A 213,103-nucleotide genomic window follows, 5' to 3' on the forward strand; every position below is an offset into this window, starting at 1 on the left:
TCTTTAGTGTAGGAAAAGTCATCTTCCGACCAAAGAGAAACTGCCTTTCTGACGGAAATTTTGAAAAGCTTCTGCTTTGTCGAGAAAATAAACACCTCTTGTAAAAATTATCAAGGTCCAGCCTGGCCATATCCTACGTGTCATACATTCTCACACACACACACACTTTGTTTTTTTGGGTACAGTTTGGAGGTCTTAATTGTTTTGCTACAGTAGTTTGAGCTGAGTTGAGTTTGATTTAACTTGGATTTTGTTCTGCAAAGGCCTATACTAAGCATGCCAATGCTAACAGGTGCGTACACAAACTTGTGCGTACATTATTACATGGATTAAATGCATTTTGATTGTTGCCAAATTGATAAGGAACACAATAAACAATTGAACTAAACAATTACACCTGCCTATCTGTTTGACTGACAATTTTGAGCACTGAGATAGCATTGACTTATAATAAAACGTGTTCAACATAAAAATTGAATTTTAAAAGTAGCTTAGATGTAGCAAGCTACTGTTGATGTAGCTAAGCTTGCTACATTTCCCAGGGGGGTAGCTTCAGTGAAGTGAAGCTTCATTTACTGTAGAGTAACTGGTAGCTTAGCTCACTACATTTTCCAAGTAGCTTGCCCATCACTGGTTGTAAACTACAGCTAGTCCAAAATGCAGCAGCAAGAGTTCTTACTAGAACCAGGAAGTATGACCATATTAGCCCGGTCCTGTCCACACTGCACTGGCTCCCTATCAAACATCGTATAGATTTTAAAATATTGCTTCTTACTTATAAAGCCCTGAATGGTTTAACACCTCAGTATTTGAATGAACTCCTTTTACATTATACTCCTCTCCGTCCGCTAAGTTCTCAAAATCAGGGAATTTGATAATACCTAGAATATCAAAATCAACTGCGGGTGGCAGATCCTTTTCCTATTTGGCGCCTAAACTCTGGAATAACCTACCTAACATTGTTCGGGAGGCAGACACACTCTTGCAGTTTAAATCTAGATTAAAGACCCATCTCTTTAACCTGGCATACACATAACATACTAACATGCTTTTAATATCCAAATCCGTTAAAGGATTTTTAGGCTGCATTAATTAGGTAAACCGGAACCGGAAACACTTCACATAACACCCGATGTACTTGCTACATCATTAGAAGAATGGCATCTACGCTAATATTTGTCTGTTTCTCTCTTATTCCGAGGTCACCGTGGCCACCAGATCCAGTCTGTATCCAGATCAGAGGGTCACTGCAGTCACCCGGATCCAGTACGTATCCAGACCAGATGGTGGATCAGCACCTAGAAAGGACCTCTACTGACCTGAAAGACATCGGAGACCAGGACAACTAGAGCCCCAGATACAGATCCCCTGTAAAGACCTTGTCTCAGAGGACCACCAGGACAAGACCACAGGAAACAGATGATTCTTCTGCACAATCTGACTTTGCTGCAGCCTGGAATTGAACGACTGGTTTCGTCTGATCAGAGGAGAACTGGCCCCCAAACTGAGCCTGGTTTCTCCCAAGGTTTTTTTCTCCATTCTGTCATCGATGGAGTTTCGGTTTCTTGCTGCTGTCGCCTCTGGCTTGCTTAGTTGGGGTCACTTCATCTACAGCGATATCATTGACTTTATTTAAACTGAACAGAGATGACATCACTGAATTCAATGATGAACTGCCTTTAACTATCATTTTGCATTATTGACACACTGTTTTCCTAATGAATGTTGTTCAGTTGCTTTGACACAATGTATTTTGTTTAAAGCACTATATGAATAAAGGTGACTTGACTAAAGTGAAGGCTGGCTCATGAATATTAATTACGCTATGCGTTGTTTGTCCTGATTGGCTCAAAGGAAGGCGTTTGTAAAGTGAAGAACTGTGATAAATATTTTATTCTGCTCTGTTTTAATGATTTACATTTCACTTACATTTCTTCTTTTCTGTTTTGTGTGTGTGTGTGTGTGTGATGATGATGCTTTGTCAATATCATATGCAAAACAGATGTGCCAGTAAAGCACTAAAAAGGTTTTTCTTTTTGAGGTCCATAAATGTTAAAAACTGGCTTCAGGTCAGTTACCAAGCAACGTCAGCAGTGCCTAATTAATATTTATGCTGCAATCCTTCGTCTTAGTAGGATTGGTATATTCGCGCGTGAGGGGCGGAGCAAGTGTGATGACGTGTGTCGGTCGCTGCGAAACAGATGCCCGTGTGTCTGAAGCGCTTATTGCGCTGGATGTTACTGATCCACGCCAGTGAATACACCGAGAAGCGCTGTATCCCTTCATTCGCTCAGAAACACATCGGGCTGCGGATTTAAACTAGGATTGAGATACAGTATCAGTTTATGCCGTCTAATATTCCGTTTGAAGCTGGACCTGTTTGTAAAAACAGCATATTAAACCCCTCATTGTAAAGCACACATCTGTGTCTGGAGCGCGTTCTCATCACACCGTTTCATTATTTAGCTTTTATCTGCTGATATGGACGAAGATAATCAAGGTAAGACCATCAGGGTTATAATGCAAGAGAAATATGTGGATATACTGTATGTGTACACATGATGATCATGTAATGGGTTAATATTGCATTAGACTGAGATGTGTCATATCATTAAGATCGAAGAGCATTGCATTCATTATTTAGGTGCATTAAAAAAAAATATCTAAAAAACTCTCTGAACTAAGACATCTATGGACACAATGTTCATGCTTATTATTTCAAAACCTACAAAGTGTGTCTATGTCTGCAGATAACAAGATAGTTATAACTATATATATATATATAACTGCTCTGTAAAATAGTGTTTTTTTTAGAGTAGCACACTGCTCATAACATTAAAGCTCCAAGACTCATAGCCTATACTCAAAATTTCATATAGCCTTATCTTAGACTAGAATTTGTTTGTCCAGTGCAAATGAGTCTGAATCAGCATGTGAAGCACTGCTCTTTCTTCCAGTCAAATGACAAACTCCAGCGACTGTAGCTGTAAAGATCAGTGATATTAAATATTTTTTGACTATCAGATGAGAACACAACTTGAAGTGAATTGAGCTGAATACTGACACGGTTGCCTTCTGTAGAGCTTCTTTAGAGCTTAATCGAATTTGTGTCATAATTGATGAATTGTGCAACATCAACTCTGTTACTGAACTGAAATGAATCAACAATGGACTCGAGCTGAATAACAACATCAATGTCTTCAGTAGAGCTGCTTGAAGCGGATTTTAATTTGTTTCATAATCGTTTAACTTTTTTTTCCTTTTTTTTTTTTTACAGTAGTTGAACTCAACTGCATGACTGGAGCTGAATAGTGACACTGTTGTCTATTTAGAACTATACTTCACAGCAGAATTAGAATTTGTTTCATATTTGAAAAAGTTTGCATCATTTATTCTGATATTTTCCTTTTAATCACTGTGAAGCTGCTGTACTGTATACAGTTGATCCTTTTTATTAACAGATTGTAAAGCACTTTGTGACTTCTTGTCTGTGAAAGGTGCTATATAAATACATTTAACTTACTTACTTATTTAGTTACAGCACATAACATATACAGTATACATCACACATGGATCTTACTGACCAAACAAAGATAAAACAATATTTATCTGAAATATTTTGGTCTCTAGATATGGCTTGGATCCCCCTGCTCATTTTAGTATCTGACAGGTGACCTGAAAAGCCTAAAAAGTGTCATAGCACACCTGTCCTGAACAAGCTGCATGATTTGAGGTTTTTTTGTTTGTTTGTTTGTTTGTTCAGGACATCATGGATATCCATGCACGTGTAGTAATATTTCAAGATATGGTCTTCTCACTGAGAAGAAAAAAACTAAGTAGCATATTCAAAGCATATGCTCAACATAATCCTTGGCCACAATGCGGCGGGTTCACACTGAGGACTAGCTAACAGTCAGAGCGCTGGTGTGTTTTGACAGTGGTGTAGAGGCAGCAGCAGACTGGATTAGACTCAATGAGCGCTGCTCTGTTCCATGCGGGTTCCTCTGCTAGCACCGGGGCCCCTGCTGGGGGACAGTAATCAGTGCTGTGGTCCACTGTGGGAGATCCCACCAATGAATTCAACTGGACTGAGAGGCAGCACCTTGTCACATGCGCACTACTATGAATTATGACTGTTAAAAGTAAGACTCATTTGAAAATACCAATGAAAGAATGTTTTCACGAATCGCAAACGAAATAGAGTCTTGTGACAGATTGTAGCTGATTATAGATTCTTAACTTTCAGTAAATGTTTCTTTTTTTTTCCTCATCCTGTTTACAAAATTGGAGACCCGTTTGAAACCCTGATTTACAAAAGTCACTAACCATTTTGTTGGTGCTTTGTAACTTGATAAACTTTGAAGACAACTTTTATCATTATTTCCTACAATAATTTGGTGACCCATGTTGGATAGTTGAGCTTGATGTGGACAGTTAATGATAATTATTTATATTTTCTTCATTTAAAATAAATAAATAAATGCAACAAAAAAAATTATAATATTAAAATGTAAAAATGCAATGATATTACTTAAGTGGCTTCCCATTGTGCAATAGTAAGGACCCAAATAATGTTACTTCTTGGTTGTTAACGAAATTTTGAAGTTGAAAACTTAAATAGTATTGTCTTGTTAAAAGGTACTCCAATAATCTTTGTTTTATTAACTTATATAAATTATTTTTACAGTATACAGTTTATCCAACATGATTATATCATAGTTATCCCGTGTTTCTCACTGTAAAGAAAAAAATTATAATACAGAGATTTATGCCCGTAATACTTTTAATATGTATAATTTGGAGACCACAGAGGATCTCACTGGTGATTTTGTTGGGTTTGTTTGGCTCATACTTAGAACTAGAGTCATATTTAGAGACCAGAATATGTTAAAAGATCTAGATTTCTTTAAGAATCCTTAATAATGGTCACCCAGAGGATCTGTTGGTTAAAGTGTCCAGTACAAGTACCCCTCCTGTACAAATCAGAAATACCTTGGCTTCTGCATGGGTCACTTTTCATCTGATGTAGATCTCACTTATTGAGCTTTCAGATTCATTCACGCTCTTCCCTGTTGAGTGAGGACCCTGAACCATGCCTATTTTTGACCTTGATATAGTTGAAGTTGTCTTTATGCCAGAGAAATGTAAGCCTTGCGTCACAGTGTAGTGCTTATGGCAGCTGTCATTATATCACATTTGAAGTGACACAGTCATGTTCTGCTGAGAGGAACCAGGCAGGATTATTTTATGTGTTTTAAGTACACTGAGTCTTTTTGCTGTAGGGCATTGGGTGTTTCTGTAAGCATGATGTATGTTTCATTTAGCCACATGACGTCAGGAGGGAAACCACCAGCAGTGCAACACTGTGAAATAACATCAGTCTACACCCAGCAGTGACTCATGACTCTGAACATGGCCTTGTTTTGAACTCATCTCTGTTTCCAACACCAGTTTTAGGTGTGATTAAATGATGGGATAAATCATAACAAAGTGTGGCATGTACGTGTGCAGTGTCAACATAGCTACCATGCTATTCGAGCCTGACAGACGTACTGTGCCACACTGTCTACTTTCTAAAAAGGCAACTAAGCATCCTAAGGGGCTGTTCACACAGAACATGTTTCCAGATACACGTTTCCATTGATTTTATATGTAAACACACATTAGACGGACATGTAATACTGTTGTGCTCGCTTCTTTTGCAGCTTCTCAAATAAGCACCACGTTTTTAAGATGCAACAGAAGGTTTATTTGCATGTAAGGCTACATTTACATGACAACGATGTAGTCAAATTTTTTTAAGTTTGATGTATTACACAACAACATTTTCAAAATGATTTGCATTTACACATATCTGAGAAAATGGCCAAAAGCGCTGTATTACATATGCCAGACCAGTAGTAGGCGCTGTCACCTTGTTAGTAAACAATACCTGTAGGGAAGTGATGATTATATGTTGTATATGATTTGTCTCTGCTGTTGGTTGTAATATTGGTGAAGTAAATCCACACTTTGCTGAAGAAGCGTTAGCAAACTCTTGAGCAGCAACAATAGTACCGTATACTCCACCATTGTCGTGTATGATTGTGTGCGCTTGCTTTTAAAATCAACACGTACTGCACATGTCTACATATCTAAATGTACTCACGTGCATGACGTCGCTGTTTTAAAAAACATGCACTTTGAAACCTGCTTTCAAACATATGTTTTCAATCCACAAAATGCCATTGTCATGTAAATGAAAATGCATAAAAAGTTTTCGTTTTTAGCTGAAAATATTGTCATGTAAACGGCCCCTAAAACGCGAGATGCATTGTTCAGAAAAGTAAAAAAAAAAACAGCACAGAATCCCTGATCTATATATGACTGGATCGCACATCTAAACCGCCAACAGACAGTGAAGCCACCAAAGGGTTCGATCCGCCATCTTACTAATCACTACCAGCAGAGAGCACCATTGAGTCACATTCAAACAGCTGTCCTAAAATCACCCGATCTGAAGCTAATCGTTTTTATGTTATGTGTATGTAAATTAATGTTAACTTCAGGTGTTATCTGCAATGTAACGACACAGGTAACGTTCCAACACAAAATATAGCTTATTTCTTTATGAACATAATTATCCAGGAATTATTAAACATGAACGTATTCATATCAGAAATGGATTTATATATATTATAATGAATAATTCAATAGCATCTATTAATACTGCTATATACTGAAATGGCAATCTTAACTTACTATCTTGGAAATAAACCTTTAAATGTATAAATGCATACAAAGCATACAAAGCATAAATCTTTCTTCATATTTCAGAATGAGCACTTTGTAGTTTGTTATATATATGTTGAGGTCATGTCTGATGTTTATCATGTTCGCTACTGTAATGAACGTAACGTTAGCTTTTTAATAAGTAGGGGAAAATCCTGGCATAAAAGACAATAAATAACCGTTAACATGCATAGGGTGTTTGCATTGTAATAATGTACACAGATACTTCAGATTTATAAACGCTGACTTGTAAGGTGATGTTTTCTCATTTAAATTTAATTAAAATAAAATGTCTTATTAATTCAATAGAATGTTTCTGCACACTAGGGATTACCAATATGGCGGCGCTGCAGCTTCACTTTCATGATGTCATGAGCAATCCAGTTCTCTATTATAGATCAGTGCACAGAATGCCTCCTCTGCCTTGTTACCATCAAATAAACAGTTTCTATGCCCATTGCTACTGTAAACAAAAGCTTGCGATGCTTGCCCTGCATCCAGGGTCTTGATCCACTGTTTTGGAAATGACATTGATGAGTGGCACTACGTATAAAAGTTGAAATTCTTTTAACTTGACATGTCATCTTACAAATACAGCATTCCTGTGCGAGATGCTGCAAAAGATGCAAGGCGTAAAGCAATATAGTAACAAATAATGTTAAAAATGGTTAGGGTCATTTTTGGAGCTTTAGCTTTGTCTAGAAGTGTAGCATGATATAGGCCTTTTCTCAAAATATTAAATTATTACACATGCAGTTTTCAGGGCGTCAAATTTATTGGCCACATGGAATATCAACTGATTTGTTGATTTGTGTCAGTGGACAACCAAAACAGTGATAAAAAATGGTGATCAGATTCAAAAACTAAGATATCTCCTATCCTGTATATGCACATTTAAAAAAAAACAAAAATGGATAACACTTTAGGGACCAATTATCACTATTAACTAGTTGCTTTTCAGCATACATACTACTAGAATATTGGCTGCTTATTAGTACTTATAAAGCACATATTAATAGCTTATTCTGCATGACCATATTTTAGATCCCTTTATCCTATCACATACCTTCATTTAACAACTAACAGTTAAGAGTTGACGGAGTCAAAAGCTATAGATAGTAGTTAATTAGAAGGGAGAATTGGTGTCCAAAAGAATGTTACCAAAAATGTTGTATACTAACCATCTATATTAAGAAAACTCTTGACTCATCTGCTATCTTGCATGATGATTTCTGCTGAGCTCGTCGTAAAGCATTGTGGCATGGCTTCTTTGTGAAGGATACGTGCGATGCTGCCTAAGCTCACTGGTCTTTGGAACAAAGCTTACTAAAATACTCAGCTTGTCTTCAGCATACAATGTGAGCAAATGCAGTAAGGAAGTATGCAAATGTAAATAACTACATACCCTTCAAACTAACAATCTGACGTTTTAACCATTTAAAGTGTCTTACCAGTATGGGTCCAAATATTTAAAAAATACTTGGCTAATTCCTCTAACTCTAAATTAGCTTATAGTACAGATCAAAAATGAGAAACACATTTGCACAAACAATACGGCAGTTTCAGGAATTTACTTTGGCGCGAGGAAAACTGAAGACTCTTTCACCCCCTCATAAAGGAAACCAGACTGCAGACGAGTCTCTGGAGTGTTGGAGCATGTGGCGAAATGCATTCCAGCGAGAGAGAGCCACTCTTTTGAAGAGCAGTATTTTTGACTGGAATGGGATGCGGGAGTAGAGTCGAAGGGGAATAGATTATATAAGGGATCTCAAATTGTTCAAGCGGATGAAGGATCAGGAAAAGGTGTATCCAGTGGTTTCGGACAACAGGTCTCTTTCCTCTAGCGTGGGCTTCCACTCTCCAGCATTTGTCCTCAGAAAGAGGCTATTGAACAGAGAGGAGCTAAATGCTGTGAACCTTTTAAGAGTTATAGTCTTCTCATTTATTGTCATGCACAACACAACCATTGGCAGAATCTTCTCAATGTTGAGCAGTTCAGGCTTAAGAAAGATTCACTATAAGGTTAAAGGGATAGTTCACCCAGAAATGGAAATTCTGTCATCATTTGCTCACCCTCCACTTGTTACAAACCTGTATGAATTTCTTTTACACAATGACGAAGATATTTTAATGTTCACCGTTTGATGGTAGCCACAGACTTCCTCGCTATATAAAAAATACTATGGAAGTCAGTGGCTGCTATAAAATGTTTGGTTATCAACATTCTTCAGAATATCTTCTTTTGTGTTCAACCTGCTGAAAGAAATTCATACTGTTTATATACATATATATGCCAAAACTATCTAATGCATCCTATAGACTTACACTGAAGAAGGGACCTGGGTTGATAGATCAGAATTTCATAAGTGTGGGCTTATTTCTTGCACCAATAAGTAATAACCAAGTATTAACCAATCAGAACACCCTAGCGATTGCATAGCAACCTGCTAAAACCTAATTTATTTGGCCAATACGTAATAAACAACTAGAAATCACTTTCACAATGACACACTGGGAACTGCATTGCAACATACTAAAAAACACTCAGAACAGTTGAGTAATACGCAAACAGCTGATGACATCCTGGCAACTGCAACAATACACCATGTTAAACCACATCAGTATCACTTTTACATTGTAGCATTGGGTTTTGTGTGTGTGTGTGTGTGTGTGTGTGTGTGTGTCTGTGGGGGGGATTCTGATACCAATGAACTCTAAAAATTGAGTAACTACGGGATTAACTACAGGTTACTTTGTGTAATGCAGGTACATTCTGTTTGTCTGTATGCAAATGATGCAGGTTAATGATCATAGTTGGTCAATAGTTAATTAAGAACTACAATCCTTCTTGTGTCCAGCATTTCCAGCAAATAACTTTGCATCCATGTGCTGCTTTCCTGGTTTGATGTGGGATTTCTGTTGGCGATGCGCATTTAAGAGGCTGCATCATTCAACATTCATACTGTTTGACACGCAGCTCCACAGAGATGTGTGTGTGTGTGTGTGTGTGTGCGGTCACACATGTTTGGCCTATACGGTCTCTTTATCGTACGGTGTCAGTTTTGATGAAGTATACAAAAAAGAACAATCCTTTGTCAGTGACTTTTCAACCATTTGACATTCAGCTCTGCTTGATCTGCCAGACATATGTATGTGTGCACATGTTTTCATGTGTCTGTTTAAAACAGAGATCATGCAGGTCATGTGCTGTATAGGCACATCTAAAAATAGGTTAGATGCAGTAATCATAGCCCAGGTTTTACAGCCCTGACCCACATGTACATACAATGCATTCATTGTACTTTTGCAAAAAAAAAAAAAAAAAAAAAAAAAAAAAAGCATATAAACCTAACCTTGCTCAGTATTTTCTTGGTTAACACTGTAAATACATTGTAAAGCCGTCCAGATTCTCTGTTTAAATCAGTGGTGACACTTTAGTTTAGGGTCCAGTTCTCACTTTTTTCTTGTTGCATATTATCATGCCTATTACTTGCATATTGGCTGTTTATTAGTATTTATAAAGCATGTATTAATGTCTTATTCTGCATTAGCAGATTTTAGATCCCTTAATCCTATCTCATTCCTAAACTTAACATCTACCTCACTAACTATTAATAAGCAGCAAATTAGGAGTTTATTGAGGCATAAGTTGTTGTTAATAGTGAGAATTGGACCCTAAAAATAAAGTGTCATCCTCAGTGTAAACACACCCAAAAACATCATATAACATTAGTCAATCAACCTCAACACTGAATTTAAGAGTAAGATAATAAATACGAAAATTGTCTCTATTTACTCACGGTTACATTGCAAACTCGCTTTCTGCATGCACTTAAAAAAAAAAAAGGAATATTGATCATAAAACTAGTCTGTGTTAGCTGTGCACTATATTTCAAGCCCTCTTCTGCCAAGCAGTAGTTGTGTCTAGTGAATAAGATGCCACTGATAATCTTCCCCTCCAGTGAATTGAACTGAAGAAGCCGAATGGATCGGCTTTCACCAATCGACACTCAACTGAAGCTATTCAGTTGCACCGATTCTTGAGAGGTCTGTCCCGGCTTGCAACAATTCCCTTATGTTACGAAAACCCATAGTTGTCATTTTAAAAGGGGGGGGGGGGGGGGGTGAAATGCTATTTCATGCATACTGAGTTTTTTACACTGTTAAAGAGTTGGATTCCCATGCTAAACATGGACAAAGTTTCAAAAATTAAGTTGTACGTTTGAAGGAGTATTTCTGTTCCAAAAAAGTTTCGGAAAGTTTTTTTCGAGTATGGCTCTGTGTGACGTTAGATGGAGCGGAATTTCCTTATATGAGTCCAGGGCACGTCTGCCGGAAGAGCGCGCTCCCGTATAGCAGAGCAATGAGACTCTGAGAGCATTGAACGGAGTAGGTGCGTCCACAGTGAACTCTCCACATCAGTTGGCTGTGCATACTGGCACATCTTATGGCAATTTCACATTCAGTCTGGACAGACAAATGAGCTGATGCTGGAATGTGTCTGGTACAGATCTAGAGTGAATGAGTTCAACTAGCCCAAAGCAGCATCTCTGTATATAATTGGCTGTGGACGCGTGGCAAACCCAGGTTTGACATCATTTGTAAAGTGTAGCTGGTTAAATGGGTCACAGCTCATATTCTTGACAGCTGCTCTGTGAGCGTGAGTCAGTGCACAGCTGCGAGCGAGGGCTTCACCTGTGTTATGTCACCAGCGACCCTTCAGTCATCACTTCATTACTGGCAACACTCTGCTGTGGCTGGAAATCACCAATTACTGTAGATTTGAATGGTTTCTGTGCTGAGCTGTTTATTTCAGTTACAAAAGAGGCATCTTAAAACCTCCTTCACATCACATTTTAAGTCAACAATTTTAACAATGCATTTACTGATTGTTGTTGAGGTCTGAAGCAGAATGTGAAATTACAAACTAAGATTCCTAGATTTCTTAATAGACTAACAAATTTCCCTTTATTTCACAACCTCTTCCAGGTTGTAGCTCAATGATTTCATAATTCTTCCAAGTGGTTTTATGAAATGAGGATTTAGATTCATGAACATTCCTTAAAATGACATTCCAAGTTCACACTAGGAGTACATTTTGACAACATCTCAGAATCATTATATAATAAATCTCACAGTATAAATGATAATATCCATAACTTTTCTCTTTTAAAACGTTTTAATTTGTGTAATGTGCCACCCTAACTAGTATATGTTATCGTAGCACACCTTCATTCTTGTCCTTTGTTCCAAAAAGGTTTTTTTTTTTTTTGGATCTTTATTTTTTTCATCAGAGAGAAATAATGAGATTGAGGTCAAGTGTGAAGACTGTAAGAGAAATACATTTCTGTCTGAACCATGTGGTCACAAATACTTTATCAGAGATCATACTATTATTACCATAAGGGGATGTAATAAATGGGGGCCCACGACAAATATAGGATATTCTCAGAAAACATTTTGGAAATAAGTAAATGTTGTGTTTTTATTTAAAGCTATTTAGGTCGTTTTTATGGTATAGCCAAGGGGTTTCCAAACATGTTTGTCTGCCAAACTGCTTAACCTACATAAAGTATGTTAATCTTTAAATAATTTAAATACATATTTGCATGGTTGTCTGCAGCCGGTTAAGGTTTGCATGACATGCAAGTAAACAGATGAAATAGGTTTTGCTAAGTGTTTTATCTTGTTTATTTATCAAAATAAATCGTTTTATTTTTTAACATATTTATGTAAAGACTTCACGAATTGGCCAAAAAAAATATATAGTGCCATTTTTATGTCATATATTGTTATTGAAGTCTGAACTGAAGTGCTTCTGTCGACGAAAATGTCAGAGAACTCTAAATCAAATAAATATTAATGTAATACTAAGATAAGATTAAAAATATTAGCATTAATCACACAAGTAGTAATTCATTGGGAGCCACACAATCGCTATTGTCCCAGAGTTTCCATTTGTAAAACATCTTAGAGATGATTAAAAATGGGGCTCAGATTATCTTCATTTAAACAACTCATCACTGGCCCGGTTCTCCACAGCTGGACAAACTCTCCATAGTTTATAATTAAATCCCAAGGAAATTCAGGCTAAAGGAATTCAGTTCACAAGGAATGAATAAAACAGTGTCGGAGCAACTGAAGGATTTCTTATGGTGCAATAAAGAGCTGCCAGGACCGGACGCTCAGCTCTCGTCGCCCACGTTTCAAACATAATAATGCGACAGAGTGATTTTGTCTGTGCATTCCCCTGTCATAGTACACCCCCTCCCTCACATCCAGATGTGCTGTCTGGACAGATGGGGCCAGTGTAAACAGGTCTGTTAGGTGTCCGGCGGTCCGGTTTGTCTCAGTCATGGCTCTGTATCAATCCAGCTCTAAACTCATTTCCTGTCTGAGTCACTGCAGGCCTCAGAGGTTTCACTGTCTCACCCTACGGGCGGCACTGATGCCCCGAATCGCACTGCACCTCAGATTGGCCTTGATGGAAATAGAGATTTTATATTTGATTGGAATAATTACATCGAAGGAGATGAGAAATGAAATCCTGATGATAATCTGGATTTAATGGTGTCACTCAGAAATGTTATAATCATTCAGAGACACTGTATTAAACAGATTAAAATGTGAGCCACAACCAGGTTAGATGATATCCAGGCAGGTAAAACTGAGGTCCCTCTAAACTTAGTTCAAGTTCAAGTTCATTTTATTTGTATAGCACATTTACAACAGCCACAAGGTTGACCAAAGTACTTTACAGTAGAGAAAATTATAAAAACATAGACAGAAAGCAAACCAGATAAATATATGGACAACCTGTTTTTTTTTAAATTACAGAATAACAGTAATCAGTATATTAAGGAAAACATATAGGTTTTTAGCGGGGACTTAAAAACAGACTGAGAAGGGGTCATTCTTATTTCTAAAGGCAGGGTATAACAAAGTCCACCCCTTTACGCTTGAGTCTAGTGTGTGGATCTACCAACAAACCTGCTCGCAAGATCTTAGGCTTCTAGACGGAGTGTATAAATGAAAGTTCAGAGAGGCAGACGGGAGATAGGTTATGTAAAGATTTATAAACAGAGTAGATTTTTCAAGTCTATTCTCTGATGAACCAGCAACCAGTGTAGAGATCTGAGAATTGGAGAGATGTGTTCATGTTTGCGACACTTCACAAGAAGTCTGGTATTTTGGACTAGCTGAAGGCACGCAATCTGAGATTTAGATATAACGCAATTGCAGTAATCCGGCCGAGATGCAACAAACGCACGAACAGCCATTTCTAGAGGTTTGGGAGTGAGAAAGTCTCTGATTTTAGACAGTAGATGAAGTTGATAGAAACTGGATCCGATAACAGAGGAAATATGTTTTTCAAAAATAAATGCTAGTCGATAAGAACACTTATGTTCTGCACCAGGGAAGATTTAAAAATGGGGTATATACTGAGAATCCTAATTAGAACTGAAAACAATTACTTTGCTCTTGTCTTCATTTAGGAAGAGGAATTTTTGGGGGCGAGCCACTCTTAAACCTCGTCTGCATAGAAATGAAAAGAGACACCATGTTTCCTTAGAACAGAGCCCAGAGGTAGCATATAGAGAGAACATACAGAATGGGCTAAGACGGAGCCTTGAGGAAGATGCAGGGGAAGAGGTAAAATTACACAGGTATGACTGAAACCAATTAAGAACTGTAGCTTTTAGCCCCACCCAGGACTCTGGTCTGGATAATAGTGTGGAGCGGTCTTCTGTATCTAAAGCGATAGATCTAAAAGAATAAGAACCACAGAGTCTCCAGAACCAGTGGAGAGATAAATATTGTTTAACACTCTCAAGAGGGCAGACTGAAAAAACTCATAAATACAAAGAGATTAGATAAATATGCAGCTTTCGCAGACTTAACAGCAGTTTGGTAAGATTTAAGAGAGTCTTTAAACATTTGAAGAGAGATATGTAGCCGGTCCTTCTTCCATTTGTCTTCTGCTTTTCTACAGTTTTGTCTTAGAAGATGGGTATCAGAGTTTTGCCACAGTTCAGATTTTGGTTTGTGTCTATGAGGCTTAAGGGGGGCAGGTACATTTACAACCTTGAGCCAGGCAGAATTCAATAAGCTAGGATGTTGATCAGCGTCCAGTTCAGATATTGGTTGATCCAGCTGTAGCTCTGAACAAAATTCAGCAAAGCACAAGTTGGAGTTTGAGCTAAACTGTGGAGAGTAGTACTTCCTGTTTCTGTTCTGTAGCCAGGCATATGACTATTGACTTAAAGTCTGGTCCTTTTTGCAGGTTATTCATATATGTGTTTACTTTCTCTTAGTATTTTTATATAAAAATGGAACGAGATTATCGAGGAACACTTTAGATTAGGGACCAATTCTCTCTGTTAACCGTTTGCTTACTAGCATGCATATCACTAGCATGTTGGCTGTTTATTAGTACTTATAAAGAACATATTAAATGTCTTATTTTTGTCACGTTTTCCTGATTGGTCTGGGGGACGAATGAAACAGCAAAACTGGATGGTGGTGAAATGAATGTGCAACAGCATGAAGCCACCCCGTCTCCAGACCCAGAGTCGTTTCACCATAACCACAGTTATCTCATTAAACAAAGTCGTTTTTATTTACAAATTAGGCGAAAAGAAAAAGAGGGGTATCAAAAACAGGAGGGGGTATTGCCAAAAAAACACACATAATCAGTCTTACTGATTATTACCATGAATCCATTTTCCAAACCGTGTTTTTGGCTTGTCCTGAATCACTAGGGTGCACCTATAATAAGTGTTTATATTTGGACTATTTTAGATTGCTTTGGGGGTACCGCGGCGGAGTAACCCAGTACCTTTGTGATTCTTCATAGACATAAACAGAGAGAAGTAGTTCCGGCTTCAATGTTCTTCCGCAAGACGCAAGCAGTTCTGTTTATTAACCGCTAGAGCGTCAAAAGTTCCCTACCGCAGCTTTAAACTAAAAGAAAAGAGAAGTACAGCAAAATAAGCTAACTCCCTTACTAACTGGAAAAGAAAACTGATAAAAAAATCTGAAAAGGTACAGAAAAACACGGCTTTTATTCCTTATGACCAGCATTTGTTTTAATTCCCCAATCAGACATGGACTGGCAATTTAAGCCAGTTCTTTATGCATGATATGCTTCTGAATTAGCATGAATGAAAAGACAAATGTTAAAATGGCTTAGATTTAGTTGTATTTCTTCTAAAATAATAACTTGACACAATGTTCAGCAAAATGCTGTCAGCTGGTCCATCTTACTTCCATCAGGTCCACAGTGTCTGTTAATCTAATGGCACAACTTGCATATTTATCGTCCTCATGCAAATTGTGTTAGATATGTGCTGCACAGAATCTCACCGAGCTGGTGCTGATCATTTATACAGCTGTACTGAGCTTAAACTTTACTCACATTATTATCCCAGATGCTGCAAAACAGCACCAGCAATCAGATGCAGGCAGACCATGATTATATGAGAAACCACACAGAGCCTCTGCCAAAACTACTAATCTAATTTGTGAATGGGAGCATGACACAGGATGAGCTAAAAATAGGGGCATCAGGATATTTTCACATCTTTTTAAAACCATTTTCAAAAAGGACTCAAGATGTCGGCGTGAAATGCAGGTGATGAATAAAGCATTGTGTTTCTTCTGCAGTGAGGTTTTATTGAGTTACGTGTGGAGTGGGTGAATTCAATCAACCTGGAGGTTTTGTTTGTGTTTCGTTCTTAAATATATGAAGCACCTAAAGGAGATACGCACTGCTGATTTTCACACAAAAATTTTTTTTGATTTGGCATCATGGATTATTAATACAGGACAGAGATGGAGATTGTAAAATAATCTTAGTGGCAGGAAAGGGTCAAGTTGTGTTTGCTAAGCATCATCACAACTGCTTGTAGTTAGGGTTAGTGATTTAAATAAACTCCGAACCCTAAGTACTTCAGCCGTCCCGCACCATTTGTGCTGCAGACATGAAGGATATTCCATTTTGTGTGGCTTGTTGTGTTATTACTTTTCTTAGCACAAGCTCATACTCTTTATGTACCTGTCCTTACGCAAAAACTTCACTCTTCATCACAGTTGTAACCCAGTGTAAGTGAAACTGTTCAAAATATTATTCCACACAAGCCAAAATGTTACTTAAAGGTCCCATTTTTTGTGCTTTTTTGAAGCTTTGATTGTGTTTACAGTGTGCAATATAACATGTTTTCATGTGTTCAAAAACACAGTATTTTTCACACAATTCACCTATCTGTATACCGCTGTTTTCACTGTCATAAAAACGGGCTGATGACTTCCTTGTTCTATGAAGTCTCTCCTTCAGAAATACGTAACGAGTTCTGATTGGGCCAGAGGTTCCTGTGCTGTGATTCGACAGCAGCTGAGCACACGCAGCCCTCCTGGAAACGCGATTGGACTTGTTTTGGAGTAGTTTTTAGAAGCAATTGGGCAGGATTTGTTTTGAAAAACTGACAGGCAACACTGATCTGAACACACATGCTGGAGATGTATTTATAGTCACAGGAGCGTTTTTACTGATGAGATGCGCATGAAAATCGCATTCGATTTTTTTGCACAGCCCTAACATCTAGTTAACAAAGCTAAACAGCGTTGCCCTTTGTGTAATAAGTTACAGAAACTGTTAAACGCACCAACTTAAATAATAAAATACACTTACAGGTTGTGGTCCATAAACAACACCTTCTCCAAGACAAAGAGGGAACTGCTTCATCTTTCAAGAATAATCTTTTTGTGAATCCGGCATTAAACTGATTGAGATTGAGGAAGCTGTCCTCAGCAAAATGTGCTGCACATAGTTTTACATGTGCATTATAATTTTCGGGAACCGAGTAAAACATAAATTATAACTATTAATCTCCAAGTACAGCGTCACTGGGAAGCCCAAACAAAGGTGATTGGACTCCGAGATGAAAATAACAGCGTTTCAACGACATGGCGACAAACACAGCTCTTCCTCTTCTCCGTTGGAGCGCAACAAGACCACGCCCCCTTTTTGTGTATTCATGTGGGTGGAGGTTAGTCAAAAAACAGTTTTAGTGACGTCATTACTGCAGGAACTAGAGGGATGTAGTCTAAACTCTAACAACAACATTACACACTAGCTAAAGTTTGAAACATGGGATCACGAAGAACGGGACCTTTAAGTAATTTTGCTTTTTACAACTCAATTTAACCATAGAAAAAAAAGCTAAATTAGCTATAATATACTAGATCTTTCATTAAGATAAAACTAAATATATTTTGTTAGTCAATATTTAGTTTACTATAAATAAAGATTACTTTGAAAAACCTTTATGTATATTGTTATGTCTTTTTAAAATATGCATTATATTTTAAATACTAGGAAAAAAAAAAAACCATAAGAAATATGCAGCTTGTCAGCATGTGTTCTGCACAACAACAATCCAGTGTCAAAACTATTTAAACAAAACTGTGTTATTTGCTTTTAGACAAACTGAACAGCAAAAAATGCACCTTAAATAAATGACATGGTTGTTTTTGTTTGTTTGGTTGTTTGTTTGTGGTGTAGTCCTGAAAACAAACATAACTTGCCCTTGTTGTGTGGCTATAAATAAAGTTTGTGACTCATCATTGAAACCAACTCAGATTCTGGTGCCACTCCCAATTGAGTGTAAACAGTCCCATTATGTCAAGTTAATTTGATGATATCCATAGCAAACAATTGTGTGTTTCACTTTTTTTTAAGGTGTCCTTGTTTAACAATACATATAAATACAAATTCATATTACTCAGTACTTAAATGTACCTCCTATATGCTTAGGGTTTGGCTTAGGGTTACTTGCATGTAATTATGCAGAATTAATTGTTGTTATAATAGTAAGTACATGTAACGTGTATCAAGGACACCTTAGAATGGGTTACCCAATTGTGTCAGTATGAGTAAACTGAGTTAAGAGGTTGCATCACAGTTAACAATAACTAACATCATTTCAGCTCCAGTAACTATATACAATAACTTGACCATATAATGGTATCATTTTGGTGTATTTTGCTATATGATTGCTAGGGTGTTGTCGGAGGTTGCCAGAATGCATTGCTGCACTGAAGGTGTTGCGATGGAGTAACTATATGGTTTACTTTGAAAAAAGGTAACAAGTGTTTTTTAGCATGTTACTTTGCGATTGCTGGGATGTTTTATGTGATTGCTAAAATTGTACTTCTTTAAACGAACAGCACTAAATCTAAATACAAAGCAGGTTGTCTTAAAACTTAATAAACCCGTACTGTCTCCGTTTACCATCTCATGTAAGATTTGAACAGACTCCGCGCCACACTTCCTGATGAAACTTGAGCTTGGTGAATACAGTATCTGTTTATGAGTTTTATCATCGAGCTGAACACTCATGATGGATGAATGCACTGATGTCATTTCAGAGCAGAGGTGGTTGAACCGGTTTTACCTGCACAGTTGGTCTGTAAAAGTATGCAAACTATGTGTGTAGTGTGTTCTGAGAGTAGTGAAATAAACACAGTCTAGCCGACACATCGCTCCTGTATCTGAGCACTTCAGTTTTCCTGGAGAAATCATTCTTCTGACAGTTTCCAATGTGGTCTGCTTTGAGAAATGACTACTATGCTGCATAAACAACAAATGATATGGGAAGAGAGTGATGGTACGTACTGCATATACTGTGAGATTCAAGATGTTGTGCTGTGCACTTACAATGATACAGAATATAGAAAGTGTTTATGTGCTTGGATTTGAGGAGAGAACAGCATTATGCAAGCTTTAAGTCACAATATGGCTAATGTCGGCGTCTGGATGCGATGGGAATTCTTGAGCTGGTGAATTGGTTCACCTTTTGATATTTCGTTGGTGGTGTTGTTCACGAGAGGCAGGGAAATTAAACTGATGATGGGAATGGGATTTATTCGTATGTGAACTGCATGTCCTGTACCCATACACTCACACAGTTGTGATTTTATATCTCACTTACATCACGAAAATCTGAGAAAAATGTCAGAATATCGAGATAAAAAGTCACAATGACATTTTTTTTTTTGGCAGAAACAGGCTTCCAAAGTTGCCAAAGATGTCTCTGTCTGGTTGCTAGGGTGTGCTGGGTGGCCACATTAAATATTATATAAAACATAAAAAAACATAACTATTATAATACCACTATTTTACTGTAAAATAATTTAAAAGATTAAGTATTTAACAGAAATACCATTCATTTTACAATTCCATTAAAATCACAATACCACGCCAAATCATTTATTATTATTATTATTATTATTTTGTATAGCACTTTCCACAATACACACAGTTTCAAAGCAGCTTTACAGAAGATCATGATGTCAATATTAAAACAATTAATGTCTAAATGCTTCATAGTTGCATTTAGCAGATTACAGCTGGGCAATAATTCAGTTCGCATTTTGCTACAATACAAGCAATCAAACAGTTGAGATTTGCTATAAAGGATCTATTGCCATATGTGAGTACTGAATGTAGCCTGAAAAGATGGACATACTTATATTATAAGTATGAGCAATGGATACAATGATGCTGGCCTTTTAAACTCCAATAGTAAATGCAAATTATAATGATGCGCTGCTCGTATTGGGCTTGAACTGACGTAAATGATGGTATTTAAATTCACACGCTTGACACTCCAATGTCACAATGAAGAAAACACATTTTTTGGCACACAAGTTTCCTTTTCCCCTTGTTGGGTTAAAGGTGATGTTTAATGCATTAGAGCCACAGTGATATCAAATTACCCTGTGCTTCCTGTGCGTGCGCTCGCTAACACACAGTGGGGGTTTGTCACCGAGTGCAAGGCCAACAATCGAAGACATTCGGCTCTTTATTCCAGCATGGGAATTCTCTCAGATGATGTAGGATTTCTGTGCTGTAGACGTAGGTTTGCCTGTGGGGGATCACTCAATAAATGCCGCTTTATGCACGCTGTCAAAGAGATCCCAGAAACCATTGTGTGCAGCCAGCACTTGGTTAGTGTCATCATTTTTGTCTTTCTGGAAAACATTCATTGCTTCCATGAACCCTTGTTTTCCAAGTTCCCCGTGGCCACTGTCACCCCTCTTCAGACGTCCCAGACCGTCAGAAAGCTTTCATGTTTTTTGGCCTAGAAAGGGTTTTAACAATTGAGAACTGAATGTGAAGGTGAAAATGGGAGATGAAATTCAAAGCAGCTTAGTGGAGTGATCCAGATGGGATTTCTCTTCCCAAGCTATGGATTCAGGAAGCTGGCAGAGAGCAGAGGAGCGTTACTGTCTGCTGCAGCAGAAATACTGAAGTGACCTACTTCCTCTGGCTGCTGAATGAATCTCAGCCATCTTCACGATGAATCTGAGGAGCCTGATGGTGAACTCCAACACTGCCGGTGTTTGCTTTTACACATTTCTTTGTTTTAATACTGTTTGTCCAATATTGTTGTCATATTCATACATTTTTATTATTTTTTTAAATATTCTTATTTCTGCCAATTGTACACAGGCCTGAATAGCATATAATTTTAGTTTGCAATAATGCACAAAATAGTGAACATGAAAGTCAGACATATAAGAGTAGCTTAGCTTCTTTTTCTTGTTTTAGAGACAGTAAGATAATTAAAGTCATAATTGCAATGCATAACTACATTTAACAGTTACACATACTGACTGCTTCGTAACTTAGTTCAAGTTTACCTGTGCTTTCATTTCATTGCAAATGAAATGGGTATATTTGATTAATTTCATATGTATTGTATGCATTTGAGCATTGTTGGGGGTAACTCAATACAAGAAAACGAGTAACATAATCGGATTACTTTTTCAAGTAACTAGAAAAGTAACACATTACTTTTGAATTTACAAGGAAAATATTTGAGTTATTTTTCCATACAAGTAAAGCCAGTACCTTTGATTTCCCATTTATTCACTGACACCTTGAAATTTGTAGGCTTATGAGTTTCACTTTTAGTTTGAAAGGCCCTTTGCAGTTGCCAAAAATAGAAGTTAAAAATTAACAAGTAAACCCAGCAGCATTTTAATATCATATTGTCTGTTTATTAGTACTTATTAGGCACATATTAATGCCTTATTCTGCATGACCATATTTTAATGCCCTAATCCAACCACATACCTTAGCTTAACAACTATTTTACTAACTATTAATTAGCAGCAAATTTGTAGTTTATTGAGGCAAGATTCGAAGGTAATGGTTAGTTAATAGTGAGAACTGGTGCCTGAACTAAAGTGTAACTTTCCATAACACTGCATTTGAGTGAGCTTTTTCTGTTAATGTTTAATTTCCATCTTCAGTATGTTTGGTTGAACTTTATTTTACAGTACGTGTACTAACATGTACTTATAATGTACTTACAGTGTATTTATCTAAGAAAGTTCTGGTAATACAAGGTAACTACATGGGGTAGGGTTTAGGTTTAGGGGTTGGTTCAGGGTTAGTACCTAGTTATTACATAGTTTTTGTAATTACTATGATAAGTACATAGTATGTACATGAGGAACAGGACTGTAAAATAAAGTGCTACCGTATATTTAATTAAAATTATCATCTTGTCTTTAACACAATATCGAAATCAGAAAAACAAAACAAAAACAATAAGAAACTTTCTTAACTGAAATCTTATTAAAGATATTATCATTATTGCTAAAAATAACATTATTTGGTGTAATGAAATGTGTTTATGCAGTTTAAGGTTAAAAAAACACTATTTTCCACATACTGTACATTAATGTTTCTCCTCTATGCCCCGCCTTATCACCGGCACATTGGGCTGAAAAGCGAGGGGTGCTCTGATTGGCCAGTTATCCAGTGCGTTGTGATTGGCCGAATACCTCAAGCTTGTTACGGAAATGTTACGCCCTTAACATACTTTGATGCCCTGACCAGCCTGAGCGACGAGACATAAACAGAAAACACCATTATAAACATGATATAAAACATGATTTCTAGTCCTCTTATAGAAGGCCAAACAAAGTAGTTTTCGCTTTCACAGTGAAACACACAGCGTCTATCTGACATGACGGCAGTGGTGACAACAATACTATAATGAGAATAAAAGGAACGGCTTCATTCTTTGCGTGAACATTTGTGTGACATTATGCAAATCTTCCCACACAGTGACGTAGAGATGTGGGGGCGTGTTAGAATGAGCCGCTTCAGGGGGATGTGGACGAGTCTTATCTTTCATAAAGAATATCTCTTTGGATTTGAGACCTTAGTCTTTGCATCTTTACAGATCTTCTTTATGCACCAAGAGCTTGTAACACTCCAAAGAGAAAAGAAAAACTGAAATCGCATCATATGACCCCATTAAAACACAGTGTGTATTCATCAGAAATGTTGTTGACTAGAATAACAATGAAATCAGCTCCATCTGAAAGGCCTGTTTACTTGTTTATTGTGGTTTATTTATAGTATCCAATTCCCTGTGAAAGCATTGGAAAGGGAAACACGGTCTGCCTGATGCTAATTACAGAGACATCCGGAAGTCATCACTAACATGCACAATGAAAACATGATGCTTATTTTACCAGATGCACGGTATTCAAGTTTAAGGTTCATGGCTCTTGTTATTTCTTTCTCTCAGTCTTGACGGCACACACTTAGACCCTTCATGGACCACCTGATGCCTTTTGAACACTTCAATGACAAGTTATTGAAATTGTGACCACCAATTTGTTTGGCTAGTACTATACAAATTCAACCACTTCCAAATCACTAAATCACTTAATAGTTCTTTTAACAATACAGATTGTGTCAAAGCACTATTAAATTATAGTATTAATAGGAAAATAGTGTGTCAATAATGCAAAATGACAATAATATTTCAGTTAAAGCCAGTACATCATGTGTTATGGGAAGTGTTCCCAGTTCTGGTTTCCCTAATTAATGGATAAAAAAATCATAAAATATATTTGAATATTAGAAATGTTTTATTGTGCTATGTGTAAGCCAGTCTAGATATAAACTGACAGAGTGTATCTGCCTCCTGAACAATGTTAAGTAGGTTTCAGTAGGAGTCAAACCACTTTTTTTTTTTTTTTTTCAGAATTTAGCAGTAAGAAATTACTTGTCATCCATTTTTTTTAATCGACTATGCATTGTGCTAGTTTTTCAAATTGGTATGTTTCTCTGAGCCACGAAGAAATATAGAGCTGAGTATCATCAGCATAACAGTGAAAGCTAACTCCATGTTTCCTGATGATATCTCCCAAGGGTAACATATAAAGCGTGAAGAGTAACAGCCTAGTACTTTTCACGCTTTACATGTTAGCGTGTCCAGCGTGATTCTGTAGTGCAAATCTAAAGGACAGTCAAGAACGGCAGGGAAGTGACATGAAAATGCCAACATGCTGGTTGTAGTCCATCCTTATTGCATTTATACTACACACATACAATACAGAACATACTTTTTAACAAACTCATTAAAATGTAGTGGCTACTCTGACTCATGAAGTCAGACACAGGGGGCTACAATGAGTGCACTTCTGAACTAGTCTCAGGGTTTTACAAAGTTATTGAGGTTCATGACCTCATATCCGTGAAAACTAATGGGAATATACAGGTGCTCTCAGGGTTATAAAAACAGTAACAGTTGTTGGACACATTACATGTCAGTTAATGTCAAAGTAGGAGGTTTTTGGCAGGGGTCTAGCAACTATTATCATTTAGTTTGTCCAACTAAGTTTGTCTCACACTTTGAGAGATATTAATATATTAAAAGTTTTGTTTTGCATTGAAAAACACACAACACAGAACAACAACTTGATCTGATCAGAAGCCTATGGATATGGCTATGGCTATTGTGTTTCTCCCATTTATAAGTAATGTGAGTGCACGTCTTTGTTTATCTAGAGCCTCTTAAAAAACGCAGAAGCTGTTAGCTGAATTTGACTTTCTTACCTAATGAAGCTTTAGAACAGGACTGGGGCAACTCTGGTTCTCAAAATGTACCTTTCTGCTGATTTTAGCTCCAAACTCGATCAAACTCTCTCGCCTGTAACTTTCCAGTAATCCTGCAATCCTTGATTAGCTCGTCCAGGTGTGTTTGATTAGGTTTGGGGCTGAAATCCGCAGGAAAGTAGATCTTGAAGGAGCCTGCTGTTGACTGTGGCTCCCCACACTTCTCAGATGGTTCATGCAACCCTGGCTCTTTTACTCATCAGAAGTCTGAGAAGAATATTTATGGATGATCTCTCATTTTATAGCTAAGAAATCTTTCAATTATTTATATAGAGTCTGGAGATAGTTTTACTGGAGTTTGAATGCTGAGGGAAACATCTGACCCTCGTTATTGCTGATTTGAATATTTTATGCTCTGCTGCTGTTCAACGTTAAGACGACCAGTGCTCATATAAACACACGTTTACAGCTGTCCTACCCTTGTGCTTTGTTACAGTCCCTGAAGATCTGTCCTTAGAGGAGAGAGATGAGCTCTACAACATACGGCGCAGGAAAAAAGAACTGCTTGATGATATTGAGGTGAGAATATAGCTGAAAAGGAAAGAACATTCGTTAATAGAATTAATAAAATATAATGAATTTGTTAAAAAATAATAAAACTTTTAATTAAACGTTTAAAAAATAATTGTAATTAAAATCTATTATTAATAATCTATTATTAATATATAAGTGAGCAGGTATTGCAATAATGCACATAACCTCTCTTTATCTTCATCGAATGCAGCATAAAAAAGTACTTCGTTTGGTCTTCTTTTGTCAAATAGCTTTAGAACATTTTAATATGCATTTGACAGGCAGTTTCATCCAAAGTTACTTACACTGTATGGAAGTTCCACATTTTTGGGTGAGAATCAAACCCATTATCTTGTTGGTGTTAGCAGAAGGGTGCACTATTTGGGTTATAGGAGTACCGTATAAAGTTTTCTGTTTGATGTGAGCCTCTGTTTTACAGCGGCTGAAGTTTGAGATCGCTGAAGTGATGACAGAAATCGAGCAGCTCACGTGTGTGGGCGAGAGGTGAGTTATGAGAGATTGAAATGTTTCCCTTTCATTACAGGCCAACTGAAGCTGGTTTAGATTTGCACCTGCCTCTCTTTTGTCTGAGTGTCCGCGCTGGTCTGTGCTCCTCTGAACACTCATTCAGCGCTCTATTCACAATGTGTCGTCTGGTTGATCATCACTGCTCACACACTGGAGGAGAGGACATGTGCTTATGGCTTACAGGAATATGGATAGACTCAGTGTGACAAAATGGTTGTTGAATATCCAGCATTTAATAACTCAAAGTGTTTAGAGTTTAGTTTTCAGTTTTTATGTCATAAGGAACCAAATTTTTTGTATTGAAAGGTGATGAGTAGAACTAAACACAAACCCCTGTTTATGGCGTTATTGAGTATTCAGAAAAAGATAATATATGTTAGATGCTGTTAGATATGTGGATTTAAGGATTTATGAAACTTCTATTTTCTTTTGTTTTAAAAATTACCAATATTTTGTATTGCCAAAAATACGAAGACTTAGTCTTCTTAATAATGTTATTTTTTTCTAAATATTGTTCCTAAGACAAAACATGTTCACTTTAAAGAAAGACTTAGCCTTTGAGTTGCTCTTGCGAGACTTTGGCAAGAAATGTGTGATATAAACTCGCAATACAGACTTTTTTCTCTGAACTATGTGATATAAACTCATAATTCTGACTTTTTTCTCGGAACAATGTGGTATAAACTTGTAATTCTGACTTTTTTCTTGGAACGATGTGGTATAAACTTGTAATTCTGACTTTTTTCTTGGAACTATGTGATATAAACTTACAATTCAGACTTTTTTTCTCGGAACTAAGTGATATAAACTAGCTAATCAGACTTTTTCTCGGAACTGTGCGATATAAACTCGCAACTCAGACTTTTTCTCGGAACTATGTGATATAAACTCGCATTTCAGACTCTTTCTCGGAACTATGTGATATAAACTTGTAATTCTGACTTTTTTCTTGGAACTATGTGATATAAACTTACAATTCAGACTTTTTTTCTCGGAACTATGTGATATAAATTCGCAATTCAGACTTTTTTTCTTGGAACTGTGCGATATAAACTCGCAACTCAGACTTTTTCTCGGAACTATGTGATATAAACTCACATTTCAGACTCTTTCTTGGAACTATGTGATACAAACTTGTAATTCTGACTTTTTTCTTGGAACTATGTGATATAAACTTACAATTCAGACTTTTTTTCTCTGAACTATGTGATATAAATTCGCAATTCAGACTTTTTTTCTTGGAACTGTGCGATATAAACTCGCAACTCAGACTTTTTCTTGGAACTATGTGATATAAACTCGCATTTCAGACTCTTTCTCGGAACTATGTGATATAAACTTGTAATTCTGACTTTTTTCTTGGAACTATGTGATATAAACTTACAATTCAGACTTTTTTTCTCGGAACTATGTGATATAAACTCGCAATTCAGACTTTTTCTCGGAACTATGTGATATAAACTCGCAATTCAGACTTTTTTCTCGGAACTATGTGATATAAACTCGAAATTCTGACTTTTTTCTCGGAACTATGCGATATAAACTCTCAATTCTAACTTTTTTCTCAGAACTATGCGGTATAAACTCGCAATTCTGACTTTTTTCTCGGAACTATGTGATATAAACTCGCAATTCAGACTTTTTTCTCGGAACTATGCGATATAAACTCAAAATTCTGACTTTTTTCTCGGAACTCTGTGGTATAAACTCGAAATTCTGACTTTTTTTCTCAGAACTATGTGATATAAACTCGAAATTCTGACTTTTTTCTTGGAACTATGCGATATAAACTCGAAATGCAGACTTTTTTCTCAGAACTATGTGATATAAACTCTCAATTCTGACTTTTTTCTCGAACTATGCAATGTAAACTCGCAATTTAGACTTTTTTCTCTGAACTATGCGATATAAACTCGCAATTCAGATTTTTTCTCGGAACTATGCGATATAAACTCGCAATTCTGACTTTTTTCTCGGAACTATGCGATATAAACTCGCAATTCAGACTTTTTTCTCAGAACTATGCGATATAAACTCGCAATTTAGACTTTTTTCTCGGAACTATGTGATGTTAGCTCACAATTCTGACTTTTTTCCTCTGAATTTTTGTGATATAAACTCAAAAAAGGCAGAATTGTGAGTTATAAAGTCAGAATTGCATGATATAAACCCACAATTGAAATGAGACGTGATATTGCTAGAAACAAACCTCAGCCGTTAGTATCGAATGTTGCATCCTTCCCAAAGAATTCATATCTCGCAATTCTGCCTTTATAACTCGCAATTGCGAGAAAAAAAGTTAGAATTGCGAGTTTATATCTCGCAATTTGCTCATTAGAAAGTCAGAAATGCAATAAGCATTCAGAACTGTGCTAAACAGAGCTAGGATTACTAATAGTTAACATTTAGAAATACCCAAGATTTAAGAGTAAAGGGTATTTTTTTTCTTTTGATTGATGGCCATTATGGGAGAAACATAAGAAACATGACAAAATAGTTAAGATGAATTATAAGTGGACCTGGGAAATTAAAATAAGAGAAATATATATCAAGATAAGGCTCATAAATCAACACCTTGAGACCATAAGCAGGACTGTTTTAAACTTTTAAAAGTGTTTAGCCACCTTAGAGCATTGTTAGTGTTTTACTTTGTATCTGCAGGCAAATCATACAAGACGTTTTTAATCTGCCTTTATTCTTATTAGGGGATATTTGTTAAGACTTATTTCCTTCCATTTGCAGCAAAACAACACAGAGAAACAAACAAATTGCAATGGGAAGAAAGAAATTCAACATGGACCCCAAAAAAGTAAGTTTAATTTTTATAATCTATTCTGTGACAGATCTAGATCTTCACAGACCCTAAATTCTCATTAGTTTCTAAGTATTTTAATGTTTTTTTTTTTTTAATCCTTTAATGTTTTTTTTTTTTTTCTTTATAGTATTTGTACCGAGTGATCAACATTGTGACATTTTCCCTGACATACTGATATCAGATTTGGATATTTTCCACATAATTTCCCTGACATTTATATGGCTTATCATAAAATCCTTTTCTTAATAAAATTCTTTGTAGGGGATCCAGTTTCTGCTGGAAAACGACCTCCTGCAACAGACCCCTGAAGACATCGCTCAGTTCCTCTATAAAGGCGAAGGCTTGAACAAAACTGTTATCGGGGATTACTTGGGGGAACGGTAACCCTTTACTTCAATCCTTTAGTTTTTGCCTTTGAATGTCCTGATTCAGATATGTGCCGGATTCATCACAAAAATCCTGTGGAAAATGATTGTCTGGGTTTAGTGAGCAGCAGTAAAACACAACATGTGGGCCTCTGAAGGAAATGGACCACCTCTCGGGATGTGATTTCATGAAGCATAGCTACAGACACAAGCATACCAAACAGCCTTCAAATGCTGCCGGACATCTCAAAAGATCTTTAAACTCTGCTTTTTTAAAGACAAGCAATCGATCTTTCTTTGCAGAAAGTAACTGTTTCTTCTGTGTGTGGTGGTTGTGTTCTCGTAGGGATGATTTCAACATCAAAGTGCTCCAGGCTTTCGTAGAGCTCCATGAATTTTCCGACCTCAACCTCGTTCAGGCTCTGAGGTGGGAGAAGCTTCTTCGTTCTTCCCCAAACACTGCATGCACACATCATTTCTAGACACAGTCAAATATAGAAGACGTTTTGCTTATTCTATTGCAATAATATAATTTACCGGTGTCTGATTAAAGATGGGTTTGCTGCTCCACACAGGCAGTTTCTCTGGAGTTTCAGGCTTCCTGGTGAGGCCCAGAAGATCGACCGAATGATGGAGGCGTTTGCGTCCCGGTACTGCCAGTGCAACCCCGGCGTCTTTCAGTCCACAGGTCAGACATCAGACCGGACAGCATCCACACTAACACAAACCTTGCTTTCATTTAGAGAAGTTGGGCAGAAAACTATTTTGTTGTATGGCTGCTATGGCGGGAATTAGCTTCAAGGTTTCACTTTTAGATCAGTTATAGTTTGCTGGAGCAACATTTCAAAGAAAAATCTTCCTAAATCTTGCTAATTACCTGAATAGTAATAAGGACATCTGGGTTAATGGCACAATCATTTTGGTGTGCACAACACCATATTATTAAATATGACATTTAAAGGTGCTGTAGGGAACTTTTGTAAAAAAATATTTTTTACATATTTATTAAACCTGTCATTATGTCCTGACAGTAGAATATGAGACAGATAATCTGTGAAAAAAATCAAGCTCCTCTGGCTCCTCCCAGTGTCCTATTGCCATTTGCAGTAACTCCATCGCTCCCGGTAAAAAATAACCAATCAAAGCTGCGGTCCGTAACTTTGTTTGTGTTCAAAATGTAGAAAAATGTATATAATAAGCGAGTACACCATGAATCCATTTTCCAAACCGTGTTTTAGCCTGTCCTGAATCACTAGGGTGCACCTATAATAAGTGTTTATATTCGGAGTATTTTAGATTGCTTCAGGGGTACCGCGGCGGAGTAACCCAGTACCTTTGTGATTCTTCATAGACATAAACAGAGAGAAGTAGTTCTGGCTACGATGTTCTTCCGCAAGACGCAAGCAGTTCTGTTTATTAACCGCTAGAGCGTCAAAAGTTCCCTACCGCAGCTTTAAGTTAAAAAAAAAATTATTTGTTTATCTTATAAACCTGAAGTTATCTGATCACAGCTGATAATTTAGGAATATTTTTTTTTTATCGTTTTATGATAATTGTATATTAATCATGTACCTGTGGCTCAAGTGGTAGATCATTGCGTTAGCAGCGCAAAGTTGTGGGTTCGATTCCCAGGGAACACATGTTAGGTAAAAAAAATTCAGCCTGAATGCACTGTAAGAAAAAAGCAAAAAAATAAATGTAAATGATACTGAAATGAAGGGTTGGTTTGATGGCGGTGTTGATATGTGTATGCATGTCTGCTGGGCTGTTCGTGCCACACAGACTCACAGGTTAAGAGTCTAAAGCTGATCTGAATACTGGCAGAGCAGACACTTGTTAGAGTTAAGAGCTCATGTCGTGATGTGTTTGGAGAGTAAACAGTGTCTGGTGAACAGAAGCTGTAAGAGAAGGGCTCAGTCTGGCAGTGAAATCCCACCCTCTCTTATTCTCTCACCACACAGTGACTCACGCTCGTGTCAGGTTTTGGCTCTGAAGTAATACTAAGAAGTTTTATTTTGGCTGACTTTAATAGCACAAATATTCAGAATGTTAGGGTGAAAGAATATATGAAGGTTTGTTTATGCTAATTTTCATTACCCCAGTCTTCAGTGTCATGTGAAATCACAACAAAAAATTATAATTAGTTCAAGTTATTATCAATGTTGAAAACACTTTTTGCTGCTTAATATTTCTGTTTGGAATGAGTAAGATTTAAAAAAAAAAAAAAAAAAAAAATTCAGCAAGGATGCATTAAATTGATTAAAAATGATGCTACAAAATATTTCTGTTTTAAATAAATTGACCTTTTAATCAAAGAATCCTGAAAAAAAACCTTGTTTCCACAAAAACATTAAGCAGCAAAAACAGCATTCAGCGATGATAATAATAATAACCATTAGAATATTAGCATGATTTCTGAAGGCTCATGTGACACTGTAGACTGGGGAAATGATGCTGAAAATACACAGGAATAAATTACATTACAAAGAAAAGGTTTCTTAATAATATTACTGTTTTCATTGTACTTTTGAACAAATGTAGCTTTGGAGAGTATAAGATATAAGTCTAAAAGATTCCAAACCTGTGCAATGACTTTTGTGATATGTGTAGTTATTGAGTTGTGTGTCTGTTTTGTCTTCGCAGACACATGTTATGTCCTGTCCTTCGCCATCATCATGTTAAACACCAGTCTTCACAATCCCAACGTCCGGGACAAACCCGCAGTGGAGCGTTTCATCTCCATGAACAGAGGCATTAATGAAGGAGGAGACCTGCCAGAAGATCTGCTCCGGGTAACAGCCCCACACTGCATCTCTGTTCGCCTGTGCTGAAACTATAGCCTATATGATGAATTATATAAGAATCTCTTCTTTCTACTGGAAAAGCCCGGTTTGGTGTCTTTTAAACATTGGTAACCAGCTCATTCGAGTCCCATCCATCTTAGCTAAAAAACTCTACTAATACTAACTGTGAGAACTTTATTTACTCTCCTCTTTCTTCTTCCAGTCTCATTCGGGCCACTTTTCATATGACTGGAGCTCTTTGAAATATTTCACAGATACTTGTGAATGTGCTCTTCTGCGTGCATTAAGATCACTAATGTCCCTTCTCTCTTGCAGAACCTGTACGAGAGCATCAAGAGCGAGCCCTTCAAAATCCCTGAAGATGATGGCAACGACCTCACACACACGTTCTTCAACCCGGACCGAGAGGGCTGGCTGCTCAAGTTAGGTCAGAACCAGACTCTTACACTCCCTTCGCCTGAGATTTTCTACCGAGATGTTGTTTTACACCGCGGTCTGTTGGAGCCTGTAGTTGGTGTCAGGGAAAGCTGTGAACACAGTGCTGCTCATTAACATCCTAATGGGTTTTTCCCATTCGTTCAGCAGAAGTGCTGTTTCACAGGGACAGAGCACCTGGCAGAGTCAATAGATGTAGTGCCACTAATGAACAGTGTGCTGTAAGGAGACAAGAATAAGGGGAAAGCAGAATGCAGTGGGTTTTTTTGCTGTTACTATTGAGTTTGCTCTTTAATTGTCAGCTCTGACGGGCAGGGATGGGATAGTTTGATTTGTAAATTATGAGGTGCTTGAGCAAGGATCTGGCAGGGGAGGAAGGGACACATAATTAAGACCCAACAGAAACTTTTAGCTAGCAGCATGAAAACTAACAAAACACTGTTCACAACCCATTTTACTTTATAATCTGATGCTAAACGGATTTGGTTATCTCTAATCTGATTGGAGAACGTTACACAACTTTTCTTTTTTCAGTCCGCCTGGGTACAGAGCTATGTTTATAAGTGGCACAATGAGTGTTTCTGAGAGGGAAAATAGTCACTGTATTTGGTCTTTTTGGCAGTTTACTGTTAACAAATCCTTAAAAGATCTGAAAGGATTGTTGAGCTTTGATAAATATTGTTTGAGTGTGATTTTGCACTTAGTAGAAAGTAAACTGGGCCACACTTTAGTTTAGGGACTCACTATTAACTATTAACTATGACTTTTACCTCAATAAACTCCTAATTTGCTGCTTATTATTAGTTAGTAAGGTAGTATAAGTCATTAATATGCACTTCATAAGTACTAATAAACTGCCAATATGCTAGTAATATGTTAATATGTTGTAATATGCAACTAGTTAATAGTGAGAAATGGTCTTCAAAATAAAGTGTTACCATAAACTTCTGAGTTAAGCTATGTTTTTGAGTGAAATAGTGTACTTTGGACAAGCAGTAAGTGTATACAAGCTATTTTTTGTGGCATTTTCTGTACAAAACCTTAGAGACTGCTAATGACTGTATCATTATTTAAAAAACACTTCAGATTAACCCACGTTTAAATGGCATTTAAAAACAAATCTATGATTGGTGACTAGACTTGTCGTTTAGATGTTTTATTTTACTGTATTATAGTTGTATAGCTATTGAATAAGCTCCAATGTGGACCAGACTTCATGCCGATAGTTCAAAGTCCGAGGCTGATTATACACGGGGCAACTTTGTGAGCAATGTTTCTTGGGCACTTTCCCATTGAAAATGGATAACAAGTATCTGGATACTTTAGGGGCTGATTACATGACTTGTTTTCGGTCAAAAATGGGAAACTTTTTATGCGTTTTGTCTGTTCGTTTTGGTGACTGAAAACGCAGGTTTTTGAAAACGGCACCGTTATCATTTCCATGTAAACACCCAAAACGTGAATCTTTGAAAATGGTGACGTCATGCGTGTGTGTAGTACGTGTTAGATATATAGACATGCGCACTACCTGTCGATTTTAAAGGCAAGTGCGAACAAACATACACAACAATGGTGGAGTATACGGTACTATTGTTGCTGCTCAAGAGTTTGCTAACGCTTCTTCAGCAAAGTGTGGATTTACTTCACCAATATTACAACCAACAGTGGAGACAAATCATATACAACATATAATCATCACTTCCCTACAGGTATTGTTTACTAATAAGGTGACAGCGCCAACTACTGGCCTGGCATATTTAATACAGTGTTTTTGGCCCTTTTTAGCGGATATGTGTAATCGTGAATCGTTTTTAAAACGTTGTCGTGTATATATGAAACTTTTTAAAAACACAAGGAAAAAACGTTTCCATTTTTGACAACACCGCTGTAGGCAAACATAGCTTTAGATCGGCCGTGGGCCTTGTGTCTCACCTGGTTACACACTGACGGCAACATTGCCCAAAGTTGCACTGTGTATCATCAGCTTGACTATACAAGATTAGTTTTATTAGAGGGATCCACAAATGAATCCATGTTTTGTAGTTGCTGTGTTTCATTTGTATGTGTCTCTTTTACTTGTTTAACAAGCGTCAAATGACAGTTGTTTGTGTGTTTCTGAAGTCCCTTCTCTCATCTCCTAACATTATGTGTGTCATTTCTGTCCTAAATGTGTATTTGTATGTTGTGGTGGTGCTTTGTTTGTCATGTTTTGATGTTGAACATTCCTTCTTGTTTTCTTTACACACTTTGCCCTTTGACCCCTGCCCTCATTTTCTGTCCTCTGACTGGCCGTCTCTTCAGGAGGTACGTAACCAGGACAGATCTGACCCATCATGCCTCTCTTCATCTCCTGTAACCTTCATTTGATCCTTTCCTGACTGCCATTCAAGGTCTTTCTACTTCCTGTCTGTAAGGATATGTATATTGTTAAGATTCTCTTCCCAGACTGGCTGCTGCTGGGGTCAGAGGTCAGTTTAGTGCACATGGTCTGATTTAGCGTAACACCTCAGCTGTACTGTTTGGCTCAGGACACACAAATTCCTTGTTTACTATGTAATGTCCCAGGAGTCCTATATATACATTGTATGGTACACATTACACCAACAGAATCTTTACGTGTCCCCCTCAGCAGTAAGCGGTGAGGAGCTTTTTCCACTCAAATAATTATGGTTTTCCTCACTAAAAATATCCCGGTTGGATTTGTGGGAATGTACTGTGAAAATTATTGTACTCGACTGAGGAAATGTAAGGACAAAATTCGATAAAAAAACTAACATATATTTACTTGAGAACAGTTAATATGAATGCATTTGCTTGAGAAACACTTTTTTTATGTATCATTATGTGTTTGTTTGTTTGAATTCATTTCAAAATCTACTGAACTACTTCCAGAAATCATTTTCCCACCTTAGATCCAAAGTATTTGGAAAATAATCACCAAAACATACAGAGGTTCTAAGCGGCCATGCATTATAATTTTTTCCTTCTTGTTTTGTCGTTATAACGACTTAATTTTCTCGTTATCTCGACATAACCAAAGTCGTTTTCTCGTTATAATGACTTCATTTTCTCTAAGAAGTTACCTGAATATAGCTGATGGGGTGTTGTACACTGTCCACTTTACTGTACACGGACCTTCCTCGTGATCGCTATAATTTGTGCAGTCTTGTTCATTACAGACATTTAATTAATTCATAAATATTAAATGCTTGAATCGATATGATTATTTTGTGTATTAATAATAAAAGTATTTTGTGTGTTAATAATAAAAGAAAATTAAGTCGTTATAACGAGAAAACGACTTTCGTTATGTCGAGATAACGAGAAAATGTAGTCGTTATAACGAGAAAACGACTTTTGTTATGTCGAGATAACGAGAAAATTTAGTCGTTATAACGAGAAAACGACTTTGGTTATGTCGAGATAACGAGAAAATGTAGTCGTTATAACGAGAAAACGACTTTTGTTATGTCGAGATAACAAGAATATTAAGTAGTTATAACGAGAAGGAAAAAAAATTATAATGCATGGCCGCTAAGAACTTCCGTAAAAAACTGATTAACAATAAACAATACATTTATAAGTTCAATTCTGTATAACTCAAGAATGTTAAGATATAATCAAATAATGTGACCATAAGTTCGGTATCTATATACATTTTCTGTTAATAATATCGTCAGTAATTATTTCGTTTATCACAGGGAAGTTGCCAGGAAGTCTTTAAAACTATAAGGTTTTAATGAGATTCTTCATAAATTTATATCAGGTCGGAGCAAGTTGCATGTACCAGTTAAATGTTATGAATTCATAAAGACATTTGTATCCAAAATGACTTCCAGATGAGGAACATCACAAACAATTTGTCATGGAGCAAACTAGATTTTTTTTTTTTTTTTTTTCATGTTTCGTGATTTCATAACATTTGAAAAGCCTAAAATAGGCTATTTGATGACATGATGGTATGTGACAGTTTACCCCATATAACATGCTATTGGGGCATGTTGTCACAAAAGGGTAATGTGTATTAAGTAAACTATATCTTATACACTGTGTTCCAAATTATTATGCAAGTTACATATAAGTAGGATTTCAGTAAAATAAAAATTTAGATTTGAGATTTTCAACAAAAGGGTCTTTATTAGATAACTGGTTTGTTAAATAGTTTGCCAGGTGTTCTCAGGTAAATGGAAAACCAGGCCACTGTTGAACAGCAAGCATGTATTTGAAGCTGCTGGTGTCTCTGGAGTCCCACGACTCTTACAGTGGGTGTAGAAATACACAGACTAATTTTCCAATAGTTTTATTCACGGACAGATGCCATGTTACAGTGAATGGAGGGTGAATGATAAGTTGGAACACATTGTAAATCTGTATGTATTGTCCAAATGAAGGTACCCTGATCTTTGCCTTGTAGGCAAGGAACTAACAGAAGCTTGCATGTGTTAATAGAGTCATTGGGATCGTCTCATTGTCCCTCAACCCTTGAAACATCACTTGTGATCTCTCCCCCTAAAGACGACCCTCATTTCCCATCTGTGAGTGTCTTTCATTGCTGCTTTGAATGTCTCTCATGCTGCCATCCTTTAAGACTGAGGCGGCGTCATTCAGATGAACATCAGAGACATGGGAATAGAATTGCAAGTAGGGAACTACAGATAGCACGACTCTATTTCATGCGTTTTCGTTGCGTTCAGCATATGTGGGTTGTAGATGTTGGAGTCAGGAGAGGGGGTAGATAAGCCTGCGGCAGCGCTGTGCTGAAGACACCATCTTATTGCAGGCAGAAACAGAAGAGGAAAGATAGGACTGCAGATGAGTCAGAGGCTTTAATGTATATGAGAACATGCAGTGTGTGGGGGTGCGCAAGAGAGATGCTTTGCATGTCTATATCAGTGTATCATTTTCCACAGCATGATAGTGGCATTTTTACGTTCGCCATGACATTGAGTCAAAAAATGCAATCTAGAACACTCTTATAAGATCTGTTTTCTTTCTTAAAGACTTGGTCAACTGTTTCTGTTTCAAGAATAAACCAAATAAGGGTAGCGCTGTGATCCAAGCTCTCTTTGACATCTGTCTCAAATAACTTCTCTCACCGTCGCAGCATTGCTCCCAGACATTTCTGCTTTCGCTTGTTGTGGTCCAGAGATGAAATCGAGTTGGAGTTGTGCACTGGCCTTTGTGCTTGGCTAGTGCTCTGTGGCAGAGCAGTCAAGGATTCACAGATTTGAGCTGTGTTGTTTTCTGGAAGATTCAGGAGAATCCACATGTGGAATGAGTAATTATAAAACCTTGTTTAGACTGTCAGTCCAAAACCAAGTTGTGTGCATAACCGATTAGAATCTGATCATATGTAGCAAGTGTTAACAGTGAAAGACAATCACATTAAATCAGATTTTTACAAATCCGTTTCAAGCTTTTGGTGCTTTGGAATCCTATACAAATCCTATTCTGCCACAGCCTCATAATATAATCCAAAACGACAGCAACCTGTCGTCATGTTGTAAGACAACATCTTGTATTGCAAACTGTATTGCTGTTATTGTTGTTTTTGTCATTTTCATAGAAACCAATGCAAATATTCAGTAAAGAGCGCAGAGGAACACACAAATCATCTCTGAACAGTTGTGATGCACAGTGTGGACAGACAGTCATTTAAAAAAGATTCCAACCGGATACACAAATAATCAGATTTGGACTGAGAGTCTGAGCAAGGCTTTCAAAAGAGTTTCAGATTGGTCTGCCATCTCTCATTGTTGTGGGAAACACATGTAGTCCTGCCCAAACTTACACCACTGACATATCCGACCGCTCCAACAAACAGAGCGTTGTTCTGAAGTGCCACAGGCCACATCTGTCTTAAAACAGAGCTTGCACTGGAGATTTATTTGTTTTTAAGTCACTCAAATAAGGAGCACAAGGGCTGAGGCTGGTGTTTTAGGACAATCTCAATCTCTTCAGGAATTCAACAATTCATAGTTGACAGAGACTTGTTAAAATGAGACGGGAGACAATATCATAACACTGAACAACTTGAAAATGTCTTACACTGTGACTATGCAGAATTAAACCTGGCAAGGTCATTTGCAAATAAATAAGTGTCACACCAGAAGATCTTGTTGATGATATTCCTGAAATGAGAAAAAGGAGCTGTATGTTATTGTTGCACGGGCGCTAGTCATCTACTGCTCAGAAACTGGGACACTGGCCTTGTTTAATTTCTGTTTGATGGTTTGTCACTTCTGTTTAATTGTCTTTGCAGGTGGACGTGTAAAAACGTGGAAGAGGAGATGGTTTATTCTGACCGACAACTGCCTGTACTATTTTGAGTACACAACAGTAAGGGGCCGTTTTTGTTATTGTTATGATGTTAAGTAGATGTTTTCTGTGGTGTACCGTACACCAGGGGTGCCAGTGCTGTTTTGGAGATCTGCGTACCTGCAGAGTTCAGGTCCAACCCTGATCCAGAAGATCTTCATTGGCTCAGTTGTGTTTGATCAGGGTTGGAGCTGAACGTTGCAGGAAGGTAGATCTCCAGGAACAGGATTCGGCATACATGGATGCATTCTGCATTTTTTATGTTTTTTTTTCTCCTGCCTACAGGACAAGGAACCACGTGGAATTATTCCACTGGAGAACCTCAGCATCAGAGAGGTGGAGGAGCCCCGAAAACCTGTGAGTGCCCAAACAAACTCGAAGGTTAGAGCTGTGTGGGATCATGAAAACCTCATGCTTGTTCTGTCTCCTAATTTAGAACTGCTTCGAGTTGTACAATCCCAACCATAAAGGGCAGGTGATCAAGGCGTGTAAGACGGAGGCAGATGGGAGGGTGGTGGAGGGAAACCACGTCGTCTACAGGATATCAGCCCCCACACCAGAGGAGAAGGAGGAATGGATCAAATCCATTAAGTAGGATTTCCTTCCTATTGCACATATGCTAGTCTTGTTCAGTGCTCTCATCACTGGCTTGCTGAAGAAACAGAGTGATGGCGTTTACACATAATGTTCCTCTCACACTAAACCTGACCCTAAACCTAACCAAGAGTGTTTACCAAAGCAAACCTGAGTTTAATGTAGCACCATGCCATTTTAGCTTGCTACAGTGGACTGGTTCATAATGGGACAGCGAAGGATTTTATCAGCACTAGTCATGATGGTGTTTTGAATAGAAACAGCAGTCTCATCACAAACCCCTGTACCTCGCACTCATCCACAGCCCGGTGTTTTCATGAGGCATCAGTGGAGATTAGACAGAGCTTAACCACCCCACAAGCCATCGACTCCAGCGGGAACAACAGACCTGTTGCAGACCTGCTCTCTCCGCTAATCCAGGCCTAGCATTAGCGCGTCTCACCTCTCAGAGACCTGCTGTAGGATGAGGGGGTTTATCATGAGCACATTTTGCCTGGTCAGCACAGTTTTGACCCACCCAGTGCAGACATTTTTAGAAAGATTTCGGGTATTTTCGAAATAGATTGTCACTTACTAATGCCGTATAGCATATTCTATATACCCTACTAACAGCAATCGAAAAAATAAGATATGATCAATATGGCATGAAATCCTCATATTTGATGTAAGTGACATCCTGTTAGACTTTTTGGGGATGAAAAAATTTAATTCCTTGCATTTTTCATTATTAATGTAAATTTGTGACAGTCCAATCAAAAACTCAGATTCTGATACTAAAATACTACATTAATCCGAACATAAAGCATGCATATTAAACACATTTCCAAAGATACATTTCCAAAGAACAAAGATATGAAGAACACTCATTCTGCTTTGCATGTCCAAGGACTCAATGTTTCAACTACTTTTAGTGTTTTTTTAGAGAGGGGGAGTCTCAAATAATATAGAGAGAAATATAGGAAAAGCATAGCTCTGTTCCAAAACCTAGTGAGCTGCACAGATAAAGTTCTTGCAGATAAAATAATATGACTAAATAAAAGTCCACTTAAGTGTATTTAGCACACCTTCATGACTTTACAAGTTTAGAAATAATCCTTATAAAGCAGCATAATGTTGCCATCTATGTGTCTGGAGTGCACATGTGATGCTTTAAAAAGCTGTCTACATAGAGAGCTATCCAAGCTGTAGTCTAATCACAATGAAAGAAGCACTTCCTGCAGCGGGAGGATGAGTTTCACACGATGCTAACAAGATTTCCACATCAGCAGAGCATTCGTGACTCTTTATAGAGCTCTTTGTAGAGCACTTACCCTTACAGGAACGTTAGATATCGGTCGCTGATCAGCCTTTAACCTTACCAGGTCAGAACAAGACAGAAACGTCCCTCAAAAACGAGAGGCGGGGTTAAATGGGGGCGGGGTCTGCCCTCAGAAAGCATGGCAACCAAACTGGGTCGCTGAACAAACTCCTTTCTGATGCAAGTTAATACAGGGGTGTGTAGTGTATATTATGTGCTGCATTTCCATATCAAAGACGCCGAAGTCTCTCTGCCTCTCCTCACATCTCCTTTAATTGGTTCCTTCAGAGCGAGCATCAGCCGGGACCCCTTCTACGACATGCTGGCCACCAGGAAGAGACGAATCGCCAACAAGAAGTGAAGTCTGCATCCAAAGCGCCTCCCCTGAAGCCTAACGCACACTGCCTTCTGGGACAGCCGTTGTGCTCGAGTGTGTTTGATGAAGAATTCATGTTTATATTCCCTTTCTTGTGTTTCTGTTCGCCCAGCTGTCCTGCTCTGTTTGTATCTGCATGGATGTTGGTATGTATACCTGGGCAGCTCACTTCATGACAGATGTCAGATAGAAAAGCCATTTATTTCAAGAGACTAGGCCCTTTCCAACACCCAGCAACCTGAACGCACAGGGCTCTGAGACAGTAAGCCTGCGTGGACGTCATCTCTTATGGTGCTTGAAGACGTCCTGCGTGCTCAAATATGCTAATAATGCTAATGCTAATGCTAACACTAGGTGGCCGTCTGGAGTCAGCTGGACTGATTTCATGTTGTTCGAGTAAGAAACTGCAAATATATAATGCATAGATTTAGTTTCTAACCTTTCAGTTCTGGTCTTAGATAACACTATGATGTGTAGATGTAATTTGAATGAATTTGCTTGCTTTTGTGTTCTTATGACAAGTATAGTTGAATATCTTTTTATATTTATTTTCTTCGTGAAATGACTTTATTCTACACATAATTGGTAAACTATAGAGCTAAGTTATGTGTAAATACTGTAAACTTTTTTGTGTGTAAGTACAATCTTTAGCATATAAATCCACTGGCTTTTTAATGTTAGGGCTCTTTGCTCAGCAGCCTTAAAATAATGTACTTCTGTCAGGGAAAAACACCTCGTTATTCTGGAAAATGAAGTTTAATCCAGTAGCAATTTATATGTGGTTGTAAATAACAGCTCTGTCCAAGGGCAGAACACTATCTCCAATGCCCTTTGGGCTCCAGATTAATTTTTATATGTCTGTATAAGCTATTGGTCAAACTGTACATGAAATATAAATACATAAAACATTCATAAAGGTAAAAGTTTCGTGAGTGACCCCCCACATATTTCTTTGACCCAACTTTGATCATAGCATGAACACTACTTTCTTGCTCTAAATCACATTCTGAGTATTGAATCAAACACTTTCAGTTCTTTTCATTGTATTTCAGTGATTGGTTTTGAGAAGACAAGAGTAAGCAGAGCTGGAGTTTACAGAAGACAAAAGATGGCCATGTATAGCATATAGAATTTATAGATTACAGCCATTGCACTGTAAATGCAATACAAAATATTAATGTAAAACTAAAATGCATCATCATAGCTATGAAAAACACAAAACAGTTCAGATACATGCTTACAAAAAAAAAAAAAAAAAAAAAAAAAGTATATAACTAAAGAAGTAAGCTTTTGGACAACTACATAATATTACAATCTCATCACAAATATTGAAAAGATTGGTTTAATTTTTAGTTTTTCTATGTTTGATACGTTTCATTTCAGCTGTGCAATAATCCACGATATTAGTGAGATTCATGGTACATTTGTTCTGTTGTGTTTTTACATTAATTTTGTTCTATATATATATATATATATATATATATATATATATATATATATGTATATATATATATATATATATATATATATAAAGACAATTTCTGCACTCATTTACTAACAATTTTATCAGAATAACCTCTATAAGAATACAATTTGATATGAATAGATATTATATCGCATCACATACATAATATAATACACCATACAAATAAATGTAGGCTGTTCTTGAAAACATATTGATCTATTTGAAGGCTAGTGATCCATAATGGCTACAATTCATAATTGTATAAGCACCATAAATATTTACATGGCATGATTATTCATTTTAGCAGTGTGTGAGTCACTCCAGAGAAGAATACTATACTGCCATCTGCTGGAACAAAGTCATCAGTACAAGCTCACTACAGAACAGGAAAATGACTATCATACCTTCTATCAGTCTGGTCCCTTACACGAGGCAATGTGATTAAAAGCCAGTTCTGACGGACTCTGAGCTTCAGCAGGGAGAGGAGGACACCCGCTCGTAGTCGGGGCACTTGAGCAGGGCAGGGTAGCTGGCGTTCATCTGAAACGAGGTGTCGCTGGAGATGTCTGATGGGCTGCGTCCCCGCGGCCAGGCGTCGGGGTGAAGGAACTGACCCGAGTGATCGGAGCAGTTACTCAGGCGCGGCCGGTAGAAGCTGCGGTGGGGCTGGTAGATTTCCTCCGCTGTGTAACGCTTCATGAACAGGTAGACTGACATCACACCTGCACTCTGAACAGAGAGAAGAAAACACAAAGAACAGTAAAGATTTAGAGAAAATGGTTATGATTATGACTATGTAAAAAGGTACAAATATATTTAGAACCTTTCTACAATTAAATATAGACAGACTGATATCTACAGGTCCTTCTCAAAAAATTAGCATATTGTGATAAAGTTCCTTATTTTCCATAATGTAATGATAAAAATTTAATTCATATATTTTAGATTCATTGCACACCAACTGAAATATTCCAGGTCTTTTATTGTTTTAATACTGATGATTTTGGCAACACAGCTCATGAAAACCCAAAATTCCTATCTCAAAAAATTAGCGTATCATGAAAAGGTTCTCTAAACGAGCTATTAACCTAATCATCTGAATCAGCTAATTAACTCTAAACACCTGCAAAAGATTCCTGAGGCTTTTAAAAACTCCCAGCCTGGTTCATTACTCAAAACCGTAATCATGGGTAAGACTGCCAACCTAATGCTGTCCAGAAGGCCATCATTGACACCCTCAAGCGAGAGGGTAAGACACAGAAAGACATTTCTGAACGAATAGGCTGTTCCCAGAGTGCTGTATCAAGGCACCTCAGTGGGAAGTCTGTTGGAAGGAAAAAGTGTGGCAAAAAACGCTGCACAACGAGAAGAGGTGACCGGACCCTGAGGAAGATTGTGGAGAAGGATCGATTCCAGACCTTGGGGGACCTGCGGAAGCAGTGGACTGAGTCTGGAGTAGAAACATCCAGAGCCACCGTGCACAGGTGTGTGCAGGAAATGGGCTACAGGTGCCGCATTCCCCAGGTCAAGCCACTTTGGGCTACAGAGAAGCAGCACTGGACTGTTGCTCAGTGGTCCAAAGTACTTTTTTCGGATGAAAGCAAATTTTGCATGTCATTCGGAAATCATGGTGCCAGAGTCTGGAGGAAGACTGGGGAGAAATGCCAAAATGCCTGAAGTCCAGTGTCAAGTACCCACAGTCAGTGATGGTCTGGGGTGCCATGTCAGCGGCTGGTGTTGGTCCACTGTGTTTTATCAAGGGCAGGGTCAATGCAGCTAGCTATCAGGAGATTGTGGAGCACTTCATGCTTCCATCTGCTGAAAAGCTTTATGGAGATGAAGATTTCGTTTTTCAGCAGGACCTGGCACCTGCTCACAATGCCAAAACCACTGGTAAATGGTTTACTGAGCATGGTAATACTGTGCTCAATTGGCCTGCCAACTCCCCTGACCTGAACCCCATAGAGAATCTGTGGGATATCGTGAAGAGAAAGTTGAGAGACGCAAGACCCAACACTCTGGATGAGCTTAAGGCTGCTATCGAAGCATCCTGGGCCTCCATAACACCTCAGCAGTGCCACAGGCTGATTGCCTCCATGCCACGCCGCATTGAAGCAGTCATTTCTGCAAAAGGATTCCCGACCAAGTATTGAGTGCATAACTGAACATAATTATTTGAAGGTTGACTTTTTTGTATTAAAAACACTTTTCTTTTATTGGTCGGATGAAATATGCAATTTTTTTGAGGTTTTCATGAGCTGTATGCCAAAATCATCAGTATTAAAACAATAAAAACCCTGAAATATTTCAGTTGGTGTGGAATGAATCTAAAATATATGAAAGTTTAATTTTTATCATTACATTATGGAAAATAATGAACTTTATCACAATATGCTAATGTTTTTAGAAGGACCTGTATATGCAATAAAAGTGTTTAATTAAAGGCATTTAATTTACTACGGGGTGCCAAGTACCATTTGACCTGGACATGAAAATCATTGCAGATAGCCTCATACGAGCGCACTTGTAAAAGGTTTTAAAGGAAAGTTACAATAGTAAAGGAAACAAAAGAGCTAAAAAAAGAGTCTGTAACACTGTAGGCTGTCGCTTTACTCCAAAGAGCACAATACACTGAGCAAAGATGACGCGAGTCAACTGTGTAGATCAGAGGAAGATTTTCAAACATTAAAGGAATGTTGTATATTATGCAATACATAAGTATAGCACTGTCAACCAAGATTTAGATACGGGCAATATTCCACAGTGAATGTTTCAAACAGTAGCACCGGGTCGCATACTTCCACGTTTGAGGATCTGAACATCTAAAACATCCTAATTTGTAATTACCATAATTATGAAATAGCATGCTGCATTGTTGTCTCATGACCTAATGTAGTTCGTCACCTTAAGTCAGCATGTGGCTTCAATCGTTATCTTGGAAATAAAACTGGTTTTCTTTTTCTTTTCAGTTTTGTGAAATCTTAGTTCAGTCTTTAGTTCAATTACACCTTTTGAAAAAAGTGCACTTGAACATACATTTAAAAAGATTACTGATAATGGATATATTTATATGATTTAAAAGAATATACTGTCTTTTATTGAATGTAATGCCTTCGGAATCTTAGCTGAATGTTATTTGCAATTAAATGAACTACTATAGTTCATAGTATTATAAATATAGTATTATAGTTTACATTTACATTAAATGTAATTAGTTGAACTTAGTTGAGTGCTTGATGCTAAACTAGTTTCAGAATTGCTTTACTGTGTTTAAAATATTTCTGTACTGCTGAATGTACTGACGAGCATTTATGGGAAACAAAAATTTTATATAATCTCTATTGAAACAAGTATTCAAGTCCTTATACATATATATATATATATATATATATATATATATATATATATATATATATATATATATATATATATACAGTCAGGTCCATAAATATTGGGACATCGACACAATTCTAATCTTTTTGGCTCTATACGCCACCACAATGGATTTGAAATGAAAGGAATGTGCTTTAACTGCAGACTTTCAGCTTTAATCTGAGGGTATTTACATCCAAATCAGGTGAACGGTTTAGGAATTACAACAGTTTGTATATGTACATCCCACTTTTTAAGGGACCAAAAGTAATGGGACAGATTAACAATCATAAATCAAACTTTCATTTTTTAATACTTGGTTGCAAATCCTTTGCAGTCAATTACAGCCTGAAGTCTGGAGATCAATTAGACATCAGCGTACGCTGGGTTTCATCCCTGGTGATGCTCTGCCAGGCCTCTACTGCAACTGTCTTCAGTTCCTGCTTGTTCTTGGGGCATTTTCCCTTCAGTTTTGTCTTCAGCAAGTGAAATGCATGCTCAATCGGATTTAGGTCAGGTGATTGACTTGGCCATTGCATAACATTCCACTTCTTTCCCTTAAAAATCTCTTTGGTTGCTTTCGCAGTATGCTTTGGGTCATTGTCCATCTGCACTGTGAAGCGCTGACCAATGATTTCTGAAGCATTTGGCTGAATATGAGCAGATAATATTGCCCGAAACACTTCAGAATTCATCCTAATGCTTTTGTCAGCAGCCACATCATCAATAAATACAAGATAACCAGTTCCATTGCCAGCCATACATGCCCAGGCCTTGACACTACCACCACCATGCTTCACTGATGAGGTGGTATGATTTGGATCATGAGCAGTTCCTTTCCTTCTCCATGCTCTTCTCTTTCCATCACTCTGGTACAAGTTGATCTTTGTCTCATCTGTCCATAGGATGTTGTTCCAGAACTGTGAAGGCTTATTTAGATGTTGTTTGGCAAATTCTAATCTGGCCTTCCTGATTTAGAGACTCACCAATGGTTTACATCTTGTGGTGAACCCTCTGTATTCACATGGTGAAGTCTTCTCTTGATTGTTGACTTTGACACACACATACACCTACCTTTTGGAGAGTGTTCTTGATCTGGCCAACTGTTGTGAAGGGGGTTTTCTTCACCAGGGAAAGAGTTCTTCGATCATCCACCACAGTTGTTTGCCATGGTCTTCCGGGTAGTTTGGTGTTTGGAAAGCAACCAAAGAGATTTTTAAGGGAAAGAAGTGGAATGTTATGCAATGGCCAAGTCAATCACCTGACCTAAATCCGATTGAGCATGCATTTCACTTGCTGAAGAGAAAACTGAAGGGAAAATGCCCCAAGAACAAGCAGGAACTGAAGACAGTTGCAGTAGAGGCCTGGCAGAGCATCACCGGGGATGAAACCCAGCGTACGCTGATGTCTAATTGATCTCCAGACTTCAGGCTGTAATTGACTGCAAAGGATTTGCAACCAAGTATTAAAAAATGAAAGTTTGATTTATGATTGTTAATCTGTGGATGTGGGATGTACATATACAAACTGTTGTAATTCCTACACCGTTCACCTGCTTTGGATGTAAATACCCTCAAATTAAAGCTGAAAGTCTGCAGTTAAAGCACATCTTGTTCGTTTCATTTCAAATCCATTGTGGTGGTGTATAGAGCCAAAAAGATTAGAATTGTGTCGATGTCCCAATATTTATGGACCTGACTGTATATATATATATATATATATATATATATATATATATATATATACACACACACACACACACACACACACACACACACTACAGTTACAATTATAATTAATTACTTCAAATGTAAACCCTTATTTGTCCTTTACAGTAAAAAACTGCTCTGTGCATACTGCTCATTTTAACAAATGTACTCATCTGGTTATGTTAAGCTCAGTACATACTGTATATACACTACCACTGCAACAGAAAGAGTTATTACTGCAGATTTGATGTTAAACTGAGGAAGTTTCAATTATAGCATGCTGTAATCTTCAGCATTTCACAAATATATAGAGCTTCAATTGCACTGAACCCTTTGACACTCTTGAATCTTTTATGCACGAAGCACTGTTTGAATGGAATCAGTTCATTAAACATTCAGGCTGTATCTACCGCATAAAAGTTCAATTCAGTGCGAACGCCCTAATAATGGAGAAAAGTGAGAGAAGAATGACAGTAAATTATAGTGTCTGAATGAAAAAGCTTTTCACCTCAGTGAGCAGGAAGGAAATGGCAGCAAACGCAAACGACCAGCCGTACTTATAGCTGAAATATGCCTCATTACTCTTGGTCCTGCTGAACATCTCGTCGTTTATGCTGGAGATGTAGAGCACCAAACCAACCACCAGAGACAGACCTGCGTGACAGACAAACATCAGTCTGACAGATAAAGAAGACATGTCAGAATGACAGAGGAGGAAGAGGAAGTGTACCTGACAGGATGAAGAAGATTCCAGAGACAAACGCCAGTATGGTGTGATGTGGCCGAATGTGTCCGATATTGTTGAGCACAAAACCAATGAACATAAAGAACAAACTGACCAGGGGGAACGGTGTGGCCGAACGAATCATCTCTGAAAATATTATCACGAGAAAGAAAATCAAGAAAGAGTTAACTTGTGTGACACCACAAAAGATAACTGTATACTTTCATTTGTTTGGGCACTTAAAACATCTGTTGTACTACTATTGTCACAAAGCTTAAGGCTTGTGGATCCATGTGCAGTAGTTCATTAGAGGGATAATCCACATTCGTGGTCAAACACAGTGAACAGACCAAATACTGATGGAGTTCAGGGCAGAGTCAAACTGAGCAATTCAAATCAATTTAGTTCAATTTTATTTTTATAGTGCTTTTTACGACAAATTTTTGAAAGTAATTAATATTTCTATAATATTTCATCTGCTACGGTAACAAATCTTTCAGTAATTTAGTGGGTACAGGATCTAATAAACAGGTTGTTGGTTTAGATGCAGTGATAAGTTTATTTAGCTCTTCCTGCCCTATAGTTTTAAAGCACTGCAGTTTATCTTTGGATACGATGAATGAAGCTAAAGTATAAGACGCTGTAGAATCTAAATTTGTTATTGTATTTTTTGTGATGTTATCTATTTTATCAATGAAGAAATTCATAAAGTCATTACTATTAAACTATGAGGGAACATTTAGATCGGGTGGCGTCTGGTTATTTGATAATTAAGCCACTGTGCTAAATAAAAACCTTGGTTGTGCACCAGTAATCCAGGTCAACAGGCAAGAACCAGGAAAGCAAGACATGCGAGAAATAGGATAAAAGGTTTAGAACTGTAGCTGTGACTTAGTAATGAACAATTAAATTAACAAGACTTATATAGGTGAGCTGACAGGGTTAACGAGACACAGGTGCAAACAATTAGTGCTGATGAGTGTGTGCAAGGATTATGGGAAATGAAGTCCATGTTGAGTAGACAAGGTAAAAAAGCAAGCGGACCAAGACCGCTAAAATGAACGCGGTTCAAATTATTTATGCAAGCAACATGGACCAAATACTTCTAAAACATGAAGTAATGATAAGAAGCAACACTATGTGACATGCTTTAATGACGTGGAAAGAGCAGTGTTTTCAAATAATAATGAGCAGAGGGGAAATGTGGAGTAACAAGGAGATGAAGTGCCTTTTATGTGGGTTCCAAGGTGGTGAAAATAAAATCATAAGAACATGCAGCAATGAGGGAGCTGTCCAGCAGATGCCATTGGGTGTGTTCGACTTAAAGTGCTCTGTGCAGTGCCGCTTTAAGTTGAACAGAGCTTTTGTTTTGGATGTTTGGTGAGTTCTGTCGTGAAATATATGTTATTCAACCTGACCAATCAGGTCAAGAACGTATCACTATGCCTTTAAGTTCGGTATCTTTATCGCTGTCAGAAATACCAGTGTGAATGCTAAGCGTACCAGGACCAAATGTATCGTTTTCGTTTTTGGTGTGTGAACACACCCTAGTAATATTACAGTTATTTTTTTTCTTCTTGCAAGTACCTTATGTAATCAACATTTAGCACACAATATACAACGATAGTAACAATTAAATTAATTTTGATAAAACTTTTCTGCTGTATTTGTTGCGGCAATACTGACAACAAAGACAAAATAACATTGGCAAGTAAAGCCAGGAAATAGTAAAACAAAGCAACTGCTTTATTTATTAATACTGCAATGTATTCTGGGAGTCAGAATAGTAGCTGAAAATCAGTCAAGCTCAAAGTTTTTGCTAACTGAGATTGTTAGTTTTACGTTTAGTCAATTTAATCATCTTAATTTAGCCCAACATAAGAATGCGACCACAGTATATTTCCTTTTTTAGTTTTAATAACTTCTAATTGTCAGTGTAACTCCAGGTACACATAACTTACTTTTTTAGACGTGAAGTTTATTCACTTTAAGGCAATGTGTTTTTTTTTTTTTTTTCAATTTAAGTCAATAATCACTCTTTACAGTGTATAAAGAACCAAGATAACTGTAACCTTAAAGTTTTAAAACTGTTCTAGCTCTAAGACAACCGCTATAGTGATAATAACACATTGGAAATATGTCATTAGGATCACTTCCAGTCGACGAATGATAAATTCATTGACAGCCAATCATAATTTTTCCTTTTAGTGCACCCTGCTATTATTCTTTACATTTGCATCTGTTGGTGTGTATGCTAATATAGCATATATAACATTTCAAATAACACTTTAGTTATTGTTAAAGTTGTAAATCTTAAAAGTCATCTGTACATCACTGCTCATGCTGTATGTTTTTTTTTTTGCAGTGTAGGAGACAATGGTTTCATTTTATTCAAATGCTTTTGTACAATAAGCGTGTGGTGTGTCAGTCATTAGCTTAGCTTAGCATGCTAACTTCGCTATTTAGGGAGTGCTATTTCTGTGAAGCATGTGAGTGCCTGTTAAAGAAGCTGTTGACAGTGTTGACGCTGCTTCTCTAAAGGATCTCTCATGCTGTCTTGCGGTCCATCAGCTCAGACCCTCAACGGGGTAATTACCAGCACACTGACGGGATGGCACCCGAAATAAACTCACTGAAGCCTCTAAAACAGCTTTCAAAACTGACATCCTGCATTAACTATACGGCTTTAGATTGTATAAGCAGTTGAATTTGAATATATTATATGGATTTTAAATATGAGAGTTGTTCTGGTCTGACAGCAGTTAAACAGCAATGCTAAATGCAAATAACAAAATTAATCATATAATTGCGCTGAGTGTATAGGATATTTAGAATGACAGCATGGACTGGTTGCATGACATGACCTCATCCTCAAAAACCATAAGCGGAACTACCCTTACGAAAAAGACGTTTATTCAAGTGTGCTATTAGAATACTTCTTTTAAACTAAAAACAGGAAAGTTTGCTTTTATTTTACTTTGTATGTACTTCTCAGAAATACACTTAAAGTATACTAAATATATTCTAAATATATTTGAGCTATACTCCTAGAATCTGTGTTTTCATTATTATACTGTAGAGGGCGCTAGTACACATCTTCTGCACAGAATTTCCACACAAAAAAAAAAACACACACACAAGTGAAGAAGAAAAAAGAAACACCAGATACTAATGTAACATGATAATCTGACATGAAACAGCATCAAAACTGTAACGTTATGGAATAAAATGTCGACCGATGTAGAGGTTATAATTACAGTCAAGCTTTGGTGTGTTGATCATACGTTTTGATTATCATTCTGAATCCAATTCATAGTCTTTTTTCAGCTTTTAGTTCGAAATGGTATTTCTTTATTTTTTATGAAACACATTACATTTTCAAAATTTATGCATGAAGCTAGAATAAAATGTTTTTGTTCACAAGCAGATACCCTGTTCTTTCTTTGGATATTTTGTATGTTCATATATTCAGGTTTCAAATTATATACACAATAAAACGTAAATAGGGACATACTTAAAGTATGATGTAAAGTTCACTTAAAGAAAACTTATGAGTTTACTTGCAGTATAAAACTACTAATCTACTAGTTTACTGAAACTATATTTTAAAGTGTAAAAAGTTTTTAATTAGTTAACTATCAGTAAACCTGTAAGTTCACTTTTAGTATAATTGCAGTACAAACTACAAACTATAAGTAAAAATACTTTTATATACTAGAAAGTGGGCCAATTTAGTCCCAATGAGTATTGAAACAGTACACTTAAACGTATACTACTAGAACACTGATATTTGTATACTTGCTACATAAAGTATGCTCGAACTTTACTTAAGTATACTTAGTAAAATAAACTTGAAGTATACTACTTTTTGGTAAGCGTAAGCAAGGTAAGAGAAAACTGCAAGTTTAAATAATGTCTATTTGTATTAAAAGGATGGTTCACCTAAATGTATTTCTTCTGCTGAACAAAATATAAGTTTATGAAGAATGTGCGTAACCAAACAGTTGCACGTCCCATTGACTCCCATAATATAGAAGCCAATGGGGACAAGGAAAAGTTTGGTTACCCACATTCTTCAAGATGTTTTCTTTTACGTTCACCAGAAGATAAATTTCATACAGGGTTGGATTTGGAACAACTTGAGTACATGAGGGCGAGTAAATGATTTTTGGGTGAACCATACTTCTAAGTGCAAAGGGAAAGTTGGCAAAGGATATTTACACTAACTCTGTCACTCCAAATCTGGATCCTGAAGTAAAACTGGTTCTGCAGAACTGCTGGAGTACTCAGTGATTTGTTTGTCATGAAGGTACTGTATAATCACTTACTCAGGACACTGACAGTAGACTCACTGGTCAGCTGGACGCTCATGGGCATCACATACTCAATGGTGAAGCAGCGACCCCTCTCCTCACCTGACACAGAGAGAGCACAGAGGACATGTGACTACTGACAGTAATTTCTTTTTTTTCTTTTTTTTTCCTGTGAGCTAAAGTATGAGTCAAAGATTTGAGTCACTGTCACTTTCCTCATGCGGTGCGACCTACAGATCATGATATCACAGTCTGTCTCATATCACATTGAAACATTCAACACTATAACACCCGCAGCAATGCAGTCCTCTCACATCAAAGCACAGAAACAATGTGAGACTTCCGGACTTCTGAAAGTTTTAAAGCACAAGGCTGATGGGGGATCCCTGTAGAGCCCAAACGACTGCCCACATCTGTTCACAGTCACGCTCAATTTAACCGGCTATAAGCAGCGTGGGTTTGAACCAAACTCAGTCCAATCGCTCATCCACATCTTCACACACACAGCACGTCCTTTTGCTGAAACGAATGTTTTTGTGTTTGTGCCACAGTAAGCCGATGTTTGCCGATTCAGAGTAGTGTGAGCTCAACATGTCATCTAAACGATAACGAAACATCCTGAATCTACAGCAGGAGACATCCCATCATTAAACACATCCATGGAGATGTCAAAGGAGGGTAAAAGCTTAGAGCTGGAACCTTTGTAATCAGCCTAGAATGCCTGACCATCCACAAATAATGGCGTAAATCCAATAAACCCCTTTGGATGTGTGATGTCTATTGGAAAGAACTCAAATGACTGGCTGTTTGCAGAAGACCAATTTACAACCTGGACTAAGAACTTATCAAACACAGTCCATAGTAAGAAGTAAAACTCTCAAAAAAGACTTTTTCTTTTTAAAAAAAATAATAAAGTGATAATTTCATCATGCTGTAGAAAAAAAAGTCTTGTTTTGTATTTTTGCAATGTGGCTTAGTTTCTTAAATATCAGCACTGGGAGTTGGGAGTTTTATTCACACCGTGATCTCGGTTCACACCATCAGAGAGGAAACATTCACAGCGGATGGTGTCGTGACGAGGTGTGTGAACAAAAAACATCTGCAGTGAATGGAAACATCTAGACTCGCATGAAGAAATTCACAAATAAATACATTATTAGAATTGATTCATTTAAATGAACCTGTTTAACACAACAGGCTCATGCAAGACATTTCTTTCATTTAAAAACAGAATGTAAATGTTTTAATTTGACCCCTCTAATTTGGTATTTTTAATACTAATATTTCCCTTCTAATCTTAATAAATAAATAAATTTTTAAGCCTTATTTTGTACCTGTGGAAATTGTTGGATATTTTTGTTGTGTGTCTAAAATCAGTACACTGAAGAAACTTTGAGGCAGTAAGTGAGATGTATGGAAACGCAATAAATAAATAAAAATAAATCTCAATTCTTATTTCTTGCAATTCTGACTTCTTTTCTCAGAATTAAGAGATATAAACTTGCAATTGCGAGTTAATAAGTCCAATTCTGAAAAAAAAAACTATTTTCTTACAATTGTGAGTTTATATCTCACAGTTTTAACTTTATAACCCACAATTACAAGTTTAAACCTCACAACTCTGACAAGAAAGTCAGAATTGTGAGTTTATATCAGAATTCTGGGGAAAAGAGAATTGTGAGTGTGTATCACAGAATACAGAGGGGTGGGGGGTGTCAGGACTGTTAGTTTATATCACCGAACTCAGGGAGAAAAGTCAGAATTATGAGTTAATATCACATAAATAATGTGAGAAAAAAAGTAGCAATCACCTTTTTCATTTTTATTCAGTGTTGGAACAAGCTTTAATAGAGATTTGAATTGCTTGCATGTATATATAACTTCTCAAGCTGTGATGTTATGCATAGATGCAGTAGTCCAGGCAAGTCACAGATTCTGCTAAATGAGTAACTGTATATCTAACTTGAGGTAGAGTAGTACTCCTAAAGTAGAATCAGCCCTTTACTTACCAGCCAGAAAACAGACTCTCCAGAGGCCGGAGTGGATGGACATGTGTATGTCAGCGCTCTGGTTGAGAGGCAGGATGACGCCCTCCTCCAGGTAGAGCCAGTAGTCAGTGCTGACGGAGATACCCAGCAGCCCCAGACTGCATACTGCAAACACACTGCTGAGCAGGGTCAGAGCCTTCGTCCCGCACGTGCTCATGCCAGGGGTCGCTCACTACACACAGATAATCTGAGCCAGACGAAGACATAGCACTGCCAATTTACAAAGATCTGCTAGCTGACTGTAAATCAAGAGGGCGTCAATTTCCATCTGTAGCAAATCTGACACATAATGAATCATGACGCGCCTTGAAAACGAGATGAGAATCAAGATCCTCAAGTGTTTTCGGAAGCACACAGATACAGTCGGAATACCAACAATACAGCTCACAGTGTGAGATTGACAAGCAGCACATTCACTGAAAAAAGGAGAGAGAAAATCATTCAGTAGCTTCTTAACAAAAATACACATGCATTTTCACATCTGAGCACCGCTGCAGATGCTGAGCATGTGATATGTGTCAGACACTCTCTGATGCACAATGCAGAATGAAAGTTTAGATCAGGCTGCTTGGCGTGTGGCATTGCAAAATCTAAAAATTAAGGTCACATGACATTCAATTATCCCAATATCTGTCATATATGAATCTCTCATATGAAATGCAGTATACCTGTCACTCAGAATGTGAGAGCGTCCATTGGTGCTGTGATGACGGACCTGTTTACAGAAGGACACATTCATGAGCTTCTCTCCTAGACACATGCACACAGTATTTAAAGACAGATGTGCAGAGATTATGTGCATGTTCAACCAGTTTAGTCTACAACAAAGCTGATTAATAAAAACTAATCTGCACAAAACCACATCTGTATTTACTGTTTTATATGGCACACGTAAAACTCTTGACTTAAATGTTTATAAAGAACTCTGTCACTTCTGCAGAGATAATTTATAGTGGAGTTGAGTTTGTTTCACTGATGAACTATGCAACAGTTTTTGAAATAAACTTAATCAAAACTGAAATTTGAACTGAATAATGACACTTCTGATGAGCTGCTTTACGGCTGAAATTAGTCTCATAACTGAAGAATTTTGAAACATTAGCAATGCTTTTTCCCTTTAGTGTGAAGCTGCTTTGAAAAAGTCTGTACTGTATAAAGTGAAGGGCTATAGAAATACATTAGACTTGACTTGAACATGGGTTTGTCTCAAAACTTAGAAATGTGGGGCTTCTTATTTTTAATCTGTATTTGTTTATGACCAATACCAATGCAGACAGGTTTTTTTTTTTTTTTTTTTTTTAAAGAACAAATTAATCATTTTTGTTAACAAATGATTTTATATTATTATATTATTATACATACCAAAGTTCCCACGGTTATTATTAGTAACAGTAGTGTAAGTGTAGTGTAAGAAATCATCCCAGAAATCACAGTGATGGATAGCCAATACCAACTATTTATTTATTTATTTTTCCAATAAATATATAGTACCCATGATAATAAAGCTAAAACTATGATAAGCGTGGTGCATTTTGGCAAGGGCGCACATCTGGAGACTTCCAGCAGCAGCACACTACGATCATCAGCCTATAGCTCACTGGGTTTAGAGACTGTTGTTATCTTTAGAATGGTTTTGAATTGTCACCGCTTTTACTGGCGTCATCACCGTAAATAAAATGTTTATCTTTACTCCCTAGCCTACACGTTACAGAATATGACATTATATGTGTCAGCTGCTTTCTCATTATTATAAACATAGCTATGCGACAAATTAAGCGGTTTAAACCACATTTTAAGACTTTAACACATGTACATAATATCAACCATACAACCATATAAAGCACGTTTTAAAATATTATAGCTATGTAATGTGTAAATCTCCGTGTATTCCTCGTGTGTTTGCGCACACCTGGCGAATAAAGATAATTCTGGTTCTGACATGAAATCATCAGTACATTTAAGACATGATTTTCCGTTAACAAGTAGCCTATAAATGACCACATAAGCTTCATATTCCTTCATCTGCATTGAAGAGATGAGAAATTACCTGAAGGATGTTGCAGATGAGAGTAAGTGTAATCCAGCTGTGGAGTGAAGAGCTCCTCGCAGCGCAGCCTGACCACGAAGATGAACACGAGCCAGCGCGCGCGCGAGGTGTGTGTGTGTGTGCGTGTGCGTGTGTGCGCGTGTGATGACAGTACGAGCGTCGCTGTTTCGCTACATGTTAACGAGTCTGTTCCTTCAGACAGTTCGTTCAAAATGAAATGATTCGCCATTCAGCGATTCGTCATCCAGCCATCACTCAAAAGTGTTTCCCTAAAGTCACATCTCCTAGTTTTATGTAATGTTACTCGATTAATATCTCTGTAGTCCGCTTACAGTCGAGTGTTTCCCTAAAGGTCCATGGTCCGAGTCCTGGTCTTTTTGTTAACCCGGTGTGTTATCCCTGTTTATTCCGCCTGGGGGAAAAAAAGAATAGCCTACTTTTAATATATATATATATATATATATATATATATATATATATATATATATATATATATATATATATATATATATATATATATATTAAAAGTAGGCTAGTCTTTTTTTCCCCCAGGCGGATATATATATAAATAATGTAGCTATAGATATTGTAATATACGGTCAGTTGCTATACTGTAGCTACAGCTTTTATTTATTTAATGTAATGTGATGCAAATGATATATTCAGCCACAAGAACATCACAAATGAAGCTTCACAACAAATCAATCTTGTTATGGGTTCGCTCCAGTGTTCTGCAGATTTCCTTTCAAAGAGAAAAGATCTTCATCATCAGGGTGTGCTGAAATATACAGACAGTAGTCTATACTGTAATGGCTTTAAAGTACGTCCGGGGAGATGTTGCATTTTGACCTTTTGATTTATCATCATAAAATCTTTATTAAGCCACTTTTATAAAGCCATAAAAAAAAAAATTAAAAGTCTGCTAACAGACCTTTTGCAAAAAAAATTCTTATCATTCTTACAACATGGCCTCAATTTTAAATGTTCTAAATATTTAATTTTTAAAAGGATTCAAGTAATTGTTAAAGGAACCCTTAAGGAACAGGAATCATTGGGAAACTGCATCTGAATTCAGATACTTCAATACTATATAGTAGGTGAAAAAGAGTATATGAAAAAAGATGTATATCCGAATCCAGTACTACTACAAGAGTAGACAAGAGGTCCCTGGAACGCCCACTGCTTCTGGTCATATTCTCATTAACTCTTTAACTGAATCCTTCTGAGTTAGACCACATTTACTGGAGTTCGTTGATAGCCACTGATGCTGAACGAAGTGTGTTCTCAATACATCATCTTGAAGAACTAAAACATGGTCATAATCACTTTTGTCATACATTTATTTATACACATTATCATTCACAAAGAACAGAGGGACAAGATTTCCTAAAGAAAAACAAAGATGAGTGACTTAACTCATTCAAACTAAAACACTGTCCTGGAATCCATGATTTAATAATTTTATTATATATATGATTCCTGATAAGAATAAGACATGGCTGTGTGGCATGTCCATATACTTGATATGCCCAGGGTATATTGGAACGACCCCTCACACGCAGAGAATCCATAATCAAACACATGAACGTTACATTCCCAAATACTCTCAATGTGAGACACTTGTGTTAACCTGCACCCTGCAAGACAACCGCTTGAACACTTTCTGAATCACATCATGAGAGGACCGGCTCTGTTTCCACTCGTTTCATCAACTATCCATTTACTTCTTGAGGTGAAGAAATAAACTCATGGAATATCTACTTATTTGTTTCTTCCACACACAGGGACTTCAAACATCCGGTCTAATAAATCTCCAAAATACATGACAGCTCCAAAAAATGTGCTCATACTGATGAAACTGGTGAAATTCAGCAATGGTGCACCTGATAACTACAGTATTCCACCGAGGGCTTGGCACAAGTCTACAGCCCAAACCGAGCCAGATACAGCATTTCTGAGGAACATTGTTTTTTTTTTGTTTTTTTTTTTTTACTAGAATACATAAAATGAAGTGAGACATGGTAAAATTGACTTTCCCATCTTTACCTTGTTGTCATACAGATAATTCAGACTGAGTTGCCCAGCAGTGGTCTAAATCTTTATCCACTGACTGAAACAGGAAGAGAGTTGAGCTGGGACAGATGTGGTATTGGGTGTGACTGGAATCATGCAACACGTTCTGCATGCGCTGGTTTGCCCCTCATCCACACAGCAGCTGCAGTACAAACACACATATAGGAGGAGCACAGAGCCCAGTCAGTCTACACACAGCTCCTACACAGCATAAAAAACTGAGCGGATAAACACAAGAAGTGCATATAACAAAGGTTTGCAGATACCAAAGCTATCTCAAATTAGCCAAACTAGTCTTTTTGGATCATCTAAACATAGAAACCATCTAAGTTAGTAAAAGCACATTCAGTTCTTAGTATAAAACCTGCAGGATAATGTACGCCTTCCCTGTATTTACAAAAATCTTGGTATATATAGATTACCTTTAGTGTAACAGTAAACATAGCGCTCTACGTAAAAATACTCACAGAGCAAAAATGCAAGATGATCATAAACTAAGACCTAAAAAGATAAAAAATATCTGATATATACTGGAAAGTTCCCTTTGATCAGAACATGAAGAGTATTGATCACCAAAGGACAGAAACACTACCAGAGACAGGGTTATATTAGAAGTTATACATGACTGACCTCCCACTCACCTCCAACATTTGTCAAAAAAAAAAAAAAAAAAAAAAAATTATATATATATAAATCAGGTTGGGCCTAAAGGAGTCATAAACTGTAATGATACACATGGAAAGAAAGTGTATTTGAAGACCATTAGGAGTTTTTGCATTGTAGCATAATTTTTATGTCAGTTATGCACATTTTAATTGCATAAATGTTTTTACTTTTTTTTTTTTTTGTAATTCTCTGTTTCCAGCAGGGATTTTCATTAGATTATCATTATTGTCAAATAATTACAGTAATAATCAGCATATACAACAAACACTACCATGATTTATAAATCCTTAATGTACATTAAATAGTACATCTTCATTTCACTTCATATTTTTCCACATTAAAGCAAGGGTTAAATTTTTTTATGTAACTTTTAGAGTAAAGCTCATTTCCACCACTAAATAAAAAATGTTAAAAAAATCGATCTCACAATTTTGACTTTTTTTTTCTCTGAATTGTGTAATATAAAGTCACACAATTCTGAAAAAGTCATAATTGCGAGATATAAACACGCTATTCTGAGAAATAAAGTCACAATTCTAAATTAATTTTCTCGTAATAGCGAGTTCATAATCACAATTCTGATTATATAACTCATAATAAACTCGCTATTATGAGAAAAAAAAAAGTAGAAAAGGGACTTCATTTCTCAAAATTGCACGCTTATATCTCACAATTCTGACTACCATATTTTAAGAACTATAAGTCGCACCTGAGTATAAAATACGTCATGATGAGGAAAAAAACATATATAAGTCGCACTGGACTATAAGTCGCATTTATTTAGAACCAAGAGAAAACATTACCGTCTCCAGCCACGATAGGGCGCTCTATGTCTTCAGTGTAGACTACAGGAGCACTGAGCAGAATAGAGCGCCCCCTCGTGGCTAGAGACGGTAATGTTTTCTCTTGGTTCATTTCTCTCGGTTCATGTCAAATTAATTTTGATAAGTCGCACCTGACTGTAAGTCGCAGGACTAGTCACAAAAATACAGTATATAACTCGCAATTTTGACTTTATAAATCACAATAAAAAATACGTTAATAGCAACTTCATATCACACAATTCTGAAAAAAAAAAGAAAAAGTCCGAATTTTGAGATAAAATGTCGCTATCACCATGTTTCTATTCTTTTTATTTAGTGGCAGAAAAGGGCTTCCATACTTAATAGTCATGATAATGTCACAATGCAATTATATATATATATATATATATATATATATATATATATATATATAATAAACATCTTAATGGTTTTTAAGCAGGATTCTTTTTTGATGTGAAGACTTTCTGGCATGAAACATGATAGACATGATTTTGACAGGTTTCGGAGACTCACCCCCAACAGTTTCAAGTACAGCATCTTTTTTTTTGTCTCCTTACAATGTTCTTTATGCTGTAGCAGTGGTAGATTTCTTTAGCATAATATGCAGGTTTTAAACTAAAGACCATATATCCATCTCTAACAGAAGTGACTCAGTCTGGTTTGAAATGTTGCACTGGATACTTATTACCGGTCCCAGGCAGAATCTGCAGACGTTTTTTGTGCTGAACATGACAGAAAATCTACAGGATGGATTTAAACAAGGTAAAATATGTTAAATGAAACAGTGTTATTAGATTATCCAAAGTATTTAATAAAAACAATCATGCAAGTGGATGAGTATAGGACAGGTGATGTGCAGGATTCTGCGGGTGTGTAAGGCCTGCGTATTAGCAACGAGGAATCACAATTCATACATTTAGAGAGGAAAACTTGTGTATATGTTGAATATGTCAGAACCAGACGAGCAGGCAGTGATGGGATTGGAAGTCGTCATGCTAAAACTCGAGGAGCAATAAGAGTTCAAGTTTCAGCCCAAGTTAAGGGACACCACCAACAGATCTAGTAGGAAACCAATATGCATAATATAGAACTGGATATAAAAAAAACTTTTGATACAGTTATATTTTGGCACTCCTATAACAAGATCTATTTTTTTTGATTTACAAATATATAATTCAGGAACATTAGAAATGGCAGGAGAGGTTAAAAGGAACAGGACACAAAAACCTGTTTCATGTCAGCATGCTTCACACACAAAGAATCTGAGGACTGGAATAAGAGATCGTTCAATGTCTCCACCTTAAAAATATCTGTGTTTTGTAAAATATACTGAACCTGCACATAACATCAATCTGCATACAGGCAATCGATGAACTCTCGTTATTAAGAGGTCATTTTCACTCTGAGAGCTGCCTTTCTGTCCACTGCCAACACAAGCAGCATCCTAACTGAGATAGAGCCTCATAAAATAATCATTTTCTCAGGAATGAGTCGTTGGTGCCTTAAAATCATCACCAGTCAATGGAAGAGATCTTACACCAGCTCCATTAGAAGTCTGAATGTGGACGCATGCTTTAAAATATTATTTCATTCAACCAGCCCTCCTCAGTTCAGATATGTTCAGATAAAGGGTATTAAACTGTTCACAAAGATTTGGTGAGTTCATAAATAACATGGATGTGGTTGTTAGTTTGAGCAGGAGGGGCGGTCCTCTTCTTCTTCGGGCCGTCTCATACCACACTGTGAAGCGACGATGGGTGGATGAACTCTGGGTTTATGTAAGAGAAGCCAGCAAATTCGCTCTGGTCGATGTTGGCCATGACCAGTTGGTCTGGAGGGGTCAGCATGGGCTGCGTGCGGGTGAAGAATTTGTCGAAGTTCTCCGCTGCTTTGCCGCACTGTTAAAGGAAGGGGAGAAGAAAGACGTCGGGTTATTTTTAGATTCAACTGAAAAGAGAGAAAATGTATTCAGTTTGGACTTCTGTCATGGATGTCATGTATGCTCATATGTCCAGCAAACAGAGGATTTTTATAAAGATGATTGGAAGCGAAATATATTCAGGGCTGTGTTAAAGCTTGAAACGACTGAAGCATAGCTCTAGCATCTGTGCTGCACCAATTGGTTTATTTGAGGGAGCTTTGCAAACAAACATGGGTGGCCACAGGTTGAGATGAATCAGTTTATAGCCATAAAACACACACATATATACACACAGTGAGGGAAAATCAGCACAGAGGGTGGGTGGTTTTGATGCAAACACATGGAAAGACTCTTCAAATAGTCCAGGCCTTTATCATGTGGACTCCCTTATTAAGCCAGGTTGACTTAGGTTGACTAAATGCTGACCCACACTAAAAGATTTCTAGAACAACCCGAGTACCAACAATGACTTTGGAGTTAGGCTACGATATGATACGAATGAATGGAATAAGCAGCAATCAAACAGAAGCGTTGCACATCTCTGTCTCTCAAAACCAAACCAGTTCTCTTTTAAGAGTAGGCTAAGAATCAACTTATATACAGATACATCTTCTACTTGGCCTACATATTTGTATCTTTATCTTTTACTGGTTTGCATGGTACACACACATTTGTTTAGTGAAGTTAAAAAAAGATTCGCTTAAAAAGTTCTGCGTAATGAAAATGTGCACATGAATTAATTCAGTCGTGTTCAAATCATCACTAAACGTTGGTCGTGACATCTCTCTGCTTGCATGATAAATATTATTTTAGAAATTAATAATTATTTTAGTTTAAAACGGCATACTTGTTCAGTGCTAACTATGAAAAAAAAAATCATAACGCACTTATCAAGTAACTGTACGACTTTCCGTTTTATCCGAATGCAGATACAAATAATTTTGTGACTGTTAAAAATACAAATACTGGCTGTTACATTAAAATTTTAACATGTAATATTAAATCATATTTCATAATTATCAAGTTTTGACAAATTACATATGTAATTGTTGCATTAGGTCATGAATTAATAAGTGTTTATTGATAAGAACAATTTCATGTCTTTTCATTTAAAGTAGCATAAACCACAAGTAGTCGACTGTAGCCTACTGCACACAAATAAGAGGCTTTAAAGCATACAGATGTTTCACTCCTATTTGTATGACCAAAAAATGTAAGCGCAAGTGATCTCATTCCGCACAAACACTGAAATAGTGTACATTTTTATAGTTTAACATTAGAGCGAGCGGCCATGTGAAGTTGCTACTACTTTCATGTTTCAGATGATAATTCATATGTGAGGTTGATGAATGACAGGGAAGCATTTGGATGTAGCCTTTTGTATATTTACCGCATAGAGCAGCTGTTTACAGAATGCAATACTTCACCACTTCCTGATAAAAAATTTTTTTTCTGCGACTAAAAAAAAAAAAAAAAAAAAAAGACTAAGCCTTTTCTCATTGACTTACGATTAGTCCACTAATGAAAGTGAAAAAAAAAAGTGAAGTGACATTCAGCCAAGTATGGTGACCCATACTCAGAATTTGTGCTCTGCATTTAACCCATCCGAAATGCACACACACAGAGCAGTGAACACACACACACACTGTGAGCACACACCCGGAGCAGTGGGCAGCCATTTATGCTGCGGCGCCCGGGGAGCAGTTGGGGGTTCGATGCCTTGCTCAAGGGCACCTAAGTCGTGGTATTGAAGGTGGAGAGAGAGCTGTTCATGCACTCCCCCCACCCACAATTCCGTCCGGCCCGAGACTAGAACTCACAACCCTTCGATTGGGAGTCCAACCCTCTAACCATTAGGCCACGACTAATAGGGGGCAGTCCTAGGTTACACACCTTTTGGTGCAAAAAATGGCAGGTGCTTTTGTTTCCTACGGTATGCATTCGGCCTGTCAGCTCACTTACATCAATGATAGTTCCTATTTTCCTGGGTTAGATCCTACTCTGAAGCAGGAGCCAATTTATTCCCCCCCAAAAGACACTCCTATAGCTAAAATCATTCCCAGTTCCTGTGGTGCAAACCCACCAAAAAGTGTGCACTTCCACTAATAGTTATAGGACGTATGAAAGAGTTAATTTTGTGTTAAAGCCTGTAATGTTGCATTTTTCTACTTGCTTTATTTTGCCTTAATAAGACAACATTTCAAAGCATACTAAAATGTGACAATTTCACATGTGCGTAAACAAACTGAAAAAAAAAAGGAGAAAACACTCCAGGTTGCAAAACAAACAATCCACATGAACCAGGTCTGAAAACTGAGAGTGGCAGAGCAGGACCTGATTGAATTGGTTCATAGAGATACTTGATTTTGTTCAATATGATCACTCCTGGCTTCTGCCATTCCACTGGGAAGATCTTTTTCACATGCAGCTTTCGGTTTACTGTAAACTCTTTGGGCTGGAAATATTGACTAGTAAAGGAAGAGGTCATCTACGAGTTACTACTCAACATGAAAGATCAAAACCCTATATCAAGATCTAATCAAGACCCTATATAGTTTTTAATATACATTCCTAACCATATTGTGCATGTTTAATATGTGCATTAAAAAAAATCATATTCTAGAATCCACTGAAGTTACTTTTCCTCAATGACTTCACCAAAAAATGTCGATTGAAGTCAAATTCATTCTAACTATTCTTCTAATCAAATGACGATAGCTGCAGTATCAACTAAAATCCACTGCTAAGCTGTTTGCAAATGTTCATCGGAACAATGGTTTCAGGAAACACAGAATCATGGAACTACAATGCTTTTAGAAAAACACCAATGATTGTAAAAAACCAGAGTGTCTCCCATTGGTGGATGCACTAGCTTCAGCTATCTTAGTGTATGAAATGCATTAGATGAGCAGAGAGACGGTCATTTGAGGTTGACACTAGACACATCAAACTATCATCGAAGTGCAGGGGTTATGCAAGTTACTAAACAATATACAGTGTGGTCTACTGTGACCTGAGGAAGCGAGTTGTCATCAACCCCAACAGCATTGGCTAAGGTCAAAGACGTACAAACACATCATATTCACACTCACCACTTTGGGTTTGAAAGGAGGCTGGATCTCTCTGTTGGCCAAGCGCTCCCAGTCGATTCTGCGGAAGAAAGCTTGCTCCTTTATATCTCGCTCACCCTCTGGACTGCAACCTAGACGCTTGGATGGATGCTTCGTCATCAGCTGTGCATGTGGACGAGAAGAGAGAGATTCTTAGAGCCAGAGCCCATCTAGATTTAATCAAGAAAGAGGATAGCTAGATACAATATTTATAATAATAATGTATTTTTCATTCTATGGAAGCATAGTAATGTCCATTGCAATTCAATGCAATTTAATTTGGCTGTGAACTGAAATCTTTTTCTACAACTAACATTAGGGTCTCATTAACACCCATTAACAATGATTTATAATCATTAAGAACAATTACACTCTGCCCAAAAACATCTAATAGACATAATGAGATTTGAAACTATTCTACATAACCTAATGATGTCCCCCACATTAGTGATCATGAAGCGTCGTCACTGCCTTTACTGACAGTTAAATCACCACCATGCATCATACGGTTTTTGTTTTTTATTTGCAGAGGAACATAATCAAACAAAATGGAAAAGTCAAATTAAATTATTATTTTCCACTTAACTATTATAGCGGGTGATAATTCCATCACTTGAGCTGACAGCTCAATATTAAAGTACACCAGTTATTAATCAAAGCTGAAAAATTAATTCTGCATTATTGGTTTCTCATTCAATGAGCAGCAGCATACAGATATTTGGAGGAATGTCTCCAGACTCACCCCTTTACAGATGGACACTGCTTCTTTAGACATGGATTTAGGGTAGGACACGTTGTGCTCCATTATTGACTGAAACAGCTCATCCTCATCCTCGCCATCAAATGGAGGCTGTTAGAAACAGAGTAGTTGCTGGTTTATATGAAACATACACAGAATATATATTCTATGTCTATATATTCATATTCACTGTACCTATTTAAATAAACATGTGCTCGTTCTCTTAACACATGACAGCAGTCTAATATTGTCCAATTTATACTATAAATTAGCTGAGCAGATTCCATTGCCCCATGTTTAAATGAATTGAGCTGAAGTGTTGCATGAACAAAGACATGCTTAAAGTCTCTTTCTTTCCTATTCTTCACAGCTTCACAAGAATCATTCCAGGATGGGGGTGTCCGAGACAAAATCGTCCAAAGGGAAACACATGAAGTGTATAGCAAGATTCTTCTGTTGGGTAATTGGACCCAGGAGTCAGTGGGAGAAAGCTGAGATGTAAACGACGTAAGCTTGATAACCGTTCTGGCAGAAAGTATAGAGGACACAGGAGGCCTGGGAAGCACTCTACATAAATTAATCTCACTGAAACCAACAGAGAATATTCCAAAACGGACAAATTAAGCTGTTTATTAAGTCAACGCATGTAAATGTCTGTCTGTCTTTGTGTATAAAACCAGTCGTACAAGCATGAACATGTTTTGTTTCTGGATAGCAGTGCATTTATTTATTTATTTTTATTTTTTATTTTTGAATAGTATCACTGCTACAGTACAGTAAATTGAAAAAGTGAAATACACTAAAATATAAGAAATTATATAACTTATATTGTTCACACTGTAGCTTGGGGACCAATTCTCACTATTAACTAACTATTTATTACAGAATTTGCATCAGTAAACTCCTAATTACTGCTTATTAATAGTTAGTAAGGTAGTTGTTAAGTTTAGCTATGATTGTAGGATTAAGGGATCTAGAATATGGTCATGCAGAATAAGACATTAATACATGCTTTATAAATACTAAGAAACAGCCATTATGCTAGTAATATGCATGCTATTAAGCTACTAATAAATAATAAGTTAACTAGTTAATTGGCCCTTAAAATAAAGTGTTACAAATATATTAATATAAATCATTTTGTTTAATAACAATAATAATCTATGTCAAACAGTAAAGCTTCCAGATTCTTTCTCAGAATTGGATCTGTAAGAATATTTAGCAAAAACAAGGATTAGTTAACCAGACTTTTTAACATTATGGGAAAAATAAATTGCATTATATCCAATTATGTTATACTGCAATATATACATTTTGAAATAAATTTCATACATACATACATAGATGTCTAGCTTTTTTTTAACCCTGAAGGTCCCATATTAGTAGCTTATATGTACTCTTATGGTACTATTATGACTATTATTCTTTGGGAGTAAAGAAGGTACAAAGGTATCCCCTTTGAGGGTACTGCCCCGGTGACAAGTTGTTGTATCCCTAAAGATACAATTTTTTAACAGTTGTAAACAAATACTGTCCAGAGATATTAAACTGTATTGAACCCAGGAGATTTTAAAATACATAAATGTACCATGAAAATCCATTCAAATTCTTGTTCCTTTAGAGGCCGTTGTGCAAACCACAATCTCAAAGCTCTCGATCATGCTCTGCTGCTCGGAGACAGTGTGTTTTGCAGCAAGTCGTTTGCTGTGGCGCTCACTGATCACAGCAGGGCTGCAATCACAGTTATTCAAGGCACCTCTGAAAAGTCCTGGCATCTGACTCATTTGAGAACTACAGAGAATACCAAATGATTTTCTGTGCATGTTCACCTACCTGCCCAGCTAGCATCTCGTAGAGGAGCACACCGTACGCCCACCAGTCCACCGATTTACCATATGGCTGATAGGCGATTATCTGGGGGAAGAGGAAATTAACATGTCCATCATTTTCTGTCCATTATTTCCATTCATTCAACTTTCATGGGTTCTTGGGAAACTCTATTCAGTGTCCATTCATTTTTCAAGAGCATAATGCACCTTTCATTACTGTTCAAGGGGGTGGTAGTTCTTCTGTAGCTCTTCCTTTCTTCCCCACACCAGTCCACTTACACCCACATCTTCAGCACACACACCAGTGAGTGTGTATGATCACAGGGGAAGTTAACGAGAGCTTTGTTAAACATAGAGAGTGTATATTTCATGTCAAACTCTGAATTCTCTTCCTCTTCATGTGTGCTTTAGAAATGACTTCATAGTTGTGCCAATTTCCACAAATAAGGCACAAATCGGTGCCCCATTACTTTGTCAAAAGCAATGAAGTCCCACAGGCCACGTTCTTTCAAGAGTGTACTATCAGATGTGTTACATGCTTCGAAATGAGCATTGCATGAAGGGTAGCAATAGGTCTATACGATACGTCTTTGCAAAATTTTTTTTATATTAATCTAATTTTGACTCGATTGACTATATCTAACAATTGAAATCATAAAACAATGACAGAAAGCATGTTTTTGTGTCTGCTGGCCATCGCTAGCTGAGAAATATTGTTTTTCACATTGCTCGCGATACAATGTTGAGTTCTGCGTTTGGACTGTTTAATTCAGGCACTGTAAGAACATTCTTATAAAATAACAATTATAATACATGGTAAACATGGTTAGTCAATGTATCTGCCCAATTAGGAAAAGTAGTGGATCTCACTTCACTTTATACTATAGTATACAATACAACTTTTTCTTTATGTAGGCAGGTATTTTTCTGTTTAGTTCTCATTTTTGTGTTCATATGTCCTGTCCAATTTATGTAGAAGTCTACGTAGAATAAAAGTTTTACATTGATTCTAAAAATGGTAGTTGTTTTTATTTTATTATTATTTTTTGACAAAATGTACTGTGATTCTCATGAAAGCTTGTTTAAATCTGTCACGTCAATTCCCTCATTTTCATGCCATCTCTCTACTTTCCACTGTCAATAAAATGGCAGAAAGTGTGCAGCTGAGCGTAGCTGTTGATTAAGTCTTCTTCCAGCAACTGTACTCAAGAGCAAAAAGAGCAAATTTAAAATATTGATTATTCATGTGGTTGCAATTGCTTTCAGAACCAGGGAGGGTCAATATATTGGATCATGTCTTCATTAGCATTTGTCTAAAGACAGGATGTCAAATAAAGATTGCTCCATTTCCTATGACGGTGTGAAATGTGAAAGCAAAGACAACACGATGAGCACAAAGAACAGAAAGGACCATGGTTTTTGGACTCTTTGAAGTATCCTTTAAACACCCTATTATCCCGTTTCAAACATTGCCTTTCATGAATCTTGAATCCAACTTCTGTGATGCCTACATGTAACACATTTGCATAATGTACAATGTGTACATTCAGAACATTATGTTCTGCATTGGGCGGCCAAAAACATCTTGACCCGATCTGTGAAATGGGGTGATATTAAATGTGTACATTTTTTTTAATCGAAAGCCTTTTTTTTTTTGACCTTGCATGCATATATACCTACTGTATAGGAGACTCCCAAACAATATTAGGAACCTTACAAATGGCACAATAGGGTCAATTTAATGGGAGACTTTTCCCTAAAATGTTACAGCCAAGTTTGAAGTCTGCTGCTCAGACCAATCATCTAGAGAACTGTGTGTGTAAAAATAATAACTTCACTGTGTTTCTGATAAATAAAATCCCATCTGCAGTACTGTAAAGGCCGCAGACAAGGCTGGAGAGGATTGGTGGAGACTGAAGGGTTTGAATAAATTCATGACAGATGAAGAGGTGGAAGGGCTGCTTATGGATGAATAAACGATTGTGTCAGGACTGTGGAGTTTCTAACGGAGATGCTCAGATGGTGCAGTTACGTAGACCTTCTTTAGATTCAGAATACACTCAAGGCTGTGAAGACACACTAGCGAGAGGGCAGCATTTGTTGCATAGTGTGCGTGTGTTCTCTGCAACCTATCTATCTATCTGTCTGTCTGTCCGTCCGTCCGTCCGTCCTTCCGTCCGTCCGTCCATATGCTGGTTTTATTTAAAAAATGGCTGGTATTGAATGTTTTCCAGACTCCTATTTAAATGATTATCAGGGTCACTGATCAGACATGAGGAGATCAATACATGAGGAATTGGATGAAACAGGGAGCTGTCATGACACACGAGCTGAAGATTTCAAGACTACACTTGAAAGAACATATGCAACATAAACAGATCAAAGTTTCCTCAAATCCTGCACACACACACCCTTTTCTGTCCAAGATACTAGAAAAGGTGGTATCCTCACAATTATTTTCCTTCTTAGAGAAAAAATGGTATCTGTGAGAATTTCCAGTCAGGATTTAGACCGTATCATAGTACTGAGACTACTCTTCTTAGAATTACAAATGATCTGCTCTTATCTGATCGTGGGTGTATCTCTCTATTATTTTTATTGGATCTTAGTGCTGCGTTTGACACAATTGACCACAACATTCTTTTGCATAGACTTGAACACTTTGTTGGCATTAATGGAAGTGCATTAGCATGGTTTAAATCGTACTAATGTGACCACTATCAATTCGTAGCAGTGAATGAATATGTATCATATCGATCACAAGTGCAGTATGGAGTACCTCAAGGCTCAGTACTAGGGCCGCTACTCTTCACGCTTTATATGTTACCCTTGGGAGATATCATCAGGAAACATGGTGTTAGCTTTCACTGTTATGCTGATGATACGCAGCTCTATATTTCCTCGCAGCCTGGTGAAACACACCAATTTGAAAAACGAATGGAATGCATAGTCGATATAAAAAATTGGATGACAAGTAATTTCTTACTGCTAAATTCTAAAAAAACAGAGGTGTTAATCATAGGACCTAAAAACGCTACATGTATTAACATAGAACACTGTCTAAGATTTGATGGTTGCTCTGTCAATTCTTCGTCATCAGTTAGGAACCTAGGTGTGCTATTTGATCGCAATCTTTCCTTAGAAAGCCACGTTTCTAGCATTTGTAAAACTGAATTTTTCCATCTCAAAAATATATCTAAATTAGGGCCTATGCTCTCAATGTCAAATGCAGAAATGTTAATCCATGCATTTATGACTTCAAGGTTAGACTATTGTAATGCTTTATTGGGTGGTTGTTCTGCACGCTTGGTAAACAAACTCCAGCTAGTCCAAAATGCAGCAGCAAGAGTTCTTACTAGAACCAGGAAGTATGACCATATTAGCCAGGTCCTGTCCACACTGCACTGGCTCCCTATCAAACATCGTATAGATTTTAAAATATTGCTTATTACTTTATGAAGCCCTGAATGGTTTAGCACCTCAGTATTTGAATGAGCTCCTTTTACATTATAATCCTCTACGTCCGCTACGTTCTCAAAACTCAGGCAATTTGATAATACCTAGAATATCAAAATCAACTGCGGGCGGCAGATCCTTTTCCTATTTGGCGCCTAAACTCTGGAATAACCTACCTAACATTGTTCGGGAGGCAGACACACTCTTGCAGTTTAAATCTAGATTAAAGACCCATCTCTTTAACCTGGTTTACACATAACATACTAATATGCTTTTAATATCCAAATCCGTTAAAGGATTTTTAGGCAAATAGAACTGGGAACACTTCACATAATACTTTATGTACTTGCTACATCATTAGAAGAAAGGCATCTACGCTAATATTTGTCTGTTTCTCTCTTGTTCCGAGGTCACCGTGGCCACCAGATCCAGTCTGTGTCCAGATCAGAGGGTCACTGCAGTCACCCGGATCCAGTACGTATCCAGACCAGATGGTGGATCAGCACCTAGAAAGGACCTCTACTGCCCTGAAAGACAGCGGAGACCAGGACAACTAGAGTCCCAGATACAGATCCCCTGTAAAGACCTTGTCTCAGAGGAGCACCAGGACAAGACCACAGGAAACAGATGATTCTTCTGCACAATCTGACTTTGCTGCAGCCTGGAATTGAACTACTGGTTTCGTCTGGTCAGAGGAGAACTGGCCCCCCAACTGAGCCTGGTTTCTCCCAAGGTTTTTTTCTCCATTCTGTCACAGATGGAGTTTCGGTTCCTTGCCGCTGTCACCTCTGGCTTGCTTAGTTGGGGTCACTTCATCTACAGTGATATTGATGACTTGATAGCAAATGAATGCACAGACACTATTTAAACTGAAAATTTTGCATTATTGACACACTGTTTTCCTAATTAATTTTGTTCAGTTGCTTTGACGCAATGTATTTTGTTTAAAGCGCTATATAAATAAAGGTGACTTGACTTGACTGACACACACACAAACATTCTGTATCAAAACACCCAATCCTGTCCTGAGAACCAAACTGCCTCATTCATATTAAAAGCAATCTCTAAGATATGAGATATATATCTATGTTTGCTTTCACTCTTCCTACCTACAATATGCTTTTCACACAGTGCATCTCCTTTTGTGTCATACCTCTGGAAGAGATCATGATGTTCCTGCTACCCACACTGCTTTGCTGCAAAATCCCCTTCGCACACATGCTCAGACACACACACACACACACACACACACACACACACACACACACACACACACACACACACACACACACACAAGATGTCAAGCTGCCACACGCTTCAGTTGAAATGTCACAGCACTAATCTACAGGTCAATATCACTGTGGGCAAGTGAGAGTAAATTAAAATGTGGCTATTAGTGAATGCTGTGGCCATGTATGCCAAAATATATAAATAAATAAATAAATTACTGTCCGAGTATGGGTCACTATACTTGGCTGTATGTCACGTCACTTTCAATTAATATAATTATGATGTATTATTATTTATGTATGTGGTGATTCCACTAATGTCAACCTAGGCTTAATGGAAAAATGTGACTCTACATCCATTTTTGCAAATGTTACCTACACATACAATTCACTGCAGTTTCCAGATGAAATTACCATAGTGGCAGTAAAACCCCAACAACTATTATTCCTTTTCAGTTAAATTACAATTAGAGTGCTATATTATCCTTTAATAAAGACTTATTTCCATGTGGTTCCATGTTATGACCTCAAAACACCTTTATCATAGTGCATTACTCGTACACTAATATATCTTAACCAGCTCCATATGTGTGATATAGTAAGCTTACTCAGTAGCTCACCTGGTAGAGCACTGCACTCAGGTATGAGTCCCGTGAAACATGAGGCAAGACAAGGCTATCAATCAATAAAATATGACACACTGACCTTGTGGGATGTGCTAAACTCTACAAAATGTGACTCATGTAATAATTTGGATAGGGTGGCACTGTATTAAGCCACTGTGGGGAATTGAAGTGTTACACAAAACGTTAAACAAAAGGCAAAGAAGAGATTTTTAGAAGCATGCTAAAATGGCCTGGTTACTTGTCATATTTGCTTTTATTAACACTATCGGTAAGGTTTAGGGTAGGGATGACTGTAGGTGGTACATTAACCATTATGTGCCACTCACTTGTAATTTCATTTCTGAACTTCCACGATAAAGATAATAAAAAGTTGCCAGATTCATGTTAATCTGTTTCAGATCTAGCTATACATTTCATATCAAAACTGCTGCAAAAAAACCCCCAATATAATATGTTAAAATAAATGTTTTTACAATCAGCCTGGGTTGTTTAATGTATGAGTTGTGTGTGTTTGTTGTGTTTGTTGTCTCTCACCTCCGGGGCAATGTAATCTGGCGTTCCACAGAAGGTGCGTGTTGCCATGCCCTCAAACATGTTTTCCTTACACATGCCGAAGTCTGCAATCTTGATGTGGCCCTCGGAGTCCAGCATCACGTTATCCAACTTCAGATCTCTGAGGACAAAATACACAAACCAGGTGTATGAAATGCACATGTTCATGGTAAACGCTCTGCAACTGCCTTCCCTCATTACACCCGCAAACAGTTCACAGTTAATAGTGTGGTCTTTAGCTGAGCGTGAGCAGTATAAGCGAGGTCAGGGTGACCTCAGCCATGCTCAGTCTTCATAATCAAAGAGCATGATTAATGCAAGCTGAACGCTGCAACCCTGCAGGGATGGGAACGGCGAGCGAGGAGCTAAATACAGACAGCCTTTCTTACAGCCAGCTTTTCCTCAAATAGTCTCGTTCTCTGGACAGGAATTTTTATACTCCTGAAACAGTAATAACGAAAATGGAATTTTAATAAGTTTGTCTTGACACCATCTCAGCTGTTATTGGGTCTGTTCTCAGCAATCTAATTTGATCATGTGCAGACCCTCATCTGCTCAGATTAAGTATATTTTCCACTGATGGTAACACACTGACAGCATGTGACTGCATCTATACGATCTACTGTGCTCCTCGATTCTGTGTAGAGCATTAAAGTAAAGATACTCTAATCCACTCACCTGTAAATAATTCCCTTCCTATGAAGAAAGAAGAGTCCGACAGCAATCTCTGCTGCATAGAATCTGTCAACACACCACAGTGTCGATTAGTCGGCATGACACATTCACATTTTTTTATTTTTTTTTATTTCTCAGATTGGTATCCAAGCTCTTACAAGAAGCAAAGGAAACATATGTGCCCTTGTTTAAGTGTTGATTGTTCCAGCATACTTTTTCTAGCCTCTGCTGACAAGGTGAAAAATTGGTGTGGTTTGACATTCTCTGCTCACACAGACATGTACAGTATTAGAATAACAACATGAACAATTCTATTTCTGGAGCAGCTCTGGTTCCTTGTTATATGTTTGCAGCTTTATTTATGAGTGGAGACTGGGTGTTGATGGATCAGCTGTTTAGAGCTTTTTGTCTGTGCCATTTTCAACAAACCAGCATGCTTTGTCACATGTAAAACTATGTGTAGTGCTTGACTAATGCGCTCATCTCTAGTCTGTACTCGTGTGGTTCTGAATGAGAGTAAGAAGTGAGTCATGTCTTACACGACTTGTGGCTCCTTAAACTTGCCCACTTGCTGGATGTGATACATCAGGTCTCCACCGTTAATGTACTCCATTACAAAGTACAGACGATCCTGACAAAAGACAAATTAGATAAATAGTGCAGCTGTGGAAAAAAAAAAAGCAGGCCCCTGTATTGAATCCATGTGCTGACCTCAGATACAGTACAGTGCAGCACCAAAAGACAACATACGCTGATGAACAGCTCTGCAGACCTTTTCAGCAGAGCTGTGATAGCTTACCCTGACACCAGTTGTGTTGATAGTGACCAACCCAGGGGGAGTTATGGTGTTTGGAGTAAAATGCGAGTGGACATGATGGCTGGTTTGCTGTCTGCATTCAGCTCATCAATATTTAGTAAGAGTTGCTGGGATCTGTTGCGTTATTGATCAGCAGGATGCCCATACTGAGTCTACGTTTACACAACAATGATGTAGTCCAAAACGGAAAAAATATTTTTTGCTTGCGTTTTTAAAAAGTTTCATGTATACACAACTTTTTAATTTTTTTTTGCATTTACACATATCTGTATTACATATGCCAGGCCAGTAGTTGGCGCTGTCACCTTGTTAGTAAACTATACCTGTAGGGAAGTGACGATTATATGTTGTATATGATGCGTCTCCGTTGTTGGTTGTAATATTGGTGAAGTAAATCCACACTTTGCTGAAGAAGCATTAGCAAACTCTTGAGCAGCAACAATAGTACCGTATACTCCACCATTGTTGTGTATGTTTGTTCGTGCTTGCCTTTAAAATTGTCATGTACTGCGCATGCGCATGACATCACCATTTTCAAAGATTCCCGTTTTGGTTGTATACACGGAAATTATAATGGTGGCGTTTTCAAAAACATGCACTTTGAAAGCCGTTTTCAAAAATATGCATTTTCTGTTCCCAAAACGCAGTTGTTTTGTAAACAAACAGGCAAACCCATAAAAATGTTCTTGTCGTTGGCTGAAAACATTTACATGTAAACGGCCCCTGAGTGCGGCCTGCTGTGACTTCCCCTGTCTGGTGCTCGCAAAACCCCCAAACACAGACACTATTTAACTACATTCTTCTATGATATACAGAATTGAGAATTTGCAGAATGCAGATCTTTTCCATAATGAACATAACTAAATAAGTAGTCAAATTCCAAAGAGGAGAAAATTACTTTTAAAGACAGTATATAAGAATCATAGAACTGGTCAATATGACCTGTGTGCTTTACTCAAAGTCTTCCGAAGCCATATGATTACTTTGTGTGGGGAGCAGACTGAAATTCAATTATGTTTGGTCACAAACCAGAAAAACAATAACATTTGACATGAAAATAGTGACATTTGATGTGATTGACATCCAGCTCAACAGGCACCATATCTGTTGTCAGATAGCTACTGCACATCCCAGGCTCGTTGAAAGATATGTGCTTGTGGCAACATTTCTTCAACACTGATATTACATACTTTATTGCACATTTTACTTCAGTTTCCATGTCCATGTTTTTATTACGTTGGTACAGGCAAATATTATACATATTTTGCATTCATGTTGGAAAATAAGGTAATGCATCAGTATAGGGACAAATTCTCAATTAACTTGTTGTTGTTAGCATACATATTATTAGCATACTGGCTATTTATTAGTACTTAACAAAATAAATATTCTGCATAATCACATTCTACATTTCTAATCTTACCCAATAACTAAAATTAACAACTACTTTACTAAGCAGTAATTAGGAGTTTATTAAGGCAAAAGTCAAAATTAATGGTTAAAGCTGCAGTCTGTAACATTTGACGCTCTAGCGGTTAATAAACCGAACTGCTTGCGTCTTGCGGAAGAACATTGTAGCCGGATCTACTTCTCTCTGTTTATGTCTATGAAGAATCACAAAGGTACTGGGTTACTCCGCTGAAGCAATCTATAATAGTCCGAATATAAACACTTATTATAGGTGTACCCTAGTGATTCAGGACAGGCTAAAAACACGGTTTGGAAAATGGATTCATGGTGTACTCACTTATTATATACATTTTGTAAATTTTGAACACATAAAAAAGTTACGGACCGCAGCTCTGATTGTTTGTTTCTTAACGGGAGCGATGAATTCCTGCAAATGGCAATAGGACCACTGGGAGGAGCTTGATTTTTTTCATAGATTATCTGTCTCATATTCTACTGTGAGGACATAATGACAGGTTTAACAAATATGTAAAAAATATATTTTTACAAAAGTTACCTACTGCAGCTTTAACAGAATTAATTAATTGTGAGCTGAGTTGAAAGGGCACACTGGTGTGTTTGGCTTTCGCTCCTCTCTCCCGTTTATTTTTAGTAGTTTCTTCAGGATGTACAGTGCTTACACCACTTTGAGACTGATGTTGGTGTGGGCACAAAGAATCTGACTAATTTGAATGACTTGTTTTGAGTGTTTCTGCGCCCCTCTTTACCGCAGTGGCGACAAGTCTACAGGCCTCCTAAGACAAATAAAGACTTTTTATCTGAATTATCAGACATGTTGTCTTTCTCTGCCACAGATTTGAAAGAATTCTTCTCCTGGTGGATTTCAACATCCATATGGATATAAAAGCCTCCACAATAATGTCCCTAGGTTACGAATGTAACCCTAGTTCCTCGAGGGAACGAGACGCTGCGTCAGCGCTGTTGGGGAACGCCTCTGGCAAGAAGTAGGGAAGCAAGCGCCGGCAGGGGTGCCGGGAGTATGGCTCTGCGACGCAGCGTCTCGTTCCCTCGAGGAACTAGGGTTACATTCGTAACCTAGGGACGTTCCTCTTCGGGAACTCGAGCTGCGTCGAGTGCTTTTGGGGAACGATGTGCCAATGCTGCCAGACTACCAAACCCCTGCCTAGTGTGTATCCGAAAAGCACAGCTAAGGCAAGAGGACAGAAGAGCCAGGAGCGGCTCGCATATCGAGATTGTAAAATCTGGCAAATGTAGAGGGCGTGGACCACCCCGCAGCGTTGCATATGTCCAAGAGGGACACACCAGCTAGAAAGGCCTAGAGGCAGCCATACCCCGAGTAGAGTGAGCCTTGGCTCCCAAAGAAAGGGGAAGACCAGAGGACTCATAGGACTCGTTGATAGCCTCGACTATCCAACAATTAAGGGTCTGCTTAGAGGCAGGGGAACCCTTTTTAGGAGGACCGTAGCAATCAAGCAATTGGTCAGGTTTTCTCCACAGCAGCTCTGTGGACGTATGTGTCCAGTCCTCGAACTGGACACATATAATTTAGCTTCTCCTGGTCTGGCTCCCGAAAGGGAGGAGGGCAGAAGGCCTGCAGTACTATGGGTTGTGGTGTAACAGAGGGAACTTTAGGAACGTAACCCGATCGAGGGTATAAAAATGCTTTGGCCATACCAGGGGCAAAGTGTAAGTAGGTAAGTAGGTAACTCTCTTTAGAGAAGTAATAGCCAGTAATATTCATGAATCGGCTCAAATGGAGCTTTACAAAGAGCCTCTAACACCACAACCAAGTCTCAGGGGGAACACGGGACCGTACTTGAGGTCTCAGCCTTAGCGCACCTTGGAGGAAACGTGTAACTAGGGGGTGTCTACCCACTGACTGACCATTGAAAGGGATGTGGTTAGCAGCTATGGCCGCCACTTACACATTTAAGGTGGAGTGAGTTAACCCCGCAGAGAGCCTAGCTTGGGGAAACTCCAGAACTGTACCAACTGGGCAGTTAACAGGGTCAAGCTGGTGCTCTCTGCACCATGAGGAGAAGGGTTCCAACCTCAGGGTGTACAGTTTCCTCGTAGAGGGAGCTCTGGATAGGAGTGGGGAGGGGGGGGTCTCAACAACCTCGGTTGGGAGACCAGAAGCTATGAGCTGTGCCCCCTCAGGGGCCACAATGACAACTTCCACAACTCCGGGCGAGGGTGAATTATTTTGCCCTGCACCTGAGAGAGTAGATCTGTCCTGATCGGAATCTCCCATGGAGGCCCGTCGAGGAGAGAGATCAGATCTGCGAGCCATACTGGGCTTGGCCAGAACGGGGCTACTAATAGAAGACGGACCCCGTCCAGGCGTACTCTCGCTAGAGCTACCGGGAGCAGAGCGATAGGGGGAAAAGCATACAGACGAAGCCTTGGCCAGGTCTGTACCATAGCGTCCAGTCCCAGAGGAGCTGGATGAACTAGAGAGAAACAGAGGGGACATTGCTATATCTCCAAAAACGGTCCAAAAACTCTCCATATCTACTTCACCTCCTTGGGGTGAAGCCCCCCCGGGTCTCGGCCCCTGTCTCGACAGTATGTCTGCTCCCACAGTCAATCTCCCAAGAATATACACTGCTCCGAACGAGAGGAGTTTGTCCTGGGACCACAGAAGGAACTGGTGTGCCAGCTTGTACAAGTGGCACGAATGCCGATCTCTCTGGTGACTGATATAAGAGATCGCCAAAGTGTTGTCGGTGCGCACCAACACATGGTGACCTCTCAGGTCTGGGAGGAAATATTTCAACTGGTATGCCATGTCAGATGGTGACCGCTCCACAGACTGCGGGCAGGGTGGCCACTCATGACTGCACCCCAACCGGTGAGGGATGCGTCTGTCGCTAGCGTTACACAGCAACCAAGAGCTCCCAGCACCGGGCCCTGATTCAAGAACCAAGGTTTCTTTCACATATCTAAGGCACGAAGGCATCGCCGCGTGACCTTGATAGTTCGTAATGGATTCCCCCTCGGATAAAATCCCTTGGTCTTGATCCACCACTGTAGGGGTCTTATGTGCAGGAGAACAAAAGGTATCCCGTTGGACACAGCTGCCATAAGCCCTAACAGTTTCTGAAACTGTTTGACAGTGAGTGGCTGGCCTTCTCTGACTCTCATGACTGAGGTAAAGATTGACTCGATCCGAGCAGGAGACAAATGTGGCTGCATCGTGGTCGAATCCCACACTACGCCTAGATAGGTGGTTGAAGTGATAGAACTAACTCCTCCTTATTAAATGGAGTTTAAACAACCAGACAAGCAGTCGGGTATGGAAAATTCACATCAAAACGAATGAAAATGATGTAATACACGCGTTGCCTCGACACCGCGCAAATAATTAGTCACACAAACAATATTAATCCCCTCTGAGATTAAATAGCTGCATGTATAATGTTAGGCATAACACTGTGTATTGCTCGCCGACGCCCTCCGTATCAATCTCCAATCTCCGTATCAAACAAGGTGTGCTGTCTGCAGCCTTTGTCTGCGGTGATCTTGATTTACAAACATATCATTAAAATGAACTGTAACTCCGTTGAATACTCAACAAAGAGAAGAGAGAAATTAACATTCAATTTACAGGCAACAGCTCTGGTGGACATTCCTGCAGTTAGCATGCCAATTGCATGGTCCCTCAAAACTTTTGACATCTGTGGCATTGTGCTGTGTGATAAACTTGCTGTGGCCATCCTAAGGCAATAATCAATAATCAATAATCATGCTGTCTAATCAGCATTTTGATATGCCACACCTGTGAGGTGGATGGATTATCTTGGCAAAGGAGAAGTGGTCACTAACACAGATTTAGACAGATTTGTGGACAATATTTGAGAGAAATAGGCCTTTGAGTACATAGAAAAAGTCTTAGATCTTTGAGATCAGCTCATAAAAAATGGGGGCAAAAACAAAAGTGTTGCGCTTATAATTTTGTTCAGTGTATATATTTATGTTTTTTAAGGTTTGCAGAAATGTAGGTAGAGGCATGTACTTCCAATGAGCCTGGGTAGCTTTTGTATGGCTTCAGAAGACTACTTTTATATTTTTTATGGAGTTGGCATTTTGGATCTTGACATATGTGGTCAGTGAACTATAATTGTATGAAAAAAGCTTTTGAGAGATTTGAGAGATAAGTATAAAGATTTGATAAGGATTTGAAGAGTAGGGTCATGGTTTGGACTGAGGGCAAGAAAATTACTTCACATTTTTTGTGTCTACTGCCCAGTGGTATTGTTACAGCTACTGGCAACAGAAATGCCCCAAAAGGAAAATGCACAATAGATACACCATAAAGAGATGCATTTCTCACCACAGTCTGGAAGCAGGAGTGCAGCTGGGTAAGGAAAGGTGGCTTATCTCTCTGGGCCAGCACTCTCTTCTCCACCATTGTGCACTCCACATCATCATCCTGGATCACCACGTCCTTCTTCAGGATTTTAATGGCATACAGCTCCTCAGTGGACTTCATTTCTGCCAACATCACCTACGTTGAAAGCAAACCCAAACTAGATGGAATCTCACATGTGACTCAGATCGTTTTGTCTCATGACAAATGTGAACAGCACACAGAGCACAGGGAAGTTGATCTTTTCGTTTTTGAATTGGGGCACTTTTATATGTGGTCCTAAATCTGATGTTTTGAAATGTGACCGCAGTCTCAGTCATATCAGAATTCATGTGACTTTTATTTGACCCTAAATTAACATTCGTCATTATTTCACGCTGACAGTAGATTTACTGGTACTTCTTTGATCAGTAATACACCTCGATACAAGATAAACTTAAGGCGTTGTACCGTAAATATTTAAATTCATATATAAATTTATCAAATATTTAAATTTAAAATTCATCCTCCTTATCACCTGCTCATGAAGTTGGTGGCTTCTGTGGCACATCAGCATATAACTGAATGCATAAGAGCTTTACTTCTGTATGACGGAACGCTTCATGATGTCTTGTTATTGATCTTTTGTTCAGGTCTATCATTCAGTCACACTGGAATCTGATCCTTTTCCTATTTGGCGCCTAAACTCTGGAATAACCTACCTAACATTGTTCGGGAGGCAGACACACTCTTGCAGTTTAAATCTAGATTAAAGACCCATCTCTTTAACCTGGCTTACCCATAACATACTAATATGCTTTTAATATCCAAATCCGTTAAAGGATTTTTAGGCTGCATTAATTAGGTAAACCGGAACCGGGAACACTTCCCATAACACCCTATGTACTTGCTACATCATTAGAAGAATGGCATCTACGCTAATATAAGTCTGTTTCTCTCTTATTCAGAGGTCACCGTAGCCTTCAGATCCAGTCTGTATCCAGATCAGAGGGTCACTGCAGTCGCCCGGATCCAGTACGTATCCAGACCAGATGGTGGATCAGCATCTAGAAAGGACCTCTACAGCCCTGAAAGACAGCGGAGACCAGGACAACTAGAGCCCCAGATACCATTCCCCTGTAAAGACCTTGTCTCAGAGGACCACCAGGACAAGATCACAGGAAACAGATGATTCTTCTGCACAATCTGACTTTGCTGCAGCCTGGAATTGAACTACTGGTTTCGTCTGGTCAGAGGAGAACTGGCCCCCAACTTTGCTGCTGTCGCCTGTCTTGCTTAGTTGGGGACACTTCATCTACAGCGATATCCTTGACTTAATTGCAATGATGAACTGCCTTTAACTATCATTTTGCATTATTGACACACTGTTTTCCTAATGAATGTTGTTCAGTTGCTTTGACACAATCTATTTTGTTTTATATATTTATATATATATATATTTAATTTATTATATCTAATTTATATAGCGCTATATAAATTAAGGTGACTTGACCTTTAAAACTAATGTGAACGGCCATACCAAAAAGTTGGATCTGAGCAATACTTCAGTGCTTTATACATTGCTTTACTATTGTTGAAACAACCAAACTTTTTTGCACAGCGTGATTGTACCTTTATCGCCAGATAAACCAAAAATGGACAAGCTCCAACCTTATCAGCTGGATTCATGCAATTTGGTTGTTTTACTGGTTGTTTAATAACTCTGAGAAACAAAGTCATTCTGAGGAAGAACTAGTAGCTGTATTTGTGTGAGGTTTATTTTTGAAAGACATTCAAGCATTTTTTTGAGGCATGTCAGGAGCAATAAGTATGTGTGACTGACCTTCCCAAAACTGCCTTTGCCAAGAAGAGCCAGAAAATGGAAGTCACTGAGCTGAACTCTGTTCATGTTTCCAGATGGCAAACTGAAGCGTCGGTGATCAGTAGGAGTGATGACTTTCTTCCCAGGACCGAACTTGGCTTTCTACAAGAGTGATGGAGAGGGATCAGTACCTAATACATGAGCTTCCACAACACTCGAATGCATGTCTCATACTTCAATTTCTGTTGCGTGCTCAACTACACAACATGGCACTTCTTAAAAACAAGCTGTAACATGGTCAGGCCTGTGTGAAAATGACAGGACATGCAGAAAAATGTGTGCCGAGCTCGAGAGACATCCACAGCCGCTCGAGAGAGACTGAAAGAGGCTGTGGAGATCTTCAGGCCTATCAAACATAAACCCACTTGCTGGAAATATCCATGCTAATTCTTAAAAATGAGCTTCCATATCCTTTTCAAAATCTGTTCTGTATACTGTAAAGTATATTATGGTGGTAGAGTGTGTGTGGCTTTAATGTAAAGTCCATTCACACAGTAACTGTGATTCAATCACTGGAGGTCACCGAGGCACTGTTAGTTGAAGAGGCATTGTTACTCATTTACTCAGTAGGCTTTACACAGTGAATCCACTGGTTTTAGTTTTGATGGTGTGGCACAGGGATGTAGAGGAAAAAAAACATATTCTTGTTAGAACATACAGCAGGTGCTTTCACAAAATGCAATTCACTGCATTTACATGCATGATTTCCAATTGACCTGGCGGTTTCCATTCTCTAGTGTAAAGGTGTCCTACAGATAAACTCTGATCCATTTTGTTGCATTGCCTACGGTTGCTGTCGTTCATGTCACCTCAAATGGCCAACTCAATGAAAATGTATGAGACCAATCAAACCAAATCGCTGTCAGTGTGAACACCCCTGTAGGGTGCAGCGTGCAAAATAATGGCTGACATGCAGGTCATCTTCCAAATTCTGTCTGTGCAATGAAGATCTGATGTCAAAACATTACAAGGTACTTGCATTATGTCCGGCACGGATACCAGCACTACCTCAAAATTTATGTATACACTTTGGCATCTGGCAAAAGAAATGACAAGTCTCTTGTATAGACTGTCAGATGTTTGAGAAGGTCTGTTAACTCTAATCACACAGTACTGATGTTGTTTTGTATGTGGTGTTCGTATCCAATGGAGCTTAGTGAGACTCCTCATTTACCAGTTACCCATACTGATGATAATTATGAAGTAATACTAATAATAATATTTTCTATCATTTTAAAAAGCCCTGTTACCATGACTGACAATTTGACATTTGAAAAATAATATTTTACCCTTCTAATACACCCAAAGCCTACACAAATTATAAAAAACATGCTGTCAATCCAGTTACAATTATGAAAGTTTTTTTTTTTAAATTAATACATTTAATGTGAACATTTGATTGAACATTTAATTTTCTGGCACAATGAAATTGTCATGAACTGCACAGTGACACAAGATCTAAATAAACGCAGTATATTTAATGAAGGGGTGATCCACAATCAAATTCCAAAAACTGGCAGAAGATCATATACACATGTAATCAGTACAGACAATAAAACAGGGCAGAATCACAGGCTAAAGGGTAATCCAAAAACAGGCAGAGTAAGACATGGAAGACATGGAAGAAACAGGAAACAAGATCTAGAAATGCAGCTGATACTAGCAAGACTTAGCAAAAAAATGACAAACTGAACTAGGGTTATAAAGGGTGAGCAGACAGGATTAACTAGACACAGGTGCAAACAATGAGTGCTGATGAGTCTGGGCAAAGGATTATGGGAAATAAGTCCAAGACTGAGTGTCAGAGGGATGGAGTGCCCTCTGGTGGTCATCAAGGGCACTCCAGCTGGTGACTGTGACAGAAATATCACTTACACTAATACATGTTTAAAATCCTAATGAAATGGACATTAAATATCAGATTTTTAAAATGAAAATACACCTATTTCACATAAGGGCCCGCTAATGTCTGAGGTCAGAGGGACACCATCACTGTGTGTCCTCTGACAATAGAGACATCAAAGAATTATCAAACGTTTCATACGCTAATTTAATTTGAGGGATCCGGTCACTGGTAGTGATCTTCCACAATTATTAAAGATCAAAACAACATCTAACATCTTCGATAATAATGAGATATTAAACAAGTATATGACTGATTTGCAGCTGCAATATTAATTGAATCAGTGCTGTGAACCATGTTTCTTTTTATTATAAGGATTTCTAATTTGCTCTCACTCTTACTCTCAGTTTACTATGCAGGTGTGAAGATTTCTAATGAATAGTTGCTTCTCACATCACATTTAAGGTAAATATACTTGCAGTGATCAGTTACTATCCTGGTACCAACACATCGATGTGGAAAGCTCTTCTCAACAAGCTGTTATCACACTCCAAAACAATTTGGTTCTAGCTGTTTTTTTTTTCTGAGCCATTCTCATGTTACTGCCTCTTTAGCATCAATCTTTAATGTTATATTCCTCATTTGTAAACCACTCTAAGTAAAAGTGTCTGTTAAATGTATGTCACGGTTGGGTTTGGGAAAACACAAAGAGAGGGTAGATCCAAATGCAGGTAAGGGTTTTTATTTAAACAGAGGGGTAACTACAAAAATAAACAGTCATGAGAGACAAACGTAACCAAAAGAGGGAACCGGATGAAACGGGGAACTCGGAAGAATGAGAAGGTAGAGGAAGTCTCGGGGGAACGAGAGCATGAGACACATAGGGTAAGGACTCCATGATGACAACAGAGAAAGACAGCTCTATATAGGGAAACTAATGACAGAGTATTGTCAACACCTGTGCGATTCTAATTGGAGTGCAATTACTGTGAAGACACAACCAGACTAGCGGAATTAAAGTGCCTATGGTGAAGTGCCTAAGGGGAAGTGAGCTCACTAGGGAACACCCAGGAAAACAAAGACTGGCAGCGTGACATTACCCCCTCCCTACGGAGCAGCTACCAGATGCTCCACCTAAACCCAGGAAAACCCCAACAGAAAAAGAGGCAGGAGGGAGGTGGAACGGCGGCGGACCAGGGGGAGGGACGGAGGGACAGAAAACAGGGACAGGAGCAACCAGGAGGAATGGAAAGGTGCAACACAAAACAAGGAGTCCAGGAGGGAGGCGGACAGGTGGAGGCTCAGGGGGAGGGAAGGAGGGCCAGACTAAACTAAAAGGAACAGACAGAAACAGAACTCAAAAAACACAAAACATAAGTCCATGAAGGGCATGTTGAGGCGTCCACCAGGACGGAGCAGATGACCACCACATCTTTGTGGTCGAGGCCGGAGTCCACCAGGGCGGAGCGGAAGACCACCACGGCCTTGTGGTCAAAGTCAAAGCCCTCCAGGGCGGAGCGGAAGACCACCACGTCTTTGTGGTCGAGGCCGGAGTCCACCAGGGCGGAGCAGAAGACCACCACGTCCTCATGGTCACCGCCGGAGTCCCCCAGAGCGGAGCGGACGACCACCACGTCCTCGTGGTCACCGCCCGAGTCCCCCAGGGTGGAGCGGACGACCACCACGTCCTCGTGGTCACCGCCAGAGTCCCCCAGGGCGGAGTAGAAGACCACCACGGCCTTGTGGTCACCGCCTCGGGAACTGTATCAGGCACCGCCTCTGGAACTGTATCGGGCACCGCCTCGGGAACAGCATTGGGCACCGCCTCGGGAACTGCATCGGGCACCGCCTCGGGAACTGCATCGGGCACCGCCTCGGGAACAGCCTCGGGCACCGCCTCGGGAACAGCATCGAGCACCGCCTCGGGAACTGCATCGGGCACCGCCTCGGGAACTGCATCGGGCACCGCCTCGGGAACTGCATCGGGCACCGCCTCGGGAACTGCATCGGGCACCGCCTCGGGAACTGCATCGGGCACCGCCTCGGGAACCGCCTCGGGAACTGCATCGGGCACCGCCTCGGGAACAACATCGAGCACCGCCTCGGGAACAGCATCGGGCACCGCCTCGGGAACTGCATCGGGCACCGCCTCGGGAACAGCATCGGGCACCGCCTCGGGAACTGCATCGGGCACCGCCTCGGGAACAACATCGAGCACCGCCTCGGGAACAACATCGAGCACCGCCTCGGGAACTGCATCGGGCACCGCCTCGGGAACCGCATCGGGAACTGCATCGGGCACCGCCTCGGGAACAACATCGAGCACCGCCTCGGGAACAGCATCGAGCACCGCCTCGGGAACTGCATCGGGCACCGCCTCGGGAACAGCATCGGGCACCGCCTCGGGAACTGCATCGGGCACCGCCTCGGGAACAGCATCGAGCACCGCCTCGGGAACTGCATCGGGCACCGCCTCGGGAACTGCATCGGGCACCGCCTCGGGAACTGCATCGGGCACCGCCTCGGGAACAGCATCGGGCACCGCCTCGGGAACTGTATCGGGCACCGCCTCGGGAACTGCATCGGGCACCGCCTCGGGAACTGCATCGGGCACCGCCTCGGGAACTGCATCGGGCACCGCCTCGGGAACTGCATCGGGCACCGCCTCGGGAACAGCCTCGGGCACCGCCTCGGGAACAGCATCGAGCACCGCCTCGGGAACTGCATCGGGCACCGCCTCGGGAACAGCATCGGGCACCGCCTCGGGAACTGCATCGGGCACCGCCTCGGGAACAGCCTCGGCCTCCGGAGCAGCAGCGGGCACCGCATCGGGAACGACCTCGGCCACCGCCCCGGCCTCCGGAACAGCAATGGGAACCGCATCGGGAACGGCTTCGGTCACCGCCTCGGCCTCCGGAACAGCAGCGGGCACCGCCTTGGCCTCCAGAACAGCAACGGGAACCGCATCGGGAACGGCCTCGGCCACCGCCTCGGCCTCCGGAACAGCAGCGGGTACCGCCTCGGCCTCCAGAACCGCAGCGGGCACCACATCGGGAATGGCCTCATGGACGGCAGCCGCCCGCTCGGGAACGTTCTCCGGGTCCTGAGGAACAGTAGCTGCCTGTCTCCTCCTCCGCCCTCTACGATGGAGAGTCGGTGGCGTTGAGTCGGCCATCTTGTGCTGTGGTGCTGGGCTGGCGGCCATCTTGAGCTGTGGCGCTAGGCTGGCGGCCATCTTGGGCTGTGGGGCTGGGCTGGTGGCCATCTTGGGTTGTGGGGCTGAGCTGGCAGCCTTGTCTGGAAACTCTGGTGTGGTAGTTGCATTCCACTGAGCACGATGGTGCAGGTAATTGGTAAACCCCCAAAAGTCCAGGATCTCTAACCCCTTCATCTCCCATTGAGGTAAAGGATCATCCAGGCAATTATTAAACCAATCCTTTAGTGCTGCATCATTGTAACCTAACCCGACTGCCAAAGTCCAAAACAATTGCGCCAGGCCACCCACCTCCCTTCCCTCTTGATGAAGGGTGGTTAAGTTCCGGAATCTCCCCCTCCGTTCCTCCATGGTGGCTGGGGAACCGATTCGAAATCTCACACCGCTGGATCTAGGCATGATGGAGTCCTTCTGTCACGGTTGGGTTTGGGAAAACACAAAGAGAGGGTAGATCCAAATGCAGGTAAGGGTTTTTATTTAAACAGAGGGGTAACTACAAAAATAAACAGTCATGAGAGACAAACGTAACCAAAAGAGGGAACCGGATGAAACGGGGAACTCGGAAGAATGAGAAGGTAGAGGAAGTCTCGGGGGAACGAGAGCATGAGACACATAGGGTAAGGACTCCATGATGACAACAGAGAAAGACAGCTCTATATAGGGAAACTAATGACAGAGTATTGTCAACACCTGTGCGATTCTAATTGGAGTGCAATTACTGTGAAGACACAACCAGACTAGCGGAATTAAAGTGCCTATGGTGAAGTGCCTAAGGGGAAGTGAGCTCACTAGGGAACACCCAGGAAAACAAAGACTGGCAGCGTGAAAATGTAGCGATAAACTATTAATGGAACCATCAAGTAATTGATCGTAGATTTACCACTCTCACATTTTACACATTAATGAGCTTTTCTTAAAGACTTCTAGAACAGCAGATCCAATCTTATACAGCAGGGGTAAGAAGATAAAAAACAAAACAAAAAAAAAACAACAACAACAAAAAAACTAATTAATAATGAGAATTGGTCCTTAAAATAAAGTGTTACATACATAATATATATATTTTGTGAATATTCTTGTCGTTCTGTAAAACTACATCATCACATTATTTGCATTTGCAGCTAAAAAAGTTAAGGTTAGGGTTAATCTTATGGGTAGGACACTAAATAAACAGAGTGTATAAACATCCTGGGTAAAGATTTATCAAGTAAGAAGAGTTACCATTCAGCCACCCACACAACATTGTTTCCATGTTTTCTGTGTCTCTATGTTACCATTATATTAATCTAATAAGAAATGATGCTATTTACATTTGGGTACAAATTAAGATGCACATTTTAAATATGTAAAATAATGTAATTACAGATGTAATTACATGTACTATTGGTTGTAATAACAATGTAATAACATTAAGCTACGTTTACAAAATGTAAACACACCTAATAATACTCTGTAAAACGAGTATTGTCTAGACATTGACCCAGTGATACATTATTATGAAAAGGGTTGAAATTTGTCCTTGTTGCTCTTTGAGAAATAGTAAAGATTCAGACACATCTAGAATAGTTATCGTGTGCTGCCCTCTATTGGAGATCTCAAATAAGTGCAAACCCAAACACTAGTGCACTTCAGACAGTCAACAGCGCAGTGAAACAAGAATCTCTCTGTGGTGGCAGACAAAAAGATGTGATCTATTTGTCATTTGCTCAGGATGCACATGAAGCATGCTCAGGGTCAGAGTGTGAGGAAATGATCTATCTTCTATGATCAATAGAAGGACAAAGCAGATCACAAACAGCCAAAAGATCATCGCCTGTCCTTTAGCTTCTGTGTTCTGCCTATTTACTAACAACTGCAGTGCTTATGGCTTTACACCTGGAATAAACGTGTCAGTGTGGGAAGGGAGCCCATGAGTATTTGACAAATTTTGTAGATTTAACTACTACTTGATAGGTTTTATTATGTGTAATGTAATAGAAAATCATACACATTTTTCATTGGAATGTCATTTAATTTGCATTGCATAGGTTACATTATCACTTAAAAATCATCTATTGACAAAACAGATATTTTGCTGATCATTGCTATTCAAATTTTGAAATATAATATTGAAATATTGACAATAATGATTTTAAAAAAATCTTATTTCATGCTCAAATGGCACCTCTTTCACTGATCAGAGGCCAGATGTCAGTGCATGTTCATTTGAACAATAAACAAAGAAAGCAAGAAAGTGTGTGTGCATAGTGTAAGTGAAAGGGAATAGAAACCTGAAAGATTGCATCTTTGTTAGTAAATCTGATTTCTTTGTAGCAGCCTGAGCCACACAAGTAATCAGAGAGAGACTCTAGGATGAACAGATAGAGACAGACGAGAGGCGAGCAGGACAGAGAGAGCAGGCTACCTTCAGCAGGCGGATATTGAACTGACAGGCCTACAAGAGGGAAAAAACTGGGATGTTATTCTGCTATCTGCATACAGGGACACACAGGGACTGTTCTTTTCTCTTCAGATTTCTGCTGCTGTAGCAGAAAGGCAGGAAACAAACGTCACAGAACAAGGAGAGAGGATCAGTCAAACCAACACAGATCACTCACTGTCAGACAACTGACACTAGCATTAAGAAAACAGCAGAAGATGGAATACAGAAAGCTGCTTATTGTTGCTAGAGCAGTATTTGAAACAGAGGCAGTTTTCTATTGTTTTCTATTGCCATTTCTGATTGTCTTATAGTTTATAGTGCTTACCGGTGCAATACTTTTGTCAGAACAGATTCACAGTTTTGTTAAAAAAATATTTGTTTTCCTACAATGAATAAAGTAAAAAAAAGTATACTTGCTTGTCATCTCTTCCAAGGAAATGATAAGTAGGCTGGCCTCTATGATGAAAAGTGTTTCAGATCATGTTGAGAATCAGGGAATTATAATGGATTGGGTTAAACAGGTTACTGCATTTTATCAAAACAGATTTATTTCTAAGCTGAAATCAATTTTCTCGTTTAAGGACCTTGGAGACTGTTATTCAGGCTTTTCTGTCATCACACACTATTGTAATTCTTTATATATATATATAGGTAGCTCACAGGGTCAGTTATCTTGTCTTCAATTAGTGCAAAATGCTGCTGCTAGACTTTTGACTCGCACAAAGAAGAGCGAGAGAATTATCCCAGTTCTGTTTTTTTGACAATGGTTGCCTGTAAAATTTTGAGTTGAGTTTAAGGTTCTGTTGATGGTTTTTAAAGAGTTTTGGATGGTATTGCCCCAAAATACATAGTTGACCTTTTGATTCCTTATCAAAATACAAGAAATATGAGATTCTTGAGTCTTCATGTTCCTGAAACTAAATTAAAATCAAAGTGCCCTGTTTTAATGATCTAAACTCAAAGTGTAAAGCACACAGCACAGGTGCACTCAGGACGTGTCCAAATCCACTTTTGCTATTTTAACGATGGAAAAACGGTTTGCACGCCCTTGCATTTAATTAGACTACAAAAAAATCTTATGAATTGCAGTTTTAGTGCTAACAAAGAAAAAACTTTAGACCAGGTTTGAGTTGATCTATGGTGCAGACTATTTTCAGCTCCTTAAAATAGCAATGCACCTGAACACAACTCTTTTTTAGACCAGCACACCCATGGGCGCACAAATGGGCGCAAATGCATTTGCTTATTAAACGACGTGGCGCTGGACGGGAAAATGTAAACGGAGGAATTCAAATTCAATTCAGCCATGAAATATAAAGTGTAACTGTACTGTTTGCTGCAAATTTGTGACAAATAAAGCTTTTGCAAGGATAGTTCAATGTTTCTACTGCCTATTTCTTTTGCTCTATAAACTATAATTTAAATTCTCTTTAATATGCAATATATTACTTTATTCTCTGCTGCAGTGTACAGTAGTTTTCTTTTTGTAATTGAAAGTCTTAATCTTTATTTTTTCATGCAGTGGTCCAAAAGTATTTGGGCACTGGAGCCACATTTCTATGAATTGTGCTACATTAGATAACTAAATATATAAAGAAACATTTCTAGGGTTAATTTTTCTGGGATATATTGACTTTCCTCAAGTTCATGCAGAGTAACCACAGGTGAAGTTCATGATATTAACATGATCAGCATGATCCACTGACAAACACATTATGTCAAAATGAATGTCCACATTTGCATTGCGATTACATGTACAGTAGATTTTTTTTTCTGATGGACTGAAGTATCTGAATACTTTTCGGGGGTCAATGTATTTAAGAATCGTGATTTGTGATTACTATCAAAACCATGACGACTTTATAAGCCAGGCCTGGTTCCCTTGATATCCCACTGAGAAAGAGAGAGGTGAAAGCTCTGAAAAACTGTTTGAGGTGAAGAAACAAAAAGACACAAAAGCAAACAGTTACAGCAGTATAAAGTGATAAGCAAACACTTGACAAAGGGCTCCCAGCACCCGTCGTGTCCCCCGGCATCCTTCAGCATCCCACCAACACACCAGATCTCACCATGGAAACAGTTGCTATGGGGACCCTGACAGTGGCTTTTTGGTCTTTGAGAGTCACGATTTAGTCTAAAACGTATTCGTTCGTCCTGTGATTCCTGTTATCTGGCTTTAACGGCCACTCGTAGAACACTCACTACACATTAAAACAGGACTGAATCACTTGACTTGAGAATGAACAGCCATGCAGGACTCTTCATCACAGCTCTGGCATGAGTGAGTGTGTTTGAAGAGATGCGGAGATAAACACACACTCTCACCTCAAACTTATGCCGCAGCTCCAGGTTAATGTCATTCTCCTCTGGGATGGGCACGTTGTAGTACTCACCCTCCTCCTGGTTTAACATCTTATACCTGTCGAAGGAGAGATTATCAAACTAAAAACTTCAAATAGTATTACCATGGTCCAGTCTAAAAGGTATGGTACAGCAGTAGTAGCATAACATGGTATTACCATGGTATTACAGGCCTGCATGTACAGCATTGTTGTAAAAAACAGCTCTACAAGGCATACAATTATTAATCAAATTAATGAACGAGTAAAGGTTAAAAATAATAGTAATAATAATAGGGATTATAAAAATGGCACTGCAACGGAATAAGCTTTTTCACACAACAGACAATAACAAGATATAATAATAGCTGCATTTATAAATATGACCCTGTTCAAAAGTTTAAACACTGCACTTGATTCTTAATGCTCTCTTGTTTGTCCTCAAGCAGTTAAACTATACATTGTTTTAGTACTCCAGGTCCTTCACATTCTTTGGTTTTACAACTTCTGGATCGTTAGACCTTATTCAACAGTGACTGTATGAGAAAATAGCAAACATTAATTTGATGCTGAAGAAGGCAACATGCTGCATTAAGAGGAGTGTGTATTTTTGAGTATAATCTTATTTTATTTATTATTTTACATTTTGTTTAGTAACAATTTAGATTAGGGAACATATTTTTACTATTATCTATTACTAAGAGTTTTCCATCAACAAACTCCTAGTTACCGCTCATAGATAGTATATAAAATAATACATTTTCTTTAAAGGGGTCATCGAATGCCCATTTTCCCCAAGTTAATATGGGTTTTTATGACATTTTATTTTAACTTAGTTTGGTTTCCCCGGGCGCCGCAGCATAAATGGCTGCCCACTCCTCCGGGTGTGTGCTCACAGTGTGTGTGTGTGTGTGTGTTCACTGCTCTGTGTGTGTGCATTTCGGATGGGTTAAATGCAGAGCACAAATTCTGAGTATGGGTCACCATACTTGGCTGAATGTCACTTCACTTAAAAAATCACTTCACTTAAAATTTCTCAATGGGAGTGTAAAAAAACACATTTTATACCCTGTCAAAACGGCTCTTTTCAGAGCAAACCATTTTGTAGCATTTTCCTTTAAATGTTAATGAGCTCTGCTGATCCCTCCCCCCTCTTCAGAGCCGCTCTCTGAGGGACTGTTTACTTTAGCCGCATTCATCATGAAACTTGGAAATTAGCACATTTTTTAAAAAGGCGTTTAGCTGTATGCATACATTTTGTATAATATAGGCATTTCGTCCAGATGGATTGGGCGTTTTGGGAGAATGAAATTGATATACTTTTTTGAAAACGGGTCCTAGAGAGGATAAATCTTTAAACAACACTCTTGCATTTTCGTGTGGACAGCAAATCTGAAACGATTACGTCATTAGCCCACATCTCGCCCCTAGTAAGACACTGCTTCAGTACGTCACATAACAGCAACAACAATTGTCTTTTAATTAACGTACTCGGTTACGAACGTAACCTCGGTTCCCTGAGATACGGAACGAGTACTGCGTATGGGAAAAGCTCCTTTTTCCTCGATACTGAAGCCTTTTTTCAATAACGCAGTGCAACTGCACTGCCATTGGTTTAATCTGTAAATTTTTTTAAACCAATGACAGCGCTGCGTAGCTGCGCGAGCCTGTGGCGATGCAGCGCGCCAAAGCCCGCCAAAATGGACGGGGCGAATGGCTATATAAGCAGGCAATCGCCAGAGGAAATCAGGTCATACGACTGAAGCGACGACACTGAACCCGCAGCCTCGTGGCATGGCATATAACGCAGTACTCGTTCCGTATCTCAGGGAACCGAGGTTACGTTCGTAACCGAGTACGTTCCCTTTCGATACTTCACTCATACTGCATATGGGGAACGAATTCAACCGCGCCGTGCCACGGTAGGGAACGACAACACTTAACTTGAACACCCTGGGGTCCAGAGGATAAGTGAGAGGGCCGGAGCCATCGAGCCCTTGACGCTACACTGATAAGAGGGAGCTAGCTCCCTGGAGGTGGTATGATGACAGAGTCTGCTAGAGGCCGTCGTATCAAACCGAAAGAACCCGAGCATGCAAGGTCGGGATATCCAAGTTATAAAACCTGACAAAAGTGGACGGCCTGGGTTTTAAAATGACCTTAGAGTCATTGGGCCCAAACTCAAGGCATGCAGGGCTCACCGAGAGGGCCTGCAAATCGCCAACACGCTTGACCGATGCTAGAGCAAGTAGCAGAGCGGTTTTGAGCATTAGGGGCCGAAGGTCAGCTGACTGCAGCGGTTCAAAGGGAGGTCCTTTGAGTGCTCCAAGGACCGTGTGAAGGTCCCAAGTGGGAACAGTGAGAGGACGTGGGGGCTTCAACCGCCTAGCACCTCTCAGGAAACGCACAATGAGGCTGTTTCGACCCACTGATTGGCCAGCAATAGGAGCATGAAATGCTGCAATGGCTGCTACGTAAACCTTGAGTGTGGAAGGGGTGAGACCCTTTTCTAGACGCTCCTGGAGAAATGACAGTATCGGAGATACATCACACTCAACAGGGTCTTTGTTTTGTGCTAAGCACCAGTCAACAAAGACTGACCATTTTTGGGCATAGAGGTGTCTTGTAGACGGGGCTCTTGCCTGGGCAATGGTGTGTAGCACGTACCCGGGGAGGCTCAGAGGCTCCCATCGAGGGACCATACATGCAGAGCCCAGAGTTCTGGCTGTGGATGCCAGATTGTCCTGTTCGCCTGAGAGAGGAGGTCCCGCCTGAAAAGCTCCGAGGACCAAACTTGGGTCCTCCAGAGTGGGGCCACTAGGAGGACTCTGTGTCTGTCTTCCCTGACTCGTCTGATGACCTGAGGGATCAGAGCGATCGGGGGAAAAGCATAAAGAAGGAGGCTGGGCCAGTTGTGGGCCAGCGCATCTGTTTTTTTTGAAAAATAAGTTGGGCAATGAGAATTGCTTTCTGAGGCGAAGAGGTCGACCTCTGCCTTCCCGAAAATCTCCCAGATTTTGAGAACCGTCTGGGGATGGAGCATCCACTCTTCCGAGGGGACATTGCTCCGTGAAAGCATGTCTGCTCCCAGATTCGTCTTGCCAGGTATGTGTGTCGCCTTGAGCGATCGCAACCTGGGTAATGCCCATTCCAAGAGGCGCTTTGCCAGTGCGCAGAGGCGGCTGGACGAAAGGCCGCCTTGGTGATTTATGTAGGACACCACTGTCATGCTGTCCGACTGGACTAGGATGTGGCGCCCTTCCAGGATTGCCTGAAAGGATTGAAGGGCTCGTTCTACTGCCAGCATCTCGAGGCAGTTGATATGGAGATGGCTTTCTTCGTGTGACCACGAGCCGAAGGCTGGTCTGCCCTCGCACAGAGCACCCCAACCCAGGTTGGACACATCTGTTGAGAGCACCGTCCTTCTGGAAACTGCCTGTAGGGGTACTCCACGACTGAACCAAACAGGGTTCATCCAAGGCTCCAGGGCTGCTAGACAGGCCTGGTTGACCCTGATGCGAAAGCGGCCGTGCCGCCAAGCATGAGGTGGGACCCGGAGTTTCAGCCAGTACTGCAAGGGCCGCATTCGTAGGAGGCCGAGCTGTAAAACTGGGGAGGCGGAAGCCATCAGCCCTAGCATCCTCTGAAAGAATTTCAGAGGGAAACAGGCTTTGTTCTTGACAGAGGCCGCGAGCTGCTGAAGTACCAGAGCGCGCTCTGGTGATATGACCGCCCTCATATTGACTGAGTCGAAAACTGCTCCCAGGAATGTAATACGTTGGCTGGGGAGCAGTGAGCTCTTGGCGAAATTGACCCTGAGTCCTAGGCACTGTAAGTGGCTCAGGAGCACAGATCTGTTGTGGTCTAGCTCGGTTCGTGACTGGGCTAGAATGAGCCAGTCGTCGAGATAGTTCAGAATGTGGATTCCCATCTGTCTCAGAGGGGAAAGCGCCTCGTTCATGCACTTCAACAACGGCGCTTTGCGTGGACACAACAACGGTGGGCCCAGGTCGCACAGCAGACAGGCGAGAGAGCTTCTGGGGTGGTCCGGCCGCGGCGGGACTTTGCCCCTTCCTCTTTCTTCCCCAACGATCAGGAGGATTTAGAGGGCGTCAGGTCCAGCGTAATCCTTTGCCGGGGGCCCTGACGTCTAGGCGGTTTAGCGCGCCTAGTGGGGCGAGCTGGGTGCTGCTCCTTAGGGGGCACCGCCTGGGGGGTAGAAGGGGCAGGTTTGAGTCGGCGCAGTCCTGGGGCGACTCGGGGCAGAGGTGGAGCGCTTGGGCAGGAAGTGTCGCATGGCTTGGGACGACTTCTGTGCTGCAGTGAAGCGTTCTGTGAATCCCTCTACAGCTGGTCCAAAGAGGCCGCATGGAGAGACTGGGGCATCAAGAAAAGCCACTTTGTTGCTCTCCTTGATCTCTGTTAGGTTGAGCCAGAGGTGGCGCTCCAGCACAACCAGGTTGGCCATGGATCGTCCGATGGCCTGGGCCGTGGCTTTCGTGGTGCGCAGGGCCAAATCAGTGGCGCTGCGGATGTCGCGAAAAGCAGGTTCACTAGAGCTAGACTCATCCAGGGAACGGAGAAGCTTAGCCTGGAACACCTGCAATATGGCCATGGTGTGCAGAGATGAAGCGGCTTGGCCCGCAGAAGTGTAGGCCCTGCCAGCCATGGCAGAGGTCGTCCTGCAGGGCTTGGAAGGAAGGGCTCTCTTATTTTTCCACCCCACAGCCACGGGGGGACAGAGGTGAGCAGCCACGGCCTCGTCCAGGGGCGGCAAATGCTTATAGCCCTTCTCCTGAGAGCCGTCTACTGAGCTGAGAGCTGCAGAGGAAGTGCGTAGGCGGGCCGAGTAGGGGGCGCACCACGACTTTGTCAGCTCATCATGAACCTCAGGGAAGAACGGGGCAGATCACTGGCAGGGGGCCTGGCGGCGTCCTGGCAGGTACCACTCGTCCAGCCTGCTGCGTGTTGGCTCTTCAGGGGGGGCCCACTCCAGATGGAGTTCCTCAACGGCCTTGGAGAGGATGCGGAGAAGCTCGGCATCCATCCCAGCTCTGGCGTCGATGGGCTCCAGCGACGGCTAGTGGGCGGGGTCAGAATCACCGGCCCAGTCCTCCGTTTCAGAAGCCGCGAGTGACATGGAGTCGTCAAGCGGCTCGTCCTCCGATCCGCCGAAAGAGACAAGGTCGCTCGCTTCAGCCGAGGGACGCTGCTCTGGGCGTGAGAAGAGGACAGGGGACGGCTCTCTCATTGGAGAGGGTGAGGCACGCGGGTGCTGAGCCGGCGTGAGCTCACCCAAATCCGGGCGCTGAGCCCCTCTTCCCCGCTGTCTTTTCCTGGCCGGCTCGCGGGAGGAAAAAGACGGCAGGGCGCGAGGGGCGGGATTGCTTTCATTAAAGAAAGCAATCCGCGAGCGCAGAGAGGCGAGACTCATGCTTTCACAAAAGCAGCATGAAGTCTCATTGAGTGCAGCCTCAGCATGGGGTTTACCCAGGCAGAAAACACACTCACCATGGCCGTCGTCATCATGCAGAGGGGCTCTGCATGTGCCACAGCTGTGGCGCGGCATGGCCGCCACCGTTAAAACGGCGTTAGAAACGCTCTTTTAGAGCGGTGAAAACCTCTGGAAAAAGCTCTTTTACGGTCGCCGGATGGCGGCAGGAGATCGCTGAGAAGCGGCCGGAAGCGGGAAGTGGGCGGCCCGAGATCGGCGCTGAGAGCGGCTGTCTGCGAGAACGCCGGCGCTGCAGGCGGTCGGCGGTCTCAGCTGGTCCGCTGCGGTGCCTCTTCGACGGCGAGAGCTCGTTCCAGGCGAAGGCATTCAGCAAAGATCCAGCGAAGTGAAGTCGTCGCTGAAGGAGTAAGATCTGATTTCCTCTGGCGATTGCCTGCTTATATAGCCATTCGCCCCGCCCATTTTGGCGGGCTTTGGCGCGCTGCATCGCCACGGGCTCGCGCAGCTACGCAGCGCTGTCATTGGTTTAAAAAAGTTTACAGATTAAACCAATGGCAGTGCAGTTGCACTGCGTTATTGAAAAAAGGCTTCAGTATCGAGGAAAAAGGAGCTTTTCCCATACGCAGTATGAGTGAAGTATCGAAAGGGAACTAACATTAACACAGATTCATAAATGTATTGCTCCATTTTCGTTTGTACACCACGCACAAGGTTTATAAGCATGGTTTAAGTCTGCTCCAGTTTAAGTTTATGGTGGTCTGGCATGTATACTACATGGATAGGGGAAGCTCTGGCTTCATGTGGATGTAGCCGTAGGCATATCGGGATTGCGCATTCTCTTCAAAAACAAATGCAATGTGTCTTCAGCGGCTCAGATGTCAGGAGTAAATGATGACTGCTATGTTCATTTTTACACCAAACAACAGAACACCTTGATCGCTTAGGAGACATATTTGTCTACATCTGCTGCGGCAGAGAAACAATGGCGGACTGATGACTGGATCTAAGGTAAGACACGAGTCCAGTCTGTGTTGAAACGCCGCTGTCAATCAAACTATCAAGGGAGGGGCCTGTCTGTGTGACATCACATGGACAGGAATCTGAGATCGGGGAAATGATTTAACAAGATTTTTAAAAAATCATTATAGGGTGGTTTGTGTAAAGAATAAGAATACCATTAAAGTACCGGACCGTTAAGCAGTATCTGTAAGAGTAGTAATAGCATTAAAACCTTAACGATACCCATCCCTAGTAACTACTCATGTAACTGTCTTTAAATAGGGAAAACATGGACCTTTTTGGTAACTTCTAAATTCATCCCTGTTTGGATCCTAAGGAATAAATGGTGCTAAGCTAAACGCTATCATTGTGGTGCCACGTGCTACGGCGACTGAGTGCACGCACTGAGATAGGAGAGGTACATACAGTATCAACTCATCTAAGTTGAGGGAAGAACATAATTGAAAATGGAAAAACGGTGGCATTTTCCTTCAACATTATGCAAATTCTGCAAGGTGAATGTAAACTTACGACCACACCTGTATATAAGAATTATGATTATGAACTATTTATTGAACATAACTGTATTTTACCATATTAAAATGACTGTAAAGCACGCCCTCTTAGGGTTTATTGCTTGAATAGGAGCTATAGTGTGGAGCTGCCAATATAACTCAAAACACAGAAATAGCATGATAGATCTATACTGTAATATCAGCCACTGTTTTACAGCCACAACATTTATTATACAACATTTTATTACAGTGTCAAATATGTAAGAAAAACAGTAGCTTGTTGTGTTTGTGCTCTCAGTGTATTTGACTCACCAGCCACATACAGGAGCTTTGATCAGCTCAGACACACCAAAGGACATGGAGCCCATGAAGTCATTACGGGTGGTTCTGTCCCAATCCCACACCTCCACAGACAGACGTCGTTCCTTATCCGAAGGCTTTAACTTACTGCACACAGACACATATGAGAAAACACATCTACAATTCCATGAGAGTGTGTGTTTAATGCTGACAGACTCACAAGATGAAGGACTCGTTCCAGGTGGGGTTGAGTGAGGAGCGGATGGTCCGGGTCTTCTGCTTGGTCTCATTCTTGGGGTCTGGGATGAGTTTGAGCTTCACATATGGGTCTGACAGCCCATTGGGGTCCATGGGAATCAGATTTCTGGCCTCACCCACTGATTAATAAGAAATAAATCAAAACATTAACTAAAACACACGAACAGGAAGTGCCACCATCTATATTCCTCATATTTTAAGTAAGTTGTCATAAGTACATTAGGATGTTTACTGCTAAATAATTATCTGACAGCAACAAAGAAGTTAAAGTGGCATTTGACCGTCAAATAACAAAACAGATTACAAGCCTCTTGAAAAAAACAGGCAGACTGCATTTCTATTATTGACCAAAAGGGGGAGAAGTGTCTCTTTCAGTCTTTCACACAGAAACATTAAGACGCAACTTAAACCGAGCTCTCTTTTCTCAAATCTGAATGTGTGGAAAACATTGCTCAAATCTTTTAAGAGGCTTGAATGTGCAGAAAACTCATTCAGAAGGTCTGACAGTGTTTTAGTGATAGTGGCCATTAATTTGACTTTCCACATCGCCTACACTTAGTAGCTGACAGGGAGACATCAACAAGAATCAAGGCTTTTTCCGCGGCTGTTGCTTAGATACAACTTCTACGAGGAGTCCCGCGCTCAACCGTTTCTTCCTCGTGCTCTTCTGATGGAATAAGATCCATCACTGTTAATCTCCTTTCATGTGTCTTTGAACATAATCTTCTGGAAATCATATATTTTTTTAAAGTTAAAAGTTATCCAGAAAAAGAACATTTTGTACATGTAACGACAGTCTAATTATAAAAACATCAAAATTGATGAATAATTCAGAACAAATGCATTTGATTAATTAAAGTGTTCCATTAGTTGATCAACTGTGTAGTTAAGAGTTAAAGATGTTAACAAAACCCTAAGTATTAAACTTTAGTGTGAAGTCTAACAATGTTTGTCATGAATGATTCTTGAGTTCATGTGGCTTGTTGAAAAGGTGTGTTGTTACTTTATTAAGCAGACAATCTTACAATTTTCATCTGGCCATGCCATAGCAACAAACCAAATCACCCAGATACTTTAGCAACATGCTAAAAACACTTTAGCCACCATTACTGACAGATTTCATGAACTGATTCAATATCCATTTGTGTGTAATTATATCAGGTACAGTACAGCCCAAATTTTTCTCAACTACATAACCTTTTGACTAACATTATAATACTGTACACACAGAGAACCCTGCAGGTGCATTAATATTTTATTATATTGGTAACCATTTACTTTAAGTCGCTTATTAGCATATATTGCATATATTTCTAGCATATTGTCTTTTTATTAGTACTCTGTTCAATATTTGTTTAAACCACATATTAATGCCTTGTTCTGAATGACCTAAAGTCAATGGCTATTAGTTTTTATATATAATAATCAACAATCAAATAATACATGTTTGCAAGCTGTTTTATTGACATCTTGAAACACTGGTTGAGTGATCATGAGACATGATACATTTCAGTAAGTTTTGCTGCTTTCAACACTATCTAGTGATCATTTGTGTTTATTTTGTGCTATAACTAGCAGAGGAAGTGTTGATCTGTTTATCATCACTTAACAGCAATTACGTTACATGAAGACATTTATTATTTGAATTTCAGATATACTGATAGAATTTGAAAGCTCAGACTTTGTTTCATATGAAAAGTATTATTAAAGCGTATTGCTATTATTGGATGGCAGGTGCACTGCAAAAAAATGTTTACTAAAAGACAGAATCAATGACTGTTTATAAATGATTAATCGATCAACCCAGCCCTAGCAACCATATACATGTATCAACAACTTGGAAACCACTTTCAACATACACCAACATACACATGACAAAACAAAACATTATCGCCAATCTGTATCAAAACAATGTGAATTTGTGGTTAACATTCAACCTGTTCTTTTTCTTCAGTAGCCTATTTGTGATTTGAATTTTGTGAATTGGAGATCTTCTTTTGCTATCTTATAAGCAGGGCTTCGGATGCTTATTCGAGATCTTGTTGTCACATTTTACAAGAAAAGGTAATTGCCTGATATACTGTAAATCTATATATATTTCACTTTTTAAGAATTAAAAGACGGATTATTTGTCATTCTTAATTAAAAATGACAAGCAATAAAACTGTAAGATATAAAATGACAAACTATGGGCCCTATCATAGACCCTGTGTTTGCTAGTTTCAGTCCGGCGCCAAATAATAATATACAAAATAATGTTCTTTTTAGCAACATCATATAACCCCTTTAACAAAAACGAATACGATGAGGCATGGCATACACTACATCCTGTACTATATACAGACTTATAAAATACAGAACGTTTAGCAAACACAGGAATCAAATAAAAAATACAAATAAAAAGAGAGCTTTCATAGCATAACATGAGGTAAACAGCACAGATAACAAGCTTTTCAAAATGAAAACAAAAAGAAAACCAAAACTGCTGTCCGTGACAGTGCTTGCATGTTTTTCCCTCAAAAAAATACACAAAGATGTTCACCTTTTATGGTTTAAGAATTGGTCTTTAGCTTGAAAACCATCCATCGTTTCTTCAATATTTGCATAATTTTTGTTTTGAACTCATGCTGATGCAGTGAATATAAACCAGGCTGTACTCTCTAAGCGCTGAGCAACTCAAACGATTAGCACAATTTCGTTATGCTTTTAGTTTAGTTTGTCGTTTGATGTTTATCATGTTCAACAGAGATAAACAGAGCAGACGGATTGTTTGAATGCATTCACTTACTGGATCATTGGACGGAAAACTTGCAGAGTTTAGTGGCTTCAAATGATCCGCTTGTAAGCAGAGAAACAACGGTAATTTTGCGTAAACTGGGTTCAATTATTTTAACACAATAAGGATTGTAAAATGAATTGCATGTGTTAACGTGTTAATGTTGACAGCCCTAATATATACAGTATACACTGTAGCTTCATGACTCTTTCCTCTTATAGCTAATCTAATTAAGAATGTTTAGATGAAAAATGCATTTAAATATATGGTTGATAAATCGTTAAATTCAATAATCATAAAGTTTCCTCATTATATTGTTACTAAAGCAATGTTTTTTTTTTTTTTTTAAGTTGCCCATATGATGTCACCCTAAACTTAGTAAATCATATCTTACTGATCTTGATGGATGGCAGCATGAAGTCCTAAAACATTATCTTCAAAGGCTATTTTTACATCTGGTTTTCCATGGAACTTTCAAATTGCACAAATAGCCTGAGAAATTCAAATGTGTTGTTACATAACCACCAAATGTCCAGTCCACTGCAGGCTGGGTAATCTGATAATGCAATCAGATGAGTGCGGTTTCTTCCCATTGTTTATCCACAAAACAGGAAGGGTCAGCCAAGATTCCTCTGTCTGACTTCAGCCCAGAATAAACATAGTCACATACAATAACAGCAATAAATCTCAATCAAAACACTCAGTTGTATTTATCTGCTCTGTGCATTTGCACACAGAAACTGTTCCCAGAATAATGAAATGAAACAATGCATGGCATTTAATGCACTTTTCATGCCCACATAACCAATAATACTATGCATTATTCATCCTCTCTTTAACTGTTATAGCGTTTCCAGAATCCAGAGAGACAGAGGTTGATTAGACTGAGCCACACCTCAGGCGGGACCCACAGTAAGACTTACAACAACATTTGAGCCCTCAATTACAAATTGGATCCATGAGGGAAGTGCTGATAGGGACCACCAACGTGTTTAGCTGAAGCCAAAGCTTGGGGTAAGGGGGAGGTTATGTAATAAAACCCTCAAAGAAAACAAACAGACTCCAGAAGTTCAGGTCTACAGAGAGTGTTCAGAACCAATGTGAGGTCTCATGCAAACTCTTAACTTTGAAACCTTGTTTGTTTTTGTTTTTTATCCAGTGAATATCCATGACTTTACCAAGATCTTTCCAGCCATTTGTGATTATTAACTAAATATGTAAAACTGCAATTTTCCAGTGTATCTAGATTACGACCTATGCTCTCAATGTCAAATGCAGAAACATTAATTCATGTGTTCATGACCTCAAGGTTAGATGTTTCGCATATGATCACCATGTCAGAGTTTTTTGTACATTAGGTACATTATCCCTTACTAAATAAAGTCTATTATCATAACCAAATCTGCATTCATTTGATTTATCAATCAAAAATACAGGAAAAGCTATTTAAAATGTTTCCTATTTTAATAAATAAAAAAATATATATATTCCTTTATCCCATTACTCCAGTATTACAGTGTCAGTTTATTTATTTACATTGTTTTTTGTACTTAAAGAATTTGCCAGTGATGATTCAAACACAAGTAATTTGTTAACATTAATGTATTAACTAACATGAATAAACAATGAACAATACAATTATTAAAAAAATTGTTAATCTTTACTAATGTTAATACAAATAGAGTCGTTCATTGTTCATGTAAGTTCACAGTGTATTGCTTACAAACAAACATTGTGAAGTAAATGCTGAAATTAACATGAACTAAGATTAATAAATGCTGTAACCTGGAAAGTTATATTTTAGCTGGTTTCAATGATCTAATGCTGCATTTGGTCAGACTCAGCCCATTTCGTTACTTAAGTATATTATATGTTCCTTTTACAGCTACAGACTGAGGAAGATCCTGAAACACACCAGCAAACCCTAAAATACACAACAGTTTACAGATGTTTTTCAGTGGCAGCAGACTATGACTAAACTTTTGAGTGAAACTTGTCTACTTTTTTCATACCTTTAGTACATAAATAATGGCATTGGTTTTGTACATTTTTGTTTAACGTTATTAATAAAATAATGTTGTTAAATTAGCATGTTATTATGTTTTGTTTGGTAGAGCAAAGATCATTTACACTGACATTCTAGTTCGAGCACTCTCAAAAACTCCCATTAAAATCACTGAAGCTGTTAACACTATGAAATTAACATCCTACAGATTCGTACACAAATTTGCACTTTGTTGTTTCTGATTAGAGAATTGGCCAGAAAAGGGTAACCTTTTCAGTCAGCGAGCAAATCAATTTTAATTGTGATTTTAATATCCATGTTGATAATGAAAAAGATGCATTGGGATGAGCATTTATAGACATTTTGAACTCTATTGGGGTTAGACAACACGTTTCAGGACCTACTCATTGTCGAAATCATACTCTAGATTTAATACTGTCACATGGAATTGATGTTGATAGTGTTGAAATTATGCAGCCAAATGATGATATCTCAGATCATTATTTAGTTTTATAGCCAAAATTGTAAATTCTACTTCTTGTTACAAATATGGACGAACCATCACTTCTACCACAAAAGACTGCTTTTTAAGTTATCTTCCTGATGTATCCGAATTCCTTAGCATATTCTAAACCTCAGAACAACTTGATGATGTAACAGAAACTATGGACTCTTTCTTTTCTAGCATTTTAAATACAGTTGCTCCTTTATGCTTAAGGAAGGTTAAGGAAACCAGTTTGACACCATGGTATAATGAGCATACTCGCACCCTAAAGAGAGCAGCCCGAAAAATGGAGCGCAGCTGGAGGAAAACAAAACTAGAGGTATTTCGTATTGCTTGGTGGGAAAGTAACCTATCCTACAGAAAAGCATTAAAAACTGTTAGATCCGATTACTTTTCTTCTCTTTTAGAAGAAAACAAACATAACCCCAGGTATTTATTCAATTTATTCAGTGGCTAAATTATCGAAAAATAAAGCCTTAACAAGTGTTGACATTTCCCAACATCACAGCAGTAATGATTTTTTTAATTACTTTACTTCTAAAATCGATACTATTGGAGATAAAATTGTAACCATTCAGCCGTCAGCTACTGTATCACATCAGACAGTGCACTATAGACCCCCTGAGGAACAGTTCCACTCATTCTCTACTATAGGAGAGGAAGCATTGTATAAACTTGTTAAATCATCTAAACCAACAACATGTATGTTAGACCCTATACCATCTAAGCTCCTAAAAGAGGTGCTTCCAGAAGTCATAGATCATCTTCTGACCATTATTAATTCCTCATTGTCATTAGGATATGTCCCCAAAACATACAAACTGGCCGTTATTAAAGCTTTCATCAAAAAATCACAACTTGACCCCAAAGAACTAGTTAATTATAGACCAATCTCGAATCTCTGTTTTCTGTCCAAGATACTAGAAAAGGTATTATCCTCACAATTATATTCCTTCTTAGAGAAAAATGGTATATGTGAGGATTTCCAGACAGGATTTAGACCGTATCATAGTACTGAGACCGCTCTCCTCACAGTTACAAATGACCTGCTCTTATCATCTGATATTGGTTATATCTCTCTATTCGTTTTATTGGATCTTAGTGCTGCGTTTGACACAATTGACCACAACATTCTTTTGCATAGACTTGAACACTTTTTTGGCATTAACCGTGCATTAGCATGGTTTAAATTGTACTTATATGACCGCCATCAGTTCGTAGCAGTGAATGAAGATGTATCATATCGATCACAAGTGCAGTATGGAGTACCTCAAGGCTCAGTAATAGGGCCGCTACTCTTCACGCTTTATATGTTACCCTTGGGAGATATCATCAGGAAACATGGTCTTAGCTTTCACTGTTATGCTGATGATACTCAGCTCTATATTTCTTCGCGGCCCGGTGAAACACACCAATTTGAAAAACTAATGGAATGCATAGTCGATATAAAAAAACTGGATGACGTAATTTCTTACTGCTAAATAAAAAAAATAAATAAAAAAAAACAGAGGTGTTAATTATAGGACCTAAAAATCTGCATGTGATAACCTAGAACACTGTCTAAGACTCGATGGCTGCTCTATCAATTCTTCGTCATCAGTTAGGAACCTAGGTGTGCTATTTGATCGCAATCTTTCCTTAGTAAGCCACGTTTTTAGCATTTGTAAAACTGCATTTTTTCATCTCAAAAATATATCTAAATTACGGCCTATGCTCTCAATGTCAAATGTAGGAATGTTAATCCATGCATTTGTGACCTCAAGGTTAGATTACTGTAATGCTTTATTGGGTGGTTGTTCTGCACGCTTAGTAAACAAACAACAGCTAGTCCAAAATGCAGCAGCAAGAGTTCTTACTAGAACCAGGAAGTATGACCATATTAGCCCGGTCCTGTCAACGCTGCACTGGCTCCCAATCAAACATCATATTAGATTTTAAAATATTGCTTATTACTTATAAAGCCCTGAATGGTTTAGCACCTCAGTATTTGAATGAGCTCCTTTTACACTATAATCCTCTATGTCCGCCACGTTCTCAAACTCAATTTGATAATTGTCACATCCACACAAGGAGAGGAGAAGACGGGTAAGTACTTTCGTGAAGCTTTATTAACATGGGATTTCAACAGAGCTGGTAAGTGTGGTCACAGACGGTGAATCTTCAAGCACTGATCAATAGGTGAGTTCAAGTACAAAGCTAGGCCTGACAACAAAGAGTCACTTCCCTTAATCGCTGTATCTGAATCTCCACAGAGTCACAATACGGTCCACAAGAAGCAGGCAGAAGATCCACAAAGAGCGTCCATGTAATCTTGATTCCAGCCGGTGAGTGAATGAGTGAGGTGAGTATTTAAAGGTGTGGTGATTGCTGGTGCAGGTGCAGGTAATCAGTATTCAGGTGACGGTTCACGTGAGCGGTGCATGGGAGATTGAGTGGATGGTGACTGGCAATGGTGACTGGGGCTAAGGGAACGAGCTGAGGGTGTGACACTACCCCCCGCCCCACGGGTGACTCCAGGCATCCTAGAGCGGCGACGGGGACGACCACGACCTCTGGGAGCCGGGCGGTCCGGGTGTTGTCGGTGGAAATCTTCGAGGAGAGCCGGATCCAGGATGTCATTGCGTGGTATCCACGACCTCTCCTCGGGACCGAACCCCTCCCAATCTATGAGGTATTCCAGGTGGCCGTTCCGCCGCCGGGAGTCGAGGATCTCTTGGACCTGGTAGATGTTGTCTCCGAGGATTTCGGGTTGGTCTGGAGGGGGAGGCGGTTCTGGTTCTGTGGAGGAAGGAGAAACTGGATCAGTGTGACGTTTTAGCAGTGAGACGTGAAACGTGGGTGAGATCCGGTAGTGTGGTGGTAGGTCCAGGCGGTAGGTGACGGGATTTATCTGAGAATGGATGGTGAACGGCCCTATGTAGCGGGGACTCAGCTTTCTGCAGGGCAGTCGGAGGCGGATATCCCGAGTGGAGAGCCAAACCTTGTCTCCAGGTAGATAGACGGGATTAGGCGATCTGCGTCGGTTAGCGGTCTCTGTATGCCTCCGAACTGCCCGCTGGAGATGGACGTGAGCTGAGTCCCACACCCTCTCGCTCTCCTGGAACCAGTGATCTACCGCGGGCACTTCAGAGACTTCTCCTGACCAGGGAAACAGCGGTGGTTGATAGCCTAAAACACATTGAAAAGGGGTTAAGCCTGTAGTGGTTTGGCGAAGGGAGTTTTGGGCATACTCAGCCCACGGCAGATACTGGCTCCAGGTATCCTGGTGTTGGGAGCAGTAAGTACGGAGGTACTGTGAGATCTCTTGAATCTTCCGCTCGGTCTGGCCGTTGGTCTGAGGGTGATATCCAGAAGATAAACTGACGGATGTTCCGAGGAGTTGGAAGAACGCTCGCCAGACCCTGGAGATAAACTGAGGTCCTCTGTCCGAGACAATGTCCTCTGGAGTGCCATAATTCCGGAACACGTTGGTGAAGAGGGCTTCGGCGGTCTCGAACGCTGTGGGAAGACCCTTTAATGGGATTAGTTTGCAGAATTTAGAAAAACGATCAACAACAACTAGAATGGTAGTGTACCCCCTTGAGGGGGGAAGGTCAGTGGCGAAATCCACCCCTAGATGGGTCCAGGGTCGGCGAGGAATGGGTAGTGGTTGTAATTTACCCACGGGAAGTTGACGAGGTGTGGTGGTAACGGCGCAGACCGAGCATCCGAGGATGTACCGGGTAACGTCACGAACCATGTTAGGCCACCAGTACTTCTGCTGGATGAGCGAGAGGGTTCGCCTGCTGCCAGGGTGTCCTGAGCCAGGTGACGTGTGCGTACTTTCCAGTAGGGGGAGTCGCTGGTTGGTGGGCACGTACATTAGACCCGTGGGTACCTCCGGAGGTGCAGGCTCCTCGAGGGTGGCGGCTCGAATTTCCTCGTCGATCTGCCAGAGGATAGGCGCGAGGAAAACGGAGGGTGGTAGAATTGAATCAGGCTTGTTGGTGTCTGGATCTGGTGAGTACATACGGGACAGAGCATCTGCTTTAGTGTTCTTGTGACCGGGTTGATACGTGATCTGGAAATTAAAGCGAGCAAAGAAGAGTGACCACCGAGCCTGACGAGCATTGAGTCTTTTGGCATTCTGCAGATATTGGAGATTTTTGTGGTCGGTGACAACAGTGAATGGGAACTGAGCTCCCTCTAGCCAGTGCCGCCACTCCTCAAGGGCAAGTTTAATGGCCAACAACTCACGGTCTCCGATTCCATAATTGCATTCGGCAGGAGAGAGTTTTTTAGAGAAGTACGCACACGGATGGAGTGAGCAAGGTTCACCAGACCTTTGAGACAACACGGCTCCAATGCCGTGATTGGCCGCATCAACCTCTACGATGAACGGCTTGGACGGGTCAGGATGTCGAAGAATGGGTGCCGAGGTGAAGAGGTGTTTAAGATGGCTGAAGGCCTCTCGAGCTTGGGGTGTCCAGCGCAGCCGGCGTTGACCTCCTTTTAGAAGGGATGTTAGAGGGGCCGAGTGCAGGCTGTAGTTCTTGATAAAGCGCCGATAGAAATTGGCAAAGCCAAGGAAACGCTGGAGTTCTTTCACCGTTGTGGGCTCCGCCCAGTTGGCCACAGCATCTACCTTGGCTGACTCCATCTGAACTCCCTCCGCAGAGATCACGTATCCGAGGAAGGAGACGGTAGTGCAGTGGAACTCACACTTCTCAGCTTTTAGGTAGAGGTGGTGGTCTCGGAGTCGTTGTAAGACGTGGTGGACATGAGTTTGGTGTTCTTCTATGTTCCGGGAGTAGATCAGGATATCGTCTATGTAGACAATGACGAATTGGTGGAGATAATCACGGAATATTTCGTTCATGAAACTCTGGAAGATGGATGGACTGTTAGCAAGCCCATAGGGCATGACCTGATATTCGTAGTGCCCGGCAGGGGTGATGAAAGCAGTCTTCCACTCGTCTCCCTCTCGGATACGGATCAGATTGTAGGCACTGCGGAGGTCGAGTTTGGTGAACACCTTGGCTTCACGCAGTTCCTCCAGAGCCGCCGGAACGAGTGGTAATGGGTAGGCGAACTTGACGGTGGCGTCATTTAGCACTCGATAGTCGATGCATGGTCGAAGTCCGCCATCTTTTTTGGGGACGAAGAAGAAACTGGACGCAGCTGGAGATGTGGACGGTCTGATGAACCCCTGATCGAGAGCCTCCTGGATGTATTCCTCCATCGCCACCTGCTCAGGACGGGAGAGTGGATATATTTTCCCATGTGGTAGCTTGGCACCTGGCAGCAGGTCGATACAACAGTCCCAGGGCCGATGTGGTGGTAAGCGGGTGGCTTGTTCCTTGCTGAACACATCGGAGTAGGAGGAGTAAAGGGCAGGTCTTCCTATGGAGGTGGAGTGCAATTGAAGGTGCGGTGGCTCGGACTGTGAACTCTGGATAGGTGAACGGTGAATGTGACTCTGGCATCTCGGATCCCATGCCTGGATCTCCCCTGTGCTCCAGTTGATTTGTGGGTTATGTTGGGCCAGCCACGGCCTACCCAGGACGACGTCAACGGTAGCGCGAGGAAGTACGAGGAGGGCCAGTTGTTCCCGGTGTCCGTGGGGCAGAACGAGTTCCAGCTCGTGTGTCCTTCTAGTTATTTTGCCTCCCCCTAACGGTGATCCTTGGATGGTAGTGATACGGTAGGTGGTCTCATTCTGGGTGATGGGTATACGGTGCTTGGTTACGAAGTGAGATGAGATGAAGTTGCTTGCGGCTCCGGAATCCACCAGGACATGGATGGAAAGATTACGTGAGTTAATTGTTATCTGGGCTTTGATATGAGGTATGTGAGATACAGATGGGGTAATGGAAACTGTACTCACCATTGGGCGAGGCGGACGGACTGGGCAGGCGTGGATCAGGTGAGTGGCCTCGCCACAGTATAAACACAGCCGCAACTGGATGCGGCGTCTCCGTTCAGAGGCATCTAGGCGGTAGGAGTCGGTGATCATGGGCTCCTCCTGGTTTCGTTGAGGCGAGGGCGTTCTGGCTGATGGAGAGATGGTATATGAAGCCGGGGAGGCACAAGCCGAGAGGTGCTGAGCAACATTTATAGTTTTTCTGATGAATGTCTCGAGATTGACATTATCGTCGTAAATGACCATTTGCTTTCTGATCTGGGGCTTTAAACCTTTACGGTATGCAGCTAGCAGGGCAGTTTGGTTCCAACCACTGGTGGCGGCTAATGTCCGGAAACGGAGAGTGTAGTCGTGAACTTCCGTGGCTCCCTGGCGGAGATTTAAGAGTTCATCATGGGTTGAAAGAGGAGTTAGAGCCATCCCGAACACTTCCTGGAGGTGGGTGGTGAAGGCATCGAATGAGGATAGAACCGGACTCTGGGAGTTCCAAAGAGCCTCCGCCCATTGTAGCGCTCGTCCGGTGAGGAGAGAGATCACAAAGGCGACTTTGGTGGCCTCATTGGGGAATTTACTGGTATTCGCGTTGACGAACAGTGAGCACTGCAGTATAAACCCACTGCAGCCACTCGGTTCACCCGCATAGCACGCGGGACGTGCAAGGGGCGTGCTGTTGGTGGTGGTAGCACTAGTTTCGGTGGGTGGTGAAACTGACTGTAATACTTGGCGGAGAGCAGTCACCATTTCGGTGAACGGGTCCGAAGCCGCTCCCTGAGCAGCAGCGTTAACATCCATGGGAGATATGAAGTTCTGTTTTCCGGGGCTGGAATCCTGTCACATCCACACAAGGAGAGGAGAAGACGGGTAAGTACTTTCGTGAAGCTTTATTAACATGGGATTTCAACAGAGCTGGTAAGTGTGGTCACAGACGGTGAATCTTCAAGCACTGATCAATAGGTGAGTTCAAGTACAAAGCTAGGCCTGACAACAAAGAGTCACTTCCCTTAATCGCTGTATCTGAATCTCCACAGAGTCACAATACGGTCCACAAGAAGCAGGCAGAAGATCCACAAAGAGCGTCCATGTAATCTTGATTCCAGCCGGTGAGTGAATGAGTGAGGTGAGTATTTAAAGGTGTGGTGATTGCTGGTGCAGGTGCAGGTAATCAGTATTCAGGTGACGGTTCACGTGAGCGGTGCATGGGAGATTGAGTGGATGGTGACTGGCAATGGTGACTGGGGCTAAGGGAACGAGCTGAGGGTGTGACAATAATACCTAGAATATCAAAATCAACTGCAGGTGGCAGATCATTTTCCTATTTGGCGCCTAAACTTTAGAATAACCTACCTAACATTGTTCGGGAGGCAGACACACTCTTGCAGTTTAAATCTCCATTAAAGACCCATCTCTTTAACCTGGCTTACACATAACATACTAATAAGCTTTTAATATCCAAATCTGTTAAAGGATTTTTAGGCTGCATTATTTAGGTAAACCGGAACCGGAAACACTTCCCAAATCACCCGATGTACATGCTACATTAATTGACACCATCTTGTCAATTGATTAATATGCGAGAGGGAGAGCATGCGCTCTCTCTCCCCCTCTCGCGCGCTCTCTCTCTCTCTCTCTCTCTCTCACGTTCTCTCTCTCTCTCTCTCTCGCGTTCTCTCTCTCTCTCTCGCGCACGCTCTCTCTCTCTCTCTCTCTCTCTCTCTCTCTCTCTCGCGTGCTCTCCACAAATCACATTCATCAAGGGCCGGGGAGTAGCTGGCCCGTACAGTTAATGAATAACGGATCAACTATGACATCCTGCGATGTGACTGGATTCGTACATCGCGATAACGATGCTTACACGACACATCGTGCAGCCCTATGCTACATCATTAGAAGAATGGCATCTAAGCTAATATTTGTCTGTTTCTCTATTTTTCCGAGGTCACCGTAGCCAGCAGACCCAGTCTGTATCCAGCAGAGGTGTGGACTCGAGTCGTGTGACTTGGACTCGAGTCAGACTCGAGTCATGAATTTGATGACTTCAGACTCGACTCGACAAAATGTACAAAGACTTGCAACTCAACTTGGACTTTAACATCAATGACTCGTGACTTCACTTGGACTTGCGCCTTTTGACTCGAGAAGTAGTAGTAGTAGTAGTAGTAGCAATTTGTTATGCAGTACAGACATATTGACACATAATCCACAACACAAACATTATCCACACGCACAATATCATAAATAAAAAATACAAATAAAAACTACTTCACATATGTTCTCCAGTCATACCCCTCCCCATACCTTATTTGATTGGGTTATTGCCATTGGAATGAATGAGTTTTTTGCTCGGTTGGTTCTAACCTTAGGGTATCTATATCTGCGACCAGAAGGGAGAGGCTTGAACTCCACTGAAAGTGTATGGGTTGTATCCATGCAAACCTTGTCTGCCTTCTGTGCCAATCTCATCAGATATAGTTGGAACAAGTCTACCTGTTGTTTACCAATGATTCTTTAAGGTTTTAAGAAGACTTGCTACTTGCCATGAAAACCTGGGGGGAAAAAAAGTTCACACGGCCACGCCGCTCTCCGTATTACAGAGTCACGTCACCTTTAGGAGAAAAAAAATCCATCCGTGGCTACGATTTTGCAATCTGTCCCCTCAGTTTATAAGCCGTTCTCACGAATTCATTAACCGTTCCCTCGGTTTAACAAATCGTACCCAAGGATTAACAAACCTTGCCCACGAATTCCCAATCTGTGCGCTTAGATTTTGTAAACCGTACCCTCGGTTTTTGAATCCGTACCCACGAATGCATATTCCGTGCGCACGCTTTCGCAATCTGTAAACTGACACGCATTTGTAGCTCCGCCCCCACCGGCAGATTCAATTCTGTTTATTAAACAATATTTTTCATAGTATCCAATGAGTCCACGATCAGCATTCACAAAATAGTCTTCTTTTTAGCGTTTATTTTACATTAATCACCAATATGATAAGACACAGCCGTCTGTGTTTTATGGCCAAAAAAAAAAAATGCTAAAAAGAAGAAGAAAATAAGAGTAAAAAGCAATACAAAACAAATAATATGCCGGTTACGTTTTCATTCCTTTTCTCTCTAACTGAATGCAATGTTATTTTTGGCCTCATTATTTAATAATAACATTAACAGTGAAACATGCATCTAACTCCGGCATGTAGGGTGGGGCGGGTGGAGCTTAGTATAATAAAATCACAAAAATAAGTCTTCATGCATGTTAAGAAAGAATTGTACACAAGCATTTCCAAAACTGTCAAAGGTTATTTAAAAATAAAGCAATTCATGAATTATTTTCTTGTACTCATTTATTTAGCCTACAAATTAAAATTATAAAAATAAAATATATATTATTATACAGGTTATGCATAAGAATCTTTTATCCAAAACAATTTACAACAGAGGAAAAATTACTCCAGAGTTAGTCACAATGCCAGGTTTATTGTAGCTACAATAATAATCAAGATTATTCCTTTATTATTATTAAACCTATTCCACATAATAATATTCAGTGAAACTGTATGTTAACACGTAGCTTGCTGCATGAATCTGTGAGTACGATTCACAGATCCGTGGGAACGGATTGCGAAAGCGTGCGCACAGATTATGAATTTGTGGGTCCGGATTCAAAAACCGAGCGTATGGTTTACAAAATCTGAGCACACGGATTGGAAATTCGTGGGCACGATTTGTTAAACCAAGGGAACAGTTTATGAATTCGTGAGTACAGTTTATAAACTGAGGGGACGGATTGCAAAACTGTCGCCACGGATTTATTTTTTTTCTCCTACAGGTGACCTACAACACCTGAAGTTGCACAAAGAAAGGTAAGTTTTGAAAGAATGCTAAGCACCTTATCGGATGTACCATACTGTATCAATGAGACAGTAAACGCACATCTCCCTTGTTGGTTCATGCTAACAAAATAGGGATTTTTGAACCCGGATTATATGAGGTACATGAGTGTAGCACACTCAGATGGAAAACCTCGCCGACATCATGTCAACGTCCATTTTATTTCTGTGGTAAGAGGACTTGAAATGACTCAAAACTAAAATGGTAGGACTTTGGACTTGACTTGAGACTTGTTGGCTTTGACTTTTGACTCGACTCGGGACTTGCCTCATCTTTGACTCGACTTGACTCGGGACTCGAGGGCAAAGACTTGAGACTTACTTGTGACTTGCATAACAATGACTTTGTCCCACCTCTGGTATCCAGATCAGAGGGTCACTGCAGTCACCCGGATCCAGTACGTATCCAGACCAGATGGTGGATCAGCACCTAGAAAGGACCTCTACTGCCCTGAATGTTTTCAGTCTAAAACAAAAGTTTTAACGGTTTGAAACAAGAGGAAGTTGAGTAAAATAAATATCCTTTGAAGGGCAAGAGAAGATGGAAAACACAGTAAAATAATAAATAAATCAAAACTATATTTTTTGTGGGTGTTTGGTAAAAGAACCCACAACTGACATCATTAACTGCAGTTCAGAGGGAAATAAATTGCAATAGTGTAGAATATGGCTCCTTCTACACTATAATAACTGTTTATGACTTTTAATAACTGTAGAACTTCCTGAATGGGACACATGGTGAATTCTCCAGATAATCATCAGTGGATCAGTGTGCAGCCCCTGCCTGACTTCAGCATGTCTGTGTGTGTAAGGTCAGCGATAAGCAGAGATGATATTCTCACAGCAGGGAAGAGGTGCCAGCTCACCGGAATGTGTTCACTGGAACAGAAATCTCCGAGTGGCCCCAGGCTGGCATACATGCCTCCTCTTCCACATGAACCCCCACCATCACACCAGCCGGGCATCGGGCCAGACATCTGGCACTTAAGCCCCCTCATACCTGCTGCCTGCCTTAGTCCTGCTGTGACCCAGGGCCATCCACACGCACAAACATGCTCAGTCTCTAAACCCACCTAACCCTCAACACATGACCAACCATGACAGTTTAATACTAACTAGCAGTTTGTGGAAAAGCCTCAAAGTATTATAAAATCAGAGTAATAAGGGTGACAGAAAGAGATCAACATAGTAACATGTTAAGTGAATAATACAAATAATGTAGAAGCATTAAAATGACAAGAACTATTTGGATAAAAATAATTTTGTTAGGACCACTATCGTGAAAATGATTGACACTTTGCATACAGTTTTGATTGGCGGCATGGTTCTAAGGTAAATTAGAAGAGCAGCATGCCCCTTTAATGCAGTACCTGAAAAGATTAAGCAACAAGCATATCATCAATACCTGAAGTTTAAGCAACAAGCATGTTGCAGTTATCCAGATGACGTTGTAAGCATTTGAATAACAACCTTTAGTAGCAAAATGTACATACTGTGTGTTAAGTAACACGTATGTTACTGATACACTAGATAGCTTTAAGCAACAAGCATGTTACTGTCTGAAATGCAGCATGTTGGAAATAATAGTCAGATAAGCTTAAAGAAATGGCATTTCCAATACCAGATGAGCCTTAAGCAGCAAGCATGTTTCATAAATCAGATATCCTTTAACAACAGCTTTAAAAACAAACCTCTGCTGTGTTAAGTTTAACTGGGTACCAGAGTGTTAAAATACTACCAATCAGCCTATAGCAACAAGCATGTTACTGAACAACTAGCCTTAAACAATGAGCAATATTTGACAATTCCCTGATAGCTTTAAGCAATGATAATAAAAGAAGAAAATTATCTTAGCTTTGTCAAGACATTCTTATATGAATAAAAGGTGAGATATAGCAAGCTGTGATGTGGATACTTGATCCCTTTCTTTATATCTTACTCCTTGCACCAGGGAAGACCGATCTTGTGGGGGAAGTCCTAATCCTAAGGTTGTGGCTTCGAGTCTCGGGCCGACAATACCATGACTGAGGTGCCCTTGAGAAAGGCACCAAACCCCCAACTGCTCCCTGGGCACCGCAGCACACATGGCTGCCCAGTGCTCCAGGTGTGTGTTCACGGTGTATATGTGTGTTCACTGCTGTGTGTGTGTGTGTGTGTGTGTGTGCACTTTGGATGGGTTAAATGCAGAGCACGAATTCCGAGTATGGTCACCATACTTGGCTGTGTGTCACGCCACTTTCACTTTTATTCATTTTTGTATAAACTGTTGTTGATTCGATCACATTAGCACAACTTCAGCAATGATTTGCAGGCAAAGAGTCCATGTCAATGATAGGGCTGCAAGAAGCAGTACCGGCTCAGGTCACTTCAAATCTTGCAGCTCATATCAATCAACATGGCAAGTTCATAGAGTACACAAAGTTGAATCTGGTGAGAGACCGTGAGGAGAACGAACCCCTCTGCATAGTTTTCACCGTATAAATTAAATAAGTGACTTTGCAACTACATGTCAACTTCCAGTAATTAGAACATTAGTAGAATGTCTGCTAACATTTATTGTAATGCTCATGTTTAACAATAAGGATGCAGACAGCAGCAAGCATATTAGGCTGCTGTCACTTTAAGACCTAATTCACATATGCAATATATTGACACGTATCTGTTTTTCTTAAGCTATAACAGACTGTGTGCCAAGACGGGGATTTTGACATATTTTGTGTATATTTATCTGATCAAGCGTGATAAGAAATAGCCTTTTTTGTGTGTTTTGGGTTTATGTAGCTAGTAAGCAGCCATGTTATATGGCAAAATAAAATCTTTCAGGATGATACAAAACCTGTTTCTGATTACTCAGTCAGGATTTTTTTGTCTACCATATTCTGGGATGTTCCCGATGCATGTGGGATGCTGACCTGTGACATGGAGTCTGTCTCCGCTGACCTCGATCTTGAGGAAGATTCTTCCTCTGCGTTCGGTGTGGTCGGTCCCGCACAGACTTGGCACGTTCATCACACACTGTTTATGAACGTTCATGTCACAGGCTGAGAACAAAAGAGAGAACCATCTATAAATGCTACAGGATTACACACAATAAAGTCAACATAAAATGACATTCACAACCCAGTTTATGGTGGCAATGGACACCCCTGACATCTTATAGGCCAGCCAATAATTACTATGCTACTATTTCACTCCACTTTCTGTGGAAATTACTTATAATTACTATGCTCCACAGAAAGTGGAGTGAAAAACATCGCAGAGCAGAGGACAAAGACAACAAGCTGATGGACACGACAGAGTAGGAAACAAAGTCTCAGCATTCAAATGAATCATTTAGATTTTATTATGAATTTCAAATGGTAAATACAGTCTTGGAGCTTTTTAGTAGCTTTTCCTTAAGTTCTAGCGAAGCAGGAGTGCATTCGTATTAGCATGAAATAAAGATTGAATGAACATACAATCCATGTTGAAAGATACACTACAACCTACTGAATGTATAGTGTTTCATGTAATCACTCAATGACTGTTTCAACTGTGCATTGCAGCAGCTAAAAATATTTAGAGTGGAAAATCCACTCAGTGTCCATAAATTAGTAGAAAAATTTACAGTAGAGAGAATTTTGCAAACATTACATTTATACATTTACTCATAATTGCTCTTTTTATTACAATTAATAAAAATGCATTTATTTGATCCACAAGACAGCAAAAGCAGGAATATTGTGAATTTTTTTTACTATTTTTAACTGATTTCTATTTGAATATGTTTTAAAATGTCATTTATTCCTGTGATTTCAAAGCTGAATTTTTTAAGCATCATTATTTCAGTCACAGATCCTCCAGAAATCATTATAATATTCTGAATTGCTGCTCAAAAAAACAGTTATTATTATTATTATTATTATTATTATTATTATGTTGAAAACAGCTAGAATTGTTTCAGGTTTCTTTGATGAATACTTCCTTGTTAAATAAAAGTATTCATTTATTTAATCCCCCCCCCCCCCCCCAAAAAAAAATACAAATTTAAATATTTTACATTTTAATACTTTACTTTTTTTTTCAGATAAATACTGATCTTTTGATCTTTCTATTCATTAATAGAATCCTGGAAAAAATGTACTCAACCATTTTAAATAATAATAATAATAATAATAATAAAATGTTTCTTGAAGATCGTGTAACTGGAGTAATGATTCAGCTTTTAAATAACAGGAAATAAAATCAGTGTAGAAGCACTCATGGTCGTAGAAAGTCAAAAAGAAATGAGCAGCACTCTCTTCCACCCTAAATACCCATGGCTGAAGTGCCCTTGAGCAAGGCCTTGATTCCCCAGTGACTCCTCGGGCGCTGGATATAGCTGTCCAATGCTACGGGGGTGTGTTCACTTCTCACTGCTTTGTGTGTGCACTTGGATGGGTTAAATGCAGAGCACCGATTTCGAGTATGGGTTACCATACTCAGCGAAAACGATGACTTTCATTTCATTTCATTGAAGGTTGCCTCTGTATAAATCGCTTTTGGGTAGAAATTGTCATCGGGAGATCCTGCATTCCACTATAATGGAGTGATAACTGACAATATTTACACTATATAAACTGCCTTATTCTGTGATAAGAAATGGGGGGGGGGGTGGTACTACATTTAACATTTCTGTCCCCCTCACTTCTGAAATGATGGCTATCGGCCACTGGAAGCCATACACAGACCGCAAACCAGGAAGGTTTAGAATGATTTTCTGAGGAAATATTTGTAAGAATGTGTACATATGTACATCAGTAGGTCTTATCCACATCCACTTTATGTTTGTAGGAACAAAGTGCTTTTGTTGCGTAAAGATATGTTCTGTTCATTTTTTTTTTCTTTTGAATGACATCCAATGATGAATTGTTCACATAAGACATTGAATTTGGATTTTACGGGTGAACATGATGAATTTCATGTAAACAGCAAGCATGTTTGTGCTTCAAACTTTGGTTGGAGTGTTTTTACAGAGGTGACAGCAGCACCAGGCCAATGGCAGAGAAAGTGTGTGTGTAACATGCTCAGGTTGAAGTTGATCTCTGTGGTGTGTCGTCTCAAAGAGATGTGGATGAGCAGATTGCAGGAATGTAATTACAAACATGCTGCTATTCCCACATAAATTACATCAATCTGTTCTCGTTAATATCTGTGATAACATTCCCATTAGAGCCAGAGCGCTCCAGAGAAACAGGAATGCTCTGGTTCAAATGAAGGAGGCATCTATGCAAAATATAACTCTAAGCACATTTGACTTCATTATGGATGAGAAAAGAAGAAACAGATGAATTTTGTAGAGCTGTGTCAGGTCTTTCACACTGACCTGAGGCCAGTTCTTTTTTAATTTTGTTTCAGGTTTCATGAAGATTTAGTTAAGAGAAGATGGTCGTGCATGAGTGCAAAAGGGCATGATGAGAGGTTCTCACTCACTGTCACATTTCATCCCCTGGTGGATGAGGCCGTACAGCAGTGATCCGCAGTGGTCACAGAAAGTGGGGCTGCCGTAGCTGTGGATCTTGAACTTGTGCTTGCTTCTGGGATCCTGCAAAAAGTGTAAAAGAGAGGAATTATTTGCAGTTAGACTAATGAAACAGTTCACGGAATCCCAGAATCGAGACAGCATGTTAGCACTTCCGATTCTATTGCACTGAAGTCAATAGTTTCTTTTGGGTTTTGCTTAAATGCCTGAAATAAGGTCTGTGGTGAACACAAACTTCAGCTATTCTCACATTTTGTTCTATGACATAAAGTATCAGTAATAGCCCACTCTTGATTTTTTAAAGCTTCTCTTGAAAGGGGACTTTTTCACTCTTACAAACCATCAACTAAAAAAACTAAAAAATGACTGGCATAATTTAAATAAAGTGCAAACTACCTTTAGGGAAATTGTAATGAAAGATTTTACAGAAAAAACACTATTTTTTTTACAGGCGTTTCCTGAATTATTCCGATTACACGCATTAACTGTAAAATAATTTTTTTTTTTAAAAAAGGAAACTGTAAAATTATAGTAAAACATCATAATTTAAATAAAGTGAAAATAAAAGTACATACAATGTAATTGTACATTTTACAGAAAAGAATGAAAAATTTTCCCAAATTATTTAATTGTAAAATGTATCAAATGCAGTGGTCTGCTAGCTCAAAGTTTGAGGGGAAAAAAGTACATATATTGTTGAAGGTTATCCTGTGTGTTATAACCTCTTCATCTTGTGGATTACCATTAAAAGAATATGTTTATATGATCTTCATTATCGTCTTCATAATCTGCCTAGCAGCAGCGTGACAAGTACTAATGATGCAAACAGCACTGATAATCAAAATCTTTCATATATGCCTCATTGAAATCAGGAGGAGAATTTCAAGGTGACCGTCAACTGTGAACCAAAAGGAGTTATATAACAGAGGCTGACCGCGACAACATGTCAAACGCTTTTCTGTGGTTTCTGTGCAGAAGCAGGAAGTTAATCATAAATCTGCAGGGTTATTTCACTGGGCCATGCAAATAAGACAACCAATTAATCTGTCCCCGAGTGGACTGAAAATAATGAGAATGTGAATGTAGTTGAGGGGTCTCAAGCTTTCCCAATACTGTACCATTAATCTGACGTTAATAAAGAGCTGTCAGACTCTGGTTTAACTGCACGTCAGAACTGCAAGGGGATGCTGAGTGAAGTCTGACTGTTAGGAAGAGGTTTTATTTCCAGAAATTACATCATGCCACAGCAGTGGAATCTTCCACATAAACATTTGCTGTAGTTGGACAACACAACATAAAATGCTATGGCTAATGGTTTCCCCTCCGGGAAATTTTTTTTTTATTGCCATTTCACTTGGTCACTTTCTGCTTCTTCTTCATCTGTGTTTTAATCTGGAGATTCTGTGCTCTTATAGAAGATGTATTTTGCTTGTGCACAAAAAAACTGAAAAGGTGAGACTGATGAGCTCTATTCTGATTGGCTGGCTTTGAGTCAGGCTGTATGGCTTTATCAGTCCACTGGGAAACAAAGCCATGTTTACAAGTTCCCAGGCTGCTACTAAGCATTTCTGACAAAGAACTACAACGTTCACAAGGTTTATGGCGTTGCATATTTGAAATATATTTCACAATTTTCTTTGAGGTATTAATTAGCCTTGGGATAAACTGGATATCCTTGAGTCCAACAGTTTTCGGCTTTGTTTTCAGAGTCTGTGACGGATATTTTTTTTTACCCATTACTATACAGAATGCTAAAATATTATTCAAATAGCTGCCATGCACTTTGCTGCACATCTATCATTTCTGGTATTTCTGACTTTATATAAGAACTATCTGTCCCTCAACATCAAATAAAAAAAAAAAAATATCACTGAATGTAAGATTAGACTGATCCTTGCTGATCTGGTTTGTGTCAGAAAGTTTGTTGGCTATATTATTTACTATGTGGTCATTTTACATGCATGCTGTTGCTATCTCAAAATCTGCCCACTTTACATACCACATACTGTATATTTACACTTTACAAAACATCCAACTCAAACCAAATGTAGTAGCCTTCCCACAATATATGATTTCAGACACAGCTAACTTCTTCCTGTCTAAATCCTGGCCAAGATGGCCTGCAAAGTGCAAAATAATTCAAGTCAACAGTCAAAATCCTAGCTATGCAACACTTTGGTAAATATGCATAACTGGAACTAAAGCAGAAATGCAGTGCAATAATTCTCAGTCCAGGCATTGCGGTTTGTGAAGAGCAGTAAATGAGTAGCTGTGTTCAGATTCACCTCGTGTAGTGTGCTATTTCCTCCAGACAGCTTTTTTCACCCTGTCTAAGTACTAATTGAAAAGGCCAGAGTGCAAGCAAAGCAAAACAGATGCAGTCTGTGTGCCGGCCTCCTGGCAAATGGAGGAGTGTGTGATGAAAACAAACAGAGGACAGACCCCAAGAACCCAGTGATTGGCACAGAATGAGTCACTGAAGCACTCTAATTAGTACCTTGGCATATTAAACAGCTTTTTTTCCTGTTGCTGGCTGGTCTCAAGCTGCTGCGACAGAATTTTGGCACATAATTAACTACCGATAGCTGCATCCCAGTTTCCATACTTCTACTATGCACTAAACATATTTATTTTGCTGGAGATGAGAGAGGACACAGTCCTGAGCAGATGGTGAGACAGTGGACCAGTATTGGGACAGACTATTATGATACCACCACACTGTTATGTACTGCTCCCTATTACTTTACCATTTTCAACATCAATGTCAAACAGTCAATGTAACAGCATTTGGAATGTCAGCTGAAAAGTTTTGGAGACAAACATTTTTTCCTTTTAGAATAAAGTGCATGAATCTGCTTCGGCCTCACATTCTTTACACTTTTGTGTAATTAAAAAAAGTAGAAAAAGTGCCAAGAAGTAGCTTTGCCCCTGAATTTTGTTAGTTCTAAATACTAACTTTGAGATCATTTATATGCTAGTTAATTATTTTATTTCAAATAATTTTAAATCTACAGTATCCTAGACACAAGAAAATCATGATGTCACATAAAGACAGTTTTCCAACCAATTTCTTTGGTTCTTTTAATTGTGATGATTAAAAGTGATGGGTTTTGTTCAATGTGAGCCAACATCATCACAATTAAAAGAACCAAAGGCTTAAACTACTTCAGTCTGTGTGCTGTGTGGGCTATTTATTATTATTTTTTCTTCCCTGAGAACAATATTGGACTTGATTTCAGCATTGGATTAGACTATTTTTGTTTGCTAATGTTACTGCTGCAATATCATGTGAGGGACCAACTCGATCTCACCTGATAACTATTTTATAGCCAATTTTTGTATATATAATTTCTGTTGTTGTGGGGACATTTCCACACACCTAAACATGACGCAGCAACAAAACGAAACAGGATTGGTAGCTTAAGCTCTTGGGTGGTCCTTGACCATTCAAACTGGCCAAGGTTCCCAGACCTACTGCCATCAGTCTGAAGGTCTGGCTATGCAAGACTACTGGGGCGTAAGCAGATCGTACAAAAAATGTATGAATGAGAGATATGAATATATCAAATTGGCATCAATTTGAAAAAATGTAAAAGTTAAAAATTACCAAATAATTATGTTGCAATAAGAGGTACAGTAGACGGAGAGGAGTATCCATATGTACAACTTTATGGGTCAATATGAAATACGTCAACACATCGTGGAAAACTTCGCTCCTCAACTTGCAAGTTCACAGGGACAGTGAAATAAGAAATTACTAAATCATTTTAAAAGAATCACTTTAAACTGCATTCAAAACAAAGCAATTGCCAGTTGTTGTTTTTAAAGCATCCACCCAGTCAAGTTAAAAATGGCATTGGAGAGTTCATCATGCGGGAGCAACGGTAAACTTTCGAACTCCATATCTTTGAGGTTATTAGAGGCTTGCACCGCTCTTTAATCTTGGCGGTCTGTTCCTCTCATGTTTATCCTCATTTATCCTGTGTGTTCCATCTCTGCTTATGCCATTTGTGATATAATCAGCTTTACAGCTGTCGAGTGAATCAGTCACGGATGAAAATAAAAGCTCATCTTCTGCTTCAGACTATTTTCTCCTGCGATGAACCGAGGATCGAAGGACAGGTCAGTCAATGTGTGTGTGTGCTTTCGCTGCAGGTGCCTGTGTGTGTGCACGTAGCCAACAGTGCATATGACCTTTTATTTGTGGGAAGCACAGCTCCACATTTCCACACTTGCCATTTTTTCCATGGCTAGTGTCCACAGCTCAGTGTGAAATCCAAAGATACCGAACAAGTAAAAAAGACCTCCATTATCAAACACCTCCGAAGCACCTCTGATGAGGAAAGTCAGAGCAGGTACTACAGCAGAAGGACATTTCAGAGAATATTCAAGACTGTTTCCTATTATTGTGTATTATTGTTATTGTGTATGTTACTTTCCGAATTTCACAGGAATCTGCAGAGATTTCTAGGAGTTTGTGAGCTCACTTTCTGTGTGGAACACTTTTAAGTAAACTGTGCCTTTTACACACAAAACCACCTCCCCAATCCACCAACTTTAGATCAATTTGGCTGCTATGAGGAGACACAGAGTAGAACATACGGTGTCATTCAATTTTTACTGAAGAAGCAGACTGTTGGCACTAGGCAGAAATGTTTTTAATAATGTTTGCGCTTCCATAAGGGGAAGATTTACTCTGAAGTGAAGGATTATTCTGTACAGATTGCCAACACTCTTTTACACTAAAGACAAAAAATTATTTGGATTAGACTGAAAACTTTTGATTTCAACTTTCAGAAAAGAACTAAAATAACAATCAATACAAAGCATTTGAACAGTCTATATACAGTCTATCCATGATGTGTGACCAGTCAAAACTAGCCTCATACTGGAAGCCAGCATTAGTTAGAACTGAATGTCATCGCAATTGCTTCAGCATCGCTGTCAAGACTACAGCCTGAATTTATTATTATTATTTTTTTTTTTTTTATTGATACTCTCTATATTATATAAATGGCTGAATGTGAGTATTCACGTTCACTTTGTCTTGACTTTGCTACAGGTTTATAGGTTTTGGTTGATTTAATTCTTGTTTTAAGCTTAAATTAGAATCAGAAAACATTTGCCAGTAGGCTAAGAAAAATACAGTAATTACTTCATATTTCATCTGAAAACAAGGTTTATTATTTTGCACTATGTTGCTTATGTGATGCTCGTGAATCGTAATTCATACCCAATTAAGAAATACAGTACATGCAGCTGTGCTATACTGTAAATACTCAAAAGGAGTGACATTATTCACAATACTGTACAAACTCCTGTCTCTTAAAACATGGCATGAAAAGCTGTTTTGACCAATAAGCATTCACAGCCGGAACATTTTTATGATTTGAAAAAATAAATCATAATTGGTCAGTAAAATTGAACTATTAAATCCAATAGCTTGTTGAAATTGTTTTTATGGAGCTGGTGTATATGAGCATTAATGTGTTGTACCATAGAGAAACACACTTCTACTTTGATTACAGATGTGAAAACACATCCCTCACTCATGAATCAACATCATCTCTTAATTTCATTAATTAGCTGACTCATTAACTGCAAATGAGTGGAAGAGCCTGTTTTTCAGTCTGTATTACATGGTGTACATTTCAAGCACAGATTGATTCATTAATTACAGTTAATAGTAAGCAGCTACTGAATTATATCTTGTAATAATATCCTTAGCTGTTTTATTTGTCAGACAAATTGATCTATGAAACCTTTAGGAAACGTGGTTGCAAAAGTAATAATGTGTGTATATTAGACGCGTCTGTTTTATCTGGTTAAAGACGCATGGATTTAATGAGGCTGAAATGTGCTTCTCTAATGGTGAGTGATATTATTTGAGGATGTATTGCTGCCTGTGGCGTGAGGTGACTATGATATGGATTATTCCAGACTCGTGTTGTCTTTCTCTGTCTCTCTGAATTCACAGTCATTTCTAAAAATGCTGATTGTTTATCTCACAATGATTCTTATGTATACTTGTGAAATAAAAACAGCCATACACTTGTCCACTGTTATTATTATGAGAGTAGAGTTTGTTGCATAAATCACACAGACATGCACAACTTATGGTCATTACAAATTTAATGTGATTGCAGAGTTGCAAATGTACTTTTTATGTTTAAATGTACAGAACATGTGCATCACAAAGTTAAAAGTTGTGAATATTGGAGAATGTTTTACAAGAAATTGCTATTTCAGTCTTTCAGTAAGTATTTTCACAATGTAAGTGCATCAGGTAACACTGAATATAATAAAACATCTTGATATCAAACGTCTGCATGTGTAATACAGATACAAGTTTGTAAGACTTTACTGATGTGCATGTAATGGATATAAACACGATTGCTTAGACTGTCATTAAATCCAGATGTATGTGAGGACTGTATGTTTCCAGATAATGCACATCCAAAGATGACACTCTATCAAACATAGAGGCTAATCTACTGTAATGCAGAGAGCAGATGGGATGATAATGTGATGGCTGTTTCCTGTGTGAGATGAGCAAACGTGAAGCCTGGAGCTTCTGAAGATCACTGGTTGATGCTTATATCTCACAGACACAATCCTCTGAGCTGTTATCCCCATGCCACCCTGAGGTTAACATTCACATATCATTTTATTGCTAAACCAACAGACACGATATATCACGAGGAAGTGCATAGCACAAAAAGATGCCACACTACTGGGAAAAAAAGAGGTCTATGTACATCTAATGGACATATAATGGAAACATCATATGAGAGGATCAATGTAAATGCAGTGAATGGTGTGTAAGACATGATAACTGAATGTGCAAAACAAACATGGCATGGACAATGGACATGTTACTATGCTGTTGAGCTGAAGACAGCATCACTGCTGCTGTATCAAAACACACTGTGATATTCTCCAGTAATACTTCTGCTTATCATAGCTGTAACAGACACATATCTGTGGACTGAAACCAAGATCTCTCATGTGTGCCTTGAACAGGAAGAGGTTCCATGAAGATCTTCTCATGAAAAAAGACGTTTAGAAATGTTCCTAAGTGCTCAAATAATTTCTGAAGAACATCTTAAGAATACATACACAAGTGTAATACAACAATACTCAAATCTGAGAAATTGCATTTATTTTTACCATTATTATTGTCATATATTGACCTTTTTTACAGAGTAAAAGGTGCGCCATGTGATTTCTGATGCAAATTTTGTCTCAAAATATCTGTCGGATACATTGTTGAGTTTCCGAGGAATACATATGCATATTTCTGTAGCAGAACATGTTCAGATAGCTTGAGAGGATCTGACTGGTTTATTAAATATCTCTCCCTGCTGAAAACATATAACTTTTCCATCTCAAAAATGGATAAACCAAAAACCTGATGATTTGATTAGTTCTGAGACAAATGAAGCAACCCATACCAAACATACCAAATAAAGTAAAGTTCATTTGACCTAGACAGTCGACGGCTCAATAGCTCGATCTATAATCACACACTGAATGCACCACTGATTTCATTGACATGCATTATTATCTGAGGAATGGGTGGCAGTTGGGGTCTCTGGAGGTCTTTGTTGGTCTGTTCTGATTAAGCAGTTTGTGTAATTGTTAGGAAAGCTGGAAGGTAAAAGTCGAGTGATATTATCATGGTACTATAATATTACATGATTGTCAGTGTTGGGGAAAGTTATTTTTGAGAAAGACACTAAATGTGTTATGGAAAGTAATGCGTTAGGTTACATTTGCATTGTTTTTTGTCACCTGGGCTGGGTCATGTTTCTTATTTGTTTTTAAATAACAAAACACACAAAAGTTAGTCTTTGGAAACTGTAAAGGCCCTTTCACACCTCTTCAACTCGCTCCCAATTTCTCTCAACACAGGAACAGGAGTGGTGTCAGTGAATAAATGAAAAAAAATAAATAATTTGCATTAAAACTTATTTTTTCCGTCTTAAAGTAACTTACTTTAGAAAACTAATTTAGCATTTTTTTTTTTACTCGGATGATGAACACTGATGGTTAAACGATAACAATTAGCTGATAATGTCAAAGTAATGTCAAATATCTGTTTAAATTACATTAAATTAAATTAAATTAAATTTTCATGGTACATTTCCATAATTGCACCCCCCCCCCCAAAAAAAAAAGAAAACAGAAAAAACAGAAAAAAGTAACACTTCACAATAAGGTTCATTAGTTAACATTATTTAAATACTTTAGTTAAAATAACTGAGAATGGACCATACTACTACAGCACTTATTAATCTCGGTTAATGTTAATTTCAGCATTTACTAATACATTTTTCAAATCAAAAGTTGCTCTTGTTAACATGAGTTAATGCACTTGAATTATATGAACTAACAATGAATGACTGTATTTTCATTAACCAAAATAAATGTATTGTTCCTTGTTAGTTAATAAATTAACTAACATTAACAAATGGAACCTTATTGTAAAGTGTTAATCAACTTATTTCACGATCGTGCTTACAACATGTATAATTACCCATAATGCACCATTGTATCTGCCTGTTTGTTTTATGTTTTCAGTTTATTTTGTTCTGGCTCCAACAATAAATACATTCATGCAATCAGAAATCAAACAGCCTGCTGGGTAAATAATGCTAATGTTAATCTGCATGAGCCATGTCAGGAAGTGTCAATTAGTGGACAGCTGTACCTATAACTGATCAAGTGTTATTGACAAAAGACTCCCTTCACAACACATGCACTCTGCATTTGAATAAAACCAATCATGCTAAATTATTCCTGCTATGTCATTTTCATTAAAAAACAAAAACAAAAACAAAAACAAGCATATTTAAATGCGCAAATGACAAAAGAGGTGCATCTAATTACAATGCCCCCATCCCGGGATAAAAACACATTATCACGCATTCATTAAATGACTTATCAAATAGATAGATAGACTTATCAAACGCCATCAGGGGATGAATCCAGATGAGCATAATGTCCACTTTCAGGTGTACTTGAAACTGTAGTGCAAAAAAAATGTGCCTTTGCGGTTACCTCCCATTTTGTATGAGAGGTGTTTCGTTATAAGAGAAAACACTTCTTGACACATAGTATGGTAGTATGATTCCAAACAGAGCCAGAGCCAGACACATGCACACATCCACTCTGAGGACCCAGGTTAACAGTTCTGTGAAGAAACACACAGACGGTTGCTCTGTTCAAGTCTTCTGCTGCAGAGCCATATTCTGTTCTCTGTCTTGTTTTATTCATTTGTGAATCTGTTTGCATTGAATCAATCACCCTGTCCAGTCTGATGAGGACTATGACTCTGTGATACACATCCACAGCTAAAAGACCAGAGAAGAACTGCTCTTTAAAGCCCTACGAGTCACATCTTTACACTCTGAAGGATCCAGCACTCAGAAGCACATAATGACACACCAGCAGACAGTAATAATTAGGAAGTTACACTCGTACTTTCAAAAAACACATGCTGATGCTCTCTCAAAACACTCGCCGCCTCCAGGGAAATCTAATAATCCTACTGAAATCAATATGTAGCAGAAATAGGAACTACAGGAATGTGCAGGAATGCTGTAGACTCGTGGCAAGCCTACGATCTTCCATCTATTCCCCTTACGGCACACCTCTCGCCCTCAAACTCCCTCAAGCGTTTATTACCGGCCAACCTAAAACCGTCCAGCAATTAATAACCAAGACAAGCTCAAGAGAGCTTGAACTTCTTGTGTGTTCGTGCAAGAGGAAATTGATGGTGGCCAAGAGCTTAATTGGGCTGTGTTTTCAATCAACTGCCAGAGCTATTTATAAAGCTCAAGATACGCCCCTCTTGCTGTCTCTGGGAAGAGCTTCAGTGTCGTCTTGCTAGGTAGAGAGCACAGCATGCAGCATTTCAGGAAACACGGTGCTCACTACAGAGATGCCATTAAAAAGACAACACAGAACAGTACTTCTAGACACATCTGACAGTAGACGGGCTAATGTGAATATTTATAAGCTGCCACAGTTTTAATTAAAGTTAATCAGAGTTTTAAAGATTACAGAGAAAAAAAATGGTTTCCTTTGTGGAGATGAAAACACAGCTATTATTAGATGACTGTAGAGTAGCTGACTACATTCCAAGAACACTGTCCTGGAAAGTGGTCAATACACACACGCACACACACACACATATATATGTACAATTTGGATTTCATATTATCTTTTTTACAAACGCCACAGCCAATATAATGACTAATGCTCCACGTGCAGCACAGGTAGACTATACATGACAGCTTAATAACTGAGAGCAGAGAGACATCTCTATAACTCCTACTCCAGGCTGAATCACAGACTAAGGGAAACCTTTCAGGTCTCAGAGCTCCCAGCCGAACGACTTCACATTTGATGTGATTAACTTCACGTCTAGACTCCCACAAGCTCTCACAGCAGAGGGAAACTCATTGCAGTGTGTACATCGGGAGAGTGGGGCGTCCCTGAGCTACACATATCAATAACCCACCCGTGTCTCATTTCGAAAGAAAGAAAAGAAACCAGAATGTTCTCTCTCATTTCCTTTCACCGGGATGTGTGGTTACACAACATTGCTGTAGAGAGTCATTCTCTTGTGCATTTTTTTTCCGAACAACAATGCACTTCTAAGCATCTGCGGGTTGATTTCCATTAACAGTTTCACAAGGGGAGGAACAGAAACTGCAAAGATGCAAACAAAGACATAAAAACAGTGACAGCGGTTGCATACGATTCCGAGAAGAGTTTGTGTGCAGTTTGCATGGGCGATAAGCGTTCCATTGGTATTCATGAGCATTCATTGTGATCTGGGCATATGTGAGACTGATACCTTTTGGCTTTGTCTCAGTGCTTGCCATGTGTTCGAAGACTTCTGGACTCCTAATCAATCTAGCTGTCATCACCACACAATGAATCTCTGATTTACTGTGCACCATGCCAGGTGTCCTTGTTGATTAGAACGACACATTCTTGTTTTGTTGCATCACTTCCTTGCAGTGTTCTTTGGGCGTTACATCTCCTACATTGCATACAATGCAGTGGCATTTAGCAAACACAAAGGAAGATGTTTCCTCATCACTCTCGTGGATCAGCTTTAAAATCACTCATTATGGCTGGCTGTCATAACTAACAGACCTAAACACAAGATGTCCACATCCATGAGACATGTCTATGATTTGCTACATTGCTTAACAATATATAATTAAATAAACACTGTAAATATATACATTGTACACAACAGCTAAATGTAATGCCTAAATGGAAAACTGTAATCATAATCACAATTTCTTTTTGCTCCTTTGGCTATTTATGCATGCTCACTCTTCAGATCAGAACTCTTGATGATTTACTTTTTATTACAGCATTCATTTTCGCTCCAGCTGTGTTTTGATGGTCCTAAAGCTTTGAGGCCATCTCTGCTGTCTCTATGGCTGTCAGACGGGCCGATCAGTCCAGGTAAAGGTATCTGGGGCTGTTCTATTTTCGGCCGCAGGTAAAGAGAGTCGACAGACCCAGGAGGCCACAACAGGAAGAGCTCTTATGTATGGAGGAGACTATGAAAAACACTCATCTACTAGCTAAATAGAGCTGCAAGCCACTTCAGACTGCAAGACAATCTCTCTTTATTTTCTCTCTGTGTTTTTTTTTCCCCGGATGTTTTTAAAGTGATGGAAGAAAACAAGAGCCAAAATATCAATCAATCATTTTTTTATTTTTTTCACTGACAAAGATGAAAATGAAAATACAATCAATCAAAGCGGAGAGCTGGTTTTGTCAAATAATATACTGACAAACTAATATCCTGTTTGGACCTCTGTAATTTTAAAAACCTGGCTATGACCTTGCATTTAGTTTATAGAAATAATTAAAGATTTTACAGCACAAGATGCATATTTTTTTGCATAATATTAAAATATACCTGCTAAAAAGCATAACCATTCATCCTATCAATAATTTAGAGGTCTTAGACTTTTGTGTATCCTTAAACCCTGAAAGAAAGAGATATGGAAAACTTGTGACAGGCCTGAAACACACACACACACACACACACACACACACATCACTCTGTATGTGCTGTTATCCAGTGTGCATGTAGCTGAAAAGTCATTCAAATTATAAAGCCTCATTTCTTTGATGAATGCACCAGTGATCATCAGAAGAGCTGATTGGATTTCCACTAAATCAAGACTTCAGTTAGAAGATTCAACATTTCCTTAAATAATCAATGAAACAGCTGCTGTTTTTAGAGCAATCTCTCAAGCAGAGTGTTTTATATTTTATGCATCAAAACACCAAACCACAGACCTATGGTTTTCATGAGGGACTGAGAGAGTATTAGGAAAAAGCAGATGGAGCTGGGATCAGATCAAATTGATATGATAAACATGATATGCTGAGTAATTATTAAAATTATTCACAGTTAATCACATTTGCACATATCATATAATCACACATCAACTTAAATAAGATCATTAACTGTAGAATTTGCAAAAAATGCACTTTGTCTTGAGCTGTTACTTTAAAAATTATGCAAAAGGATGCGATTGCAATTTTCACTTATTAATCATCCCTAATGTCATTATTAAGTAGGCCCTGGGGGTGGGTGGGGCGGGGGCTGACTTAAGAGAACAGAAGGGAAAGGACTGATGATAGCTAACTACACAGCTGACTTTGTTTTAAAAGATCCTCAAAGTGATCAGAGGTCATTCATTTATTAAGATGCATGAAATTTGATGTTCATCTCTATGTCACACTTACTGTGAAGCTCTAAAATATGGCCTGATGGATCCATAACAACAACTGGACATTTGTAAGGAAGTGATTAAATTTCTTGTCAAAAGTGAAGTACTGAACATGAGATGAAATTCAGAGCCATATAACAATTGTGCCGGGCTTTTGAGTGTTAAAAAAAAATACTACTAGGTTGGACTATTGCAGTGCTCTTCTGGCTGGACTCCTGAGACATGTGCAATCAGACCTCTGCAAATTATTCAGAGTACTGCAGCAAGTCTTGTTTTCAATGAGCTCAAGAGAGCCCAACTGCTTCTCATCTCTCTGCACTGGCTTCAAGTTCAAGACATTGGTGCTTGCCTTCAGAACTGCCCTTCTAAATCCGCTCTCTTCTATACATCTACATCCCCTCCAGAAGCCTGCAGTCAATAATTGAGCGGCCACTCGTGGTCCCATTGCAGAGAGGCACTACATCACTCTCCAGGATATTTTCTTATACTGCACCCTGTTGGAGGAATGACCTATCAATCTCCATCCAAACAGCCAAATCCCTCACAATCTTCAAGAAACAACTGAAAACATATCTGTTCACCAATAATAACAACGATACTAAAAAAAAACAAAAAAAAAAACAGTTTCTCTGTTCTCTTATTATCATCCTGTCCTAGCTTTTTACTATTTTGAAAGATGACTGAAACATTGTATAATGGGCATGCAGTTGCTGCAGATTTGTCGGCTGCACATCTGTGATGCAAATCTCCCATTCCGCCACATCCCAAAGCTGCTCTATTGGATTGAGATCTGGTGACTGCGGAGGCCCTTTAAGTAAAGGCCAGGACACACCAAGCCAACTTTAGAGAACTAGTGGCGACAAAAGCCGACAACCATTCCACATTCAAAGAGGTGAATATATAGCCAAACTTTTAACTACTATGTACTTACATTTTAATTAATAATTTAGTAAAATGTACTTATTGTGTACATACATGTTTTTACATTGTACTTATATTTTTTAAAAAAAACTACATGCAATTACATCTGTATTTAATTTCTGTAACTACATTTATAATTACACTGTTGACCCATACTTTACACCTTAACCCACCCTTAAACTTATCCCATCTCAATAGCACTAAAAGTGTTTTACAATACAATATGAACACAATAAGTACATTGTACTTAGTTTTTGTGTAAGTACATAGTAGTTAAGGCCACCTAATATAAAGTGGGACCCACCTGCTTCTCGTTTTCTGTGTCTTTACACACCAGAATCGTGCCTGACGTAGTGCTGGCACGCTGCTGCTACTGTAGGTGACATAGAGGGAGAGCGCCGACAGACCAGGATCTTGTCTTCACAACAACAATGTATATACTTCATGTTGAGCATAAATATAAAGCCTACTGATAAAGGACACCGTCAACAGTATTGACGGCAAAATAGACTATGTTTGACAGGTGAAATATGCCAGTGTGTCACCGGCCTAATGTTTTCAAAAGGCATCACGTGAGTGTGAACATCACTACAGGAAAAAAAAAACGATTTAAACAGACCTTTGCTCTTAATTCCGATTGGTCCAACACAATAACGAAATCTGAGCAGATCTAAAAACTGAAACTGTTGATGCTGCATTTTACACTTTGGAAAAGTTATATATTTTTTTTAAATATGAGCAGGCCTACAAGCTGGGATTGGTAATGCTGCACTGTATTCATAGTTATTTATTTATATTTTTCATTATATTTTATTATATGATATTTGTTTGAGACTGAGAGTATTTTATTTAGTGGAGAACTTTGCAGCAGTATTTTATTTCTTAATCTTTTTTTTATTTTATATATATTTTATATTTTATATTTTATTAAAAAGTATTTTAAAAAAGTGTTTATAGTAATAAACAACCTGCAGTTTAATGTTTGCATTTCTTTCACTTACTGTACCGAAAATGAACCGAACCGTGACTTTAAAACCGAGGTACGTACCGAACCGTGTTTTTTGCATACCGTTACACCCCTAATATACATATATATAGTGGTGTGCCGTTATCGGCGTTAACGTGCTGCGTTAACGTGAGACTCTTATCGGGCGATAAAAAAAAATATTGCCGTTAATCTATTCTCAAAGTTGGATTGGGAGCTGGGTCTATATTACGCGGGCTATGATTTCTTTCACCTTGATATTTTAGCGCGGATGTATACCTAGCCGAATCTGTAGGGGGAGAGGACGCGTCTTTGAAGCTGTGTGACTGTGAAATTACCACATCAAACATGACGTGCTGACAGGGATGCAGCTGAAGCCGCCAGGTTGCTTCAGGGATTTTTTTTTTTTAAGAAGCTTCCCAATGGGAACCTCGACAAGACACACGCCTTTTTCTCACATAATGCGTCTGCAGTGCGTATGCAGTCCGTGTCCGTTAAGTATGTGGTGCTGAAGCAGCACGGACTCATACTCATTGTGCTTTCACACAGCACGTGTTTCCTGGAACGCACTGACGGACAGCAACCGCGTGAACGCTGGAATCAGTTAACATGGGTGCGTAAAAAAAATACAAAACGCATACGCACTGCAAACGGATTATGTGTGAAACAGACATAAGGTTGTTTGCATGTTGTGCAATGTGGAATTAGTTTACAGCTTTCTCAAGCAGTTTGTGATGCATTTTGGAAACAGGAGATGAGCCCCTAGATTAATCTAGATTAATTCCAAGATTACAGTGAGATTAATCTAGATTAAAAAAATCAATCTATGCCCACCACTGGCCACTTTATTAATTACACCTGTTCAATTGCTTGGTAACACAAATTGTTAATCAGCCAATCACATGGCAGCAACTCAATGCATTTAGTCATCTAGATGTGGTGAAGATGACTTGCTGAAGTTCAAAGCAAGCATCAGAATGGGGAAGAAAGGGGAATAAAGGGACTTTGAACATGGAGTGGTTGTTGGTGCCAGACAGGCTGGTCTGAGTATTTCAAAAACTGCTGATCTACTCGGATTTTCACACAAACCATCTCTAGGATTTACAGAGAGTATTCCAAAAAGAGAAAATATCCAGTGAGCGGTAGCTGTGTGGACAAAAAAGCCTTGAAAATGGGCAGACTGGTTAGAGATGATAGAAAGGCAACAGTAACTCAAATAACCACTCTTTACAACCAAGGTATGCATAATACCATCTCTGAACGCACACGTCGAACCCTGAAACAAATTGGCTACAGCAACAAAAGACAACATTTGGGTACCACTCCTGTCAGCTAAGAACAGGAAATGGAGGCTACAATTCACACAGAAGATTGGAAAAACGTCGCCTGGTCTAAAGAGTCTCGATTTCTGCTTCAACATTCAGATAATAGGGTCAGAATTTGTTATAAAGATCCATTCTGGGTGACATCTTGGGAAGCCCGTGGTTGGGCGTTGGCTGAAGACGTGGAGTTGTGTGGACTGGTTAAAGTTGAACGGGCACTTGAGATCAGACTCGGAGACACGGCATTACAAAACTTAACTCAGAACACGAAACTCTCAAACGGAAAATAAAATAAACTAAAGTAAAGGGAGAGAAGTACAGTTTGACGGGACTAGGTTGTGTTTCTTCTCATCGTGGCTAAGTAGCAGCAGGCGTGCAGGCCGAAGCACGCTGGAACCGCACTCAAAGAACAGAGATGACTAAAAGCATGGCTAAAAGCTAAAACTAAGAGGCAAAGCTAAAAGCAAACTAAAAGCTGGCATGACTAATAGCAGAAGCAAAGCTAAAAGCTAAAAGCCAAATTTTATGGTGTCCTGAGTATTTAAACTGGCCTGTTGGCCACACCTCAAATGTTCTCTTGACCAATCAGATATCATCTTTTTCTTGGGGTATCATAAACCATATGTTATCTTATCAAGCACGTGGTCCAAAATTTCCCGCTCTTGCAGGGTATTATTTTGAACATGATTCCTATAACAAGAATATGATACATTTTACAAATAACTGATGGTCAGATACATTTCAAGCAAGTAGATTCAAACACATACATACTAAACATGAATATGAAGCCTTAAGCTATCCAATAGTTATTAAAATACATACACAATAAGTGATTATAACATGATAGTCAAATGTGTGGGTTACATATAAATGAATATGGAGTTAACCGGTGGACTGATTTTCATTTATAAGTCATTTTGAGTTCATTTTGGTCCATTTATATCTAGAAAAAACATAAAGATGACATAAAGACTAGAGGTTAAAAGGCCCCCTTAGAAATTTCAGTCTGGTTCTGCTAGGTGGGGTGAGTCAATCCAAGGATATTGTGTTTCATGGGTATACATGTGATGTCCAGCGTTGCATCTCAATTACTTGCCCCAAATTTGACAATCTCTTCTCCAAAATTGAAATTGTCAATAATTGTTCTAATGGTGTTAATGTCAAAAGCTGTTCTGTGAAAGAGTTGGTTGATTGGTTGGTTAACTTGTTTCTGACTTGTGGCACTAGGACTGATTTATGACCTCCTGTTGCCTTCCTGAGGAATTTGGCTCATGTTTCAACCACAGTCCTGATCAACTCTTTAATTTGTCTGGTTCGGGTCAGATCCGCTACGAGACACTGTTTGTGTTCCAGGCCAGCCTGTACCACCCCTTCTGCCCCTTGGCTATCTGATATTCTCTGTGAATATCGTTCTAAACTTAGAGCTGCTGAAAGGGTGCAGAACAAATCCAAAAGTATTACTGATCTTAATGTGTATCAGTCACTCCTCTCTTCCTTCTCTGCTAATGTAGCAAATTAGCTCAAAGTGAGATGTACATATGGATGTTTATTAAACTACACTACAGGGGAACATGCAGTATCTGACTAGACTCAAACATACCCACATTAAACATAGATGCCAACGCAAGGAAAACATGGAAAGAGAGAGAGAGAGAGAGAGAGTGAGAGAGTGAACTGTAGAGAGAGGTAGCACTTGCATGCAGGGCCGGCACAAGCTCAAATGGCACTCTAGGCAGAGCACGATCGTGCCGCCCCAACCTCACACTCACAATTATGTATCCTTAAGATGCATGTAAACAAATTATATATTTTTTAATCTATAAAATTACACTAAAATAAAAACTAGTTTTTTTTTTTCATACTGCAACGTGAAAAAAGTACACAATGCAACAGTTTGCATATAATTTCTGGTTTATAATAGATGGTGCACAGAATAAAACTAAACATATGCACACAACTTTTTAGCTCATAAGTAATGGAGGTTCCTATTTTTTCTTGACTGATACACACAAACACACATTCACACAACTAGACTAAATTTCAGAAGCGTGCGCGTCGGGCTTTCGCAGCGACAAACGCTTTGATTGCGTCCTAAATTTTAACTTGTACTTCGGAGATAATGTTTAATCAGTTTAAGCTTTGAGAAACCGCGTTCTCCAGAGCTCACACTGACGGTGAGAGTTAGAAGCACTCTCAATGCTACAAAAACATTTGGAAAAATTTATTCCATCCCTTTTTGACACAGATGAATTTAAGCGCATCCAGTGGTTTAGCTCCAGCAACCAGGCGTCTGCCCAAAGCAGTCAGCTCTTCGAACAATTTATGCCCATCAACGTCCCGCGAGTCTCCATGAGTCAGGGCCTTTTTCAGTCTTAAACAACCCTGAAGAACTATTGTATTCTCCTTTTCTTTGAGAGATGCGATGTCATTTTAAAATCCAAATGGTCTCGAAGCAGCGAAAAGTGCTCTTTCACGGAACAGTGGCGATGAATTTCAAAAAGGAGCCTCATTGTTTTTCATTTAAAAGCGGTCGTCTTTTGTACTCATGACCAAATAGCCTAATTTTATTCATTTTGGCATTTTTGAATATACATTCAAGTATTTTGCACGCATATACTAATAGAGCGCAGCTGGGAGGGAATTCATATTCTAAATATTTAATTTTATAATTTAAATGTATACTAATGGAGTGGGTAAAAAATGCTGTTGATATAAGTGCGATAATTGTAACCTAATGTAACACAAAAATAAATTAATAATTATCTCTCTCTCTCTCGCCATCTCTCTTGCTGCCTTGGCTGAGCTAGTTCGCCTATACACGGCCCTGCTCGCATGCAAGAAAGCAGAGCATAATAGTAGTATTTACTTATCAGCTAATCATAACCTGTTAAGAACCATCAAGGAATCACATCACCTTAATTAAAAGGGGTCAAAGCCTAGAAGCGCATCTAAATAGTTGTCAAGCGGTTACTTGCATTGGTTCTGTAGTTGTTAAGTAAAGTGTTCTGGTGCATGTATAATGCATAGATTCCTGTTATTTCATCCATGGGTTGACTACTCTGAAGTGAATAAAGTTGCTGAAAACTGCCAGAAGATCGGACTCCCATGGAAGGGGAGTCGTGAGGTTTCCATGATGATGTGATCTTTAGGGAACCGCAAGTTAAGAGAAGACCCACTTTTTTGGGTGTGGAGCAGGTTTCATCTGGTTTCCTTGTAACACCCATATTGGTTAAATTGACCAGTAACAAGGCGTATAGTTTCAGCAGGAAAGTGTTTATTTGTCTACGTAACACCTCATTTGCATGCTTTATAACTGAACTGAATACTTGGTGTAATCTTACCCAAAATATGATACAAATAGTATGATGCATTTCACAATCACATAGAGTACATCATGGTTGGAGGAATAAAGTGCAGATCATTTTGATACCAAGAATAATTATTAAATCAGAGACACATTCATACACCTGAATATGAGCATTTAAATATAATACAAATAAACAGTGGTAACTAGAATAATGTAATAGGGAAACATAAAGACAACATGCTAATACCAGTAACTGATTAATTGTAAGCTAAACTAGATATTAAAGTGTGTGTGTTCAAACTTTAAGTTGGCTTGAAAAAGCCTGGCCAGAAAGTTTGAAAAATGTAGAAAGTTTGAAAAGTTTAAAAAGTAGTATGTTGCTAACATGTTTCTAGCATGATTAGCATGCGGCTAGCATGTATTTAACATGATGAGCATGTTACTGGCATGTTTCTAGCATGAAAAGCAAGTGACTAACATGTCGCTAGCATGTTTGTAGCATGATTAGCAAATGACTAGCATTTTCGCTAGAATGTTCCTAACATGATTAGCATGTTGCTATCATGTTTCTAGCTTGAGTAGCATGTGGCTAGCATGTCTCTAGCATGATTAGCATGTTGCTAGCATGTTTCTATCATGTTTCTAGCATGATTAGCAAGTGATTAGCATGTCGCTAGAATGTTACTAGTATGTTCCTAGCATGATTAGCTTGTTGCTAGCATGATTAGCATGTTGCTATCATGTTTCTAGCTTGAGTAGCATGTGGCTAGCATGTCTATAGCATGATTAGCATGTTGCTAGCATGTTTCTATCATGTTTCTAGCATGATTAGCAAGTGATTAGCATGTCGCTAGAATGTTACTAACATGTTCCTAGCATCATTAACATGTCACTAGCATGTTTGTAGCATGATTAGCAATTGACTATCATGTCGTTAACATGTTAGCATTTTCCTAGCATGATTAGCATGTTGCTAGCATTTTTTTAGCATGATTTGCATGTTGTTAACATTTTTCTAGCATGATTAGCATTTGGTGGCATGTTCCTGGCATGATTAGCATGTTGCTAGCATGTTTCTAGCATTATTAACATGTCGCTAGCATGTTTGTAGCATGATTAGCAAGTGACTAGCATGTCGCTAGCATGTTCCTAGCATGTTCTTACCATGATTAGCATGTTGTTACCATGTTGCAAGCATGATTAACATGTTGCTAGCATGTTCCTAGCATGTTCTTACCATGATTAGCATGTTCCTAGCATGTTCTTACCATGATTAACATGTTGCTACCATGTTGCTAGCATGATTAACATGTTGCTAGCATGTTTCTAGCATGATTAGCATGTTGCTAGCATGTCACTAGCATGTTGTTAGCATTATTAGCATGTTCGTAGCATGATTAGCATGTTGTTAAAATGTCGAGACACATTCATACACCTGAATATGAGCATTTAAATCTAATACAAATAAACAGTGGTAACTAGAATAATGTAATAGGGAAACATAAAGACAACATGCTAATACCAGTAACTGATTAATTGTAAGCTAAACTAGATAGTGTGTGTTCAAACTTTAAGTTGGGTTGAAAATGCCTGGCCAGAAAGTTCGAAAAATGTAGAAAGTTTGAAAAGTTTAAAAAGTAGTATGTTGCTAACATGTTTCTAGCATGATTAGCATGCGGCTAGCATGTATTTAACAAGATGAGCATGTTACTGGCATGTTTCTAGCATGAAAATGTTGTTAGCATGATTAGCATGATTAGCATGTTTGTTAACATGTTGCTTGCTTGATTAGCATGTGGCTAGCAAGTCTCTAGCTTGATTAGCATTTTGTTAGCATGTTTCTATCATGTTTCTAACATGATTAGCAAGTGACTAGCATGTCGCTAGCATGTTACTAGCATGTTCCTAGCATGATAAGGATGTTGCTAGAATGTTGTTAGCATGATTAGCATGTTGCCAGCATGTTTCTAGCATGATTAGCATGTTGCTAGCATGTTTGTAGCATGATTAGCAAATGACGAGCATGTTGCTAGCATGTTACTAGTATTTTTCTAGCATTATTAGCATGTTGCTAACATGTTTCTAGCATGATTAACATGTTGTTAGTATGTCACTAGCATGTTGTCAGCATGATAAGCATGTTGCTAGCATGTTCCTAGCATTGTTTCTAGCATGTTCCTAGCATTATTATCTTGTTGCTAGAATCCTTCTAGCTTTATTACCATGTTGTTAGCATGCTTCTAGCATGTTGCTAGCATGTTTCTAGCATGATTAGCATGTTGCTAGTATGTCACTAGCATGTTGCTAGCATGTTTCTACAGTGGCCAAAACCACTTTAAACCATGTAAGAAGTATGTTTCTAGTCTGATTAGCAAGTAACTACCATGTTGTTAACATTTTTCTATACTAAACCAGCTAAAACCAGTTGATTCAGTAAAGAAAACCAGCTAAAACCAGCTAAGACCACATAAGGCCAGCGGCCAAAACCACTTTAAAACCATGTTAAAGGCATGTTTCTAGCAGGTTGTTAGCATGTTTCTATGATAATCCGGCCAAAACCAGCTAAAATCAGTGGATTCAGTAAAAAAAAACAGCTAAAACCCAGCTAAGACCAGCGTGACAGTGGCCAAATCCACTTAGAAACCAGCTCAGAATAATAATAATAATAATAATAATAATAATAATAATAATAATAATAATAATAATAATAATAATAATAATAATAATAATAAAAACTAGATCAGTAAGTTGGCTTTTTCAAGCCAACTTAATAAACACACGTTTTAATTGTGTGTATTTTGTGTATTGTGAAAATGTGAGTTTGAGTTTTACATAATCCTATGCAGATGCTACACTGCTAAAATGGCATACTACCATAACAAAATGAACAATATGTCTAACTCTGGCATGCTCTTTAAAACATTTTCCTCACTCATTTGTCCTTCTCCTCCCCCTCCTGTATCAACTCTAATAGCTGACGACTTTGCCACATTTTTCATTAATAAAATGACAAACATCAGTTTTCATCATCAATTTGCCACACCACAATCTGTCAAGAACATCTTACCAGCAAACATAACACTCATTGACATCCTTCTCTTCACTCTCTGAGGCAGAAGTATCCAAACTCATCCTTTCTAATCATCCTACTTGTCTGCTTGATCCTATTCCATCTCATCTCCTTCAAGCCATTTTTCCTGCAGTTACACCTGCACTCACTCACATCATCAACACTTCCCTCTACACTGGTGTTTTCCCCTCAACATTTAGACAGGCTCGTATAACTCCACTACTTAAGAAACCCAACCTCAACCCATCTCTTTTAGAGAACTACAGACCAGTTTCCCTTCTTACTTTCATTGCTAAAACACTTAAACAAATGGTGTTAAACCAAGTCTCACACAGAACAACCTCCTTGACAGCAACTAATCTGGCTTTAGAAGTGGACATTCAACCAAGACTGCCTCTCAGTTGTTGAAGCCCTAAGACTGGCAAGAACAGAATCCAAAGCTTATCTTGCTTGATCTGTCTGTTGCTTTTGACACAGTTAACCACCAGTCCCTCCTGTCAACCCTATTGGCAAAGGGCATTTCAGGAACAGCACTCCAGTGGTTTGAGTCTTACCTATCACATAGGTCCTTAAAAGTATCTTGGAGAATTGAAGTGTCCAAGTCGCAACATCTAACTACTGGTGCCTCAGGGCTCAGTTCTTGGACCACTTCTCTTCTCTGTCTACTTGGCATCATTAGGTTCTGTCATTTAGATACATGGGTTTTCATACCACAGCTATGCTGATGACACTCAACTCTACCTCTCATTCCATCCTGATGATCTGACAACAGCTGCTCACATCTCAGCTTGTCTAACAGACATTTCTTGCTGGATGAAAGACCATCACCTTCAACTCAACCTGGCTAAGAGAGAACTGCATGTGGTTTAAGCTAACCCATTGTTTCATCACAATTTCACCATCCAGTTAAGCACATCAACCATAAATACTTCAAAAACAGCCAGAAACCTTGGAGTTATGATTGATGATCAGCTGACCTTCTCAGACCACATTGCTAAAACTGTCCGGTCCTGCAGATTCGCTTTATTCAACATCAAGAAGTTCAGACCCTTTCTTTCGGAACATGCTGCACAACTCCTTGTTCAAGCTCTTGTTCTGTCCAGGCTGGACTATTGCAATGCCCTCTTTGGCAGGTCTTCCAGCCAATTCTATCAAACCTTTACAATTAACCCAGAACGCGGGAGCAAGATACATTTTTAATGAGCCAAAAGAATGCACGTCACACCTCTGTGTATCAATTTGCACTGGCTTCCAATAGCTGCTCGCATAAAATTCAAGGCATTAATGTTTGCCTACAAAACCACCACTGGCTCTGCACCCCTTTACCTAAATTCATTACTTCAGACTTATATGACCTCTAGAAGCTTGCTTTTTGCAAGTGAAAGTTGCTTGATGATGCCATCCCAAAGAAGCACAAAAGCACTTTTACCGACTTTTAAATTAAATGTTCCCTCCTGGTGTACTGACCTGCCAAAATCAATCCGGACAGCTGAGTCCTTAGCCATTTTCAAGAATCGGTTAAAAACACATCTCTTCAATTTTTATCTGACCTTCTAACTTTAGCACTCTCCATTCTAATTCTAATTAAAAATAAATAATAATAATAAAAAACTAGCTTTCTAATATTTTTGTAACACTAGCTTGGCTCAATTACTTTTCTATTCTGTTTTCTTTTTATTTATTATATTTTTTTAAAAAGCACTTGCTACATTACATGTACTCCATTATGCTAACTGAGACTTGTTATAGCACTTGTATATGGTTGAATCATTGCTTTTTTGTTGATTTTGATTGCTTCAATTATCCTTATTTGTAAGTCGCTTGGATAAATATCTGTGTATATATTACATCATTAAAAAAATAATAATAATAATTAAAAACTTATCAATTTGGGCAAAACATTTCTTGAACTTGATTTAAAAAACAAACAAATCTTCATTAAAAACAAAAACGTATAAAAAGGAAGTAAACAATGAAAGCAGTGCACTCAATAATCTAAGTATGTTAAGTATGTGCTATCTGATTAATCAGAATCATATATTTACATAATAAGATGAAGAAGTTTTATTTATATAAAATACAATATTTCCATAACTCAGTCACTTAACATAAGGCTATACGAGACATTTACACACCCACATACACAGTACAGACACATAAGGCAACATAAAGCCGTATTATCCAAAATACATATTACAAAAGATGCATTTTATAAATAGAGTAGTAATGTGAGAATGTCCGTTTGAAGGAGGTGAGAACTCTTGCTGTGGAGTTTTGAACATTCTGTAACCTTGCAATACGTTTTTTAGGCAGACCAAGATACAGAGCATTGCAATAATCCATACATGAAGTGATTAATGCTTGAATCAAGGTTTCAGTCAGAGGTGGGTAGTAACGAGTTACATTTACTTCGTTACATTTACTTGAGTAATTTTTCGGGGTAACTAATACTTTTCAGAGTATGTCATTCCACGAAACCGGTATGATTTGAGTCCCTCTGACCTTTTCAAGTGTATTTTATCTATTGGGTCACCAAAATCTATTTTTAAAAGTTTTTTGTATCAATTGAAATGTCTCCTTTTATAAAGTTTGTAAACATGATATACATTTTATCTTTATATTAGAAATTATCTTGTTTTTTTTCAGTTGACACCACCTATTTTGTCATGTCCCTCGTGGCCTTCTATGAAAGTGTACTTGGAATATGAACAATAAAATAAAACAAAAGTCCATACATTTTGCCTTTCCCATAAATATCTATCTGTGCTTATTTGCTGTTAATGATTTTTTTCTAAGTAAGTTCATGATTATTATGATTATTTAGTACCGTCCCTCAGTAACCCCTCAACCCCGTTATGCACATCATTCTCCCCCCATAAAAATAATGTTACTTATTTGATCATAACGGGGCTGTGAGATTGTGATGGGGTTGTGTTTTTAACTCTTTGGTTCTGACGTTATCCAGTAATTTAAATGAATTAATATATTACTGCCTAGATTTTCACACCTCAGTGTTAAGTAAATTGCTCTGAATTTTTTTTATTTATTTAATGATATCAATTTAAACATCTACAGACATCTATGAGGTGTGGGCCAGACTTTGAATGCCATGTGCACATGCACACTCACTCACTCACTCACTCACACACGCACGCACACACGCACAAGTTATGTGATTTATTTTGAGGACCTATTCAGTCAGATTATAATGTTCTAATGTATACTGTTATTGTTGTTTTCACACACACAAACACACACACACAAACACACACACACACACACACACACACACACACACACACACACACACACACACACACACACAGACACACACACACACACGTTTGTTTTTGTGAAAAGTGGGGACATCCCATAGGCGTAATGGTTTTTATAATGTAGAAACTGTATATTCTATCGCCCTTCACCAACCCTACACCTAACCCTAACCCTCACAGGAAACTTTGTGCATTTTTACTTTCTCAAAAAAAAAACTAATTCTGTATGATTTATAAGAATTTTGAAAAAATGGGGACATGGGTTATGTTCTCATAAGTCTCCCTCTCCTTGTAATACCTGTGTCATACCCATGTCATTATAAGTTGTGTCCTGATATGTCACAAAAACATGCCCACACACACACACACTCACACTCACTCTCTCTGCCGGGGTTTAGCTGTAACTGTTGTAGTTGAGAACCAGATCAGTCCGATTTGTCAGTTTATAATGTTCTAATGTAGCTGTTATTGTTGTTTTTTCCTGCAGTCGGGTTAATAAAACTCAGTTCAATTGTAATTTATATTTGTTGTCTTTCTTTGTAACATATTGAAATGCAGTGTTTATAGAAAATCTTACAGTGAATTTAGGGAAAAAAACAACTATTTATAAGTTAAACTGTATACTTGTATACCTGTAAACTTGTCTCTTCAACCCCGTTACCATCTTCAACCCCGTTACCCCTGTCTCAACCCTGTTACACTTAAGTTTTTATTAATTATTTTTTTAGTTTATGAAAAAGTAATTTAATGTTTGTTGAACTCAGTCTGAAATGTTCAGAGCAATAATAAGAATACTGATTTTAGTTCAAATTCTGAAGTTAAACCACAGCTTTGGTAAAAAATTATGAGGTTGCTGTCACAAAAAGTGACCATTTCAGGCTTTAGTATAGCAAAAGTGAGATTTTATGTAACTTTTATATTTGCAATTATTGAATTAAGTGTGAGGGACATCTGAATAAGAGGAAAAAGTTGATTTCATTACAAATACATTTTATAATCATATTCAGAGAGCTCCCATAGTGTCCATAATGGGGTTGAAGATTAATAGGGCCCTTACCTTAAAATAATAACCAATAATAAATAGGGATTTGATGCTTGAGGTGGGAAAATATGTTTTTCTGGAAGTTGAATATGTTATTAATGTTGTGTCGATTTATAAAGTCCAAATCGTACCGGTTTCGTGGAATGACTCATTTAAAGATGGGTACTTTATACTCTTACTTGAGTACATTTTTTGGGGGAAAATCTGTACTTTTACTTCATTACTGTGGGCGACGCTCCACTCGTTACTTTATCTTAATGCAATAAATGTTATAAATGCTTCAGTTTATTCCAAACGCGCCGTCTACTTTTCTCTGGGCAATGAGCGATGCCCATTCACGAATGATTCATTCTTTTGAGTCAACTCTGTTCAAAGGCTTGATCAAACCAATTGGCAAACGAGTGAATTGGTTCATGAATCAGTTTGAAGGAGTCGTTCAGTTCCCAGCCGCACGCGCTGAGCGTCTGAAGCGGTTCACTCAGAGTTGTAATGTTTAAAAATATCAGCAGCGTTGGAAACGGGGCTATGGAACTGCACTGAATTGAAAGCAAATCTACAAAGGCTATTATTTGCTTGCGATGGAGATCCTTATTAGATGAACGCATGTGCTGTCTACTGTTTTAACAGGTAATAACTTGGGCTACATTCGATTACAGTACACGATACCACTGTGACATTAGTTTGTTGTACGTGTGTGGCTTATAACAGAGGGGAGTCAAGTTGAATGCAGATTCCAAAAGACAAAAAATAGCCGATTAAGATTGTATTCATTTTAATACAATCACGAGTATGTTCAGCAAGTCACATAATCAGCTGCTAAATTCAGATCTGTGATCGCTTGCTGGCGCTGAGCCAGAGACAGACGCGTTTTTATATCGCTGCGCATTATAACCAATCACACACGATTCTGTTGAGCTTTTGAATGCTTCACTCACTCACTGACTGAATAACTCTTTCTGGCAAATTCTCTCGTCAGAAACAACAAGATGTGTGAATGAATCTATAATTAAGATTTTGATTTCACAGTGTTAACAGTTTCAGTGATTTTAATGGGAGTTTCTGAGAGTGATTGAAATCTAGACTGTCAGTGAAAATTATCTTTAATAATGTAAATGTTATTTGCTCTCTTTCTGAACAATGAAAGATTAGTAGCAATATTTATATCACATTAACTTTCAATGTTAAATTCACATTTAAAGTCAGTCATATTAAAAATATGTTATGGCATGACACCTATATCTGTTACTTAAGTAAACAGACAGGGTTTTATAATAAATTACATAAATTGGAGTAAAGGCTGAAATATATACATTTATAAACACACACAGATACATTACATACATTTTATCTATATATCTAAATAAAAATAGACTCAGTATATATGACCCAAAGTAACTAGTAACTAACTACTTGAGTAGATTTTTTATCCGATACTCTTTTACTCTTACTCGAGTAACTATTCGATACTAGTACTTTTACTTTTACTTGAGTGAATATTTCTAGAATTACTTTTACTTGAGTAAAGTTTTTGGGTACTCTACCCAGCTCTGGTTTCAGTATCAGCTAGAGTTAGAAAAGATAGAAGACGTGCAATATTACGAAGATGGAAAAAGGAAGTTTTAACAACAGAAGAACTGTCAGAGGGAAAAGATAGAGATGAGTCAAATAAGACACCAAGATTACGGACAAATGAAGAAGTCTTAACATGAACCCCATCAATTTCATACGAGAATCCATCCTTCTGACTGATGTAACAGAGCCGTTTTGTTATTATTTAGTTTCAGGAAATTCAAAAACATCCATTGCTTGATATCTCTGATGCATGCAATAAGTGAGTCAGGCAATGATGGCCTATCAGAGCTGGTGGTTAGGTAAATTTAAATGTCATCAGCATAGCATGGGAACTGAAGTCTATACATGCGTATTATGTCACCAAGTGGATATATATAAATGATAAACAGAAGTGGGCCAAGAACAGAACCTTGAGGAACATCCTGTGAGACTAGAGCAGTGACAGAGTTCTACCCTTGTATAAAAATAAGTGAATATGATATAAATATGACTTAGCAGGAAACTGGATTTAGTGTGGAATTGTTTGAAGTTGCTCACTTGTGTGCTCCATTTCTATTAATAGACAGAATTGCTAGAGAAAGACAAAGACTAATAATGGTGGAGAACTTGATGGTGAACTTTTGCATATGTTGTCAAAAAAAAGAGAGAGAGAGAGAGAGAGAGAGATAATGAGCTAGAGACTCCTGCTTATGACACTCATTGGCTGATGCCCTTAAAAAATATGGCAGAAAGCAGTTTATTTGAAATGCTATTATAAACCACGATATCTCTTATTTATTGTGTTGATACATAAAAAGCATTTTTAATACATCCCTATGAAGAGCATAATACCATACAGGGCATGAACAACAGCCATAGATATAGCAACGATATAATGACTCTTCTTTCTGAATAATGCTAATCTGACTTGAATAATCATCCATGACAAATCCATCTGCCACACTTTTATCACACATGACTGAATGTTTATCCTTTTCTGAAATCCTCAGGCGAACAGCTAATGAATCTCTCTACTAATCAACAGAAAGATAATTGCGGCGGATGAACAAACACATTGCGTAACACAAGCTTTTGAGTCTCTCTAAACAAGCACTGTAAGACATACTGCTTTTTCTGCCATCAAGTTTTAAAGACTGCATGCATTGACAAGCAGTTGTCTCTGTGTGTTAACAAATTTCTATTAAAACATTAGATTAGGTTGAAAATGATACATCAACACTATTGTCCCTTATATTTGTAAAGCCAAAAGTCTTTATTTTTTATAACTTCCTATTTTCAAACTTCCAGTTTCAAAGCACTGAAGTGATCAGACAGCTCTTTTATCAGCACATCAATTAGAATGGTGAATCTGGATAGGAACGATAGAAGACTGTCTCCCTGTGTTAATGTCATAATGTCTATTCTATGTATTCACAATGGTCCTTTCAAACTCTGTATACCATTTTCACCTTGGTAAATATAAACCTTCACCTGATTTGACTTGACTTGAATATACGGCTACTTCTTAATAGCCATCAACAGAAGAAAAATAAATACATGTTTTTAATGGGGCCAACTGGATTACTGTTATTCAGAGGACCAAAACTGAATATATACTGTTGTCAAAAATGAGTATTTTATTATTATCATTTTAGCATACTTTTAAGATTAACACTATATGTAAAAAACATTTTTAAATGTGAAATTAATTTAATGTTTTCTAATACTTAAACTGCAATTAGCTGAATTTAAGACTAACCTTTTCCATAAGTAAGACTTATGGAAAATAATATATATTTCATATAGAAGTAATATACATTTAAATTCACAGTTACTATTGTCTTTAAAAAATGGCTAATGTGTACTGACAAACATTAATGGTAACCTCTGCTCTATGTGTTTATAGTGTCGTAAGCTGGGAGTCTTTAAGTGTTTAAGTTGTATTTTTCAGAGAAAAAAAGATTCAAGCAATGAAAAAGTCTTGAAGAACAGTTTCCATGAGTGCTGCCGCCCACACAAAGGAAACAGTAAAAAAAGATATATATTTCCAACAACAATGCCGTTATTACATACATGTCATGTAGCTTTTAAGTTGCTAAACTATTTGCTGATAAAATTGTCAGGGCAAAGATAACACGTTTCTGAGTGTGTGTATGTTTCTGTGTGTGCACTGTGTGTCCTGAACGTGTGTGCGTTATGAGGCAGATAGAGCATGGGAAATAGAGTATGTGCTTTCTTTACATAACTTAGATTTGTTGCAAAAACATGGGGAAATTTTCTATTGTTTTTATCTTATAGTTTCAATATTTATTTGCTTAGTGTTGTTGTGAGTTTTGGTTCTTTTGCTGTTGTAGGCTGTAATTAACTTTGAAATAACTGTAAAATAAGTTATTTGGCAAAACGATATGGACATGTAATGAGCTAAATGCACACCTTAGAATGTTCATAAGCCAATCAGAGTCATGCATTTAACAGTTCCATAGTATAAACAGTTTTAATGCACACCTGCCAGCCAATCAGAATCGAGTATTGAGACAGATCATGGTACAAATTCTTTCAAATTCAGTTTTAAGTACATATTTGAAAGCATTCTATTTCACAAGCGGCACCAGCAGACACAAAGACAGTGCATATAAACATGACAAACAAATCAACCAAGACAGCAAAACATGTTTAAACACTACAGCAGTGTTTGAAAGTGGAGTGAATCAATGCACAGCTTGATAATTACAGACACTGACGAGACTAACACACAGCGCTGGTGAATCTGCATGAGGCGCTTCACCTGATCGACTGTAATCATGTATGAAAGTCATGAGCATAAACCAGCCGAGAAATTATGAAGGAAGATGAAATCCTTGTATGCGCAAACATACTTGGCAATAAAGCTCTTTCTGATTCTGATTCTGATTCTGAAGAAAATCCTAGACATTAAGCACACTTCTGACACTAGAGCAGCTTTATTTAGCTCTTCTCCACCCATGATGCTCTGGGCTCACACCCCAACTCTGCCCTGTTCTTAACATGCCCCATGGGCGGCTGCCGTCTGTTTCCTCGGTGTTGCTTTCTTTAGCCTGACTAATGAGATAAGCACATGCTCTAATAATATTAATAATTCGAAAGAGGAATTTGTTAAATGTGCTCCATGGAACTGTGAACCATGGACATTACTGTACATCAACCTGATGTTACCTAAATACATCTGGACATTACTTGCACAGATTGGCCTTTGGTCTATAAATCATGGTAGTAGCACAGCATATTTTGCTTCTTGTTTTGTAAGTGATGTTATGTACCTGTATCTTTTCTCATGACCCTGAGGGATTGTGTGCAATATTTCAGAGCTCACACTTATTAGGGAACAGGAAGGAACACATCAGAACGTTCGAGATGCAAGTGTGTTTTTGAGCTGCCTCGGGAGAGCTCGCAAATCTCAGGATGGCTGAGCAGAGATTCCTACGGCATCCGGCATAAGAAGCGTTGTGTTTAACACATGCTGAGCTCTGTGTTAAAAACGGACAGTGTTTGTGAGCCGTTTGTGTCTACTAAAGTCAGCCCACTCGATAGACCTACTCAAGGCCAGAGGAAAATATACTCATGTACACATGTTTCTGCACACCACGGTATGTTACCACTTTTACTATATCATTGATATTATCACAGCAACCTCTAGATATTTTTAGATGTGCTTCTTGTAATCTTGTAATGGTTAAAATATTGTACACATAAAATCTGGTTTAGGAGGGACCTAATAATTAGAAAATTTTTTGAAGAAATGTACACACACACACACACACTAAAGTACAGAACAGCAGGATCTGGCATACACAGATACAAATTGTCCTCTGGGTCTCTGTTACTGTCGCTGTGGTGTGAGGGTGGCACTTCTGCTTATGTAACTCCTCTCCGAATAGACTTTTCCCACAATACAACACAGACACACAACACCACCAAACCTTTCATTACAACACACTGTCCACAACAACACATCAAATCAAGCTTACTTTATTCCAGAAACAAGCATTTATGTATCTTATAATAGAATAAAGCTTAAAGCTAGAGTTCACCTTCAGTTGCTGGTCCCCATTGACACACCCACAGTGTAATTTTTTCCATACTATGGAAGCCAATGGGAACCAGCGACTGAAGGTGAACTATCCCTTTAAGGCATTATAGAGGTGTATTTCTCTGTGTCAGACTCTTCAGCGTGTGGGTTTGTGGAAGTAGATTTAGGGTCATCAGTGCGTCAATGTGTTTCTGATGATGTAAATGAGCTGTGACTCTGAGATAACACTCAGAGAGTGTGTGGCAGCTCTGATGAAATCACAGTGATCATGACATCCATCTGTCTGTATGTGCATGCTGTGACCGAAAAACCTCTAACCTAAACCTACAACTCACTGCAGCGTCAGAACAAATGTGCAAAACTTGTACAACAAATTGTCACTGGGGCAGTACCCTCAAAGGGAACTCCTTTGTACCTTTTTAACCCAAAATAATGTAAACCCTAGAGTAGTAACATGTATCCTTAAGGTAGTAATATGTACTCTTATTATCTCTGTATTCTTATGTACTCTCATTATACTTATGAAGTATGACCATATTAGGCCGGTCCTGTCAACACTGCACTGGCTCCCTATATTGGAGTATAGATTTTAAAATCTTGCTTATTACTTATAAAGCCTTGCTTATTACTAAATTCTGCGTTCGCTCGCTGGTGGTGAGCCAGAGACAGACGCGTTTTTACAGCAGTGCGCATTATTACCAATCACACAAGATTCTGTTGAGCTTATTAAAGCATTGGCCAATCAGAGGTGTTCCGATGAGTCATCGCTGAAATAATGGTGCTTCCTTCACTCGCTCACTGACGGAATACCTCTTTCTGGCAAATTCTCTCAATTCGTATTAAAAATATGTCATGGCATGACACCTATATTACTTAAGTAAACAGGCAGGTTTTTATAATAAATTACATAATTAGGATACTTTGACCATCGCATAGTATAATTATTAAAAATTTATGAAAAGTGAGAATCCAGATATATTTCATTATATAGTTCATGTTTCTGGGAATGGTTCTAATAAAAATGAAAAAAAAATAATAATAATAAAATAAAATAATAATAATAATAATAATAATAATAATGCTTATTAATAATTTGCCAATATGCTGTGGCTGCTGTGTGTCACATGACGACCCTCCTATGCCTAGACACAATTAATTATGATTTCCACAATATTTACGCTTGCAGAAATATACATTTGTTTACATTTTGCAGAACAGATGTAAGAAGATCCGTCAATGTGCATTTGGTTCGTTATGTTCAGATGTTCAGTAACTTAGCGGTTATGTGAGGAGTTTTCACTCTTCTGTGTGTCAGAGGTTATTTATACATATATAATTTATTTTGTGATGCAAATCAGAATTTTCATCAGCTGTTATTCCAGTTTTTAGAGTTGTGATCCCTCAAAATATAAATCTAATATATTGATTTATTACCAGTGCTGGAAACCGTTTTGCTGCTTAATATTTTTTTGGAACCTGTGAGATTTTGTTTAGGATTATTTGATGAATAGAAAGAAAAAAAGAGCATCATTGATAGTAAATCAACATATTGGGATGATTTCTGAAGGATTATGTGACATTGAAGACTGGAGTAAAGACTGATGAATATAATATATATATACTGTATACACACACACACACACACACACATACATTACATACATTTTATCTATATATCTAAATAAAAATAGATTCAGTATATATGACCCAAAGTAACTAGTAACTAACTACTTGAGTAGATTTTTTAGTCAAAAAGTCAAAGAAGGTGGTAGGGCAGAAGTCTAAAGTGACAGTTTCAGGGGTGGTCATGGCCAAGTGAGCTCATAGAAGAAAATAAAAGGAAAGTTATTACGCCTACCAAGTTTCTACTTCAAATTCAACACAATGGAATAAAAAAAAACACACAAAAAAACCCCACAGCAACCACCCACAACAACCTAGCATAGCCGGCAGGTTCTTGCACATGCAAACTCACTCACATTTTTATCCGAAAATGAAGGTGGCACAAAAAATTGAATACTGTAGCTTTAAATGAGAGTGGAGATGGTTTATCCGTATGGCTTGAGGGTTCAAGCATCAGCTAAAGAAAGATGAAGCGCGAGGGCAAGAGAGAAAAGGGATGTGAAATGAGCAGTGTTCAGATGAAAGCCCATGATGGCAGGGCTGGATGATGCAGCTTTAGGGTCATAATGGAGCACATGCTCACACCAGGAGGAGAAGAGCTTATGAGATCAGCAGCTCTGACCCTCTGACTCACACGCAATCACAAACACACTTAGAGTCTCCAGCTTCTCCAAGATACTGAGAAAAAAAAAGACAAAATCCAGGACAAAGACATGGATTGCATTCACATGTCATCAAATACTGTTTAAGGATCAGGTGTTTCAAAAACTATAACGTTTAGTCATTTCCGTACACAAAGTAAACTTATGACCTCAGAATATTATTATGCAAATTGGGCTGCATTTTTTTATTTTTCTCTTTTTTTGAAGTTTGACAGACCCTGGTCACTTTTGGCTGCCGTTGTTCACTGAAAAAAGTGAAACGACTGTCATTTATTTAACCTGCAAAAATGAATGAAAAAATAAATGTAAAGATGAACACCTTCGTTATAAATGATCTTTTTACTTTATGAATGTTTTTACCTTGTAAAAATAAATATTTTTGATTTATATTAAATGAAAATGTAAGGTTCTCACAAAACAATAAATATAACTTGAGGAAAAACTACTAAATTTGGCTGTAACAATTTTTTTTTATTGATTTATTGATCACTGGCTTATTTATTTATTTATTTATATGGGAAAGAGAAACCTGTACAGCAAAATATCTACTGTATCTCCTTTAGTGTTGCGCAGGAAAATAATCTTGATAGCAATTTAGACCGATTAAAACAACCAGTACCAGTATTTAAACCTCTCAGAAGCTTCTTTGTAATGTGGTTTAGAGGCTAATGTGAGACTAATCTAGAGAAGGGTTAAAAGAAAACACATAACTGGCTTTGTGTGGGTTTTTTCTGGACGTCTGAGTAAGCGGCACTCAGGGGACATGCAGGGGCCAACAGGTCATATCTAACCACTATTGGCCCACAGTGCTCATCTACGGCAAACCACAAGCAGCTGTCTTCACAGCAGAGATGAGAAGCACATACAGGTGCATCTCAATAAATTAGAAAGTTGTGGAAAAGTTCATTTATTTCAGTAATTCAACTCAAATTGTTAAACTCATGTATTAAATAAATTAAATGCACACAGACTGAAATAGTTTAAGTCTTTGGTTCTTTTAATTGTGATGATTTTGGCTCACATTTAACAAAAACCCACCAATTTAAGATCTCTTGCATGCAGGGAAATGGCAGAGGTTTGTCTGAGAAAGCTGGGCTTTCCATAACACAAGTTTTGTGGAGAATGCGCTCACATTGTCATAGGCAGCACTGACAAGCTGCCCCTGGCCTTGTAACTTCTTGTTCAGTACATTCAGTTCCTGTGTGATGTCAACAAGAAAAGCAAAGTCCATGAGCCATTTGGAATCACTTAACAGAAGAACAGCCATCCCATCCTTCTCCATGAAGGCTTTCACTTCTGCACGCAACTCAAAAAACCTCTTCAAGACGTTTCCCTTACTGAGTCAACGTACCTCTGTGAAGTAGAGCACATCCTCATATTCTGACTCTATTTCCTCCAAAAAGGAAGTAGAGGAAGTAGAGACCTAGATCTGATATGGTTGATGCATTTGACAACAACAGACATCACATTGTCAAACCAGGCATTTGCTGCAAAGGGCCTGCTGATGGATAATGCAGTGCAGAGCAATGGCCTCCTCCAACTTCTCCTCTCCCAGTTTTCTTTGAACAAGTGCCACCAGTCTATTTTTCCTTCCTGTCATTGATGGCACTCCATCGGTTGTTATTCCAGCAAACCTCTTCCATGGCAAAGCGGCATCCTCAATAGCACCACACAGCAGGTGGAATATCTCCTGAGCGGTGGTCTGACCATGCATTGGAATCACAGCGAGCAACTCCTCGACATATACTGTGAGCTGCGCAGTGTCAGTATTGTCCGTGCTCTCACCAAGAGCGACAGAGTATGCAAAAAATGTTTGGATTTCGCACAAAGTTGAACATATATCATATATGTCTTCTGACAGGTCAGAAATGCGCTCTGACACTGTGTTAGCTGAAAGGCTGATTTTGCTAAACTGATCTTTCTTTTTTGGACAGACTTTACTTGCAGCTAGTAACAAACACTTTTTAAATGAACTTTCCTTGAATGGCTTTCCGGCCTTAGCAATAATCTCACTCACCGTGCAGCTAGCTTCGACTACTACATTATTCTCTTTTTTTGCTTTCTTAAATAACTATTGTTGAAAAGTATTCTTAAAATGCATTCCAAATTCTGAAATATTTGTAATATATAATTATTCACGGTATTTAGAAGTGCCCACGATAACAAAATTGTGCACATTCATTACCGTGATATATCGCATTACCGAATACCGGCATACAGTATGTCTACTAGAGTTGTCATATTCCTCTTGTTAAGCCACTCCTGAACCACAGACAACATCAGAAGCGTCTCACCTGGGCTGAAGAGAAGAAGAACTGAACTGTTGCCCATTGGCCCAAAGTCCTGTTTTCAGATGAGAGTTTTGTATTTCCTTTAGAAACCAAGGTCCTAGAGTTTGGAGGAAGGGTGGAGAAGCTCATAGCCCAAGTTGCTTGAAGTCTAGCAAGCCCAAGTTGCTAGTGTTAAGTTTCCACAGCCTGTGATGATTTGGAGTGTTGGTCCATTGTGTTTTTTGAAAACCAAAGTCACTGCACCAGTTTACCAAGAAATTTCGAAGCATTTCATGCTTCCTTCTGCTGACCAGCTTTTTTAAACTGCTGATTTCATTTTCCAGCAGGATTTGGCACCTGCCCACACTGCAAAAAGCACCAAAAGTTGGTTAAATGGCCATGGTGTTGGTGTGCTTGAATGGCCAGCAAACTCACCAGACCTGAACCCCAGAGAGAATCTATTGGTATGGACTAGTTGCATATCTCCGCCATCTTGGATTTCTGGTCTTGCGAGTGTGTGCAAAGATTCTTTCGGTTGTGCTAAACGTCAGTGCAGAGAGCTGGAGAAATCCAAACATTTCCTTCTATATGTTTACAGGATTTAAAATATCACTTCAAATGCAAATAAGATATACACTGCTATTATTACTATTACTTATTTCTTGAAAATGTTTGTATTACATATATATATATTTTTTTTATTAAATATTTACCTCATTGGACGTGGGCTGCGATTTATCTTCTTAAGTATCCATTTCTCAACTGAGCACATACAGTTTGTTTCATCATTATTTTCACAACATATTTTATTATTTTAAACAGTAAAGTAATACATGACTAATTTTAAGATCTGTTTTATCTGATAATTAATAATAAAAAAAAATAACAATATACATGCGCTGCTCATAGACAGATGATTTATGCTGCAGATCTTTCACAAAACAAATAAACATTGATAAAAACACACATTAATGCAAACAGCGATCTTTAAATTAATGCAAACCTAACATAATTACATTACGTTAAATTGTACATTTACAGTTATAAATGTTATCAAATAAAGTTAATAAAACATGCTTTATCAGAAATCTCTCTGTGTCTCGTTTGACAGTCATAAACCTTGATCTTACATAACAGTTAGAACTAGTGTTGTCAAAAGACCCGGTACTTCGGTACCAAGTCGGTACAAAAAAAATAAAAATATGACGGTACCAGGTTTCCTTAAGTACCGGTGGTACCAAGGACCTGGTCAACCCAGTTCTTGACGCATACAGCGCTATGATTTCCGTGAAGTAGAAAACGCGGACGGAATCTCAAAATCCAGCATGAAAATTAAACTTACATTTAATATGGACAGTCACGGAATTTGTCAAAGTTACCATAAATTAATCAAATCAAACCTCCATATGGACCAGTATCTGTAAATGTTAAGCCGCAAAAGCTGGTTGAAATATGAATTCAGCGCATCTCTATGTGAATGAATGAATGGAAGAGACGTGCGGGTTTGTTTACTACATAGACTGAAGAGTGTGACGCTTGCAGTAATTTCAACATCTGCCATCTCAATGAGGACATAAACACATTAACAACATCACCAGAACTGTTCTGAGTCACTTCACAAGCATTTTACCATTTCGACTAAACCAGTGTCAAAATAAAAGTTCATTTTTACATAAAGGCATTGTGCTAGAAAAATTACTATTTTCAGTAGAATGTATGTGATACTGATACTACTGTTGAGTAAATTAATAAAACTTCATTTTTTAAAGAAATAAATCACACAATATTTCTAGAATGTTTCAATTTGAATAGCAAATCCACTTTAGTTATCAAAAAAAATAAATGTTTACATTTCATTAATTAAAAGACAAATTAAATTTGGGTGAAACTTGTTTACTGTTTTTCATAATTATATTACTTGTAGAAAAACTTTAAACTTAATTGTAAATAAGTATAAAGAATGGCATTGGTTTTATTTTTAGTGATAAAAAGTATTTTTATTTTTATTAGAATATTTTTGCTTTGGTACTGAATGTTTTGCTTTGCTAACAAAATTGGTACCGAGAACCGTGGATTTTCACTGGTATCGGTACCAAATACTGAAATTTTGGTACCGTGACATTAGTCAGAACAAAACCAGCTCTTCGAAAATGTAAAGTATTGCATATTTGACTGGTTTGTGTTTGAAAGATGAAATCCCTGTGGACTGATTAACCACTGATGCTGACACTGATCGGCATAATCAACAGAAGAATAAAGCAATCTCTGCATTGTATCTTGATGAATTTCCACAGAGAAGTATGCAAAAATGTAGGGAGGATGTTTCCCCATGTTTTTGATATACCACTATCCACTTTAAAATTTGAAAATCATTAATTATATACATCCAGCCAAGTTTCTTTGTAAGTTTCCCTTACAGTAAATGCGAGCATCGCAAGACCAGAAGTAAGTATGCACACACTTGCGTCGCTAAAGTTCACCCTCACTATCTTTTGCACCTAGCCCATTGTCAAGAAGAAAATGAGAAACAAGAGACCAAAAAATGCAGATAAACTGAAAAGCTGTCAAAGAAACCTGGGCTTCCATACCACCTCAAAAGTGCCACAAACTGATCACCTCCATGCCACGCCGAGTTAAGGCAGTAATTAAAGCAAAAGGAGCCCCTACCAAGTATTGAGTCCATGTACAGTAAATACTTCTTTTTTATTAAATGGTCTTACAAAGTATTCTAATTGGTTGAGAAAGTCAATTGGTGGGTTTTTGTTAAGTGTGAGCCAAAATCATCCCAATTAAAAGAACCAAAGACTTCAGTCTGTGTGCACTGAATTTATTCAATACACAAGTTTCAGTTTGAGTTAATTTACTGAAATAAATGAACTTTTCCACGACATTCTAATTTATTGAGATTCACCTGTACACAGATAAACACACACATCCCCACAGAGCAGGATAAGGATAGAAGGAAAGAGAAGACTGATTTTGCTTGGCATTACACTGAAGTCTTAGTAAACACATCAGTTTTAAACCAAGCACACCTTCACAAAACAATTTTAATGGATATGGATATTAACAAACAAAGCTCTTTAACACAGAACATGCTGACTGCAGTATAAGCAAGTGTGTGTGTGTGTGTGTGTGTGTGTGTGCGTGTGTGTGTGTGTGTGTGTGTGTGTGTGTGTGTGTGTGTGTGTGTGAAAGAGAGAGTGTGAGAGAGAGAGAGAGAGAGAGAGAGAGAGAGAGAGAGAGAGAGAGAGAAGTAAAAGCATTTACTCACATCTGTGTCAGGGCCCTTGTCTGCTCCTGGACAGGAGAAAGTAACAAACTCATGGCACCTTTTGTGGACCACAAAACAGCACACTGTGGAAAGGAAGAAAGGGAAGATTTGACTAAAAACATAAACATCAAATCAAATATTAAACCAATATATACAGCAAAATGTAATTTATGATGTGCTATTGTCATGTCATGAAATTTATACTAATAACAATTATTTACATTGCAAATTATGTGATTCTAGATACCAGTTGCATTATTTATTAATTCACTTTTATTAAAATATTATATTGATTAAAATAAACCAAAACATTCAAAAAATTCTGAGTAACAAATTCTGAGTAACAAGAAAAGAAAAACAAAACAAAAATATTAAATTTAGCTGAAAAGAAAGAATCCTAGAAGACTGGATAATGCTGCTTTCTACCTTCTGAACCAACGTTCATGTCAGAAGCATGCCTATGATGCCTAAAAATTCTGACTATGTAGGCACTTCACTATGGTTAGGAACAGTTATGTTGTCCACAGTCAAAAGATGGCATTAGTGGAATTGCATTGGCATGGTTAAAATCTTACTTATCGGACCATCATCAGTTCATAGAAGTGAATGAAGAGGTATCATATCGATCACAAGTACAGTAAGGAAAACCACAAGGCTCCGTACTAGGACCACTACTTTTCATTCTTTATATGTTACCCTTGGGAGATATCATCAGGAAATATGGTCTTAGCTGTCAGTTATTTAGATGATATTCAGCTCTACACTTCTTTATGGCCTGATAATACATACCAATTCATACCAATTCACAAAACTAACGGAATGCATAGATCGGCCCTAATCAGATGATCATCATGACTCCTCCCAAATATATATGTACAAACATACAATAATTAATTATTTATATGGTTTTATGTCCCCGCAACCCTATAGGGTATTTAAAGAATGGATGGTTGTATGTAATATCTATTCTGATAGATAAATACATTTCTTTACAGTCAGCAGCACTAACCTGCAATGCTGTGCATCAAAGAAAAGGAATCATGTGTCAACTGAATTCAATACACTGTGATGCATCACATTAACATAAATAGCTCATAATTACTACAGCTCAAAAACACATTTTAATTCCTTATGATTGTCAATTTTTTTTTTTTTTTCAGGAGCTGAAAGGTAGAAAAGTATATGCAGGCATTCAAAAAAAAAAATTGCATAGATCTTAAACATAAATGCAATATTGTAAGAAACAGAATAAATAAATGAGTGTTAGTGCCTGCCGTGATTAAAACTTGTTGAATGATATCTCTCATGAAATAAACAGCAAAGTGGAAATATAACTATTGCAAGCGTAAAAGGCCTCACATGTTGCTGGAAGGTTCTGTTGTGCTGATCTGTTGTATTACACACGGCTGAGAGTGGAGATCTGTTTAAATGTCACCAGCATCAGCTACCTTATTGGCACAAATGTCTCCCATACACAGCACAGAGCTGAGAATGACCCAAATCCATCTAGTCCCTGCCAACAGCTCCATACAAACACCAACCTTTCTATTTATATAGAGATACAGTCATTTAGATTTATAGTGTCGAGTGTGGCATCTCATCTAGCTTCATCTACACATGACAGAATAAATAATGATGAGACACATATTAATGAATGAAGTGATCTGACAATATGAAAACATGCCACATACTAAATATAATTATGAGAAATTGATGAGAAAAATGCATCGTGAATGACACAGTAAGATTTTGCACATGAAAACATGGAACACACACACACACACACACACACACATACTGTACAATACATGCAATGATCGCTTCCATTTCAAAGGCAATGGGATAACACTGGTTTGGCTGGCACCATGTTGAAAATTTTAGTGAGCTATTCTGTCAGATAACAGTTACAGTAGCTTTTGGCAACATCATAACACAAATGTAACCTCACAAGTGACTGAGTTGGAACACTCTACAAAAGCAGCAACTTTATAGATGAAGTTCAAAAGAGACTCACAACAGATTTCATTCGTGATGGGTCATTTATTGGTCAATTAGTGATGAGTCAGTCATGAACGATCAATTCATCTTTCACATGATAAATAAACAAAAGATTTGGGAGGTAAAGTAATTATTTATTTTGCTCAAATTATCTTTGGCTGCATTTCTAATAGGTAATATTATCAAGATTATGTAAGTGAATGTGTTCAGGGTATTTGGCTGTTGAAAATATTACAATTTAAAATTACTTTGCTTATTTTGATGAACGAGATCAAACAAGGGAGTCATTAAAATGATCTGATCTTCCCATCACTTATTTCAATACAGTATGACTTTCATGTTGCTAAGCTGATGAGAAAATAGGATGATGAACAAAAATAAGTATTAAAGTATTAATAAATAAGTTCTGTGTTCAATTTAGGTGAAAAGAAAGAATCTTAGAAGACTTGATAATGTTGCTGTCTACCTTCTGAACCTATGTTCATGTCAGAAGCATGCCTATGATGCCTAAAAATGCTGGCTATGTAGAAACTTCACTAGGGATTGGAACAGATCTGTTGTCCACAGTCACACACACATGGTCAGAATTGTTTGGTACCCTTGGAAAATATGAACAAAGAAGGCTATGAAAACAAACCTGCATTAATAATCCTTTTTATCTTTTATAAAAAATAAAAAATAAATCACAAATATCTAACCTTTCATTAGGGCAGTGCAATTAATTGAAAAACTGTTTTGATTACGATTTTTGCCTCCAACGATTATGAAGATACAATAATCGAGATAAAATTATTATTGCGCCCTATTCCACAACCTTTTACAGTGCTGCACTTTCGTTGCACCATAAAAAAGCCTATCGAAGTATATTTATTCATGTTTTTAAAAGCGTTACAGAGACCTCAAAGACGGAACAGAACACGTACATGTAAATTAATCTTTTTAGCTCAAGGTGTGCGTCTAAATGGTCAAATACACGCAAAAATTTGTCAAAATGTGGTGCTTAGTGATTATTCAAGTATACCTTCGTCAGTCATGTAATAAATTAACGTAAAGTGACTTGCTTGAGACTGCTTGATACTTGCATACAATAAACAATAAAGCAAACTGAAGTTTGTTTCATTTGTATCTTTTTATTCTACTGTATTTATCCTTTGCTTTTTTATTACAGACAGTTCCATTATTTGTCATATTTTTGGGGACTTTTTGTTTGTTTGTTTGAAATTCTGCTGGTCTCTACAATGTAGAGATACATATTTGATAAGTGTCACTATCTTTAACCTGAATCTTCCTGATTTATCTAGATTCCTTAGCACATCTAAAATCTGAGAACAACTTGATGATGTAACAGAAACTATGGACTCTCTCTTTTCTAGCATTTTAGATACAGATGCTCCTTTACGCTTAAGGAAGATTAAGGAAAACTGACGGTCTGACACCATGGTATAATGAGCACACTCGCACCCTAAAGAGAGCAACCAAAAATGGAGTGTAGCTGGAGGAAAACAAAACTAGAGGTATTTCGTATTGCTTGGCGGGAAAGTGCACTATCCTACAGAAAAGCAAGTAAAACTGATAGATCTGATTACTTCTCATTTAGAAGAAAACAAACATGACCCCAGGTATTTATTCAATACAGTAGTTAAATTACCGAAAAAGATAAAAAAGAGAAAATTGTAACCATCCAGCCGTCAGCTACAGTATCACATCAGACAGTGCACTATAGACCCCCTGAGGAACAGTTCCACTCATTCTCTACTATAGGAGAGGAAGAATTGTATAAACGTGTTAAATCATTTAAACCAACAACATGTATGTTAGACCCCATTACATCTAAGCTCTTAAAAGAGGTGCATCCAGAGTCATAGATCCTCTTCTGACGATTATTAATTCATCACTGTCATTAGGATATGACAGAGGTCAAAACAGAGGTGTTAATTATAGGACATAAAAACTCTGCATGTAATAACCTAGAACTCTGTCCAAGACTTGATGGTTGCTCTGTCAGTTCTTCTTCATCAATTAGGAACCTAGGTGTGCTATTTGATAGCAATCTTTCCATTGAAAGCCACATTTCTAGCATTTGTAAAACTTAATTTTTCCATTTCTGAAAAAATATATACCGTATTTTTTGGACTATAAGTCACACCTGAGTATAAGTCGCATAAGTCCAAAAATAGGTCATGATGAGGAAAAAAACATATATAAGTAGCACTTATTTAGAACCAAGAACCAAGAGAAAACATTACCGTCTACAGCCGCGAGAGGGTGCTCTATGCTCCTCAGTGTAGGCTACAGGAGCAGTGAGCAGCATAGACTGCCCTCTCGCAGCTGGAGACGGTAATGTTTTCTATTGGTTAATTTCTCTCGGTTCATGTCAAATTAATTTTTATAAATAAGTCGCACCTGACTATAAGTCGCAGGACTAGCCAAACTATGAAAAAAAGTGTGACTTATAGTCTGGAAAATATGGTATATATAAATTAAGACCTATTAATTAATTGAAACACTATTTGCCTACTTAATGCTGTTCAGTTGCTTTGTCACAATCTTTATTGTTAAAAGCACTATATAAATAAAGGTGACTTTGACTTGACATAACATAATATTTTCCAACAGGCCACTTCTCCAAAAACATGCTGGAAACAATCAGCAGGTCTTGGTATCATTCAAATAACATCTCGAGGAAGCAGGAGACCAGTGAGTTTGTTATGAAGACCACATGGGGAATTCATCAGTCCTGCATCCCAGATATCACGGTTACAGAAATGTGTATCTCAGCGGATATGAGCAGGTGTGAACCAGTCCTCTTCACAGCACGCATGCAGCTGCATTTGTGTCACTAAGGGATGGAGATGTCAGATTTTACTTTGGACAACTTAACTAGTTATTTATAAAAGAAATGCCGATGACGCAACCAATTGTTAAATGACACGTCCGGTTCAGTTAACCATTTGTATTTGTATAATTTACAATATCAATACGGTAGTAATTTGTACTGGCATTTAAATGTCAAACTTTACTTATATTTACTACAGTTATAACAAATGTTTGGTAACGTAAACAAAAACCGTTAACGCTCCGACTACGTTAACGTTCAACATTTTTTAACTAACGTTAGATAGCAAAGATGCACGCATAGGATTGTGGGTGATTTGAGAGCGCGAAGAGCACGAAGGATACACATATGCATCCTTTCCTGTGTATGGGATATTCTTCGAACGAAGGACTCCGTCCTTGGTTGAAATTCCGAGGATCCTCGACATTGGAACAGTCCTTCGACGGATGTCGATGACGTAGCATCCTCGAAATACTGGCTTCCAAGGATCCTTCCTTGACATTGAGAAACACCTATGGGTTTGGAACGACATGGGAGCAAGTGATTAATGACAAAATGTTTAGGGGTGGAGTATCTCCCTGTTTAAGGGTGGAGTATCTCTTTAAGTGCTCATGTAAAATTTATGTCAGATTCACAACAGCTGAAGTGTCAGAAACACTGAATGTGCCGCAATGGATGAAGTAGCATGAAGGTCCTAACACTTGGACCCAGCCCAGCTGCCAGCTGCACAGATTTGCTCATTGGGAATAACCCTTAAACAAGACACCAGGTGAAGCCATGACACACAAAATGAGCCTGGGCAGAGTTAGATGGCACATTTTCTGAGCTATGAATGCCTCGGCAATCTTGTGTGTAAGCCTTTGACTAAATAAAAGCCTAACCTTTCAGCAAATCATCAAAGTAAATGCTGGTGACGTCTGGAGCCCTTACTTCTGTTGATATATAATAGTGGAGGACAAATGATCTGCACTTTGCCCTTTAAATAGTTGCAAGAACATCATTAGCTTTCTGAAACAGGTCTCCTTTGGACCATTTTCTAAATGTCTGGTTTTAGTGTAATATTATTCCACCTACACGTAAGACAAGATCTCTGTATGCCAGAGATGCCAGGTCTTTGTCTCTATTAGACTGTATGTCTCGGCCAACCAAAGGTGGCTGCGCCAACAAGGATAATCATTATCAGCTTTGAAATCAACACTGCTGTGGGGATGAGGTGAACTAGATGAGAAGTACTGTACAGCTAAGAGCAAGAGAGTGAACCTAAGAGTGAAATTTGGAAGATAATTAAAAACAACAGATTTCAATTCACATTAGCTTCCAATGTGAATAAACCAACAACAATTCACTACTTCAGCAAGGCACTTCTCTTATTCCAGATTAGCTATTATGTCATGACTAATAGCAAGCACACATTTAAGTAGGCATGCACTTTCTGCACTAGATTTCTGCACTTTCTCAGTATAAAAACAGATGGTAGATGTTGGTAACACTTTATTTTACAGTCCTGTTCCGCATCATATTGATTATAATAACTGGGTAATAACTAGGTACTTACCCTGAACCTACCCCAAACCTAACCATAACCCATGTGGTTACCTAAAACATACAATGTAAGTACACATACTTTAAGTACACGTACTGTAAATGCAACCTAGAAGTCTGTATATTTTTGCAGACATGTGCCAGTCAAACGATGCAAATCCTTCCTTTAGATTGCATTGCTGAAGGAAGGGCCACACTTGCAGCATGCTTTTGTGAGCTGAAGTGCTCGTGCAAATCAGTTAGTAAATTTAAAAGGAGATTATATTTGAATATATATATATATATGTATCACCATAAGTGATGCAGTATATAAACACTGTGTTAGTGAGGCAGCAAAGCTCCGAGCAGGATGTAGCTTTTATGGAGGTTACTTTTAGGTGTAAGATAAATTTCAGCATTATGTTGGCAATAACCTCGCCACTCTGAGAAGACTCCCATTGAGATTTTTTTTCAAGATTCCAGTCAAATCCTGCTGTGATGATAGACAGTATATATTCTTAAACCAAGCTTGTTGTGTAAACATTGAATGGAAGAGTTTTAAGAGTTGATTTAACACCAACTAAACCAGCATTAAGCATAAACCAGCCAATAACTGGAATGGAAATCCAGGATAGATTAAGCATAGCTAGAGAGGCTGCCAGTTGGCAGATGGTGCTTCATCAGGTGTCTTCTAATTAATCAGTGCAAGCTTTGCTTTCTCCGCTCAACCAGGTAAAATAAAAACTTACACAAAGCGGCTTACAACACACTGCAACAATATCTATTACTTCCTCAATTCAGTCTATCAGAATCTTTAAAGCTTGGATGAACCATTGTTAATCTCGCTCACTCTAAAACAGTTTACTTTGAATGGGATTACATACATACAGATTATTAATGTCACATCTGTGACTAATAATGACAATATATTGAGACACTTAAGCGAAAGAAAGGCAACAGTTTATTTTAAGGATCAATTCCCACTACTTGATAAGTACACTACACTAAACTGAACACACACACAAACACAGGCTATAAATTACTGCCTTCTCTCATACAACACACATGCACACATCTCACAGGTTGTCTGACAACAACAACATGCACATAAGTCCTACTCCATTTCTGTGTGTCAAATTCTCCTCAAACTTTCATGGGGCTGAAGAACAATCCTGTTATAGTCTGGCAGTGAGAAACTGACACGCTCTGTTGTTTACACATCCTGCAGTTACTCTATCCCAGTGTAACTACACCGTCATGGCAAAAGACTGACAGGTTACCAGTGTGCATATAATGTGAGTGGACTCTTTACCGCTGGGCTGCCGATCTCCTTTGTTCTGGACGGACTGATTATTTAGCATGAGATGCAATGATACGCCACGCCTGAGCTCAAATAAGCAGTGAAAGCTATCAGACAGATAGTCTTATACAGATGATACACACACACTTATACAGTACACACCCAAGGCCTGATATAATCTGAACATCTTTATATATAAACTGAGGTTTTATTTGACTTAAGCTGGCCTAAAGGGTCTGATCAGTTGACATTAACTCAAACCACCTAGGAGACCAGTTAAGAACAGCAGTCCAGTTTAAGCTGTTTTAGGTGTGTGTTTTAGTTTAGTTTTTTTCTCAGCTAAGTAGGCCAAACTAAACAAACAGAAGTGTGACATTTAAGAACATACTTTACACTAGTACGTGAACATAACACTTCTAGCTAAGCTCAATTTCATGCAATGTTGTTTCTAAGAATGTCAGACCTTAATTCATATTGTCATAACGCAATTACGCAACACATTTTCTAGTGTTACTACAAGGGGTGCTTTAGCGTTGTGTAAAGCATTAGTGAACAGTTAGCTGCTGTATTTTCATTGCAGTATAATAGTTTTGCTGATGAAGACACTTAAAGCTAGTGTCAAACTGGTCAGCATTATTAACTACTGTACATGATATAATAATAATCAGATAAAATGAAATAATAATAATCACATCCAGAGTAAAAGACATTTGAAAATAATATCACTGCTGGTTTGTTATCTCAACAATAACACGAGAAAGTATGTTAAAAATATATCAAAAAAGTACACCTGCAATGCATTTGGCCATGCTTTCAGAGATATATTTGTATAACTGCATAAAGTACTACATTTCTGGCCCAAAACTCAAAGCTGATTCAAAAAGTGTTGTACTTTGGTGTGTTGCTATATATGCTGACAACTCAATAGTCCGAGTACAAGCAAACACACCACAAAATACTGGGTAAAAGTGTTTGTTTTCAATGCAGATGCCCTTGTGAAAAATAACTGTTTTAAATTATTCTGAATGTGCACTTGCAGCGTATCTCAGATTTTAAAAGTATATAAAAAAAACTGTACTTACAGATAATATACTGTTATATTAATTGAAGTCAACTTTTAAGTCCTGTTAAAGACAAAACACTTCATGACACTATTTCCTGTAGTAAGTACTCAGGAAGCAGACAGACTGGCTAAACCGACCGTCTGCTAGCCACCTCACACCACAGAAATCAGTTACTTCTTATTACACAGTGACTCTTTCACGTACGATATTACACTCTAGAGACTGTGTCTGTTCCTTGAACTAGAAAATACAATACAAATTTAAGAGTAACAATTTAATTGATGATCAACAAATAAAAAACAGATGTAATATGGATAAACAAATGATAAAGCTTGGCTTATTGAATAGCAGGTCCCTTTCTGTGAAAACCCTTTTTTAAATGATATCATTACTGAACATAACCTAGATGTGCTCTGTTTGACAGAAACCTGGCTAAAACAAGAGGATTACATTATTTTAAATGAGTTTACCCCGCAAGATTACTTTTATAAACATGAGCCACCGCCAAAAGGTAAAGTGGCTTCAGGTATAACTCGTTTGAAGTAATGGCACATCATATAACATCATCCAGAGAAACACGTGTTAATGATAAATCTCCTGTTATGTTTGTACTGGCTACTGTATACAGGCCACCAGGGCACCATACAGACTTTATTAAAGAGTTTGCTGATTTTATATCCAAATTAGTGCTGGCTGCAAATAAAGTTTTAATTGTTGATGATTTTAATATCCATGTCGATAATGAAAAAGATGCATTAGGATCAGCATTTATAGACAATTTTGAACTCTATTGGGGTTAGGCAACACATCTCAGGTCCTACTCATTGTTGAAATCATATTCTAGATTTAATACTGTCACATGGAATTGATGCTGATGGTGTTAAAATTATGCAGCTAATCATTGATCACAGTTCATTATCTAGTAAACTTCATATAGCTAAGACTGTAAATTTTACTCCTTGTTACAAGTATGGTAGAACCATCACTTCTACCACAAATGACTGCTTTGTAGGTAATATTCCTGATTTATCTCAATTCCTTAGCATATCCAAAACCTCAGAACAACTTGATGACTCGATGAAGTTGCTCCTTTACGCTTAAGAAAGATTAAGGAAACCAGTTTGACACCATGGTATAATGAGCATAATCGCATTTTAAAAAGAGCAGCCCAGATGGAGCGCAGCTGGAAGAAAACAAAACTAGAGGCATTTCGTATTGCTTGGCATATTAGTGCTGCGTTCGACACTATTGACCATGACATTTAATTGAATAGACTAGAAAACTTCTCTGGCATGAATAGAAGTGCATTAGCACGATTCAAACCGTACTTATCTGACCACCATAAATTTAGTGCAATTCACCTAGGTGTGCTATGATTGCTAAATTGAAAACCACATTTCTAGCATTTGTAAAATAGCATTTTTTCATCTAAAAAATATATCTAAATTCAGTCCCTCCAGAAAAACGCAGATTTTTTTTTGTGATTGTTGCGGGCAAAAATCCTTGATTTTGCGGCACGTTTTCTTTAAAAATGCGATGGAATATGCGGGATATTTTTGCAATTTTATGCAATGAAATTGCGCGAACATGCAAAAACTGTGGTTTGATAAAAAAAAGAGAAAAAAAGGTTATTCCCCCAACACTTTTTTTCTCACTAGGCTACTACCTTAATGTAAAGAGTAATTTCTTATTACTTCCTATGATAAGCAAGCATACTAAATCACAGAATATTTAAGTTGCAATCTCTTACTGCAACGTAAATTATACATTATTTACATACTACTAATGTAATTACAACTGTTAGTTTTTGGTACTGTTCTGTAACAAAAAAGTGCAATCTTACATCTGTAAAGTTGCATCAACTTCTGAATGAAACTACAACAGTGTTAGTAGCCTAGTGAGAAGGGGGTGTTGGGGGAATCACCTTCTTTTCTCTATTTCATCAAACCGCAGTTTTCGCAAGTTCTCGCAAAATAATTTGGCTCCACTCATGTAACATCGTGAAACTGCTTGGCGCATTCTTTTGCGCTTATTTTTGTTGGCAAATAAGAATGATTTGCGGGCTTCTGGTTTCACCGCAGGGTTTGCAGATGATGTTCACGTTACGTAATTACGTCACTTCTTAAGGTTCCCATGGCAATAGGGGAAAATGGCGCTTTACTTGTGTGAAGTAAACGCAACATTTTTCAACTTTCTGCTAATATATATGTGAGTTTTTTGCAACAAAAATACAGGGATTATGAAATCATGCTAGCCCCGCATATTTTGCTTTCTGAAATCGGCAATTTATGCTGCAAAAGAGCGGCGTATTTGAAATGTGACCCCGCATAAATATGCAGCCTTTGGCTGATTATGCATTAAATCAAGCGATCGCATAATCGCGTTTTTCTGGAGGGACTGTAAATTATGACCTATGCTCTCAATGTCATTGGCGAAATGTTAATTCATGCGTTCATGACCTCAAGGTTAGATTATTTTAATGCTTTATTAAGAGGTTGTTCTGCATGCTTAATAAACATACTCCAGCTAGTCCAAAATGATCAAGATCCTTTTCTATTTGGCACTCAAACTCTGGAATAACCTACCTAACAATGTTCACATTCTGTCAGTTTAAATCTAGATTTAACTATATTAAACACACTAACACATTTATAATGTTCATATACATTAAAGGACTTTCAGGCTGTATTAATTAGGAAAACCGGAACCAGGAACACTCCCCATAACACACAATGTACTTGCTACATTGCTAGAAGAATGGCATCTACACTAATATTTGTCTGTTTTTCTCTTATTCCGACGTCACCGTAGGCACCAGATCCAGTCTGTGTCCAGATCAGAGGGTCACTGCAGTCACCCGGATCCAGTACGTATCCAGACCAGATGGTGGATCAGCACCTAGAGAGGACCTCTACAGCCCTGAATGTCAGTGGAGACCAGGACAACCAGAGACCGATTCAGACAAGATGGCCACTGGTACAAGAGCACAGGAAACAGATGATTCTTCTTCACAATCTGACTTTGCTGCAGCCTGGCTGCTTTGGACTTGCCAGAGGAGAATTGCACACGATTTTATCTCCATTCTGTCACTGATGGAGTTTTGGTTCCTTGCTGCTGTCACCTCTGGCTTGCTTAGTTGTGGACACTTAATTTCCAGCAATTTTGTCGACTTATTATAAGATATTTTTTAAACTGAACTGAGCTGGATGATGACATCATTAAATTCAATGAAGAACTGCCTTTTTGCATTATTGATACACTATTTTTCCATGTAATGCTGTTCACTTGCTTTGTTACAATCTGTATTGTTAAAAGCACATTATAGATAAAGGTGTCTTGACTTGACTTTTAAAAAGTATTCTAGTATAGATCACTTTCACAAGGGTTCTAATGCAACGAAGCGCTGGGATATTGCTTACTGACTTAACTGAGCTGAAATATGACACATTTGTCTTCTATTGAGCTGCTAGTTGAATTGAGTTAGTTTCATAGTGATAAATGGTGCAAGATTGACACTGTTACTGAAATTGAATTAACATTGAACCAAATTGAGCTGAATAATAACAATATTGTCTTCTACAGAGCTGCTTTATGACTGACTGAATTTGTTTTCATAACATGCATTTTTAAACATTAACACTGTTTCCCCTGTCCCCTTCTTTTAATGTAAAGCAGCATTAAAAAATATGTATTTTATAAAGTTCTGTACAAATAAATGTGACTTTGTACCATCTTGAATTCTTTTCAGCCTATTTTTCTGCATTCTGTGATTGCATAAATTTTAAACAGCACAATTTTGCTGACTGTAAAAAATTGTATATATATATATATATATATATATATATATATATATATATATATATATATATATATAAAAGTTGGTAGTGCTTATGCCGATGAAAAAACCTCTCTAGGTAGGTAGTATAGCTCAATACAGTAGGTTTTACTAGGTTAGTACATCAATCATTTCAGAAACTCTAAAAACTGTATTACAGCAACAAGGCACAATCCGGAAACATGACAGGCCTGTGAAGGGTGGCAAATAAACCCGGCAGGAACAATGCACTAAAGCCCACAGAAGTGTGCAGCTCACCAGGAAATGATGCATGTGATGTCAGCAAAGACACTTTTGCCTTGTCTCTGTGGAGCCTCAGGATCTGTTCATTTACTCACAGCTCTTGCTGGCCTTTCTGTTTGTGTGTATGTGTGTGTGTGCATGAGCTTGTGAGTGAGTGTTCCGCCGCATGTGTGGGTGAATTTTGCTACTGACTTTCTCAAGGCAACCCAGTGGTACCCTGCTGTCACCAAGGAAACTGAGAATATCATTCATATCTCTGTGTATCTGCCTCCAGCATGTTGGTATCCATGAGACATGTCTTTCCGAATCATAGTTTAGAGTGGTTTTTAAGTTTTAAACAGTGTGGAAGATATCGATCTGACAACGTATATATTATGACAACCAGAAAAAGAAACACATATCAGTGCACCTTACTATTCTCATTTTCTGTTGACTTCCCCAAAGCTACATTGACAGGAAAAGAGCTAAAATGTTTTAATTCCTAACACAGTTTTGTATGACTTCAGAAGACTTGAAATACAGTGTGGTTTCACTTACTCATTCTACTAACTATAAGTAACTGCAAGTCAACTAAGTCAAGTTGAGTTTTATTGTGCCTCACAGGACCACAGTGCTACATAAATACAGACATACAACAAGGGCTTGACATTAACTTTTTTGCTCCAAAGTTACTTTCAGATATACAGTACTGATAAACTAACGTTAAATATAAATGTATTTAAATCAGCTAGTTCACATATAGTCGGATGTAACTGTCATATTGCCCGTACTTTGACAAATCTGCCGCATCAGCGCATGGAAGTTATGTCTAAATGTTCGGCAAAATCAGTCAACAATGAAAATCAATAGTAGATTTCATTTGAAGTCCAACAGTTTAACACTAATATTGGACATAAACAAATACATTAAATATAAAGTAGGCTATTCAAAACAGGTAAGTTCATATATTTATCAGTCATACAGCGCTCTGGACCGTGCGCCCTATGACGAGCCCGACGCACCACCATAGAAACAAGAATGAGATGCATTCTAACATAACTGTGACATTAAACTCAGTTAGTGAGGGCTCGTTTAAAATATTGCACATATATAGGCCGATCAGATTACTTGTTAAAGTGCAATGAAATGCCTTACATATGCAGACGATGTACGTCTGTTTGTGGATAGAGACTTCACCAGCTACATGCGCTAATCCGCATTTACGCGCACACTCGTGCGTGTGTGTTTGTGTGTGTGTGAAATGCGGTGCTGAAATGAAATAGCTGGGCAGTTTGATAGCTGAATTATAATTGGCCACCTCTTAACCTGCGGGTCAGGTTGGGGCGGGTAAGGAAATGTTACTTTATTTGCAGGGCGGGCTGGGGCGGGCCAAATAATTTCAATAAAGCTGGACCCGCATGTTGGAAAAAACCCCAACCCGTGCATCACTAGTGTGCATGTAATACTCATGGCAGGTGTAGTGTAGTAGTGTCACACTGCAATATCACTTATTTCAGATGCCTTTTAAAAACACTAAAATTATTCAACCCACCAAATTGGAGTCACTGTGTTACCCGCCACGAGCAAAATCCACCCACATTTGGCGGGTATTAATGTCAAGCCCTTCATACAACAATGAAGTAAAACAGTATAAACCTATACATAACTTACTGATAGATTTTGGCTATAAATAAACTATATATAAATGTTTACCTTTACATGAGTTAAAAAATGCAGAGTATTTGAATGCTTCACGTAAACATTGTACACATACACGACAAACCTACTGACAGATTTTGAATATGAATATACAATATATACATTTTTACATATACATAGACTGGAAAATAAATATATATATATAGACTAAACGAATGCTTCACATAATACTGTACATGAGCAAAGATAAATATTTTAAGTCAAGCAGCTGGCTGGGGGAACAGTACAAGATGATTTTTAGTGCATGAGCATGTAAACACACATATTATGTATTTTGCGGGATTATGTCCATACAGCAGTGTGTGTGAAAAGTATATAGTGTGCATAGAGGAGAATTGCACAAAAAGAAATGTTTCAGACAGTTTTTTCTGTGATGTGGTAAGCTTGGGGGGGGGGGTGTTTGTGGGGTGGAGGAGGTGAGATGGTCCATGTTTCAGGCAGTAGGGGGTTTGTGTGGGGTTTCAGAAGAGGACAGGGTGATTTGAGTTCAGGGCTCTCACAGTCTGGGGGAAAAAGCTGTTGATCAGTCTGGCAGACTGGGTTCTGATGCTCAGGTACCATCTTCCTGATGGTAGGAGCTGGAAGAGACTGTGGGAGGGATGGGTGGGGTCTATCACGATTCTGTTGGCTTTGCTGGAGCATCGTGTGAGGAAAATGTCCAGGATGGAGGGAAGAGAGGCACAGATGATCTTTGCAGCTGTGTTCACTGTTCGCAGGAGGGTCTTGTAGTCTGCTGCACTACAGTTCCCATACCAGACAGTGATGCAGCTGGTCAGCACACTCTCTATGGTTCCCCTGTAGAATGTGATGAGGATGGGTGGAGGGAGACTTGCTCTTTTCAGCTGGCGGAGAAAATGTAGCCATTGTTGTACCTTTCCTTGGAGAGTGACATGGTGTTGGTGGTCCAGGTGAGATCCTCTGTGATGTGCACTGCCAGGAATTTAGTGCTGCTGACTCTCTCCACTGTCAAGCTGTCGGTTATAATGGTCAGTAGAGGATGGTAAACAGAGTTTCTCCAGAAGTCCATCACAACCTCCTTTGTCTTACTCTGTCAACTTTGAAACTTTCTCTCTATATTGTGTTTCATTGCTGTTGCTGATGAGATCTACCACAGTTGTGTCATCCACAAACTTGATTGGAGGATGTGGTTGGAGCTGAACTTGGTAGTGCTGTCGTGGGTCAGCAGCATGTGAAGAGCAGCGGGCTGAGCACACAGCCTTGTGGGTCACCTGTGCTCAGTGTGGTAGTGGTCGAGGTGCTGTGGCTGACACAGACTGAAAGGTCTTCCACTTAGAAAGTCTAGGATCCAATTACAGAGGGATATGTTTAGGCTCTGCAGGTTTAGTTTATTAATGAGCTGTTGTGGGATTATTGTGTTTAAAGCTGAGCTGAAGTCGATGAACAGCATTCTAACATAGGAGTCTTTATTTTCAAGGTGGGAAGAGCCAAGTGGAGGGTGGAGGAAATTGCATCGTCTGTAGAGCGGCTTGGACGGTATGCAAACTGGAGCGGATCAAGTGTGTTGGGCTGGCTGGTTTTGATGTTGTGCATGACTAAACTCTCAAAGCACTTTATCATGATTGGAGTCAATGCAATGGGACGGTAGTCTTTTAGAAACGACACAGGTGATTTCTTTGGAACCGGTATGATTATTGTGGCCTGCAGCCTTGCGTGGGTTAATCTTAGATAGGGTCATCCTTAGGTCGGCTAGAGACAGACAGAGCGCCTGGTCATTGGGAGGTAAGGGCAGTTTTTGCAGGTGTGTCACTGCATTTCAAACCATGAATAAAAGTGGTTGAGTGCATCTGGGAGGGATGTGTCATTATCACAGGCCTGTGGGGGGGGGGCTTGTAGACAGTGATGGTCTGAATGGCTTCCCACAGGCTCTGTGTGTCTTTGCTGTCTGTGAAGTGATTGTTGATTTTTTTCAGCATATGACTGTTTTGCATTTTTGATGCCACAGGACAGATTGGCTTTTGCTGTTTTGAGCGCTACATAATCTCCTGATCTTGATGCTTTATCTCTGGTCTTTAGCAGCCCACGAACCTCTGCTGTCATCAGTAGCTTTTGGTTTGCACTTGTGGTGATGGTCTTGGTGACTGTCACATTATCAATGGACTTTTCTATATAAGCACTCACAGTTTCAGTGTACTCCTGCAGGTCTGTGAGGTTGCTGTAGCTGGCTGCCTCTTTAACCTCTTAGCCACCAACCCGACGCCCTCATCCTGAACACCTCTTGCACGTGTCAGTGTTTATGAATAGATTAAATGCAACGGGACACATTTAATCTTGACAAACTATGTATCATTGTAAACGCTGTACATACCAGATCCGTCGTAATAACGAGTCATAAACACAACCACTGCTGTAAATCCCGGTTTAGTTAGAAAGGTAAGGGTCCACTAAACGACATCTCATGAAACACGTTTAGTCTAACGAAGCAATAACGTTGTAACATGGATCATAATTCCTTTGTTTATGTTTCATTTCTTCAGCGACAGAACTGTTTGCATCCGTTATGGAATAACTCACGGTCGGAAACTGCGTCTTCGTAGTAAAAAACGGCATGGTTTTGCAGCGTACAGTGTCACAAACAGAATGAGATGATCCACCGGAAAAGAAGAATGAATGAAAGATAGGCGAAAGATAGTTTATTTGAATTTGCCGCTTTCTCCTGTGGGCTCGTGACGCGCTCCGACGCAACTGTCAGCTGATGGAGGCGGAACTTATAGCGATCACCTTTTTCGTGTTTGTTTTATTTTTCAACAGTTTTTATATATGTGAGAGTGTGTTTTATGTTGAATGTGAATGTATCTGCATGATTACCATCTGTTTGAGTGCAAATCAGCCCAAATTAGCTCGCTATTACTGTATGATCACGGCTATCTAATTGAACGTGTCTATATGAATAGAGAGAGTGGATTATTTACTTATTTGCATCGTAATTCATTGTAAATGCTGCATTTCTGGCAATCTCAGGATTTTCTGTAATTGGCAAACAGAGTTAAATCTTTTTTTTTATTTTTTTATTATTCTTATTTTTCTTACTCAAATTATTTTTATTGTATTTTTCTAGTCCTCAAATAAATCACTTATAACATGTCTAAGTTTCTGTCTTGTGTTTAATAATTGAAAAAGACTATGCAGTGGTATTTTTACTGACTAAATAGTTTGTAGAAGCCTTCAATACTATTGGGAAATATATTTTCTTATATTTGGTTGGTCTAGACATATTCTCAGAAAAATATATGCAGGAGCCTCATTTTTCATGATATCTTATTCAAATTTGAAATAGAAACTCATGAGACATGTGCCTTTCAACCCATTACTTTTCTAAATTGCTCCAGGACTCATATTATGTATTTTATTATCAAATAAGAAAATATTTAAGTGTGGTAAAAAAAAAAAAAAAAAAAAAATTCAAGGCACTCCATTGTCTATAACTGTTAATATTTTTGAGCATTATCAAATCTGGTTGATAAAACGTAAAGCCTTTCTTTCCAAAGACACCAAAATTATGTTTGTAACACACTGAAGTAGGAAACTGTTACAATTATTATTTAGGTAGAGCACTTTCAGCTGTGAGACCCATAATGGGGGGTGCTGGCTAACAGGTTTTAAACATGTTCCAGTCTGTGCACTGAAAGCAGTATTGTAGTGTTGAGGTGGTATCATCTGGCCAGACTGTGACTAACTCTCATTAATTACTTATAGTCAGAAGAATGTCTGTTGGGGGGAGCATCTTAATAAAGTGTTAGCAAATATTACATTTATAGTTCACCCAAAAATCTAAATTTGCTGTTCATTTACTCATGCCATCCAAGATTTATTTTTCTTCAGTAGAACAGTAATGAATATTTTTAGCTGAAATCTTGGTCATTGCTGATTCATTAAATCCAAGTCAGTGGCTGCCCATCTTTGAGAATAAAAAAAATGCATATCAAGGAACTTATTAAAATGGATACCCGTGGCTCCTAATGATATATAAAAGTCTTATTAAGGGAATTAATCAATCTGTGCAAAAATCTGAACCTTATTTACAACATCATAACCTGTAATACAGAGCCTCACTTAAGGGGTAAGGGGTTTCTAGAACTGTTTCAATTCACTAGTTCATTTACATCATTACACAATGATTTAACAATTGTATAATTATTAAAGCTCCCAATTATTATGTGAAACATGGATGTTTTATATCATATCAAGTGAATAAACTTGTCTGGATAAGACAGATGAGTGCATTAGGCTCATGATGAGCAGTGAATGAAATCCTGTGAGCAGTTTCAGAGTGTGTAAAGAACTAAACATAAATGTGACTGCTCTTGAGTGAACCGCTTGGTCCTGGGCCTGTAATGACCATGTGCTGACACTGTAGACGAGAGGGTGCTACCCTCACTCTGGAAGGTAATTTGACAGTAAATGGCAGTCCTGTTTCTGAGCCATAATTCCAGAGGAGAACAGCTGAGTCACATCACAATGGGGTGTACTGAGATTCAGTTCACCTTAACCCAATAGATGCTTTGGGGTTTGACATGGTTATACATTTCTTTTTGGCTTAATGTCTAATGACAAAACCTAGCATAACCAAAATGTTCTGTAGTATCAGAAATAATACATGGTACTCCAGAGAATTTCAGAAAATGTCACAGTGCTACCACATGCAAGTATAATATATAAGCAGGCACTTAAAAGCATTTACAGTATACTAAATGCACACTGTTTACAATGAAAAACAGGTGTGCTTGGATTGTTTAGAGTGTTTGAAGGATCACAGAAAGCTAAAGTGAGTGGTGGCGTGGTATTGGGTGTGATAGGGCCGGATAATTGATGAGAGTGGAGTGATGTCCCTCTGTCAAGTGCCTCATCTCAATGTTTAACTATCTGACACATAGAGGGGACAGGCGTGTATCATCACAGAAGCCACAGGGTCGCACCTGCAAGACAAAACATGACCGCCAGCCGCTGATTCACCAGGACAGCTAAAGTCCTGCCATTTATATTCAGCTTCCCTCAGCTACTTTTAATGCTGTTGGCTATTCAGCATAGAAAGTCTGAAAATATAACCTCCTTTATTGAAAACGTTTCAACAAAGTTTCAAAATCACATGATAACTTACAACGGTAGCTGTGTATTATGAAACCAAGAAGATATACTGTACGAAACACAGAATGAACAAGTTATATGGGAGCTTTAACTAAAGACTGAAGAAAAGAATACAACATCCAAAAACACTAATGCAAGAGATAAATCTGAGAAAACATACAGTAAACATACCTGCATTACTAATCAACAGAACAAGAACAGATGTATAACTCCATTACACATTCTGACCACACAGTTTAAACAAAATCTAGGTTTCTCTTTATTGGACTTATATTAGACAAATTTCCCTGAGAATGGGACAGGAAAATCTTATTATGCAATGCACAGTAAACATTATATATAATGGAGTTTATAAAAAACAGTGAGAAACTCTTTATAGAGAACAAACTTAAAGTGAAATGCATGTGGGTGAGAGCACGTCCCAGATGACCACATTAATCATGTTTAAAAAGATTAGACTGAATAAATCCTCTAGTGTTCTCTTTTCATTTCATTATTCGTCTGCATGGTCATTCCCTCTCTAATTGACTCATTCTGTTGTGTCACATTAGCATGGAGTGGGTGCCCTGTGTTTCCAGCTGTGAGTGCTCTTTCCCTCTCTCGTGGGCAACAAACATTAAACAATTTAATGCACTGTGAGTAAACCTTTCCCTGACCTATTTTCTGTCCACAGCCAGAGCTGGAGGGTCTCCTCACATATCACACACTAACACATACTGATGTGACACCAGAGGTCCTGCAAATTAAACAGAAGCAAGCCTGCTGCCTATTGCATCATACTACATAGCCTCAAACTTATTTCATCATTGGATCACAGATAACGATTATCTGAGATAACTGCAATTACTTATACTGTACTGTATGTTCCCAATCATATCCATCTTAATATAATCTGATATTATCATTTTTAGTACTGGTCGTTACAGATACCTACTGCATTTTCAATGAATTATTATTATTACATATATTTTTTTTTTAATTTTGGTAGAGAACCATATTAGTTATTATTATTATTATTTTTATGCTTGGCCATCCCAGACAATTCACTGGTGCATTTTGCATATTGTGCATGCACAGAATGCATTCCGGATTCATATAATTCCAAAAATCTGCAAAGACATGTAGTTTATGAGTGTAGGAGAAGTCTGGAGTGGAAGAATTTGTCGGGCTTTGACTGGTCTTATGTGTGTGGTACGACAGATTTTTTCACAAATTTATGATTTAAATCAAAAAATTTTCCCCCTACTTAAAATCAATATTCAGATGACAAAGAAATTGTTCAAAACAAGTTTTAATATTATCCTTGATCATTTAACAGTCAAATTTATAACTGAGACAAAAAAAAAGATTTACCTTAATGCACCTTTTTTTTTTTTTTTTTTTGTTATACTAGCCCCTAACCATCCAAGTGTATACTTGGTGTTAAGAGCTGTTAAGATTAAAACAGACAACTCCACACTGAGTCAGTGTCGTGGACGTAGGACAGAGCAAGTGTAAATATATTTTCTAGTCTAGATTTCCATCTTGCAATGCCGCTGTTTTAGGTTATTTATTTATTTATTTATATATAAATTATTTGTAAATAGAGCAGACACTGGCTAACTGTGTCTACACTAGATGCAAGAGTTCACATACTGCGCACCGCTGCGCTAAAAAAGTCCATCTAAACTTGATGACATCCCTACAGTTGCAAATCATCTGAGCATAGTGTCAGTACATTTCTTATTGTCTTTTGGTTGAATCGCGCCACTCATGTCCGGTGTAGACATGGTGTGAGTTTTTCTAATGGGTTATGTTATAGCTATGTTTTTATGAAATATCTGTATTGACTGCATGATCATATCATCGTATTATTTACTGCCATGCGAGCCACAAAAGAAAAGCTTGGCGAGTCGCGCAACGAGTAACAATGCTGTAGGTTGCTTTTTGGCAGGTGTGCTTGTCCTGCCACAGTCTTCTTCATTTCGGAGGGCGAAACATCCCTCTCACTCGGCAGCATGTCTCTATTGCAAACACGCGCGGGGAGAGTTAAGCCCAATCAGAACTACAGGAGCCCAGAGTGGAGCATCGAGTTATGAAGAAAAACCATTTTCATTCAAACAAATCGATGTAAACTACACATTCGAGTTAATCGATAAAATCGATTTATCACCCAGCCCTAGAGTGTGATGTTTAGGTTTCCATATACCAATGACTTTAATGAATGTTTTTTATTAATGTTCACATTAATAATGTGATTATATGTCATTCAACAATGTGAAACATATGTACCTAGCTTGCACACAAAAATGTATGAAATAAAAGAAAAATCATTCATCTTAATCACTTCATGACTATTAATTGCCAGCACAACTGGACTAAGCTGGCAGGCATGAAGACACAGATGGGATTTTTTATAGGGAGTGTATTCTTCCTCTTACATAAGATGCCCACGCCTTGCTATTCCTCATCGCTCTGCCCTATTGGATACCCACCAGGTGGCACAACGCACTACATAATTCCACCCCCCAAACCCCACCCCACCCACAGACTTCTTTGAGCTTAGCTGCAAAAATCACTCGTAACATATTCAGAAGATGACTGCTGGGATAGAGGATCAGTCTTATGCTGAGGTCACACTTAATACACACTGAAGTTTTATTAAAGAGCACTAACACACACTGTCAGATTACAGCTATACACACACACCCTACCACAGGAGATGGCAGAATCATACTGCCACAGCAAAAATGTTTTAACTTTTAAAAAATAAATGAATAACTTAGTAAAGTAATAGCACGGATATAAGCAATCACCGATTACTGGTATAAGTTTTGAGGTTTGTTTAAATCATTAACCCTAACTATCAGCAATAGTAAGACTGGTGCATCATTTAGCAATCATCACTCATAATAACCATATGCTGTTCTTAAGGGAGACAAACTGATTGATAATTGAAGGCTAACAGTTTTCTGTTTGTATATGTGTGGGAGAGAGAGGTTATAAAGATAAAAATTATCTGTTCTTGTCACTAAATCTGTTGACTCTATATCATTCAGCAAGAGCCCACATTTACTGTTCTTAGCATTCTTTTAGTAAGACAGCAGGATGCTGGCTGCTTGTGGACACAATTGGGGATTTGGCTCCCAATCCAGTGTTATATCCCTCTTAGTTTCTGTCAGAAGAGAAATGGGGAAAAAAAAAGAATCTCTTGTCAAAAGAAGAATCACAAATTCCCATCTCCATGAGTGATACAGGACATTTAAGAACTTAAAGCTCTCTGGAATACTTGACTCTGATTCGCTGTTACAATAATAATAATAATAATAATTATTATTATTATATTTTTTAAATGGCTGCAAACTGTACATGGATCAGGCTAATACATTAACAAGGTACACCTGTTCAAAAACCCATTTGTGCTCAATTTCATCACTGTACAAAAGATATCACTGACTATACTGTACAAAAGATATCACTGACTATGTGAGGCCTACAGTGGCTGAGAGAGCTCAGTGTGAAGTGAAGTGGATATGTGAAGTAAAGTGCACTGCAAGTCTGCAAAAAAAAAAAGCAAAAAAAAAAAAAGGTTAATTAAACAAATATCTGCATCAATGTGAGAATACATATGCTACAAATCCTCACAACGCAACCAAATATAGAAACATACTGCAAATACTCACAGAATAACAAAATACAGAAACCAGCTGCAAATACTCACAAAACAACCAATTACAGGAATAAGCTCCAGATATTACAGCGCAACAAAATCCAGAAACATGCAGCAAATACTCAAAAAACAACCAATTATAGGAATATGCTCCAAATACTTACAGCACAAATGCATACAGAAAGCAGCTGCAACAAACCCAAACCCAAACTCAACAAAACCAAATAGAGAAACGTAGCAAATATTCACAAAACAACCAATAGCCGGAATACGTTCCAAATACTCATAAAACAACCGATTACAGGAATGTGTTCCAAATACTCTTAGTGCAACAAAATACAGAAACCAGCTGCAAATACTCACAAAACAACCAATTACAGGAATACGCCCCAAATCCTCAGAACATTAAAAAAAATACAGAAACTTGCTGCAAATACTCACAAAACATACAATTATTGGAATACGCCCCAAATACTCCCAGCGCAACAAAATATAGAAACCAGCCTCAAAAACTCACAAAACAACCGATTACAGGAATATGCTCCAAATACTCAGAATGCAACAAAATACAGAAACCAGCTGCAAATACTCACAACGGAACAAAGTACAGGAACATACTTCAAATACTCACAACACAACCAAATACAGGAACATACTTCAAATACTCACAGCAAAGCGAAATACAGAAAGCAGATGCAAATACTCAATACAACCAAATAAAGAAATGTTGCAAATATAGACAACACAACCAAATACAGAAATGCGCTACAAAAACTAAACGGAATACAGAATACAGTTTTTGCAGCACGTTGACAATGTGATGAAATGTTTTCATGTGCATGTGATTTTTATATGCATCTTCAGTTGCAGCGTGTTGCACTCTCTCAGCCACCATAGAGGCCTCACTACTACAGCAGCAGATTAGGTCCGTCCTGTGTGATGAACAGTCATCTTGTGGTTCTCTGACAGGAAGTTGTTAGGAAGACAGAAGCTGGAAAGGTTATACAGAAATACAAAAGCTCAGAATCTTGCAATTTTGCACATGCAAGAGCTCTGGAGCTCCATGACGTCTAGTGCAACAAAATGGCAAAACACAACACATCCAATGAAAGGATTTAAGCTGCCCAAAAACAGTAGATCAAGAACACAGATGTCAGACAAAAGCTCAAGATACTTCTGTCCAGACATAAACCATCTTTTTTGGAGGAGATGCACTGACATTGCTTTCTGAATACATGTGCTTGTATTTTAATTAATCAAATGAATTGATCATTCATTTGAATGACAATAACACTTTTTATTTATTTATTTATTTTTATCCTGAAATCAGATATCCCTAGTAAGTATGGTCCATAATGTTTTACTTGAAATTATGAACTTATTGGCTAAAATCATTTATCCCAACATAATAGGGAGGGAGCTTGATTCTCAACATTGGTTAATATTGATAATATTGATATTGCATTGCATTATCAAGCGCAAGGTTGGGGGTTCGATTCCCCGGGAACACATAATAGGTAAAATCTGATGGCCTGAATGCACTGTAAGTCACTTTGGATAAAAGCGTCTGCTAAATGCGTCTGCTAAGTGCATAAATTTAATTTTATTAAACTTGATAACATTGCAACATTGTTATTGTTTTAACAAGCTGACATTATTATTACGGTTACATTTTAGACACAATACTGTCCATTTCAGTCCACTGTCCACTCTACAGATTCTGGTTTATTAGAAGACTGGCTACTATACCACTTCTGTAAATGGCCAACATTAAGTCAAGCCAGGAGTCTGCTAAAAGCAATGTGTCAAATCTGAAATCTTCGGAAGAAATTCTGTGCTTTGGTCTGACAGCAAATTGCTCTTTTGGCACTCACACAATTCAGCCTAACTGTATGCTGCACCTTTTACGCATAGCAATCTGCTAAGATTTTCCTTCTACAGATCTTTAAGAACTTTTAATTTAATATGTTTGTTAAAATGTGAATTCATAAAGATTAATATATATGAATCAGGTAAAAATTATCACAAGAGAGCAAGGATATTCACTACAATCCATTTTCTCTAGCTCACAGCCCTGATGGAACTCCTTAGCCTTAAATTGAAAGAAAGATGAACAGTGCTGCCACACTTCTTCAACCTGATTTTAGCACACAAAGGGTCTAACACCTTTACATCTGACCTACTTACAGATAAACCACCACAGACCACCTGAAGAACCCCCACACATCTCTCATTTCCTCTGCAATGAAATACTGCAGAGGGACTTGCATGACTGTCATACAGAATCAACAAATCTCTGTTGCTAAAGTCATTTCATGCTCCTCTATTGGCTGATTCTCCTTAGCGTGGTCATTCTGACAGATTTCACCAAATAAAGCTGTCGAACTCTGTGAAAACCATGCCATTTTAGCTTGCTTCTACGATATTTTTTGATTTACCAGACCCAAACACTCTGCATTTTAAAAGGTGTCATATGATGTTGCTAAAAGTAAATTTTGTGTATTTGATTTAATGTAATGCGTTTATGCAGTTTAAGGTTAAAAAAAAAAAAAAAAATTTCCCACATACTGTACATTATTGTTGCTCCTCTATGCTCCACCTTTCTGAAACACATACATTTTTACAAAGCTGATCGTTCTGAAAAGCGAGGTGTACACTGATTGGCCAGCTATTCAGTGCATTGTGATTGGCTGAATACCTCAAGCGTGTGACGGAAATGTTACGGACCTTACCATACTGTGATGCCCTGTCCCAGCGCGATGAGACAAAACCAATTAAACCCATTACAAACTACGCATTTGTTGTATCCAGTGGAGACAAAATCACTGATTATAATGACTTATTGTGTACTGTATTTTTACGCATTAAATTGCATATCACACTTCGTAAACATAAAAGTATGTCTGCATTGATCAGAGAAACGACAAACAACAAACGCTACTCTACACTGCTCAAAATTCGAATCATCAGTGGACATTCTTTAAATATGTAAACATTCTCAGAAGTCAGAAGCGCCAGACTGTCCTTGCAAAGTTGGAACTACCCCACTTTACAGAAACAGACAACGGCATGTTATGTGGAGGGTAGGCATGAACTCAAATCGCAGACAGGAATGCACAAAACACAGGATTTATTACGGGAAAAATGGGGAAAACAAAACCCACGAGGGGGAAAACAATGACAAGGGCAGAGACTAAATAACTAAACAAGACTGGGTTGACACGATAAACAAAGACTCTAAACACTAAAACACTAACTTTAGATAAACAAACCGGGACTCACAACTTCTTCTTCTAGGTGCAACAATGGGTAGCAAAATATCACAATATAGAAACATATAGAGACAATGAACCAACAAAAGACAGAGCACACTAGGGGATATGAATAAGAAGACTAATCAAGACACAACAGGTGGCACAGGTAAGGCAATCACGACAAGACTAGGATAACAAGGGGGGCGGGGCAAGGGAACGAGACAACACAAGCACATGGCCCAAAGACAAGGCCATGTGCTTGTACACAAAACACGGTCTGTCATGATCCTGCCTCAAGACTAGGGAAAAATCAAGGATACGAGGGCAGAATCATGAAACGGCATTGTAGTTTACTCTCACAGGAACCAGCCCTCATCCTCCAATAAAATGTGCTGCACACATCTGAATATTTGTGTTGAATTGTTCTGTAACAGTGTTGTAAATACAACTTAACCACTGATTTCTAGTTGTGTCCTCTTCTGGAAGGCCAAGCAAAGTAGTTTCGCTCTCACAACGAAACACACATTGTCTCTACGACATGGCAGTGGTGGCAACAGTGAGAATAAAAGTTATTCCTTCTTTCTTTGCGTGAACATTTGGGCAGCGTTCACACAGTTGCGTAGAGATGTGGGGGCATGTTAAACAAGCCGCTTTAGGAGGGTGTGGACAAGTCTTAACTTTTATAAAGAATCTCTTTGGATTTGAGACTTCAGTTATATGACCCCTTTAAATAGCGTGCTATACCAGGTGAGATAGTTTACTGCATAAGAAAAGCAATACAGATGGATCTGGTTGTGTGACTCAGACATCAAAATCTTTAAGTTTAGCCGAACCCAAAGAGACCCGTAAATGTGCTACATTGAACCAACCTGGAACCATCTATTATTTAGAAAGTTGGTCCCCTGGCCCGTGCAGAACTGAGAAATGTCAAAAATGTACTACCCGAAATTGACGCGGGGCACCAATTATTTGAAAGATGGACCCGAACCCGGCCGGGAAGACACAGACCTGACTGGACCCGATCAGCACATATTCCACAGCAAATTGCTATTAACAAGTCGATAAACAAGTTGTGAAAATGTAACTTTTTCTTGCCTAATGTAAGAAGCCTTCTCCCTTGTACCTGACTGTGATGCACACAATCCTCCTTGCCAAAAAAGTTCCACTTCCATCCATGTTATTCCTCTCTTGCCAATGGAAATGCTTAATCCAATCATTATTCCAGCTTCAAATGTCCACTCGCTGTCACGGTGATGGATGATAAATGCGACTTTGCAGTTTTGAATTTTGCAAGTCAACTTGCATAATAATTTAGACTGTTTGCCCATGGATTGTAATAACAATTGCTCGTCCAATGCCATGGCTGCTGACATTAGCTTTACAATTTTTTTATCATCTCTGTGCTCTCTGAGCAGAGTCTGAGCAAAAATGTTAAGAAGATATCAAAAGACGTTCATTCATAATATTATTATAAAATTTGGAGAAACTGCAAAGCACTCAATGGCGGAATAAGTCCTGCCTTCTTAATAGAAAAGCCAATTGTCAAAGGTAAAGTCATTGGAAGATGTGTTTTATTTTTTATTTTTTCACCTTATTTAAAATTACTGACTCACACTTTTCTCATCCTAATTTAAAGCTTAAAGTTTTTAAAAAATCACGCAGTGATTACTGACTCTGATAACAGCCGGGTATTCTCAGAGTCTGATGGACTCGGATATTACACACAATGTAATACCCGAGTCGGGTATAAATTAACATCTTGTTATATAAATTTTTTTGCTCAGACTCTGCTCAGAAAACAAGTAAAACTAATGTCAGCAGTCATGGCATTGGATCAGCAATCGTTATTATAATCCATGGGCAAACAGTCTAAATTATTATGCAAGTTGACTTGCAAAATGCAAAACTGCCAAGGTACATTTTTTATCCATCACCATGACAGCGAGTGGACATTTGAGAACAGACCCAGAACCCGAAGTAATAGACAGGGACCCCACTTGGGCCTGACTTACCATTTAAAATATAGCCCCGAACCCGTAAAGATCCCGGGTCCTTGGGTCTCATGTCCTCAGAACGGTGTAGTTTACAAATCATTTAATCATAAACTGTGTAAAAAGGAGTATAAGTTTTTAGTAACTAGTTTTGCTGTCATTAGTGATAATTTCATCTGGAAACTATGATATAAAATGTAACTGTGTATTACACGATCTTGTACAGGACAAGTGGTTTTTAAAATGTATGGAATACAATTATTAAAGAATTAAATGACAATCATTTCGTAAGAAGCAATGAGTGTTGTCTGTAAAGTCTGTCAATCATCCAGGCCAGAGTCAGAAAAGCACACTAAAGTACTGTAAGTAATTAGACTGCTTTCTCCATACATTTATGAAGACATTTAACCTCACTGCGAACTGTGACATCACGGCAGTTATGATGGCTGTTGGAACTGGCTCTTTTGATATTAAACTCTGCTTGACAATGATCAGCCATATGCAGAGGTGTTTTTTTTTTTTTTTTTTTTTTGTGACACACAGGTCAACTAGCACTCTCTATGAGCCATGAGTGTGAGTGGTGTGAGAGGAACTCTGCAGCATACTAGAGTTTGAGTTATCCAGACACATTAACCTATCTTAAATGCTATCAGAGATGCTGTCCTACACCTGCCGTACAACACAGAAACACTGCATTATACATTCAGTTACTCTCGCCTGTCCTATGACAAGGCAAAAAACAATGTGTGACAATACTGCCCTGCCAACACTCCAAGCTGACTGGAATTGGTCCTGATGGCCAGAAAACCGCCGTTAGCCTAGAATGACGGGTGGACAATGGTAGGAGAGAACAGGCAAACTGACCAAAATCCCTTTGGGGTCTCAGCAGAAATATAAGAGGGGATATTATAACTTCCCCCAACAGTGTTTATAACACATCCTCAAAGCTTTGCATCTATGAAGCGTTAAAGAAAGGTATGAAAGGTGCACACTTGTTAGGACAAAGATATCTGTGTTCAATCATTTCTCAGCATGTGCTTAAAGTATATCAGCTACTTTACGATGGCTTTAAATGTGGCTCATCCAATCAGAATTCACAGTTTAATCTGTCTTATAATAACACCTGTTACATAACGCAAAGCTGTGTTTATAAGTCAGACTCATTCATATGCCCGACTTATTAATTTGTCTTATTCACTGATTCTTTTATTTTTCAGAAAATATGATATTTGTTCTTCAAACAGTGAACCAAAACATTTAGTCATTGCTGTTGTTCAGTACTTTGCCAAAAATTTAAAGGATTTGTTCAAATTGCATGATAACATTTTGAAAGAGTAATTAAATAGTTAAAAGTTTTAGGCATTCATTTGATTATGACTGTTTTTTATAATACATTTGTATTAAATAATAAAACGAAGACCTATATGTCAGGGTTCGGTCACTTCAGTCCGGTTTATTCTTGTTTTGGTGACACTAGTGTATTGTCTAGTCTTTGTGTGAGTGTGTAGTTCAGAGTTCGCTCGGACCACGTGCGTGTGTTGTATGAGCAGAGCTTGTTTTTTTCTTGGATCAGGACTCTCCCAGACCAGTTTCTCTTCAGTGTTGGGTTTGAATGTTTTCTCTTTCATTATGAGCACACAGCTGAGTGTTCACTGAGGATTCGCATTGGCCACGTGTTCTTGTGTTAACATGTCTTGTGTAAACACATGGCTTGTTGTTATGTTTATTTCTACATGCCATGAATTCCTCCATCTATTATCTTAACTGCTCTCCCTCATTACCCTCCCTATATATTCTCCCAGTGTTCTCGGTCCTGTGCCAGATTGTCATCATGTTTAGTTTCCAAGTTGTGTCTTGCCCTGCTGTGCCTCAATGTTTTCATGGTAGTCTATTTTTTTATTATAATAACTGTTGAGCTCTGTGTCTTAGTCTCTGCCTCATCCCCACCCAAATCCTGACATGGCTCTGTCAGTGATATGAGATTTTGGTCAAACCTTCCCTAGGTGGGTTTACGTCAACACAGTGATACAGATGTGTGTGTGTCTGGGCTTGGGCTGGTCCCACCTCTGGCTCAGCTAATTGGTGTCTGTGAACCCAACGCCCATAGCAATGCTGGTAATCAGACATGTTTCCTCTGCTGTCGCAGGCACACCCAGGGCTTCTCACAATGCAACAAAATCTGTGTCTTGAGGAAGATCTGCACCTTTTTTTTCTATACGTTCCTGCTTTTTATTCTCATTTAAGCATGCTACAATTTGCACTCCTACTCATACAAAAGCATATAGGTGCAGATGTACATTGTCTTTTTTGGTTGTTATTGTTTGTCTGTGTGTGGTCAGTCTATTCTTTTATCCACCCATTCTTCCTATCTTACAAAGTGCAATCTCAAAACATTCCAATTTTATAATTTGATATTTTCTAAATATATTTATATATATTCTGGCTGGTTTCAGATTAGCTCTTCACACTGAACATTATAACTATGAGCTTAATATGATAATTGGCCGCAGACCCGAGAGGAACCCCCATGACACATTTGTTAGTATTAGAGGAGTCTCCTGTATTATAATATATTAGGAGCGTGGCTGAAGCAGTCCATATGGTGCCGCTCACACATTGCAGGGTCTCACGGCAGCACCCGGTGCTCTAATTGGTAGCTGTGCTATATGTTGTGCTGTCCTATAAACCGAGCAGAGAACAGCCTGCGTGAACAAGCTGGAAGGAGAGCTGGGGCAAACCTCCACTAGATGATGGATAGCCTTCTATTTCTGCATGGAGGAAACCAAACATTCCTTCAACTAAATATCAGAGTGCAGCGAATGCAAATATCACATAATAAACACAGAGAGGAAATAATCACAAAGATAAAGAACAGATTAAACATTAACATGGCTGTGTTCGAGATGAATAAACTCAGTGAGCGAAACAGTAGGCAAGATATATCAGATATATTTTGCAAACTGTGAAGCTAAATGAAATATATTTTTGAAATGGAAAATATATTTAGTTTCAGCCCTAATATACCAAAATAGATTTCAAAATGTATTTCAGTGGCAAGAGAAAACATTACTTGGAGTGAAATATATAGCGCAAATATATTTTGCAATGTTATTTATTTATATATTTTTAAAAAAAACTATACTATATTTTAAAAAAGAAACAAAAACAGCCAAAAATAAAAAATATTGATAGAAACATGAAAGTGAATACATGAAGTATATTCTAGCAAATATATTTTTGGGCCATTTTGAAATATATTAAATATATATATATATATATATATATATATATATATATATATATATATATATATATATATATATATATATCCAAATCCATATAAAATGTACAAGATGCATTCTGATATACTGAATCACTGAAAGTTATATTACTGCATGTGAACTCCTGACTAACTGCACTGTTAACGATTAACAAAAATTTTTCATTTGAATTTGAAACTAAAATGTATTTCCCATTCCCACCCCTATATGAATTGTAATATCATGCTGTGTGTGTGAGTGCATCTGTTTGTTTACATGAAGGCATTGGACTATAAACTGATTATTATGCTGCTTCTAAACAATGAAGAAAACAAAACATCAAGATCTAAACAAGCTTTGGTCTGGAAGCACACAATGTGCCCATTTCCCTCTGATGAGTTCTTCTGCATGCATGCGATGGCAGAGGAAGAGGCATATGGTGATAGACAGCACTCTCTCAGAACATTGTGTTTATCTGAGCTGTGGGAGAGGGAATTTAATTAAAGAAGGACTGTGGGAAGAGCAGCTGGACACATGTGAAGCCACATAAACAGCACCAAAGCCCCACCTAATGTAATGATAAGCATCTGAAGATCTCATTCCCAGAAAGAAAAGAGAACAGAGAAAAGATCCAGAGAATGTTCTCAGTATGCAAGAATATAGCAGAGGGCAGAATCACAATCTCTACAGATTGAACACTACAGCTAAACCACTAGTGTCTGACGTTAAAACATATCCTGCATGAACCTGTGACAGTGTTAGATGTTTGCTCCAAGGGTTTGTAGAAACATTACTTTATCCATAAGCATCTACTGTAGCTTCCCAGGGAATCTCCTTACAAACATGGAATCACACAACCACACACTCTTCAAGTAAAACCCCCAAAAATAATTCAGCCCATCTTAATAACGAAGGCTACATGAGATGCAGACAGATTTAGGCCAAAACAATCCTATAAATCAGAATAATACTGCTGTAATGTTGCCTTCTAGAGCTTTTAGAGCAGCGTCCGGTGCCTGAAGATGTACAGAAAACTGTAAGTATAAGAGTATAGTATAGATGTACAGTAAGTGACGTACTATTACTTAATTTTTATTGTGTGAATTATTGCAGAGGTATTCTGAGTGGATTAAAAAATAATAATAGTAATGCTCACACACTCACACAAAGACTAGACGATACACTAGTGTCACCACAACAAGAATGAACCGGACTGAAAATGAGTCAGTTATCAAGTATTCAATATGAATACAATCCACAAAACTGCAATTCAGACCAGATGTGCTAGCTATCATATCAGTCATCCATTTTTTTTTCTTTAAGACTTGCCATCTTTATTTTTATTTTTTTTTCAGCTGCATTAAAATTATGCCCCTGGACCACAAAACCAGTTTTAAAGGTCCCGTTTTACGCGCTTTTTTGAAGCTTTGATTGTGTTTACAGTGTACAATATAACATGTGTTCATGTTTCGCGTGTAAAAAAACACAGTATTTTTCACACAATTCACCAAACTGTATACCGCTGTTTTCACTGTCACAAAAACGGGCTGATGACTTCCTTGTTCTATGAAGCCTCTCCTTCAGAAAAACGTGACGACTTCTGATTGGGCCAGCGGTTCCTGTGTTGTGATTCGACAGCAGCTGAGCACACGCAGCCCTCCTGCTAACGTGATTGGGCTAGAACGCACGTGCTGGAGATGTATTTATAGTCACAGGAGCGTTTTTACTGATGAGATGCGCATGAAAATCGCATTTGTTTTTTTTGCACAGCCCTAACATCTAGTTAACAAAGCTAAACAGCGTTGCTCTTTGTGTAGTAAGTTACAGAAACTGTTAAATGCACCAACTTAAATAATAAAATACACTTACCATAAACAGCGCCTTCTCCAGACAAAGAGGGAACTGCTCCATCTATCAAGAATAATCTTTGTGCGAATCCGGCATTAAACTGATTGAGAAAGTTGTCCTCAGCAACCTGTCATCAGCTAAATGTGCTGCACATAGTTTTACATGTGGATTATAATTTTCGGGAACCGAGTTAAACATAAATTGTAACCATTAATCTCCAAGTACAGCGTTCCTGGGAAGCCCAAACAAAGATGATTGGACTCCGAGATGAAAATAACAGCGTTTCAACAACATGGCGACAAACACAGCTCTTCGTCTTCTCTGTCGGAGTGCAACAAGGCCACGCCCCCTGTTTGTGAATTCATGTGGGCGGAGGTTAGTCGAAAAACTGTTTTAGTGACGTCATTACTGCAGGAACTGAGGGATGTAGTCCAAAAGGGGCGTTCGTTGTAGGCGAATTCTGTTAAATCAAATATCTCGCTTGGCACTGAACTTTGAGCTTTAGAATTTTACAGATATTATTTATACTCTAACAACAACATTACACACTAACTAAAGTTTCAAACATGGGATCACGAAGAAGGGGACCTTTAAGTGCCTGGGGTATATTTGTAGCAATAGCCAAAAATACACTGTATACAGTAGGTCAAAATTATAGATTTTTATTTAATGCCCAAAATAATTAGGATATTAAGTAAAGATCACGTTCCATGAAGATATTTTGTAAATGTCCTACCGGAAATTTATAAAAACTTAATTTTTGATTATTAATATGCATTGCTAAGCCCTTCATTTGGGCAATTTTAAAGGCAATTTTCTCAGTATTAAGACCTTTTGCAGCCTCAGATTCCTGATTTTCAAATAGTTGTATCTCTGCCAAATATTATCCTATCCTAACAAACCATACATCAATGGAAGGCTAGTTTATTCAACTTTCAAGTGTTGTACAAATCTTAGTTTCTAAAAAATGACACTTAAGGTTTTGTGGGTCCAGGGTCACATTTTAGATTAGTCTTTGCTGAATCCAAAAATAAGACTTATTAGAGCATTGTCTTACCAAAGGCTAAGTTTATGCAACTGGCTCCATAAGCGCTAATAAAAGCAAGCTATCATATCTAGCAGTGAGACCGCTAAAGTCTGTGTGTTCAGATTTCACATCAGTCATTAAGCACAAGAAGTGTTAAGTGTTGCTCTAATCTGACAGATTTGCAGCTGGATAAAGACATGTCCATCCACTCAATTAAGACCGCTTTAGGGCTCAGAGCCGCTCAGTTAACAAGTCAAAACCGTATCAAATATTTCTCTGAGCAGCTCACAACATCTTCTCCAACCTTCGGCTGGCCACACAATTTACAATGACATGGCAATTTTCCACATGGAATTTGTTGTTGAAGTTGTTGTTGGTCATTGCTGAAAGTGAAATGCACAGAACAAAAAAATCACAGCAAGTAATTATCACTCCAAGAAAAGTGTGTAAAACAGGGGCTAATGTACAGTGTTAGTATGAAGGAATTTTCTGTATAGATGTTTTACAGGTTTTTTACCCATATTTTGAAATATTAATTGTACATTATTGTGTTTTAGGGTTGAAGGAAATGTCAGCAAGCTATCACTACCAAAATTACCAGTACATTTTCTGTTCTCCAACAGATATTCTTTTACAGTGTACTTTAGTTTGGCATTAGTTTAGCCATTTCTGTTTACTTGAATAGCACTTGCATATGCTGCATATGACTCACTTGACATCTGACTACACAAGGCCACGCTTCAGTTAAGCCAACTGCTTTCAGATCTGCCTTCGTTCCAATATAAAACTCTCATATTTCATAATCCAATCAACAACCAACAGATAAAATCAAGTCCTGTACTATGCTTTTTTCTTGTTTGATAGCTGATTTACTTGGAAATATTACACTAAACGATTGTCGTTATACTGCAGATACTGTTTTCTTCATTTCTACATCCGTAAAAAATGTGTTACTTGGTCTATCATGTTATACAGGGAGCTTAGACCTGATCTTGAAAAATGTTTGTGAGCAATGAAGGTAGGAGTTTGTTTGTTTTCGGTAGAGGTGTGTTTAGTTGAGTGTTCATTTCAAATATCACTTATTGTACCTTTATTTGAGAAACACCTGACAGCTACATTTCATATATTGATAGTTACCATTTCTTTTACAATAAAGGAGTGTTCTGTAACATAATTAGTGGTATCAATGTTCTTATCAAGTATCGTGAAATTTTACTGGTATTTTAGTATCAGCTAATAAAATGTTGGCATTGTGATGAGCCTAGTTGTGGCTGGTGAGAACAGAAACTCATTCAGATTTGTGTGAATGGAAATGGAAGCTGATGTATGCATTTATAGCAGACTGATTGTATTATTGTTGTCTGCTTTCACAGAACACAGGGAGGCTGTAGGGAAGCTCACAGCTGGAGGGGAGAAGTGCCTTCAATTAGTATGTTCACACTGCCAGATCTCAGCCGGGGATCAACAGTCTCCCAGCAGAGAGAGAGAGAGAGAGAGAGAGAGGTGAGGACACACAGGACATGTGGCAGCAGAGGTGGTAATGTGTGTTTAGGTGTATGTATGTATGACAATAATTAAGACACTCAGATTAGTGCATTGATTCAGTGCTGCAGGGTGCATCTTATTACTGCATCATAATACACACATTCACACTAAATACACACGTTACATACTCTGCTCAACATTTGGGCATTCCTACATGCATTCTCTGTTAATGCAGTTGCACAAACTCTCTGGCGATGCATTTACAGATGAACTCCCTGATGATGCATTCACACATGCACTTGTCTGGTAGCAAGTCTTAATGTTCATGCTCTCAAATAACATCAAATAATTTATAAAGATAATTGGGTGCAAGTCTGACTACTTGAAATTTACTCATTCCATAAACTCTAATTTATTATGTGCTGATAAAAATAAAATAGCTGACAGAAATATGGTTCTGTTCCAAATATAAAGTCTCACTATTTCTGATGCATAAAAGGCCAGTATGTTTGTGTGTGTTGAATAAGAACAGCAGATACTTGCGGTTCTTACTTTAGAGCCTCATTAATCACCCTGTCAAGGTACTTTGGGTCAGTATAAGCTTCAGCATGAGAAGGAAACATATGCAGAGTCATATATATATATATATATAGGAACACATGTTCAATTTCTCATTAATGCAATTATCTAATCAACCAATCACATGGCAGTTGCTTCAATGCATTTAGGAGTGTGGTCCTGGTCAAGACAACCTCCTGAACTCCAAACTGAATGTTGCAATTTTGAGCGTGGCATGAGCGTGGCAGTCTGAGTATTTCATAATCTGCTCAGTTACTGGGATTTTCACGCACAACCATTTTTAGGGTTTACAAAGAATGGTGTGAAAAGGGAAAAACATCCAGTATGTGGCAGTCCTGTGGGAGAAAATGCCTTGTTGATGCTAGAGGTCAGAGGAGAATGGGCGACTGATTCAAGCTGATAGAAGAGCAACTTTGACTGAAATAACCACTCGTAACAACCAAGGTATGCAGCAAAGCATTTGTGAAGCCACAACACGCACAACCTTGAGACGGATGGGCTACAACAGCAGAAGACCCCACCGGGTACCACTCATCTCCACTACAAATAGGAAAAAGATGCTACAATTTGCACAAGCTCACCAAAATTGGACAGTTGAAGACTGGAAAAATGTTGCCTGGTCTGATGAGTCTCGATTTCGGTTGAGATATTCAGATGGTAGAGTCAGAATTTGGCGTAAACAGAATGAGAACATGGATCCATCATGCCTTGTTACCACTGTGCAGGCTTGTGGTGGTGGTGTAATGGTGTGGGGGATGTTTTCTTGGCACACTTTAGGCCCCTTCATGCCGATTGGGCATCGTTTAAATGCCACGGCCTACCTGAGCATTGTTTCTGACCATGTCCATCCCTTTATGACCACCATGTACCATCCTCTGATGGCTACTTCCAGCAGGATAATGCACCATGTCACAAAGCTCGAATCATTTCAGACTGGTTTCTTGAACATAACAATGAGTTCACTGTACTAAAATGATCTCAACCCAATAGAGCATCTTTGGGATGTGGTGGAACGGGAGCTTCGTGTCCTGGATGTGCATCCCACGAATCTCCATCAACTGCAAGATGCTATCCTATCAACATGGGACAACATCTCTAAAGAATGCTTTCAGCACCTTGTTGAATCAATGCCACGTAGAATTAAGGCAGTTCTGAAGGTGACAGGGGATCAAACACAGTATTAGTATGTGTTCCTAATAATCCGTGAGGTGAGTGTGTATATATATATATGTATACACACACACACACACAGTATATTGCTAAAATTCAAATGTTTAATAACAATGTGGCAATGACTAAGGTTGGATAATCCAGTGTATTAAATGCTAGATACAACTGATAATTATGTTTACACTCAAGTGAAAACAAAAGTGTTATCTTATCTTGTTGAGAAAAGAATGTGTTGAGTAAGAAGGATTATATAAAGGAGAATAATAATTTAATGATACATATAAGAATAATGTGACTCAGAGTTCTGGTTCGTGTTGTTTTATACTCTGTTTCCATTAGCAGACAGTAATGCCTTTAGCAAAGGTCACATCTTGACATCAACATCATTACCAGCTCTGAGCTGATAGATGACCGTGTTGACAGTTTGTGTGTGCATTTCTCACAGCTCTGACTAAATGAATCCGCAGAACAGGCGCTAATTAGCCGCCCCTCTGACGCTGCTCATTAGCTGAGCCCTTGTCTTAAGCAGTTAGCATCCTAAAAATGATTGTGTTGAGAACATTGTATTCCTGACAGTCATAAAACCTGTGCACACTCAAATTATGATGGCCATTTGAGCAAGCCTCTGCAAAGAGGAACTAACAACACAGTGATTCAGATGATACAGATACTGTTTCCTATGGAAGCCCGTTTCCACCACTGAATAAAAAATAAACAAGTATAATGTAACTTTTTATCTCACAATTCTGACTTTTTTTTTCACAGAATTGTGAGGTATACTCTAAACTCGCAATTGCAAGTTATATAGTCAGAATGGGAGATATGAACTCACAATTGTGTTATATAATATAAGTTAAAGCCCAATTTTGAGGGGGCGTCTTACGTGTTCTCAAAATTGCAAGTCTAACAATTCTGACTTTGTAATTCGCAAGTGTGTAGGTTAAGAGATTTGAGAATAAGATTACAGTCTCAAAACAAATCAATAGTCCTGCAATCACTGTTATAAACGTGTGCTGTCACATCTATCATAGCTGGACATGCCTGTCTGTTCGGGGGAGTGCTGTGACATCAGCAGTGTTTCCCCTCATCGCAGCCATCGCTCTGACTCCGTCACGCACCCCAGAAACAGAGCGCTTCAATCGTGTGACGAGCTGTTGGTGTCTGAAAGAGGCATGAGTCGCATTACACATAATTAGAGCTAACGGAGCGAGCCATTACTCTCACTTTAATTAATGTCATTTGGTGTCACTCAAAGGACTTGGCTTGAATTAGCGGTTTCTTTTTAAATGAATGATGCAGATGGAAAATAATAGTTTGGCTTCGCAGGACTAAACCAATGGTGTGCTTGACACAAAACCAGAAACTTCATTACTTAATGCACTTTATCAGCAAAGTTTATAACCCTTGTTTTGGTGCGATAATTGTTTTTTAGGTGAGTAGGCGGTACTCTTATCCAGGACACATCAGAATGCATTAGCAAGACACAAAATACATGTTTTACCACCTTCAAATGTGGTTTGATATTCAGAGTTTCATCATAAAACTCTGCTTTATTTTGCAACTATCCAAAACACATTAGAAATAAAACCCAAACAAACTGAACAAGAGGACAGGCAGGCCAGCAATTTAAATAGAAGGAAAAGACGGCAGAAGACGAGCAGAAGACAGCAGGACCAAAAGATCTGCTTTCCAAAACCCTGTAGAATAAGCCCAACATTCAAATCCACATTCTGTAGCTTTAAACAAAACAAAACGAGAAGATCTTGAGAACATCCAACTCACAATTAGTTTTTGGGGGCCTGTGATGGACAAGATACTTTGAGGCCTGGCTGAATCTCAGAAGCTTCTAGGAGCAAGACTAAACAACAATCCAGAGACTCTATGGTTGGTATCTCTCTTTAGTCTGATAATACAAGTCATCTTCAGACTTACTTTCTCCTAGCAGGAAGTTCAGTGCCAAATTATTCTACATAATAGGAGCGCAGAAAACCCTTCTATTAGCTACAAATAATAGCAGAGCAAACCATCTTAAGAGTTGGACTTCTGAGAAGGAGCACAGGCCGTTGTGTAACTTGTTTATTGTTTCACGTTCTCATCACAGCTCGTGTTCGCCGCCCCCTCACTTCTGCCGGCTGATTGGTTAATGAGCTCAGCTGTACTCTGAGATGAGGTGAAGTGCTCCCCTCCTACACTACGATTCAGGACTCAACACAGCAACAGCCAAACTCTCTCACCATTCATCAAGATGCCAATATAATGTATTAACATACAGTGGGTATGGAAAATAATCACATTTTGTTGCTTTGCAGCCTGAAATGAAGACAGAGTTTTAGTTTTATGCAGCTATATTTACTCAGTGCAACTTATAACATCCAAGTGAAATATATAGCACCAATATGTCAGAAAAGAAAAAAAAAATCTAATTAAGGCAAAGCTAAACATCTATCATAGGGTGCTCTGGGGTGTTCAGTCATTGTGTTCATGAAACAAGCTTACAAATTTAGGCCTGCTCTCGTAACGAGGCTAGCATCGCTGTAACGTGTCAGGCCTGTCTTCAAAATCCTTCCCACAGGCCTCGTCTGCTGTGGCACATAGCATTTGGGATATCTGACAGAGGGATGTGGTAATGGAGGGTACGGCTCTGAGAGACATCAAAGCAAACAGGAAGTGCAGCAGAGCGGTGCAAGGGCTCTTAATTTGGCAGAGGCCTCTGAAGATAGACGTTCAAATGAAACACATTAGCATACTGCTGAAGAGAGACGGCTGGGACAAGCAGACACATAAACACTTCAGCTGCACTAAAACACATCTCTGTCACTGCAAATCAAACAAATACCCAGATGCAAGTATTTTCCATACACAGTATAGTTTAAACTGCTGTTTCATGTCATGAAAAACAGGATTTTTCTTGCCTTTTTGCAAATAAGAATAGTTATATGTACTAAGGCTGCATGTTTAATCGAAAGCGATTGTCACACTTTGTTAGTAAAGCCGGTTCTGTGATCAGCAGTAAATCATCAGCACCTTCTTTCAGATGGAGCAGCATTTACTACGAAGAGCTGTAGTTCACTCAGAAGTTACACACACAAAAAAATGAGATTAAAAAAAATTATAAAAAAGGATTTTATTGAATGACGCAATAATGACAGCTGTTTGCATAGCTTCTCAGTGAACTACGGCTCTGTGTAGTAAATACTGCTGTCTGAAAACAAGTGAAAATACCACATTTAATAAAGTTTGAATGAATTTTTTACTAAAATTCACTTCATAACGTCAGTTGTGTCACGTGGAGGTTAGGATGAACTAATGAAGCGCAGACAGGATGCACAACACACAGGGTTTATTATAAGAAAAAAGGGGAAAACAAAACCCACGAGGGGGAAAACCACGACTAGGGTAAAGACAAAATGACTTAACAAGACTAGGAACTAACAGTTAACAAAAGACTCTTCACACAGGAATACTTACTACAGATAAACAATCACGGGTAATACAACGTCTCTACAATGTGTAACAATGAACCGCACAAGAAAGTGAACACAAAGGGATATAAATAGGGAGACTAATCATAACAAAACAGGTGACTCAGGTAAAGCAATAATGACAAAACTAGGATAACAAGGGCAAGGAAACGAGACAACACAAGCACACGGCCCAACGACCAGGCCATGTGCTTGCACACAAAACACGGGCCTGTTATGATCCTGCCTCAAGACTAGAGAAAAATCAAGGACAAGACGGTAGAATCATGACAAGTTGAGTGTTTCAAAGAAATCCTTCTGTGAGATGATGTGACTTATTACACAGAATAAGGCACGCAACATATTTCATAGTAGTCTAAGTGGTGACAACAACACTGCATTTTAAATATTCTTTATTTTAATATAAAAGTGAAAGTGACGTGACATACAGCTAAGTATGGTGACCCATACTCAGAATTCGTACTCTGCATTTAACCCATCCAAAGTGCACACACACAGCAGTGAACACACACACTGAACATTTACATAAAAAAGCAATGGAAAAGAACAGCTGAGTCCCTCTCAGGGATATACCATAAATTAGGGCATGAATTGTTTCATGTGTCTGACATTTGGGTGCAGTTGCTCTTATCCAAGGTCTAATCTAATGTTCAACAGTTGATCGAAAGGCCAACTTAAACAGATATAGTGAGGGAAATCTTCCAGACCCGCTACCGTGCCACTAAAGGTCCTCTCGCGTCTGCTACTGCTCACTCTGTGATGAAAACATCCACTTCTGTTTTCCACCGCTCTCGCACATCAACTCAAACCACAGCTGTCAGACTGTTAACATTGCCCTTGCCAGCGGCTCACACAAGCTCGTCCTTCAGTCACAGCGCAGCTCTCTTCATTTCTGGACATGGAAAGACTTCCCAGATAAAGTGGCACCTGACTTCAAAGGCCAGAAGGAGACGATGCATTACCCCGCTGATTTATTCTGTGCCAGCGCTGAAGAGGGCAGACACAAAGCTATGCTGTTAACAGAGAGCAGTTAGAGCACAGCGGTGATGACAGACCCTTGAAGAAGAGAAACCCAGACAAAACAGAGCCAAATTTGGACAGAGAACGACGAGAAGGTTGCGTGCTATCAAACGGCCTCTCCTCTTCTTTCCGTCTAAGCTCTTCGAATCTCAGTTGACTTCTGTGATTTGATGTATTCAGTGAGAAAAGAAAGCAGGACTTGATTTTGTCTGTTTGGAATTGAAAAAAGTTATTTTATATTTATAAATCACATAACATATATAATAAAGGTGCATCAATGCACATTTCCCACCAGTCCTGTGTAAACTACGCCACGCAAAGTTTTATTTATTATTATATTTTTTTATATTGTGAGATGGCGGTGCGTAAGAAAACAACACAGTCTGAAGCTGTCAACTCAATCCTGGTGATAACAGTGCCCTAAAAGATAATATTATTTCACTATGACTATTTCACATCCAGAGATGAAGGATCAGATGATGAAGTTACTAAAGAGTAGGAGACACATGACAGTCTGTTATATGCACAGGTGAGCGGCTCTCGCTTTTCTAACTACAAGGTACACTCTTCGTGCTATCCAAATATACAGGGGGTGATCAGAAGTTCAGAGACCATGCCCATCATGATAAACAATGGCAAACTTCTTCAGTGTAACGTAAGATTGTCTTTGTAATGATGCAGTATAGCGCTCCTGACCGACAGCGATCGATAAGTAGAAGCTGCACAAACTTCTAGTAAAGTCAAGTACAGGTAAAGAGTGGCTTTCACATTTTTGTCAGACAAACGTATTACAGTTAAACCAATGATACTATAATGCTAACCTGACTCCACAGATGCTAGTAAGGAAGCTTTCAGAGCAAAGTGGAAAAGAGTGAGAGAGAAAATCGGATGAACTCAAATAATCTTTCCATAGAAAATTACCACTGACATAGTTATTTCCAGCGAGTACTGGGGCTAAACAGAGATTCTCATCATATTCCTAATGTTCTGTAACAAAACACAGCACAGTACCCATGAGCACTGCACACTAGTTAGAGCTCTCTCAAGGGGTCAGTGTAGGTGGAGTGAGGGTGGAGAGCAGCTGGTGTCTGTCTAAAGTCTGTCCCTGATGAACCAAGCAGCTTAATTCAGACCAAACCAGTTTGGTGGTCTTAGCTGGCCCCAGACTTGTCAGGCTGGTCTCAGAGAGGTTTGGAGCATTTTTTAGGTCCGGCTGGGAGACCCCTTAAAAGGAAATTAAACACCAGCTAGTCTGAGGGGCTGTTTACACAACAAAGTTTTCAGCCAAAAATGGGAATCTTGTTTTATGCCTTTTGCGTGTTCGTTTACACAAAGTTTGGGGACTGAAAAAAGCATATTATTGAAAACGGGTTTCAAAGTGCAAGTTTTCGAATACGCCACCATTATTGTTTCCGTGTAAACACCCGGGAATCTTTGAGAACAGTGACATCTTGCATGTGCGTAGTATGTGTTGGGTATTTAGACATTTTGCAGTTCGTGGCGATTTTAAAGGCAAGAGCAAAAAAACACAAAACAATGACTGTTGCCGCTCAAGAGTTTGCTAACGCTTCTTCAGCAAAGTGTGGATTTACTTCACCAATATTACAACCAACAGCAGAGACACATCATATAATCATCACTTCCCTACAGGTACTGTTTACAAACAAGGTGAAAGTGCAAACTAGTTAGTTTTGCTGAAACCAGTGAGCTAGGTTATTGAAATGTCATCATTCTTTGTGTTAAGTTGTGAGTCAGATGCATGTCTCTGATTATATGATAAAGATGAGTCATCTACAGTAATTCATTCTTCATTCTAAAAGCAAATATAAATGGAATAACCCACAACATTACAAATGTGACTTAATTTGTAAAACAGTTATTAATAATGCATTACAACATAACACTAGCTACATATAATACATATCACTACTACTAGAGATGTGCACGTGTATTCTTAAGTCACACAGATAATCGCTAATATAAACAATGAACGGTGATAAAATGACTGTGATGTGAGTTCTTGCTGAGTTTGAAATTCAGTTACAACATCACAAAAACAAGTCAAATAGTTAATTTTATAATTACACCGTAACATTCGAGCAGCATTCAGCACATATGTGAATGTCTATAGACAGAACACATTCACTAACAGCACAAACACAGACACACACTCCAGAAAGAGTGCATAAAGGCAAGTGAAAGCAGCAGATGGCTCCATCTTAATAAAGGCTCTAAAGGTGCACCATGCAGGATTTTCAGTTACTGTTTGTAGACCATCTCCTCGTGGGTGGATCAACACCGCCAAAAGCTCAGAAGATGAGTGATGAGGTGTTTTGCTATATATATATATATATATATATATATATATTTTTTTTATATTGTGTTAATTATTCATTAATGGCATTTTTGTGTATACGCACAAATAGTTATGCTAATAATTAGATGGCTGGCCACAATTTCCAAGCTAGTTTAGCCATCTACAGACTAGTTCGCTAATAAACAGTAACTGTGTGTAGTAATTACAATGCCAAGTAATATGCTGAGTTACAGAAAGCAGTCAATAGACAATAGCAACATTAGCAAATTTCGTTTTGTGTTTAAACACCACAACTGGCCAGGGGCTATGGTCCAGAAACCAGTGCACAGCAATAGACAAAAAAAAAAAAAAAAATTACAGGCAGAGGACAATGTCTTTGTAGACACAAAAATCACAACACACTTCTTGTGGATAATTAGTAATGATTGAGGTAGTTTAGTAATTAAGTAATTATCTTTCTTGTGGATAATTAGTAATGGGTTAGGGTTAGGGTTAGGGTTAGAACCCTAACCCTAACCCTAACTTTTTTCTTTAATTTTTTTAACAGAAAACTGGTTTGGTTCAGGAGTATCTCAGTCATCTCTTAGTAGAGGTTTTGGACCAACATGCTCAAAATGCAGGTGAGCACAGGTATGGTGTCCCTCATCACGAGTCTCGAAGCTCTTGGTCAGGTATCAGAAGCCTTTTCATTGTTACACACCATTACACATCTCCCTGATGCTTCCAAGAACATGCACTCTCTGGCCCTGCCCTCATGTTCGCTTCCCACTCCACTGCACACCAACCAGCTCCCACGGCCAACCGCCCATCAGTGAAGCCATCTGTGAGCTCACCAACAGCCCTACTGTCAGCCTGTTCAGAGCACGCAAACGAGCTTGCTTTAGCCAGTTTTCTTCATGTTCTCATGCTTTCCTAACTTCTCTGCATGCAACACATTCTCCAGTTAAGAAGTAGATGCAGACATGCAGGTTACTGCACAAACTGAGGTTACAGTCGGCTGGAGCAACATATGCTGACTGCAATGACACTTAATTAATTAATTAAGGACTATGTAACCATGTGGTAGGAGCTTGGAAACAGGAAGCAGTTATGGCAGGGTCGTATAAGCAAGAAACATGCTCACCAAAGCTCTAACACAAGGGACTTTCAGCACAATGACTGCTTGTATGTGCAATTTAGGACTGATTTCATTTCTCGCTAGTTTCAAAATGTACAATTCATGTTGTTTAAAGTCATAAATGAACTATTACATAAATACCTTATTTTCGGCAATGTGAGATGTGCTGCAAATGACATCTCTTTCTCCCAGCAAATTTTTCAGATTTTGAATTGGATTGGAATTAAAGATTAAATACAGTCAATTTTGATTTCATGCAGACTTTAACTAAAGCCCCTTTCACATTGCGATTCCAGAAAATTCACGGGTAATGTATAGGGATGGGTACCGAAACCCGGTATTAAACTGGCCCCGGGCCACACACACACACACACACACCACAATGAGCGCGGCACATGCACAGACATAACAGTATGAAAACTCCCACTTAGTAATAAAGAGTGACGATGGCGAAGAGATTTGCTTAATGATGTTATCGTGCACATTTTATCTTACAAAACATTTCTAATTTGCGATATTATTAAGACGTTTGTCTGTGAGATCTAAGAGATCTCTCATACGTGCCCCGCGGAGGCTGTCTGTCAGTCACACACACACACAACAAGAACGAGCGCGGCGCACACACACGCAAAGGGGCTGTTCACATATTGCGTCTTTTGCACGCTCAGGTTCGTTATTTCAAATGCAGGTGCGCGGCATGCGCGCTCATAATGGAAGCGACGCGGTTGCGACATGCACGCGGTCCGACGAGCTTGTTTTTTTCCAGGCGCGTCCGCACCGCATCGAGTTAAAAACATCTCAACTTTTCAGAATGCCCCAAGCGCACCGCAGGTCATGTAACTTCCTCACCTTTTCTGTAACAACGTTGAAAGCTCAGCCAAGATGAAGGAACAGCTGATAGCTGTATGTGGATTTTTTTATTAATTTAGTAACAGTGCTACTGCAACCAGTTTTCAGTGCTGCAAATCCATTTATCCATTGCTGAAATTTCCGCGTCTTCGTGGAGAGAGCAGGTCATGGTTGCTTAGCAACGGCAGACTCCTCAGGAGCGCAAGTGCCCGAAGGCTTTGGGGAAAAAAATCAGAAAGCGGCGCGCCTAGCGTTTTCCACGTGTTTTTAGACGCGATATGTGAATGGCCCCTTACAGTACAAAAACTCCTGCTTAATACAAAGAATGATGATGGCGGAGACAGCAAAATGTTCCAAAGTGTGGTTATACTTCACTAGAGTTGATGCAGACAACGCTGGTTGTCATAAGTGCAAAAAATGTTTTGCATGTAAGGGCGGAAACACAAGCAATCTGTCAAAGCATCTTTCAAAAGTGCATTATGTGCAGAGAGAGAAATGCAAAGTTTTCGACTGCCTAACACAACACAAAGTACCGATAAGAATACCGTTAAAGTACCGGACCCTTAAGCAGTATCGGTAAGAGTAGTAATACCGTTAAAACCTTAACGATACCCATCCCTAGTAATGTATCCCGGTAATTGTTCCCGGGTAGCTAAATTTTGACCTTTTCACACTGCCAGTGATTACCTGGAATAGGTGCATGCGTTCACACACAACCCGTAAAGATCCCGTAAAGACACGTGACATCAGGATGTGACGTGAAATGTTTGAATCGAAAACACTAGGCATGTTAACTTTCACTGAAGCTGGTAAACAATCTCAGCGTCAGCGTGGAAGGTTAGGAACTAACTGATCTCTGCTTCATTACAGTTTGAATTTTTTTCTGCCTTCAAAACTCCTGGTAAAAGAGTCACTACGACAACCTTTTATAGCATTCGTTCTGGCTTTTGTTCACACAGAGCTCGTTCCGGGACTGAACCCGGCAAAGTTACTAACGCGCAGTGTGAAAGGGTCTTAAGGTGCACAGCAGAGATGGTATTTATGTAGAGCAGCATTTACAGTGAACAGAGCCATTCCACTACTGAAAACACCAGCACACAGTGTAAATAAACACAATACCATGTTTCACTCATGGTACACATTTACTGTTCCTCTAAGTCTGCTAATATTCAAGTTGGTCACAAACAAAAAGCCAACCAACAGAAAGATGCTTGGTTTTAAAGTGATTTCTGTATGAGCTACGGACATCACTTTTGATGATGGCACTGATATTTCAGAGAAACATTATTCCTTTGTAATAAAGTTTGTTAACAGCACACTAAAGCAGAAATTCCATGTATTTTTGAGAAAATCTGAAGAATTTTGGCCTTCATAAAATAAAAAATAAAAAAAGTCCTGTGAAACCTCGATAAGACTAAGGAATGCAGCACATCAGGACCGCATGAGTACAATGCTTTGACCAGCCATTCACTCTCATGTACTTATGCAAAGTATGTATCTGCTCCAACACTGCAGAGGTCTTTGGAAAGAGATTCACTGATGCACCCACACATCCTCAAAAACTTGACCATCTTCCATGGCAAATGTCCAGTTGACAGGAAGATACACAAAATACCTTTGCCATCTGTGACCACCGAGTCTGCCAGCTCTTGTGTCATCCTGTAGTTCAGCTCAATGATTCCCAAGAGCCAAGATGAAAAGATTCCCCATTTTAAGTACTGATATCATAAACATCAATGATTTTAGGGGTGCTGAGGCCAATTTTTTTTTTTTTCTATACCATGCATGTTATTGCTCTGACAAGTGATGTTGTTATAGCAAGTCGAGTCTTTAACCCTTATCTAAATCAGGGATCTAAGCCTGCTGTTGGTTAGTTACGCTGGGTTCACACTGCATGATTTTAGCCCCAATTTTCACTCGCTGTCTGATAGTTTAATGGAAATCACAGAGAAATGCCCGAAACTGCAGGCAAAAGAGAAGTGCTGATGCCATGAGATATTTGGCGATGCACAGTCCTGCAGTGTGAAATGAATGTTTTGACTGGAAATGACATCAGCAAAGACCCTAAAGCCAATGAGAGAGCAAGATACAGGGCCAAGGAAAGATCAGCGGGAGCAGTCCTAATAGACCTGCAACATCAGCAAGCAGCCATTCTCTCCTTCATATTCTTCTTTGTTTATGTTCTATTATTTTTACTGAAAATCATTGTACAGACCACTTGGATTGCAAAAGAAATTAATATTGCAGTAATGAAATATCCACTTAGTTATCAACAAAGCTCTCTATATTTTGCTGTCGATCATTAAACCATTACGATGCTTCAGAAGCCTATCCAAAATCATTTTCAAGAGGTGCCTTCGGGCAAAAACGCTGCCTGCAAAGTCATTGCCTGATACGACAGAGGCAGCAAAAAGCTGAGTGAAATCTCAGATGAGACGCATTGAACTGTATAGTAAACATCAAATATGATTTGATTTGCTGTCACGTTACACAGCACTTCACTTTCAGCGTGCAGAGACACATTGCTTGATTTGTCACACCTGGTTAGGACACGGTCTAATAGTTCAGGGAATGAAGACTGCTTACCTGGCATCTTTTTCTTTTGACCTGCTTGGAATGGCTTTATGCCAGTTCTTCTTTTAAGAAGTTACAGCTGTCTAAAGCTATGTTAGATCGAGACTCCACGCCAAAATAATTATGATCCATCCCTGGACGCCAGATCCTGTCAGAAAAGATTTTGTCTGGTAACAGAACAAGTATACCCTAAACCTGTTAACAGTCTTGCCTGGTACACAAAAATACCCCAAACGAGTGTTTAACAGTCTTCTATCAGCCAAGAAGTTGACTGAGTAAAACCAGAGAAGAGCAGAAGCAGGAGACGAATGATGATTAAAAACAATAATTAACAGGGTTTACTGTACATTCTTAGTTCTGTTTGTCTCCATGCTCAGACTTGATGATCACAAATTGAACAACTAAAGTTATATCAGCTGATTCACAACATCATCCCATAAACCTTGGATTTCCACAAACATTCCCACTTATCTCTTACTCATACAGACAAAACAGTTCATGAAACCCCACGATCATGAGATGCATAAGCATAAGCAAGAAAAAATAGAAGAAATATAAAATATTCAAACATAATGACAATTGTTGATATAAATGGTAAAATGATAACATTGAATAATAAATGATATAAATGACTAATAAATATGATTACATGAATTATAAATGAATACAAACAAGAAAATAAAAACACAACATATTATTGCTCTCTTGATGCAACACACAGTTTGCACGTGAGGACCCTTAGATCCTTCAGCTACAAACTTTCTGCATTTACTACAGTATATCCTTATTCGTCATCTTTGAATCAGACACAAAACTAACTAACGACTGGTAGACCTTTAGGATACAGTGTTAGCCTGAAAACAACCATCTCATTAGCTGAGGTCAAGCGCTTGACTCTGGCTTCCTATTCTAACTCATCATCAAATGTGTTCATTAGGGTTCACGGCTGGGTTTGGTGCAAAAAATACAGTAAAAAAAAGTCAAGTACAACAAGGGATGATGTAACAGAAGCACAGAATTCACAAAACTGTGCAAAACCTTCAAAACCCTTTTACATTTATCAGAAGCCAACATAGCAGAGCCAAGATTTTAAATGTTTTGCCAAAGACCCTTATAAAAGCGCTCTGGCAAGGCCAGTTCTTTACACATTATCCAGATTATGTGTTCATATTTCATTCACAATGATGAAATAAACTCAACACGGTTGTACTGAACGTCCTCGTCTACCCTGATATAGTGTAGTAGAGTAGTAAACATGCATCAGTGATAGAATCAGTGACACTAAACCACAACCTCTCACTACAGCACACACACACACACACACACACACACACACACACACACACACAGTACCTTGGCACTGGAAACCTTGTTTTCCAAATCCCCTGTAGAGGTGCATTTGAGAAAGACAGAAAAACAAAAGAAGGAAAAAAAAACTGTGTTAGTGACATGTTTTTTTTTTTTTTTTAAGCGCTTTATAAATGAAGGTGAATTGACAAAGCTGCATAATTTGATAACTTTCATTGTTTTAAAACAACCTTATTTCCCCCTTTCCTAGGATTTTTCCATTTATTTATTTATTCATTTAAAATGCAAAATAAACTATTTAACCTTAATGATTGTAAAAGGTTGAAAAGTCTTAAAATAGGATTTAGGTATTAAATGCTTGAAAAATCCCAAACATCTGTTCAGCAAATCTAGTTTGATGATGTCATGAAATGGTTTTCTGGATGTGCATTAATAGCTCATTATCATTATCTGTAACCGACTGTCTTTGAGATTAAATTAAACATATTCAAAATGATTTTTTTGTGTTAAAAGGATTTAAATGTATTCATTATTATTATTATTGCAAATGTATGACAATAATAACATGTAAGCCTGTTGAAATACTATAGAGTGAATGAAAACATTAACAATAATATTATACAAAACAAAGTGTGACAAATAAAATCAAGTGGCTTCATGCAGTGGCACCACACAAAAAAAAAATACCCCCTCATATTTTCGACATTTTTATGTATTACTGATAAAGACTATTGTTTGCCACTATAAAAGTAAGAGATGATTGACACCTGTCAAAACATTCAAGAGTGTATGCAAGTCATGAAAACAAACCATCCAGTTAATTTAGTAAATATAAATTACAATATGCCAAATAAATAGTTCTAGCAGAGAATATATTTTTGTTTTCTAGTTCAAGTACAAACTGAAAATGCAAACACATTAGCATGCTAATTTATTCATGTATGCACCTCAATTTCCTATGAAAGGAAAAATAGTTTTTTAGCTATTACTGAGGAAGACCGTATTATGCCTGCCGCTATAAAAGTAATAAATTCTTGACACCTGTAAAAACCAAACGCTCAAGACTGCAATTTCTTAAAGTTTCACAGGTAATGCCTAAGTAGCGTTACTGAGAGCAGAGTGTTACCAGATAAAGTCGGTGCAGTGGCTACAGAATGTAGGCTGCTTGAAGAACCGAGCGGTAAATTTGTGGTTTTTAACTTCGTGCACGTTCTTCTGCCGCAGAGCTCCTTTCCGCGCGAATCGATTGAAAACGGCGGAAGAGTCATTGATCTGTATCAGATGATCAGCCATCGCGCCGCTATTCCTCAGGTGTGTGTGTCTCCTCCGCTGCGCGACGCGACTACTGCACGCGTTCAGCTGCGTCTCTCCTCTCACTTACACTGACGTCAACACTGGCCACTCGTCACTCAGTACGAGGGTGTATGACGCCGTCCCGTGGAAGAAAAACGCATCTGTAACGTACTGCTGGAAACAAACAGCAGTCTGTCGACTTATTACAACCGTTTGCATTGCTAAATAATTGAGATTTATAGATATATAGCCCATTTGTTTGGTCGTTAACTTTACTGTACAATTTTTAAATGTTAAATGAATGTCAACTGTTTTGGTTAATGTAAGTTAATGTATGTAATGTATGTTTATCAGTAGGCTTAAATGTAAGCCGAGCTGAGCCTAAAAAATGGGTTTACAGTAGCCGGTTACACAAAACCCCTTAAGTTAAGAAAGATCGTGCTAATTCCTTTATAACTATAACTAAATTCGATAAAAATGAAACTTATCTAAACATGCCATGGTGCCACACATTCATTTATGGACTACACAGCAGTGACAAGGGTTTGCTTCACG

The 213,103-nt window shown here is 38.7% G+C and overlaps 3 protein-coding genes across 6 annotated transcripts; 1 reads left to right on the plus strand and 2 right to left on the minus strand.

The window, feature by feature from the left end:
- Window positions 1-2,183: 2,183 nt before the first annotated feature.
- Window positions 2,184-42,039, plus strand: LOC113053276 (cytohesin-3). 2 transcript variants are annotated; one of them, XM_026218181.1, is made up of 13 exons: window positions 2,184-2,500; window positions 25,197-25,279; window positions 25,713-25,777; window positions 28,544-28,610; window positions 28,878-28,996; window positions 29,328-29,408; window positions 29,557-29,669; window positions 31,625-31,773; window positions 32,101-32,212; window positions 38,483-38,559; window positions 38,824-38,895; window positions 38,975-39,129; window positions 40,718-42,039. In XM_026218181.1, exons 1-13 carry the CDS (start codon window positions 2,482-2,484, stop codon window positions 40,788-40,790), a joined length of 1,185 nt encoding a protein of 394 aa, XP_026073966.1. In that variant the 5' UTR covers window positions 2,184-2,481; the 3' UTR covers window positions 40,791-42,039. The 2 variants fall into 2 exon arrangements, with proteins under 2 accessions (XP_026073966.1, XP_026073959.1); XM_026218174.1 differs by lacking the exon at window positions 2,184-2,500 and adding an exon at window positions 19,264-19,439.
- A 316-nt stretch (window positions 42,040-42,355) lies between these two features.
- Window positions 42,356-56,622, minus strand: LOC113053283 (voltage-dependent calcium channel gamma-5 subunit-like). The gene is made up of 7 exons (XM_026218193.1): window positions 56,484-56,622; window positions 55,105-55,151; window positions 54,398-54,623; window positions 52,404-52,490; window positions 48,082-48,222; window positions 47,860-48,005; window positions 42,356-42,999 (listed from the first exon to the last, which is right to left on the minus strand). The coding sequence occupies exons 3-7, from the start codon at window positions 54,591-54,593 to the stop codon at window positions 42,742-42,744; spliced, it is 828 nt and encodes a 275-aa protein (XP_026073978.1). The 5' UTR covers window positions 54,594-54,623; window positions 55,105-55,151; window positions 56,484-56,622; the 3' UTR covers window positions 42,356-42,741.
- Window positions 56,623-60,836: 4,214 nt separating this feature from the next.
- On the minus strand, window positions 60,837-212,667 carry LOC113053289 (protein kinase C alpha type-like). Of its 3 annotated transcripts, XM_026218204.1 has the most exons (18): window positions 212,382-212,667; window positions 211,301-211,332; window positions 160,728-160,810; window positions 120,532-120,643; window positions 117,993-118,121; window positions 99,972-100,128; window positions 99,764-99,898; window positions 92,469-92,562; window positions 90,126-90,155; window positions 82,626-82,766; window positions 80,768-80,941; window positions 74,723-74,814; window positions 74,187-74,249; window positions 73,491-73,629; window positions 67,650-67,730; window positions 65,820-65,927; window positions 65,060-65,200; window positions 60,837-61,944 (listed from the first exon to the last, which is right to left on the minus strand). In XM_026218204.1, the coding sequence occupies exons 1-18, from the start codon at window positions 212,546-212,548 to the stop codon at window positions 61,777-61,779; spliced, it is 2,046 nt and encodes a 681-aa protein (XP_026073989.1). In that variant the 5' UTR covers window positions 212,549-212,667; the 3' UTR covers window positions 60,837-61,776. The 3 variants fall into 3 exon arrangements, with proteins under 3 accessions (XP_026073989.1, XP_026073995.1, XP_026074002.1); XM_026218210.1 differs by lacking the exon at window positions 90,126-90,155 and having other exon boundaries at window positions 212,382-212,666; XM_026218217.1 differs by lacking the exons at window positions 211,301-211,332; window positions 212,382-212,667 and adding an exon at window positions 162,087-162,118.
- Between the last annotated feature and the right edge of the window lie 436 nt (window positions 212,668-213,103).

The sequence above is a fragment of the Carassius auratus genome, chromosome 3 (genome assembly GCF_003368295.1).
Source record: "Carassius auratus strain Wakin chromosome 3, ASM336829v1, whole genome shotgun sequence".
Taxonomy (NCBI): Eukaryota; Metazoa; Chordata; class Actinopteri; order Cypriniformes; family Cyprinidae; genus Carassius; species Carassius auratus.

Bases quoted from the DNA above. Each gene is read 5' to 3' on its own strand.
- LOC113053289 (XM_026218204.1), bottom strand. From the start codon at position 212,548: ATGGCTGATCATCTGATACAGATCAATGACTCTTCCGCCGTTTTCAAT. The intron at 90,156-92,468 runs GTGAGAGTGTGT...TCCCTCTTGTAG, and splicing joins AGCTGCGGCATAAGTTTGAG to GCCTGTCAGTTCAATATCCG. The intron at 74,815-80,767 runs GTGAGAAATGCA...GTCTTTTGTCAG, and splicing joins ACTCCTGCTTCCAGACTGTG to GATCGTCTGTACTTTGTAAT.
- LOC113053276 (XM_026218174.1), top strand. From the start codon at position 19,391: ATGACTACTATGCTGCATAAACAACAAATGATATGGGAAGAGAGTGAT. The intron at 29,670-31,624 runs GTCAGACATCAG...TTGTCTTCGCAG, and splicing joins CGGCGTCTTTCAGTCCACAG to ACACATGTTATGTCCTGTCC. The intron at 38,560-38,823 runs GTAAGGGGCCGT...TCCTGCCTACAG, and splicing joins ACTATTTTGAGTACACAACA to GACAAGGAACCACGTGGAAT.
- LOC113053283 (XM_026218193.1), bottom strand. From the start codon at position 54,593: ATGAGCACGTGCGGGACGAAGGCTCTGACCCTGCTCAGCAGTGTGTTT. The intron at 48,006-48,081 runs GTACACTTCCTC...TCTGTCACGCAG, and splicing joins AATCTTCTTCATCCTGTCAG to GTCTGTCTCTGGTGGTTGGT. The intron at 43,000-47,859 runs GTGAAAAGCTTT...CTCTCTGTTCAG, and splicing joins TTTCCTTCCTGCTCACTGAG to AGTGCAGGTGTGATGTCAGT.